Below are 288,358 nucleotides of genomic sequence, written 5' to 3'. Positions count from 1 at the left end.
CTCCATGCAGCATGGTAGAATGCATCCCCATTGAATGCAGTGGATTCCATGGAGCCTGATTGAATGCAGTTTATTCCATGCAGCGAGGCCCAATGCATCCCGATTGAATGCAGTGGATTTTATGCAGCATGATTGAATGCAGTGGATTCCATGCAGCATGGTTGAATGCAGTGGATTTTATGCAGCATGGCCCAAAGCATCCCGATGGAATGCAGTGGATTCCATGCAGCGTCATTGAATGCAGATGATTCATTTCATTTTGGGGCAATGGATCCCGATTTTATGCAGTGGAGTCCATGCAGCGTGGCCAAATGCATCCCGATTAAATGCAGTGGATTTTATGCAGCATGGCCCAAAGCATCCCGATGGAATGCAGTGGATTCCATGCAGCCTGATTGAATGAAGGGTAATCAATGCAGCATGGTAAAATGCATCCCGATTGAATGCAGTGGATTCCATGCAGCATGATTGAATGCAATGGATTTTATGCAGCATGGCCCAAAGCATCCCGATTGAATGCAGTGGATTCCATGCAGCGTCATTGAATGCAGAGGATTCCATGCATTGTGGCGCAATGGATCCGGATTGTATGCAGTGGAGTCCATGCAGCGATGCCCAGTGCATCCCGATTGAATGCAGTGGATTTTATGCAGCATGGCCCAAAGCATCCCGATTGAATGCAATGGATTCCATGAATTGTGATTGAATACAGTGTACTAAATGCAGCGTGGTAAAATTCATCCATGTTGAATGCAGTGGATTCCATGCAGCGTGATTGAATGCAGTGGATTCCATGCAGCGTGAAGAAATGGAACCCTATTGAATGCAGTGGATTTTATGCAGCATGATTGAATGCAGTGGATTCCATGCAGCATGATTGCATACAGTGGATTTTATGCAGCATGGCCCAAAGCATCCCGATGGAATGCAGTGGATTCCATGCAGCGTCATTGAATGCAGAGGATTCCATGCATTGTGGCGCAATGGATCCCGATTGTATGCAGTGGAGTCCATGCAGCGAGGCCCAATGCATCCCGATTGAATGCAGTGGATTTTATGCAGCATGGCCCAAAGCATCCCGATGGAATGCAGTGGATTCCATGCAGCGTCGTTGAATGAAGAGGATTCCATGCATTGTGGCGCAATGTATCCGGATTGTATGCAGTGGAGTCCATGCAGCAATGCCCAGTGCATCCCGATTGAATGCAGTGGATTTTATGCAGCATGGCCCAAAGCATCCCGATTGAATGCAATGGATTCCATGAATTGTGATTGAATACAGTGTACTAAATGCAGCGTGGTAAAATTCATCCATGTTGAATGCAGTGGAATTCATGAAGCGTGGTTGAATGCAGTGGATTCCATGCAGGGTGAAGAAATGGAACCCTATTGAATGCAGTGGATTTTATGCAACATGATTGAATGCAGTGGATTCCATGCAGCATGATTGCATGCAGTGGATTTTATGCAGCATGGCCCATAGCTTCACGATTCAATGCAGTGGATTCCATTCAGCGTCATTGAATGCAGAGTATTCCATGCATTGTGGCGCAATGGATCCCGATTATATGCAGTGGAGTCCATGCAGCGAGGCCCAATGCATCCCGATTGAATGCAGTGGATTTTATGCAGCATGGCCCAAGGCATCCCGATTGAATGCAGTGGATTCCATGCATTGTGATTGAATGTAGGGTAATCCATGCAACGTGGTATAATGCATCCTGATTGAATGCAGTCGATTCCATGCATCCTGATTTAATGTAGTGTATTCCATGCAGCGTGAAGTACTGGAACCCTATTGAATGCATTGGATTTTATAGAGCATGATTGAATGAAATGGATTCCATGCAGCATGGTTGAATGCAGTGGATTTTATGCAGCATGGCCCAAAGCATCCCGATTGAATGCAGTGGAGTCCATGCAGCGTCAATGAATGCAGAGGATTCCTTGCATTGTGGCGCAATGGATACCGTTTGAATGCAGTGGAGTCGATGCAGCGTGGCCCAATGCATCCCGATTGAATGCAGTGGATTTTATGCAGCATGGCCCAAAGCATCCCGATGGAATGCAGTGGATTCCATGCATTGTGATTGAATGAAGGGTAATCCATGCAGCGAGGCCCAATGCATCCCGATTGAATGCAGTGGATTTTATGCAGCATGGCCCAAAGCATCCCGATGGAATGCAGTGGATTCCATGCAGCGTCGTTGAATGAAGAGGATTCCATGCATTGTGGCGCAATGTATCCGGATTGTATGCAGTGGAGTCCATGCAGCAATGCCCAGTGCATCCCGATTGAATGCAGTGGATTTTATGCAGCATGGCCCAAAGCATCCCGATTGAATGCAATGGATTCCATGAATTGTGATTGAATACAGTGTACTAAATGCAGCGTGGTAAAATTCATCCATGTTGAATGCAGTGGAATTCATGAAGCGTGGTTGAATGCAGTGGATTCCATGCAGGGTGAAGAAATGGAACCCTATTGAATGCAGTGGATTTTATGCAACATGATTGAATGCAGTGGATTCCATGCAGCATGATTGCATGCAGTGGATTTTATGCAGCATGGCCCATAGCTTCACGATTCAATGCAGTGGATTCCATTCAGCGTCATTGAATGCAGAGTATTCCATGCATTGTGGCGCAATGGATCCCGATTATATGCAGTGGAGTCTATGCAGCGAGGCCCAATGCATCACCATTGAATGCAGTGGATTTTATGCAGCATGGCCCAAGGCATCCCGATTGAATGCAGTGGATTCCATGCATTGTGATTGAATGTAGGGTAATCCATGCAACGTGGTATAATGCATCCTGATTGAATGCAGTCGATTCCATGCATCCTGATTTAATGTAGTGTATTCCATGCAGCGTGAAGTACTGGAACCCTATTGAATGCATTGGATTTTATAGAGCATGATTGAATGAAATGGATTCCATGCAGCATGGTTGAATGCAGTGGATTTTATGCAGCATGGCCCAAAGCATCCCGATTGAATGCAGTGGAGTCCATGCAGCGTCAATGAATGCAGAGGATTCCTTGCATTGTGGCGCAATGGATACCGTTTGAATGCAGTGGAGTCGATGCAGCGTGGCCCAATGCATCCCGATTGAATGCAGTGGATTTTATGCAGCATGGCCCAAAGCATCCCGATGGAATGCAGTGGATTCCATGCATTGTGATTGAATGAAGGGTAATCCATGCAGCATGGTAAAATGCATCCCGATTGAATGCAGTGGATTCCATGCAGCATGATTGAATGCAATGGATTTTATGCAGCATGGCCCAAAGCATCCCGATTGAATGCAGTGGATTCCATGCAGCGTCATTGAATGCAGAAGATTCCATGCATTGTGGCGCAATGGATCCCGATTGTATGCAGTGGAGTCCATGCAGCGATGCCCAGTGCATCCCGATTGAATGCAGTGGATTTTATGCAGCATGGGCCAAAGCATCCCGATTGAATGCAATGGATTCCATGAATTGTGATTGAATACAGTGTACTAAATGCAGCGTGGTAAAATTCATCCATGTTGAATGCAGTGGATTCCATGCAGCGTGATTGAATGCAGTGGATTCCATGCAGCGTGAAGAAATGGAACCTTATTGAATGCAGTGGATTTTATGCAGCATGATTGAATGCAGTGGATTCCATGCAGCATGATTGAATGCAGTGGATTTTATGCAGCATGGCCCAAAGCATCCCGATGGAATGCAGTGGATTCCATGCATTGTGATTGAACGCAGTGAAAACCACGCAGCATGGTAAAATGCATCACGATTGAATGCAGTGGATTCCATGCAGCGTGATTGAATGCAGTGTATTCCATGCAGCGTGAAGAAATGGAACCCAATTGAATGCAAGGATTTTATGCAGCATTACTGAATGCAGTGGATTCAAAAAGCAAGATTGAATGCAGTGGATTTTATGCAGCATGGCCCAAAGCATCCCGATGGAATGCAGTGGATTCCATGCATTGTGATTGAATGCAGTGAACTGCATGCAACGTGGTAAAATGCATCCCGATTGAATGCAGTGGATTCCATGCAGCGTGATTAAGTGCAGTCGATTCCATACAGCTTAGTAAAATGAATCCCGATTAAATTCCATGGATTACATGCAGCATGATTAAATGCAGTGTAATCCATGCAGAGTGGTAAAATGCTTCCCGATTGAATGCAGTGGATTCCATGCAGCGTGGTTGAATGCAGTGGATTCCATGCAGGGTGCAGTAATGGAACCCTATTGAATGCAGTGGATTTTATGCAACATGATTGAATGCAGTGGATTCCATGCAGCATGATTGCATGCAGTGGATTTTATGCAGCATGGCCCATAGCTTCACGATTCAATGCAGTGGATTCCATTCAGCGTCATTGCATGCAGAGTATTCCATGCATTGTGGCGCAATGGATCCCGATTATATGCAGTGGAGTCCATGCAGCGAGGCCCAGTGCATCCCGATTGAATGCAGTGGATTGTATGCAGCATGGCCCAAAGATTCCTGATTGAATGCAGTTGATTCCATGCATTGTGATGGAATGCAGTGTAATCCATGCAACGAGGAAAAATGCATCCCGATGGAATGCAGTGGATTCCATGCAGCCTGATTGAATGCAGTGTATTCCATGCAGCATGAAGAAATGGAACCCTATGGAATGCAGCGGATTTTATGCTGCATGATTGAATGCAGTGGATTCCATGCAGCATGATTGAATGGAGTGGATTTTATGCAGCATGGCCCAAAGCATCCCGTTTGAATGCAGTGGATTCCATGCATTGTGATTGAATGCAGTGTACTCCATGCAGCCTTGTAAAATGAATCCCGATTGAATGCAGTGGATTCCATGCAGCGTGATTAAATGCAGTCGATTCCATACAGCTTAGTAAAATGAATCCCGATTAAATTCCATGGATTACATGCAGCGTGATTAAATGCAGTGGATTCCATGCAGAGTGGTAAAATGAATCCATATTGAATGCAGTGGATTCTATGCATTGCGATTGAATGCAGTGTAATCCAAGCAGTGTGGTAAAATGCATCCCGATTGAATGCAGTGGATTCCATGCAGCGTGATTGAATGCAGTGGATTCCAGGCAGCGTGAAGAAGAAATGGAACCCTATTGAATGCAGTGGATTTTATGCAGCATGATTGAATGCAGTGGATTCCATGCAGCATGATTGCATGCAGTGGATTTTATGCAGTATGGCCCAAAGCATCCCGATGGAATGCAGTGGATTCCATGCAGCGTCATTGAATGCAGACGATTCCATGCATTGTGGCGCAATGGATCCCGATTGTATGCAGTGGAGTCCATGCAGCGAGGCCCAATGCATCCCGATTGAATGCAGTGGATTTTATGCAGCATGGCCCAAAGCATCCCGATGGAATGCAGTGGATTCCATGCAGCGTCGTTGAATGAAGAGGATTCCATGCATTGTGGCGCAATGGATCCGGATTGTATGCAGTGGAGTCCATGCAGCAATGCCCAGTGCATCCCGATTGAATGCAGTGGATTTTATGCAGCATGGCCCAAAGCATCCCGATTGAATGCAATGGATTCCATGAATTGTGATTGAATACAGTGTACTAAATGCAGCGTGGTAAAATTCATCCATGTTGAATGCAGTGGATTCCATGCAGCGTGATTGAATGCAGTGGATTCCATGCAGCGTGAAGAAATGGAACCCTATTGAATGCAGTGGATTTTATGCAGCATGATTGAATGCAGCGGATTCCATGCAGCGTGATTAAATGCAGTCGATTCCATACAGCTTAGTAAAATGAATCCCGATTAAATTCCATGGAGTACATGCAGCGTGATTAAATGCAGTGGATTCCATGCAGAGTGGTAAAATGCATCCATATTGAATGCAGTGGATTCTATGCATTGCAATTGAATGCAGTGTAATCCAAGCAGTGTGGTAAAATGCATCCCGATTGAATGCAGTGGATTCCATGCAGCGTCGTTGAATGCAGAGTATTCCATGCATTTTGGCGCAATGGTTCCAGATTGTATGCAGTGGAGTTCATGCAGCGAGGCCCAATGCATCCCGATTGAATGCAGTAGATTTTATGCAGCATGGCCCAAAACATCCCGATGGAATGCAGTGGATTCCATGCAGCGTCGTTGAATGCAGAGGATTCCATGCATTGTGGCGCAATGGATCCAGATTTTATGCAGTGGAGTCCATGCAGCGAGGCCCAATGCCTCCCGATTGAATGCAGTGGAGTTTATGCAGCATGGCCCAAAGCATCCCGATGGAATGCAGTGGATTCCAAGCATTGTGATTGAATGTAGGGTAATCCATGCAACGTGGTATAATGCATCCTGATTGAATGCAGTCGATTCCATGCATCCTGATTTAATGTAGTGTATTCCATGCAGCGTGAAGTAATGGAACCCTATTGAATGCATTGGATTTTATAGAGCATGATTGAATGAAATGGATTCCATGCAGCATGGTTGAATGCAGTGGATTTTATGCAGCATGGCCCAAAGCATCCCGATTGAATGCAGTGGAGTCCATGCAGCGTCAATGAATGCAGAGGATTCCTTGCATTGTGGCGCAATGGATACCGATTGAATGCAGTGGAGTCGATGCAGCGTGGCCCAATGCATCCCGATTGAATGCAGTGGATTTTATGCAGCATGGCCCAAAGCATCCCGATGGAATGCAGTGGATTCCATGCATTGTCATTGAATGCAGTGTAATCCATGCAGCGAGGTAAAATGCATCCCGATTGAATGCAGTGGATTCCATTCAGTGTGATTGAATGCAGTGTATTACATGCAGCGTGAAGAAATGGAACCCTATTGAATGCAGTGGATTTTATGCAGCATGATTGAATGCAGTGGATTCCATGCAGCATGATTGAATGCAGTGGATTTTATGCAGCATGGCCCAAAGCATCCCGATGGAATGCAGTGGATTCCATGCATTGTGATTGAATGCAGTGAAAACCACGCAGCATGGTAAAATGCATCCCGATTGAATGCAGTGGATTCCATGCAGCGTGATTGAATGCAGTGTATTCCATGCAGCGTGAAGAAATGGAACCCAATTGAATGCAAGGATTTATGCAGCATTACTGAATGCAGTGGATTCAAAAAGCAAGATTGAATGCAGTGGATTTTATGCAGCATGGCCCAAAGCATCCCGATTGAATGCAGTGGATTCCATGCATTGTGATTGAATGCAGTGAACTGCATGCAACGTGGTAAAATGCATCCCGATTGAATGCAGTGGATTCCATGCAGCGTGATTAAGTGCAGTCGATTCCATACAGCTTAGTAAAATGAATCCCGATTAAAATTCCATGGATTACATGCAGCGTGATTAAATGCAGTGTAATCCATGCAGAGTGGTAAAATGCATCCCGATTGAATGCAGTGGATTCCATGCAGCGTGGTTGAATGCAGTGGATTCCATGCAGGGTGAAGAAATGGAACCCTATTGAATGCAGTGGATTTTATGCAACATGATTGAATGCAGTGGATTCCATGCAGCATGATTGCATGCAGTGGATTTTATGCAGCATGGCCCATAGCTTCACGATTCAATGCAGTGGATTCCATTCAGCGTCATTGAATGCAGAGTATTCCATGCATTGTGGCGCAATGGATCCCGATTATATGCAGTGGAGTCCATGCAGCGAGGCCCAGTGCATCCCGATTGAATGCAGTGGATTGTATGCAGCATGGCCCAAAGCTTCCCGATTGAATGCAGTGGATTCGATGCATTGTGATGGAATGCAGTGTAATCCATGCAACGAGGAAAAATGCATCCCGATTGAATGCAGTGGATTCCATGCAGCCTGATTGAATGCAGTGTATTCCATGCAGCATGAAGAAATGGAACCCTATGGAATGCAGCGGATTTTATGCTGCATGATTGAATGCAGTGGATTCCATGCAGCATGATTGAATGCAGTGGATTTTATGCAGCATGGCCCAAAGCATCCCGTTTGAATGCAGTGGATTCCATGCATTGTGATTGAATGCAGTGTACTCCATGCAGCCTTGTAAAATGAATCCCGATTGAATGCAGTGGATTCCATGCAGCGTGATTAAATGCAGTCGATTCCATACAGCTTAGTAAAATGAATCCCGATTAAATTCCATGGATTACATGCAGCGTGATTAAATGCAGTGGATTCCATGCAGAGTGGTAAAATGCATCCATATTGAATGCAGTGGATTCCATGCAGCGTGATTGAATGCAGTGGATTCCAGGCAGCGTGAAGAAGAAATGGAACCCTATTGAATGCAGTGGATTTTATGCAGCATGATTGAATGCAGTGGATTCCATGCAGCATGATTGCATGCAGTGGATTTTATGCAGTATGGCCCAAAGCATCCCGATGGAATGCAGTGGATTCCATGCAGCGTCAATGAATGCAGAGGATTCCATGCATTTTGGCGCAATGGATCCCGATTGTATGCAGTGGAGTCCATGCAGCGAGGCCCAATGCATCCCGATTGAATGCAGTGGATTTTATGCAGCATGGCCCAAAGCATCCCGATGGAATGCAGTGGATTCCATGCATTGTGATTGAATGCAGTGAACTCCATGCAGCATGGTAGAATGCATCCCGATGGAATGCAGTGGATTCCATGGAGCCTGATTGAATGCAGTTTATTCCATGCAGCGAGGCCCAATGCATCCCGATTGAATGCAGTGGATTTTATGCAGCATGATTGAATGCAGTGGATTCCATGCAGCATGGTTGAATGCAGTGGATTTTATGCAGCATGGCCCAAAGCATCCCGATGGAATGCAGTGGATTCCATGCAGCGTCATTGAATGCAGATGATTCCTTGCATTTTGGGGCAATGGATCCCGATTTTATGCAGTGGAGTCCATGCAGCGTGGCCAAATGCATCCCGATTAAATGCAGTGGATTTTATGCAGCATGGCCCAAAGCATCCCGATAGAATGCAGTGGATTCCATGCAGCCTGATTGAATGAAGGGTAATCAATGCAGCATGGTAAAATGCATCCCGATTGAATGCAGTGGATTCCATACAGCATGATTGAATGCAATGGATTTTATGCAGCATGGCCCAAAGCATCCCGATTGAATGCAGTGGATTCCATGTAGCGTCATTGAATGCAGAGGATTCCATGCATTGTGGCGCAATGGATCCGGATTGTATGCAGTGGAGTCTATGCAGCGAGGCAAAATGCATCTGATTGAATGCAGTGGATTTTATGCAGCATGGCCCAAAGCATCCCGATGGAATGCAGTGGATTCCATGCATTGTGATTGAATGCAGTGTAATCCATGCAGCGAGGTAAAATGCATCCCGATTGAATGCAGTGGATTCCATGCAGCGTGAATGAATGAAGTGTATAACATGCAGCGTGAAGAAATGGAACCCTATTGAATGCAGTGGATTTATTGCAGCATGATTGAATGCAGTGGATTCCATGCAGCATGATTGAATGCAGTGGATTTTATGCAGCATGGCCCAAAGCATCCCGATTGAATGCAGTGGATTCCATGCATTGTGATTGAACGCAGTGAAAACCACGCAGCATGGTAAAATGCATCCCGATTGAATGCAGTGGATTCCATGCAGCGTGATTGAATGCAGTGTATTCCATGCAGCGTGAAGAAATGGAACCCAATTGAATGCAAGGATTTTATGCAGCATTACTGAATGCAGTGGATTCAAAAAGCAAGATTGAATGCAGTGGATTTTATGCAGCATGGCCCAAAGCATCCCGATGGAATGCAGTGGATTCCATGCATTGTGATTGAATGCAGTGAACTGCATGCAACGTGGTAAAATGCATCCCGATTGAATGCAGTGGATTCCATGCAGCGTGATTAAGTGCAGTCGATTCGATACAGCTTAGTAAAATGAATCCCGATTAAATTCCATGGATTACATGCAGCATGATTAAATGCAGTGTAATCCATGCAGAGTGGTAAAATGCTTCCCGATTGAATGCAGTGGATTCCATGCAGCGTGGTTGAATGCAGTGGATTCCATGCAGGGTGAAGAAATGGAACCCTATTGAATGCAGTGGATTTTATGCAACATGATTGAATGCAGTGGATTCCATGCAGCATGATTGCATGCAGTGGATTTTATGCAGCATGGCCCATAGCTTCACGATTCAATGCAGTGGATTCCATTCAGCGTCATTGCATGCAGAGTATTCCATGCATTGTGGCGCAATGGATCCCGATTATATGCAGTGGAGTCCATGCAGCGAGGCCCAGTGCATCCCGATTGAATGCAGTGGATTGTATGCAGCATGGCCCAAAGCTTCCCGATTGAATGCAGTGGATTCGATGCATTGTGATGGAATGCAGTGTAATCCATGCAACGAGGAAAAATGCATCCCGATTGAATGCAGTGGATTCCATGCAGCCTGATTGAATGCAGTGTATTCCATGCAGCATGAAGAAATGGAACCCTATGGAATGCAGCGGATTTTATGCTGCATGATTGAATGCAGTGGATTCCATGCAGCATGATTGAATGCAGTGGATTTTATGCAGCATGGCCCAAAGCATCCCGTTTGAATGCAGTGGATTCCATGCATTGTGATTGAATGCAGTGTACTCCATGCAGCCTTGTAAAATGAATCCCGATTGAATGCAGTGGATTCCATGCAGCGTGATTAAATGCAGTCGATTCCATACAGCTTAGTAAAATGAATCCCGATTAAATTCCATGGATTACATGCAGCGTGATTAAATGCAGTGGATTCCATGCAGAGTGGTAAAATGAATCCATATTGAATGCAGTGGATTCTATGCATTGCGATTGAATGCAGTGTAATCCAAGCAGTGTGGTAAAATGCATCCCGATTGAATGCAGTGGATTCCATGCAGCGTGATTGAATGCAGTGGATTCCAGGCAGCGTGAAGAAGAAATGGAACCCTATTGAATGCAGTGGATTTTATGCAGCATGATTGAATGCAGTGGATTCCATGCAGCATGATTGCATGCAGTGGATTTTATGCAGTATGGCCCAAAGCATCCCGATGGAATGCAGTGGATTCCATGCAGCGTAATTGAATGCAGAAGATTCAATGCATTTTGGCGAAATGGATCCCGATTGTATGCAGTGGAGTCTATGCAGTGAGGCAAAATGCATCTGATTGGATGCACTGGATTTTATGCAGCATGGCCCAAAGCAGCCCGATGGAATGCAGTGGATTCCATGCATTGTGATTGAATGAAGTGTAATCCATGCAGTGTGGTAAAATGCATCCTGAGTGAATGCAGTGGATTCCATGCAGCATGATTGCATGCAGTGGATTTTATGCAGTATGGCCCAAAGCATCCCGATGGAATGCAGTGGATTCCATGCAGTGTAATTGAATGCAGAAGATTCAATGCATTTTGGCGAAATGGATCCCGATTGTATGCAGTGGAGTCTATGCAGTGAGGCAAAATGCATCTGATTGAATGCAGTGGATTTTATGCAGCATGGCCCAAAGCAGCCCGATGGAATGCAGTGGATTCCATGCATTGTGATTGAATGAAGTGTAATCCATGCAGTGTGGTAAAATGCATCCTGAGTGAATGCAGTGGATTCCATGCAGCGTGAAGAAATGGAACCCTATTGAATGCAGTGGATTTTATGCAGCATGATTGAATGCAGTGGATTCCATGCAGCATGATTGCATGCAGTGGATTTTATGCAGCATGGCCCACAGCATCCCGATGGAATGCAGTGGATTCCATGCAGCGTCATTGAATGCAGAGGATTCCATGCATTGTGGCGCAATGGATCCCGATTGTATGCAGTGGAGTCCATGCAGCGAGGCCCAATGCATCCCGATTGAATGCAGTGGATTTTATGCAGCATGGCCCAAAGCATCCCGATGGAATGCAGTGGATTCCATGCAGCGTCGTTGAATGAAGAGGATTCCATGCATTGTGGCGCAATGGATCCGGATTGTATGCAGTGGAGTCCATGCAGCAATGCCCAGTGCATCCCGATTGAATGCAGTGGATTTTATGCAGCATGGCCCAAAGCATCCCGATTGAATGCAATGGATTCCATGAATTGTGATTGAATACAGTGTACTAAATGCAGCGTGGTAAAATTCATCCATGTTGAATGCAGTGGATTCCATGCAGCGTGATTGAATGCAGTGGATTCCATGCAGCGTGAAGAAATGGAACCCTATTGAATGCAGTGGATTTTATGCAGCATGATTGAATGCAGTGGATTCCATGCAGCATGATTGCATGCAGTGGATTTTATGCAGCATGGCCCAAAGCATCCTGATGGAATGCAGTGGATTCCATGCAGCGTCATTGAATGCAGAGGATTCCATGCATTGTAGCACAATGGATTCCGATTGAATGCAGTGGATTCGATGCAGCGTCATTGAATGAAGAGAATTCCATGCATTGTGGCACAAAGGATCCCGATTGAATGCAGTGGAGTCCATGCAGCGAGGCCCAATGCATCCCGATTGAATGCAGTGGATTTTATGCAGCATGGCCCAAAGCATCCCGATTGAATGCAGTGGATTCCATGCATTGTGATTGAATGCGGTGTAATCTATGCAGCGTGGTAAAATGCATCCCGATAGAATGCAGTGGATTCCATGCAGCGTGATTGAATGTAGTGGATTCCATGCAGCGTGAAGTAATGGAACCCTATTGAACGCAGTGGATTTTATGCAGCACGATTGAATGCAGTGGATTCCATGAAGCATGATTGAATGCAATGGATTTATGCAGCATGGCCCAAAGCATCCCGATTGAATGCAGTGGATTCCATGCAGCGTCGTTGAATGCAGAGTATTCCATGCATTTTGGCGCAATGGTTCCAGATTGTATGCAGTGGAGTTCATGCAGCGAGGCCCAATGCATCCCGATTGAATGCAGTAGATTTTATGCAGCATGGCCCAAAACATCCCGATGGAATGCAGTGGATTCCATGCAGCGTCGTTGAATGCAGAGGATTCCATGCATTGTGGCGCAATGGATCCAGATTTTATGCAGTGGAGTCCATGCAGCGAGGCCCAATGTCTCCCGATTGAATGCAGTGGAGTTTATGCAGCATGGCCCAAAGCATCCCGATGGAATGCAGTGGATTCCATGCATTGTGATTGAATGCAGTGAAAACCACGCAGCATGGTAAAATGCATCCCGATTGAATGCAGTGGATTCCATGCAGCGTGATTGAATGCAGTGGATTCCATGCAGCGTGAAGAAATGCAACCCAATTGAATGCAAGGATTTTATGCAGCATTACTGAATGCAGTGGATTCAAAAAGCAAGATTGAATGCAGTGGATTTTATGCAGCATGGCCCAAAGCATCCCGATGGAATGCAGTGGATTCCATGCATTGTGATTGAATGCAGTGAACTGCATGCAATGTGGTAAAATGCATCCCGATTGAATGCAGTGGATTCCATGCAGCGTGATTAAGTGCAGTCGATTCCATACAGCTTAGTAAAATGAATCCCGATTAAAATTCCATGGATTACATGCAGCGTGATTAAATGCAGTGTAATCCATGCAGAGTGGTAAAATGCATCCCGATTGAATGCAGTGGATTCCATGCAGCGTGGTTGAATGCAGTGGATTCCATGCAGGGTGCAGTAATGGAACCCTATTGAATGCAGTGGATTTTATGCAGCATGATTGAATGCAGTGGTTTCAATGCAGCATGATTGCATGCAGTGGATTTTATGCAGCATGGCCCATAGCTTCACGATTCAATGCAGTGGATTCCATTCAGCGTCATTGCATGCAGAGTATTCCATGCATTGTGGCACAATGGATCCCGATTATATGCAGTGGAGTCCATGCAGCGAGGCCCAGTGCATCCCGATTGAATGCAGTGGATTGTATGCAGCATGGCCCAAAGCTTCCCGATTGAATGCAGTGGATTCCATGCATTGTGATGGAATGCAGTGTAATCCATGCAACGAGGAAAAATGCATCCCGATGGAATGCAGTGGATTCCATGCAGCCTGATTGAATGCAGTGTATTCCATGCAGCATGAAGAAATGGAACCCTATGGAATGCAGCGGATTTTATGCAGCCTGATTGAATGCAGTGTATTCCATGCAGCATGAAGAAATGGAACCCTATGGAATGCAGCGGATTTTATGCTGCATGATTGAATGCAGTGGATTCCATGCAGCATGATTGAATGCAGTGGATTTTATGCAGCATGGCCCAAAGCATCCCGTTTGAATGCAGTGGATTCCATGCATTGTGATTGAATGCAGTGTACTCCATGCAGCCTTGTAAAATGAATCCAGATTGAATGCAGCGGATTCCATGCAGCGTGATTAAATGCAGTCGATTCCATACAGCTTAGTAAAATGAATCCCGATTAAATTCCATGGAGTACATGCAGCGTGATTAAATGCAGTGGATTCCATGCAGAGTGGTAAAATGCATCCATATTGAATGCAGTGGATTCTATGCATTGCGATTGAATGCAGTGTAATCCAAGCAGTGTGGTAAAATGCATCCCGATTGAATGCAGTGGATTCCATGCACCGTGATTAAATGCAGTCGATTCCATGCATTTTGGCGCAATGGTTCCAGATTGTATGCAGTGGAGTTCATGCAGCGAGGCCCAATGCATCCCGATTGAATGCAGTAGATTTTATGCAGCATGGCCCAAAACATCCCGATGGAATGCAGTGGATTCCATGCAGCGTCGTTGAATGCAGAGGATTCCATGCATTGTGGCGCAATGGATCCAGATTTTATGCAGTGGAGTCCATGCAGCGAGGCCCAATGCCTCCCGATTGAATGCAGTGGAGTTTATGCAGCATGGCCCAAAGCATCCCGATGGAATGCAGTGGATTCCATGCATTGTGATTGAATGCAGTGTAATCCATGCAGCGAGGTAAAATGCATCCCGATAGAATGCAGTGGATTCCATGCAGCGTGATTGAATGCAGTGGATTCCAGGCAGCGTGAAGAAATGGAACCCAATTGAATGCAAGGATTTTATGCAGCATTACTGAATGCAGTGGATTCAAAAAGCAAGATTGAATGCAGTGGATTTTATGCAGCATGGCCCAAAGCATCCCGATGGAATGCAGTGGATTCCATGCATTGTGATTGAATGCAGTGAACTGCATGCAACGTGGTAAAATGCATCCCGATTGAATGCAGTGGATTCCATGCAGCGTGATTAAGTGCAGTCGATTCCATACAGCTTAGTAAAATGAATCCCGATTAAATTCCATGGATTACATGCAGCGTGATTAAATGCAGTGTAATCCATGCAGAGTGGTAAAATGCATCCCGATTGAATGCAGTGGATTCCATGCAGCGTGGTTGAATGCAGTGGATTCCATGCAGGGTGCAGTAATGGAACCCTATTGAATGCAGTGGATTTTATGCAGCATGATTGAATGCAGTGGTTTCAATGTAGCATGATTGCATGCAGTGGATTTTATGCAGCATGGCCCATAGCTTCACGATTCAATGCAGTGGATTCCATTCAGCGTCATTGAATGCAGAGTATTCCATGCATTGTGGTGCAATGGATCCCGATTATATGCAGTGGAGTCCATGCAGCGAGGCCCAGTGCATCCCGATTGAATGCAGTGGATTGTATGCAGCATGGCCCAAAGCTTCCTGATTGAATGCAGTGGATTCGATGCATTGTGATGGAATGCAGTGTAATCCATGCAACGAGGAAAAATGCATCCCGATGGAATGCAGTGGATTCCATGCAGCCTGATTGAATGCAGTGTATTCCATGCAGCATGAAGAAATGGAACCCTATGGAATGCAGCGGATTTTATGCAGCCTGATTGAATGCAGTGTATTCCATGCAGCATGAAGAAATGGAACCCTATGGAATGCAGCGGATTTTATCCTGCATGATTGAATGCAGTGGATTCCATGCAGCATGATTGAATGCAGTGGATTTTATGCAGCATGGCCCAAAGCATCCCGTTTGAATGCAGTGGATTCCATGCATTGTGATTGAATGCAGTGTACTCCATGCAGCCTTGTAAAATGAATCCCGATTGAATGCAGTGGATTCCATGCAGCGTGATTAAATGCAGTCGATTCCATACAGCTTAGTAAAATGAATCCCGATTAAATTCCATGGAGTACATGCAGCGTGATTAAATGCAGTGGATTCCATGCAGAGTGGTAAAATGCATCCATATTGAATGCAGTGGATTCTATGCATTGCGATTGAATGCAGTGTAATCCAAGCAGTGTGGTAAAATGCATCCCGATTGAATGCAGTGGATTCCATGCACCGTGATTACATGCAGTCGATTCCATGCATTTTGGCGCAATGGATCCCGATTGTATGCAGTGGAGTCCATGCAGCGAGGCCCAATGCATCCCGATTGAATGCAGTGGATTGTATGCAGCATGGCCCAAAGCATCCCGATGGAATGCAGTGGATTCCATGCATTGTGATGGAATGCAGTGAACTCCATGCAGCATGGTAGAATGCATCCCCATTGAATGCAGTGGATTCCATGGAGCCTGATTGAATGCAGTTTATTCCATGCAGCGAGGCCCAATGCATCCCGATTGAATGCAGTGGATTTTATGCAGCATGATTGAATGCAGTGGATTCCATGCAGCATGGTTGAATGCAGTGGATTTTATGCAGCATGGCCCAAAGCATCCCGATGGAATGCAGTGGATTTTATGCAGCATGATTGAATGCAGTGGATTTTATGCAGCATGGCCCAAAGCATCCCGATTGAATGCAGTGGAGTCCATGCAGCGTCGTTGCATGCGGAGGATTCCATGCATTTTGGTGCAATGGATCCCGATTGTATGCAGTGGAGTCCATGCAGCGAGGCCCAATGCATCCCGATTGAATGCAGTCGATTTTATGCAGCATGGCCCAAAGCATCCCGATGGAATGTAGTGGATTCCATGCATTGTGATTGAATGCAGTGAACTCCATGCAGCATTGTAGAATGCATCCCCATTGAATGCAGTGGAATTCATGCAGCGTGATTGAATGCAGTGTATTCCATGCAGCGAGGCCCAATGCATCCCGATGGAATGCAGTGGATTTTATGCAGCATGATTGAATGCAGTGGATTCCATGCAGCAAATTGAATGCAGTGTATTTTATGCAGTATGGCCCAAAGTATACCTATAGAACGCAGTGGATTCCATGCATTTTGAGTGTATGAAATGTAATCCATGCAGCCTTGTAAAATGCATCCCGATCGAATGCAGTGGATTCCATGCAGCATGATTGAATGCAGTGGATTTTATGCAGCATGGCCCAAAGCTTCCCGATGGAATGCAGTGGATTCCATGCAGCGTCGTTGAATGCAGAATATTCCATGCATTGTGGCGCAATGGATCCCGATTATATGCAGTGGAGTCTATGCAGCGAGGCCCAATGCATCCCGATTGAATGCAGTGGATTTTATGCAGCATGGCCCAAAGCATCCCGATTGAATGCAGTGGATTCCATGCATTGTGATTGAATGTAGGGTAATCCATGCAACGTGGTATAAGGCATCCTGATTGAATGCAGTCGATTCCATGCATCCTGATTTAATGCAGTGTATTCCATGCAGCGTGAAGTAATGGAACCCTATTGAATGCATTGGATTTTATAGAGCATGATTGAATGAAATGGATTCCATGCAGCATGGTTGAATGCAGTGGATTTTATGCAGCATGGCCCAAAGCATCCCGATTGAATGCAGTGGAGTCCATGCAGCGTCAATGAATGCAGAGTATTCCATGCATTTTGGCGCAATGGATCCCGATTGTATGCAGTGGAGTCCATGCAGCGAAGCCCAATGCATCCCGATTGAATGCAGTGGATTTTATGCAGCATGGCCCAAAGCATCCTGATGGAATGCAGTGGATTACATGCGTTGTGATTGAATGCAGTGAACTCCATGCAGCATTGTAGAATGCATCCCCATTGAATGCAGTGGATTCCATGGAGCCTGATTGAATGCAGTGTATTCCATGCAGCGTGAAGAAATGGAACCCTATTGAATGCAGTGGATTTTATTCAGCATGATTGAATGCAGTGGATTCCATGCAGCAAATTGAATGCAGTGTATTTTATGCAGTATGGCCAAAGCATACCTATAGAACGCAGTGGATTCCATGCATTTTGAGTGTATGAAATGTAATCCATGCAGCCTTGTAAAATGCATCCCGATTGAATGCAGTGGATTCCATGCAGCATGATTGAATGCAGTGGATTTTATGCAGCATGGCCCAAAGCTTCCCGATGGAATGCAGTGGATTCCATGCAGCGTCATTGAATGCAGAGTATTCCATGCATTGTGGCGCAATGGATCCCGATTATATGCAGTGGAGTCTATGCAGCGAGGCCCAATGCATCACCATTGAATGCAGTGGATTTTATGCAGCATGGCCCAAGGCATCCCGATTGAATGCAGTGGATTCCATGCATTGTGATTGAATGTAGGGTAATCCATGCAACGTGGTATAATGCATCCTGATTGAATGCAGTCGATTCCATGCATCCTGATTTAATGTAGTGTATTCCATGCAGCGTGAAGTAATGGAACCCTATTGAATGCATTGGATTTTATAGAGCATGATTGAATGAAATGGATTCCATGCAGCATGGTTGAATGCAGTGGATTTTATGCAGCATGGCCCAAAGCATCCCGATTGAATGCAGTGGAGTCCATGCAGCGTCAATGAATGCAGAGGATTCCTTGCATTGTGGCGCAATGGATACCGATTGAATGCAGTGGAGTCGATGCAGCGTGGCCCAATGCATCCCGATTGAATGCAGTGGATTTTATGCAGCATGGCCCAAAGCATCCCGATGGAATGCAGTGGATTCCAAGCATTGTGATTGAATGCAGTGTAATCCATGCAGCGAGGAAAAATGCATCCCGATTGAATGCAGTGGATTCCATTCAGTGTGATTGAATGCAGTGTATTACATGCAGCGTGAAGAAATGGAACCCTATTGAATGCAGTGGATTTTATGCAGCATGATTGAATGCAGTGGATTCCATGCAGCATGATTGAATGCAGTGGATTTTATGCAGCATGGCCCAAAGCATCCCGATGGAATGCAGTGGATTCCATGCATTGTGATTGAATGCAGTGAAAACCACGCAGCATGGTAAAATGCATCCCGATTGAATGCAGTGGATTCCATGCAGCGTGATTGAATGCAGTGTATTCCATGCAGCGTGAAGAAATGGAACCCAATTGAATGCAAGGATTTATGCAGCATTACTGAATGCAGTGGATTCAAAAAGCAAGATTGAATGCAGTGGATTTTATGCAGCATGGCCCAAAGCATCCTGATTGAATGCAGTGGATTCCATGCATTGTGATTGAATGCAGTGAACTGCATGCAACGTGGTAAAATGCATCCCGATTGAATGCAGTGGATTCCATGCAGCGTGATTAAGTGCAGTCGATTCCATACAGCTTAGTAAAATGAATCCCGATTAAAATTCCATGGATTACATGCAGCGTGATTAAATGCAGTGTAATCCATGCAGAGTGGTAAAATGCATCCCGATTGAATGCAGTGGATTCCATGCAGCGTGGTTGAATGCAGTGGATTCCATGCAGGGTGAAGAAATGGAACCCTATTGAATGCAGTGGATTTTATGCAACATGATTGAATGCAGTGGATTCAATGCAGCATGATTGCATGCAGTGGATTTTATGCAGCATGGCCCATAGCTTCACGATTCAATGCAGTGGATTCCATTCAGCGTCATTGAATGCAGAGTATTCCATGCATTGTGGCGCAATGGATCCCGATTATATGCAGTGGAGTCCATGCAGCGAGGCCCAGTGCATCCCGATTGAATGCAGTGGATTGTATGCAGCATGGCCCAAAGCTTCCCGATTGAATGCAGTGGATTCGATGCATTGTGATGGAATGCAGTGTAATCCATGCAACGAGGAAAAATGCATCCCGATTGAATGCAGTGGATTCCATGCAGCCTGATTGAATGCAGTGTATTCCATGCAGCATGAAGAAATGGAACCCTATGGAATGCAGCGGATTTTATGCTGCATGATTGAATGCAGTGGATTCCATGCAGCATGATTGAATGCAGTGGATTTTATGCAGCATGGCCCAAAGCATCCCGTTTGAATGCAGTGGATTCCATGCATTGTGATTGAATGCAGTGTACTCCATGCAGCCTTGTAAAATGAATCCCGATTGAATGCAGTGGATTCCATGCAGCGTGATTAAATGCAGTCGATTCCATACAGCTTAGTAAAATGAATCCCGATTAAATTCCATGGAGTACATGCAGCGTGATTAAATGCAGTGGATTCCATGCAGAGTGGTAAAATGCATCCATATTGAATGCAGTGGATTCCATGCAGCGTGATTGAATGCAGTGGATTCCAGGCAGCGTGAAGAAGAAATGGAACCCTATTGAATGCAGTGGATTTTATGCAGCATGATTGAATGCAGTGGATTCCATGCAGCATGATTGCATGCAGTGGATTTTATGCAGTATGGCCCAAAGCATCCCGATGGAATGCAGTGGATTCCATGCAGCGTCAATGAATGCAGAGGATTCCATGCATTTTGTCGCAATGGATCCCGATTGTATGCAGTTGAGTCCATGCAGCGAGGCCCAATGCATCCCGATTGAATGCAGTGGATTTTATGCAGCATGGCCCAAAGCATCCCGATGGAATGCAGTGGATTCCATGCATTGTGATTGAATGCAGTGAACTCCATGCAGCATGGTAGAATGCATCCCCATTGAATGCAGTGGATTCCATGGAGCCTGATTGAATGCAGTTTATTCCATGCAGCGAGGCCCAATGCATCCCGATTGAATGCAGTGGATTTTATGCAGCATGATTGAATGCAGTGGATTCCATGCAGCATGGTTGAATGCAGTGGATTTTATGCAGCATGGCCCAAAGCATCCCGATGGAATGCAGTGGATTCCATGCAGCGTCATTGAATGCAGATGATTCCTTGCATTTTGGGGCAATGGATCCCGATTTTATGCAGTGGAGTCCATGCAGCGTGGCCAAATGCATCCCGATTAAATGCAGTGGATTTTATGCAGCATGGCCCAAAGCATCCCGATAGAATGCAGTGGATTCCATGCAGCCTGATTGAATGAAGGGTAATCAATGCAGCATGGTAAAATGCATCCCGATTGAATGCAGTGGATTCCATGCAGCATGATTGAATGCAATGGATTTTATGCAGCATGGCCCAAAGCATCCCGATTGAATGCAGTGGATTCCATGCAGCGTCATTGAATGCAGAGGATTCCATGCATTGTGGCGCAATAGATCTGGATTGTATGCAGTGGAGTCCATGCAGCGATGCCCAGTGCATCCAGATTGAATGCAGTGGATTTTATGCAGCATGGCCCAAAGCATCCCGATTGAATGCAATGGATTCCATGAATTGTGATTGAATACAGTGTACTAAATGCAGCGTGGTAAAATTCATCCATGTTGAATGCAGTGGATTCCATGCAGCGTGATTGAATGCAGTGGATTCCATGCAGCGTGAAGAAATGGAACCCTATTGAATGCAGTGGATTTTATGCAGCATGATTGAATGCAGTGGATTCCATGCAGCATGATTGCATACAGTGGATTTTATGCAGCATGGCCCAAAGCATCCCGATGGAATGCAGTGGATTCCATGCAGCGTCATTGAATGCAGAGGATTCCATGCATTGTGGCGCAATGGATCCCGATTGTATGCAGTGGAGTCCATGCAGCGAGGCCCAATGCATCCCGATTGAATGCAGTGGATTTTATGCAGCATGGCCCAAAGCATCCCGATGGAATGCAGTGGATTCCATGCAGCGTCGTTGAATGAAGAGGATTCCATGCATTGTGGCGCAATGGATCCGGATTGTATGCAGTGGAGTCCATGCAGCAATGCCCAGTGCATCCCGATTGAATGCAGTGGATTTTATGCAGCATGGCCCAAAGCATCCCGATTGAATGCAATGGATTCCATGAATTGTGATTGAATACAGTGTACTAAATGCAGCGTGGTAAAATTCATCCATGTTGAATGCAGTGGAATTCATGCAGCGTGATTGAATGCAGTGGATTCCATGCAGCGTGAAGAAATGGAACCCTATTGAATGCAGTGGATTTTATGCAGCATGATTGAATGCAGTGGATTCCATGCAGCATGATTGCATGCAGTGGATTTTATGCAGCATGGCCCAAAGCATCCTGATGGAATGCAGTGGATTCCATGCAGCGTCATTGAATGCAGAGGATTCCATGCATTGTGGCACAATGGATTCCGATTGAATGCAGTGGATTCGATGCAGCGTCATTGAATGAAGAGAATTCCATGCATTGTGGCACAATGGATCCCGATTGAATGCAGTGGAGTCCATGCAGCGAGGCCCAATGCATCCCGATTGAATGCAGTGGATTTTATGCAGCATGGCCCAAAGCATCCCGATTGAATGCAGTGGATTCCATGCATTGTGATTGAATGCGGTGTAATCTATGCAGTGTGGTAAAATGCATCCCGATAGAATGCAGTGGATTCCATGCAGCGTGATTGAATGTAGTGGATTCGATGCAGCGTGAAGAAATGGAACCCTATTGAATGCCGTGGATTTTATGCAGCACGATTGAATGCAGTGGATTCCATGAAGCATGATTGAATGCAATGGATTTATGCAGCATGGCCCAAAGCATCCCGATTGAATGCAGTGGATTCCATGCAGCGTCGTTGAGTGCAGAGTATTCCATGCATTTTGGCGCAATGGTTCCAGATTGTATGCAGTGGAGTTCATGCAGCGAGGCCCAATGCATCCCGATTGAATGCAGTAGATTTTATGCAGCATGGCCCAAAACATCCCGATGGAATGCAGTGGATTCCATGCAGCGTCGTTGAATGCAGAGGATTCCATGCATTGTGGCGCAATGGATCCAGATTTTATGCAGTGGAGTCCATGCAGCGAGGCCCAATGCCTCCCGATTGAATGCAGTGGAGTTTATGCAGCATGGCCCAAAGCATCCCGATGGAATGCAGTGGATTCCATGCATTGTGATTGAATGCAGTGTAATCCATGCAGTGAGGTAAAATGCATCCTGATTTAATGCAGTGTATTCCATGCAGCGTGAAGTAATGGAACCCTATTGAATGCATTGGATTTTATAGAGCATGATTGAATGAAATGGATTCCATGCAGCATGGTTGAATGCAGTGGATTTTATGCAGCATGGCCCAAAGCATCCCGATTGAATGCAGTGGAGTCCATGCAGCGTCAATGAATGCAGAGTATTCCATGCATTTTGGCGCAATGGATCCCGATTGTATGCAGTGGAGTCCATGCAGCGAAGCCCAATGCATCCCGATTGAATGCAGTGGATTTTATGCAGCATGGCCCAAAGCATCCCGATGGAATGCAGTGGATTACATGCGTTGTGATTGAATGCAGTGAACTCCATGCAGCATTGTAGAATGCATCCCCATTGAATGCAGTGGATTCCATGGAGCCTGATTGAATGCAGTGTATTCCATGCAGCGTGAAGAAATGGAACCCTATTGAATGCAGTGGATTTTATTCAGCATGATTGAATGCAGTGGATTCCATGCAGCAAATTGAATGCAGTGTATTTTATGCAGTATGGCCCAAAGCATCCCTATAGAACGCAGTGGATTCCATGCATTTTGAGTGTATGAAATGTAATCCATGCAGCCTTGTAAAATGCATCCCGATTGAATGCAGTGGATTCCATGCAGCATGATTGAATGCAGTGGATTTTATGCAGCATGGCCCAAAGCTTCCCGATGGAATGCAGTGGATTCCATGCAGCGTCATTGAATGCAGAGTATTCCATGCATTGTGGCGCAATGGATCCCGATTATATGCAGTGGAGTCTATGCAGCGAGGCCCAATGCATCACCATTGAATGCAGTGGATTTTATGCAGCATGGCCCAAGGCATCCCGATTGAATGCAGTGGATTCCATGCATTGTGATTGAATGTAGGGTAATCCATGCAACGTGGTATAATGCATCCTGATTGAATGCAGTCGATTCCATGCATCCTGATTTAATGTAGTGTATTCCATGCAGCGTGAAGTAATGGAACCCTATTGAATGCATTGGATTTTATAGAGCATGATTGAATGAAATGGATTCCATGCAGCATGGTTGAATGCAGTGGATTTTATGCAGCATGGCCCAAAGCATCCCGATTGAATGCAGTGGAGTCCATGCAGCGTCAATGAATGCAGAGGATTCCTTGCATTGTGGCGCAATGGATACCGATTGAATGCAGTGGAGTCGATGCAGCGTGGCCCAATGCATCCCGATTGAATGCAGTGGATTTTATGCAGCATGGCCCAAAGCATCCCGATGGAATGCAGTGGATTCCAAGCATTGTGATTGAATGCAGTGTAATCCATGCAGCGAGGTAAAATGCATCCCGATTGAATGCAGTGGATTCCATTCAGTGTGATTGAATGCAGTGTATTACATGCAGCGTGAAGAAATGGAACCCTATTGAATGCAGTGGATTTTATGCAGCATGATTGAATGCAGTGGATTCAAAAAGTAAGATTGAATGCAGTGGATTTTATGCAGCATGGCCCAAAGCATCCCGATGGAATGCAGTGGATTCCATGCATTGTGATTGAATGCAGTGAAAACCACGCAGCATGGTAAAATGCATCCCGATTGAATGCAGTGGATTCCATGCAGCGTGAAGAAATGGAACCCAATTGAATGCAAGGATTTATGCAGCATTACTGAATGCAGTGGATTCAAAAAGCAAGATTGAATGCAGTGGATTTTATGCAGCATGGCCCAAAGCATCCCGATGGAATGCAGTGGATTCCATGCATTGTGATTGAATGCAGTGAACTGCATGCAACGTGGTAAAATGCATCCCGATTGAATGCAGTGGATTCCATGCAGTGTGATTAAGTGCAGTCGATTCCATACAGCTTAGTAAAATGAATCCCGATTAAAATTCCATGGATTACATGCAGCGTGATTAAATGCAGTGTAATCCATGCAGAGTGGTAAAATGCTTCCCGATTGAATGCAGTGGATTCCATGCAGCGTGGTTGAATGCAGTGGATTCCATGCAGGGTGAGGAAATGGAACCCTATTGAATGCAGTGGATTTTATGCAACATGATTGAATGCAGTGGATTCAATGCAGCATGATTGCATGCAGTGGATTTTATGCAGCATGGCCCATAGCTTCACGATTCAATGCAGTGGATTCCATTCAGCGTCATTGAATGCAGAGTATTCCATGCATTGTGGCGCAATGGATCCCGATTATATGCAGTGGAGTCCATGCAGCGAGGCCCAGTGCATCCCGATTGAATGCAGTGGATTGTATGCAGCATGGCCCAAAGCTTCCCGATTGAATGCAGTGGATTCGATGCATTGTGATGGAATGCAGTGTAATCCATGCAACGAGGAAAAATGCATCCCGATTGAATGCAGTGGATTCCATGCAGCCTGATTGAATGCAGTGTATTCCATGCAGCATGAAGAAATGGAACCCTATGGAATGCAGCGGATTTTATGCTGCATGATTGAATGCAGTGGATTCCATGCAGCATGATTGAATGCAGTGGATTTTATGCAGCATGGCCCAAAGCATCCCGTTTGAATGCAGTGGATTCCATGCATTGTGATTGAATGCAGTGTACTCCATGCAGCCTTGTAAAATGAATCCCCATTGAATGCAGTGGATTCCATGCAGCGTGATTAAATGCAGTCGATTCCATACAGCTTAGTAAAATGAATCCCGATTAAATTCCATGGATTCCATGCATTGTGATTGAATGCAGTGAAAACCACGCAGCATGGTAAAATGCATCCCGATTGAATGCAGTGGATTCCATGCAGCGTGATTGAATGCAGTGGATTCCAGGGAGCGTGAAGAAGAAATGGAACCCTATTGAATGCAGTGGATTTTATGCAGCATGATTGAATGCAGTGGATTCCATGCAGCATGATTGAATGCAGTGGATTTTATGCAGCATGGCCCAAAGCTTCCCGATGGAATGCAGTGGATTCCATGCAGCGTCGTTGAATGCAGAATATTCCATGCACTGTGGCGCAATGGATCCCGATTATATGCAGTGGAGTCTATGCAGCGAGGCCCAATGCATCCCGATTGAATGCAGTGGATTTTATGCAGCATGGCCCAAAGCATCCCGATTGAATGCAGTGGATTCCATGCATTGTGATTGAATGTAGGGTAATCCATGCAACGTGGTATAAGGCATCCTGATTGAATGCAGTCGATTCCATGCATCCTGATTTAATGCAGTGTATTCCATGCAGCGTGAAGTAATGGAACCCTATTGAATGCATTGGATTTTATAGAGCATGATTGAATGAAATGGATTCCATGCAGCATGGTTGAATGCAGTGGATTTTATGCAGCATGGCCCAAAGCATCCCGATTGAATGCAGTGGAGTCCATGCAGCGTCAATGAATGCAGAGTATTCCATGCATTTTGGCGCAATGGATCCCGATTGTATGCAGTGGAGTCCATGCAGCGAAGCCCAATGCATCCCGATTGAATGCAGTGGATTTTATGCAGCATGGCCCAAAGCATCCCAATGGAATGCAGTGGATTACATGCGTTGTGATTGAATGCAGTGAACTCCATGCAGCATTGTAGAATGCATCCCCATTGAATGCAGTGGATTCCATGGAGCCTGATTGAATGCAGTGTATTCCATGCAGCGTGAAGAAATGGAACCCTATTGAATGCAGTGGATTTTATTCAGCATGATTGAATGCAGTGGATTCCATGCAGCAAATTGAATGCAGTGTATTTTATGCAGTATGGCCAAAGCATACCTATAGAACGCAGTGGATTCCATGCATTTTGAGTGTATGAAATGTAATCCATGCAGCCTTGTAAAATGCATCCCGATTGAATGCAGTGGATTCCATGCAGCATGATTGAATGCAGTGGATTTTATGCAGCATGGCCCAAAGCTTCCCGATGGAATGCAGTGGATTCCATGCAGCGTCATTGAATGCAGAGTATTCCATGCATTGTGGCGCAATGGATCCCGATTATATGCAGTGGAGTCTATGCAGCGAGGCCCAATGCATCACCATTGAATGCAGTGGATTTTATGCAGCATGGCCCAAGGCATCCCGATTGAATGCAGTGGATTCCATGCATTGTGATTGAATGTAGGGTAATCCATGCAACGTGGTATAATGCATCCTGATTGAATGCAGTCGATTCCATGCATCCTGATTTAATGTAGTGTATTCCATGCAGCGTGAAGTAATGGAACCCTATTGAATGCATTGGATTTTATAGAGCATGATTGAATGAAATGGATTCCATGCAGCATGGTTGAATGCAGTGGATTTTATGCAGCATGGCCCAAAGCATCCCGATTGAATGCAGTGGAGTCCATGCAGCGTCAATGAATGCAGAGGATTCCTTGCATTGTGGCGCAATGGATACCGATTGAATGCAGTGGAGTCGATGCAGTGTGGCCCAATGCATCCCGATTGAATGCAGTGGATTTTATGCAGCATGGCCCAAAGCATCCCGATGGAATGCAGTGGATTCCAAGCATTGTGATTGAATGCAGTGTAATCCATGCAGCGAGGTAAAATGCATCCCGATTGAATGCAGTGGATTCCATTCAGAGTGATTGAATGCAGTGTATTACATGCAGCGTGAAGAAATGGAACCCTATTGAATGCAGTGGATTTTATGCAGCATGATTGAATGCAGTGGATTCCATGCAGCATGATTGAATGCAGTGGATTTTATGCAGCATGGCCCAAAGCATCCCGATGGAATGCAGTGGATTCCATGCATTGTGATTGAATGCAGTGAAAACCACGCAGCATGGTAAAATGCATCCCGATTGAATGCAGTGGATTCCATGCAGCGTGATTGAATGCAGTGTATTCCATGCAGCGTGAAGAAATGGAACCCAATTGAATGCAAGGATTTATGCAGCATTACTGAATGCAGTGGATTCAAAAAGCAAGATTGAATGCAGTGGATTTTATGCAGCATGGCCCAAAGCATCCCGATTGAATGCAGTGGATTCCATGCATTGTGATTGAATGCAGTGAACTGCATGCAACGTGGTAAAATGCATCCCGATTGAATGCAGTGGATTCCATGCAGCGTGATTAAGTGCAGTCGATTCCATACAGCTTAGTAAAATGAATCCCGATTAAAATTCCATGGATTACATGCAGCGTGATTAAATGCAGTGTAATCCATGCAGAGTGGTAAAATGCATCCCGATTGAATGCAGTGGATTCCATGCAGCGTGGTTGAATGCAGTGGATTCCATGCAGGGTGAAGAAATGGAACCCTATTGAATGCAGTGGATTTTATGCAACATGATTGAATGCAGTGGATTCCATGCAGCATGATTGCATGCAGTGGATTTTATGCAGCATGGCCCATAGCTTCACGATTCAATGCAGTGGATTCCATTCAGCGTCATTGAATGCAGAGTATTCCATGCATTGTGGCGCAATGGATCCCGATTATATGCAGTGGAGTCCATGCAGCGAGGCCCAGTGCATCCCGATTGAATGCAGTGGATTGTATGCAGCATGGCCCAAAGCTTCCTGATTGAATGCAGTGGATTCGATGCATTGTGATGGAATGCAGTGTAATCCATGCAACGAGGAAAAATGCATCCCGATGGAATGCAGTGGATTCCATGCAGCCTGATTGAATGCAGTGTATTCCATGCAGCATGAAGAAATGGAACCCTATGGAATGCAGCGGATTTTATGCTGCATGATTGAATGCAGTGGATTCCATGCAGCATGATTGAATGCAGTGGATTTTATGCAGCATGGCCCAAAGCATCCCGTTTGAATGCAGTGGATTCCATGCATTGTGATTGAATGCAGTGTACTCCATGCAGCCTTGTAAAATGAATCCCGATTGAATGCAGTGGATTCCATGCAGCGTGATTAAATGCAGTCGATTCCATACAGCTTAGTAAAATGAATCCCGATTAAATTCCATGGATTACATGCAGCGTGATTAAATGCAGTGGATTCCATGCAGAGTGGTAAAATGCATCCATATTGAATGCAGTGGATTCCATGCAGCGTGATTGAATGCAGTGGATTCCAGGCAGCGTGAAGAAGAAATGGAACCCTATTGAATGCAGTGGATTTTATGCAGCATGATTGAATGCAGTGGATTCCATGCATCATGATTGCATGCAGTGGATTTTATGCAGTATGGCCCAAAGCATCCCGATGGAATGCAGTGGATTCCATGCAGCGTCAATGAATGCAGAGGATTCCATGCATTTTGGCGCAATGGATCCCGATTGTATGCAGTGGAGTCCATGCAGCGAGGCCCAATGCATCCCGATTGAATGCAGTGGATTTTATGCAGCATGGCCCAAAGCATCCCGATGGAATGCAGTGGATTCCATGCATTGTGATTGAATGCAGTGAACTCCATGCAGCATGGTAGAATGCATCCCCATTGAATGCAGTGGATTCCATGGAGCCTGATTGAATGCAGTTTATTCCATGCAGCGAGGCCCAATGCATCCCGATTGAATGCAGTGGATTTTATGCAGCATGATTGAATGCAGTGGATTCCATGCAGCATGGTTGAATGCAGTGGATTTTATGCAGCATGGCCCAAAGCATCCCGATGGAATGCAGTGGATTCCATGCAGCGTCATTGAATGCAGATGATTCATTTCATTTTGGGGCAATGGATCCCGATTTTATGCAGTGGAGTCCATGCAGCGTTGCCAAATGCATCCCGATTAAATGCAGTGGATTTTATGCAGCATGGCCCAAAGCATCCCGATAGAATGCAGTGGATTCCATGCAGCCTGATTGAATGAAGGGTAATCAATGCAGCATGGTAAAATGCATCCCGATTGAATGCAGTGGATTCCATGCAGCATGGTTGAATGCAATGGATTTTATGCAGCATGGCCCAAAGCATCCCGATTGAATGCAGTGGATTCCATGCAGCGTCATTGAATGCAGAGGATTCCATGCATTGTGGCGCAATGGATCCGGATTGTATGCAGTGGAGTCCATGCAGCGATGCCCAGTGCATCCCGATTGAATGCAGTGGATTTTATGCAGCATGGCCCAAAGCATCCCGATTGAATGCAATGGATTCCATGAATTGTGATTGAATACAGTGTACTAAATGCAGCGTGGTAAAATTCATCCATGTTGAATGCAGTGGATTCCATGCAGCGTGATTGAATGCAGTGGATTCCATGCAGCGTGAAGAAATGGAACCCTATTGAATGCAGTGGATTTTATGCAGCATGATTGAATGCAGTGGATTCCATGCAGCATGATTGCATACAGTGGATTTTATGCAGCATGGCCCAAAGCATCCCGATGGAATGCAGTGGATTCCATGCAGCGTCATTGAATGCAGAGGATTCCATGCATTGTGGCGCAATGGATCCCGATTGTATGCAGTGGAGTCCATGCAGCGAGGCCCAATGCATCCCGATTGAATGCAGTGGATTTTATGCAGCATGGCCCAAAGCATCCCGATGGAATGCAGTGGATTCCATGCAGCGTCGTTGAATGAAGAGGATTCCATGCATTGTGGCGCAATGGATCCGGATTGTATGCAGTGGAGTCCATGCAGCAATGCCCAGTGCATCCCGATTGAATGCAGTGGATTTTATGCAGCATGGCCCAAAGCATCCCGATTGAATGCAATGGATTCCATGAATTGTGATTGAATACAGTGTACTAAATGCAGCGTGGTAAAATTCATCCATGTTGAATGCAGTGGAATTCATGCAGCGTGGTTGAATGCAGTGGATTCCATGCAGGGTGAAGAAATGGAACCCTATTGAATGCAGTGGATTTTATGCAACATGATTGAATGCAGTGGATTCCATGCAGCATGATTGCATGCAGTGGATTTTATGCAGCATGGCCCATAGCTTCACGATTCAATGCATTGGATTCCATTCAGCATCATTGAATGCAGAGTATTCCATGCATTGTGGCGCAATGGATCCCGATTATATGCAGTGGAGTCTATGCAGCGAGGCCCAATGCATCCCGATTGAATGCAGTGGATTTTATGCAGCATGGCCCAAAGCATCCCGATTGAATGCAATGGATTCCATGAATTGTGATTGAATACAGTGTACTAAATGCAGCGTGGTAAAATTCATCCATGTTGAATGCAGTGGATTCCATGCAGCGTGATTGAATGCAGTGGATTCCATGCAGCGTGAAGAAATGGAACCCTATTGAATGCAGTGGATTTTATGCAGCATGATTGAATGCAGTGGATTCCATGCAGCATGATTGCATACAGTGGATTTTATGCAGCATGGCCCAAAGCATCCCGATGGAATGCAGTGGATTCCATGCAGCGTCATTGAATGCAGAGGATTCCATGCATTGTGGCGCAATGGATCCCGATTGTATGCAGTGGAGTCCATGCAGCGAGGCCCAATGCATCCCGATTGAATGCAGTGGATTTTATGCAGCATGGCCCAAAGCATCCCGATGGAATGCAGTGGATTCCATGCAGCGTCGTTGAATGAAGAGGATTCCATGCATTGTGGCGCAATGGATCCGGATTGTATGCAGTGGAGTCCATGCAGCAATGCCCAGTGCATCCCGATTGAATGCAGTGGATTTTATGCAGCATGGCCCAAAGCATCCCGATTGAATGCAATGGATTCCATGAATTGTGATTGAATACAGTGTACTAAATGCAGCGTGGTAAAATTCATCCATGTTGAATGCAGTGGAATTCATGCAGCGTGATTGAATGCAGTGGATTCCATGCAGCGTGAAGAAATGGAACCCTATTGAATGCAGTGGATTTTATGCAGCATGATTGAATGCAGTGGATTCCATGCAGCATGATTGCATGCAGTGGATTTTATGCAGCATGGCCCAAAGCATCCTGATGGAATGCAGTGGATTCCATGCAGCGTCATTGAATGCAGAGGATTCCATGCATTGTGGCACAATGGATTCCGATTGAATGCAGTGGATTCGATGCAGCGTCATTGAATGAAGAGAATTCCATGCATTGTGGCACAATGGATCCCGATTGAATGCAGTGGAGTCCATGCAGCGAGGCCCAATGCATCCCGATTGAATGCAGTGGATTTTATGCAGCATGGCCCAAAGCATCCCGATTGAATGCAGTGGATTCCATGCATTGTGATTGAATGCGGTGTAATCTATGCAGTGTGGTAAAATGCATCCCGATAGAATGCAGTGGATTCCATGCAGCGTGATTGAATGTAGTGGATTCGATGCAGCGTGAAGAAATGGAACCCTATTGAATGCCGTGGATTTTATGCAGCACGATTGAATGCAGTGGATTCCATGAAGCATGATTGAATGCAATGGATTTATGCAGCATGGCCCAAAGCATCCCGATTGAATGCAGTGGATTCCATGCAGCGTCGTTGAGTGCAGAGTATTCCATGCATTTTGGCGCAATGGTTCCAGATTGTATGCAGTGGAGTTCATGCAGCGAGGCCCAATGCATCCCGATTGAATGCAGTAGATTTTATGCAGCATGGCCCAAAACATCCCGATGGAATGCAGTGGATTCCATGCAGCGTCGTTGAATGCAGAGGATTCCATGCATTGTGGCGCAATGGATCCAGATTTTATGCAGTGGAGTCCATGCAGCGAGGCCCAATGCCTCCCGATTGAATGCAGTGGAGTTTATGCAGCATGGCCCAAAGCATCCCGATGGAATGCAGTGGATTCCATGCATTGTGATTGAATGCAGTGTAATCCATGCAGTGAGGTAAAATGCATCCTGATTTAATGCAGTGTATTCCATGCAGCGTGAAGTAATGGAACCCTATTGAATGCATTGGATTTTATAGAGCATGATTGAATGAAATGGATTCCATGCAGCATGGTTGAATGCAGTGGATTTTATGCAGCATGGCCCAAAGCATCCCGATTGAATGCAGTGGAGTCCATGCAGCGTCAATGAATGCAGAGTATTCCATGCATTTTGGCGCAATGGATCCCGATTGTATGCAGTGGAGTCCATGCAGCGAAGCCCAATGCATCCCGATTGAATGCAGTGGATTTTATGCAGCATGGCCCAAAGCATCCCGATGGAATGCAGTGGATTACATGCGTTGTGATTGAATGCAGTGAACTCCATGCAGCATTGTAGAATGCATCCCCATTGAATGCAGTGGATTCCATGGAGCCTGATTGAATGCAGTGTATTCCATGCAGCGTGAAGAAATGGAACCCTATTGAATGCAGTGGATTTTATTCAGCATGATTGAATGCAGTGGATTCCATGCAGCAAATTGAATGCAGTGTATTTTATGCAGTATGGCCCAAAGCATCCCTATAGAACGCAGTGGATTCCATGCATTTTGAGTGTATGAAATGTAATCCATGCAGCCTTGTAAAATGCATCCCGATTGAATGCAGTGGATTCCATGCAGCATGATTGAATGCAGTGGATTTTATGCAGCATGGCCCAAAGCTTCCCGATGGAATGCAGTGGATTCCATGCAGCGTCATTGAATGCAGAGTATTCCATGCATTGTGGCGCAATGGATCCCGATTATATGCAGTGGAGTCTATGCAGCGAGGCCCAATGCATCACCATTGAATGCAGTGGATTTTATGCAGCATGGCCCAAGGCATCCCGATTGAATGCAGTGGATTCCATGCATTGTGATTGAATGTAGGGTAATCCATGCAACGTGGTATAATGCATCCTGATTGAATGCAGTCGATTCCATGCATCCTGATTTAATGTAGTGTATTCCATGCAGCGTGAAGTAATGGAACCCTATTGAATGCATTGGATTTTATAGAGCATGATTGAATGAAATGGATTCCATGCAGCATGGTTGAATGCAGTGGATTTTATGCAGCATGGCCCAAAGCATCCCGATTGAATGCAGTGGAGTCCATGCAGCGTCAATGAATGCAGAGGATTCCTTGCATTGTGGCGCAATGGATACCGATTGAATGCAGTGGAGTCGATGCAGCGTGGCCCAATGCATCCCGATTGAATGCAGTGGATTTTATGCAGCATGGCCCAAAGCATCCCGATGGAATGCAGTGGATTCCAAGCATTGTGATTGAATGCAGTGTAATCCATGCAGCGAGGTAAAATGCATCCCGATTGAATGCAGTGGATTCCATTCAGTGTGATTGAATGCAGTGTATTACATGCAGCGTGAAGAAATGGAACCCTATTGAATGCAGTGGATTTTATGCAGCATGATTGAATGCAGTGGATTCAAAAAGTAAGATTGAATGCAGTGGATTTTATGCAGCATGGCCCAAAGCATCCCGATGGAATGCAGTGGATTCCATGCATTGTGATTGAATGCAGTGAAAACCACGCAGCATGGTAAAATGCATCCCGATTGAATGCAGTGGATTCCATGCAGCGTGAAGAAATGGAACCCAATTGAATGCAAGGATTTATGCAGCATTACTGAATGCAGTGGATTCAAAAAGCAAGATTGAATGCAGTGGATTTTATGCAGCATGGCCCAAAGCATCCCGATGGAATGCAGTGGATTCCATGCATTGTGATTGAATGCAGTGAACTGCATGCAACGTGGTAAAATGCATCCCGATTGAATGCAGTGGATTCCATGCAGCGTGATTAAGTGCAGTCGATTCCATACAGCTTAGTAAAATGAATCCCGATTAAAATTCCATGGATTACATGCAGCGTGATTAAATGCAGTGTAATCCATGCAGAGTGGTAAAATGCTTCCCGATTGAATGCAGTGGATTCCATGCAGCGTGGTTGAATGCAGTGGATTCCATGCAGGGTGAGGAAATGGAACCCTATTGAATGCAGTGGATTTTATGCAACATGATTGAATGCAGTGGATTCAATGCAGCATGATTGCATGCAGTGGATTTTATGCAGCATGGCCCATAGCTTCACGATTCAATGCAGTGGATTCCATTCAGCGTCATTGAATGCAGAGTATTCCATGCATTGTGGCGCAATGGATCCCGATTATATGCAGTGGAGTCCATGCAGCGAGGCCCAGTGCATCCCGATTGAATGCAGTGGATTGTATGCAGCATGGCCCAAAGCTTCCCGATTGAATGCAGTGGATTCGATGCATTGTGATGGAATGCAGTGTAATCCATGCAACGAGGAAAAATGCATCCCGATTGAATGCAGTGGATTCCATGCAGCCTGATTGAATGCAGTGTATTCCATGCAGCATGAAGAAATGGAACCCTATGGAATGCAGCGGATTTTATGCTGCATGATTGAATGCAGTGGATTCCATGCAGCATGATTGAATGCAGTGGATTTTATGCAGCATGGCCCAAAGCATCCCGTTTGAATGCAGTGGATTCCATGCATTGTGATTGAATGCAGTGTACTCCATGCAGCCTTGTAAAATGAATCCCCATTGAATGCAGTGGATTCCATGCAGCGTGATTAAATGCAGTCGATTCCATACAGCTTAGTAAAATGAATCCCGATTAAATTCCATGGATTCCATGCATTGTGATTGAATGCAGTGAAAACCACGCAGCATGGTAAAATGCATCCCGATTGAATGCAGTGGATTCCATGCAGCGTGATTGAATGCAGTGGATTCCAGGCAGCGTGAAGAAGAAATGGAACCCTATTGAATGCAGTGGATTTTATGCAGCATGATTGAATGCAGTGGATTCCATGCAGCATGATTGCATGCAGTGGATTTTATGCAGTATGGCCCAAAGCATCCCGATGGAATGCAGTGGATTCCATGCAGCGTCAATGAATGCAGAGGATTCCATGCATTTTGGCGCAATGGATCCCGATTGTATGCAGTGGAGTCCATGCAGCGAGGCCCAATGCATCCCGATTGAATGCAGTGGATTTTATGCAGCATGGCCCAAAGCATTCCGATGGAATGCAGTGGATTCCATGCATTGTGATTGAATGCAGTGAACTCCATGCAGCATGGTAGAATGCATCCCCATTGAATGCAGTGGATTCCATGGAGCCTGATTGAATGCAGTTTATTCCATGCAGCGAGGCCCAATGCATCCCGATTGAATGCAGTGGATTTTATGCAGCATGATTGAATGCAGTGGATTCCATGCAGCATGGTTGAATGCAGTGGATTTTATGCAGCATGGCCCAAAGCATCCCGATGTAATGCAGTGGATTTTATGCAGCATGATTGAATGCAGTGTACTCCATGCAGCGAGGAAAAATGCATCCCGATTGAATGCAGTGGATTCCATGCAGCGTGATTGAATGCAGTGGATTCGATGCCACGTGAAGAAATGGAACCCTATTGAATGCAGTGGATTTTATACAGCATGATTGAATGCAGTGGATTCCATGCAGCATGATTGAATGCAGTGGATTTTATGCAGCATGGCCCAAAGCATCCCGATTGAATGCAGTGGAGTCCATGCAGCGTCGTTGCATGCGGAGGATTCCATGCATTTTGGTGCAATGGATCCCGATTGTATGCAGTGGAGTCCATGCAGCGAGGCCCAATGCATCCCGATTGAATGCAGTCGATTTTATGCAGCATGGCCCAAAGCATCCCGATGGAATGCAGTGGATTCCATGCATTGTGATTGAATGCAGTGAACTCCATGCAGCATTGTAGAATGCATCCCCATTGAATGCAGTGGAATTCATGCAGCGTGATTGAATGCAGTGTATTCCATGCAGCGAGGCCCAATGCATCCCGATGGAATGCAGTGGATTTTATGCAGCAAATTGAATGCAGTGTATTTTATGCAGTATGGCCCAAAGTATACCTATAGAACGCAGTGGATTCCATGCATTTTGAGTGTATGAAATGTAATCCATGCAGCCTTGTAAAATGCATCCCGATCGAATGCAGTGGATTCCATGCAGCATGATTGAATGCAGTGGATTTTATGCAGCATGGCCCAAAGCTTCCCGATGGAATGCAGTGGATTCCATGCAGCGTCGTTGAATGCAGAATATTCCATGCACTGTGGCGCAATGGATCCCGATTATATGCAGTGGAGTCTATGCAGCGAGGCCCAATGCATCCCGATTGAATGCAGTGGATTTTATGCAGCATGGCCCAAAGCATCCCGATTGAATGCAGTGGATTCCATGCATTGTGATTGAATGTAGGGTAATCCATGCAACGTGGTATAAGGCATCCTGATTGAATGCAGTCGATTCCATGCATCCTGATTTAATGCAGTGTATTCCATGCAGCGTGAAGTAATGGAACCCTATTGAATGCATTGGATTTTATAGAGCATGATTGAATGAAATGGATTCCATGCAGCATGGTTGAATGCAGTGGATTTTATGCAGCATGGCCCAAAGCATCCCGATTGAATGCAGTGGAGTCCATGCAGCGTCAATGAATGCAGAGTATTCCATGCATTTTGGCGCAATGGATCCCGATTGTATGCAGTGGAGTCCATGCAGCGAAGCCCAATGCATCCCGATTGAATGCAGTGGATTTTATGCAGCATGGCCCAAAGCATCCCAATGGAATGCAGTGGATTACATGCGTTGTGATTGAATGCAGTGAACTCCATGCAGCATTGTAGAATGCATCCCCATTGAATGCAGTGGATTCCATGGAGCCTGATTGAATGCAGTGTATTCCATGCAGCGTGAAGAAATGGAACCCTATTGAATGCAGTGGATTTTATTCAGCATGATTGAATGCAGTGGATTCCATGCAGCAAATTGAATGCAGTGTATTTTATGCAGTATGGCCAAAGCATACCTATAGAACGCAGTGGATTCCATGCATTTTGAGTGTATGAAATGTAATCCATGCAGCCTTGTAAAATGCATCCCGATTGAATGCAGTGGATTCCATGCAGCATGATTGAATGCAGTGGATTTTATGCAGCATGGCCCAAAGCTTCCCGATGGAATGCAGTGGATTCCATGCAGCGTCATTGAATGCAGAGTATTCCATGCATTGTGGCGCAATGGATCCCGATTATATGCAGTGGAGTCTATGCAGCGAGGCCCAATGCATCACCATTGAATGCAGTGGATTTTATGCAGCATGGCCCAAGGCATCCCGATTGAATGCAGTGGATTCCATGCATTGTGATTGAATGTAGGGTAATCCATGCAACGTGGTATAATGCATCCTGATTGAATGCAGTCGATTCCATGCATCCTGATTTAATGTAGTGTATTCCATGCAGCGTGAAGTAATGGAACCCTATTGAATGCATTGGATTTTATAGAGCATGATTGAATGAAATGGATTCCATGCAGCATGGTTGAATGCAGTGGATTTTATGCAGCATGGCCCAAAGCATCCCGATTGAATGCAGTGGAGTCCATGCAGCGTCAATGAATGCAGAGGATTCCTTGCATTGTGGCGCAATGGATACCGATTGAATGCAGTGGAGTCGATGCAGTGTGGCCCAATGCATCCCGATTGAATGCAGTGGATTTTATGCAGCATGGCCCAAAGCATCCCGATGGAATGCAGTGGATTCCAAGCATTGTGATTGAATGCAGTGTAATCCATGCAGCGAGGTAAAATGCATCCCGATTGAATGCAGTGGATTCCATTCAGAGTGATTGAATGCAGTGTATTACATGCAGCGTGAAGAAATGGAACCCTATTGAATGCAGTGGATTTTATGCAGCATGATTGAATGCAGTGGATTCCATGCAGCATGATTGAATGCAGTGGATTTTATGCAGCATGGCCCAAAGCATCCCGATGGAATGCAGTGGATTCCATGCATTGTGATTGAATGCAGTGAAAACCACGCAGCATGGTAAAATGCATCCCGATTGAATGCAGTGGATTCCATGCAGCGTGATTGAATGCAGTGTATTCCATGCAGCGTGAAGAAATGGAACCCAATTGAATGCAAGGATTTATGCAGCATTACTGAATGCAGTGGATTCAAAAAGCAAGATTGAATGCAGTGGATTTTATGCAGCATGGCCCAAAGCATCCCGATTGAATGCAGTGGATTCCATGCATTGTGATTGAATGCAGTGAACTGCATGCAACGTGGTAAAATGCATCCCGATTGAATGCAGTGGATTCCATGCAGCGTGATTAAGTGCAGTCGATTCCATACAGCTTAGTAAAATGAATCCCGATTAAAATTCCATGGATTACATGCAGCGTGATTAAATGCAGTGTAATCCATGCAGAGTGGTAAAATGCATCCCGATTGAATGCAGTGGATTCCATGCAGCGTGGTTGAATGCAGTGGATTCCATGCAGGGTGAAGAAATGGAACCCTATTGAATGCAGTGGATTTTATGCAACATGATTGAATGCAGTGGATTCCATGCAGCATGATTGCATGCAGTGGATTTTATGCAGCATGGCCCATAGCTTCACGATTCAATGCAGTGGATTCCATTCAGCGTCATTGAATGCAGAGTATTCCATGCATTGTGGCGCAATGGATCCCGATTATATGCAGTGGAGTCCATGCAGCGAGGCCCAGTGCATCCCGATTGAATGCAGTGGATTGTATGCAGCATGGCCCAAAGCTTCCTGATTGAATGCAGTGGATTCGATGCATTGTGATGGAATGCAGTGTAATCCATGCAACGAGGAAAAATGCATCCCGATGGAATGCAGTGGATTCCATGCAGCCTGATTGAATGCAGTGTATTCCATGCAGCATGAAGAAATGGAACCCTATGGAATGCAGCGGATTTTATGCTGCATGATTGAATGCAGTGGATTCCATGCAGCATGATTGAATGCAGTGGATTTTATGCAGCATGGCCCAAAGCATCCCGTTTGAATGCAGTGGATTCCATGCATTGTGATTGAATGCAGTGTACTCCATGCAGCCTTGTAAAATGAATCCCGATTGAATGCAGTGGATTCCATGCAGCGTGATTAAATGCAGTCGATTCCATACAGCTTAGTAAAATGAATCCCGATTAAATTCCATGGATTACATGCAGCGTGATTAAATGCAGTGGATTCCATGCAGAGTGGTAAAATGCATCCATATTGAATGCAGTGGATTCCATGCAGCGTGATTGAATGCAGTGGATTCCAGGCAGCGTGAAGAAGAAATGGAACCCTATTGAATGCAGTGGATTTTATGCAGCATGATTGAATGCAGTGGATTCCATGCAGCATGATTGCATGCAGTGGATTTTATGCAGTATGGCCCAAAGCATCCCGATGGAATGCAGTGGATTCCATGCAGCGTCAATGAATGCAGAGGATTCCATGCATTTTGGCGCAATGGATCCCGATTGTATGCAGTGGAGTCCATGCAGCGAGGCCCAATGCATCCCGATTGAATGCAGTGGATTTTATGCAGCATGGCCCAAAGCATCCCGATGGAATGCAGTGGATTCCATGCATTGTGATTGAATGCAGTGAACTCCATGCAGCATGGTAGAATGCATCCCCATTGAATGCAGTGGATTCCATGGAGCCTGATTGAATGCAGTTTATTCCATGCAGCGAGGCCCAATGCATCCCGATTGAATGCAGTGGATTTTATGCAGCATGATTGAATGCAGTGGATTCCATGCAGCATGGTTGAATGCAGTGGATTTTATGCAGCATGGCCCAAAGCATCCCGATTGAATGCAGTGGATTCCATGCAGCGTCATTGAATGCAGATGATTCATTTCATTTTGGGGCAATGGATCCCGATTTTATGCAGTGGAGTCCATGCAGCGTTGCCAAATGCATCCCGATTAAATGCAGTGGATTTTATGCAGCATGGCCCAAAGCATCCCGATAGAATGCAGTGGATTCCATGCAGCCTGATTGAATGAAGGGTAATCAATGCAGCATGGTAAAATGCATCCCGATTGAATGCAGTGGATTCCATGCAGCATGGTTGAATGCAATGGATTTTATGCAGCATGGCCCAAAGCATCCCGATTGAATGCAGTGGATTCCATGCAGCGTCATTGAATGCAGAGGATTCCATGCATTGTGGCGCAATGGATCCGGATTGTATGCAGTGGAGTCCATGCAGCGATGCCCAGTGCATCCCGATTGAATGCAGTGGATTTTATGCAGCATGGCCCAAAGCATCCCGATTGAATGCAATGGATTCCATGAATTGTGATTGAATACAGTGTACTAAATGCAGCGTGGTAAAATTCATCCATGTTGAATGCAGTGGATTCCATGCAGCGTGATTGAATGCAGTGGATTCCATGCAGCGTGAAGAAATGGAACCCTATTGAATGCAGTGGATTTTATGCAGCATGATTGAATGCAGTGGATTCCATGCAGCATGATTGCATACAGTGGATTTTATGCAGCATGGCCCAAAGCATCCCGATGGAATGCAGTGGATTCCATGCAGCGTCATTGAATGCAGAGGATTCCATGCATTGTGGCGCAATGGATCCCGATTGTATGCAGTGGAGTCCATGCAGCGAGGCCCAATGCATCCCGATTGAATGCAGTGGATTTTATGCAGCATGGCCCAAAGCATCCCGATGGAATGCAGTGGATTCCATGCAGCGTCGTTGAATGAAGAGGATTCCATGCATTGTGGCGCAATGGATCCGGATTGTATGCAGTGGAGTCCATGCAGCAATGCCCAGTGCATCCCGATTGAATGCAGTGGATTTTATGCAGCATGGCCCAAAGCATCCCGATTGAATGCAATGGATTCCATGAATTGTGATTGAATACAGTGTACTAAATGCAGCGTGGTAAAATTCATCCATGTTGAATGCAGTGGAATTCATGCAGCGTGGTTGAATGCAGTGGATTCCATGCAGGGTGAAGAAATGGAACCCTATTGAATGCAGTGGATTTTATGCAACATGATTGAATGCAGTGGATTCCATGCAGCATGATTGCATGCAGTGGATTTTATGCAGCATGGCCCATAGCTTCACGATTCAATGCATTGGATTCCATTCAGCATCATTGAATGCAGAGTATTCCATGCATTGTGGCGCAATGGATCCCGATTATATGCAGTGGAGTCTATGCAGCGAGGCCCAATGCATCACCATTGAATGCAGTGGATTTTATGCAGCATGGCCCAAGGCATCCCGATTGAATGCAGTGGATTCCATGCATTGTGATTGAATGTAGGGTAATCCATGCAACGTGGTATAATGCATCCTGATTGAATGCAGTCGATTCCATGCATCCTGATTTAATGTAGTGTATTCCATGCAGCGTGAAGTACTGGAACCCTATTGAATGCATTGGATTTTATAGAGCATGATTGAATGAAATGGATTCCATGCAGCATGGTTGAATGCAGTGGATTTTATGCAGCATGGCCCAAAGCATCCCGATTGAATGCAGTGGAGTCCATGCAGCGTCAATGAATGCAGAGGATTCCTTGCATTGTGGCGCAATGGATACCGATTGAATGCAGTGGAGTCGATGCAGCGTGGCCCAATGCATCCCGATTGAATGCAGTGGATTTTATGCAGCATGGCCCAAAGCATCCCGATGGAATGCAGTGGATTCCATGCATTGTGATTGAATGAAGGGTAATCCATGCAGCATGGTAAAATGCATCCCGATTGAATGCAGTGGATTCCATGCAGCATGATTGCATGCAGTGGATTTTATGCAGTATGGCCCAAAGCATCCCGATGGAATGCAGTGGATTCCATGCAGCGTCAATGAATGCAGAGGATTCCATGCATTTTGGCGCAATGGATCCCGATTGTATGCAGTGGAGTCCATGCAGCGAGGCCCAATGCATCCCGATTGAATGCAGTGGATTTTATGCAGCATGGCCCAAAGCATCCCGATGGAATGCAGTGGATTCCATGCATTGTGATTGAATGCAGTGAACTCCATGCAGCATGGTAGAATGCATCCCCATTGAATGCAGTGGATTCCATGGAGCCTGATTGAATGCAGTTTATTCCATGCAGCGAGGCCCAATGCATCCCGATTGAATGCAGTGGATTTTATGCAGCATGATTGAATGCAGTGGATTCCATGCAGCATGGTTGAATGCAGTGGATTTTATGCAGCATGGCCCAAAGCATCCCGATGGAATGCAGTGGATTCCATGCAGCGTCATTGAATGCAGATGATTCCTTGCATTTTGGGGCAATGGATCCCGATTTTATGCAGTGGAGTCCATGCAGCGTGGCCAAATGCATCCCGATTAAATGCAGTGGATTTTATGCAGCATGGCCCAAAGCATCCCGATAGAATGCAGTGGATTCCATGCAGCCTGATTGAATGAAGTGTAATCAATGCAGCATGGTAAAATGCATCCCGATTGAATGCAGTGGATTCCATGCAGCATGATTGAATGCAATGGATTTTATGCAGCATGGCCCAAAGCATCCCGATTGAATGCAGTGGATTCCATGCAGCGTCATTGAATGCAGAGGATTCCATGCATTGTGGCGCAATAGATCTGGATTGTATGCAGTGGAGTCCATGCAGCGATGCCCAGTGCATCCAGATTGAATGCAGTGGATTTTATGCAGCATGGCCCAAAGCATCCCGATTGAATGCAATGGATTCCATGAATTGTGATTGAATACAGTGTACTAAATGCAGCGTGGTAAAATTCATCCATGTTGAATGCAGTGGATTCCATGCAGCGTGATTGAATGCAGTGGATTCCATGCAGCGTGAAGAAATGGAACCCTATTGAATGCAGTGGATTTTATGCAGCATGATTGAATGCAGTGGATTCCATGCAGCATGATTGCATACAGTGGATTTTATGCAGCATGGCCCAAAGCATCCCGATGGAATGCAGTGGATTCCATGCAGCGTCATTGAATGCAGAGGATTCCATGCATTGTGGCGCAATGGATCCCGATTGTATGCAGTGGAGTCCATGCAGCGAGGCCCAATGCATCCCGATTGAATGCAGTGGATTTTATGCAGCATGGCCCAAAGCATCCCGATGGAATGCAGTGGATTCCATGCAGCGTCGTTGAATGAAGAGGATTCCATGCATTGTGGCGCAATGGATCCGGATTGTATGCAGTGGAGTCCATGCAGCAATGCCCAGTGCATCCCGATTGAATGCAGTGGATTTTATGCAGCATGGCCCAAAGCATCCCGATTGAATGCAATGGATTCCATGAATTGTGATTGAATACAGTGTACTAAATGCAGCGTGGTAAAATTCATCCATGTTGAATGCAGTGGAATTCATGCAGCGTGATTGAATGCAGTGGATTCCATGCAGCGTGAAGAAATGGAACCCTATTGAATGCAGTGGATTTTATGCAGCATGATTGAATGCAGTGGATTCCATGCAGCATGATTGCATGCAGTGGATTTTATGCAGCATGGCCCAAAGCATCCTGATGGAATGCAGTGGATTCCATGCAGCGTCATTGAATGCAGAGGATTCCATGCATTGTGGCACAATGGATTCCGATTGAATGCAGTGGATTCGATGCAGCGTCATTGAATGAAGAGAATTCCATGCATTGTGGCACAATGGATCCCGATTGAATGCAGTGGAGTCCATGCAGCGAGGCCCAATGCATCCCGATTGAATGCAGTGGATTTTATGCAGCATGGCCCAAAGCATCCCGATTGAATGCAGTGGATTCCATGCATTGTGATTGAATGCGGTGTAATCTATGCAGTGTGGTAAAATGCATCCCGATAGAATGCAGTGGATTCCATGCAGCGTGATTGAATGTAGTGGATTCGATGCAGCGTGAAGAAATGGAACCCTATTGAATGCCGTGGATTTTATGCAGCACGATTGAATGCAGTGGATTCCATGAAGCATGATTGAATGCAATGGATTTATGCAGCATGGCCCAAAGCATCCCGATTGAATGCAGTGGATTCCATGCAGCGTCGTTGAGTGCAGAGTATTCCATGCATTTTGGCGCAATGGTTCCAGATTGTATGCAGTGGAGTTCATGCAGCGAGGCCCAATGCATCCCGATTGAATGCAGTAGATTTTATGCAGCATGGCCCAAAACATCCCGATGGAATGCAGTGGATTCCATGCAGCGTCGTTGAATGCAGAGGATTCCATGCATTGTGGCGCAATGGATCCAGATTTTATGCAGTGGAGTCCATGCAGCGAGGCCCAATGCCTCCCGATTGAATGCAGTGGAGTTTATGCAGCATGGCCCAAAGCATCCCGATGGAATGCAGTGGATTCCATGCATTGTGATTGAATGCAGTGTAATCCATGCAGTGAGGTAAAATGCATCCTGATTTAATGCAGTGTATTCCATGCAGCGTGAAGTAATGGAACCCTATTGAATGCATTGGATTTTATAGAGCATGATTGAATGAAATGGATTCCATGCAGCATGGTTGAATGCAGTGGATTTTATGCAGCATGGCCCAAAGCATCCCGATTGAATGCAGTGGAGTCCATGCAGCGTCAATGAATGCAGAGTATTCCATGCATTTTGGCGCAATGGATCCCGATTGTATGCAGTGGAGTCCATGCAGCGAAGCCCAATGCATCCCGATTGAATGCAGTGGATTTTATGCAGCATGGCCCAAAGCATCCCGATGGAATGCAGTGGATTACATGCGTTGTGATTGAATGCAGTGAACTCCATGCAGCATTGTAGAATGCATCCCCATTGAATGCAGTGGATTCCATGGAGCCTGATTGAATGCAGTGTATTCCATGCAGCGTGAAGAAATGGAACCCTATTGAATGCAGTGGATTTTATTCAGCATGATTGAATGCAGTGGATTCCATGCAGCAAATTGAATGCAGTGTATTTTATGCAGTATGGCCCAAAGCATCCCTATAGAACGCAGTGGATTCCATGCATTTTGAGTGTATGAAATGTAATCCATGCAGCCTTGTAAAATGCATCCCGATTGAATGCAGTGGATTCCATGCAGCATGATTGAATGCAGTGGATTTTATGCAGCATGGCCCAAAGCTTCCCGATGGAATGCAGTGGATTCCATGCAGCGTCATTGAATGCAGAGTATTCCATGCATTGTGGCGCAATGGATCCCGATTATATGCAGTGGAGTCTATGCAGCGAGGCCCAATGCATCACCATTGAATGCAGTGGATTTTATGCAGCATGGCCCAAGGCATCCCGATTGAATGCAGTGGATTCCATGCATTGTGATTGAATGTAGGGTAATCCATGCAACGTGGTATAATGCATCCTGATTGAATGCAGTCGATTCCATGCATCCTGATTTAATGTAGTGTATTCCATGCAGCGTGAAGTAATGGAACCCTATTGAATGCATTGGATTTTATAGAGCATGATTGAATGAAATGGATTCCATGCAGCATGGTTGAATGCAGTGGATTTTATGCAGCATGGCCCAAAGCATCCCGATTGAATGCAGTGGAGTCCATGCAGCGTCAATGAATGCAGAGGATTCCTTGCATTGTGGCGCAATGGATACCGATTGAATGCAGTGGAGTCGATGCAGCGTGGCCCAATGCATCCCGATTGAATGCAGTGGATTTTATGCAGCATGGCCCAAAGCATCCCGATGGAATGCAGTGGATTCCAAGCATTGTGATTGAATGCAGTGTAATCCATGCAGCGAGGTAAAATGCATCCCGATTGAATGCAGTGGATTCCATTCAGTGTGATTGAATGCAGTGTATTACATGCAGCGTGAAGAAATGGAACCCTATTGAATGCAGTGGATTTTATGCAGCATGATTGAATGCAGTGGATTCAAAAAGTAAGATTGAATGCAGTGGATTTTATGCAGCATGGCCCAAAGCATCCCGATGGAATGCAGTGGATTCCATGCATTGTGATTGAATGCAGTGAAAACCACGCAGCATGGTAAAATGCATCCCGATTGAATGCAGTGGATTCCATGCAGCGTGAAGAAATGGAACCCAATTGAATGCAAGGATTTATGCAGCATTACTGAATGCAGTGGATTCAAAAAGCAAGATTGAATGCAGTGGATTTTATGCAGCATGGCCCAAAGCATCCCGATGGAATGCAGTGGATTCCATGCATTGTGATTGAATGCAGTGAACTGCATGCAACGTGGTAAAATGCATCCCGATTGAATGCAGTGGATTCCATGCAGTGTGATTAAGTGCAGTCGATTCCATACAGCTTAGTAAAATGAATCCCGATTAAAATTCCATGGATTACATGCAGCGTGATTAAATGCAGTGTAATCCATGCAGAGTGGTAAAATGCTTCCCGATTGAATGCAGTGGATTCCATGCAGCGTGGTTGAATGCAGTGGATTCCATGCAGGGTGAGGAAATGGAACCCTATTGAATGCAGTGGATTTTATGCAACATGATTGAATGCAGTGGATTCAATGCAGCATGATTGCATGCAGTGGATTTTATGCAGCATGGCCCATAGCTTCACGATTCAATGCAGTGGATTCCATTCAGCGTCATTGAATGCAGAGTATTCCATGCATTGTGGCGCAATGGATCCCGATTATATGCAGTGGAGTCCATGCAGCGAGGCCCAGTGCATCCCGATTGAATGCAGTGGATTGTATGCAGCATGGCCCAAAGCTTCCCGATTGAATGCAGTGGATTCGATGCATTGTGATGGAATGCAGTGTAATCCATGCAACGAGGAAAAATGCATCCCGATTGAATGCAGTGGATTCCATGCAGCCTGATTGAATGCAGTGTATTCCATGCAGCATGAAGAAATGGAACCCTATGGAATGCAGCGGATTTTATGCTGCATGATTGAATGCAGTGGATTCCATGCAGCATGATTGAATGCAGTGGATTTTATGCAGCATGGCCCAAAGCATCCCGTTTGAATGCAGTGGATTCCATGCATTGTGATTGAATGCAGTGTACTCCATGCAGCCTTGTAAAATGAATCCCCATTGAATGCAGTGGATTCCATGCAGCGTGATTAAATGCAGTCGATTCCATACAGCTTAGTAAAATGAATCCCGATTAAATTCCATGGATTCCATGCATTGTGATTGAATGCAGTGAAAACCACGCAGCATGGTAAAATGCATCCCGATTGAATGCAGTGGATTCCATGCAGCGTGATTGAATGCAGTGGATTCCAGGGAGCGTGAAGAAGAAATGGAACCCTATTGAATGCAGTGGATTTTATGCAGCATGATTGAATGCAGTGGATTCCATGCAGCATGATTGCATGCAGTGGATTTTATGCAGTATGGCCCAAAGCATCCCGATGGAATGCAGTGGATTCCATGCAGCGTCAATGAATGCAGAGGATTCCATGCATTTTGGCGCAATGGATCCCGATTGTATGCAGTGGAGTCCATGCAGCGAGGCCCAATGCATCCCGATTGAATGCAGTGGATTTTATGCAGCATGGCCCAAAGCATTCCGATGGAATGCAGTGGATTCCATGCATTGTGATTGAATGCAGTGAACTCCATGCAGCATGGTAGAATGCATCCCCATTGAATGCAGTGGATTCCATGGAGCCTGATTGAATGCAGTTTATTCCATGCAGCGAGGCCCAATGCATCCCGATTGAATGCAGTGGATTTTATGCAGCATGATTGAATGCAGTGGATTCCATGCAGCATGGTTGAATGCAGTGGATTTTATGCAGCATGGCCCAAAGCATCCCGATGTAATGCAGTGGATTTTATGCAGCATGATTGAATGCAGTGTACTCCATGCAGCGAGGAAAAATGCATCCCGATTGAATGCAGTGGATTCCATGCAGCGTGATTGAATGCAGTGGATTCGATGCCACGTGAAGAAATGGAACCCTATTGAATGCAGTGGATTTTATACAGCATGATTGAATGCAGTGGATTCCATGCAGCATGATTGAATGCAGTGGATTTTATGCAGCATGGCCCAAAGCATCCCGATTGAATGCAGTGGAGTCCATGCAGCGTCGTTGCATGCGGAGGATTCCATGCATTTTGGTGCAATGGATCCCGATTGTATGCAGTGGAGTCCATGCAGCGAGGCCCAATGCATCCCGATTGAATGCAGTCGATTTTATGCAGCATGGCCCAAAGCATCCCGATGGAATGCAGTGGATTCCATGCATTGTGATTGAATGCAGTGAACTCCATGCAGCATTGTAGAATGCATCCCCATTGAATGCAGTGGAATTCATGCAGCGTGATTGAATGCAGTGTATTCCATGCAGCGAGGCCCAATGCATCCCGATGGAATGCAGTGGATTTTATGCAGCAAATTGAATGCAGTGTATTTTATGCAGTATGGCCCAAAGTATACCTATAGAACGCAGTGGATTCCATGCATTTTGAGTGTATGAAATGTAATCCATGCAGCCTTGTAAAATGCATCCCGATCGAATGCAGTGGATTCCATGCAGCATGATTGAATGCAGTGGATTTTATGCAGCATGGCCCAAAGCTTACCGATGGAATGCAGTGGATTCCATGCAGCGTCGTTGAATGCAGAATATTCCATGCATTGTGGCGCAATGGATCCCGATTATATGCAGTGGAGTCTATGCAGCGAGGCCCAATGCATCCCGATTGAATGCAGTGGATTTTATGCAGCATGGCCCAAAGCATCCCGATTGAATGCAGTGGATTCCATGCATTGTGATTGAATGTAGGGTAATCCATGCAACGTGGTATAAGGCATCCTGATTGAATGCAGTCGATTCCATGCATCCTGATTTAATGCAGTGTATTCCATGCAGCGTGAAGTAATGGAACCCTATTGAATGCATTGGATTTTATAGAGCATGATTGAATGAAATGGATTCCATGCAGCATGGTTGAATGCAGTGGATTTTATGCAGCATGGCCCAAAGCATCCCGATTGAATGCAGTGGAGTCCATGCAGCGTCAATGAATGCAGAGTATTCCATGCATTTTGGCGCAATGGATCCCGATTGTATGCAGTGGAGTCCATGCAGCGAAGCCCAATGCATCCCGATTGAATGCAGTGGATTTTATGCAGCATGGCCCAAAGCATCCCAATGGAATGCAGTGGATTACATGCGTTGTGATTGAATGCAGTGAACTCCATGCAGCATTGTAGAATGCATCCCCATTGAATGCAGTGGATTCCATGGAGCCTGATTGAATGCAGTGTATTCCATGCAGCGTGAAGAAATGGAACCCTATTGAATGCAGTGGATTTTATTCAGCATGATTGAATGCAGTGGATTCCATGCAGCAAATTGAATGCAGTGTATTTTATGCAGTATGGCCAAAGCATACCTATAGAACGCAGTGGATTCCATGCATTTTGAGTGTATGAAATGTAATCCATGCAGCCTTGTAAAATGCATCCCGATTGAATGCAGTGGATTCCATGCAGCATGATTGAATGCAGTGGATTTTATGCAGCATGGCCCAAAGCTTCCCGATGGAATGCAGTGGATTCCATGCAGCGTCATTGAATGCAGAGTATTCCATGCATTGTGGCGCAATGGATCCCGATTATATGCAGTGGAGTCTATGCAGCGAGGCCCAATGCATCACCATTGAATGCAGTGGATTTTATGCAGCATGGCCCAAGGCATCCCGATTGAATGCAGTGGATTCCATGCATTGTGATTGAATGTAGGGTAATCCATGCAACGTGGTATAATGCATCCTGATTGAATGCAGTCGATTCCATGCATCCTGATTTAATGTAGTGTATTCCATGCAGCGTGAAGTAATGGAACCCTATTGAATGCATTGGATTTTATAGAGCATGATTGAATGAAATGGATTCCATGCAGCATGGTTGAATGCAGTGGATTTTATGCAGCATGGCCCAAAGCATCCCGATTGAATGCAGTGGAGTCCATGCAGCGTCAATGAATGCAGAGGATTCCTTGCATTGTGGCGCAATGGATACCGATTGAATGCAGTGGAGTCGATGCAGTGTGGCCCAATGCATCCCGATTGAATGCAGTGGATTTTATGCAGCATGGCCCAAAGCATCCCGATGGAATGCAGTGGATTCCAAGCATTGTGATTGAATGCAGTGTAATCCATGCAGCGAGGTAAAATGCATCCCGATTGAATGCAGTGGATTCCATTCAGAGTGATTGAATGCAGTGTATTACATGCAGCGTGAAGAAATGGAACCCTATTGAATGCAGTGGATTTTATGCAGCATGATTGAATGCAGTGGATTCCATGCAGCATGATTGAATGCAGTGGATTTTATGCAGCATGGCCCAAAGCATCCCGATGGAATGCAGTGGATTCCATGCATTGTGATTGAATGCAGTGAAAACCACGCAGCATGGTAAAATGCATCCCGATTGAATGCAGTGGATTCCATGCAGCGTGATTGAATGCAGTGTATTCCATGCAGCGTGAAGAAATGGAACCCAATTGAATGCAAGGATTTATGCAGCATTACTGAATGCAGTGGATTCAAAAAGCAAGATTGAATGCAGTGGATTTTATGCAGCATGGCCCAAAGCATCCCGATTGAATGCAGTGGATTCCATGCATTGTGATTGAATGCAGTGAACTGCATGCAACGTGGTAAAATGCATCCCGATTGAATGCAGTGGATTCCATGCAGCGTGATTAAGTGCAGTCGATTCCATACAGCTTAGTAAAATGAATCCCGATTAAAATTCCATGGATTACATGCAGCGTGATTAAATGCAGTGTAATCCATGCAGAGTGGTAAAATGCATCCCGATTGAATGCAGTGGATTCCATGCAGCGTGGTTGAATGCAGTGGATTCCATGCAGGGTGAAGAAATGGAACCCTATTGAATGCAGTGGATTTTATGCAACATGATTGAATGCAGTGGATTCCATGCAGCATGATTGCATGCAGTGGATTTTATGCAGCATGGCCCATAGCTTCACGATTCAATGCAGTGGATTCCATTCAGCGTCATTGAATGCAGAGTATTCCATGCATTGTGGCGCAATGGATCCCGATTATATGCAGTGGAGTCCATGCAGCGAGGCCCAGTGCATCCCGATTGAATGCAGTGGATTGTATGCAGCATGGCCCAAAGCTTCCTGATTGAATGCAGTGGATTCGATGCATTGTGATGGAATGCAGTGTAATCCATGCAACGAGGAAAAATGCATCCCGATGGAATGCAGTGGATTCCATGCAGCCTGATTGAATGCAGTGTATTCCATGCAGCATGAAGAAATGGAACCCTATGGAATGCAGCGGATTTTATGCTGCATGATTGAATGCAGTGGATTCCATGCAGCATGATTGAATGCAGTGGATTTTATGCAGCATGGCCCAAAGCATCCCGTTTGAATGCAGTGGATTCCATGCATTGTGATTGAATGCAGTGTACTCCATGCAGCCTTGTAAAATGAATCCCCATTGAATGCAGTGGATTCCATGCAGCGTGATTAAATGCAGTCGATTCCATACAGCTTAGTAAAATGAATCCCGATTAAATTCCATGGATTACATGCAGCGTGATTAAATGCAGTGGATTCCATGCAGAGTGGTAAAATGCATCCATATTGAATGCAGTGGATTCCATGCAGCGTGATTGAATGCAGTGGATTCCAGGCAGCGTGAAGAAGAAATGGAACCCTATTGAATGCAGTGGATTTTATGCAGCATGATTGAATGCAGTGGATTCCATGCAGCATGATTGCATGCAGTGGATTTTATGCAGTATGGCCCAAAGCATCCCGATGGAATGCAGTGGATTCCATGCAGCGTCAATGAATGCAGAGGATTCCATGCATTTTGGCGCAATGGATCCCGATTGTATGCAGTGGAGTCCATGCAGCGAGGCCCAATGCATCCCGATTGAATGCAGTGGATTTTATGCAGCATGGCCCAAAGCATCCCGATGGAATGCAGTGGATTCCATGCATTGTGATTGAATGCAGTGAACTCCATGCAGCATGGTAGAATGCATCCCCATTGAATGCAGTGGATTCCATGGAGCCTGATTGAATGTAGTTTATTCCATGCAGCGAGGCCCAATGCATCCCGATTGAATGCAGTGGATTTTATGCAGCATGATTGAATGCAGTGGATTCCATGCAGCATGGTTGAATGCAGTGGATTTTATGCAGCATGGCCCAAAGCATCCCGATGGAATGCAGTGGATTCCATGCAGCGTCATTGAATGCAGATGATTCATTTCATTTTGGGGCAATGGATCCCGATTTTATGCAGTGGAGTCCATGCAGCGTGGCCAAATGCATCCCGATTAAATGCAGTGGATTTTATGCAGCATGGCCCAAAGCATCCCGATAGAATGCAGTGGATTCCATGCAGCCTGATTGAATGAAGGGTAATCAATGCAGCATGGTAAAATGCATCCCGATTGAATGCAGTGGATTCCATGCAGCATGATTGAATGCAATGGATTTTATGCAGCATGGCCCAAAGCATCCCGATTGAATGCAGTGGATTCCATGCAGCGTCATTGAATGCAGAGGATTCCATGCATTGTGGCGCAATGGATCCGGATTGTATGCAGTGGAGTCCATGCAGCGATGCCCAGTGCATCCCGATTGAATGCAGTGGATTTTATGCAGCATGGCCCAAAGCATCCCGATTGAATGCAATGGATTCCATGAATTGTGATTGAATACAGTGTACTAAATGCAGCGTGGTAAAATTCATCCATGTTGAATGCAGTGGATTCCATGCAGCGTGATTGAATGCAGTGGATTCCATGCAGCGTGAAGAAATGGAACCCTATTGAATGCAGTGGATTTTATGCAGCATGATTGAATGCAGTGGATTCCATGCAGCATGATTGCATACAGTGGATTTTATGCAGCATGGCCCAAAGCATCCCGATGGAATGCAGTGGATTCCATGCAGCGTCATTGAATGCAGAGGATTCCATGCATTGTGGCGCAATGGATCCCGATTGTATGCAGTGGAGTCCATGCAGCGAGGCCCAATGCATCCCGATTGAATGCAGTGGATTTTATGCAGCATGGCCCAAAGCATCCCGATGGAATGCAGTGGATTCCATGCAGCGTCGTTGAATGAAGAGGATTCCATGCATTGTGGCGCAATGGATCCGGATTGTATGCAGTGGAGTCCATGCAGCAATGCCCAGTGCATCCCGATTGAATGCAGTGGATTTTATGCAGCATGGCCCAAAGCATCCCGATTGAATGCAATGGATTCCATGAATTGTGATTGAATACAGTGTACTAAATGCAGCGTGGTAAAATTCATCCATGTTGAATGCAGTGGAATTCATGCAGCGTGGTTGAATGCAGTGGATTCCATGCAGGGTGAAGAAATGGAACCCTATTGAATGCAGTGGATTTTATGCAACATGATTGAATGCAGTGGATTCCATGCAGCATGATTGCATGCAGTGGATTTTATGCAGCATGGCCCATAGCTTCACGATTCAATGCAGTGGATTCCATTCAGCATCATTGAATGCAGAGTATTCCATGCATTGTGGCGCAATGGATCCCGATTATATGCAGTGGAGTCTATGCAGCGAGGCCCAATGCATCACCATTGAATGCAGTGGATTTTATGCAGCATGGCCCAAGGCATCCCGATTGAATGCAGTGGATTCCATGCATTGTGATTGAATGTAGGGTAATCCATGCAACGTGGTATAATGCATCCTGATTGAATGCAGTCGATTCCATGCATCCTGATTTAATGTAGTGTATTCCATGCAGCGTGAAGTACTGGAACCCTATTGAATGCATTGGATTTTATAGAGCATGATTGAATGAAATGGATTCCATGCAGCATGGTTGAATGCAGTGGATTTTATGCAGCATGGCCCAAAGCATCCCGATGGAATGCAGTGGAGTCCATGCAGCGTCAATGAATGCAGAGGATTCCTTGCATTGTGGCGCAATGGATACCGATTGAATGCAGTGGAGTCGATGCAGCGTGGCCCAATGCATCCCGATTGAATGCAGTGGATTTTATGCAGCATGGCCCAAAGCATCCCGATGGAATGCAGTGGATTCCATGCATTGTGATTGAATGAAGGGTAATCCATGCAGCATGGTAAAATGCATCCCGATTGAATGCAGTGGATTCCATGCAGCATGATTGAATGCAATGGATTTTATGCAGCATGGCCCAAAGCATCCCGATTGAATGCAGTGGATTCCATGCAGCGTCATTGAATGCAGAAGATTCCATGCATTGTGGCGCAATGGATCCCGATTGTATGCAGTGGAGTCCATGCAGCGATGCCCAGTGCATCCCGATTGAATGCAGTGGATTTTATGCAGCATGGGCCAAAGCATCCCGATTGAATGCAATGGATTCCATGAATTGTGATTGAATACAGTGTACTAAATGCAGCGTGGTAAAATTCATCCATGTTGAATGCAGTGGATTCCATGCAGCGTGATTGAATGCAGTGGATTCCATGCAGCGTGAAGAAATGGAACCTTATTGAATGCAGTGGATTTTATGCAGCATGATTGAATGCAGTGGATTCCATGCAGCATGATTGCATGCAGTGGATTTTATGCAGCATGGCCCAAAGCATCCTGATGGAATGCAGTGGATTCCATGCAGCGTCATTGAATGCAGAGGATTCCATGCATTGTGGCGCAATGGATTCCGATTGAATGCAGTGGATTCCATGCAGCGTCATTGAATGCAGAGGATTCCATGAATTGTGGCGCAATGGATCCCGATTGAATGCAGTGGAGTCCATGCAGAGAGGCCCAATGCATCCCGATTAAATGCAGTGGATTTTATGCAGCATGGCCCAAAGCATCCCGATAGAATGCAGTGGATTCCATGCAGCCTGATTGAATGAAGGGTAATCAATGCAGCATGGTAAAATGCATCCCGATTGAATGCAGTGGATTCCATGCAGCATGATTGAATGCAATGGATTTTATGCAGCATGGCCCAAAGCATCCCGATGGAATGCAGTGGATTCCATGCAGCGTCATTGAATGCAGAGGATTCCATGCATTGTGGCGCAATGGATCCGGATTGTATGCAGTGGAGTCCATGCAGCGATGCCCAGTGCATCCCGATTGAATGCAGTGGATTTTATGCAGCATGGCCCAAAGCATCCCGATTGAATGCAATGGATTCCATGAATTGTGATTGAATACAGTGTACTAAATGCAGCGTGGTAAAATTCATCCATGTTGAATGCAGTGGATTCCATGCAGCGTGATTGAATGCAGTGGATTCCATGCAGCGTGAAGAAATGGAACCCTATTGAATGCAGTGGATTTTATGCAGCATGATTGAATGCAGTGGATTCCATGCAGCATGATTGCATACAGTGGATTTTATGCAGCATGGCCCAAAGCATCCCGATGGAATGCAGTGGATTCCATGCAGCGTCATTGAATGCAGAGGATTCCATGCATTGTGGCGCAATGGATCCCGATTGTATGCAGTGGAGTCCATGCAGCGAGGCCCAATGCATCCCGATTGAATGCAGTGGATTTTATGCAGCATGGCCCAAAGCATCCCGATGGAATGCAGTGGATTCCATGCAGCGTCGTTGAATGAAGAGGATTCCATGCATTGTGGCGCAATGGATCCGGATTGTATGCAGTGGAGTCCATGCAGCAATGCCCAGTGCATCCCGATTGAATGCAGTGGATTTTATGCAGCATGGCCCAAAGCATCCCGATTGAATGCAATGGATTCCATGAATTGTGATTGAATACAGTGTACTAAATGCAGCGTGGTAAAATTCATCCATGTTGAATGCAGTGGAATTCATGCAGCGTGGTTGAATGCAGTGGATTCCATGCAGGGTGAAGAAATGGAACCCTATTGAATGCAGTGGATTTTATGCAACATGATTGAATGCAGTGGATTCCATGCAGCATGATTGCATGCAGTGGATTTTATGCAGCATGGCCCATAGCTTCACGATTCAATGCAGTGGATTCCATTCAGCATCATTGAATGCAGAGTATTCCATGCATTGTGGCGCAATGGATCCCGATTATATGCAGTGGAGTCTATGCAGCGAGGCCCAATGCATCACCATTGAATGCAGTGGATTTTATGCAGCATGGCCCAAGGCATCCCGATTGAATGCAGTGGATTCCATGCAGCATGATTGAATGCAATGGATTTTATGCAGCATGGCCCAAAGCATCCCGATTGAATGCAGTGGATTCCATGCAGCGTCATTGAATGCAGAGGATTCCATGCATTGTGGCGCAATGGATCCGGATTGTATGCAGTGGAGTCCATGCAGCGATGCCCAGTGCATCCCGATTGAATGCAGTGGATTTTATGCAGCATGGCCCAAAGCATCCCGATTGAATGCAATGGATTCCATGAATTGTGATTGAATACAGTGTACTAAATGCAGCGTGGTAAAATTCATCCATGTTGAATGCAGTGGATTCCATGCAGCGTGATTGAATGCAGTGGATTCCATGCAGCGTGAAGAAATGGAACCCTATTGAATGCAGTGGATTTTATGCAGCATGATTGAATGCAGTGGATTCCATGCAGCATGATTGCATACAGTGGATTTTATGCAGCATGGCCCAAAGCATCCCGATGGAATGCAGTGGATTCCATGCAGCGTCATTGAATGCAGAGGATTCCATGCATTGTGGCGCAATGGATCCCGATTGTATGCAGTGGAGTCCATGCAGCGAGGCCCAATTCATCCCGATTGAATGCAGTGGATTTTATGCAGCATGGCCCAAAGCATCCCGATGGAATGCAGTGGATTCCATGCAGCGTCGTTGAATGAAGAGGATTCCATGCATTGTGGCGCAATGGATCCGGATTGTATGCAGTGGAGTCCATGCAGCAATGCCCAGTGCATCCCGATTGAATGCAGTGGATTTTATGCAGCATGGCCCAAAGCATCCCGATTGAATGCAATGGATTCCATGAATTGTGATTGAATACAGTGTACTAAATGCAGCGTGGTAAAATTCATCCATGTTGAATGCAGTGGAATTCATGCAGCGTGGTTGAATGCAGTGGATTCCATGCAGGGTGAAGAAATGGAACCCTATTGAATGCAGTGGATTTTATGCAACATGATTGAATGCAGTGGATTCCATGCAGCATGATTGCATGCAGTGGATTTTATGCAGCATGGCCCATAGCTTCACGATTCAATGCAGTGGATTCCATTCAGCATCATTGAATGCAGAGTATTCCATGCATTGTGGCGCAATGGATCCCGATTATATGCAGTGGAGTCTATGCAGCGAGGCCCAATGCATCACCATTGAATGCAGTGGATTTTATGCAGCATGGCCCAAGGCATCCCGATTGAATGCAGTGGATTCCATGCATTGTGATTGAATGTAGGGTAATCCATGCAACGTGGTATAATGCATCCTGATTGAATGCAGTCGATTCCATGCATCCTGATTTAATGTAGTGTATTCCATGCAGCGTGAAGTACTGGAACCCTATTGAATGCATTGGATTTTATAGAGCATGATTGAATGAAATGGATTCCATGCAGCATGGTTGAATGCAGTGGATTTTATGCAGCATGGCCCAAAGCATCCCGATTGAATGCAGTGGAGTCCATGCAGCGTCAATGAATGCAGAGGATTCCTTGCATTGTGGCGCAATGGATACCGATTGAATGCAGTGGAGTCGATGCAGCGTGGCCCAATGCATCCCGATTGAATGCAGTGGATTTTATGCAGCATGGCCCAAAGCATCCCGATGGAATGCAGTGGATTCCATGCATTGTGATTGAATGAAGGGTAATCCATGCAGCATGGTAAAATGCATCCCGATTGAATGCAGTGGATTCCATGCAGCATGATTGAATGCAATGGATTTTATGCAGCATGGCCCAAAGCATCCCGATTGAATGCAGTGGATTCCATGCAGCGTCATTGAATGCAGAAGATTCCATGCATTGTGGCGCAATGGATCCCGATTGTATGCAGTGGAGTCCATGCAGCGATGCCCAGTGCATCCCGATTGAATGCAGTGGATTTTATGCAGCATGGGCCAAAGCATCCCGATTGAATGCAATGGATTCCATGAATTGTGATTGAATACAGTGTACTAAATGCAGCGTGGTAAAATTCATCCATGTTGAATGCAGTGGATTCCATGCAGCGTGATTGAATGCAGTGGATTCCATGCAGCGTGAAGAAATGGAACCTTATTGAATGCAGTGGATTTTATGCAGCATGATTGAATGCAGTGGATTCCATGCAGCATGATTGCATGCAGTGGATTTTATGCAGCATGGCCCAAAGCATCCTGATGGAATGCAGTGGATTCCATGCAGCGTCATTGAATGCAGAGGATTCCATGCATTGTGGCGCAATGGATTCCGATTGAATGCAGTGGATTCCATGCAGCGTCATTGAATGCAGAGGATTCCATGAATTGTGGCGCAATGGATCCCGATTGAATGCAGTGGAGTCCATGCAGAGAGGCCCAATGCATCCCGATTGAATGCAGTGGATTTTATGCAGCATGTCCCAAAGCATCCCGATTGAATGCAGTGGATTCCATGCATTGTGATTGAATGCGGTGTAATCTATGCAGCGTGGTAAAATGCATCCATGTTGAATGCAGTGGATTCCATGCAGCGTGATTGAATGCAGTGGATTCCATGCAGCGTGAAGAAATGGAACCCTATTGAATGCAGTGGATTTTATGCAGCATGATTGAATGCAGTGGATTCCATGCAGCAGGATTGCATGCAGTGGATTTTATGCAGCATGGCCCAAAATATCCCGATTGAATGCAGTGGATTCCATGCAGCGTAATTGAATGCAGAAGATTCAATGCATTTTGGCGAAATGGATCCCGATTGTATGCAGTGGAGTCTATGCAGCGAGGCAAAATGCATCTGATTGAATGCAGTGGATTTTATGCAGCATGGCCCAAAGCATCCCGATGGAATGCAGTGGATTCCATGCATTGTGATTGAATGCAGTGTAATCCATGCAGCGAGGTAAAATGCATCCCGATAGAATGCAGTGGATTCCATGCAGCGTGATTGAATACAGTGTATTCCATGCAGCGTGAAGAAATGGAACCCTATTGAATGCAGTGGATTTATTGCAGCATGATTGAATGCAGTGGATTCCATGCAGCATGATTGAATGCAGTGGATTTTATGCAGCATGGCCCAAAGCATCCCGATTGAATGCAGTGGATTCCATGCATTGTGATTGAACGCAGTGAAAACCACGCAGCATGGTAAAATGCATCCCGATTGAATGCAGTGGATTCCATGCAGCGTGATTGAATGCAGTGTATTCCATGCAGCGTGAAGAAATGGAACCCAATTGAATGCAAGGATTTTATGCAGCATTACTGAATGCAGTGGATTCAAAAAGCAAGATTGAATGCAGTGGATTTTATGCAGCATGGCCCAAAGCATCCCGATGGAATGCAGTGGATTCCATGCATTGTGATTGAATGCAGTGAACTGCATGCAACGTGGTAAAATGCATCCCGATTGAATGCAGTGGATTCCATGCAGCGTGATTAAGTGCAGTCGATTCCATACAGCTTAGTAAAATGAATCCCGATTAAATTCCATGGATTACATGCAGCATGATTAAATGCAGTGTAATCCATGCAGAGTGGTAAAATGCTTCCCGATTGAATGCAGTGGATTCCATGCAGCGTGGTTGAATGCAGTGGATTCCATGCAGGGTGCAGTAATGGAACCCTATTGAATGCAGTGGATTTTATGCAACATGATTGAATGCATTGGATTCCATGCAGCATGATTGCATGCAGTGGATTTTATGCAGCATGGCCCATAGCTTCACGATTCAATGCAGTGGATTCCATTCAGCGTCATTGCATGCAGAGTATTCCATGCATTGTGGCGCAATGGATCCCGATTATATGCAGTGGAGTCCATGCAGCGAGGCCCAGTGCATCCCGATTGAATGCAGTGGATTGTATGCAGCATGGCCCAAAGCTTCCCGATTGAATGCAGTGGATTCGATGCATTGTGATGGAATGCAGTGTAATCCATGCAACGAGGAAAAATGCATCCCGATTGAATGCAGTGGATTCCATGCAGCCTGATTGAATGCAGTGTATTCCATGCAGCATGAAGAAATGGAACCCTATGGAATGCAGCGGATTTTATGCTGCATGATTGAATGCAGTGGATTCCATGCAGCATGATTGAATGCAGTGGATTTTATGCAGCATGGCCCAAAGCATCCCGTTTGAATGCAGTGGATTCCATGCATTGTGATTGAATGCAGTGTACTCCATGCAGCCTTGTAAAATGAATCCCCATTGAATGCAGTGGATTCCATGCAGCGTGATTAAATGCAGTCGATTCCATACAGCTTAGTAAAATGAATCCCGATTAAATTCCATGGATTACATGCAGCGTGATTAAATGCAGTGGATTCCATGCAGAGTGGTAAAATGAATCCATATTGAATGCAGTGGATTCTATGCATTGCGATTGAATGCAGTGTAATCCAAGCAGTGTGGTAAAATGCATCCCGATTGAATGCAGTGGATTCCATGCAGCGTGATTGAATGCAGTGGATTCCAGGCAGCGTGAAGAAGAAATGGAACCCTATTGAATGCAGTGGATTTTATGCAGCATGATTGAATGCAGTGGATTCCATGCAGCATGATTGCATGCAGTGGATTTTATGCAGTATGGCCCAAAGCATCCCGATGGAATGCAGTGGATTCCATGCAGCGTAATTGAATGCAGAAGATTCAATGCATTTTGGCGAAATGGATCCCGATTGTATGCAGTGGAGTCTATGCAGTGAGGCAAAATGCATCTGATTGAATGCAGTGGATTTTATGCAGCATGGCCCAAAGCAGCCCGATGGAATGCAGTGGATTCCATGCATTGTGATTGAATGAAGTGTAATCCATGCAGTGTGGTAAAATGCATCCTGAGTGAATGCAGTGGATTCCATGCAGCGTGAAGAAATGGAACCCTATTGAATGCAGTGGATTTTATGCAGCATGATTGAATGCAGTGGATTCCATGCAGCATGATTGAATGCAGTGGATTTTATGCAGCATGGCCCAAAGCATCCCGATGGAATGCAGTGGATTCCATGCAGCGTCATTGAATGCAGAGGATTCCATGCATTGTGGCGCAATGGATCCCGATTGTATGCAGTGGAGTCCATGCAGCGAGGCCCAATGCATCCCGATTGAATGCAGTGGATTTTATGCAGCATGGCCCAAAGCATCCCGATGGAATGCAGTGGATTCCATGCAGCGTCGTTGAATGAAGAGGATTCCATGCATTGTGGCGCAATGGATCCGGATTGTATGCAGTGGAATCCATGCAGCAATGCCCAGTGCATCCCGATTGAATGCAGTGGATTTTATGCAGCATGGCCCAAAGCATCCCGATTGAATGCAATGGATTCCATGAATTGTGATTGAATACAGTGTACTAAATGCAGCGTGGTAAAATTCATCCATGTTGAATGCAGTGGATTCCATGCAGCGTGATTGAATGCAGTGGATTCCATGCAGCGTGAAGAAATGGAACCCTATTGAATGCAGTGGATTTTATGCAGCATGATTGAATGCAGTGGATTCCATGCAGCATGATTGTATGCAGTGGATTTTATGCAGCATGGCCCAAAGCATCCTGATGGAATGCAGTGGATTCCATGCAGCGTCATTGAATGCAGAGGATTCCATGCATTGTGGCACAATGGATTCCAATTGAATGCAGTGGATTCGATGCAGCGTCATTGAATGAAGAGAATTCCATGCATTGTGGCACAAAGGATCCCGATTATATGCAGTGGAGTCCATGCAGCGAGGCCCAATGCATCCCGATTGAATGCAGTGGATTTTATGCAGCATGGCCCAAAGCATCCCGATTGAATGCAGTGGATTCCATGCATTGTGATTGAATGCGGTGTAATCTATGCAGTGTGGTAAAATGCATCCCGATAGAATGCAGTGGATTCCATGCAGCGTGATTGAATGTAGTGGATTCGATGCAGCGTGAAGAAATGGAACCCTATTGAATGCCGTGGATTTTATGCAGCACGATTGAATGCAGTGGATTCCATGAAGCATGATTGAATGCAATGGATTTATGCAGCATGGCCCAAAGCATCCCGATTGAATGCAGTGGATTCCATGCAGCGTCGTTGAATGCAGAGTATTCCATGCATTTTGGCGCAATGGTTCCAGATTGTATGCAGTGGAGTTCATGCAGCGAGGCCCAATGCATCCCTATTGAATGCAGTAGATTTTATGCAGCATGGCCCAAAGCATCCCGATGGAATGCAGTGGATTCCATGCAGCGTCGTTGAATGCAGAGGATTCCATGCATTGTGGCGCAATGGATCCAGATTTTATGCAGTGGAGTCCATGCAGCGAGGCCCAATGCCTCCCGATTGAATGCAGTGGAGTTTATGCAGCATGGCCCAAAGCATCCCGATGGAATGCAGTGGATTCCATGCATTGTGATTGAATGCAGTGTAATCCATGCAGTGAGGTAAAATGCATCCTGATTTAATGCAGTGTATTCCATGCAGCGTGAAGAAATGGAACCCTATGGAATGCAGTGGATTCCAAGCATTGTGATTGAATGCAGTGTAATCCATGCAGCGAGGTAAAATGCATCCCGATTGAATGCAGTGGATTCCATTCAGTGTGATTGAATGCAGTGTATTACATGCAGCGTGAAGAAATGGAACCCTATTGAATGCAGTGGATTTTATGCAGCATGATTGAATGCAGTGGATTCAAAAAGTAAGATTGAATGCAGTGGATTTTATGCAGCATGGCCCAAAGCATCCCGATGGAATGCAGTGGATTCCATGCATTGTGATTGAATGCAGTGAAAACCACGCAGCATGGTAAAATGCATCCCGATTGAATGCAGTGGATTCCATGCAGCGTGATTGAATGCAGTGTATTCCATGCAGCGTGAAGAAATGGAACCCAATTGAATGCAAGGATTTATGCAGCATTACTGAATGCAGTGGATTCAAAAAGCAAGATTGAATGCAGTGGATTTTATGCAGCATGGCCCAAAGCATCCCGATGGAATGCAGTGGATTCCATGCATTGTGATTGAATGCAGTGAACTGCATGCAACGTGGTAAAATGCATCCCGATTGAATGCAGTGGATTCCATGCAGTGTGATTAAGTGCAGTCGATTCCATACAGCTTAGTAAAATGAATCCCGATTAAAATTCCATGGATTACATGCAGCGTGATTAAATGCAGTGTAATCCATGCAGAGTGGTAAAATGCATCCCGATTGAATGCAGTGGATTCCATGCAGCGTGGTTGAATGCAGTGGATTCCATGCAGGGTGAGGAAATGGAACCCTATTGAATGCAGTGGATTTTATGCAACATGATTGAATGCAGTGGATTCAATGCAGCATGATTGCATGCAGTGGATTTTATGCAGCATGGCCCATAGCTTCACGATTCAATGCAGTGGATTCCATTCAGCGTCATTGAATGCAGAGTATTCCATGCATTGTGGCGCAATGGATCCCGATTATATGCAGTGGAGTCCATGCAGCGAGGCCCAGTGCATCCCGATTGAATGCAGTGGATTGTATGCAGCATGGCCCAAAGCTTCCCGATTGAATGCAGTGGATTCGATGCATTGTGATGGAATGCAGTGTAATCCATGCAACGAGGAAAAATGCATCCCGATTGAATGCAGTGGATTCCATGCAGCCTGATTGAATGCAGTGTATTCCATGCAGCATGAAGAAATGGAACCCTATGGAATGCAGCGGATTTTATGCTGCATGATTGAATGCAGTGGATTCCATGCAGCATGATTGAATGCAATGGAATTTATGCAGCATGGCCCAAAGCATCCCGTTTGAATGCAGTGGATTCCATGCATTGTGATTGAATGCAGTGTACTCCATGCAGCCTTGTAAAATGAATCCCCATTGAATGCAGTGGATTCCATGCAGCGTGATTAAATGCAGTCGATTCCATACAGCTTAGTAAAATGAATCCCGATTAAATTCCATGGATTCCATGCATTGTGATTGAATGCAGTGAAAACCACGCAGCATGGTAAAATGCATCCCGATTGAATGCAGTGGATTCCATGCAGCGTGATTGAATGCAGTGGATTCCAGGCAGCGTGAAGAAGAAATGGAACCCTATTGAATGCAGTGGATTTTATGCAGCATGATTGAATGCAGTGGATTCCATGCAGCATGATTGCATGCAGTGGATTTTATGCAGTATGGCCCAAAGCATCCCGATGGAATGCAGTGGATTCCATGCAGCGTCAATGAATGCAGAGGATTCCATGCATTTTGGCGCAATGGATCCCGATTGTATGCAGTGGAGTCCATGCAGCGAGGCCCAATGCATCCCGATTGAATGCAGTGGATTTTATGCAGCATGGCCCAAAGCATTCCGATGGAATGCAGTGGATTCCATGCATTGTGATTGAATGCAGTGAACTCCATGCAGCATGGTAGAATGCATCCCCATTGAATGCAGTGGATTCCATGGAGCCTGATTGAATGCAGTTTATTCCATGCAGCGAGGCCCAATGCATCCCGATTGAATGCAGTGGATTTTATGCAGCATGATTGAATGCAGTGGATTCCATGCAGCATGGTTGAATGCAGTGGATTTTATGCAGCATGGCCCAAAGCATCCCGATGTAATGCAGTGGATTTTATGCAGCATGATTGAATGCAGTGTACTCCATGCAGCGAGGAAAAATGCATCCCGATTGAATGCAGTGGATTCCATGCAGCGTGATTGAATGCAGTGGATTCGATGCCACGTGAAGAAATGGAACCCTATTGAATGCAGTGGATTTTATACAGCATGATTGAATGCAGTGGATTCCATGCAGCATGATTGAATGCAGTGGATTTTATGCAGCATGGCCCAAAGCATCCCGATTGAATGCAGTGGAGTCCATGCAGCGTCGTTGCATGCGGAGGATTCCATGCATTTTGGTGCAATGGATCCCGATTGTATGCAGTGGAGTCCATGCAGCGAGGCCCAATGCATCCCGATTGAATGCAGTCGATTTTATGCAGCATGGCCCAAAGCATCCCGATGGAATGCAGTGGATTCCATGCATTGTGATTGAATGCAGTGAACTCCATGCAGCATTGTAGAATGCATCCCCATTGAATGCAGTGGAATTCATGCAGCGTGATTGAATGCAGTGTATTCCATGCAGCGAGGCCCAATGCATCCCGATGGAATGCAGTGGATTTTATGCAGCAAATTGAATGCAGTGTATTTTATGCAGTATGGCCCAAAGTATACCTATAGAACGCAGTGGATTCCATGCATTTTGAGTGTATGAAATGTAATCCATGCAGCCTTGTAAAATGCATCCCGATCGAATGCAGTGGATTCCATGCAGCATGATTGAATGCAGTGGATTTTATGCAGCATGGCCCAAAGCTTCCCGATGGAATGCAGTGGATTCCATGCAGCGTCGTTGAATGCAGAATATTCCATGCATTGTGGCGCAATGGATCCCGATTATATGCAGTGGAGTCTATGCAGCGAGGCCCAATGCATCCCGATTGAATGCAGTGGATTTTATGCAGCATGGCCCAAAGCATCCCGATTGAATGCAGTGGATTCCATGCATTGTGATTGAATGTAGGGTAATCCATGCAACGTGGTATAAGGCATCCTGATTGAATGCAGTCGATTCCATGCATCCTGATTTAATGCAGTGTATTCCATGCAGCGTGAAGTAATGGAACCCTATTGAATGCATTGGATTTTATAGAGCATGATTGAATGAAATGGATTCCATGCAGCATGGTTGAATGCAGTGGATTTTATGCAGCATGGCCCAAAGCATCCCGATTGAATGCAGTGGAGTCCATGCAGCGTCAATGAATGCAGAGTATTCCATGCATTTTGGCGCAATGGATCCCGATTGTATGCAGTGGAGTCCATGCAGCGAAGCCCAATGCATCCCGATTGAATGCAGTGGATTTTATGCAGCATGGCCCAAAGCATCCCAATGGAATGCAGTGGATTACATGCGTTGTGATTGAATGCAGTGAACTCCATGCAGCATTGTAGAATGCATCCCCATTGAATGCAGTGGATTCCATGGAGCCTGATTGAATGCAGTGTATTCCATGCAGCGTGAAGAAATGGAACCCTATTGAATGCAGTGGATTTTATTCAGCATGATTGAATGCAGTGGATTCCATGCAGCAAATTGAATGCAGTGTATTTTATGCAGTATGGCCAAAGCATACCTATAGAACGCAGTGGATTCCATGCATTTTGAGTGTATGAAATGTAATCCATGCAGCCTTGTAAAATGCATCCCGATTGAATGCAGTGGATTCCATGCAGCATGATTGAATGCAGTGGATTTTATGCAGCATGGCCCAAAGCTTCCCGATGGAATGCAGTGGATTCCATGCAGCGTCATTGAATGCAGAGTATTCCATGCATTGTGGCGCAATGGATCCCGATTATATGCAGTGGAGTCTATGCAGCGAGGCCCAATGCATCACCATTGAATGCAGTGGATTTTATGCAGCATGGCCCAAGGCATCCCGATTGAATGCAGTGGATTCCATGCATTGTGATTGAATGTAGGGTAATCCATGCAACGTGGTATAATGCATCCTGATTGAATGCAGTCGATTCCATGCATCCTGATTTAATGTAGTGTATTCCATGCAGCGTGAAGTAATGGAACCCTATTGAATGCATTGGATTTTATAGAGCATGATTGAATGAAATGGATTCCATGCAGCATGGTTGAATGCAGTGGATTTTATGCAGCATGGCCCAAAGCATCCCGATTGAATGCAGTGGAGTCCATGCAGCGTCAATGAATGCAGAGGATTCCTTGCATTGTGGCGCAATGGATACCGATTGAATGCAGTGGAGTCGATGCAGCGTGGCCCAATGCATCCCGATTGAATGCAGTGGATTTTATGCAGCATGGCCCAAAGCATCCCGATGGAATGCAGTGGATTCCAAGCATTGTGATTGAATGCAGTGTAATCCATGCAGCGAGGTAAAATGCATCCCGATTGAATGCAGTGGATTCCATTCAGTGTGATTGAATGCAGTGTATTACATGCAGCGTGAAGAAATGGAACCCTATTGAATGCAGTGGATTTTATGCAGCATGATTGAATGCAGTGGATTCCATGCAGCATGATTGAATGCAGTAGATTTTATGCAGCATGGCCCAAAGCATCCCGATGGAATGCAGTGGATTCCATGCATTGTGATTGAATGCAGTGAAAACCACGCAGCATGGTAAAATGCATCCCGATTGAATGCAGTGGATTCCATGCAGCGTGATTGAATGCAGTGTATTCCATGCAGCGTGAAGAAATGGAACCCAATTGAATGCAAGGATTTATGCAGCATTACTGAATGCAGTGGATTCAAAAAGCAAGATTGAATGCAGTGGATTTTATGCAGCATGGCCCAAAGCATCCCGATTGAATGCAGTGGATTCCATGCATTGTGATTGAATGCAGTGAACTGCATGCAACGTGGTAAAATGCATCCCGATTGAATGCAGTGGATTCCATGCAGCGTGATTAAGTGCAGTCGATTCCATACAGCTTAGTAAAATGAATCCCGATTAAAATTCCATGGATTACATGCAGCGTGATTAAATGCAGTGTAATCCATGCAGAGTGGTAAAATGCATCCCGATTGAATGCAGTGGATTCCATGCAGCGTGGTTGAATGCAGTGGATTCCATGCAGGGTGAAGAAATGGAACCCTATTGAATGCAGTGGATTTTATGCAACATGATTGAATGCAGTGGATTCCATGCAGCATGATTGCATGCAGTGGATTTTATGCAGCATGGCCCATAGCTTCACGATTCAATGCAGTGGATTCCATTCAGCGTCATTGAATGCAGAGTATTCCATGCATTGTGGCGCAATGGATCCCGATTATATGCAGTGGAGTCCATGCAGCGAGGCCCAGTGCATCCCGATTGAATGCAGTGGATTGTATGCAGCATGGCCCAAAGCTTCCTGATTGAATGCAGTGGATTCGATGCATTGTGATGGAATGCAGTGTAATCCATGCAACGAGGAAAAATGCATCCCGATGGAATGCAGTGGATTCCATGCAGCCTGATTGAATGCAGTGTATTCCATGCAGCATGAAGAAATGGAACCCTATGGAATGCAGCGGATTTTATGCTGCATGATTGAATGCAGTGGATTCCATGCAGCATGATTGAATGCAGTGGATTTTATGCAGCATGGCCCAAAGCATCCCGTTTGAATGCAGTGGATTCCATGCATTGTGATTGAATGCAGTGTACTCCATGCAGCCTTGTAAAATGAATCCCCATTGAATGCAGTGGATTCCATGCAGCGTGATTAAATGCAGTCGATTCCATACAGCTTAGTAAAATGAATCCCGATTAAATTCCATGGATTACATGCAGCGTGATTAAATGCAGTGGATTCCATGCAGAGTGGTAAAATGCATCCATATTGAATGCAGTGGATTCCATGCAGCGTGATTGAATGCAGTGGATTCCAGGCAGCGTGAAGAAGAAATGGAACCCTATTGAATGCAGTGGATTTTATGCAGCATGATTGAATGCAGTGGATTCCATGCAGCATGATTGCATGCAGTGGATTTTATGCAGTATGGCCCAAAGCATCCCGATGGAATGCAGTGGATTCCATGCAGCGTCAATGAATGCAGAAGATTCCATGCATTTTGGCGCAATGGATCCCGATTGTATGCAGTGGAGTCCATGCAGCGAGGCCCAATGCATCCCGATTGAATGCAGTGGATTTTATGCAGCATGGCCCAAAGCATCCCGATGGAATGCAGTGGATTCCATGCATTGTGATTGAATGCAGTGAACTCCATGCAGCATGGTAGAATGCATCCCCATTGAATGCAGTGGATTCCATGGAGCCTGATTGAATGCAGTTTATTCCATGCAGCGAGGCCCAATGCATCCCGATTGAATGCAGTGGATTTTATGCAGCATGATTGAATGCAGTGGATTCCATGCAGCATGGTTGAATGCAGTGGATTTTATGCAGCATGGCCCAAAGCATCCCGATGGAATGCAGTGGATTCCATGCAGCGTCATTGAATGCAGATGATTCATTTCATTTTGGGGCAATGGATCCCGATTTTATGCAGTGGAGTCCATGCAGCGTGGCCAAATGCATCCCGATTAAATGCAGTGGATTTTATGCAGCATGGCCCAAAGCATCCCGATAGAATGCAGTGGATTCCATGCAGCCTGATTGAATGAAGGGTAATCAATGCAGCATGGTAAAATGCATCCCGATTGAATGCAGTGGATTCCATGCAGCATGATTGAATGCAATGGATTTTATGCAGCATGGCCCAAAGCATCCCGATTGAATGCAGTGGATTCCATGCAGCGTCATTGAATGCAGAGGATTCCATGCATTGTGGCGCAATGGATCCGGATTGTATGCAGTGGAGTCCATGCAGCGATGCCCAGTGCATCCCGATTGAATGCAGTGGATTTTATGCAGCATGGCCCAAAGCATCCCGATTGAATGCAATGGATTCCATGAATTGTGATTGAATACAGTGTACTAAATGCAGCGTGGTAAAATTCATCCATGTTGAATGCAGTGGATTCCATGCAGCGTGATTGAATGCAGTGGATTCCATGCAGCGTGAAGAAATGGAACCCTATTGAATGCAGTGGATTTTATGCAGCATGATTGAATGCAGTGGATTCCATGCAGCATGATTGCATACAGTGGATTTTATGCAGCATGGCCCAAAGCATCCCGATGGAATGCAGTGGATTCCATGCAGCGTCATTGAATGCAGAGGATTCCATGCATTGTGGCGCAATGGATCCCGATTGTATGCAGTGGAGTCCATGCAGCGAGGCCCAATGCATCCCGATTGAATGCAGTGGATTTTATGCAGCATGGCCCAAAGCATCCCGATGGAATGCAGTGGATTCCATGCAGCGTCGTTGAATGAAGAGGATTCCATGCATTGTGGCGCAATGGATCCGGATTGTATGCAGTGGAGTCCATGCAGCAATGCCCAGTGCATCCCGATTGAATGCAGTGGATTTTATGCAGCATGGCCCAAAGCATCCCGATTGAATGCAATGGATTCCATGAATTGTGATTGAATACAGTGTACTAAATGCAGCGTGGTAAAATTCATCCATGTTGAATGCAGTGGAATTCATGCAGCGTGGTTGAATGCAGTGGATTCCATGCAGGGTGAAGAAATGGAACCCTATTGAATGCAGTGGATTTTATGCAACATGATTGAATGCAGTGGATTCCATGCAGCATGATTGCATGCAGTGGATTTTATGCAGCATGGCCCATAGCTTCACGATTCAATGCAGTGGATTCCATTCAGCATCATTGAATGCAGAGTATTCCATGCATTGTGGCGCAATGGATCCCGATTTTATGCAGTGGAGTCTATGCAGCGAGGCCCAATGCATCACCATTGAATGCAGTGGATTTTATGCAGCATGGCCCAAGGCATCCCGATTGAATGCAGTGGATTCCATGCATTGTGATTGAATGTAGGGTAATCCATGCAACGTGGTATAATGCATCCTGATTGAATGCAGTCGATTCCATGCATCCTGATTTAATGTAGTGTATTCCATGCAGCGTGAAGTACTGGAACCCTATTGAATGCATTGGATTTTATAGAGCATGATTGAATGAAATGGATTCCATGCAGCATGGTTGAATGCAGTGGATTTTATGCAGCATGGCCCAAAGCATCCCGATTGAATGCAGTGGAGTCCATGCAGCGTCAATGAATGCAGAGGATTCCTTGCATTGTGGCGCAATGGATACCGATTGAATGAAGTGGAGTCGATGCAGCGTGGCCCAATGCATCCCGATTGAATGCAGTGGATTTTATGCAGCATGGCCCAAAGCATCCCGATGGAATGCAGTGGATTCCATGCATTGTGATTGAATGAAGGGTAATCCATGCAGCATGGTAAAATGCATCCCGATTGAATGCAGTGGATTCCATGCAGCATGATTGAATGCAATGGATTTTATGCAGCATGGCCCAAAGCATCCCGATGGAATGCAGTGGATTCCATGCAGCGTCATTGAATGCAGAAGATTCCATGCATTGTGGCGCAATGGATCCCGATTGTATGCAGTGGAGTCCATGCAGCGATGCCCAGTGCATCCCGATTGAATGCAGTGGATTTTATGCAGCATGGCCCAAAGCATCCCGATTGAATGCAATGGATTCCATGAATTGTGATTGAATACAGTGTACTAAATGCAGCGTGGTAAAATTCATCCATGTTGAATGCAGTGGATTCCATGCAGCGTGATTGAATGCAGTGGATTCCATGCAGCGTGAAGAAATGGAACCTTATTGAATGCAGTGGATTTTATGCAGCATGATTGAATGCAGTGGATTCCATGCAGCATGATTGCATGCAGTGGATTTTATGCAGCATGGCCCAAAGCATCCTGATGGAATGCAGTGGATTCCATGCAGCGTCATTGAATGCAGAGGATTCCATGCATTGTGGCGCAATGGATTCCGATTGAATGCAGTGGATTCCATGCAGCGTCATTGAATGCAGAGGATTCCATGAATTGTGGCGCAATGGATCCCGATTGAATGCAGTGGAGTCCATGCAGAGAGGCCCAATGCATCCCGATTGAATGCAGTGGATTTTATGCAGCATGTCCCAAAGCATCCCGATTGAATGCAGTGGATTCCATGCATTGTGATTGAATGCGGTGTAATCTATGCAGCGTGGTAAAATGCATCCATGTTGAATGCAGTGGATTCCATGCAGCGTGATTGAATGCAGTGGATTCCATGCAGCGTGAAGAAATGGAACCCTATTGAATGCAGTGGATTTTATGCAGCATGATTGAATGCAGTGGATTCCATGCAGCAGGATTGCATGCAGTGGATTTTATGCAGCATGGCCCAAAATATCCCGATTGAATGCAGTGGATTCCATGCAGCGTAATTGAATGCAGAAGATTCAATGCATTTTGGCGAAATGGATCCCGATTGTATGCAGTGGAGTCTATGCAGCGAGGCAAAATGCATCTGATTGAATGCAGTGGATTTTATGCAGCATGGCCCAAAGCATCCCGATGGAATGCAGTGGATTCCATGCATTGTGATTGAATGCAGTGTAATCCATGCAGCGAGGTAAAATGCATCCCGATTGAATGCAGTGGATTCCATGCAGCGTGAATGAATGAAGTGTATAACATGCAGCGTGAAGAAATGGAACCCTATTGAATGCAGTGGATTTATTGCAGCATGATTGAATGCAGTGGATTCCATGCAGCATGATTGAATGCAGTGGATTTTATGCAGCATGGCCCAAAGCATCCCGATTGAATGCAGTGGATTCCATGCATTGTGATTGAACGCAATGAAAACCACGCAGCATGGTAAAATGCATCCCGATTGAATGCAGTGGATTCCATGCAGCGTGATTGAATGCAGTGTATTCCATGCAGCGTGAAGAAATGGAACCCAATTGAATGCAAGGATTTTATGCAGCATTACTGAATGCAGTGGATTCAAAAAGCAAGATTGAATGCAGTGGATTTTATGCAGCATGGCCCAAAGCATCCCGATGGAATGCAGTGGATTCCATGCATTGTGATTGAATGCAGTGAACTGCATGCAACGTGGTAAAATGCATCCCGATTGAATGCAGTGGATTCCATGCAGCGTGATTAAGTGCAGTCGATTCCATACAGCTTAGTAAAATGAATCCCGATTAAATTCCATGGATTACATGCAGCATGATTAAATGCAGTGTAATCCATGCAGAGTGGTAAAATGCTTCCCGATTGAATGCAGTGGATTCCATGCAGCGTGGTTGAATGCAGTGGATTCCATGCAGGGTGCAGTAATGGAACCCTATTGAATGCAGTGGATTTTATGCAACATGATTGAATGCAGTGGATTCCATGCAGCATGATTGCATGCAGTGGATTTTATGCAGCATGGCCCATAGCTTCACGATTCAATGCAGTGGATTCCATTCAGCGTCATTGCATGCAGAGTATTCCATGCATTGTGGCGCAATGGATCCCGATTATATGCAGTGGAGTCCATGCAGCGAGGCCCAGTGCATCCCGATTGAATGCAGTGGATTGTATGCAGCATGGCCCAAAGCTTCCCGATTGAATGCAGTGGATTCCATGCATTGTGATGGAATGCAGTGTAATCCATGCAACGAGGAAAAATGCATCCCGATTGAATGCAGTGGATTCCATGCAGCCTGATTGAATGCAGTGTATTCCATGCAGCATGAAGAAATGGAACCCTATGGAATGCAGCGGATTTTATGCTGCATGATTGAATGCAGTGGATTCCATGCAGCATGATTGAATGCAGTGGATTTTATGCAGCATGGCCCAAAGCATCCCGTTTGAATGCAGTGGATTCCATGCATTGTGATTGAATGCAGTGTACTCCATGCAGCCTTGTAAAATGAATCCCCATTGAATGCAGTGGATTCCATGCAGCGTGATTAAATGCAGTCGATTCCATACAGCTTAGTAAAATGAATCCCGATTAAATTCCATGGATTACATGCAGCGTGATTAAATGCAGTGGATTCCATGCAGAGTGGTAAAATGAATCCATATTGAATGCAGTGGATTCTATGCATTGCGATTGAATGCAGTGTAATCCAAGCAGTGTGGTAAAATGCATCCCGATTGAATGCAGTGGATTCCATGCAGCGTGATTGAATGCAGTGGATTCCAGGCAGCGTGAAGAAGAAATGGAACCCTATTGAATGCAGTGGATTTTATGCAGCATGATTGAATGCAGTGGATTCCATGCAGCATGATTGCATGCAGTGGATTTTATGCAGTATGGCCCAAAGCATCCCGATGGAATGCAGTGGATTCCATGCAGCGTAATTGAATGCAGAAGATTCAATGCATTTTGGCGAAATGGATCCCGATTGTATGCAGTGGAGTCTATGCAGTGAGGCAAAATGCATCTGATTGAATGCAGTGGATTTTATGCAGCATGGCCCAAAGCAGCCCGATGGAATGCAGTGGATTCCATGCATTGTGATTGAATGAAGTGTAATCCATGCAGTGTGGTAAAATGCATCCTGAGTGAATGCAGTGGATTCCATGCAGCGTGAAGAAATGGAACCCTATTGAATGCAGTGGATTTTATGCAGCATGATTGAATGCAGTGGATTCCATGCAGCATGATTGAATGCAGTGGATTTTATGCAGCATGGCCCAAAGCATCCCGATGGAATGCAGTGGATTCCATGCAGCGTCATTGAATGCAGAGGATTCCATGCATTGTGGCGCAATGGATCCCGATTGTATGCAGTGGAGTCCATGCAGCGAGGCCCAATGCATCCCGATTGAATGCAGTGGATTTTATGCAGCATGGCCCAAAGCATCCCGATGGAATGCAGTGGATTCCATGCAGCGTCGTTGAATGAAGAGGATTCCATGCATTGTGGCGCAATGGATCCGGATTGTATGCAGTGGAATCCATGCAGCAATGCCCAGTGCATCCCGATTGAATGCAGTGGATTTTATGCAGCATGGCCCAAAGCATCCCGATTGAATGCAATGGATTCCATGAATTGTGATTGAATACAGTGTACTAAATGCAGCGTGGTAAAATTCATCCATGTTGAATGCAGTGGATTCCATGCAGCGTGATTGAATGCAGTGGATTCCATGCAGCGTGAAGAAATGGAACCCTATTGAATGCAGTGGATTTTATGCAGCATGATTGAATGCAGTGGATTCCATGCAGCATGATTGCATGCAGTGGATTTTATGCAGCATGGCCCAAAGCATCCTGATGGAATGCAGTGGATTCCATGCAGCGTCATTGAATGCAGAGGATTCCATGCATTGTGGCACAATGGATTCCGATTGAATGCAGTGGATTCGATGCAGCGTCATTGAATGAAGAGAATTCCATGCATTGTGGCACAAAGGATCCCGATTATATGCAGTGGAGTCCATGCAGCGAGGCCCAATGCATCCCGATTGAATGCAGTGGATTTTATGCAGCATGGCCCAAAGCATCCCGATTGAATGCAGTGGATTCCATGCATTGTGATTGAATGCGGTGTAATCTATGCAGTGTGGTAAAATGCATCCCGATAGAATGCAGTGGATTCCATGCAGCGTGATTGAATGTAGTGGATTCGATGCAGCGTGAAGAAATGGAACCCTATTGAATGCCGTGGATTTTATGCAGCACGATTGAATGCAGTGGATTCCATGAAGCATGATTGAATGCAATGGATTTATGCAGCATGGCCCAAAGCATCCCGATTGAATGCAGTGGATTCCATGCAGCGTCGTTGAATGCAGAGTATTCCATGCATTTTGGCGCAATGGTTCCAGATTGTATGCAGTGGAGTTCATGCAGCGAGGCCCAATGCATCCCGATTGAATGCAGTAGATTTTATGCAGCATGGCCCAATGCATCCCGATGGAATGCAGTGGATTCCATGCAGCGTCGTTGAATGCAGAGGATTCCATGCATTGTGGCGCAATGGATCCAGATTTTATGCAGTGGAGTCCATGCAGCGAGGCCCAATGCCTCCCGATTGAATGCAGTGGAGTTTATGCAGCATGGCCCAAAGCATCCCGATGGAATGCAGTGGTTTCCATGCATTGTGATTGAATGCAGTGTAATCCATGCAGTGAGGTAAAATGCATCCTGATTTAATGCAGTGTATTCCATGCAGCGTGAAGAAATGGAACCCTATGGAATGCAGTGGATTCCAAGCATTGTGATTGAATGCAGTGTAATCCATGCAGCGAGGTAAAATGCATCCCGATTGAATGCAGTGGATTCCATTCAGTGTGATTGAATGCAGTGTATTACATGCAGCGTGAAGAAATGGAACCCTATTGAATGCAGTGGATTTTATGCAGCATGATTGAATGCAGTGGATTCAAAAAGTAAGATTGAATGCAGTGGATTTTATGCAGCATGGCCCAAAGCATCCCGATGGAATGCAGTGGATTCCATGCATTGTGATTGAATGCAGTGAAAACCACGCAGCATGGTAAAATGCATCCCGATTGAATGCAGTGGATTCCATGCAGCGTGATTGAATGCAGTGTATTCCATGCAGCGTGAAGAAATGGAACCCAATTGAATGCAAGGATTTATGCAGCATTACTGAATGCAGTGGATTCAAAAAGCAAGATTGAATGCAGTGGATTTTATGCAGCATGGCCCAAAGCATCCCGATGGAATGCAGTGGATTCCATGCATTGTGATTGAATGCAGTGAACTGCATGCAACGTGGTAAAATGCATCCCGATTGAATGCAGTGGATTCCATGCAGTGTGATTAAGTGCAGTCGATTCCATACAGCTTAGTAAAATGAATCCCGATTAAAATTCCATGGATTACATGCAGCGTGATTAAATGCAGTGTAATCCATGCAGAGTGGTAAAATGCATCCCGATTGAATGCAGTGGATTCCATGCAGCGTGGTTGAATGCAGTGGATTCCATGCAGGGTGAGGAAATGGAACCCTATTGAATGCAGTGGATTTTATGCAACATGATTGAATGCAGTGGATTCAATGCAGCATGATTGCATGCAGTGGATTTTATGCAGCATGGCCCATAGCTTCACGATTCAATGCAGTGGATTCCATTCAGCGTCATTGAATGCAGAGTATTCCATGCATTGTGGCGCAATGGATCCCGATTATATGCAGTGGAGTCCATGCAGCGAGGCCCAGTGCATCCCGATTGAATGCAGTGGATTGTATGCAGCATGGCCCAAAGCTTCCCGATTGAATGCAGTGGATTCGATGCATTGTGATGGAATGCAGTGTAATCCATGCAACGAGGAAAAATGCATCCCGATTGAATGCAGTGGATTCCATGCAGCCTGATTGAATGCAGTGTATTCCATGCAGCATGAAGAAATGGAACCCTATGGAATGCAGCGGATTTTATGCTGCATGATTGAATGCAGTGGATTCCATGCAGCATGATTGAATGCAATGGAATTTATGCAGCATGGCCCAAAGCATCCCGTTTGAATGCAGTGGATTCCATGCATTGTGATTGAATGCAGTGTACTCCATGCAGCCTTGTAAAATGAATCCCCATTGAATGCAGTGGATTCCATGCAGCGTGATTAAATGCAGTCGATTCCATACAGCTTAGTAAAATGAATCCCGATTAAATTCCATGGATTCCATGCATTGTGATTGAATGCAGTGAAAACCACGCAGCATGGTAAAATGCATCCCGATTGAATGCAGTGGATTCCATGCAGCGTGATTGAATGCAGTGGATTCCAGGCAGCGTGAAGAAGAAATGGAACCCTATTGAATGCAGTGGATTTTATGCAGCATGATTGAATGCAGTGGATTCCATGCAGCATGATTGCATGCAGTGGATTTTATGCAGTATGGCCCAAAGCATCCCGATGGAATGCAGTGGATTCCATGCAGCGTCAATGAATGCAGAGGATTCCATGCATTTTGGCGCAATGGATCCCGATTGTATGCAGTGGAGTCCATGCAGCGAGGCCCAATGCATCCCGATTGAATGCAGTGGATTTTATGCAGCATGGCCCAAAGCATTCCGATGGAATGCAGTGGATTCCATGCATTGTGATTGAATGCAGTGAACTCCATGCAGCATGGTAGAATGCATCCCCATTGAATGCAGTGGATTCCATGGAGCCTGATTGAATGCAGTTTATTCCATGCAGCGAGGCCCAATGCATCCCGATTGAATGCAGTGGATTTTATGCAGCATGATTGAATGCAGTGGATTCCATGCAGCATGGTTGAATGCAGTGGATTTTATGCAGCATGGCCCAAAGCATCCCGATGTAATGCAGTGGATTTTATGCAGCATGATTGAATGCAGTGTACTCCATGCAGCGAGGAAAAATGCATCCCGATTGAATGCAGTGGATTCCATGCAGCGTGATTGAATGCAGTGGATTCGATGCCACGTGAAGAAATGGAACCCTATTGAATGCAGTGGATTTTATACAGCATGATTGAATGCAGTGGATTCCATGCAGCATGATTGAATGCAGTGGATTTTATGCAGCATGGCCCAAAGCATCCCGATTGAATGCAGTGGAGTCCATGCAGCGTCGTTGCATGCGGAGGATTCCATGCATTTTGGTGCAATGGATCCCGATTGTATGCAGTGGAGTCCATGCAGCGAGGCCCAATGCATCCCGATTGAATGCAGTCGATTTTATGCAGCATGGCCCAAAGCATCCCGATGGAATGCAGTGGATTCCATGCATTGTGATTGAATGCAGTGAACTCCATGCAGCATTGTAGAATGCATCCCCATTGAATGCAGTGGAATTCATGCAGCGTGATTGAATGCAGTGTATTCCATGCAGCGAGGCCCAATGCATCCCGATGGAATGCAGTGGATTTTATGCAGCAAATTGAATGCAGTGTATTTTATGCAGTATGGCCCAAAGTATACCTATAGAACGCAGTGGATTCCATGCATTTTGAGTGTATGAAATGTAATCCATGCAGCCTTGTAAAATGCATCCCGATCGAATGCAGTGGATTCCATGCAGCATGATTGAATGCAGTGGATTTTATGCAGCATGGCCCAAAGCTTCCCGATGGAATGCAGTGGATTCCATGCAGCGTCGTTGAATGCAGAATATTCCATGCATTGTGGCGCAATGGATCCCGATTATATGCAGTGGAGTCTATGCAGCGAGGCCCAATGCATCCCGATTGAATGCAGTGGATTTTATGCAGCATGGCCCAAAGCATCCCGATTGAATGCAGTGGATTCCATGCATTGTGATTGAATGTAGGGTAATCCATGCAACGTGGTATAAGGCATCCTGATTGAATGCAGTCGATTCCATGCATCCTGATTTAATGCAGTGTATTCCATGCAGCGTGAAGTAATGGAACCCTATTGAATGCATTGGATTTTATAGAGCATGATTGAATGAAATGGATTCCATGCAGCATGGTTGAATGCAGTGGATTTTATGCAGCATGGCCCAAAGCATCCCGATTGAATGCAGTGGAGTCCATGCAGCGTCAATGAATGCAGAGTATTCCATGCATTTTGGCGCAATGGATCCCGATTGTATGCAGTGGAGTCCATGCAGCGAAGCCCAATGCATCCCGATTGAATGCAGTGGATTTTATGCAGCATGGCCCAAAGCATCCCAATGGAATGCAGTGGATTACATGCGTTGTGATTGAATGCAGTGAACTCCATGCAGCATTGTAGAATGCATCCCCATTGAATGCAGTGGATTCCATGGAGCCTGATTGAATGCAGTGTATTCCATGCAGCGTGAAGAAATGGAACCCTATTGAATGCAGTGGATTTTATTCAGCATGATTGAATGCAGTGGATTCCATGCAGCAAATTGAATGCAGTGTATTTTATGCAGTATGGCCAAAGCATACCTATAGAACGCAGTGGATTCCATGCATTTTGAGTGTATGAAATGTAATCCATGCAGCCTTGTAAAATGCATCCCGATTGAATGCAGTGGATTCCATGCAGCATGATTGAATGCAGTGGATTTTATGCAGCATGGCCCAAAGCTTCCCGATGGAATGCAGTGGATTCCATGCAGCGTCATTGAATGCAGAGTATTCCATGCATTGTGGCGCAATGGATCCCGATTATATGCAGTGGAGTCTATGCAGCGAGGCCCAATGCATCCCGATTGAATGCAGTGGATTTTATGCAGCATGGCCCAAGGCATCCCGATTGAATGCAGTGGATTCCATGCATTGTGATTGAATGTAGGGTAATCCATGCAACGTGGTATAATGCATCCTGATTGAATGCAGTCGATTCCATGCATCCTGATTTAATGTAGTGTATTCCATGCAGCGTGAAGTAATGGAACCCTATTGAATGCATTGGATTTTATAGAGCATGATTGAATGAAATGGATTCCATGCAGCATGGTTGAATGCAGTGGATTTTATGCAGCATGGCCCAAAGCATCCCGATTGAATGCAGTGGAGTCCATGCAGCGTCAATGAATGCAGAGGATTCCTTGCATTGTGGCGCAATGGATACCGATTGAATGCAGTGGAGTCGATGCAGCGTGGCCCAATGCATCCCGATTGAATGCAGTGGATTTTATGCAGCATGGCCCAAAGCATCCCGATGGAATGCAGTGGATTCCAAGCATTGTGATTGAATGCAGTGTAATCCATGCAGCGAGGTAAAATGCATCCCGATTGAATGCAGTGGATTCCATTCAGTGTGATTGAATGCAGTGTATTACATGCAGCGTGAAGAAATGGAACCCTATTGAATGCAGTGGATTTTATGCAGCATGATTGAATGCAGTGGATTCCATGCAGCATGATTGAATGCAGTAGATTTTATGCAGCATGGCCCAAAGCATCCCGATGGAATGCAGTGGATTCCATGCATTGTGATTGAATGCAGTGAAAACCACGCAGCATGGTAAAATGCATCCCGATTGAATGCAGTGGATTCCATGCAGCGTGATTGAATGCAGTGTATTCCATGCAGCGTGAAGAAATGGAACCCAATTGAATGCAAGGATTTATGCAGCATTACTGAATGCAGTGGATTCAAAAAGCAAGATTGAATGCAGTGGATTTTATGCAGCATGGCCCAAAGCATCCCGATTGAATGCAGTGGATTCCATGCATTGTGATTGAATGCAGTGAACTGCATGCAACGTGGTAAAATGCATCCCGATTGAATGCAGTGGATTCCATGCAGCGTGATTAAGTGCAGTCGATTCCATACAGCTTAGTAAAATGAATCCCGATTAAAATTCCATGGATTACATGCAGCGTGATTAAATGCAGTGTAATCCATGCAGAGTGGTAAAATGCATCCCGATTGAATGCAGTGGATTCCATGCAGCGTGGTTGAATGCAGTGGATTCCATGCAGGGTGAAGAAATGGAACCCTATTGAATGCAGTGGATTTTATGCAACATGATTGAATGCAGTGGATTCCATGCAGCATGATTGCATGCAGTGGATTTTATGCAGCATGGCCCATAGCTTCACGATTCAATGCAGTGGATTCCATTCAGCGTCATTGAATGCAGAGTATTCCATGCATTGTGGCGCAATGGATCCCGATTATATGCAGTGGAGTCCATGCAGCGAGGCCCAGTGCATCCCGATTGAATGCAGTGGATTGTATGCAGCATGGCCCAAAGCTTCCTGATTGAATGCAGTGGATTCGATGCATTGTGATGGAATGCAGTGTAATCCATGCAACGAGGAAAAATGCATCCCGATGGAATGCAGTGGATTCCATGCAGCCTGATTGAATGCAGTGTATTCCATGCAGCATGAAGAAATGGAACCCTATGGAATGCAGCGGATTTTATGCTGCATGATTGAATGCAGTGGATTCCATGCAGCATGATTGAATGCAGTGGATTTTATGCAGCATGGCCCAAAGCATCCCGTTTGAATGCAGTGGATTCCATGCATTGTGATTGAATGCAGTGTACTCCATGCAGCCTTGTAAAATGAATCCCCATTGAATGCAGTGGATTCCATGCAGCGTGATTAAATGCAGTCGATTCCATACAGCTTAGTAAAATGAATCCCAATTAAATTCCATGGATTACATGCAGCGTGATTAAATGCAGTGGATTCCATGCAGAGTGGTAAAATGCATCCATATTGAATGCAGTGGATTCCATGCAGCGTGATTGAATGCAGTGGATTCCAGGCAGCGTGAAGAAGAAATGGAACCCTATTGAATGCAGTGGATTTTATGCAGCATGATTGAATGCAGTGGATTCCATGCAGCATGATTGCATGCAGTGGATTTTATGCAGTATGGCCCAAAGCATCCCGATGGAATGCAGTGGATTCCATGCAGCGTCAATGAATGCAGAGGATTCCATGCATTTTGGCGCAATGGATCCCGATTGTATGCAGTGGAGTCCATGCAGCGAGGCCCAATGCATCCCGATTGAATGCAGTGGATTTTATGCAGCATGGCCCAAAGCATCCCGATGGAATGCAGTGGATTCCATGCATTGTGATTGAATGCAGTGAACTCCATGCAGCATGGTAGAATGCATCCCCATTGAATGCAGTGGATTCCATGGAGCCTGATTGAATGCAGTTTATTCCATGCAGCGAGGCCCAATGCATCCCGATTGAATGCAGTGGATTTTATGCAGCATGATTGAATGCAGTGGATTCCATGCAGCATGGTTGAATGCAGTGGATTTTATGCAGCATGGCCCAAAGCATCCCGATGGAATGCAGTGGATTCCATGCAGCGTCATTGAATGCAGATGATTCATTTCATTTTGGGGCAATGGATCCCGATTTTATGCAGTGGAGTCCATGCAGCGTGGCCAAATGCATCCCGATTAAATGCAGTGGATTTTATGCAGCATGGCCCAAAGCATCCCGATAGAATGCAGTGGATTCCATGCAGCCTGATTGAATGAAGGGTAATCAATGCAGCATGGTAAAATGCATCCCGATTGAATGCAGTGGATTCCATGCAGCATGATTGAATGCAATGGATTTTATGCAGCATGGCCCAAAGCATCCCGATTGAATGCAGTGGATTCCATGCAGCGTCATTGAATGCAGAGGATTCCATGCATTGTGGCGCAATGGATCCGGATTGTATGCAGTGGAGTCCATGCAGCGATGCCCAGTGCATCCCGATTGAATGCAGTGGATTTTATGCAGCATGGCCCAAAGCATCCCGATTGAATGCAATGGATTCCATGAATTGTGATTGAATACAGTGTACTAAATGCAGCGTGGTAAAATTCATCCATGTTGAATGCAGTGGATTCCATGCAGCGTGATTGAATGCAGTGGATTCCATGCAGCGTGAAGAAATGGAACCCTATTGAATGCAGTGGATTTTATGCAGCATGATTGAATGCAGTGGATTCCATGCAGCATGATTGCATACAGTGGATTTTATGCAGCATGGCCCAAAGCATCCCGATGGAATGCAGTGGATTCCATGCAGCGTCATTGAATGCAGAGGATTCCATGCATTGTGGCGCAATGGATCCCGATTGTATGCAGTGGAGTCCATGCAGCGAGGCCCAATGCATCCCGATTGAATGCAGTGGATTTTATGCAGCATGGCCCAAAGCATCCCGATGGAATGCAGTGGATTCCATGCAGCGTCGTTGAATGAAGAGGATTCCATGCATTGTGGCGCAATGGATCCGGATTGTATGCAGTGGAGTCCATGCAGCAATGCCCAGTGCATCCCGATTGAATGCAGTGGATTTTATGCAGCATGGCCCAAAGCATCCCGATTGAATGCAATGGATTCCATGAATTGTGATTGAATACAGTGTACTAAATGCAGCGTGGTAAAATTCATCCATGTTGAATGCAGTGGAATTCATGCAGCGTGGTTGAATGCAGTGGATTCCATGCAGGGTGAAGAAATGGAACCCTATTGAATGCAGTGGATTTTATGCAACATGATTGAATGCAGTGGATTCCATGCAGCATGATTGCATGCAGTGGATTTTATGCAGCATGGCCCATAGCTTCACGATTCAATGCAGTGGATTCCATTCAGCATCATTGAATGCAGAGTATTCCATGCATTGTGGCGCAATGGATCCCGATTTTATGCAGTGGAGTCTATGCAGCGAGGCCCAATGCATCACCATTGAATGCAGTGGATTTTATGCAGCATGGCCCAAGGCATCCCGATTGAATGCAGTGGATTCCATGCATTGTGATTGAATGTAGGGTAATCCATGCAACGTGGTATAATGCATCCTGATTGAATGCAGTCGATTCCATGCATCCTGATTTAATGTAGTGTATTCCATGCAGCGTGAAGTACTGGAACCCTATTGAATGCATTGGATTTTATAGAGCATGATTGAATGAAATGGATTCCATGCAGCATGGTTGAATGCAGTGGATTTTATGCAGCATGGCCCAAAGCATCCCGATTGAATGCAGTGGAGTCCATGCAGCGTCAATGAATGCAGAGGATTCCTTGCATTGTGGCGCAATGGATACCGATTGAATGCAGTGGAGTCGATGCAGCGTGGCCCAATGCATCCCGATTGAATGCAGTGGATTTTATGCAGCATGGCCCAAAGCATCCCGATGGAATGCAGTGGATTCCATGCATTGTGATTGAATGAAGGGTAATCCATGCAGCATGGTAAAATGCATCCCGATTGAATGCAGTGAATTCCATGCAGCATGATTGAATGCAATGGATTTTATGCAGCATGGCCCAAAGCATCCCGATGGAATGCAGTGGATTCCATGCAGCGTCATTGAATGCAGAAGAGTCCATGCATTGTGGCGCAATGGATCCCGATTGTATGCAGTGGAGTCCATGCAGCGATGCCCAGTGCATCCCGATTGAATGCAGTGGATTTTATGCAGCATGGCCCAAAGCATCCCGATTGAATGCAATGGATTCCATGAATTGTGATTGAATACAGTGTACTAAATGCAGCGTGGTAAAATTCATCCATGTTGAATGCAGTGGATTCCATGCAGCGTGATTGAATGCAGTGGATTCCATGCAGCGTGAAGAAATGGAACCTTATTGAATGCAGTGGATTTTATGCAGCATGATTGAATGCAGTGGATTCCATGCAGCATGATTGCATGCAGTGGATTTTATGCAGCATGGCCCAAAGCATCCTGATGGAATGCAGTGGATTCCATGCAGCGTCATTGAATGCAGAGGATTCCATGCATTGTGGCGCAATGGATTCCGATTGAATGCAGTGGATTCCATGCAGCGTCATTGAATGCAGAGGATTCCATGAATTGTGGCGCAATGGATCCCGATTGAATGCAGTGGAGTCCATGCAGAGAGGCCCAATGCATCCCGATTGAATGCAGTGGATTTTATGCAGCATGTCCCAAAGCATCCCGATTGAATGCAGTGGATTCCATGCATTGTGATTGAATGCGGTGTAATCTATGCAGCGTGGTAAAATGCATCCATGTTGAATGCAGTGGATTCCATGCAGCGTGATTGAATGCAGTGGATTCCATGCAGCGTGAAGAAATGGAACCCTATTGAATGCAGTGGATTTTATGCAGCATGATTGAATGCAGTGGATTCCATGCAGCAGGATTGCATGCAGTGGATTTTATGCAGCATGGCCCAAAATATCCCGATTGAATGCAGTGGATTCCATGCAGCGTAATTGAATGCAGAAGATTCAATGCATTTTGGCGAAATGGATCCCGATTGTATGCAGTGGAGTCTATGCAGCGAGGCAAAATGCATCTGATTTAATGCAGTGGATTTTATGCAGCATGGCCCAAAGCATCCCGATGGAATGCAGTGGATTCCATGCATTGTGATTGAATGCAGTGTAATCCATGCAGCGAGGTAAAATGCATCCCGATTGAATGCAGTGGATTCCATGCAGCGTGAATGAATGAAGTGTATAACATGCAGCGTGAAGAAATGGAACCCTATTGAATGCAGTGGATTTATTGCAGCATGATTGAATGCAGTGGATTCCATGCAGCATGATTGAATGCAGTGGATTTTATGCAGCATGGCCCAAAGCATCCCGATTGAATGCAGTGGATTCCATGCATTGTGATTGAACGCAGTGAAAACCACGCAGCATGGTAAAATGCATCCCGATTGAATGCAGTGGATTCCATGCAGCGTGATTGAATGCAGTGTATTCCATGCAGCGTGAAGAAATGGAACCCAATTGAATGCAAGGATTTTATGCAGCATTACTGAATGCAGTGGATTCAAAAAGCAAGATTGAATGCAGTGGATTTTATGCAGCATGGCCCAAAGCATCCCGATGGAATGCAGTGGATTCCATGCATTGTGATTGAATGCAGTGAACTGCATGCAACGTGGTAAAATGCATCCCGATTGAATGCAGTGGATTCCATGCAGCGTGATTAAGTGCAGTCGATTCCATACAGCTTAGTAAAATGAATCCCGATTAAATTCCATGGATTACATGCAGCATGATTAAATGCAGTGTAATCCATGCAGAGTGGTAAAATGCTTCCCGATTGAATGCAGTGGATTCCATGCAGCGTGGTTGAATGCAGTGGATTCCATGCAGGGTGCAGTAATGGAACCCTATTGAATGCAGTGGATTTTATGCAACATGATTGAATGCAGTGGATTCCATGCAGCATGATTGCATGCAGTGGATTTTATGCAGCATGGCCCATAGCTTCACGATTCAATGCAGTGGATTCCATTCAGCGTCATTGCATGCAGAGTATTCCATGCATTGTGGCGCAATGGATCCCGATTATATGCAGTGGAGTCCATGCAGCGAGGCCCAGTGCATCCCGATTGAATGCAGTGGATTGTATGCAGCATGGCCCAAAGCTTCCCGATTGAATGCAGTGGATTCCATGCATTGTGATGGAATGCAGTGTAATCCATGCAACGAGGAAAAATGCATCCCGATTGAATGCAGTGGATTCCATGCAGCCTGATTGAATGCAGTGTATTCCATGCAGCATGAAGAAATGGAACCCTATGGAATGCAGCGGATTTTATGCTGCATGATTGAATGCAGTGGATTCCATGCAGCATGATTGAATGCAGTGGATTTTATGCAGCATGGCCCAAAGCATCCCGTTTGAATGCAGTGGATTCCATGCATTGTGATTGAATGCAGTGTACTCCATGCAGCCTTGTAAAATGAATCCCCATTGAATGCAGTGGATTCCATGCAGCGTGATTAAATGCAGTCGATTCCATACAGCTTAGTAAAATGAATCCCGATTAAATTCCATGGATTACATGCAGCGTGATTAAATGCAGTGGATTCCATGCAGAGTGGTAAAATGAATCCATATTGAATGCAGTGGATTCTATGCATTGCGATTGAATGCAGTGTAATCCAAGCAGTGTGGTAAAATGCATCCCGATTGAATGCAGTGGATTCCATGCAGCGTGATTGAATGCAGTGGATTCCAGGCAGCGTGAAGAAGAAATGGAACCCTATTGAATGCAGTGGATTTTATGCAGCATGATTGAATGCAGTGGATTCCATGCAGCATGATTGCATGCAGTGGATTTTATGCAGTATGGCCCAAAGCATCCCGATGGAATGCAGTGGATTCCATGCAGCGTAATTGAATGCAGAAGATTCAATGCATTTTGGCGAAATGGATCCCGATTGTATGCAGTGGAGTCTATGCAGTGAGGCAAAATGCATCTGATTGAATGCAGTGGATTTTATGCAGCATGGCCCAAAGCAGCCCGATGGAATGCAGTGGATTCCATGCATTGTGATTGAATGAAGTGTAATCCATGCAGTGTGGTAAAATGCATCCTGAGTGAATGCAGTGGATTCCATGCAGCGTGAAGAAATGGAACCCTATTGAATGCAGTGGATTTTATGCAGCATGATTGAATGCAGTGGATTCCATGCAGCATGATTGAATGCAGTGGATTTTATGCAGCATGGCCCAAAGCATCCCGATGGAATGCAGTGGATTCCATGCAGCGTCATTGAATGCAGAGGATTCCATGCATTGTGGCGCAATGGATCCCGATTGTATGCAGTGGAGTCCATGCAGCGAGGCCCAATGCATCCCGATTGAATGCAGTGGATTTTATGCAGCATGGCCCAAAGCATCCCGATGGAATGCAGTGGATTCCATGCAGCGTCGTTGAATGAAGAGGATTCCATGCATTGTGGCGCAATGGATCCGGATTGTATGCAGTGGAATCCATGCAGCAATGCCCAGTGCATCCCGATTGAATGCAGTGGATTTTATGCAGCATGGCCCAAAGCATCCCGATTGAATGCAATGGATTCCATGAATTGTGATTGAATACAGTGTACTAAATGCAGCGTGGTAAAATTCATCCATGTTGAATGCAGTGGATTCCATGCAGCGTGATTGAATGCAGTGGATTCCATGCAGCGTGAAGAAATGGAACCCTATTGAATGCAGTGGATTTTATGCAGCATGATTGAATGCAGTGGATTCCATGCAGCATGATTGCATGCAGTGGATTTTATGCAGCATGGCCCAAAGCATCCTGATGGAATGCAGTGGATTCCATGCAGCGTCATTGAATGCAGAGGATTCCATGCATTGTGGCACAATGGATTCCGATTGAATGCAGTGGATTCGATGCAGCGTCATTGAATGAAGAGAATTCCATGCATTGTGGCACAAAGGATCCCGATTATATGCAGTGGAGTCCATGCAGCGAGGCCCAATGCATCCCGATTGAATGCAGTGGATTTTATGCAGCATGGCCCAAAGCATCCCGATTGAATGCAGTGGATTCCATGCATTGTGATTGAATGCGGTGTAATCTATGCAGTGTGGTAAAATGCATCCCGATAGAATGCAGTGGATTCCATGCAGCGTGATTGAATGTAGTGGATTCGATGCAGCGTGAAGAAATGGAACCCTATTGAATGCCGTGGATTTTATGCAGCACGATTGAATGCAGTGGATTCCATGAAGCATGATTGAATGCAATGGATTTATGCAGCATGGCCCAAAGCATCCCGATTGAATGCAGTGGATTCCATGCAGCGTCGTTGAATGCAGAGTATTCCATGCATTTTGGCGCAATGGTTCCAGATTGTATGCAGTGGAGTTCATGCAGCGAGGCCCAATGCATCCCGATTGAATGCAGTAGATTTTATGCAGCATGGCCCAAAGCATCCCGATGGAATGCAGTGGATTCCATGCAGCGTCGTTGAATGCAGAGGATTCCATGCATTGTGGCGCAATGGATCCAGATTTTATGCAGTGGAGTCCATGCAGCGAGGCCCAATGCCTCCCGATTGAATGCAGTGGAGTTTATGCAGCATGGCCCAAAGCATCCCGATGGAATGCAGTGGTTTCCATGCATTGTGATTGAATGCAGTGTAATCCATGCAGCGAGGTAAAATGCATCCCGATAGAATGCAGTGGATTCCATGCAGCGTGATTGAATACAGTGTATTCCATGCAGCGTGAAGAAATGGAACCCAATTGAATGCAAGTATTTTATGCAGCATTACTGAATGCAGTGGATTCAAAAAGCAAGATTGAATGCAGTGGATTTTATGCAGCATGGCCCAAAGCATCCCGATGGAATGCAGTGGATTCCATGCATTGTGATTGAATGCAGTGAACTGCATGCAACGTGGTAAAATGCATCCCGATTGAATGCAGTGGATTCCATGCAGTGTGATTAAGTGCAGTCGATTCCATACAGCTTAGTAAAATGAATCCCGATTAAATTCCATGGATTACATGCAGCGTGATTAAATGCAGTGTAATCCATGCAGAGTGGTAAAATGCATCCCGATTGAATGCAGTGGATTCCATGCAGCGTGGTTGAATGCAGTGGATTCCATGCAGGGTGCAGTAATGGAACCCTATTGAATGCAGTGGATTTTATGCAGCATGATTGAATGCAGTGGTTTCAATGCAGCATGATTGCATGCAGTGGATTTTATGCAGCATGGCCCATAGCTTCACGATTCAATGCAGTGGATTCCATTCAGCGTCATTGAATGCAGAGTATTCCATGCATTGTGGCGCAATGGATCCCGATTATATGCAGTGGAGTCCATGCAGCGAGGCCCAGTGCATCCCGATTGAATGCAGTGGATTGTATGCAGCATGGCCCAAAGCTTCCCGATTGAATGCAGTGGATTCCATGCATTGTGATGGAATGCAGTGTAATCCATGCAACGAGGAAAAATGCATCCCGATGGAATGCAGTGGATTCCATGCAGCCTGATTGAATGCAGTGTATTCCATGCAGCATGAAGAAATGGAACCCTATGGAATGCAGCGGATTTTATGCAGCCTGATTGAATGCAGTGTATTCCATGCAGCATGAAGAAATGGAACCCTATGGAATGCAGCGGATTTTATGCTGCATGATTGAATGCAGTGGATTCCATGCAGCATGATTGAATGCAGTGGATTTTATGCAGCATGGCCCAAAGCATCCCGTTTGAATGCAGTGGATTCCATGCATTGTGATTGAATGCAGTGTACTCCATGCAGCCTTGTAAAATGAATCCCGATTGAATGCAGTGGATTCCATGCAGCGTGATTAAATGCAGTCGATTCCATACAGCTTAGTAAAATGAATCCCGATTAAATTCCATGGAGTACATGCAGCGTGATTAAATGCAGTGGATTCCATGCAGAGTGGTAAAATGCATCCATATTGAATGCAGTGGATTCTATGCATTGCGATTGAATGCAGTGTAATCCAAGCAGTGTGGTAAAATGCATCCCGATTGAATGCAGTGGATTCCATGCACCGTGATTAAATGCAGTCGATTCCATGCATTTTGGCGCAATGGTTCCAGATTGTATGCAGTGGAGTTCATGCAGCGAGGCCCAATGCATCCCGATTGAATGCAGTAGATTTTATGCAGCATGGCCCAAAACATCCCGATGGAATGCAGTGGATTCCATGCAGCGTCGTTGAATGCAGAGGATTCCATGCATTGTGGCGCAATGGATCCAGATTTTATGCAGTGGAGTCCATGCAGCGAGGCCCAATGCCTCCCGATTGAATGCAGTGGAGTTTATGCAGCATGGCCCAAAGCATCCCGATGGAATGCAGTGGATTCCATGCATTGTGATTGAATGCAGTGTAATCCATGCAGCGAGGTAAAATGCATCCCGATAGAATGCAGTGGATTCCATGCAGCATGATTGAATGCAGTGTATTCCATGCAGCGTGAAGAAATGGAACCCAATTGAATGCAAGGATTTTATGCAGCATTACTGAATGCAGTGGATTCAAAAAGCAAGATTGAATGCAGTGGATTTTATGCAGCATGGCCCAAAGCATCCCGATGGAATGCAGTGGATTCCATGCATTGTGATTGAATGCAGTGAACTGCATGCAACGTGGTAAAATGCATCCCGATTGAATGCAGTGGATTCCATGCAGCGTGATTAAGTGCAGTCGATTCCATACAGCTTAGTAAAATGAATCCCGATTAAATTCCATGGATTACATGCAGCGTGATTAAATGCAGTGTAATCCATGCAGAGTGGTAAAATGCATCCCGATTGAATGCAGTGGATTCCATGCAGCGTGGTTGAATGCAGTGGATTCCATGCAGGGTGCAGTAATGGAACCCTATTGAATGCAGTGGATTTTATGCAACATGATTGAATGCAGTGGATTCCATGCAGCATGATTGCATGCAGTGGATTTTATGCAGCATGGCCCATAGCTTCACGATTCAATGCAGTGGATTCCATTCAGCGTCATTGCATGCAGAGTATTCCATGCATTGTGGCGCAATGGATCCCGATTATATGCAGTGGAGTCCATGCAGCGAGGCCCAGTGCATCCCGATTGAATGCAGTGGATTGTATGCAGCATGGCCCAAAGCTTCCTGATTGAATGCAGTGGATTCCATGCATTGTGATGGAATGCAGTGTAATCCATGCAACGAGGAAAAATGCATCCCGATGGAATGCAGTGGATTCCATGCAGCCTGATTGAATGCAGTGTATTCCATGCAGCATGAAGAAATGGAACCCTATGGAATGCAGCGGATTTTATGCAGCCTGATTGAATGCAGTGTATTCCATGCAGCATGAAGAAATGGAACCCTATGGAATGCAGCGGATTTTATGCTGCATGATTGAATGCAGTGGATTCCATGCAGCATGATTGAATGCAGTGGATTTTATGCAGCATGGCCCAAAGCATCCCGTTTGAATGCAGTGGATTCCATGCATTGTGATTGAATGCAGTGTACTCCATGCAGCCTTGTAAAATGAATCCCGATTGAATGCAGTGGATTCCATGCAGCGTGATTAAATGCAGTCGATTCCATACAGCTTAGTAAAATGAATCCCGATTAAATTCCATGGAGTACATGCAGCGTGATTAAATGCAGTGGATTCCATGCAGAGTGGTAAAATGCATCCATATTGAATGCAGTGGATTCTATGCATTGCGATTGAATGCAGTGTAATCCAAGCAGTGTGGTAAAATGCATCCCGATTGAATGCAGTGGATTCCATGCACCGTGATTAAATGCAGTCGATTCCATGCATTTTGGCGCAATGGATCCCGATTGTATGCAGTGGAGTCCATGCAGCGAGGCCCAATGCATCCCGATTGAATGCAGTCGATTTTATGCAGCATGGCCCAAAGCATCCCGATGGAATGCAGTGGATTCCATGCATTGTGATTGAATGCAGTGAACTCCATGCAGCATGGTAGAATGCATCCCCATTGAATGCAGTGGATTCCATGGAGCCTGATTGAATGCAGTTTATTCCATGCAGCGAGGCCCAATGCATCCCGATTGAATGCAGTGGATTTTATGCAGCATGATTGAATGCAGTGGATTCCATGCAGCATGGTTGAATGCAGTGGATTTTATGCAGCATGGCCCAAAGCATCCCGATGGAATGCAGTGGATTTTATGCAGCATGATTGAATGCAGTGTACTCCATGCAGCGAGGAAAAATGCATCCCGATTGAATGCAGTGGATTCCATGCAGCGTGATTGAATGCAGTGGATTCGATGCCACGTGAAGAAATGGAACCCTATTGAATGCAGTGGATTTTATACAGCATGATTGAATGCAGTGGATTCCATGCAGCCTGATTGAATGCAGTGGATTTTATGCAGCATGGCCCAAAGCATCCCGATTGAATGCAGTGGAGTCCATGCAGCGTCGTTGCATGCGGAGGATTCCATGCATTTTGGTGCAATGGATCCCGATTGTATGCAGTGGAGTCCATGCAGCGAGGCCCAATGCATCCCGATTGAATGCAGTCGATTTTATGCAGCATGGCCCAAAGCATCCCGATGGAATGCAGTGGATTCCATGCATTGTGATTGAATGCAGTGAACTCCATGCAGCATTGTAGAATGCATCCCCATTGAATGCAGTGGAATTCATGCAGCGTGATTGAATGCAGTGTATTCCATGCAGCGAGGCCCAATGCATCCCGATGGAATGCAGTGGATTTTATGCAGCATGATTGAATGCAGTGGATTCCATGCAGCAAATTGAATGCAGTGTATTTTATGCAGTATGGCCCAAAGTATACCTATAGAACGCAGTGGATTCCATGCATTTTGAGTGTATGAAATGTAATCCATGCAGCCTTGTAAAATGCATCCCGATCGAATGCAGTGGATTTCATGCAGCATGATTGAATGCAGTGGATTTTATGCAGCATGGCCCAAAGCTTCCCGATGGAATGCAGTGGATTCCATGCAGCGTCGTTGAATGCAGAATATTCCATGCATTGTGGCGCAATGGATCCCGATTATATGCAGTGGAGTCCATGCAGCGAGGCCCAATGCATCCCGATTGAATGCAGTGGATTTTATGCAGCATGGCCCAAAGCATCCCGATTGAATGCAGTGGATTCCATGCATTGTGATTGAATGTAGGGTAATCCATGCAACGTGGTATAAGGCATCCTGATTGAATGCAGTCGATTCCATGCATCCTGATTAAATGCAGTGTATTCCATGCAGCGTGAAGTAATGGAACCCTATTGAATGCATTGGATTTTATAGAGCATGATTGAATGAAATGGATTCCATGCAGCATGGTTGAATGCAGTGGATTTTATGCAGCATGGCCCAAAGCATCCCGATTGAATGCAGTGGAGTCCATGCAGCGTCAATGAATGCAGAGTATTCCATGCATTTTGGCGCAATGGATCCCGATTGTATGCAGTGGAGTCCATGCAGCGAAGCCCAATGCATCCCGATTGAATGCAGTGGATTTTATGCAGCATGGCCCAAAGCATCCCAATGGAATGCAGTGGATTACATGCGTTGTGATTGAATGCAGTGAACTCCATGCAGCATTGTAGAATGCATCCCCATTGAATGCAGTGGATTCCATGGAGCCTGATTGAATGCAGTGTATTCCATGCAGCGTGAAGAAATGGAACCCTATTGAATGCAGTGGATTTTATTCAGCATGATTGAATGCAGTGGATTCCATGCAGCAAATTGAATGCAGTGTATTTTATGCAGTATGGCCAAAGCATACCTATAGAACGCAGTGGATTCCATGCATTTTGAGTGTATGAAATGTAATCCATGCAGCCTTGTAAAATGCATCCCGATTGAATGCAGTGGATTCCATGCAGCATGATTGAATGCAGTGGATTTTATGCAGCATGGCCCAAAGCTTCCCGATGGAATGCAGTGGATTCCATGCAGCGTCATTGAATGCAGAGTATTCCATGCATTGTGGCGCAATGGATCCCGATTATATGCAGTGGAGTCTATGCAGCGAGGCCCAATGCATCCCGATTGAATGCAGTGGATTTTATGCAGCATGGCCCAAGGCATCCCGATTGAATGCAGTGGATTCCATGCATTGTGATTGAATGTAGGGTAATCCATGCAACGTGGTATAATGCATCCTGATTGAATGCAGTCGATTCCATGCATCCTGATTTAATGTAGTGTATTCCATGCAGCGTGAAGTAATGGAACCCTATTGAATGCATTGGATTTTATAGAGCATGATTGAATGAAATGGATTCCATGCAGCATGGTTGAATGCAGTGGATTTTATGCAGCATGGCCCAAAGCATCCCGATTGAATGCAGTGGAGTCCATGCAGCGTCAATGAATGCAGAGGATTCCTTGCATTGTGGCGCAATGGATACCGATTGAATGCAGTGGAGTCGATGCAGCGTGGCCCAATGCATCCCGATTGAATGCAGTGGATTTTATGCAGCATGGCCCAAAGCATCCCGATGGAATGCAGTGGATTCCAAGCATTGTGATTGAATGCAGTGTAATCCATGCAGCGAGGTAAAATGCATCCCGATTGAATGCAGTGGATTCCATTCAGTGTGATTGAATGCAGTGTATTACATGCAGCATGAAGAAATGGAACCCTATTGAATGCAGTGGATTTTATGCAGCATGATTGAATGCAGTGGATTCCATGCAGCATGATTGAATGCAGTGGATTTTATGCAGCATGGCCCAAAGCATCCCGATGGAATGCAGTGGATTCCATGCATTGTGATTGAATGCAGTGAAAACCACGCAGCATGGTAAAATGCATCCCGATTGAATGCAGTGGATTCCATGCAGCGTGATTGAATGCAGTGTATTCCATGCAGCGTGAAGAAATGGAACCCAATTGAATGCAAGGATTTATGCAGCATTACTGAATGCAGTGGATTCAAAAAGCAAGATTGAATGCAGTGGATTTTATGCAGCATGGCCCAAAGCATCCCGATTGAATGCAGTGGATTCCATGCATTGTGATTGAATGCAGTGAACTGCATGCAACGTGGTAAAATGCATCCCGATTGAATGCAGTGGATTCCATGCAGCGTGATTGAATGCAGTGGATTCCATGCAGGGTGAAGTAATGGAACCCTATTGAATGCAGTGGATTTTATGCAACATGATTGAATGCAGTGGATTCCATGCAGCATGATTGCATGCAGTGGATTTTATGCAGCATGGCCCATAGCTTCAAGATTCAATGCAGTGGATTCCATTCAGCGTCATTGAATGCAGAGTATTCCATGCATTGTGGCGCAATGGATCCCGATTATATGCAGTGGAGTCCATGCAGCGAGGCCCAGTGCATCCCGATTGAATGCAGTGGATTGTATGCAGCATGGCCCAAAGCTTCCCGATTGAATGCAGTGGATTCGATGCATTGTGATGGAATGCAGTGTAATCCATGCAACGAGGAAAAATGCATCCCGATTGAATGCAGTGGATTCCATGCAGCCTGATTGAATGCAGTGTATTCCATGCAGCATGAAGAAATGGAACCCTATGGAATGCAGCGGATTTTATGCTGCATGATTGAATGCAGTGGATTCCATGCAGCATGATTGAATGCAGTGGATTTTATGCAGCATGGCCCAAAGCATCCCGTTTGAATGCAGTGGATTCCATGCATTGTGATTGAATGCAGTGTACTCCATGCAGCCTTGTAAAATGAATCCCGATTGAATGCAGTGGATTCCATGCAGCGTGATTAAATGCAGTCGATTCCATACAGCTTAGTAAAATGAATCCCGATTAAATTCCATGGATTACATGCAGCGTGATTAAATGCAGTGGATTCCATGCAGAGTGGTAAAATGCATCCATATTGAATGCAGTGGATTCCATGCAGCGTGATTGAATGCAGTGGATTCCAGGCAGCGTGAAGAAGAAATGGAACCCTATTGAATGCAGTGGATTTTATGCAGCATGATTGAATGCAGTGGATTCCATTCAGCATGGTTGAATGCAGTGGATTTTATGCAGCATGGCCCAAAGCATCCCGATGGAATGCAGTGGATTCCATGCAGCGTCATTGAATGCAGATGATTCCTTGCATTTTGGGGCAATGGATCCCGATTTTATGCAGTGGAGTCCATGCAGCGTGGCCAAATGCATCCCGATTAAATGCAGTGGATTTTATGCAGCATGGCCCAAAGCATCCCGATAGAATGCAGTGGATTCCATGCAGCCTGATTGAATGAAGGGTAATCAATGCAGCATGGTAAAATGCATCCCGATTGAATGCAGTGGATTCCATGCAGCATGATTGAATGCAATGGATTTTATGCAGCATGGCCCAAAGCATCCCGATTGAATGCAGTGGATTCCATGCAGCGTCATTGAATGCAGAGGATTCCATGCATTGTGGCGCAATAGATCTGGATTGTATGCAGTGGAGTCCATGCAGCGATGCCCAGTGCATCCCGATTGAATGCAGTGGATTTTATGCAGCATGGCCCAAAGCATCCCGATTGAATGCAATGGATTCCATGAATTGTGATTGAATACAGTGTACTAAATGCAGCGTGGTAAAATTCATCCATGTTGAATGCAGTGGATTCCATGCAGCGTGGTTGAATGCAGTGGATTCCATGCAGGGTGAAGAAATGGAACCCTATTGAATGCAGTGGATTTTATGCAACATGATTGAATGCAGTGGATTCCATGCAGCATGATTGCATACAGTGGATTTTATGCAGCATGGCCCAAAGCATCCCGATGGAATGCAGTGGATTCCATGCAGCGTCATTGAATGCAGAGGATTCCATGCATTGTGGCGCAATGGATCCCGATTGTATGCAGTGGAGTCCATGCAGCGAGGCCCAATGCATCCCGATTGAATGCAGTGGATTTTATGCAGCATGGCCCAAAGCATCCCGATGGAATGCAGTGGATTCCATGCAGCGTCGTTGAATGAAGAGGATTCCATGCATTGTGGCGCAATGGATCCGGATTGTATGCAGTGGAGTCCATGCAGCAATGCCCAGTGCATCCCGATTGAATGCAGTGGATTTTATGCAGCATGGCCCAAAGCATCCCGATTGAATGCAATGGATTCCATGAATTGTGATTGAATACAGTGTACTAAATGCAGCGTGGTAAAATTCATCCATGTTGAATGCAGTGGAATTCATGCAGCGTGATTGAATGCAGTGGATTCCATGCAGCGTGAAGAAATGGAACCCTATTGAATGCAGTGGATTTTATGCAGCATGATTGAATGCAGTGGATTCCATGCAGCATGATTGCATGCAGTGGATTTTATGCAGCATGGCCCAAAGCATCCTGATGGAATGCAGTGGATTCCATGCAGCGTCATTGAATGCAGAGGATTCCATGCATTGTGGCACAATGGATTCCGATTGAATGCAGTGGATTCGATGCAGCGTCATTGAATGAAGAGAATTCCATGCATTGTGGCACAATGGATCCCGATTGAATGCAGTGGAGTCCATGCAGCGAGGCCCAATGCATCCCGATTGAATGCAGTGGATTTTATGCAGCATGGCCCAAAGCATCCCGATTGAATGCAGTGGATTCCATGCATTGTGATTGAATGCGGTGTAATCTATGCAGTGTGGTAAAATGCATCCCGATAGAATGCAGTGGATTCCATGCAGCGTGATTGAATGTAGTGGATTCGATGCAGCGTGAAGAAATGGAACCCTATTGAATGCCGTGGATTTTATGCAGCATTACTGAATGCAGTGGATTCAAAAAGCAAGATTGAATGCAGTGGATTTTATGCAGCATGGCCCAAAGCATCCCGATGGAATGCAGTGGATTCCATGCATTGTGATTGAATGCAGTGAACTGCATGCAACGTGGTAAAATGCATCCCGATTGAATGCAGTGGATTCCATGCAGCGTGATTAAGTGCAGTCGATTCCATACAGCTTAGTAAAATGAATCCCGATTAAAATTCCATGGATTACATGCAGCGTGATTAAATGCAGTGTAATCCATGCAGAGTGGTAAAATGCATCCCGATTGAATGCAGTGGATTCCATGCAGCGTGGTTGAATGCAGTGGATTCCATGCAGGGTGCAGTAATGGAACCCTATTGAATGCAGTGGATTTTATGCAGCATGATTGAATGCAGTGGTTTCAATGCAGCATGATTGCATGCAGTGGATTTTATGCAGCATGGCCCATAGCTTCACGATTCAATGCAGTGGATTCCATTCAGCGTCATTGCATGCAGAGTATTCCATGCATTGTGGCACAATGGATCCCGATTATATGCAGTGGAGTCCATGCAGCGAGGCCCAGTGCATCCCGATTGAATGCAGTGGATTGTATGCAGCATGGCCCAAAGCTTCCCGATTGAATGCAGTGGATTCCATGCATTGTGATGGAATGCAGTGTAATCCATGCAACGAGGAAAAATGCATCCCGATGGAATGCAGTGGATTCCATGCAGCCTGATTGAAAGCAGTGTATTCCATGCAGCATGAAGAAATGGAACCCTATGGAATGCAGCGGATTTTATGCAGCCTGATTGAATGCAGTGTATTCCATGCAGCATGAAGAAATGGAACCCTATGGAATGCAGCGGATTTTATGCTGCATGATTGAATGCAGTGGATTCCATGCAGCATGATTGAATGCAGTGGATTTTATGCAGCATGGCCCAAAGCATCCCGTTTGAATGCAGTGGATTCCATGCATTGTGATTGAATGCAGTGTACTCCATGCAGCCTTGTAAAATGAATCCAGATTGAATGCAGCGGATTCCATGCAGCGTGATTAAATGCAGTCGATTCCATACAGCTTAGTAAAATGAATCCCGATTAAATTCCATGGAGTACATGCAGCGTGATTAAATGCAGTGGATTCCATGCAGAGTGGTAAAATGCATCCATATTGAATGCAGTGGATTCTATGCATTGCGATTGAATGCAGTGTAATCCAAGCAGTGTGGTAAAATGCATCCCGATTGAATGCAGTGGATTCCATGCACCGTGATTAAATGCAGTCGATTCCATGCATTTTGGCGCAATGGTTCCAGATTGTATGCAGTGGAGTTCATGCAGCGAGGCCCAATGCATCCCGATTGAATGCAGTAGATTTTATGCAGCATGGCCCAAAACATCCCGATGGAATGCAGTGGATTCCATGCAGCGTCGTTGAATGCAGAGGATTCCATGCATTGTGGCGCAATGGATCCAGATTTTATGCAGTGGAGTCCATGCAGCGAGGCCCAATGCCTCCCGATTGAATGCAGTGGAGTTTATGCAGCATGGCCCAAAGCATCCCGATGGAATGCAGTGGATTCCATGCATTGTGATTGAATGCAGTGTAATCCATGCAGCGAGGTAAAATGCATCCCGATAGAATGCAGTGGATTCCATGCAGCGTGATTGAATGCAGTGGATTCCAGGCAGCGTGAAGAAATGGAACCCAATTGAATGCAAGGATTTTATGCAGCATTACTGAATGCAGTGGATTCAAAAAGCAAGATTGAATGCAGTGGATTTTATGCAGCATGGCCCAAAGCATCCCGATGGAATGCAGTGGATTCCATGCATTGTGATTGAATGCAGTGAACTGCATGCAACGTGGTAAAATGCATCCCGATTGAATGCAGTGGATTCCATGCAGCGTGATTAAGTGCAGTCGATTCCATACAGCTTAGTAAAATGAATCCCGATTAAATTCCATGGATTACATGCAGCGTGATTAAATGCAGTGTAATCCATGCAGAGTGGTAAAATGCATCCCGATTGAATGCAGTGGATTCCATGCAGCGTGGTTGAATGCAGTGGATTCCATGCAGGGTGCAGTAATGGAACCCTATTGAATGCAGTGGATTTTATGCAGCATGATTGAATGCAGTGGTTTCAATGCAGCATGATTGCATGCAGTGGATTTTATGCAGCATGGCCCATAGCTTCACGATTCAATGCAGTGGATTCCATTCAGCGTCATTGAATGCAGAGTATTCCATGCATTGTGGTGCAATGGATCCCGATTATATGCAGTGGAGTCCATGCAGCGAGGCCCAGTGCATCCCAATTGAATGCAGTGGATTGTATGCAGCATGGCCCAAAGCTTCCTGATTGAATGCATTGGATTCCATGCATTGTGATGGAATGCAGTGTAATCCATGCAAAGAGGAAAAATGCATCCCGATGGAATGCAGTGGATTCCATGCAGCCTGATTGAATGCAGTGTATTCCATGCAGCATGAAGAAATGGAACCCTATGGAATGCAGCGGATTTTATGCAGCCTGATTGAATGCAGTGTATTCCATGCAGCATGAAGAAATGGAACCCTATGGAATGCAGCGGATTTTATCCTGCATGATTGAATGCAGTGGATTCCATGCAGCATGATTGAATGCAGTGGATTTTATGCAGCATGGCCCAAAGCATCCCGTTTGAATGCAGTGGATTCCATGCATTGTGATTGAATGCAGTGTACTCCATGCAGCCTTGTAAAATGAATCCCGATTGAATGCAGTGGATTCCATGCAGCGTGATTAAATGCAGTCGATTCCATACAGCTTAGTAAAATGAATCCCGATTAAATTCCATGGAGTACATGCAGCGTGATTAAATGCAGTGGATTCCATGCAGAGTGGTAAAATGCATCCATATTGAATGCAGTGGATTCTATGCATTGCGATTGAATGCAGTGTAATCCAAGCAGTGTGGTAAAATGCATCCCGATTGAATGCAGTGGATTCCATGCACCGTGATTACATGCAGTCGATTCCATGCATTTTGGCGCAATGGATCCCGATTGTATGCAGTGGAGTCCATGCAGCGAGGCCCAATGCATCCCGATTGAATGCAGTGGATTGTATGCAGCATGGCCCAAAGCATCCCGATGGAATGCAGTGGATTCCATGCATTGTGATGGAATGCAGTGAACTCCATGCAGCATGGTAGAATGCATCCCCATTGAATGCAGTGGATTCCATGGAGCCTGATTGAATGCAGTTTATTCCATGCAGCGAGGCCCAATGCATCCCGATTGAATGCAGTGGATTTTATGCAGCATGATTGAATGCAGTGGATTCCATGCAGCATGGTTGAATGCAGTGGATTTTATGCAGCATGGCCCAAAGCATCCCGATGGAATGCAGTGGATTTTATGCAGCATGATTGAATGCAGTGTACTCCATGCAGCGAGGAAAAATGCATCCCGATTGAATGCAGTGGATTCCATGCAGCGTGATTGAATGCAGTGGATTCGATGCCACGTGAAGAAATGGAACCCTATTGAATGCAGTGGATTTTATACAGCATGATTGAATGCAGTGGATTCCATGCAGCATGATTGAATGCAGTGGATTTTATGCAGCATGGCCCAAAGCATCCCGATTGAATGCAGTGGAGTCCATGCAGCGTCGTTGCATGCGGAGGATTCCATGCATTTTGGTGCAATGGATCCCGATTGTATGCAGTGGAGTCCATGCAGCGAGGCCCAATGCATCCCGATTGAATGCAGTCGATTTTATGCAGCATGGCCCAAAGCATCCCGATGGAATGTAGTGGATTCCATGCATTGTGATTGAATGCAGTGAACTCCATGCAGCATTGTAGAATGCATCCCCATTGAATGCAGTGGAATTCATGCAGCGTGATTGAATGCAGTGTATTCCATGCAGCGAGGCCCAATGCATCCCGATGGAATGCAGTGGATTTTATGCAGCATGATTGAATGCAGTGGATTCCATGCAGCAAATTGAATGCAGTGTATTTTATGCAGTATGGCCCAAAGTATACCTATAGAACGCAGTGGATTCCATGCATTTTGAGTGTATGAAATGTAATCCATGCAGCCTTGTAAAATGCATCCCGATCGAATGCAGTGGATTCCATGCAGCATGATTGAATGCAGTGGATTTTATGCAGCATGGCCCAAAGCTTCCCGATGGAATGCAGTGGATTCCATGCAGCGTCGTTGAATGCAGAATATTCCATGCATTGTGGCGCAATGGATCCCGATTATATGCAGTGGAGTCTATGCAGCGAGGCCCAATGCATCCCGATTGAATGCAGTGGATTTTATGCAGCATGGCCCAAAGCATCCCGATTGAATGCAGTGGATTCCATGCATTGTGATTGAATGTAGGGTAATCCATGCAACGTGGTATAAGGCATCCTGATTGAATGCAGTCGATTCCATGCATCCTGATTTAATGCAGTGTATTCCATGCAGCGTGAAGTAATGGAACCCTATTGAATGCATTGGATTTTATAGAGCATGATTGAATGAAATGGATTCCATGCAGCATGGTTGAATGCAGTGGATTTTATGCAGCATGGCCCAAAGCATCCCGATTGAATGCAGTGGAGTCCATGCAGCGTCAATGAATGCAGAGTATTCCATGCATTTTGGCGCAATGGATCCCGATTGTATGCAGTGGAGTCCATGCAGCGAAGCCCAATGCATCCCGATTGAATGCAGTGGATTTTATGCAGCATGGCCCAAAGCATCCTGATGGAATGCAGTGGATTACATGCGTTGTGATTGAATGCAGTGAACTCCATGCAGCATTGTAGAATGCATCCCCATTGAATGCAGTGGATTCCATGGAGCCTGATTGAATGCAGTGTATTCCATGCAGCGTGAAGAAATGGAACCCTATTGAATGCAGTGGATTTTATTCAGCATGATTGAATGCAGTGGATTCCATGCAGCAAATTGAATGCAGTGTATTTTATGCAGTATGGCCAAAGCATACCTATAGAACGCAGTGGATTCCATGCATTTTGAGTGTATGAAATGTAATCCATGCAGCCTTGTAAAATGCATCCCGATTGAATGCAGTGGATTCCATGCAGCATGATTGAATGCAGTGGATTTTATGCAGCATGGCCCAAAGCTTCCCGATGGAATGCAGTGGATTCCATGCAGCGTCATTGAATGCAGAGTATTCCATGCATTGTGGCGCAATGGATCCCGATTATATGCAGTGGAGTCTATGCAGCGAGGCCCAATGCATCACCATTGAATGCAGTGGATTTTATGCAGCATGGCCCAAGGCATCCCGATTGAATGCAGTGGATTCCATGCATTGTGATTGAATGTAGGGTAATCCATGCAACGTGGTATAATGCATCCTGATTGAATGCAGTCGATTCCATGCATCCTGATTTAATGTAGTGTATTCCATGCAGCGTGAAGTAATGGAACCCTATTGAATGCATTGGATTTTATAGAGCATGATTGAATGAAATGGATTCCATGCAGCATGGTTGAATGCAGTGGATTTTATGCAGCATGGCCCAAAGCATCCCGATTGAATGCAGTGGAGTCCATGCAGCGTCAATGAATGCAGAGGATTCCTTGCATTGTGGCGCAATGGATACCGATTGAATGCAGTGGAGTCGATGCAGCGTGGCCCAATGCATCCCGATTGAATGCAGTGGATTTTATGCAGCATGGCCCAAAGCATCCCGATGGAATACAGTGGATTCCAAGCATTGTGATTGAATGCAGTGTAATCCATGCAGCGAGGAAAAATGCATCCCGATTGAATGCAGTGGATTCCATTCAGTGTGATTAAATGCAGTCGATTCCATACAGCTTAGTAAAATGAATCCCGATTAAATTCCATGGAGTACATGCAGCGTGATTAAATGCAGTGGATTCCATGCAGAGTGGTAAAATGAATCCATATTGAATGCAGTGGATTCTATGCATTGCGATTGAATGCAGTGTAATCCAAGCAGTGTGGTAAAATGCATCCCGATTGAATGCAGTGGATTCCATGCACCGTGATTAAATGCAGTCGATTCCATGCATTTTGGCGCAATGGATCCCGATTGTATGCAGTGGAGTCCATGCAGCGAGGCCCAATGCATCCCGATTGAATGCAGTGGATTGTATGCAGCATGGCCCAAAGCATCCCGATGGAATGCAGTGGATTCCATGCATTGTGATGGAATGCAGTGAACTCCATGCAGCATGGTAGAATGCATCCCCATTGAATGCAGTGGATTCCATGGAGCCTGATTGAATGCAGTTTATTCCATGCAGCGAGGCCCAATGCATCCCGATTGAATGCAGTGGATTTTATGCAGCATGATTGAATGCAGTGGATTCCATGCAGCATGGTTGAATGCAGTGGATTTTATGCAGCATGGCCCAAAGCATCCCGATGGAATGCAGTGGATTTTATGCAGCATGATTGAATGCAGTGTACTCCATGCAGCGAGGAAAAATGCATCCCGATTGAATGCAGTGGATTCCATGCAGCGTGATTGAATGCAGTGGATTCGATGCCACGTGAAGAAATGGAACCCTATTGAATGCAGTGGATTTTATACAGCATGATTGAATGCAGTGGATTCCATGCAGCATGATTGAATGCAGTGGATTTTATGCAGCATGGCCCAAAGCATCCCGATTGAATGCAGTGGAGTCCATGCAGCGTCGTTGCATGCGGAGGATTCCATGCATTTTGGTGCAATGGATCCCGATTGTATGCAGTGGAGTCCATGCAGCGAGGCCCAATGCATCCCGATTGAATGCAGTCGATTTTATGCAGCATGGCCCAAAGCATCCCGATGGAATGTAGTGGATTCCATGCATTGTGATTGAATGCAGTGAACTCCATGCAGCATTGTAGAATGCATCCCCATTGAATGCAGTGGAATTCATGCAGCGTGATTGAATGCAGTGTATTCCATGCAGCGAGGCCCAATGCATCCCGATGGAATGCAGTGGATTTTATGCAGCATGATTGAATGCAGTGGATTCCATGCAGCAAATTGAATGCAGTGTATTTTATGCAGTATGGCCCAAAGTATACCTATAGAACGCAGTGGATTCCATGCATTTTGAGTGTATGAAATGTAATCCATGCAGCCTTGTAAAATGCATCCCGATCGAATGCAGTGGATTCCATGCAGCATGATTGAATGCAGTGGATTTTATGCAGCATGGCCCAAAGCTTCCCGATGGAATGCAGTGGATTCCATGCAGCGTCGTTGAATGCAGAATATTCCATGCATTGTGGCGCAATGGATCCCGATTATATGCAGTGGAGTCTATGCAGCGAGGCCCAATGCATCCCGATTGAATGCAGTGGATTTTATGCAGCATGGCCCAAAGCATCCCGATTGAATGCAGTGGATTCCATGCATTGTGATTGAATGTAGGGTAATCCATGCAACGTGGTATAAGGCATCCTGATTGAATGCAGTCGATTCCATGCATCCTGATTTAATGCAGTGTATTCCATGCAGCGTGAAGTAATGGAACCCTATTGAATGCATTGGATTTTATAGAGCATGATTGAATGAAATGGATTCCATGCAGCATGGTTGAATGCAGTGGATTTTATGCAGCATGGCCCAAAGCATCCCGATTGAATGCAGTGGAGTCCATGCAGCGTCAATGAATGCAGAGTATTCCATGCATTTTGGCGCAATGGATCCCGATTGTATGCAGTGGAGTCCATGCAGCGAAGCCCAATGCATCCCGATTGAATGCAGTGGATTTTATGCAGCATGGCCCAAAGCATCCTGATGGAATGCAGTGGATTACATGCGTTGTGATTGAATGCAGTGAACTCCATGCAGCATTGTAGAATGCATCCCCATTGAATGCAGTGGATTCCATGGAGCCTGATTGAATGCAGTGTATTCCATGCAGCGTGAAGAAATGGAACCCTATTGAATGCAGTGGATTTTATTCAGCATGATTGAATGCAGTGGATTCCATGCAGCAAATTGAATGCAGTGTATTTTATGCAGTATGGCCAAAGCATACCTATAGAACGCAGTGGATTCCATGCATTTTGAGTGTATGAAATGTAATCCATGCAGCCTTGTAAAATGCATCCCGATTGAATGCAGTGGATTCCATGCAGCATGATTGAATGCAGTGGATTTTATGCAGCATGGCCCAAAGCTTCCCGATGGAATGCAGTGGATTCCATGCAGCGTCATTGAATGCAGAGTATTCCATGCATTGTGGCGCAATGGATCCCGATTATATGCAGTGGAGTCTATGCAGCGAGGCCCAATGCATCACCATTGAATGCAGTGGATTTTATGCAGCATGGCCCAAGGCATCCCGATTGAATGCAGTGGATTCCATGCATTGTGATTGAATGTAGGGTAATCCATGCAACGTGGTATAATGCATCCTGATTGAATGCAGTCGATTCCATGCATCCTGATTTAATGTAGTGTATTCCATGCAGCGTGAAGTAATGGAACCCTATTGAATGCATTGGATTTTATAGAGCATGATTGAATGAAATGGATTCCATGCAGCATGGTTGAATGCAGTGGATTTTATGCAGCATGGCCCAAAGCATCCCGATTGAATGCAGTGGAGTCCATGCAGCGTCAATGAATGCAGAGGATTCCTTGCATTGTGGCGCAATGGATACCGATTGAATGCAGTGGAGTCGATGCAGCGTGGCCCAATGCATCCCGATTGAATGCAGTGGATTTTATGCAGCATGGCCCAAAGCATCCCGATGGAATACAGTGGATTCCAAGCATTGTGATTGAATGCAGTGTAATCCATGCAGCGAGGAAAAATGCATCCCGATTGAATGCAGTGGATTCCATTCAGTGTGATTGAATGCAGTGTATTACATGCAGCGTGAAGAAATGGAACCCTATTGAATGCAGTGGATTTTATGCAGCATGATTGAATGCAGTGGATTCCATGCAGCATGATTGAATGCAGTGGATTTTATGCAGCATGGCCCAAAGCATCCCGATGGAATGCAGTGGATTCCATGCATTGTGATTGAATGCAGTGAAAACCACGCAGCATGGTAAAATGCATCCCGATTGAATGCAGTGGATTCCATGCAGCGTGATTGAATGCAGTGGATTCCATGCAGCGTGAAGAAATGGAACCCAATTGAATGCAAGGATTTATGCAGCATTACTGAATGCAGTGGATTCAAAAAGCAAGATTGAATGCAGTGGATTTTATGCAGCATGGCCCAAAGCATCCCGATTGAATGCAGTGGATTCCATGCATTGTGATTGAATGCAGTGAACTGCATGCAACATGGTAAAATGCATCCCGATTGAATGCAGTGGATTCCATGCAGCGTGATTAAGTGCAGTCGATTCCATACAGCTTAGTAAAATGAATCCCGATTAAAATTCCATGGATTACATGCAGCGTGATAAAATGCAGTGTAATCCATGCAGAGTGGTAAAATGCATCCCGATTGAATGCAGTGGATTCCATGCAGCGTGGTTGAATGCAGTGGATTCCATGCAGGGTGAAGAAATGGAACCCTATTGAATGCAGTGGATTTTATGCAACATGATTGAATGCAGTGGATTCAATGCAGCATGATTGCATGCAGTGGATTTTATGCAGCATGGCCCATAGCTTCACGATTCAATGCAGTGGATTCCATTCAGCGTCATTGAATGCAGAGTATTCCATGCATTGTGGCGCAATGGATCCCGATTATATGCAGTGGAGTCCATGCAGCGAGGCCCAGTGCATCCCGATTGAATGCAGTGGATTGTATGCAGCATGGCCCAAAGCTTCCCGATTGAATGCAGTGGATTCGATGCATTGTGATGGAATGCAGTGTAATCCATGCAACGAGGAAAAATGCATCCCGATTGAATGCAGTGGATTCCATGCAGCCTGATTGAATGCAGTGTATTCCATGCAGCATGAAGAAATGGAACCCTATGGAATGCAGCGGATTTTATGCTGCATGATTGAATGCAGTGGATTCCATGCAGCATGATTGAATGCAGTGGATTTTATGCAGCATGGCCCAAAGCATCCCGTTTGAATGCAGTGGATTCCATGCATTGTGATTGAATGCAGTGTACTCCATGCAGCCTTGTAAAATGAATCCCGATTGAATGCAGTGGATTCCATGCAGCGTGATTAAATGCAGTCGATTCCATACAGCTTAGTAAAATGAATCCCGATTAAATTCCATGGAGTACATGCAGCGTGATTAAATGCAGTGGATTCCATGCAGAGTGGTAAAATGCATCCATATTGAATGCAGTGGATTCCATGCAGCGTGATTGAATGCAGTGGATTCCAGGCAGCGTGAAGAAGAAATGGAACCCTATTGAATGCAGTGGATTTTATGCAGCATGATTGAATGCAGTGGATTCCATGCAGCATGATTGCATGCAGTGGATTTTATGCAGTATGGCCCAAAGCATCCCGATGGAATGCAGTGGATTCCATGCAGCGTCAATGAATGCAGAGGATTCCATGCATTTTGGCGCAATGGATCCCGATTGTATGCAGTGGAGTCCATGCAGCGAGGCCCAATGCATCCCGATTGAATGCAGTGGATTTTATGCAGCATGGCCCAAAGCATCCCGATGGAATGCAGTGGATTCCATGCATTGTGATTGAATGCAGTGAACTCCATGCAGCATGGTAGAATGCATCCCCATTGAATGCAGTGGATTCCATGGAGCCTGATTGAATGCAGTTTATTCCATGCAGCGAGGCCCAATGCATCCCGATTGAATGCAGTGGATTTTATGCAGCATGATTGAATGCAGTGGATTCCATGCAGCATGGTTGAATGCAGTGGATTTTATGCAGCATGGCCCAAAGCATCCCGATGGAATGCAGTGGATTCCATGCAGCGTCATTGAATGCAGATGATTCCTTGCATTTTGGGGCAATGGATCCCGATTTTATGCAGTGGAGTCCATGCAGCGTGGCCAAATGCATCCCGATTAAATGCAGTGGATTTTAGGCAGCATGGCCCAAAGCATCCCGATAGAATGCAGTGGATTCCATGCAGCCTGATTGAATGAAGGGTAATCAATGCAGCATGGTAAAATGCATCCCGATTGAATGCAGTGGATTCCATGCAGCATGATTGAATGCAATGGATTTTATGCAGCATGGCCCAAAGCATCCCGATTGAATGCAGTGGATTCCATGCAGCGTCATTGAATGCAGAGGATTCCATGCATTGTGGCGCAATAGATCTGGATTGTATGCAGTGGAGTCCATGCAGCGATGCCCAGTGCATCCAGATTGAATGCAGTGGATTTTATGCAGCATGGCCCAAAGCATCCCGATTGAATGCAATGGATTCCATGAATTGTGATTGAATACAGTGTACTAAATGCAGCGTGGTAAAATTCATCCATGTTGAATGCAGTGGATTCCATGCAGCGTGATTGAATGCAGTGGATTCCATGCAGCGTGAAGAAATGGAACCCTATTGAATGCAGTGGATTTTATGCAGCATGATTGAATGCAGTGGATTCCATGCAGCATGATTGCATACAGTGGATTTTATGCAGCATGGCCCAAAGCATCCCGATGGAATGCAGTGGATTCCATGCAGCGTCATTGAATGCAGAGGATTCCATGCATTGTGGCGCAATGGATCCCGATTGTATGCAGTGGAGTCCATGCAGCGAGGCCCAATGCATCCCGATTGAATGCAGTGGATTTTATGCAGCATGGCCCAAAGCATCCCGATGGAATGCAGTGGATTCCATGCAGCGTCGTTGAATGAAGAGGATTCCATGCATTGTGGCGCAATGGATCCGGATTGTATGCAGTGGAGTCCATGCAGCAATGCCCAGTGCATCCCGATTGAATGCAGTGGATTTTATGCAGCATGGCCCAAAGCATCCCGATTGAATGCAATGGATTCCATGAATTGTGATTGAATACAGTGTACTAAATGCAGCGTGGTAAAATTCATCCATGTTGAATGCAGTGGAATTCATGCAGCGTGATTGAATGCAGTGGATTCCATGCAGCGTGAAGAAATGGAACCCTATTGAATGCAGTGGATTTTATGCAGCATGATTGAATGCAGTGGATTCCATGCAGCATGATTGCATGCAGTGGATTTTATGCAGCATGGCCCAAAGCATCCTGATGGAATGCAGTGGATTCCATGCAGCGTCATTGAATGCAGAGGATTCCATGCATTGTGGCACAATGGATTCCGATTGAATGCAGTGGATTCGATGCAGCGTCATTGAATGAAGAGAATTCCATGCATTGTGGCACAATGGATCCCGATTGAATGCAGTGGAGTCCATGCAGCGAGGCCCAATGCATCCCGATTGAATGCAGTGGATTTTATGCAGCATGGCCCAAAGCATCCCGATTGAATGCAGTGGATTCCATGCATTGTGATTGAATGCGGTGTAATCTATGCAGTGTGGTAAAATGCATCCCGATAGAATGCAGTGGATTCCATGCAGCGTGATTGAATGTAGTGGATTCGATGCAGCGTGAAGAAATGGAACCCTATTGAATGCCATGGATTTTATGCAGCACGATTGAATGCAGTGGATTCCATGAAGCATGATTGAATGCAATGGATTTATGCAGCATGGCCCAAAGCATCCCGATTGAATGCAGTGGATTCCATGCAGCGTCGTTGAGTGCAGAGTATTCCATGCATTTTGGCGCAATGGTTCCAGATTGTATGCAGTGGAGTTCATGCAGCGAGGCCCAATGCATCCCGATTGAATGCAGTAGATTTTATGCAGCATGGCCCAAAACATCCCGATGGAATGCAGTGGATTCCATGCAGCGTCGTTGAATGCAGAGGATTCCATGCATTGTGGCGCAATGGATCCAGATTTTATGCAGTGGAGTCCATGCAGCGAGGCCCAATGCCTCCCGATTGAATGCAGTGGAGTTTATGCAGCATGGCCCAAAGCATCCCGATGGAATGCAGTGGATTCCATGCATTGTGATTGAATGCAGTGTAATCCATGCAGTGAGGTAAAATGCATCCTGATTTAATGCAGTGTATTCCATGCAGCGTGAAGTAATGGAACCCTATTGAATGCATTGGATTTTATAGAGCATGATTGAATGAAATGGATTCCATGCAGCATGGTTGAATGCAGTGGATTTTATGCAGCATGGCCCAAAGCATCCCGATTGAATGCAGTGGAGTCCATGCAGCGTCAATGAATGCAGAGTATTCCATGCATTTTGGCGCAATGGATCCCGATTGTATGCAGTGGAGTCCATGCAGCGAAGCCCAATGCATCCCGATTGAATGCAGTGGATTTTATGCAGCATGGCCCAAAGCATCCCGATGGAATGCAGTGGATTACATGCGTTGTGATTGAATGCAGTGAACTCCATGCAGCATTGTAGAATGCATCCCCATTGAATGCAGTGGATTCCATGGAGCCTGATTGAATGCAGTGTATTCCATGCAGCGTGAAGAAATGGAACCCTATTGAATGCAGTGGATTTTATTCAGCATGATTGAATGCAGTGGATTCCATGCAGCAAATTGAATGCAGTGTATTTTATGCAGTATGGCCCAAAGCATCCCTATAGAACGCAGTGGATTCCATGCATTTTGAGTGTATGAAATGTAATCCATGCAGCCTTGTAAAATGCATCCCGATTGAATGCAGTGGATTCCATGCAGCATGATTGAATGCAGTGGATTTTATGCAGCATGGCCCAAAGCTTCCCGATGGAATGCAGTGGATTCCATGCAGCGTCATTGAATGCAGAGTATTCCATGCATTGTGGCGCAATGGATCCCGATTATATGCAGTGGAGTCTATGCAGCGAGGCCCAATGCATCACCATTGAATGCAGTGGATTTTATGCAGCATGGCCCAAGGCATCCCGATTGAATGCAGTGGATTCCATGCATTGTGATTGAATGTAGGGTAATCCATGCAACGTGGTATAATGCATCCTGATTGAATGCAGTCGATTCCATGCATCCTGATTTAATGTAGTGTATTCCATGCAGCGTGAAGTAATGGAACCCTATTGAATGCATTGGATTTTATAGAGCATGATTGAATGAAATGGATTCCATGCAGCATGGTTGAATGCAGTGGATTTTATGCAGCATGGCCCAAAGCATCCCGATTGAATGCAGTGGAGTCCATGCAGCGTCAATGAATGCAGAGGATTCCTTGCATTGTGGCGCAATGGATACCGATTGAATGCAGTGGAGTCGATGCAGCGTGGCCCAATGCATCCCGATTGAATGCAGTGGATTTTATGCAGCATGGCCCAAAGCATCCCGATGGAATGCAGTGGATTCCAAGCATTGTGATTGAATGCAGTGTAATCCATGCAGCGAGGTAAAATGCATCCCGATTGAATGCAGTGGATTCCATTCAGTGTGATTGAATGCAGTGTATTACATGCAGCGTGAAGAAATGGAACCCTATTGAATGCAGTGGATTTTATGCAGCATGATTGAATGCAGTGGATTCCATGCAGCATGATTGAATGCAGTGGATTTTATGCAGCATGGCCCAAAGCATCCCGATGGAATGCAGTGGATTCCATGCATTGTGATTGAATGCAGTGAAAACCACGCAGCATGGTAAAATGCATCCCGATTGAATGCAGTGGATTCCATGCAGCGTGATTGAATGCAGTGTATTCCATGCAGCGTGAAGAAATGGAACCCAATTGAATGCAAGGATTTATGCAGCATTACTGAATGCAGTGGATTCAAAAAGCAAGATTGAATGCAGTGGATTTTATGCAGCATGGCCCAAAGCATCCCGATGGAATGCAGTGGATTCCATGCATTGTGATTGAATGCAGTGAACTGCATGCAACGTGGTAAAATGCATCCCGATTGAATGCAGTGGATTCCATGCAGTGTGATTAAGTGCAGTCGATTCCATACAGCTTAGTAAAATGAATCCCGATTAAAATTCCATGGATTACATGCAGCGTGATTAAATGCAGTGTAATCCATGCAGAGTGGTAAAATGCATCCCGATTGAATGCAGTGGATTCCATGCAGCGTGGTTGAATGCAGTGGATTCCATGCAGGGTGAGGAAATGGAACCCTATTGAATGCAGTGGATTTTATGCAACATGATTGAATGCAGTGGATTCAATGCAGCATGATTGCATGCAGTGGATTTTATGCAGCATGGCCCATAGCTTCACGATTCAATGCAGTGGATTCCATTCAGCGTCATTGAATGCAGAGTATTCCATGCATTGTGGCGCAATGGATCCCGATTATATGCAGTGGAGTCCATGCAGCGAGGCCCAGTGCATCCCGATTGAATGCAGTGGATTGTATGCAGCATGGCCCAAAGCTTCCCGATTGAATGCAGTGGATTCGATGCATTGTGATGGAATGCAGTGTAATCCATGCAACGAGGAAAAATGCATCCCGATTGAATGCAGTGGATTCCATGCAGCCTGATTGATTGCAGTGTATTCCATGCAGCATGAAGAAATGGAACCCTATGGAATGCAGCGGATTTTATGCTGCATGATTGAATGCAGTGGATTCCATGCAGCATGATTGAATGCAGTGGATTTTATGCAGCATGGCCCAAAGCATCCCGTTTGAATGCAGTGGATTCCATGCATTGTGATTGAATGCAGTGTACTCCATGCAGCCTTGTAAAATGAATCCCCATTGAATGCAGTGGATTCCATGCAGCGTGATTAAATGCAGTCGATTCCATACAGCTTAGTAAAATGAATCCCGATTAAATTCCATGGATTCCATGCATTGTGATTGAATGCAGTGAAAACCACGCAGCATGGTAAAATGCATCCCGATTGAATGCAGTGGATTCCATGCAGCGTGATTGAATGCAGTGGATTCCAGGCAGCGTGAAGAAGAAATGGAACCCTATTGAATGCAGTGGATTTTATGCAGCATGATTGAATGCAGTGGATTCCATGCAGCATGATTGCATGCAGTGGATTTTATGCAGTATGGCCCAAAGCATCCCGATGGAATGCAGTGGATTCCATGCAGCGTCAATGAATGCAGAGGATTCCATGCATTTTGGCGCAATGGATCCCGATTGTATGCAGTGGAGTCCATGCAGCGAGGCCCAATGCATCCCGATTGAATGCAGTGGATTTTATGCAGCATGGCCCAAAGCATTCCGATGGAATGCAGTGGATTCCATGCATTGTGATTGAATGCAGTGAACTCCATGCAGCATGGTAGAATGCATCCCCATTGAATGCAGTGGATTCCATGGAGCCTGATTGAATGCAGTTTATTCCATGCAGCGAGGCCCAATGCATCCCGATTGAATGCAGTGGATTTTATGCAGCATGATTGAATGCAGTGGATTCCATGCAGCATGGTTGAATGCAGTGGATTTTATGCAGCATGGCCCAAAGCATCCCGATGTAATGCAGTGGATTTTATGCAGCATGATTGAATGCAGTGTACTCCATGCAGCGAGGAAAAATGCATCCCGATTGAATGCAGTGGATTCCATGCAGCGTGATTGAATGCAGTGGATTCGATGCCACGTGAAGAAATGGAACCCTATTGAATGCAGTGGATTTTATACAGCATGATTGAATGCAGTGGATTCCATGCAGCATGATTGAATGCAGTGGATTTTATGCAGCATGGCCCAAAGCATCCCGATTGAATGCAGTGGAGTCCATGCAGCGTCGTTGCATGCGGAGGATTCCATGCATTTTGGTGCAATGGATCCCGATTGTATGCAGTGGAGTCCATGCAGCGAGGCCCAATGCATCCCGATTGAATGCAGTCGATTTTATGCAGCATGGCCCAAAGCATCCCGATGGAATGCCGTGGATTCCATGCATTGTGATTGAATGCAGTGAACTCCATGCAGCATTGTAGAATGCATCCCCATTGAATGCAGTGGAATTCATGCAGCGTGATTGAATGCAGTGTATTCCATGCAGCGAGGCCCAATGCATCCCGATGGAATGCAGTGGATTTTATGCAGCAAATTGAATGCAGTGTATTTTATGCAGTATGGCCCAAAGTATACCTATAGAACGCAGTGGATTCCATGCATTTTGAGTGTATGAAATGTAATCCATGCAGCCTTGTAAAATGCATCCCGATCGAATGCAGTGGATTCCATGCAGCATGATTGAATGCAGTGGATTTTATGCAGCATGGCCCAAAGCTTCCCGATGGAATGCAGTGGATTCCATGCAGCGTCGTTGAATGCAGAATATTCCATGCATTGTGGCGCAATGGATCCCGATTATATGCAGTGGAGTCTATGCAGCGAGGCCCAATGCATCCCGATTGAATGCAGTGGATTTTATGCAGCATGGCCCAAAGCATCCCGATTGAATGCAGTGGATTCCATGCATTGTGATTGAATGTAGGGTAATCCATGCAACGTGGTATAAGGCATCCTGATTGAATGCAGTCGATTCCATGCATCCTGATTTAATGCAGTGTATTCCATGCAGCGTGAAGTAATGGAACCCTATTGAATGCATTGGATTTTATAGAGCATGATTGAATGAAATGGATTCCATGCAGCATGGTTGAATGCAGTGGATTTTATGCAGCATGGCCCAAAGCATCCCGATTGAATGCAGTGGAGTCCATGCAGCGTCAATGAATGCAGAGTATTCCATGCATTTTGGCGCAATGGATCCCGATTGTATGCAGTGGAGTCCATGCAGCGAAGCCCAATGCATCCCGATTGAATGCAGTGGATTTTATGCAGCATGGCCCAAAGCATCCCGATGGAATGCAGTGGATTACATGCGTTGTGATTGAATGCAGTGAACTCCATGCAGCATTGTAGAATGCATCCCCATTGAATGCAGTGGATTCCATGGAGCCTGATTGAATGCAGTGTATTCCATGCAGCGTGAAGAAATGGAACCCTATTGAATGCAGTGGATTTTATTCAGCATGATTGAATGCAGTGGATTCCATGCAGCAAATTGAATGCAGTGTATTTTATGCAGTATGGCCAAAGCATACCTATAGAACGCAGTGGATTCCATGCATTTTGAGTGTATGAAATGTAATCCATGCAGCCTTGTAAAATGCATCCCGATTGAATGCAGTGGATTCCATGCAGCATGATTGAATGCAGTGGATTTTATGCAGCATGGCCCAAAGCTTCCCGATGGAATGCAGTGGATTCCATGCAGCGTCATTGAATGCAGAGTATTCCATGCATTGTGGCGCAATGGATCCCGATTATATGCAGTGGAGTCTATGCAGCGAGGCCCAATGCATCACCATTGAATGCAGTGGATTTTATGCAGCATGGCCCAAGGCATCCCGATTGAATGCAGTGGATTCCATGCATTGTGATTGAATGTAGGGTAATCCATGCAACGTGGTATAATGCATCCTGATTGAATGCAGTCGATTCCATGCATCCTGATTTAATGTAGTGTATTCCATGCAGCGTGAAGTAATGGAACCCTATTGAATGCATTGGATTTTATAGAGCATGATTGAATGAAATGGATTCCATGCAGCATGGTTGAATGCAGTGGATTTTATGCAGCATGGCCCAAAGCATCCCGATTGAATGCAGTGGAGTCCATGCAGCGTCAATGAATGCAGAGGATTCCTTGCATTGTGGCGCAATGGATACCGATTGAATGCAGTGGAGTCGATGCAGCGTGGCCCAATGCATCCCGATTGAATGCAGTGGATTTTATGCAGCATGGCCCAAAGCATCCCGATGGAATGCAGTGGATTCCAAGCATTGTGATTGAATGCAGTGTAATCCATGCAGCGAGGTAAAATGCATCCCGATTGAATGCAGTGGATTCCATTCAGTGTGATTGAATGCAGTGTATTACATGCAGCGTGAAGAAATGGAACCCTATTGAATGCAGTGGATTTTATGCAGCATGATTGAATGCAGTGGATTCCATGCAGCATGATTGAATGCAGTGGATTTTATGCAGCATGGCCCAAAGCATCCCGATGGAATGCAGTGGATTCCATGCATTGTGATTGAATGCAGTGAAAACCACGCAGCATGGTAAAATGCATCCCGATTGAATGCAGTGGATTCCATGCAGCGTGATTGAATGCAGTGTATTCCATGCAGCGTGAAGAAATGGAACCCAATTGAATGCAAGGATTTATGCAGCATTACTGAATGCAGTGGATTCAAAAAGCAAGATTGAATGCAGTGGATTTTATGCAGCATGGCCCAAAGCATCCCGATTGAATGCAGTGGATTCCATGCATTGTGATTGAATGCAGTGAACTGCATGCAACGTGGTAAAATGCATCCCGATTGAATGCAGTGGATTCCATGCAGCGTGATTAAGTGCAGTCGATTCCATACAGCTTAGTAAAATGAATCCCGATTAAAATTCCATGGATTACATGCAGCGTGATTAAATGCAGTGTAATCCATGCAGAGTGGTAAAATGCATCCCGATTGAATGCAGTGGATTCCATGCAGCGTGGTTGAATGCAGTGGATTCCATGCAGGGTGAAGAAATGGAACCCTATTGAATGCAGTGGATTATATGCAACATGATTGAATGCAGTGGATTCAATGCAGCATGATTGCATGCAGTGGATTTTATGCAGCATGGCCCATAGCTTCACGATTCAATGCAGTGGATTCCATTCAGCGTCATTGCATGCAGAGTATTCCATGCATTGTGGCGCAATGGATCCCGATTATATGCAGTGGAGTCCATGCAGCGAGGCCCAGTGCATCCCGATTGAATGCAGTGGATTGTATGCAGCATGGCCCAAAGCTTCCCGATTGAATGCAGTGGATTCGATGCATTGTGATGGAATGCAGTGTAATCCATGCAACGAGGAAAAATGCATCCCGATTGAATGCAGTGGATTCCATGCAGCCTGATTGAATGCAGTGTATTCCATGCAGCATGAAGAAATGGAACCCTATGGAATGCAGCGGATTTTATGCTGCATGATTGAATGCAGTGGATTCCATGCAGCATGATTGAATGCAGTGGATTTTATGCAGCATGGCCCAAAGCATCCCGTTTGAATGCAGTGGATTCCATGCATTGTGATTGAATGCAGTGTACTCCATGCAGCCTTGTAAAATGAATCCCCATTGAATGCAGTGGATTCCATGCAGCGTGATTAAATGCAGTCAATTCCATACAGCTTAGTAAAATGAATCCCGATTAAATTCCATGGATTACATGCAGCGTGATTAAATGCAGTGGATTCCATGCAGAGTGGTAAAATGCATCCATATTGAATGCAGTGGATTCCATGCAGCGTGATTGAATGCAGTGGATTCCAGGCAGCGTGAAGAAGAAATGGAACCCTATTGAATGCAGTGGATTTTATGCAGCATGATTGAATGCAGTGGATTCCATGCAGCATGATTGCATGCAGTGGATTTTATGCAGTATGGCCCAAAGCATCCCGATGGAATGCAGTGGATTCCATGCAGCGTCAATGAATGCAGAGGATTCCATGCATTTTGGCGCAATGGATCCCGATTGTATGCAGTGGAGTCCATGCAGCGAGGCCCAATGCATCCCGATTGAATGCAGTGGATTTTATGCAGCATGGCCCAAAGCATCCCGATGGAATGCAGTGGATTCCATGCATTGTGATTGAATGCAGTGAACTCCATGCAGCATGGTAGAATGCATCCCCAATGAATGCAGTGGATTCCATGGAGCCTGATTGAATGCAGTTTATTCCATGCAGCGAGGCCCAATGCATCCCGATTGAATGCAGTGGATTTTATGCAGCATGATTGAATGCAGTGGATTCCATGCAGCATGGTTGAATGCAGTGGATTTTATGCAGCATGGCCCAAAGCATCCCGATGGAATGCAGTGGATTCCATGCAGCGTCATTGAATGCAGATGATTCCTTGCATTTTGGGGCAATGGATCCCGATTTTATGCAGTGGAGTCCATGCAGCGTGGCCAAATGCATCCCGATTAAATGCAGTGGATTTTATGCAGCATGGCCCAAAGCATCCCGATAGAATGCAGTGGATTCCATGCAGCCTGATTGAATGAAGGGTAATCAATGCAGCATGTTAAAATGCATCCCGATTGAATGCAGTGGATTCCATGCAGCATGATTGAATGCAATGGATTTTATGCAGCATGGCCCAAAGCATCCCGATTGAATGCAGTGGATTCCATGCAGCGTCATTGAATGCAGAGGATTCCATGCATTGTGGCGCAATGGATCCCGATTGTATGCAGTGGAGTCCATGCAGCGATGCCCAGTGCATCCCGATTGAATGCAGTGGATTTTATGCAGCATGGCCCAAAGCATCCCGATTGAATGCAATGGATTCCATGAATTGTGATTGAATACAGTGTACTAAATGCAGCGTGGTAAAATTCATCCATGTTGAATGCAGTGGATTCCATTCAGTGTGATTGAATGCAGTGTATTCCATGCAGCGTGAAGAAATGGAACCCTATTGAATGCAGTGGATTTTATGCAGCATGATTGAATGCAGTGGATTCCATGCAGCATGATTGAATGCAGTGGATTTTATGCAGCATGGCCCAAAGCATCCCGATGGAATGCAGTGGATTCCATGCAGCGTCATTGAATGCAGAGGATTCCATGCATTGTGGCGCAATGGATCCCGATTGTATGCAGTGGAGTCCATGCAGCGAGGCCCAATGCATCCCGATTGAATGCAGTGGATTTTATGCAGCATGGCCCAAAGCATCCCGATGGAATGCAGTGGATTCCATGCAGCGTCGTTGAATGAAGAGGATTCCATGCATTGTGGCGCAATGGATCCGGATTGTATGCAGTGGAGTCCATGCAGCAATGCCCAGTGCATCCCGATTGAATGCAGTGGATTTTATGCAGCATGGCCCAAAGCATCCCGATTGAATGCAATGGATTCCATGAATTGTGATTGAATACAGTGTACTAAATGCAGCGTGGTAAAATTCATCCATGTTGAATGCAGTGGAATTCATGCAGCGTGATTGAATGCAGTGGATTCCATGCAGCGTGAAGAAATGGAACCCTATTGAATGCAGTGGATTTTATGCAGCATGATTGAATGCAGTGGATTCCATGCAGCATGATTGCATGCAGTGGATTTTATGCAGCATGGCCCAAAGCATCCTGATGGAATGCAGTGGATTCCATGCAGCGTCATTGAATGCAGAGGATTCCATGCATTGTGGCACAATGGATTCCGATTGAATGCAGTGGATTCGATGCAGCGTCATTGAATGAAGAGAATTCCATGCATTGTGGCACAATGGATCCCGATTGAATGCAGTGGAGTCCATGCAGCGAGGCCCAATGCATCCCGATTGAATGCAGTGGATTTTATGCAGCATGGCCCAAAGCATCCCGATTGAATGCAGTGGATTCCATGCATTGTGATTGAATGCGGTGTAATCTATGCAGTGTGGTAAAATGCATCCCGATAGAATGCAGTGGATTCCATGCAGCGTGATTGAATGTAGTGGATTCGATGCAGCGTGAAGAAATGGAACCCTATTGAATGCCGTGGATTTTATGCAGCACGATTGAATGCAGTGGATTCCATGAAGCATGATTGAATGCAATGGATTTATGCAGCATGGCCCAAAACATCCCGATTGAATGCAGTGGATTCCATGCAGCGTCGTTGAGTGCAGAGTATTCCATGCATTTTGGCGCAATGGTTCCAGATTGTATGCAGTGGAGTTCATGCAGCGAGGCCCAATGCATCCCGATTGAATGCAGTGGATTTTATGCAGCATGGCCCAAAGCATCCCGATTGAATGCAATGGATTCCATGAATTGTGATTGAATACAGTGTACTAAATGCAGCGTGGTAAAATTCATCCATGTTGAATGCAGTGGATTTCATGCAGCGTGATTGAATGCAGTGGATTCCATGCAGCGTGAAGAAATGGAACCCTATTGAATGCAGTGGATTTTATGCAGCATGATTGAATGCAGTGGATTCCATGCAGCATGATTGCATACAGTGGATTTTATGCAGCATGGCCCAAAGCATCCCGATGGAATGCAGTGGATTCCATGCAGCGTCATTGAATGCAGAGGATTCCATGCATTGTGGCGCAATGGATCCCGATTGTATGCAGTGGAGTCCATGCAGCGAGGCCCAATGCATCCCGATTGAATGCAGTGGATTTTATGCAGCATGGCCCAAAGCATCCCGATGGAATGCAGTGGATTCCATGCAGCGTCGTTGAATGAAGAGGATTCCATGCATTGTGGCGCAATGGATCCGGATTGTATGCAGTGGAGTCCATGCAGCAATGCCCAGTGCATCCCGATTGAATGCAGTGGATTTTATGCAGCATGGCCCAAAGCATCCCGATTGAATGCAATGGATTCCATGAATTGTGATTGAATACAGTGTACTAAATGCAGCGTGGTAAAATTCATCCATGTTGAATGCAGTGGAATTCATGCAGCGTGGTTGAATGCAGTGGATTCCATGCAGGGTGAAGAAATGGAACCCTATTGAATGCAGTGGATTTTATGCAACATGATTGAATGCAGTGGATTCCATGCAGCATGATTGCATGCAGTGGATTTTATGCAGCATGGCCCATAGCTTCACGATTCAATGCAGTGGATTCCATTCAGCATCATTGAATGCAGAGTATTCCATGCATTGTGGCGCAATGGATCCCGATTATATGCAGTGGAGTCTATGCAGCGAGGCCCAATGCATCACCATTGAATGCAGTGGATTTTATGCAGCACGGCCCAAGGCATCCCGATTGAATGCAGTGGATTCCATGCATTGTGATTGAATGTAGGGTAATCCATGCAACGTGGTATAATGCATCCTGATTGAATGCAGTCGATTCCATGCATCCTGATTTAATGTAGTGTATTCCATGCAGCGTGAAGTACTGGAACCCTATTGAATGCATTGGATTTTATAGAGCATGATTGAATGAAATGGATTCCATGCAGCATGGTTGAATGCAGTGGATTTTATGCAGCATGGCCCAAAGCATCCCGATTGAATGCAGTGGAGTCCATGCAGCGTCAATGAATGCAGAGGATTCCTTGCATTGTGGCGCAATGGATACCGATTGAATGCAGTGGAGTCGATGCAGCGTGGCCCAATGCATCCCGATTGAATGCAGTGGATTTTATGCAGCATGGCCCAAAGCATCCCGATGGAATGCAGTGGATTCCATGCATTGTGATTGAATGAAGGGTAATCCATGCAGCATGGTAAAATGCATCCCGATTGAATGCAGTGGATTCCATGCAGCATGATTGAATGCAATGGATTTTATGCAGCATGGCCCAAAGCATCCCGATTGAATGCAGTGGATTCCATGCAGCGTCATTGAATGCAGAAGATTCCATGCATTGTGGCGCAATGGATCCCGATTGTATGCAGTGGAGTCCATGCAGCGATGCCCAGTGCATCCCGATTGAATGCAGTGGATTTTATGCAGCATGGGCCAAAGCATCCCGATTGAATGCAATGGATTCCATGAATTGTGATTGAATACAGTGTACTAAATGCAGCGTGGTAAAATTCATCCATGTTGAATGCAGTGGATTCCATGCAGCGTGATTGAATGCAGTGGATTCCATGCAGCGTGAAGAAATGGAACCTTATTGAATGCAGTGGATTTTATGCAGCATGATTGAATGCAGTGGATTCCATGCAGCATGATTGCATGCAGTGGATTTTATGCAGCATGGCCCAAAGCATCCTGATGGAATGCAGTGGATTCCATGCAGCGTCATTGAATGCAGAGGATTCCATGCATTGTGGCGCAATGGATTCCGATTGAATGCAGTGGATTCCATGCAGCGTCATTGAATGCAGAGGATTCCATGAATTGTGGCGCAATGGATCCCGATTGAATGCAGTGGAGTCCATGCAGAGAGGCCCAATGCATCCCGATTGAATGCAGTGGATTTTATGCAGCATGTCCCAAAGCATCCCGATTGAATGCAGTGGATTCCATGCATTGTGATTGAATGCGGTGTAATCTATGCAGCGTGGTAAAATGCATCCATGTTGAATGCAGTGGATTCCATGCAGCGTGATTGAATGCAGTGGATTCCATGCAGCGTGAAGAAATGGAACCCTATTGAATGCAGTGGATTTTATGCAGCATGATTGAATGCAGTGGATTCCATGCAGCAGGATTGCATGCAGTGGATTTTATGCAGCATGGCCCAAAATATCCCGATTGAATGCAGTGGATTCCATGCAGCGTAATTGAATGCAGAAGATTCAATGCATTTTGGCGAAATGGATCCCGATTGTATGCATTGGAGTCTATGCAGCGAGGCAAAATGCATCTGATTGAATGCAGTGGATTTTATGCAGCATGGCCCAAAGCATCCCGATGGAATGCAGTGGATTCCATGCATTGTGATTGAATGCAGTGTAATCCATGCAGCGAGGTAAAATGCATCCCGATAGAATGCAGTGGATTCCATGCAGCGTGATTGAATACAGTGTATTCCATGCAGCGTGAAGAAATGGAACCCTATTGAATGCAGTGGATTTATTGCAGCATGATTGAATGCAGTGGATTCCATGCAGCATGATTGAATGCAGTGGATTTTATGCAGCATGGCCCAAAGCATCCCGATTGAATGCAGTGGATTCCATGCATTGTGATTGAACGCAGTGAAAACCACGCAGCATGGTAAAATGCATCCCGATTGAATGCAGTGGATTCCATGCAGCGTGATTGAATGCAGTGTATTCCATGCAGCGTGAAGAAATGGAACCCAATTGAATGCAAGGATTTTATGCAGCATTACTGAATGCAGTGGATTCAAAAAGCAAGATTGAATGCAGTGGATTTTATGCAGCATGGCCCAAAGCATCCCGATGGAATGCAGTGGATTCCATGCATTGTGATTGAATGCAGTGAACTGCATGCAACGTGGTAAAATGCATCCCGATTGAATGCAGTGGATTCCATGCAGCGTGATTAAGTGCAGTCGATTCCATACAGCTTAGTAAAATGAATCCCGATTAAATTCCATGGATTACATGCAGCATGATTAAATGCAGTGTAATCCATGCAGAGTGGTAAAATGCTTCCCGATTGAATGCAGTGGATTCCATGCAGCGTGGTTGAATGCAGTGGATTCCATGCAGGGTGCAGTAATGGAACCCTATTGAATGCAGTGGATTTTATGCAACATGATTGAATGCAGTGGATTCCATGCAGCATGATTGCATGCAGTGGATTTTATGCAGCATGGCCCATAGCTTCACGATTCAATGCAGTGGATTCCATTCAGCGTCATTGCATGCAGAGTATTCCATGCATTGTGGCGCAATGGATCCCGATTATATGCAGTGGAGTCCATGCAGCGAGGCCCAGTGCATCCCGATTGAATGCAGTGGATTGCATGCATTGTGATGGAATGCAGTGTAATCCATGCAACGAGGAAAAATGCATCCCGATTGAATGCAGTGGATTCCATGCAGCCTGATTGAATGCAGTGTATTCCATGCAGCATGAAGAAATGGAACCCTATGGAATGCAGCGGATTTTATGCTGCATGATTGAATGCAGTGGATTCCATGCAGCATGATTGAATGCAGTGGATTTTATGCAGCATGGCCCAAAGCATCCCGTTTGAATGCAGTGGATTCCATGCATTGTGATTGAATGCAGTGTACTCCATGCAGCCTTGTAAAATGAATCCCCATTGAATGCAGTGGATTCCATGCAGCGTGATTAAATGCAGTCGATTCCATACAGCTTAGTAAAATGAATCCCGATTAAATTCCATGGATTACATGCAGCGTGATTAAATGCAGTGGATTCCATGCAGAGTGGTAAAATGAATCCATATTGAATGCAGTGGATTCTATGCATTGCGATTGAATGCAGTGTAATCCAAGCAGTGTGGTAAAATGCATCCCGATTGAATGCAGTGGATTCCATGCAGCGTGATTGAATGCAGTGGATTCCAGGCAGCGTGAAGAAGAAATGGAACCCTATTGAATGCAGTGGATTTTATGCAGCATGATTGAATGCAGTGGATTCCATGCAGCATGATTGCATGCAGTGGATTTTATGCAGTATGGCCCAAAGCATCCCGATGGAATGCAGTGGATTCCATGCAGCGTAATTGAATGCAGAAGATTCAATGCATTTTGGCGAAATGGATCCCGATTGTATGCAGTGGAGTCTATGCAGTGAGGCAAAATGCATCTGATTGAATGCAGTGGATTTTATGCAGCATGGCCCAAAGCAGCCCGATGGAATGCAGTGGATTCCATGCATTGTGATTGAATGAAGTGTAATCCATGCAGTGTGGTAAAATGCATCCTGAGTGAATGCAGTGGATTCCATGCAGCGTGAAGAAATGGAACCCTATTGAATGCAGTGGATTTTATGCAGCATGATTGAATGCAGTGGATTCCATGCAGCATGATTGAATGCAGTGGATTTTATGCAGCATGGCCCAAAGCATCCCGATGGAATGCAGTGGATTCCATGCAGCGTCATTGAATGCAGAGGATTCCATGCATTGTGGTGCAATGGATCGCGTTTGTATGCAGTGGAGTCCATGCAACGAGGCCCAATGCATCCCGATTGAATGCAGTGGATTTTATGCAGCATGGCCCAAAGCATCCCGATGGAATGCAGTGGATTCCATGCAGCGTCGTTGAATGAAGAGGATTCCATGCATTGTGGCGCAATGGATCCGGATTGTATGCAGTGGAATCCATGCAGCAATGCCCAGTGCATCCCGATTGAATGCAGTGGATTTTATGCAGCATGGCCCAAAGCATCCCGATTGAATGCAATGGATTCCATGAATTGTGATTGAATACAGTGTACTAAATGCAGCGTGGTAAAATTCATCCATGTTGAATGCAGTGGATTCCATGCAGCGTGATTGAATGCAGTGGATTCCATGCAGCGTGAAGAAATGGAACCCTATTGAATGCAGTGGATTTTATGCAGCATGATTGAATGCAGTGGATTCCATGCAGCATGATTGCATGCAGTGGATTTTATGCAGCATGGCCCAAAGCATCCTGATGGAATGCAGTGGATTCCATGCAGCGTCATTGAATGCAGAGGATTCCATGCATTGTGGCACAATGGATTCCGATTGAATGCAGTGGATCCGATGCAGCGTCATTGAATGAAGAGAATTCCATGCATTGTGGCACAAAGGATCCCGATTATATGCAGTGGAGTCCATGCAGCGAGGCCCAATGCATCCCGATTGAATGCAGTGGATTTTATGCAGCATGGCCCAAAGCATCCCGATTGAATGCAGTGGATTCCATGCATTGTGATTGAATGCGGTGTAATCTATGCAGTGTGGTAAAATGCATCCCGATAGAATGCAGTGGATTCCATGCAGCGTGATTGAATGTAGTGGATTCGATGCAGCGTGAAGAAATGGAACCCTATTGAATGCCGTGGATTTTATGCAGCACGATTGAATGCAGTGGATTCCATGAAGCATGATTGAATGCAATGGATTTATGCAGCATGGCCCAAAGCATCCCGATTGAATGCAGTGGATTCCATGCAGCGTCGTTGAATGCAGAGTATTCCATGCATTTTGGCGCAATGGTTCCAGATTGTATGCAGTGGAGTTCATGCAGCGAGGCCCAATGCATCCCGATTGAATGCAGTAGATTTTATGCAGCATGGCCCAAAGCATCCCGATGGAATGCAGTGGATTCCATGCAGCGTCGTTGAATGCAGAGGATTCCATGCATTGTGGCGCAATGGATCCAGATTTTATGCAGTGGAGTCCATGCAGCGAGGCCCAATGCCTCCCGATTGAATGCAGTGGAGTTTATGCAGCATGGCCCAAAGCATCCCGATGGAATGCAGTGGATTCCATGCATTGTGATTGAATGCAGTGTAATCCATGCAGCGAGGTAAAATGCATCCCGATAGAATGCAGTGGATTCCATGCAGCGTGATTGAATACAGTGTATTCCATGCAGCGTGAAGAAATGGAACCCAATTGAATGCAAGTATTTTATGCAGCATTACTGAATGCAGTGGATTCAAAAAGCAAGATTGAATGCAGTGGATTTTATGCAGCATGGCCCAAAGCATCCCGATGGAATGCAGTGGATTCCATGCATTGTGATTGAATGCAGTGAACTGCATGCAACGTGGTAAAATGCATCCCGATTGAATGCAGTGGATTCCATGCAGTGTGATTAAGTGCAGTCGATTCCATACAGCTTAGTAAAATGAATCCCGATTAAATTCCATGGATTACATGCAGCGTGATTAAATGCAGTGTAATCCATGCAGAGTGGTAAAATGCATCCCGATTGAATGCAGTGGATTCCATGCAGCGTGGTTGAATGCAGTGGATTCCATGCAGGGTGCAGTAATGGAACCCTATTGAATGCAGTGGATTTTATGCAGCATGATTGAATGCAGTGGTTTCAATGCAGCATGATTGCATGCAGTGGATTTTATGCAGCATGGCCCATAGCTTCACGATTCAATGCAGTGGATTCCATTCAGCGTCATTGAATGCAGAGTATTCCATGCATTGTGGCGCAATGGATCCCGATTATATGCAGTGGAGTCCATGCAGCGAGGCCCAGTGCATCCCGATTGAATGCAGTGGATTGTATGCAGCATGGCCCAAAGCTTCCCGATTGAATGCAGTGGATTCCATGCATTGTGATGGAATGCAGTGTAATCCATGCAACGAGGAAAAATGCATCCCGATGGAATGCAGTGGATTCCATGCAGCCTGATTGAATGCAGTGTATTCCATGCAGCATGAAGAAATGGAACCCTATGGAATGCAGCGGATTTTATGCAGCCTGATTGAATGCAGTGTATTCCATGCAGCATGAAGAAATGGAACCCTATGGAATGCAGCGGATTTTATGCTGCATGATTGAATGCAGTGGATTCCATGCAGCATGATTGAATGCAGTGGATTTTATGCAGCATGGCCCAAAGCATCCCGTTTGAATGCAGTGGATTCCATGCATTGTGATTGAATGCAGTGTACTCCATGCAGCCTTGTAAAATGAATCCCGATTGAATGCAGTGGATTCCATGCAGCGTGATTAAATGCAGTCGATTCCATACAGCTTAGTAAAATGAATCCCGATTAAATTCCATGGAGTACATGCAGCGTGATTAAATGCAGTGGATTCCATGCAGAGTGGTAAAATGCATCCATATTGAATGCAGTGGATTCTATGCATTGCGATTGAATGCAGTGTAATCCAAGCAGTGTGGTAAAATGCATCCCGATTGAATGCAGTGGATTCCATGCACCGTGATTAAATGCAGTCGATTCCATGCATTTTGGCGCAATGGTTCCAGATTGTATGCAGTGGAGTTCATGCAGCGAGGCCCAATGCATCCCGATTGAATGCAGTAGATTTTATGCAGCATGGCCCAAAACATCCCGATGGAATGCAGTGGATTCCATGCAGCGTCGTTGAATGCAGAGGATTCCATGCATTGTGGCGCAATGGATCCAGATTTTATGCAGTGGAGTCCATGCAGCGAGGTCCAATGCCTCCCGATTGAATGCAGTGGAGTTTATGCAGCATGGCCCAAAGCATCCCGATGGAATGCAGTGGATTCCATGCATTGTGATTGAATGCAGTGTAATCCATGCAGCGAGGTAAAATGCATCCCGATAGAATGCAGTGGATTCCATGCAGCATGATTGAATGCAGTGTATTCCATGCAGCGTGAAGAAATGGAACCCAATTGAATGCAAGGATTTTATGCAGCATTACTGAATGCAGTGGATTCAAAAAGCAAGATTGAATGCAGTGGATTTTATGCAGCATGGCCCAAAGCATCCCGATGGAATGCAGTGGATTCCATGCATTGTGATTGAATGCAGTGAACTGCATGCAACGTGGTAAAATGCATCCCGATTGAATGCAGTGGATTCCATGCAGCGTGATTAAGTGCAGTCGATTCCATACAGCTTAGTAAAATGAATCCCGATTAAATTCCATGGATTACATGCAGCGTGATTAAATGCAGTGTAATCCATGCAGAGTGGTAAAATGCATCCCGATTGAATGCAGTGGATTCCATGCAGCGTGGTTGAATGCAGTGGATTCCATGCAGGGTGCAGTAATGGAACCCTATTGAATGCAGTGGATTTTATGCAACATGATTGAATGCAGTGGATTCCATGCAGCATGATTGCATGCAGTGGATTTTATGCAGCATGGCCCATAGCTTCACGATTCAATGCAGTGGATTCCATTCAGCGTCATTGCATGCAGAGTATTCCATGCATTGTGGCGCAATGGATCCCGATTATATGCAGTGGAGTCCATGCAGCGAGGCCCAGTGCATCCCGATTGAATGCAGTGGATTGTATGCAGCATGGCCCAAAGCTTCCTGATTGAATGCAGTGGATTCCATGCATTGTGATGGAATGCAGTGTAATCCATGCAACGAGGAAAAATGCATCCCGATGGAATGCAGTGGATTCCATGCAGCCTGATTGAATGCAGTGTATTCCATGCAGCATGAAGAAATGGAACCCTATGGAATGCAGCGGATTTTATGCAGCCTGATTGAATGCAGTGTATTCCATGCAGCATGAAGAAATGGAACCCTATGGAATGCAGCGGATTTTATGCTGCATGATTGAATGCAGTGGATTCCATGCAGCATGATTGAATGCAGTGGATTTTATGCAGCATGGCCCAAAGCATCCCGTTTGAATGCAGTGGATTCCATGCATTGTGATTGAATGCAGTGTACTCCATGCAGCCTTGTAAAATGAATCCCGATTGAATGCAGTGGATTCCATGCAGCGTGATTAAATGCAGTCGATTCCATACAGCTTAGTAAAATGAATCCCGATTAAATTCCATGGAGTACATGCAGCGTGATTAAATGCAGTGGATTCCATGCAGAGTGGTAAAATGCATCCATATTGAATGCAGTGGATTCTATGCATTGCGATTGAATGCAGTGTAATCCAAGCAGTGTGGTAAAATGCATCCCGATTGAATGCAGTGGATTCCATGCACCGTGATTAAATGCAGTCGATTCCATGCATTTTGGCGCAATGGATCCCGATTGTATGCAGTGGAGTCCATGCAGCGAGGCCCAATGCATCCCGATTGAATGCAGTGGATTGTATGCAGCATGGCCCAAAGCATCCCGATGGAATGCAGTGGATTCCATGCATTGTGATTGAATGCAGTGAACTCCATGCAGCATGGTAGAATGCATCCCCATTGAATGCAGTGGATTCCATGGAGCCTGATTGAATGCAGTTTATTCCATGCAGCGAGGCCCAATGCATCCCGATTGAATGCAGTGGATTTTATGCAGCATGATTGAATGCAGTGGATTCCATGCAGCAAATTGAATGCAGTGGATTTTATGCAGCATGGCCCAAAGCATCCCGATGGAATGCAGTGGATTTTATGCAGCATGATTGAATGCAGTGTACTCCATGCAGCGAGGAAAAATGCATCCCGATTGAATGCAGTGGATTCCATGCAGCGTGATTGAATGCAGTGGATTCGATGCCACGTGAAGAAATGGAACCCTATTGAATGCAGTGGATTTTATACAGCATGATTGAATGCAGTGGATTCCATGCAGCCTGATTGAATGCAGTGGATTTTATGCAGCATGGCCCAAAGCATCCCGATTGAATGCAGTGGAGTCCATGCAGCGTCGTTGCATGCGGAGGATTCCATGCATTTTGGTGCAATGGATCCCGATTGTATGCAGTGGAGTCCATGCAGCGAGGCCCAATGCATCCCGATTGAATGCAGTCGATTTTATGCAGCATGGCCCAAAGCATCCCGATGGAATGCAGTGGATTCCATGCATTGTGATTGAATGCAGTGAACTCCATGCAGCATTGTAGAATGCATCCCCATTGAATGCAGTGGAATTCATGCAGCGTGATTGAATGCAGTGTATTCCATGCAGCGAGGCCCAATGCATCCCGATGGAATGCAGTGGATTTTATGCAGCATGATTGAATGCAGTGGATTCCATGCAGCAAATTGAATGCAGTGTATTTTATGCAGTATGGCCCAAAGTATACCTATAGAACGCAGTGGATTCCATGCATTTTGAGTGTATGAAATGTAATCCATGCAGCCTTGTAAAATGCATCCCGATCGAATGCAGTGGATTTCATGCAGCATGATTGAATGCAGTGGATTTTATGCAGCATGGCCCAAAGCTTCCCGATGGAATGCAGTGGATTCCATGCAGCGTCGTTGAATGCAGAATATTCCATGCATTGTGGCGCAATGGATCCCGATTATATGCAGTGGAGTCCATGCAGCGAGGCCCAATGCATCCCGATTGAATGCAGTGGATTTTATGCAGCATGGCCCAAAGCATCCCGATTGAATGCAGTGGATTCCATGCATTGTGATTGAATGTAGGGTAATCCATGCAACGTGGTATAAGGCATCCTGATTGAATGCAGTCGATTCCATGCATCCTGATTAAATGCAGTGTATTCCATGCAGCGTGAAGTAATGGAACCCTATTGAATGCATTGGATTTTATAGAGCATGATTGAATGAAATGGATTCCATGCAGCATGGTTGAATGCAGTGGATTTTATGCAGCATGGCCCAAAGCATCCCGATTGAATGCAGTGGAGTCCATGCAGCGTCAATGAATGCAGAGTATTCCATGCATTTTGGCGCAATGGATCCCGATTGTATGCAGTGGAGTCCATGCAGCGAAGCCCAATGCATCCCGATTGAATGCAGTGGATTTTATGCAGCATGGCCCAAAGCATCCCAATGGAATGCAGTGGATTACATGCGTTGTGATTGAATGCAGTGAACTCCATGCAGCATTGTAGAATGCATCCCCATTGAATGCAGTGGATTCCATGGAGCCTGATTGAATGCAGTGTATTCCATGCAGCGTGAAGAAATGGAACCCTATTGAATGCAGTGGATTTTATTCAGCATGATTGAATGCAGTGGATTCCATGCAGCAAATTGAATGCAGTGTATTTTATGCAGTATGGCCAAAGCATACCTATAGAACGCAGTGGATTCCATGCATTTTGAGTGTATGAAATGTAATCCATGCAGCCTTGTAAAATGCATCCCGATTGAATGCAGTGGATTCCATGCAGCATGATTGAATGCAGTGGATTTTATGCAGCATGGCCCAAAGCTTCCCGATGGAATGCAGTGGATTCCATGCAGCGTCATTGAATGCAGAGTATTCCATGCATTGTGGCGCAATGGATCCCGATTATATGCAGTGGAGTCTATGCAGCGAGGCCCAATGCATCCCGATTGAATGCAGTGGATTTTATGCAGCATGGCCCAAGGCATCCCGATTGAATGCAGTGGATTCCATGCATTGTGATTGAATGTAGGGTAATCCATGCAACGTGGTATAATGCATCCTGATTGAATGCAGTCGATTCCATGCATCCTGATTTAATGTAGTGTATTCCATGCAGCGTGAAGTAATGGAACCCTATTGAATGCATTGGATTTTATAGAGCATGATTGAATGAAATGGATTCCATGCAGCATGGTTGAATGCAGTGGATTTTATGCAGCATGGCCCAAAGCATCCCGATTGAATGCAGTGGAGTCCATGCAGCGTCAATGAATGCAGAGGATTCCTTGCATTGTGGCGCAATGGATACCGATTGAATGCAGTGGAGTCGATGCAGCGTGGCCCAATGCATCCCGATTGAATGCAGTGGATTTTATGCAGCATGGCCCAAAGCATCCCGATGGAATGCAGTGGATTCCAAGCATTGTGATTGAATGCAGTGTAATCCATGCAGCGAGGTAAAATGCATCCCGATTGAATGCAGTGGATTCCATTCAGTGTGATTGAATGCAGTGTATTACATGCAGCATGAAGAAATGGAACCCTATTGAATGCAGTGGATTTTATGCAGCATGATTGAATGCAGTGGATTCCATGCAGCATGATTGAATGCAGTGGATTTTATGCAGCATGGCCCAAAGCATCCCGATGGAATGCAGTGGATTCCATGCATTGTGATTGAATGCAGTGAAAACCACGCAGCATGGTAAAATGCATCCCGATTGAATGCAGTGGATTCCATGCAGCGTGATTGAATGCAGTGTATTCCATGCAGCGTGAAGAAATGGAACCCAATTGAATGCAAGGATTTATGCAGCATTACTGAATGCAGTGGATTCAAAAAGCAAGATTGAATGCAGTGGATTTTATGCAGCATGGCCCAAAGCATCCCGATTGAATGCAGTGGATTCCATGCATTGTGATTGAATGCAGTGAACTGCATGCAACGTGGTAAAATGCATCCCGATTGAATGCAGTGGATTCCATGCAGCGTGATTGAATGCAGTGGATTCCATGCAGGGTGAAGAAATGGAACCCTATTGAATGCAGTGGATTTTATGCAACATGATTGAATGCAGTGGATTCCATGCAGCATGATTGCATGCAGTGGATTTTATGCAGCATGGCCCATAGCTTCACGATTCAATGCAGTGGATTCCATTCAGCGTCATTGAATGCAGAGTATTCCATGCATTGTGGCGCAATGGATCCCGATTATATGCAGTGGAGTCCATGCAGCGAGGCCCAGTGCATCCCGATTGAATGCAGTGGATTGTATGCAGCATGGCCCAAAGCTTCCCGATTGAATGCAGTGGATTCGATGCATTGTGATGGAATGCAGTGTAATCCATGCAACGAGGAAAAATGCATCCCGATTGAATGCAGTGGATTCCATGCAGCCTGATTGAATGCAGTGTATTCCATGCAGCATGAAGAAATGGAACCCTATGGAATGCAGCGGATTTTATGCTGCATGATTGAATGCAGTGGATTCCATGCAGCATGATTGAATGCAGTGGATTTTATGCAGCATGGCCCAAAGCATCCCGTTTGAATGCAGTGGATTCCATGCATTGTGATTGAATGCAGTGTACTCCATGCAGCCTTGTAAAATGAATCCCGATTGAATGCAGTGGATTCCATGCAGCGTGATTAAATGCAGTCGATTCCATACAGCTTAGTAAAATGAATCCCGATTAAATTCCATGGATTACATGCAGCGTGATTAAATGCAGTGGATTCCATGCAGAGTGGTAAAATGCATCCATATTGAATGCAGTGGATTCCATGCAGTGTGATTGAATGCAGTGGATTCCAGGCAGCGTGAAGAAGAAATGGAACCCTATTGAATGCAGTGGATTTTATGCAGCATGATTGAATGCAGTGGATTCCATGCAGCATGATTGAATGCAGTGGATTTTATGCAGTATGGCCCAAAGCATCCCGATGGAATGCAGTGGATTCCATGCAGCGTCAATGAATGCAGAGGATTCCATGCATTTTGGCGCAATGGATCCCGATTGTATGCAGTGGAGTCCATGCAGCGAGGCCCAATGCATCCCGATTGAATGCAGTCGATTTTATGCAGCATGGCCCAAAGCATCCTGATGGAATGCAGTGGATTCCATGCATTGTGATTGAATGCAGTGAACTCCATGCAGCATGGTAGAATGCATCCCCATTGAATGCAGTGGATTCCATGGAGCCTGATTGAATGCAGTTTATTCCATGCAGCGAGGCCCAATGCATCCCGATTGAATGCAGTGGATTTTATGCAGCATGATTGAATGCAGTGGATTCCATGCAGCATGGTTGAATGCAGTGGATTTTATGCAGCATGGCCCAAAGCATCCCGATGGAATGCAGTGGATTCCATGCAGCGTCATTGAATGCAGATGATTCCTTGCATTTTGGGGCAATGGATCCCGATTTTATGCAGTGGAGTCCATGCAGCGTGGCCAAATGCATCCCGATTAAATGCAGTGGATTTTATGCAGCATGGCCCAAAGCATCCCGATAGAATGCAGTGGATTCCATGCAGCCTGATTGAATGAAGGGTAATCAATGCAGCATGGTAAAATGCATCCCGATTGAATGCAGTGGATTCCATGCAGCATGATTGAATGCAATGGATTTTATGCAGCATGGCCCAAAGCATCCCGATTGAATGCAGTGGATTCCATGCAGCGTCATTGAATGCAGAGGATTCCATGCATTGTGGCGCAATAGATCTGGATTGTATGCAGTGGAGTCCATGCAGCGATGCCCAGTGCATCCCGATTGAATGCAGTGGATTTTATGCAGCATGGCCCAAAGCATCCCGATTGAATGCAATGGATTCCATGAATTGTGATTGAATACAGTGTACTAAATGCAGCGTGGTAAAATTCATCCATGTTGAATGCAGTGGATTCCATGCAGCGTGATTGAATGCAGTGGATTCCATGCAGCGTGAAGAAATGGAACCCTATTGAATGCAGTGGATTTTATGCAGCATGATTGAATGCAGTGGATTCCATGCAGCATGATTGCATACAGTGGATTTTATGCAGCATGGCCCAAAGCATCCCGATGGAATGCAGTGGATTCCATGCAGCGTCATTGAATGCAGAGGATTCCATGCATTGTGGCGCAATGGATCCCGATTGTATGCAGTGGAGTCCATGCAGCGAGGCCCAATGCATCCCGATTGAATGCAGTGGATTTTATGCAGCATGGCCCAAAGCATCCCGATGGAATGCAGTGGATTCCATGCAGCGTCGTTGAATGAAGAGGATTCCATGCATTGTGGCGCAATGGATCCGGATTGTATGCAGTGGAGTCCATGCAGCAATGCCCAGTGCATCCCGATTGAATGCAGTGGATTTTATGCAGCATGGCCCAAAGCATCCCGATTGAATGCAATGGATTCCATGAATTGTGATTGAATACAGTGTACTAAATGCAGCGTGGTAAAATTCATCCATGTTGAATGCAGTGGAATTCATGCAGCGTGATTGAATGCAGTGGATTCCATGCAGCGTGAAGAAATGGAACCCTATTGAATGCAGTGGATTTTATGCAGCATGATTGAATGCAGTGGATTCCATGCAGCATGATTGCATGCAGTGGATTTTATGCAGCATGGCCCAAAGCATCCTGATGGAATGCAGTGGATTCCATGCAGCGTCATTGAATGCAGAGGATTCCATGCATTGTGGCACAATGGATTCCGATTGAATGCAGTGGATTCGATGCAGCGTCATTGAATGAAGAGAATTCCATGCATTGTGGCACAATGGATCCCGATTGAATGCAGTGGAGTCCATGCAGCGAGGCCCAATGCATCCCGATTGAATGCAGTGGATTTTATGCAGCATGGCCCAAAGCATCCCGATTGAATGCAGTGGATTCCATGCATTGTGATTGAATGCGGTGTAATCTATGCAGTGTGGTAAAATGCATCCCGATAGAATGCAGTGGATTCCATGCAGCGTGATTGAATGTAGTGGATTCGATGCAGCGTGAAGAAATGGAACCCTATTGAATGCCGTGGATTTTATGCAGCACGATTGAATGCAGTGGATTCCATGAAGCATGATTGAATGCAATGGATTTATGCAGCATGGCCCAAAGCATCCCGATTGAATGCAGTGGATTCCATGCAGCGTCGTTGAATGCAGAGTATTCCATGCATTTTGGCGCAATGGTTCCAGATTGTATGCAGTGGAGTTCATGCAGCGAGGCCCAATGCATCCCGATTGAATGCAGTAGATTTTATGCAGCATGGCCCAAAACATCCCGATGGAATGCAGTGGATTCCATGCAGCGTCGTTGAATGCAGAGGATTCCATGCATTGTGGCGCAATGGATCCAGATTTTATGCAGTGGAGTCCATGCAGCGAGGCCCAATGCCTCCCGATTGAATGCAGTGGAGTTTATGCAGCATGGCCCAAAGCATCCCGATGGAATGCAGTGGATTCCATGCATTGTGATTGAATGCAGTGTAATCCATGCAGTGAGGTAAAATGCATCCTGATTTAATGCAGTGTATTCCATGCAGCGTGAAGTAATGGAACCCTATTGAATGCATTGGATTTTATAGAGCATGATTGAATGAAATGGATTCCATGCAGCATGGTTGAATGCAGTGGATTTTATGCAGCATGGCCCAAAGCATCCCGATTGAATGCAGTGGAGTCCATGCAGCGTCAATGAATGCAGAGTATTCCATGCATTTTGGCGCAATGGATCCCGATTGTATGCAGTGGAGTCCATGCAGCGAAGCCCAATGCATCCCGATTGAATGCAGTGGATTTTATGCAGCATGGCCCAAAGCATCCCGATGGAATGCAGTGGATTACATGCGTTGTGATTGAATGCAGTGAACTCCATGCAGCATTGTAGAATGCATCCCCATTGAATGCAGTGGATTCCATGGAGCCTGATTGAATGCAGTGTATTCCATGCAGCGTGAAGAAATGGAACCCTATTGAATGCAGTGGATTTTATTCAGCATGATTGAATGCAGTGGATTCCATGCAGCAAATTGAATGCAGTGTATTTTATGCAGTATGGCCCAAAGCATCCCTATAGAACGCAGTGGATTCCATGCATTTTGAGTGTATGAAATGTAATCCATGCAGCCTTGTAAAATGCATCCCGATTGAATGCAGTGGATTCCATGCAGCATGATTGAATGCAGTGGATTTTATGCAGCATGGCCCAAAGCTTCCCGATGGAATGCAGTGGATTCCATGCAGCGTCATTGAATGCAGAGTATTCCATGCATTGTGGCGCAATGGATCCCGATTATATGCAGTGGAGTCTATGCAGCGAGGCCCAATGCATCCCGATTGAATGCAGTGGATTTTATGCAGCATGGCCCAAAGCATCCCGATTGAATGCAGTGGATTCCATGCATTGTGATTGAATGTAGGGTAATCCATGCAACGTGGTATAATGCATCCTGATTGAATGCAGTCGATTCCATGCATCCTGATTTAATGTAGTGTATTCCATGCAGCGTGAAGTAATGGAACCCTATTGAATGCATTGGATTTTATAGAGCATGATTGAATGAAATGGATTCCATGCAGCATGGTTGAATGCAGTGGATTTTATGCAGCATGGCCCAAAGCATCCCGATTGAATGCAGTGGAGTCCATGCAGCGTCAATGAATGCAGAGGATTCCTTGCATTGTGGCGCAATGGATACCGATTGAATGCAGTGGAGTCGATGCAGCGTGGCCCAATGCATCCCGATTGAATGCAGTGGATTTTATGCAGCATGGCCCAAAGCATCCCGATGGAATGCAGTGGATTCCAAGCATTGTGATTGAATGCAGTGTAATCCATGCAGCGAGGTAAAATGCATCCCGATTGAATGCAGTGGATTCCATTCAGTGTGATTGAATGCAGTGTATTACATGCAGCGTGAAGAAATGGAACCCTATTGAATGCAGTGGATTTTATGCAGCATGATTGAATGCAGTGGATTCCATGCAGCATGATTGAATGCAGTGGATTTTATGCAGCATGGCCCAAAGCATCCCGATGGAATGCAGTGGATTCCATGCATTGTGATTGAATGCAGTGAAAACCACGCAGCATGGTAAAATGCATCCCGATTGAATGCAGTGGATTCCATGCAGCGTGATTGAATGCAGTGTATTCCATGCAGCGTGAAGAAATGGAACCCAATTGAATGCAAGGATTTATGCAGCATTACTGAATGCAGTGGATTCAAAAAGCAAGATTGAATGCAGTGGATTTTATGCAGCATGGCCCAAAGCATCCCGATTGAATGCAGTGGATTCCATGCATTGTGATTGAATGCAGTGAACTGCATGCAACGTGGTAAAATGCATCCCGATTGAATGCAGTGGATTCCATGCAGCGTGATTAAGTGCAGTCGATTCCATACAGCTTAGTAAAATGAATCCCGATTAAAATTCCATGGATTACATGCAGCGTGATTAAATGCAGTGTAATCCATGCAGAGTGGTAAAATGCATCCCGATTGAATGCAGTGGATTCCATGCAGCGTGGTTGAATGCAGTGGATTCCATGCAGGGTGAAGAAATGGAACCCTATTGAATGCAGTGGATTATATGCAACATGATTGAATGCAGTGGATTCAATGCAGCATGATTGCATGCAGTGGATTTTATGCAGCATGGCCCATAGCTTCACGATTCAATGCAGTGGATTCCATTCAGCGTCATTGCATGCAGAGTATTCCATGCATTGTGGCGCAATGGATCCCGATTATATGCAGTGGAGTCCATGCAGCGAGGCCCAGTGCATCCCGATTGAATGCAGTGGATTGTATGCAGCATGGCCCAAAGCTTCCCGATTGAATGCAGTGGATTCGATGCATTGTGATGGAATGCAGTGTAATCCATGCAACGAGGAAAAATGCATCCCGATTGAATGCAGTGGATTCCATGCAGCCTGATTGAATGCAGTGTATTCCATGCAGCATGAAGAAATGGAACCCTATGGAATGCAGCGGATTTTATGCTGCATGATTGAATGCAGTGGATTCCATGCAGCATGATTGAATGCAGTGGATTTTATGCAGCATGGCCCAAAGCATCCCGTTTGAATGCAGTGGATTCCATGCATTGTGATTGAATGCAGTGTACTCCATGCAGCCTTGTAAAATGAATCCCCATTGAATGCAGTGGATTCCATGCAGCGTGATTAAATGCAGTCAATTCCATACAGCTTAGTAAAATGAATCCCGATTAAATTCCATGGATTACATGCAGCGTGATTAAATGCAGTGGATTCCATGCAGAGTGGTAAAATGCATCCATATTGAATGCAGTGGATTCCATGCAGCGTGATTGAATGCAGTGGATTCCAGGCAGCGTGAAGAAGAAATGGAACCCTATTGAATGCAGTGGATTTTATGCAGCATGATTGAATGCAGTGGATTCCATGCAGCATGATTGCATGCAGTGGATTTTATGCAGTATGGCCCAAAGCATCCCGATGGAATGCAGTGGATTCCATGCAGCGTCAATGAATGCAGAGGATTCCATGCATTTTGGCGCAATGGATCCCGATTGTATGCAGTGGAGTCCATGCAGCGAGGCCCAATGCATCCCGATTGAATGCAGTGGATTCCATGCATTGTGATTGAATGCAGTGAACTCCATGCAGCATGGTAGAATGCATCCCCAATGAATGCAGTGGATTCCATGGAGCCTGATTGAATGCAGTTTATTCCATGCAGCGAGGCCCAATGCATCCCGATTGAATGCAGTGGATTTTATGCAGCATGATTGAATGCAGTGGATTCCATGCAGCATGGTTGAATGCAGTGGATTTTATGCAGCATGGCCCAAAGCATCCCGATGGAATGCAGTGGATTCCATGCAGCGTCATTGAATGCAGATGATTCCTTGCATTTTGGGGCAATGGATCCCGATTTTATGCAGTGGAGTCCATGCAGCGTGGCCAAATGCATCCCGATTAAATGCAGTGGATTTTATGCAGCATGGCCCAAAGCATCCCGATAGAATGCAGTGGATTCCATGCAGCCTGATTGAATGAAGGGTAATCAATGCAGCATGTTAAAATGCATCCCGATTGAATGCAGTGGATTCCATGCAGCATGATTGAATGCAATGGATTTTATGCAGCATGGCCCAAAGCATCCCGATTGAATGCAGTGGATTCCATGCAGCGTCATTGAATGCAGAGGATTCCATGCATTGTGGCGCAATGGATCCCGATTGTATGCAGTGGAGTCCATGCAGCGATGCCCAGTGCATCCCGATTGAATGCAGTGGATTTTATGCAGCATGGCCCAAAGCATCCCGATTGAATGCAATGGATTCCATGAATTGTGATTGAATACAGTGTACTAAATGCAGCGTGGTAAAATTCATCCATGTTGAATGCAGTGGATTCCATGCAGCGTGATTGAATGCAGTGGATTCCATGCAGCGTGAAGAAATGGAACCCTATTGAATGCAGTGGATTTTATGCAGCATGATTGAATGCAGTGGATTCCATGCAGCATGATTGCATACAGTGGATTTTATGCAGCATGGCCCAAAGCATCCCGATGGAATGCAGTGGATTCCATGCAGCGTCATTGAATGCAGAGGATTCCATGCATTGTGGCGCAATGGATCCCGATTGTATGCAGTGGAGTCCATGCAGCGAGGCCCAATGCATCCCGATTGAATGAAGTGGATTTTATGCAGCATGGCCCAAAGCATCCCGATGGAATGCAGTGGATTCCATGCAGCGTCGTTGAATGAAGAGGATTCCATGCATTGTGGCGCAATGGATCCGGATTGTATGCAGTGGAGTCCATGCAGCAATGCCCAGTGCATCCCGATTGAATGCAGTGGATTTTATGCAGCATGGCCCAAAGCATCCCGATTGAATGCAATGGATTCCATGAATTGTGATTGAATACAGTGTACTAAATGCAGCGTGGTAAAATTCATCCATGTTGAATGCAGTGGAATTCATGCAGCGTGATTGAATGCAGTGGATTCCATGCAGCGTGAAGAAATGGAACCCTATTGAATGCAGTGGATTTTATGCAGCATGATTGAATGCAGTGGATTCCATGCAGCATGATTGCATGCAGTGGATTTTATGCAGCATGGCCCAAAGCATCCTGATGGAATGCAGTGGATTCCATGCAGCGTCATTGAATGCAGAGGATTCCATGCATTGTGGCACAATGGATTCCGATTGAATGCAGTGGATTCGATGCAGCGTCATTGAATGAAGAGAATTCCATGCATTGTGGCACAATGGATCCCGATTGAATGCAGTGGAGTCCATGCAGCGAGGCCCAATGCATCCCGATTGAATGCAGTGGATTTTATGCAGCATGGCCCAAAGCATCCCGATTGAATGCAGTGGATTCCATGCATTGTGATTGAATGCGGTGTAATCTATGCAGTGTGGTAAAATGCATCCCGATAGAATGCAGTGGATTCCATGCAGCGTGATTGAATGTAGTGGATTCGATGCAGCGTGAAGAAATGGAACCCTATTGAATGCCGTGGATTTTATGCAGCACGATTGAATGCAGTGGATTCCATGAAGCATGATTGAATGCAATGGATTTATGCAGCATGGCCCAAAGCATCCCGATTGAATGCAGTGGATTCCATGCAGCGTCGTTGAGTGCAGAGTATTCCATGCATTTTGGCGCAATGGTTCCAGATTGTATGCAGTGGAGTTCATGCAGCGAGGCCCAATGCATCCCGATTGAATGCAGTAGATTTTATGCAGCATGGCCCAAAACATCCCGATGGAATGCAGTGGATTCCATGCAGCGTCGTTGAATGCAGAGGATTCCATGCATTGTGGCGCAATGGATCCAGATTTTATGCAGTGGAGTCCATGCAGCGAGGCCCAATGCCTCCCGATTGAATGCAGTCGATTTTATGCAGCATGGCCCAAAGCATCCCGATGGAATGCAGTGGATTCCATGCATTGTGATTGAATGCAGTGTAATCCATGCAGTGAGGTAAAATGCATCCTGATTTAATGCAGTGTATTCCATGCAGCGTGAAGTAATGGAACCCTATTGAATGCATTGGATTTTATAGAGCATGATTGAATGAAATGGATTCCATGCAGCATGGTTGAATGCAGTGGAGTTTATGCAGCATGGCCCAAAGCATCCCGATTGAATGCAGTGGAGTCCATGCAGCGTCAATGAATGCAGAGTATTCCATGCATTTTGGCGCAATGGATCCCGATTGTATGCAGTGGAGTCCATGCAGCGAAGCCCAATGCATCCCGATTGAATGCAGTGGATTTTATGCAGCATGGCCCAAAGCATCCCGATGGAATGCAGTGGATTACATGCGTTGTGATTGAATGCAGTGAACTCCATGCAGCATTGTAGAATGCATCCCCATTGAATGCAGTGGATTCCATGGAGCCTGATTGAATGCAGTGTATTCCATGCAGCGTGAAGAAATGGAACCCTATTGAATGCAGTGGATTTTATTCAGCATGATTGAATGCAGTGGATTCCATGCAGCAAATTGAATGCAGTGTATTTTATGCAGTATGGCCCAAAGCATCCCTATAGAACGCAGTGGATTCCATGCATTTTGAGTGTATGAAATGTAATCCATGCAGCCTTGTAAAATGCATCCCGATTGAATGCAGTGGATTCCATGCAGCATGATTGAATGCAGTGGATTTTATGCAGCATGGCCCAAAGCTTCCCGATGGAATGCAGTGGATTCCATGCAGCGTCATTGAATGCAGAGTATTCCATGCATTGTGGCGCAATGGATCCCGATTATATGCAGTGGAGTCTATGCAGCGAGGCCCAATGCATCACCATTGAATGCAGTGGATTTTATGCAGCATGGCCCAAGGCATCCCGATTGAATGCAGTGGATTCCATGCATTGTGATTGAATGTAGGGTAATCCATGCAACGTGGTATAATGCATCCTGATTGAATGCAGTCGATTCCATGCATCCTGATTTAATGTAGTGTATTCCATGCAGCGTGAAGTAATGGAACCCTATTGAATGCATTGGATTTTATAGAGCATGATTGAATGAAATGGATTCCATGCAGCATGGTTGAATGCAGTGGATTTTATGCAGCATGGCCCAAAGCATCCCGATTGAATGCAGTGGAGTCCATGCAGCGTCAATGAATGCAGAGGATTCCTTGCATTGTGGCGCAATGGATACCGATTGAATGCAGTGGAGTCGATGCAGCGTGGCCCAATGCATCCCGATTGAATGCAGTGGATTTTATGCAGCATGGCCCAAAGCATCCCGATGGAATGCAGTGGATTCCAAGCATTGTGATTGAATGCAGTGTAATCCATGCAGCGAGGTAAAATGCATCCCGATTGAATGCAGTGGATTCCATTCAGTGTGATTGAATGCAGTGTATTACATGCAGCGTGAAGAAATGGAACCCTATTGAATGCAGTGGATTTTATGCAGCATGATTGAATGCAGTGGATTCCATGCAGCATGATTGAATGCAGTGGATTTTATGCAGCATGGCCCAAAGCATCCCGATGGAATGCAGTGGATTCCATGCATTGTGATTGAATGCAGTGAAAACCACGCAGCATGGTAAAATGCATCCCGATTGAATGCAGTGGATTCCATGCAGCGTGATTGAATGCAGTGTATTCCATGCAGCGTGAAGAAATGGAACCCAATTGAATGCAAGGATTTATGCAGCATTACTGAATGCAGTGGATTCAAAAAGCAAGATTGAATGCAGTGGATTTTATGCAGCATGGCCCAAAGCATCCCGATTGAATGCAGTGGATTCCATGCATTGTGATTGAATGCAGTGAACTGCATGCAACGTGGTAAAATGCATCCCGATTGAATGCAGTGGATTCCATGCAGCGTGATTAAGTGCAGTCGATTCCATACAGCTTAGTAAAATGAATCCCGATTAAAATTCCATGGATTACATGCAGCGTGATTAAATGCAGTGTAATCCATGCAGAGTGGTAAAATGCATCCCGATTGAATGCAGTGGATTCCATGCAGCGTGGTTGAATGCAGTGGATTCCATGCAGGGTGAAGAAATGGAACCCTATTGAATGCAGTGGATTTTATGCAACATGATTGAATGCAGTGGATTCCATGCAGCATGATTGCATGCAGTGGATTTTATGCAGCATGGCCCATAGCTTCACGATTCAATGCAGTGGATTCCATTCAGCGTCATTGCATGCAGAGTATTCCATGCATTGTGGCGCAATGGATCCCGATTATATGCAGTGGAGTCCATGCAGCGAGGCCCAGTGCATCCCGATTGAATGCAGTGGATTGTATGCAGCATGGCCCAAAGCTTCCCGATTGAATGCAGTGGATTCGATGCATTGTGATGGAATGCAGTGTAATCCATGCAACGAGGAAAAATGCATCCCGATTGAATGCAGTGGATTCCATGCAGCCTGATTGAATGCAGTGTATTCCATGCAGCATGAAGAAATGGAACCCTATGGAATGCAGCGGATTTTATGCTGCATGATTGAATGCAGTGGATTCCATGCAGCATGATTGAATGCAGTGGATTTTATGCAGCATGGCCCAAAGCATCCCGTTTGAATGCAGTGGATTCCATGCATTGTGATTGAATGCAGTGTACTCCATGCAGCCTTGTAAAATGAATCCCCATTGAATGCAGTGGATTCCATGCAGCGTGATTAAATGCAGTCAATTCCATACAGCTTAGTAAAATGAATCCCGATTAAATTCCATGGATTACATGCAGCGTGATTAAATGCAGTGGATTCCATGCAGAGTGGTAAAATGCATCCATATTGAATGCAGTGGATTCCATGCAGCGTGATTGAATGCAGTGGATTCCAGGCAGCGTGAAGAAGAAATGGAACCCTATTGAATGCAGTGGATTTTATGCAGCATGATTGAATGCAGTGGATTCCATGCAGCATGATTGCATGCAGTGGATTTTATGCAGTATGGCCCAAAGCATCCCGATGGAATGCAGTGGATTCCATGCAGCGTCAATGAATGCAGAGGATTCCATGCATTTTGGCGCAATGGATCCCGATTGTATGCAGTGGAGTCCATGCAGCGAGGCCCAATGCATCCCGATTGAATGCAGTGGATTTTATGCAGCATGGCCCAAAGCATCCCGATGGAATGCAGTGGATTCCATGCATTGTGATTGAATGCAGTGAACTCCATGCAGCATGGTAGAATGCATCCCCATTGAATGCAGTGGATTCCATGGAGCCTGATTGAATGCAGTTTATTCCATGCAGCGAGGCCCAATGCATCCCGATTGAATGCAGTGGATTTTATGCAGCATGATTGAATGCAGTGGATTCCATGCAGCATGGTTGAATGCAGTGGATTTTATGCAGCATGGCCCAAAGCATCCCGATGGAATGCAGTGGATTCCATGCAGCGTCATTGAATGCAGATGATTCCTTGCATTTTGGGGCAATGGATCCCGATTTTATGCAGTGGAGTCCATGCAGCGTGGCCAAATGCATCCCGATTAAATGCAGTGGATTTTATGCAGCATGGCCCAAAGCATCCCGATAGAATGCAGTGGATTCCATGCAGCCTGATTGAATGAAGGGTAATCAATGCAGCATGTTAAAATGCATCCCGATTGAATGCAGTGGATTCCATGCAGCATGATTGAATGCAATGGATTTTATGCAGCATGGCCCAAAGCATCCCGATTGAATGCAGTGGATTCCATGCAGCGTCATTGAATGCAGAGGATTCCATGCATTTTGGCGCAATGGATCCCGATTGTATGCAGTGGAGTCCATGCAGCGATGCCCAGTGCATCCCGATTGAATGCAGTGGATTTTATGCAGCATGGCCCAAAGCATCCCGATTGAATGCAATGGATTCCATGAATTGTGATTGAATACAGTGTACTAAATGCAGCGTGGTAAAATTCATCCATGTTGAATGCAGTGGATTCCATGCAGCGTGATTGAATGCAGTGGATTCCATGCAGCGTGAAGAAATGGAACCCTATTGAATGCAGTGGATTTTATGCAGCATGATTGAATGCAGTGGATTCCATGCAGCATGATTGCATACAGTGGATTTTATGCAGCATGGCCCAAAGCATCCCGATGGAATGCAGTGGATTCCATGCAGCGTCATTGAATGCAGAGGATTCCATGCATTGTGGCGCAATGGATCCCGATTGTATGCAGTGGAGTCCATGCAGCGAGGCCCAATGCATCCCGATTGAATGCAGTGGATTTTATGCAGCATGGCCCAAAGCATCCCGATGGAATGCAGTGGATTCCATGCAGCGTCGTTGAATGAAGAGGATTCCATGCATTGTGGCGCAATGGATCCGGATTGTATGCAGTGGAGTCCATGCAGCAATGCCCAGTGCATCCCGATTGAATGCAGTGGATTTTATGCAGCATGGCCCAAAGCATCCCGATTGAATGCAATGGATTCCATGAATTGTGATTGAATACAGTGTACTAAATGCAGCGTGGTAAAATTCATCCATGTTGAATGCAGTGGATTCCATGCAGCGTGATTGAATGCAGTGGATTCCATGCAGCGTGAAGAAATGGAACCCTATTGAATGCAGTGGATTTTATGCAGCATGATTGAATGCAGTGGATTCCATGCAGCATGATTGCATGCAGTGGATTTTATGCAGCATGGCCCAAAGCATCCTGATGGAATGCAGTGGATTCCATGCAGCGTCATTGAATGCAGAGGATTCCATGCATTGTGGCACAATGGATTCCGATTGAATGCAGTGGATTCGATGCAGCGTCATTGAATGAAGAGAATTCCATGCATTGTGGCACAATGGATCCCGATTGAATGCAGTGGAGTCCATGCAGCGAGGCCCAATGCATCCCGATTGAATGCAGTGGATTTTATGCAGCATGGCCCAAAGCATCCCGATTGAATGCAGTGGATTCCATGCATTGTGATTGAATGCGGTGTAATCTATGCAGTGTGGTAAAATGCATCCCGATAGAATGCAGTGGATTCCATGCAGCGTGATTGAATGTAGTGGATTCGATGCAGCGTGAAGAAATGGAACCCTATTGAATGCCGTGGATTTTATGCAGCACGATTGAATGCAGTGGATTCCATGAAGCATGATTGAATGCAATGGATTTATGCAGCATGGCCCAAAGCATCCCGATTGAATGCAGTGGATTCCATGCAGCGTCGTTGAGTGCAGAGTATTCCATGCATTTTGGCGCAATGGTTCCAGATTGTATGCAGTGGAGTTCATGCAGCGAGGCCCAATGCATCCCGATTGAATGCAGTAGATTTTATGCAGCATGGCCCAAAACATCCCGATGGAATGCAGTGGATTCCATGCAGCGTCGTTGAATGCAGAGGATTCCATGCATTGTGGCGCAATGGATCCAGATTTTATGCAGTGGAGTCCATGCAGCGAGGCCCAATGCCTCCCGATTGAATGCAGTGGAGTTTATGCAGCATGGCCCAAAGCATCCCGATGGAATGCAGTGGATTCCATGCATTGTGATTGAATGCAGTTTAATCCATGCAGTGAGGTAAAATGCATCCTGATTTAATGCAGTGTATTCCATGCAGCGTGAAGTAATGGAACCCTATTGAATGCATTGGATTTTATAGAGCATGATTGAATGAAATGGATTCCATGCAGCATGGTTGAATGCAGTGGAGTTTATGCAGCATGGCCCAAAGCATCCCGATTGAATGCAGTGGAGTCCATGCAGCGTCAATGAATGCAGAGTATTCCATGCATTTTGGCGCAATGGATCCCGATTGTATGCAGTGGAGTCCATGCAGCGAAGCCCAATGCATCCCGATTGAATGCAGTGGATTTTATGCAGCATGGCCCAAAGCATCCCGATGGAATGCAGTGGATTACATGCGTTGTGATTGAATGCAGTGAACTCCATGCAGCATTGTAGAATGCATCCCCATTGAATGCAGTGGATTCCATGGAGCCTGATTGAATGCAGTGTATTCCATGCAGCGTGAAGAAATGGAACCCTATTGAATGCAGTGGATTTTATTCAGCATGATTGAATGCAGTGGATTCCATGCAGCAAATTGAATGCAGTGTATTTTATGCAGTAGGGCCCAAAGCATCCCTATAGAACGCAGTGGATTCCATGCATTTTGAGTGTATGAAATGTAATCCATGCAGCCTTGTAAAATGCATCCCGATTGAATGCAGTGGATTCCATGCAGCATGATTGAATGCAGTGGATTTTATGCAGCATGGCCCAAAGCATCCCGATGGAATGCAGTGGATTCCATGCATTGTGATTGAATGCAGTGTAATCCATGCAGCGAGGTAAAATGCATCCCGATAGAATGCAGTGGATTCCATGCAGCGTGATTGAATACAGTGTATTCCATGCAGCGTGAAGAAATGGAACCCAATTGAATGCAAGTATTTTATGCAGCATTACTGAATGCAGTGGATTCAAAAAGCAAGATTGAATGCAGTGGATTTTATGCAGCATGGCCCAAAGCATCCCGATGGAATGCAGTGGATTCCATGCATTGTGATTGAATGCAGTGAACTGCATGCAACGTGGTAAAATGCATCCCGATTGAATGCAGTGGATTCCATGCAGTGTGATTAAGTGCAGTCGATTCCATACAGCTTAGTAAAATGAATCCCGATTAAATTCCATGGATTACATGCAGCGTGATTAAATGCAGTGTAATCCATGCAGAGTGGTAAAATGCATCCCGATTGAATGCAGTGGATTCCATGCAGCGTGGTTGAATGCAGTGGATTCCATGCAGGGTGCAGTAATGGAACCCTATTGAATGCAGTGGATTTTATGCAGCATGATTGAATGCAGTGGTTTCAATGCAGCATGATTGCATGCAGTGGATTTTATGCAGCATGGCCCATAGCTTCACGATTCAATGCAGTGGATTCCATTCAGCGTCATTGAATGCAGAGTATTCCATGCATTGTGGCGCAATGGATCCCGATTATATGCAGTGGAGTCCATGCAGCGAGGCCCAGTGCATCCCGATTGAATGCAGTGGATTGTATGCAGCATGGCCCAAAGCTTCCCGATTGAATGCAGTGGATTCCATGCATTGTGATGGAATGCAGTGTAATCCATGCAACGAGGAAAAATGCATCCCGATGGAATGCAGTGGATTCCATGCAGCATGATTGAATGCAGTGTATTCCATGCAGCATGAAGAAATGGAACCCTATGGAATGCAGCGGATTTTATGCAGCCTGATTGAATGCAGTGTATTCCATGCAGCATGAAGAAATGGAACCCTATGGAATGCAGCGGATGTTATGCTGCATGATTGAATGCAGTGGATTCCATGCAGCATGATTGAATGCAGTGGATTTTATGCAGCATGGCCCAAAGCATCCCGTTTGAATGCAGTGGATTCCATGCATTGTGATTGAATGCAGTGTACTCCATGCAGCCTTGTAAAATGAATCCCGATTGAATGCAGTGGATTCCATGCAGCGTGATTAAATGCAGTCGATTCCATACAGCTTAGTAAAATGAATCCCGATTAAATTCCATGGAGTACATGCAGCGTGATTAAATGCAGTGGATTCCATGCAGAGTGGTAAAATGCATCCATATTGAATGCAGTGGATTCTATGCATTGCGATTGAATGCAGTGTAATCCAAGCAGTGTGGTAAAATGCATCCCGATTGAATGCAGTGGATTCCATGCACCGTGATTAAATGCAGTCGATTCCATGCATTTTGGCGCAATGGTTCCAGATTGTATGCAGTGGAGTTCATGCAGCGAGGCCCAATGCATCCCGATTGAATGCAGTAGATTTTATGCAGCATGGCCCAAAACATCCCGATGGAATGCAGAGGATTCCATGCAGCGTCGTTGAATGCAGAGGATTCCATGCATTGTGGCGCAATGGATCCAGATTTTATGCAGTGGAGTCCATGCAGCGAGGCCCAATGCCTCCCGATTGAATGCAGTGGAGTTTATGCAGCATGGCCCAAAGCATCCCGATGGAATGCAGTGGATTCCATGCATTGTGATTGAATGCAGTGTAATCCATGCAGCATGGTAAAATGCATCCCGATTGAATGCAGTGGATTCCATGCAGCGTGATTGAATGCAGTGTATTCCATGCAGCGTGAAGAAATGGAAGCCAATTGAATGCAAGGATTTATGCAGCATTACGGAATGCAGTGGATTCAAAAAGCAAGATTGAATGCAGTGGATGTTATGCAGCATGGCCCAAAGCATCCCGATGGAATGCAGTGGATTCCATGCATTGTGATTGAATGCAGTGAACTGCATGCAACGTGGTAAAATGCATCCCGATTGAATGCAGTGGATTCCATGCAGCGTGATTAAGTGCAGTCGATTCCATACAGCTTAGTAAAATGAATCCCGATTAAATTCCATGGATTACATGCAGCGTGATTAAATGCAGTGTAATCCATGCAGAGTGGTAAAATGCATCCCGATTGAATGCAGTGGATTCCATGCAGCGTGGTTGAATGCAGTGGATTCCATGCAGGGTGCAGTAATGGAACCCTATTGAATGCAGTGGATTTTATGCAACATGATTGAATGCAGTGGATTCCATGCAGCATGATTGCATGCAGTGGATTTTATGCAGCATGGCCCATAGCTTCACGATTCAATGCAGTGGATTCCATTCAGCGTCATTGCATGCAGAGTATTCCATGCATTGTGGCGCAATGGATCCCGATTATATGCAGTGGAGTCCATGCAGCGAGGCCCAGTGCATCCCGATTGAATGCAGTGGATTGTATGCAGCATGGCCCAAAGCTTCCTGATTGAATGCAGTGGATTCCATGCATTGTGATGGAATGCAGTGTAATCCATGCAACGAGGAAAAATGCATCCCGATGGAATGCAGTGGATTCCATGCAGCCTGATTGAATGCAGTGTATTCCATGCAGCATGAAGAAATAGAACCCTATGGAATGCAGCGGATTTTATGCAGCCTGATTGAATGCAGTGTATTCCATGCAGCATGAAGAAATGGAACCCTATGGAATGCAGCGGATTTTATGCTGCATGATTGAATGCAGTGGATTCCATGCAGCATGATTGAATGCAGTGGATTTTATGCAGCATGGCCCAAAGCATCCCGTTTGAATGCAGTGGATTCCATGCATTGTGATTGAATGCAGTGTACTCCATGCAGCCTTGTAAAATGAATCCCGATTGAATGCAGTGGATTCCATGCAGCGTGATTAAATGCAGTCGATTCCATACAGCTTAGTAAAATGAATCCCGATTAAATTCCATGGAGTACATGCAGCGTGATTAAATGCAGTGGATTCCATGCAGAGTGGTAAAATGCATCCATATTGAATGCAGAGGATTCTATGCATTGCGATTGAATGCAGTGTAATCCAAGCAGTGTGGTAAAATGCATCCATATTGAATGCAGTGGATTCTATGCATTGCGATTGAATGCAGTGTAATCCAAGCAGTGTGGTAAAATGCATCCCGATTGAATGCAGTGGATTCCATGCACCGTGATTAAATGCAGTCGATTCCATGCATTTTGGCGCAATGGATCCCGATTGTATGCAGTGGAGTCCATGCAGCGAGGCCCAATGCATCCCGATTGAATGCAGTGGATTGTATGCAGCATGGCCCAAAGCATCCCGATGGAATGCAGTGGATTCCATGCATTGTGATTGAATGCAGTGAACTCCATGCAGCATGGTAGAATGCATCCCCATTGAATGCAGTGGATTCCATGGAGCCTGATTGAATGCAGTTTATTCCATGCAGCGAGGCCCAATGCATCCCGATTGAATGCAGTGGATTTTATGCAGCATGATTGAATGCAGTGGATTCCATGCAGCATGGTTGAATGCAGTGGATTTTATGCAGCATGGCCCAAAGCATCCCGATGGAATGCAGTGGATTTTATGCAGCATGATTGAATGCAGTGTACTCCATGCAGCGAGGAAAAATGCATCCCGATTGAATGCAGTGGATTCCATGCAGCGTGATTGAATGCAGTGGATTCGATGCCACGTGAAGAAATGGAACCCTATTGAATGCAGTGGATTTTATACAGCATGATTGAATGCAGTGGATTCCATGCAGCCTGATTGAATGCAGTGGATTTTATGCAGCATGGCCCAAAGCATCCCGATTGAATGCAGTGGAGTCCATGCAGCGACGTTGCATGCGGAGGATTCCATGCATTTTGGTGCAATGGATCCCGATTGTATGCAGTGGAGTCCATGCAGCGAGGCCCAATGCATCCCGATTGAATGCAGTCGATTTTATGCAGCATGGCCCAAAGCATCCCGATGGAATGCAGTGGATTCCATGCATTGTGATTGAATGCAGTGAACTCCATGCAGCATTGTAGAATGCATCCCCATTGAATGCAGTGGAATTCATGCAGCGTGATTGAATGCAGTGTATTCCATGCAGCGAGGCCCAATGCATCCCGATGGAATGCAGTGGATTTTATTCAGCATGATTGAATGCAGTGGATTCCATGCAGCAAATTGAATGCAGTGTATTTTATGCAGTATGGCCCAAAGTATACCTATAGAACGCAGTGGATTCCATGCATTTTGAGTGTATGAAATGTAATCCATGCAGCCTTGTAAAATGCATCCCGATCGAATGCAGTGGATTTCATGCAGCATGATTGAATGCAGTGGATTTTATGCAGCATGGCCCAAAGCTTCCCGATGGAATGCAGTGGATTCCATGCAGCGTCGTTGAATGCAGAATATTCCATGCATTGTGGCGCAATGGATCCCGATTATATGCAGTGGAGTCCATGCAGCGAGGCCCAATGCATCCCGATTGAATGCAGTGGATTTTATGCAGCATGGCCCAAAGCATCCCGATTGAATGCAGTGGATTCCATGCATTGTGATTGAATGTAGGGTAATCCATGCAACGTGGTATAAGGCATCCTGATTGAATGCAGTCGATTCCATGCATCCTGATTAAATGCAGTGTATTCCATGCAGCGTGAAGTAATGGAACCCTATTGAATGCATTGGATTTTATAGAGCATGATTGAATGAAATGGATTCCATGCAGCATGGTTGAATGCAGTGGATTTTATGCAGCATGGCCCAAAGCATCCCGATTGAATGCAGTGGAGTCCATGCAGCGTCAATGAATGCAGAGTATTCCATGCATTTTGGCGCAATGGATCCCGATTGTATGCAGTGGAGTCCATGCAGCGAAGCCCAATGCATCCCGATTGAATGCAGTGGATTTTATGCAGCATGGCCCAAAGCATCCCAATGGAATGCAGTGGATTACATGCGTTGTGATTGAATGCAGTGAACTCCATGCAGCATTGTAGAATGCATCCCCATTGAATGCAGTGGATTCCATGGAGCCTGATTGAATGCAGTGTATTCCATGCAGCGTGAAGAAATGGAACCCTATTGAATGCAGTGGATTTTATTCAGCATGATTGAATGCAGTGGATTCCATGCAGCAAATTGAATGCAGTGTATTTTATGCAGTATGGCCAAAGCATACCTATAGAACGCAGTGGATTCCATGCATTTTGAGTGTATGAAATGTAATCCATGCAGCCTTGTAAAATGCATCCCGATTGAATGCAGTGGATTCCATGCAGCATGATTGAATGCAGTGGATTTTATGCAGCATGGCCCAAAGCTTCCCGATGGAATGCAGTGGATTCCATGCAGCGTCATTGAATGCAGAGTATTCCATGCATTGTGGCGCAATGGATCCCGATTATATGCAGTGGAGTCTATGCAGCGAGGCCCAATGCATCCCGATTGAATGCAGTGGATTTTATGCAGCATGGCCCAAGGCATCCCGATTGAATGCAGTGGATTCCATGCATTGTGATTGAATGTAGGGTAATCCATGCAACGTGGTATAATGCATCCTGATTGAATGCAGTCGATTCCATGCATCCTGATTTAATGTAGTGTATTCCATGCAGCGTGAAGTAATGGAACCCTATTGAATGCATTGGATTTTATAGAGCATGATTGAATGAAATGGATTCCATGCAGCATGGTTGAATGCAGTGGATTTTATGCAGCATGGCCCAAAGCATCCCGATTGAATGCAGTGGAGTCCATGCAGCGTCAATGAATGCAGAGGATTCCTTGCATTGTGGCGCAATGGATACCGATTGAATGCAGTGGAGTCGATGCAGCGTGGCCCAATGCATCCCGATTGAATGCAGTGGATTTTATGCAGCATGGCCCAAAGCATCCCGATGGAATGCAGTGGATTCCAAGCATTGTGATTGAATGCAGTGTAATCCATGCAGCGAGGTAAAATGCATCCCGATTGAATGCAGTGGATTCCATTCAGTGTGATTGAATGCAGTGTATTACATGCAGCATGAAGAAATGGAACCCTATTGAATGCAGTGGATTTTATGCAGCATGATTGAATGCAGTGGATTCCATGCAGCATGATTGAATGCAGTGGATTTTATGCAGCATGGCCCAAAGCATCCCGATGGAATGCAGTGGATTCCATGCATTGTGATTGAATGCAGTGAAAACCACGCAGCATGGTAAAATGCATCCCGATTGAATGCAGTGGATTCCATGCAGCGTGATTGAATGCAGTGTATTCCATGCAGCGTGAAGAAATGGAAGCCAATTGAATGCAAGGATTTATGCAGCATTACTGAATGCAGTGGATTCAAAAAGCAAGATTGAATGCAGTGGATTTTATGCAGCATGGCCCAAAGCATCCCGATTGAATGCAGTGGATTCCATGCATTGTGATTGAATGCAGTGAACTGCATGCAAAGTGGTAAAATGCATCCCGATTGAATGCAGTGGATTCCATGCAGCGTGATTGAATGCAGTGGATTCCATGCAGGGTGAAGAAATGGAACCCTATTGAATGCAGTGGATTTTATGCAACATGATTGAATGCAGTGGATTCCATGCAGCATGATTGCATGCAGTGGATTTTATGCAGCATGGCCCATAGCTTCACGATTCAATGCAGTGGATTCCATTCAGCGTCATTGCATGCAGAGGATTCCATGCATTGTGGCGCAATGGATCCCGATTATATGCAGTGGAGTCCATGCAGCGAGGCCCAGTGCATCCCGATTGAATGCAGTGGATTGTATGCAGCATGGCCCAAAGCTTCCCGATTGAATGCAGTGGATTCGATGCATTGTGATGGAATGCAGTGTAATCCATGCAACGAGGAAAAATGCATCCCGATTGAATGCAGTGGATTCCATGCAGCCTGATTGAATGCAGTGTATTCCATGCAGCATGAAGAAATGGAACCCTATGGAATGCAGCGGATTTTATGCTGCATGATTGAATGCAGTGGATTCCATGCAGCATGATTGAATGCAGTGGATTTTATGCAGCATGGCCCAAAGCATCCCGTTTGAATGCAGTGGATTCCATGCATTGTGATTGAATGCAGTGTACTCCATGCAGCCTTGTAAAATGAATCCCCATTGAATGCAGTGGATTCCATGCAGCGTGATTAAATGCAGTCGATTCCATACAGCTTAGTAAAATGAATCCCGATTAAATTCCATGGATTACATGCAGCGTGATTAAATGCAGTGGATTCCATGCAGAGTGGTAAAATGCATCCATATTGAATGCAGTGGATTCCATGCAGCGTGATTGAATGCAGTGGATTCCAGGCAGCGTGAAGAAGAAATGGAACCCTATTGAATGCAGTGGATTTTATGCAGCATGATTGAATGCAGTGGATTCCATGCAGCATGATTGAATGCAGTGGATTTTATGCAGTATGGCCCAAAGCATCCCGATGGAATGCAGTGGATTCCATGCAGCGTCAATGAATGCAGAGGATTCCATGCATTTTGGCGCAATGGATCCCGATTGTATGCAGTGGAGTCCATGCAGCGAGGCCCAATGCATCCCGATTGAATGCAGTCGATTTTATGCAGCATGGCCCAAAGCATCCTGATGGAATGCAGTGGATTCCATGCATTGTGATTGAATGCAGTGAACTCCATGCAGCATGGTAGAATGCATCCCCATTGAATGCAGTGGATTCCATGGAGCCTGATTGAATGCAGTTTATTCCATGCAGCGAGGCCCAATGCATCCCGATTGAATGCAGTGGATTTTATGCAGCATGATTGAATGCAGTGGATTCCATGCAGCATGGTTGAATGCAGTGGATTTTATGCAGCATGGCCCAAAGCATCCCGATGGAATGCAGTGGATTCCATGCAGCGTCATTGAATGCAGATGATTCCTTGCATTTTGGGGCAATGGATCCCGATTTTATGCAGTGGAGTCCATGCAGCGTGGCCAAATGCATCCCGATTAAATGCAGTGGATTTTATGCAGCATGGCCCAAAGCATCCCGATAGAATGCAGTGGATTCCATGCAGCCTGATTGAATGAAGGGTAATCAATGCAGCATGGTAAAATGCATCCCGATTGAATGCAGTGGATTCCATGCAGCATGATTGAATGCAATGGATTTTATGCAGCATGGCCCAAAGCATCCCGATTGAATGCAGTGGATTCCATGCAGCGTCATTGAATGCAGAGGATTCCATGCATTGTGGCGCAATAGATCTGGATTGTATGCAGTGGAGTCCATGCAGCGATGCCCAGTGCATCCCGATTGAATGCAGTGGATTTTATGCAGCATGGCCCAAAGCATCCCGATTGAATGCAATGGATTCCATGAATTGTGATTGAATACAGTGTACTAAATGCAGCGTGGTAAAATTCATCCATGTTGAATGCAGTGGATTCCATGCAGCGTGATTGAATGCAGTGGATTCCATGCAGCGTGAAGAAATGGAACCCTATTGAATGCAGTGGATTTTATGCAGCATGATTGAATGCAGTGGATTCCATGCAGCATGATTGCATACAGTGGATTTTATGCAGCATGGCCCAATGCATCCCGATGGAATGCAGTGGATTCCATGCAGCGTCAATGAATGCAGAGGATTCCATGCATTGTGGCGCAATGGATCCCGATTGTATGCAGTGGAGTCCATGCAGCGAGGCCCAATGCATCCCGATTGAATGCAGTGGATTTTATGCAGCATGGCCCAAAGCATCCCCATGGAATGCAGTGGATTCCATGCAGCGTCGTTGAATGAAGAGGATTCCATGCATTGTGGCGCAATGGATCCGGATTGTATGCAGTGGAGTCCATGCAGCAATGCCCAGTGCATCCCGATTGAATGCAGTGGATTTTATGCAGCATGGCCCAAAGCATCCCGATTGAATGCAATGGATTCCATGAATTGTGATTGAATACAGTGTACTAAATGCAGCGTGGTAAAATTCATCCATGTTGAATGCAGTGGAATTCATGCAGCGTGATTGAATGCAGTGGATTCCATGCAGCGTGAAGAAATGGAACCCTATTGAATGCAGTGGATTTTATGCAGCATGATTGAATGCAGTGGATTCCATGCAGCATGATTGCATGCAGTGGATTTTATGCAGCATGGCCCAAAGCATCCTGATGGAATGCAGTGGATTCCATGCAGCGTCATTGAATGCAGAGGATTCCATGCATTGTGGCACAATGGATTCCGATTGAATGCAGTGGATTCGATGCAGCGTCATTGAATGAAGAGAATTCCATGCATTGTGGCACAATGGATCCCGATTGAATGCAGTGGAGTCCATGCAGCGAGGCCCAATGCATCCCGATTGAATGCAGTGGATTTTATGCAGCATGGCCCAAAGCATCCCGATTGAATGCAGTGGATTCCATGCATTGTGATTGAATGCGGTGTAATCTATGCAGTGTGGTAAAATGCATCCCGATAGAATGCAGTGGATTCCATGCAGCGTGATTGAATGTAGTGGATTCGATGCAGCGTGAAGAAATGGAACCCTATTGAATGCCGTGGATTTTATGCAGCACGATTGAATGCAGTGGATTCCATGAAGCATGATTGAATGCAATGGATTTATGCAGCATGGCCCAAAGCATCCCGATTGAATGCAGTGGATTCCATGCAGCGTCGTTGAATGCAGAGTATTCCATGCATTTTGGCGCAATGGTTCCAGATTGTATGCAGTGGAGTTCATGCAGCGAGGCCCAATGCATCCCGATTGAATGCAGTAGATTTTATGCAGCATGGCCCAAAACATCCCGATGGAATGCAGTGGATTCCATGCAGCGTCGTTGAATGCAGAGGATTCCATGCATTGTGGCGCAATGGATCCAGATTTTATGCAGTGGAGTCCATGCAGCGAGGCCCAATGCCTCCCGATTGAATGCAGTGGAGTTTATGCAGCATGGCCCAAAGCATCCCGATGGAATGCAGTGGATTCCATGCATTGTGATTGAATGCAGTGTAATCCATGCAGTGAGGTAAAATGCATCCTGATTTAATGCAGTGTATTCCATGCAGCGTGAAGTAATGGAACCCTATTGAATGCATTGGATTTTATAGAGCATGATTGAATGAAATGGATTCCATGCAGCATGGTTGAATGCAGTGGAGTTTATGCAGCATGGCCCAAAGCATCCCGATTGAATGCAGTGGAGTCCATGCAGCATCAATGAATGCAGAGTATTCCATGCATTTTGGCGCAATGGATCCCGATTGTATGCAGTGGAGTCCATGCAGCGAAGCCCAATGCATCCCGATTGAATGCAGTGGATTTTATGCAGCATGGCCCAAAGCATCCCGATGGAATGCAGTGGATTACATGCGTTGTGATTGAATGCAGTGAACTCCATGCAGCATTGTAGAATGCATCCCCATTGAATGCAGTGGATTCCATGGAGCCTGATTGAATGCAGTGTATTCCATGCAGCGTGAAGAAATGGAACCCTATTGAATGCAGTGGATTTTATTCAGCATGATTGAATGCAGTGGATTCCATGCAGCAAATTGAATGCAGTGTATTTTATGCAGTATGGCCCAAAGCATCCCTATAGAACGCAGTGGATTCCATGCATTTTGAGTGTTTGAAATGTAATCCATGCAGCCTTGTAAAATGCATCCCGATTGAATGCAGTGGATTCCATGCAGCATGATTGAATGCAGTGGATTTTATGCAGCATGGCCCAAAGCTTCCCGATGGAATGCAGTGGATTCCATGCAGCGTCATTGAATGCAGAGTATTCCATGCATTGTGGCGCAATGGATCCCGATTATATGCAGTGGAGTCTATGCAGCGAGGCCCAATGCATCACCATTGAATGCAGTGGATTTTATGCAGCATGGCCCAAGGCATCCCGATTGAATGCAGTGGATTCCATGCATTGTGATTGAATGTAGGGTAATCCATGCAACGTGGTATAATGCATCCTGATTGAATGCAGTCGATTCCATGCATCCTGATTTAATGTAGTGTATTCCATGCAGCGTGAAGTAATGGAACCCTATTGAATGCATTGGATTTTATAGAGCATGATTGAATGAAATGGATTCCATGCAGCATGGTTGAATGCAGTGGATTTTATGCAGCATGGCCCAAAGCATCCCGATTGAATGCAGTGGAGTCCATGCAGCGTCAATGAATGCAGAGGATTCCTTGCATTGTGGCGCAATGGATACCGATTGAATGCAGTGGAGTCGATGCAGCGTGGCCCAATGCATCCCGATTGAATGCAGTGGATTTTATGCAGCATGGCCCAAAGCATCCCGATGGAATGCAGTGGATTCCAAGCATTGTGATTGAATGCAGTGTAATCCATGCAGCGAGGTAAAATGCATCCCGATTGAATGCAGTGGATTCCATTCAGTGTGATTGAATGCAGTGTATTACATGCAGCGTGAAGAAATGGAACCCTATTGAATGCAGTGGATTTTATGCAGCATGATTGAATGCAGTGGATTCCATGCAGCATGATTGAATGCAGTGGATTTTATGCAGCATGGCCCAAAGCATCCCGATGGAATGCAGTGGATTCCATGCATTGTGATTGAATGCAGTGAAAACCACGCAGCATGGTAAAATGCATCCCGATTGAATGCAGTGGATTCCATGCAGCGTGATTGAATGCAGTGTATTCCATGCAGCGTGAAGAAATGGAACCCAATTGAATGCAAGGATTTATGCAGCATTACTGAATGCAGTGGATTCAAAAAGCAAGATTGAATGCAGTGGATTTTATGCAGCATGGCCCAAAGCATCCCGATTGAATGCAGTGGATTCCATGCATTGTGATTGAATGCAGTGAACTGCATGCAACGTGGTAAAATGCATCCCGATTGAATGCAGTGGATTCCATGCAGCGTGATTAAGTGCAGTCGATTCCATACAGCTTAGTAAAATGAATCCCGATTAAAATTCCATGGATTACATGCAGCGTGATTAAATGCAGTGTAATCCATGCAGAGTGGTAAAATGCATCCCGATTGAATGCAGTGGATTCCATGCAGCGTGGTTGAATGCAGTGGATTCCATGCAGGGTGAAGAAATGGAACCCTATTGAATGCAGTGGATTATATGCAACATGATTGAATGCAGTGGATTCAATGCAGCATGATTGCATGCAGTGGATTTTATGCAGCATGGCCCATAGCTTCACGATTCAATGCAGTGGATTCCATTCAGCGTCATTGCATGCAGAGGATTCCATGCATTTTGGCGCAATGGATCCCGATTGTATGCAGTGGAGTCCATGCAGCGAGGCCCAATGCATCCCGATGGAATGCAGTGGATTTTATGCAGCATGATTGAATGCAGTGGATTCCATGCAGCAAATTGAATGCAGTGTATTTTATGCAGTATGGCCCAAAGTATACCTATAGAACGCAGTGGATTCCATGCATTTTGAGTGTATGAAATGTAATCCATGCAGCCTTGTAAAATGCATCCCGATCGAATGCAGTGGATTTCATGCAGCATGATTGAATGCAGTGGATTTTATGCAGCATGGCCCAAAGCTTCCCGATGGAATGCAGTGGATTCCATGCAGCGTCGTTGAATGCAGAATATTCCATGCATTGTGGCGCAATGGATCCCGATTATATGCAGTGGAGTCCATGCAGCGAGGCCCAATGCATCCCGATTGAATGCAGTGGATTTTATGCAGCATGGCCCAAAGCATCCCGATTGAATGCAGTGGATTCCATGCATTGTGATTGAATGTAGGGTAATCCATGCAACGTGGTATAAGGCATCCTGATTGAATGCAGTCGATTCCATGCATCCTGATTAAATGCAGTGTATTCCATGCAGCGTGAAGTAATGGAACCCTATTGAATGCATTGGATTTTATAGAGCATGATTGAATGAAATGGATTCCATGCAGCATGGTTGAATGCAGTGGATTTTATGCAGCATGGCCCAAAGCATCCCGATTGAATGCAGTGGAGTCCATGCAGCGTCAATGAATGCAGAGTATTCCATGCATTTTGGCGCAATGGATCCCGATTGTATGCAGTGGAGTCCATGCAGCGAAGCCCAATGCATCCCGATTGAATGCAGTGGATTTTATGCAGCATGGCCCAAAGCATCCCAATGGAATGCAGTGGATTACATGCGTTGTGATTGAATGCAGTGAACTCCATGCAGCATTGTAGAATGCATCCCCATTGAATGCAGTGGATTCCATGGAGCCTGATTGAATGCAGTGTATTCCATGCAGCGTGAAGAAATGGAACCCTATTGAATGCAGTGGATTTTATTCAGCATGATTGAATGCAGTGGATTCCATGCAGCAAATTGAATGCAGTGTATTTTATGCAGTATGGCCAAAGCATACCTATAGAACGCAGTGGATTCCATGCATTTTGAGTGTATGAAATGTAATCCATGCAGCCTTGTAAAATGCATCCCGATTGAATGCAGTGGATTCCATGCAGCATGATTGAATGCAGTGGATTTTATGCAGCATGGCCCAAAGCTTCCCGATGGAATGCAGTGGATTCCATGCAGCGTCATTGAATGCAGAGTATTCCATGCATTGTGGCGCAATGGATCCCGATTATATGCAGTGGAGTCTATGCAGCGAGGCCCAATGCATCACCATTGAATGCAGTGGATTTTATGCAGCATGGCCCAAGGCATCCCGATTGAATGCAGTGGATTCCATGCATTGTGATTGAATGTAGGGTAATCCATGCAACGTGGTATAATGCATCCTGATTGAATGCAGTCGATTCCATGCATCCTGATTTAATGTAGTGTATTCCATGCAGCGTGAAGTAATGGAACCCTATTGAATGCATTGGATTTTATAGAGCATGATTGAATGAAATGGATTCCATGCAGCATGGTTGAATGCAGTGGATTTTATGCAGCATGGCCCAAAGCATCCCGATTGAATGCAGTGGAGTCCATGCAGCGTCAATGAATGCAGAGGATTCCTTGCATTGTGGCGCAATGGATACCGATTGAATGCAGTGGAGTCGATGCAGCGTGGCCCAATGCATCCCGATTGAATGCAGTGGATTTTATGCAGCATGGCCCAAAGCATCCCGATGGAATGCAGTGGATTCCAAGCATTGTGATTGAATGCAGTGTAATCCATGCAGCGAGGTAAAATGCATCCCGATTGAATGCAGTGGATTCCATTCAGTGTGATTGAATGCAGTGTATTACATGCAGCATGAAGAAATGGAACCCTATTGAATGCAGTGGATTTTATGCAGCATGATTGAATGCAGTGGATTCCATGCAGCATGATTGAATGCAGTGGATTTTATGCAGCATGGCCCAAAGCATCCCGATGGAATGCAGTGGATTCCATGCATTGTGATTGAATGCAGTGAAAACCACGCAGCATGGTAAAATGCATCCCGATTGAATGCAGTGGATTCCATGCAGCGTGATTGAATGCAGTGTATTCCATGCAGCGTGAAGAAATGGAACCCAATTGAATGCAAGGATTTATGCAGCATTACTGAATGCAGTGGATTCAAAAAGCAAGATTGAATGCAGTGGATTTTATGCAGCATGGCCCAAAGCATCCCGATTGAATGCAGTGGATTCCATGCATTGTGATTGAATGCAGTGAACTGCATGCAAAGTGGTAAAATGCATCCCGATTGAATGCAGTGGATTCCATGCAGCGTGATTGAATGCAGTGGATTCCATGCAGGGTGAAGAAATGGAACCCTATTGAATGCAGTGGATTTTATGCAACATGATTGAATGCAGTGGATTCCATGCAGCATGATTGCATGCAGTGGATTTTATGCAGCATGGCCCATAGCTTCACGATTCAATGCAGTGGATTCCATTCAGCGTCATTGCATGCAGAGGATTCCATGCATTGTGGCGCAATGGATCCCGATTATATGCAGTGGAGTCCATGCAGCGAGGCCCAGTGCATCCCGATTGAATGCAGTGGATTGTATGCAGCATGGCCCAAAGCTTCCCGATTGAATGCAGTGGATTCGATGCATTGTGATGGAATGCAGTGTAATCCATGCAACGAGGAAAAATGCATCCCGATTGAATGCAGTGGATTCCATGCAGCCTGATTGAATGCAGTGTATTCCATGCAGCATGAAGAAATGGAACCCTATGGAATGCAGCGGATTTTATGCTGCATGATTGAATGCAGTGGATTCCATGCAGCATGATTGAATGCAGTGGATTTTATGCAGCATGGCCCAAAGCATCCCGTTTGAATGCAGTGGATTCCATGCATTGTGATTGAATGCAGTGTACTCCATGCAGCCTTGTAAAATGAATCCCCATTGAATGCAGTGGATTCCATGCAGCGTGATTAAATGCAGTCGATTCCATACAGCTTAGTAAAATGAATCCCGATTAAATTCCATGGATTACATGCAGCGTGATTAAATGCAGTGGATTCCATGCAGAGTGGTAAAATGCATCCATATTGAATGCAGTGGATTCCATGCAGCGTGATTGAATGCAGTGGATTCCAGGCAGCGTGAAGAAGAAATGGAACCCTATTGAATGCAGTGGATTTTATGCAGCATGATTGAATGCAGTGGATTCCATGCAGCATGATTGAATGCAGTGGATTTTATGCAGTATGGCCCAAAGCATCCCGATGGAATGCAGTGGATTCCATGCAGCGTCAATGAATGCAGAGGATTCCATGCATTTTGGCGCAATGGATCCCGATTGTATGCAGTGGAGTCCATGCAGCGAGGCCCAATGCATCCCGATTGAATGCAGTCGATTTTATGCAGCATGGCCCAAAGCATCCTGATGGAATGCAGTGGATTCCATGCATTGTGATTGAATGCAGTGAACTCCATGCAGCATGGTAGAATGCATCCCCATTGAATGCAGTGGATTCCATGGAGCCTGATTGAATGCAGTTTATTCCATGCAGCGAGGCCCAATGCATCCCGATTGAATGCAGTGGATTTTATGCAGCATGATTGAATGCAGTGGATTCCATGCAGCATGGTTGAATGCAGTGGATTTTATGCAGCATGGCCCAAAGCATCCCGATGGAATGCAGTGGATTCCATGCAGCGTCATTGAATGCAGATGATTCCTTGCATTTTGGGGCAATGGATCCCGATTTTATGCAGTGGAGTCCATGCAGCGTGGCCAAATGCATCCCGATTAAATGCAGTGGATTTTATGCAGCATGGCCCAAAGCATCCCGATAGAATGCAGTGGATTCCATGCAGCCTGATTGAATGAAGGGTAATCAATGCAGCATGGTAAAATGCATCCCGATTGAATGCAGTGGATTCCATGCAGCATGATTGAATGCAATGGATTTTATGCAGCATGGCCCAAAGCATCCCGATTGAATGCAGTGGATTCCATGCAGCGTCATTGAATGCAGAGGATTCCATGCATTGTGGCGCAATAGATCTGGATTGTATGCAGTGGAGTCCATGCAGCGATGCCCAGTGCATCCCGATTGAATGCAGTGGATTTTATGCAGCATGGCCCAAAGCATCCCGATTGAATGCAATGGATTCCATGAATTGTGATTGAATACAGTGTACTAAATGCAGCGTGGTAAAATTCATCCATGTTGAATGCAGTGGATTCCATGCAGCGTGATTGAATGCAGTGGATTCCATGCAGCGTGAAGAAATGGAACCCTATTGAATGCAGTGGATTTTATGCAGCATGATTGAATGCAGTGGATTCCATGCAGCATGATTGCATACAGTGGATTTTATGCAGCATGGCCCAATGCATCCCGATGGAATGCAGTGGATTCCATGCAGCGTCACTGAATGCAGAGGATTCCATGCATTGTGGCGCAATGGATCCCGATTGTATGCAGTGGAGTCCATGCAGCGAGGCCCAATGCATCCCGATTGAATGCAGTGGATTTTATGCAGCATGGCCCAAAGCATCCCCATGGAATGCAGTGGATTCCATGCAGCGTCGTTGAATGAAGAGGATTCCATGCATTGTGGCGCAATGGATCCGGATTGTATGCAGTGGAGTCCATGCAGCAATGCCCAGTGCATCCCGATTGAATGCAGTGGATTTTATGCAGCATGGCCCAAAGCATCCCGATTGAATGCAATGGATTCCATGAATTGTGATTGAATACAGTGTACTAAATGCAGCGTGGTAAAATTCATCCATGTTGAATGCAGTGGAATTCATGCAGCGTGATTGAATGCAGTGGATTCCATGCAGCGTGAAGAAATGGAACCCTATTGAATGCAGTGGATTTTATGCAGCATGATTGAATGCAGTGGATTCCATGCAGCATGATTGCATGCAGTGGATTTTATGCAGCATGGCCCAAAGCATCCTGATGGAATGCAGTGGATTCCATGCAGCGTCATTGAATGCAGAGGATTCCATGCATTGTGGCACAATGGATTCCGATTGAATGCAGTGGATTCGATGCAGCGTCATTGAATGAAGAGAATTCCATGCATTGTGGCACAATGGATCCCGATTGAATGCAGTGGAGTCCATGCAGCGAGGCCCAATGCATCCCGATTGAATGCAGTGGATTTTATGCAGCATGGCCCAAAGCATCCCGATTGAATGCAGTGGATTCCATGCATTGTGATTGAATGCGGTGTAATCTATGCAGTGTGGTAAAATGCATCCCGATAGAATGCAGTGGATTCCATGCAGCGTGATTGAATGTAGTGGATTCGATGCAGCGTGAAGAAATGGAACCCTATTGAATGCCGTGGATTTTATGCAGCACGATTGAATGCAGTGGATTCCATGAAGCATGATTGAATGCAATGGATTTATGCAGCATGGCCCAAAGCATCCCGATTGAATGCAGTGGATTCCATGCAGCGTCGTTGAATGCAGAGTATTCCATGCATTTTGGCGCAATGGTTCCAGATTGTATGCAGTGGAGTTCATGCAGCGAGGCCCAATGCATCCCGATTGAATGCAGTAGATTTTATGCAGCATGGCCCAAAACATCCCGATGGAATGCAGTGGATTCCATGCAGCGTCGTTGAATGCAGAGGATTCCATGCATTGTGGCGCAATGGATCCAGATTTTATGCAGTGGAGTCCATGCAGCGAGGCCCAATGCCTCCCGATTGAATGCAGTGGAGTTTATGCAGCATGGCCCAAAGCATCCCGATGGAATGCAGTGGATTCCATGCATTGTGATTGAATGCAGTGTAATCCATGCAGTGAGGTAAAATGCATCCTGATTTAATGCAGTGTATTCCATGCAGCGTGAAGTAATGGAACCCTATTGAATGCATTGGATTTTATAGAGCATGATTGAATGAAATGGATTCCATGCAGCATGGTTGAATGCAGTGGATTTTATGCAGCATGGCCCAAAGCATCCCGATTGAATGCAGTGGAGTCCATGCAGCGTCAATGAATGCAGAGTATTCCATGCATTTTGGCGCAATGGATCCCGATTGTATGCAGTGGAGTCCATGCAGCGAAGCCCAATGCATCCCGATTGAATGCAGTGGATTTTATGCAGCATGGCCCAAAGCATCCCGATGGAATGCAGTGGATTACATGCGTTGTGATTGAATGCAGTGAACTCCATGCAGCATTGTAGAATGCATCCCCATTGAATGCAGTGGATTCCATGGAGCCTGATTGAATGCAGTGTATTCCATGCAGCGTGAAGAAATGGAACCCTATTGAATGCAGTGGATTTTATTCAGCATGATTGAATGCAGTGGATTCCATGCAGCAAATTGAATGCAGTGTATTTTATGCAGTATGGCCCAAAGCATCCCTATAGAACGCAGTGGATTCCATGCATTTTGAGTGTATGAAATGTAATCCATGCAGCCTTGTAAAATGCATCCCGATTGAATGCAGTGGATTCCATGCAGCATGATTGAATGCAGTGGATTTTATGCAGCATGGCCCAAAGCTTCCCGATGGAATGCAGTGGATTCCATGCAGCGTCATTGAATGCAGAGTATTCCATGCATTGTGGCGCAATGGATCCCGATTATATGCAGTGGAGTCTATGCAGCGAGGCCCAATGCATCACCATTGAATGCAGTGGATTTTATGCAGCATGGCCCAAGGCATCCCGATTGAATGCAGTGGATTCCATGCATTGTGATTGAATGTAGGGTAATCCATGCAACGTGGTATAATGCATCCTGATTGAATGCAGTCGATTCCATGCATCCTGATATAATGTAGTGTATTCCATGCAGCGTGAAGTAATGGAACCCTATTGAATGCATTGGATTTTATAGAGCATGATTGAATGAAATGGATTCCATGCAGCATGGTTGAATGCAGTGGATTTTATGCAGCATGGCCCAAAGCATCCCGATTGAATGCAGTGGAGTCCATGCAGCGTCAATGAATGCAGAGGATTCCTTGCATTGTGGCGCAATGGATACCGATTGAATGCAGTGGAGTCGATGCAGCGTGGCCCAATGCATCCCGATTGAATGCAGTGGATTTTATGCAGCATGGCCCAAAGCATCCCGATGGAATGCAGTGGATTCCAAGCATTGTGATTGAATGCAGTGTAATCCATGCAGCGAGGTAAAATGCATCCCGATTGAATGAAGTGGATTCCATTCAGTGTGATTGAATGCAGTGTATTACATGCAGCGTGAAGAAATGGAACCCTATTGAATGCAGTGGATTTTATGCAGCATGATTGAATGCAGTGGATTCCATGCAGCATGATTGAATGCAGTGGATTTTATGCAGCATGGCCCAAAGCATCCCGATGGAATGCAGTGGATTCCATGCATTGTGATTGAATGCAGTGAAAACCACGCAGCATGGTAAAATGCATCCCGATTGAATGCAGTGGATTCCATGCAGCGTGATTGAATGCAGTGTATTCCATGCAGCGTGAAGAAATGGAACCCAATTGAATGCAAGGATTTATGCAGCATTACTGAATGCAGTGGATTCAAAAAGCAAGATTGAATGCAGTGGATTTTATGCAGCATGGCCCAAAGCATCCCGATTGAATGCAGTGGATTCCATGCATTGTGATTGAATGCAGTGAACTGCATGCAACGTGGTAAAATGCATCCCGATTGAATGCAGTGGATTCCATGCAGCGTGATTAAGTGCAGTCGATTCCATACAGCTTAGTAAAATGAATCCCGATTAAAATTCCATGGATTACATGCAGCGTGATTAAATGCAGTGTAATCCATGCAGAGTGGTAAAATGCATCCCGATTGAATGCAGTGGATTCCATGCAGCGTGGTTGAATGCAGTGGATTCCATGCAGGGTGAAGAAATGGAACCCTATTGAATGCAGTGGATTATATGCAACATGATTGAATGCAGTGGATTCAATGCAGCATGATTGCATGCAGTGGATTTTATGCAGCATGGCCCATAGCTTCACGATTCAATGCAGTGGATTCCATTCAGCGTCATTGCATGCAGAGGATTCCATGCATTTTGGCGCAATGGATCCCGATTGTATGCAGTGGAGTCCATGCAGCGAGGCCCAATGCATCCCGATTGAATGCAGTGGATTTTATGCAGCATGGCCCAAAGCTTCCCGATTGAATGCAGTGGATTCGATGCATTGTGATGGAATGCAGTGTAATCCATGCAACGAGGAAAAATGCATCCCGATTGAATGCAGTGGATTCCATGCAGCCTGATTGAATGCAGTGTATTCCATGCAGCATGAAGAAATGGAACCCTATGGAATGCAGCGGATTTTATGCTGCATGATTGAATGCAGTGGATTCCATGCAGCATGATTGAATGCAGTGGATTTTATGCAGCATGGCCCAAAGCATCCCGTTTGAATGCAGTGGATTCCATGCATTGTGATTGAATGCAGTGTACTCCATGCAGCCTTGTAAAATGAATCCCCATTGAATGCAGTGGATTCCATGCAGCGTGATTAAATGCAGTCAATTCCATACAGCTTAGTAAAATGAATCCCGATTAAATTCCATGGATTACATGCAGCGTGATTAAATGCAGTGGATTCCATGCAGAGTGGTAAAATGCATCCATATTGAATGCAGTGGATTCCATGCAGCGTGATTGAATGCAGTGGATTCCAGGCAGCGTGAAGAAGAAATGGAACCCTATTGAATGCAGTGGATTTTATGCAGCATGATTGAATGCAGTGGATTCCATGCAGCATGATTGCATGCAGTGGATTTTATGCAGTATGGCCCAAAGCATCCCGATGGAATGCAGTGGATTCCATGCAGCGTCAATGAATGCAGAGGATTCCATGCATTTTGGCGCAATGGATCCCGATTGTATGCAGTGGAGTCCATGCAGCGAGGCCCAATGCATCCCGATTGAATGCAGTGGATTTTACGCAGCATGGCCCAAACCATCCCGATGGAATGCAGTGGATTCCATGCATTGTGATTGAATGCAGTGAACTCCATGCAGCATGGTAGAATGCATCCCCATTGAATGCAGTGGATTCCATGGAGCCTGATTGAATGCAGTTTATTCTATGCAGCGAGGCCCAATGCATCCCGATTGAATGCAGTGGATTTTATGCAGCATGATTGAATGCAGTGGATTCCATGCAGCATGGTTGAATGCAGTGGATTTTATGCAGCATGGCCCAAAGCATCCCGATGGAATGCAGTGGATTCCATGCAGCGTCATTGAATGCAGATGATTCCTTGCATTTTGGGGCAATGGATCCCGATTTTATGCAGTGGAGTCCATGCAGCGTGGCCAAATGCATCCCGATTAAATGCAGTGGATTTTATGCAGCATGGCCCAAAGCATCCCGATAGAATGCAGTGGATTCCATGCAGCCTGATTGAATGAAGGGTAATCAATGCAGCATGTTAAAATGCATCCCGATTGAATGCAGTGGATTCCATGCAGCATGATTGAATGCAATGGATTTTATGCAGCATGGCCCAAAGCATCCCGATTGAATGCAGTGGATTCCATGCAGCGTCATTGAATGCAGAGGATTCCATGCATTGTGGCGCAATGGATCCCGATTGTATGCAGTGGAGTCCATGCAGCGATGCCCAGTGCATCCCGATTGAATGCAGTGGATTTTATGCAGCATGGCCCAAAGCATCCCGATTGAATGCAATGGATTCCATGAATTGTGATTGAATACAGTGTACTAAATGCAGCGTGGTAAAATTCATCCATGTTGAATGCAGTGGATTCCATGCAGCGTGATTGAATGCAGTGGATTCCATGCAGCGTGAAGAAATGGAACCCTATTGAATGCAGTGGATTTTATGCAGCATGATTGAATGCAGTGGATTCCATGCAGCATGATTGCATACAGTGGATTTTATGCAGCATGGCCCAAAGCATCCCGATGGAATGCAGTGGATTCCATGCAGCGTCATTGAATGCAGAGGATTCCATGCATTGTGGCGCAATGGATCCCGATTGTATGCAGTGGAGTCCATGCAGCGAGGCCCAATGCATCCCGATTGAATGCAGTGGATTTTATGCAGCATGGCCCAAAGCATCCCGATGGAATGCAGTGGATTCCATGCAGCGTCGTTGAATGAAGAGGATTCCATGCATTGTGGCGCAATGGATCCGGATTGTATGCAGTGGAGTCCATGCAGCAATGCCCAGTGCATCCCGATTGAATGCAGTGGATTTTATGCAGCATGGCCCAAAGCATCCCGATTGAATGCAATGGATTCCATGAATTGTGATTGAATACAGTGTACTAAATGCAGCGTGGTAAAATTCATCCATGTTGAATGCAGTGGAATTCATGCAGCGTGATTGAATGCAGTGGATTCCATGCAGCGTGAAGAAATGGAACCCTATTGAATGCAGTGGATTTTATGCAGCATGATTGAATGCAGTGGATTCCATGCAGCATGATTGCATGCAGTGGATTTTATGCAGCATGGCCCAAAGCATCCTGATGGAATGCAGTGGATTCCATGCAGCGTCATTGAATGCAGAGGATTCCATGCATTGTGGCACAATGGATTCCGATTGAATGCAGTGGATTCGATGCAGCGTCATTGAATGAAGAGAATTCCATGCATTGTGGCACAATGGATCCCGATTGAATGCAGTGGAGTCCATGCAGCGAGGCCCAATGCATCTGATTGAATGCAGTGGATTTTATGCAGCATGGCCCAAAGCATCCCGATTGAATGCAGTGGATTCCATGCATTGTGATTGAATGCGGTGTAATCTATGCAGTGTGGTAAAATGCATCCCGATAGAATGCAGTGGATTCCATGCAGCGTGATTGAATGTAGTGGATTCGATGCAGCGTGAAGAAATGGAACCCTATTGAATGCCGTGGATTTTATGCAGCACGATTGAATGCAGTGGATTCCATGAAGCATGATTGAATGCAATGGATTTATGCAGCATGGCCCAAAGCATCCCGATTGAATGCAGTGGATTCCATGCAGCGTCGTTGAGTGCAGAGTATTCCATGCATTTTGGCGCAATGGTTCCAGATTGTATGCAGTGGAGTTCATGCAGCGAGGCCCAATGCATCCCGATTGAATGCAGTAGATTTTATGCAGCATGGCCCAAAACATCCCGATGGAATGCAGTGGATTCCATGCAGCGTCGTTGAATGCAGAGGATTCCATGCATTGTGGCGCAATGGATCCAGATTTTATGCAGTGGAGTCCATGCAGCGAGGCCCAATGCCTCCCGATTGAATGCAGTGGAGTTTATGCAGCATGGCCCAAAGCATCCCGATGGAATGCAGTGGATTCCATGCATTGTGATTGAATGCAGTGTAATCCATGCAGTGAGGTAAAATGCATCCTGATTTAATGCAGTGTATTCCATGCAGCGTGAAGTAATGGAACCCTATTGAATGCATTGGATTTTATAGAGCATGATTGAATGAAATGGATTCCATGCAGCATGGTTGAATGCAGTGGATTTTATGCAGCATGGCCCAAAGCATCCCGATTGAATGCAGTGGAGTCCATGCAGCGTCAATGAATGCAGAGTATTCCATGCATTTTGGCGCAATGGATCCCGATTGTATGCAGTGGAGTCCATGCAGCGAAGCCCAATGCATCCCGATTGAATGCAGTGGATTTTATGCAGCATGGCCCAAAGCATCCCGATGGAATGCAGTGGATTACATGCGTTGTGATTGAATGCAGTGAACTCCATGCAGCATTGTAGAATGCATCCCCATTGAATGCAGTGGATTCCATGGAGCCTGATTGAATGCAGTGTATTCCATGCAGCGTGAAGAAATGGAACCCTATTGAATGCAGTGGATTTTATTCAGCATGATTGAATGCAGTGGATTCCATGCAGCAAATTGAATGCAGTGTATTTTATGCAGTATGGCCCAAAGCATCCCTATAGAACGCAGTGGATTCCATGCATTTTGAGTGTATGAAATGTAATCCATGCAGCCTTGTAAAATGCATCCCGATTGAATGCAGTGGATTCCATGCAGCATGATTGAATGCAGTGGATTTTATGCAGCATGGCCCAAAGCTTCCCGATGGAATGCAGTGGATTCCATGCAGCGTCATTGAATGCAGAGTATTCCATGCATTGTGGCGCAATGGATCCCGATTATATGCAGTGGAGTCTATGCAGCGAGGCCCAATGCATCACCATTGAATGCAGTGGATTTTATGCAGCATGGCCCAAGGCATCCCGATTGAATGCAGTGGATTCCATGCATTGTGATTGAATGTAGGGTAATCCATGCAACGTGGTATAATGCATCCTGATTGAATGCAGTCGATTCCATGCATCCTGATTTAATGTAGTGTATTCCATGCAGCGTGAAGTAATGGAACCCTATTGAATGCATTGGATTTTATAGAGCATGATTGAATGAAATGGATTCCATGCAGCATGGTTGAATGCAGTGGATTTTATGCAGCATGGCCCAAAGCATCCCGATTGAATGCAGTGGAGTCCATGCAGCGTCAATGAATGCAGAGGATTCCTTGCATTGTGGCGCAATGGATACCGATTGAATGCAGTGGAGTCGATGCAGCGTGGCCCAATGCATCCCGATTGAATGCAGTGGATTTTATGCAGCATGGCCCAAAGCATCCCGATGGAATGCAGTGGATTCCAAGCATTGTGATTGAATGCAGTGTAATCCATGCAGCGAGGTAAAATGCATCCCGATTGAATGCAGTGGATTCCATTCAGTGTGATTGAATGCAGTGTATTACATGCAGCGTGAAGAAATGGAACCCTATTGAATGCAGTGGATTTTATGCAGCATGATTGAATGCAGTGGATTCCATGCAGCATGATTGAATGCAGTGGATTTTATGCAGCATGGCCCAAAGCATCCCGATGGAATGCAGTGGATTCCATGCATTGTGATTGAATGCAGTGAAAACCACGCAGCATGGTAAAATGCATCCCGATTGAATGCAGTGGATTCCATGCAGCGTGATTGAATGCAGTGTATTCCATGCAGCGTGAAGAAATGGAACCCAATTGAATGCAAGGATTTATGCAGCATTACTGAATGCAGTGGATTCAAAAAGCAAGATTGAATGCAGTGGATTTTATGCAGCATGGCCCAAAGCATCCCGATTGAATGCAGTGGATTCCATGCATTGTGATTGAATGCAGTGAACTGCATGCAACGTGGTAAAATGCATCCCGATTGAATGCAGTGGATTCCATGCAGCGTGATTAAGTGCAGTCGATTCCATACAGCTTAGTAAAATGAATCCCGATTAAAATTCCATGGATTACATGCAGCGTGATTAAATGCAGTGTAATCCATGCAGAGTGGTAAAATGCATCCCGATTGAATGCAGTGGATTCCATGCAGCGTGGTTGAATGCAGTGGATTCCATGCAGGGTGAAGAAATGGAACCCTATTGAATGCAGTGGATTTTATGCAACATGATTGAATGCAGTGGATTCCATGCAGCATGATTGCATGCAGTGGATTTTATGCAGCATGGCCCATAGCTTCACGATTCAATGCAGTGGATTCCATTCAGCGTCATTGCATGCAGAGTATTCCATGCATTGTGGCGCAATGGATCCCGATTATATGCAGTGGAGTCCATGCAGCGAGGCCCAGTGCATCCCGATTGAATGCAGTGGATTGTATGCAGCATGGCCCAAAGCTTCCCGATTGAATGCAGTGGATTCGATGCATTGTGATGGAATGCAGTGTAATCCATGCAACGAGGAAAAATGCATCCCGATTGAATGCAGTGGATTCCATGCAGCCTGATTGAATGCAGTGTATTCCATGCAGCATGAAGAAATGGAACCCTATGGAATGCAGCGGATTTTATGCTGCATGATTGAATGCAGTGGATTCCATGCAGCATGATTGAATGCAGTGGATTTTATGCAGCATGGCCCAAAGCATCCCGTTTGAATGCAGTGGATTCCATGCATTGTGATTGAATGCAGTGTACTCCATGCAGCCTTGTAAAATGAATCCCCATTGAATGCAGTGGATTCCATGCAGCGTGATTAAATGCAGTCAATTCCATACAGCTTAGTAAAATGAATCCCGATTAAATTCCATGGATTACATGCAGCGTGATTAAATGCAGTGGATTCCATGCAGAGTGGTAAAATGCATCCATATTGAATGCAGTGGATTCCATGCAGCGTGATTGAATGCAGTGGATTCCAGGCAGCGTGAAGAAGAAATGGAACCCTATTGAATGCAGTGGATTTTATGCAGCATGATTGAATGCAGTGGATTCCATGCAGCATGATTGCATGCAGTGGATTTTATGCAGTATGGCCCAAAGCATCCCGATGGAATGCAGTGGATTCCATGCAGCGTCAATGAATGCAGAGGATTCCATGCATTTTGGCGCAATGGATCCCGATTGTATGCAGTGGAGTCCATGCAGCGAGGCCCAATGCATCCCGATTGAATGCAGTGGATTTTATGCAGCATGGCCCAAAGCATCCCGATGGAATGCAGTGGATTCCATGCATTGTGATTGAATGCAGTGAACTCCATGCAGCATGGTAGAATGCATCCCCATTGAATGCAGTGGATTCCATGGAGCCTGATTGAATGCAGTTTATTCCATGCAGCGAGGCCCAATGCATCCCGATTGAATGCAGTGGATTTTATGCAGCATGATTGAATGCAGTGGATTCCATGCAGCATGGTTGAATGCAGTGGATTTTATGCAGCATGGCCCAAAGCATCCCGATGGAATGCAGTGGATTCCATGCAGCGTCATTGAATGCAGATGATTCCTTGCATTTTGGGGCAATGGATCCCGATTTTATGCAGTGGAGTCCATGCAGCGTGGCCAAATGCATCCCGATTAAATGCAGTGGATTTTATGCAGCATGGCCCAAAGCATCCCGATAGAATGCAGTGGATTCCATGCAGCCTGATTGAATGAAGGGTAATCAATGCAGCATGTTAAAATGCATCCCGATTGAATGCAGTGGATTCCATGCAGCATGATTGAATGCAATGGATTTTATGCAGCATGGCCCAAAGCATCCCGATTGAATGCAGTGGATTCCATGCAGCGTCATTGAATGCAGAGGATTCCATGCATTGTGGCGCAATGGATCCCGATTGTATGCAGTGGAGTCCATGCAGCGATGCCCAGTGCATCCCGATTGAATGCAGTGGATTTTATGCAGCATGGCCCAAAGCATCCCGATTGAATGCAATGGATTCCATGAATTGTGATTGAATACAGTGTACTAAATGCAGCGTGGTAAAATTCATCCATGTTGAATGCAGTGGATTCCATGCAGCGTGATTGAATGCAGTGGATTCCATGCAGCGTGAAGAAATGGAACCCTATTGAATGCAGTGGATTTTATGCAGCATGATTGAATGCAGTGGATTCCATGCAGCATGATTGCATACAGTGGATTTTATGCAGCATGGCCCAAAGCATCCCGATGGAATGCAGTGGATTCCATGCAGCGTCATTGAATGCAGAGGATTCCATGCATTGTGGCGCAATGGATCCCGATTGTATGCAGTGGAGTCCATGCAGCGAGGCCCAATGCATCCCGATTGAATGCAGTGGATTTTATGCAGCATGGCCCAAAGCATCCCGATGGAATGCAGTGGATTCCATGCAGCGTCGTTGAATGAAGAGGATTCCATGCATTGTGGCGCAATGGATCCGGATTGTATGCAGTGGAGTCCATGCAGCAATGCCCAGTGCATCCCGATTGAATGCAGTGGATTTTATGCAGCATGGCCCAAAGCATCCCGATTGAATGCAATGGATTCCATGAATTGTGATTGAATACAGTGTACTAAATGCAGCGTGGTAAAATTCATCCATGTTGAATGCAGTGGAATTCATGCAGCGTGATTGAATGCAGTGGATTCCATGCAGCGTGAAGAAATGGAACCCTATTGAATGCAGTGGATTTTATGCAGCATGATTGAATGCAGTGGATTCCATGCAGCATGATTGCATGCAGTGGATTTTATGCAGCATGGCCCAAAGCATCCTGATGGAATGCAGTGGATTCCATGCAGCGTCATTGAATGCAGAGGATTCCATGCATTGTGGCACAATGGATTCCGATTGAATGCAGTGGATTCGATGCAGCGTCATTGAATGAAGAGAATTCCATGCATTGTGGCACAATGGATCCCGATTGAATGCAGTGGAGTCCATGCAGCGAGGCCCAATGCATCCCGATTGAATGCAGTGGATTTTATGCAGCATGGCCCAAAGCATCCCGATTGAATGCAGTGGATTCCATGCATTGTGATTGAATGCGGTGTAATCTATGCAGTGTGGTAAAATGCATCCCGATAGAATGCAGTGGATTCCATGCAGCGTGATTGAATGTAGTGGATTCGATGCAGCGTGAAGAAATGGAACCCTATTGAATGCCGTGGATTTTATGCAGCACGATTGAATGCAGTGGATTCCATGAAGCATGATTGAATGCAATGGATTTATGCAGCATGGCCCAAAGCATCCCGATTGAATGCAGTGGATTCCATGCAGCGTCGTTGAGTGCAGAGTATTCCATGCATTTTGGCGCAATGGTTCCAGATTGTATGCAGTGGAGTTCATGCAGCGAGGCCCAATGCATCCCGATTGAATGCAGTAGATTTTATGCAGCATGGCCCAAAACATCCCGATGGAATGCAGTGGATTCCATGCAGCGTCGTTGAATGCAGAGGATTCCATGCATTGTGGCGCAATGGATCCAGATTTTATGCAGTGGAGTCCATGCAGCGAGGCCCAATGCCTCCCGATTGAATGCAGTGGAGTTTATGCAGCATGGCCCAAAGCATCCCGATGGAATGCAGTGGATTCCATGCATTGTGATTGAATGCAGTGTAATCCATGCAGTGAGGTAAAATGCATCCTGATTTAATGCAGTGTATTCCATGCAGCGTGAAGTAATGGAACCCTATTGAATGCATTGGATTTTATAGAGCATGATTGAATGAAATGGATTACATGCAGCATGGTTGAATGCAGTGGAGTTTATGCAGCATGGCCCAAAGCATCCCGATTGAATGCAGTGGAGTCCATGCAGCGTCAATGAATGCAGAGTATTCCATGCATTTTGGCGCAATGGATCCCGATTGTATGCAGTCGAGTCCATGCAGCGAAGCCCAATGCATCCCGATTGAATGCAGTGGATTTTATGCAGCATGGCCCAAAGCATCCCGATGGAATGCAGTGGATTACATGCGTTGTGATTGAATGCAGTGAACTCCATGCAGCATTGTAGAATGCATCCCCATTGAATGCAGTGGATTCCATGGAGCCTGATTGAATGCAGTGTATTCCATGCAGCGTGAAGAAATGGAACCCTATTGAATGCAGTGGATTTTATTCAGCATGATTGAATGCAGTGGATTCCATGCAGCAAATTGAATGCAGTGTATTTTATGCAGTATGGCCCAAAGCATCCCTATAGAACGCAGTGGATTCCATGCATTTTGAGTGTATGAAATGTAATCCATGCAGCCTTGTAAAATGCATCCCGATTGAATGCAGTGGATTCCATGCAGCATGATTGAATGCAGTGGATTTTATGCAGCATGGCCCAAAGCTTCCCGATGGAATGCAGTGGATTCCATGCAGCGTCATTGAATGCAGAGTATTCCATGCATTGTGGCGCAATGGATCCCGATTATATGCAGTGGAGTCTATGCAGCGAGGCCCAATGCATCACCATTGAATGCAGTGGATTTTATGCAGCATGGCCCAAGGCATCCCGATTGAATGCAGTGGATTCCATGCATTGTGATTGAATGTAGGGTAATCCATGCAACGTGGTATAATGCATCCTGATTGAATGCAGTCGATTCCATGCATCCTGATTTAATGTAGTGTATTCCATGCAGCGTGAAGTAATGGAACCCTATTGAATGCATTGGATTTTATAGAGCATGATTGAATGAAATGGATTCCATGCAGCATGGTTGAATGCAGTGGATTTTATGCAGCATGGCCCAAAGCATCCCGATTGAATGCAGTGGAGTCCATGCAGCGTCAATGAATGCAGAGGATTCCTTGCATTGTGGCGCAATGGATACCGATTGAATGCAGTGGAGTCGATGCAGCGTGGCCCAATGCATCCCGATTGAATGCAGTGGATTTTATGCAGCATGGCCCAAAGCATCCCGATGGAATGCAGTGGATTCCATGCATTGTGATTGAATGAAGGGTAATCCATGCAGCATGGTAAAATGCATCCCGATTGAATGCAGTGGATTCCATGCAGCATGATTGAATGCAATGGATTTTATGCAGCATGGCCCAAAGTATCCCGATTGAATGCAGTGGATTCCATGCAGCGTCATTGAATGCAGAGGATTCCATGCATTGTGGCCCAATGGATCCCGATTGTATGCAGTGGAGTCCATGCAGCGATGCCCAGTGCATCCCGATTGAATGCAGTGGATTTTATGCAGCATGGGCCAAAGCATCCCGATTGAATGCAATGGATTCCATGAATTGTGATTGAATACAGTGTACTAAATGCAGCGTGGTAAAATTCATCCATGTTGAATGCAGTGGATTCCATGCAGCGTGATTGAATGCAGTGGATTCCATGCAGCGTGAAGAAATGGAACCCTATTGAATGCAGTGGATTTTATGCAGCATGATTGAATGCAGTGGATTCCATGCAGCATGATTGCATGCAGTGGATTTTATGCAGCATGGCCCAAAGCATCCTGATGGAATGCAGTGGATTCCATGCAGCGTCATTGAATGCAGAGGATTCCATGCATTGTGGCGCAATGGATTCCGATTGAATGCAGTGGATTCCATGCAGCGTCATTGAATGCAGAGGATTCCATGAATTGTGGCGCAATGGATCCCGATTGAATGCAGTGGAGTCCATGCAGAGAGGCCCAATGCATCCCGATTGAATGCAGTGGATTTTATGCAGCATGGCCCAAAGCATCCCGATTGAATGCAGTGGATTCCATGCATTGTGATTGAATGCGGTGTAATCTATGCAGCGTGGTAAAATGCATCCATGTTGAATGCAGTGGATTCCATGCAGCGTGATTGAATGCAGTGGATTCCATGCAGCGTGAAGAAATGGAACCCTATTGAATGCAGTGGATTTTATGCAGCATGATTGAATGCAGTGGATTCCATGCAGCAGGATTGCATGCAGTGGATTTTATGCAGCATGGCCCAAAATATCCCGATTGAATGCAGTGGATTCCATGCAGCGTCATTGAATGCAGAAGATTCAATGCATTTTGGCGAAATGGATCCCGATTGTATGCAGTGGAGTCCATGCAGCGAGGCCCAATGCATCTGATTGAATGCAGTGGATTTTATGCAGCATGGCCCAAAGCATCCCGATGGAATGCAGTGGATTCCATGCATTGTGATTGAATGCAGTGTAATCCATGCAGCGAGGTAAAATGCATCCCGATTGAATGCAGTGGATTCCATGCAGCGTGAATGAATGAAGTGTATAACATGCAGCGTGAAGAAATGGAACCCTATTGAATGCAGTGGATTTATTGCAGCATGATTGAATGCAGTGGATTCCATGCAGCATGATTGAATGCAGTGGATTTTATGCAGCATGGCCCAAAGCATCCCGATTGAATGCAGTGGATTCCATGCATTGTGATTGAACGCAGTAAAAACCACGCAGCATGGTAAAATGCATCCCGATTGAATGCAGTGGATTCCATGCAGCGTGATTGAATGCAGTGTATTCCATGCAGCGTGAAGAAATGGAACCCAATTGAATGCAAGGATTTTATGCAGCATTACTGAATGCAGTGGATTCAAAAAGCAAGATTGAATGCAGTGGATTTTATGCAGCATGGCCCAAAGCATCCCGATGGAATGCAGTGGATTCCATGCATTGTGATTGAATGCAGTGAACTGCATGCAACGTGGTAAAATGCATCCCGATTGAATGCAGTGGATTCCATGCAGCGTGATTAAGTGCAGTCGATTCCATACAGCTTAGTAAAATGAATCCCGATTAAATTCCATGGATTACATGCAGCATGATTAAATGCAGTGTAATCCATGCAGAGTGGTAAAATGCTTCCCGATTGAATGCAGTGGATTCCATGCAGCGTGGTTGAATGCAGTGGATTCCATGCAGGGTGCAGTAATGGAACCCTATTGAATGCAGTGGATTTTATGCAACATGATTGAATGCAGTGGATTCCATGCAGCATGATTGCATGCAGTGGATTTTATGCAGCATGGCCCATAGCTTCACGATTCAATGCAGTGGATTCCATTCAGCGTCATTGCATGCAGAGTATTCCATGCATTGTGGCGCAATGGATCCCGATTATATGCAGTGGAGTCCATGCAGCGAGGCCCAGTGCATCCTGATTGAATGCAGTGGATTGTATGCAGCATGGCCCAAAGCTTCCCGATTGAATGCAGTGGATTCCATGCATGGTGATGGAATGCAGTGTAATCCATGCAACGAGGAAAAATGCATCCCGATTGAATGCAGTGGATTCCATGCAGCCTGATTGAATGCAGTGTATTCCATGCAGCATGAAGAAATGGAACCCTATGGAATGCAGCGGATTTTATGCTGCATGATTGAATGCAGTGGATTCCATGCAGCATGATTGCATGCAGTGGATTTTATGCAGCATGGCCCAAAGCATCCCGTTTGAATGCAGTGGATTCCATGCATTGTGATTGAATGCAGTGTACTCCATGCAGCATTGTAAAATGAATCCCCATTGAATGCAGTGGATTCCATGCAGCGTGATTAAATGCAGTCGATTCCATACAGCTTAGTAAAATGAATCCCGATTAAATTCCATGGATTACATGCAGCGTGATTAAATGCAGTGGATTCCATGCAGAGTGGTAAAATGAATCCATATTGAATGCAGTGGATTCTATGCATTGCGATTGAATGCAGTGTAATCCAAGCAGTGTGGTAAAATGCATCCCGATTGAATGCAGTGGATTCCATGCAGCGTGATTGAATGCAGTGGATTCCAGGCAGCGTGAAGAAGAAATGGAACCCTATTGAATGCAGTGGATTTTATGCAGCATGATTGAATGCAGTGGATTCCATGCAGCATGATTGCATGCAGTGGATTTTATGCAGTATGGCCCAAAGCATCCCGATGGAATGCAGTGGATTCCATGCAGCGTAATTGAATGCAGAAGATTCAATGCATTTTGGCGAAATGGATCCCGATTGTATGCAGTGGAGTCTATGCAGTGAGGCAAAATGCATCTGATTGAATGCAGTGGATTTTATGCAGCATGGCCCAAAGCAGCCCGATGGAATGCAGTGGATTCCATGCATTGTGATTGAATGAAGTGTAATCCATGCAGTGTGGTAAAATGCATCCTGAGTGAATGCAGTGGATTCCATGCAGCGTGAAGAAATGGAACCCTATTGAATGCAGTGGATTTTATGCAGCATGATTGAATGCAGTGGATTCCATGCAGCATGATTGAATGCAGTGGATTTTATGCAGCATGGCCCAAAGCATCCCGATGGAATGCAGTGGATTCCATGCAGCGTCATTGAATGCAGAGGATTCCATGCATTGTGGCGCAATGGATCCCGATTGTATGCAGTGGAGTCCATGCAGCGAGGCCCAATGCATCCCGATTGAATGCAGTGGATTTTATGCAGCATGGCCCAAAGCATCCCGATGGAATGCAGTGGATTCCATGCAGCGTCGTTGAATGAAGAGGATTCCATGCATTGTGGCGCAATGGATCCGGATTGTATGCAGTGGAGTCCATGCAGCAATGCCCAGTGCATCCCGATTGAATGCAGTGGATTTTATGCAGCATGGCCCAAAGCATCCCGATTGAATGCAATGGATTCCATGAATTGTGATTGAATACAGTGTACTAAATGCAGCGTGGTAAAATTCATCCATGTTGAATGCAGTGGATTCCATGCAGCGTGATTGAATGCAGTGGATTCCATGCAGCGTGAAGAAATGGAACCCTATTGAATGCAGTGGATTTTATGCAGCATGATTGAATGCAGTGGATTCCATGCAGCATGATTGCATGCAGTGGATTTTATGCAGCATGGCCCAAAGCATCCTGATGGAATGCAGTGGATTCCATGCAGCGTCATTGAATGCAGAGGATTCCATGCATTGTAGCACAATGGATTCCGATTGAATGCAGTGGATTCGATGCAGCGTCATTGAATGAAGAGAATTCCATGCATTGTGGCACAAAGGATCCCGATTATATGCAGTGGAGTCCATGCAGCGAGGCCCAATGCATCCCGATTGAATGCAGTGGATTTTATGCAGCATGGCCCAAAGCATCCCGATTGAATGCAGTGGATTCCATGCATTGTGATTGAATGCGGTGTAATCTATGCAGCGTGGTAAAATGCATCCCGATAGAATGCAGTGGATTCCATGCAGCGTGATTGAATGTAGTGGATTCGATGCAGCGTGAAGAAATGGAACCCTATTGAATGCCGTGGATTTTATGCAGCACGATTGAATGCAGTGGATTCCATGAAGCATGATTGAATGCAATGGATTTATGCAGCATGGCCCAAAGCATCCCGATTGAATGCAGTGGATTCCATGCAGCGTCGTTGAATGCAGAGTATTCCATGCATTTTGGCGCAATGGTTCCAGATTGTATGCAGTGGAGTTCATGCAGCGAGGCCCAATGCATCCCGATTGAATGCAGTAGATTTTATGCAGCATGGCCCAAAACATCCCGATGGAATGCAGTGGATTCCATGCAGCGTCGTTGAATGCAGAGGATTCCATGCATTGTGGCGCAATGGATCCAGATTTTATGCAGTGGAGTCCATGCAGCGAGGCCCAATGCCTCCCGATTGAATGCAGTGGAGTTTATGCAGCATGGCCCAAAGCATCCCGATGGAATGCAGTGGATTCCATGCATTGTGATTGAATGCAGTGTAATCCATGCAGCGAGGTAAAATGCATCCCGATAGAATGCAGTGGATTCCATGCAGCGTGATTGAATGCAGTGTATTCCATGCAGCGTGAAGAAATGGAACCCAATTGAATGCAAGGATTTTATGCAGCATTACTGAATGCAGTGGATTCAAAAAGCAAGATTGAATGCAGTGGATTTTATGCAGCATGGCCCAAAGCATCCCGATGGAATGCAGTGGATTCCATGCATTGTGATTGAATGCAGTGAACTGCATGCAACGTGGTAAAATGCATCCCGATTGAATGCAGTGGATTCCATGCAGTGTGATTAAGTGCAGTCGATTCCATACAGCTTAGTAAAATGAATCCCGATTAAATTCCATGGATTACATGCAGCGTGATTAAATGCAGTGTAATCCATGCAGAGTGGTAAAATGCATCCCGATTGAATGCAGTGGATTCCATGCAGCGTGGTTGAATGCAGTGGATTCCATGCAGGGTGCAGTAATGGAACCCTATTGAATGCAGTGGATTTTATGCAGCATGATTGAATCCAGTGGTTTCAATGCAGCATGATTGCATGCAGTGGATTTTATGCAGCATGGCCCATAGCTTCACGATTCAATGCAGTGGATTCCATTCAGCGTCATTGAATGCAGAGTATTCCATGCATTGTGGCGCAATGGATCCCGATTATATGCAGTGGAGTCCATGCAGCGAGGCCCAGTGCATCCCGATTGAATGCAGTGGATTGTATGCAGCATGGCCCAAAGCTTCCCGATTGAATGCAGTGGATTCCATGCATTGTGATGGAATGCAGTGTAATCCATGCAACGAGGAAAAATGCATCCCGATGGAATGCAGTGGATTCCATGCAGCCTGATTGAATGCAGTGTATTCCATGCAGCATGAAGAAATGGAACCCTATGGAATGCAGCGGATTTTATGCAGCCTGATTGAATGCAGTGTATTCCATGCAGCATGAAGAAATGGAACCCTATGGAATGCAGCGGATTTTATGCTGCATGATTGAATGCAGTGGATTCCATGCAGCATGATTGAATGCAGTGGATTTTATGCAGCATGGCCCAAAGCATCCCGTTTGAATGCAGTGGATTCCATGCATTGTGATTGAATGCAGTGTACTCCATGCAGCCTTGTAAAATGAATCCAGATTGAATGCAGCGGATTCCATGCAGCGTGATTAAATGCAGTCGATTCCATACAGCTTAGTAAAATGAATCCCGATTAAATTCCATGGAGTACATGCAGCGTGATTAAATGCAGTGGATTCCATGCAGAGTGGTAAAATGCATCCATATTGAATGCAGTGGATTCTATGCATTGCGATTGAATGCAGTGTAATCCAAGCAGTGTGGTAAAATGCATCCCGATTGAATGCAGTGGATTCCATGCACCGTGATTAAATGCAGTCGATTCCATGCATTTTGGCGCAATGGTTCCAGATTGTATGCAGTGGAGTTCATGCAGCGAGGCCCAATGCATCCCGATTGAATGCAGTAGATTTTATGCAGCATTGCCCAAAACATCCCGATGGAATGCAGTGGATTCCATGCAGCGTCGTTGAATGCAGAGGATTCCATGCATTGTGGCGCAATGGATCCAGATTTTATGCAGTGGAGTCCATGCAGCGAGGCCCAATGCCTCCCGATTGAATGCAGTGGAGTTTATGCAGCATGGCCCAAAGCATCCCGATGGAATGCAGTGGATTCCATGCATTGTGATTGAATGCAGTGTAATCCATGCAGCGAGGTAAAATGCATCCCGATAGAATGCAGTGGATTCCATGCAGCGTGATTGAATGCAGTGGATTCCAGGCAGCGTGAAGAAATGGAACCCAATTGAATGCAAGGATTTTATGCAGCATTACTGAATGCAGTGGATTCAAAAAGCAAGATTGAATGCAGTGGATTTTATGCAGCATGGCCCAAAGCATCCCGATTGAATGCAGTGGATTCCATGCATTGTGATTGAATGCAGTGAACTGCATGCAACGTGGTAAAATGCATCCCGATTGAATGCAGTGGATTCCATGCAGCGTGATTAAGTGCAGTCGATTCCATACAGCTTAGTAAAATGAATCCCGATTAAATTCCATGGATTACATGCAGCATGATTAAATGCAGTGTAATCCATGCAGAGTGGTAAAATGCTTCCCGATTGAATGCAGTGGATTCCATGCAGCGTGGTTGAATGCAGTGGATTCCATGCAGGGTGCAGTAATGGAACCCTATTGAATGCAGTGGATTTTATGCAGCATGATTGAATGCAGTGGATTCCATGCAGCATGATTGCATGCAGTGGATTTTATGCAGCATGGCCCATAGCTTCACGATTCAATGCAGTGGATTCCATTCAGCGTCATTGCATGCAGAGTATTCCATGCATTGTGGCGCAATGGATCCCGATTATATGCAGTGGAGTCCATGCAGCGAGGCCCAGTGCATCCCGATTGAATGCAGTGGATTGTATGCAGCATGGCCCAAAGATTCCTGATTGAATGCAGTGGATTCCATGCATTGTGATGGAATGCAGTGTAATCCATGCAACGAGGAAAAATGCATCCCGATGGAATGCAGTGGATTCCATGCAGCCTGATTGAATGCAGTGTATTCCATGCAGCATGAAGAAATGGAACCCTATGGAATGCAGCGGATTTTATGCAGCCTGATTGAATGCAGTGTATTCCATGCAGCATGAAGAAATGGAACCCTATGGAATGCAGCGGATTTTATGCTGCATGATTGAATGCAGTGGATTCCATGCAGCATGATTGAATGCAGTGGATTTTATGCAGCATGGCCCAAAGCATCCCGTTTGAATGCAGTGGATTCCATGCATTGTGATTGAATGCAGTGTACTCCATGCAGCCTTGTAAAATGAATCCCGATTGAATGCAGTGGATTCCATGCAGCGTGATTAAATGCAGTCGATTCCATACAGCTTAGTAAAATGAATCCCGATTAAATTCCATGGAGTACATGCAGCGTGATTAAATGCAGTGGATTCCATGCAGAGTGGTAAAATGCATCCATATTGAATGCAGTGGATTCTATGCATTGCGATTGAATGCAGTGTAATCCAAGCAGTGTGGTAAAATGCATCCCGATTGAATGCAGTGGATTCCATGCACCGTGATTAAATGCAGTCGATTCCATGCATTTTGGCGCAAAGGATCCCGATTGTATGCAGTGGAGTCCATGCAGCGAGGCCCAATGCATCCCGATTGAATGCAGTGGATTGTATGCAGCATGGCCCAAAGCATCCCGATGGAATGCAGTGGATTCCATGCATTGTGATTGAATGCAGTGAACTCCATGCAGCATGGTAGAATGCATCCCCATTGAATGCAGTGGATTCCATGGAGCCTGATTGAATGCAGTTTATTCCATGCAGCGAGGCCCAATGCATCCCGATTGAATGCAGTGGATTTTATGCAGCATGATTGAATGCAGTGGATTCCATGCAGCATGGTTGAATGCAGTGGATTTTATGCAGCATGGCCCAAAGCATCCCGATGGAATGCAGTGGATTTTATGCAGCATGATTGAATGCAGTGTACTCCATGCAGTGAGGAAAAATGCATCCCGATTGAATGCAGTGGATTCCATGCAGCGTGATTGAATGCAGTGGATTCGATGCCACGTGAAGAAATGGAACCCTATTGAATGCAGTGGATTTTATACAGCATGATTGAATGCAGTGGATTCCATGCAGCATGATTGAATGCAGTGGATTTTATGCAGCATGGCCCAAAGCATCCCGATTGAATGCAGTGGAGTCCATGCAGGGTCGTTGCATGCGGAGGATTCCATGCATTTTGGTGCAATGGATCCCGATTGTATGCAGTGGAGTCCATGCAGCGAGGCCCAATGCATCCCGATTGAATGCAGTCGATTTTATGCAGCATGGCCCAAAGCATCCCGATGGAATGCAGTGGATTCCATGCATTGTGATTGAATGCAGTGAACTCCATGCAGCATTGTAGAATGCATCCCCATTGAATGCAGTGGAATTCATGCAGCGTGATTGAATGCAGTGTATTCCATGCAGCGAGGCCCAATGCATCCCGATGGAATGCAGTGGATTTTATGCAGCATGATTGAATGCAGTGGATTCCATGCAGCAAATTGAATGCAGTGTATTTTATGCAGTATGGCCCAAAGTATACCTATAGAACGCAGTGGATTCCATGCATTTTGAGTGTATGAAATGTAATCCATGCAGCCTTGTAAAATGCATCCCGATCGAATGCAGTGGATTCCATGCAGCATGATTGAATGCAGTGGATTTTATGCAGCATGGCCCAAAGCTTCCCGATGGAATGCAGTGGATTCCATGCATTGTGGCGCAATGGATCCCGATTATATGCAGTGGAGTCTATGCAGCGAGGCCCAATGCATCCCGATTGAATGCAGTGGATTTTATGCAGCATGGCCCAAAGCATCCCGATTGAATGCAGTGGATTCCATGCATTGTGATTGAATGTAGGGTAATCCATGCAACGTGGTATAAGGCATCCTGATTGAATGCAGTCGATTCCATGCATCCTGATTTAATGCAGTGTATTCCATGCAGCGTGAAGTAATGGAACCCTATTGAATGCATTGGATTTTATAGAGCATGATTGAATGAAATGGATTCCATGCAGCATGGTTGAATGCAGTGGATTTTATGCAGCATGGCCCAAAGCATCCCGATTGAATGCAGTGGAGTCCATGCAGCGTCAATGAATGCAGAGTATTCCATGCATTTTGGCGCAATGGATCCCGATTGTATGCAGTGGAGTCCATGCAGCGAAGCCCAATGCATCCCGATTGAATGCAGTGGATTTTATGCAGCATGGCCCAAAGCATCCCAATGGAATGCAGTGGATTACATGCGTTGTGATTGAATGCAGTGAACTCCATGCAGCATTGTAGAATGCATCCCCATTGAATGCAGTGGATTCCATGGAGCCTGATTGAATGCAGTGTATTCCATGCAGCGTGAAGAAATGGAACCCTATTGAATGCAGTGGATTTTATTCAGCATGATTGAATGCAGTGGATTCCATGCAGCAAATTGAATGCAGTGTATTTTATGCAGTATGGCCAAAGCATACCTATAGAACGCAGTGGATTCCATGCATTTTGAGTGTATGAAATGTAATCCATGCAGCCTTGTAAAATGCATCCCGATTGAATGCAGTGGATTCCATGCAGCATGATTGAATGCAGTGGATTTTATGCAGCATGGCCCAAAGCTTCCCGATGGAATGCAGTGGATTCCATGCAGCGTCATTGAATGCAGAGTATTCCATGCATTGTGGCGCAATGGATCCCGATTATATGCAGTGGAGTCTATGCAGCGAGGCCCAATGCATCACCATTGAATGCAGTGGATTTTATGCAGCATGGCCCAAGGCATCCCGATTGAATGCAGTGGATTCCATGCATTGTGATTGAATGTAGGGTAATCCATGCAACGTGGTATAATGCATCCTGATTGAATGCAGTCGATTCCATGCATCCTGATTTAATGTAGTGTATTCCATGCAGCGTGAAGTAATGGAACCCTATTGAATGCATTGGATTTTATAGAGCATGATTGAATGAAATGGATTCCATGCAGCATGGTTGAATGCAGTGGATTTTATGCAGCATGGCCCAAAGCATCCCGATTGAATGCAGTGGAGTCCATGCAGCGTCAATGAATGCAGAGGATTCCTTGCATTGTGGCGCAATGGATACCGATTGAATGCAGTGGAGTCGATGCAGCGTGGCCCAATGCATCCCGATTGAATGCAGTGGATTTTATGCAGCATGGCCCAAAGCATCCCGATGGAATGCAGTGGATTCCAAGCATTGTGATTGAATGCAGTGTAATCCATGCAGCGAGGTAAAATGCATCCCGATTGAATGCAGTGGATTCCATTCAGTGTGATTGAATGCAGTGTATTACATGCAGCGTGAAGAAATGGAACCCTATTGAATGCAGTGGATTTTATGCAGCATGATTGAATGCAGTGGATTCCATGCAGCATGATTGAATGCAGTGGATTTTATGCAGCATGGCCCAAAGCATCCCGATGGAATGCAGTGGATTCCATGCATTGTGATTGAATGCAGTGAAAACCACGCAGCATGGTAAAATGCATCCCGATTGAATGCAGTGGATTCCATGCAGCGTGATTGAATGCAGTGTATTCCATGCAGCGTGAAGAAATGGAACCCAATTGAATGCAAGGATTTATGCAGCATTACTGAATGTAGTGGATTCAAAAAGCAAGATTGAATGCAGTGGATTTTATGCAGCATGGCCCAAAGCATCCCGATTGAATGCAGTGGATTCCATGCATTGTGATTGAATGCAGTGAACTGCATGCAACGTGGTAAAATGCATCCCGATTGAATGCAGTGGATTCCATGCAGCGTGATTAAGTGCAGTCGATTCCATACAGCTTAGTAAAATGAATCCCGATTAAAATTCCATGGATTACATGCAGCGTGATTAAATGCAGTGTAATCCATGCAGAGTGGTAAAATGCATCCCGATTGAATGCAGTGGATTCCATGCAGCGTGGTTGAATGCAGTGGATTCCATGCAGGGTGAAGAAATGGAACCCTATTGAATGCAGTGGATTTTATGCAACATGATTGAATGCAGTGGATTCAATGCAGCATGATTGCATGCAGTGGATTTTATGCAGCATGGCCCATAGCTTCACGATTCAATGCAGTGGATTCCATTCAGCGTCATTGAATGCAGAGTATTCCATGCATTGTGGCGCAATGGATCCCGATTATATGCAGTGGAGTCCATGCAGCGAGGCCCAGTGCATCCCGATTGAATGCAGTGGATTGTATGCAGCATGGCCCAAAGCTTCCCGATTGAATGCAGTGGATTCGATGCATTGTGATGGAATGCAGTGTAATCCATGCAACGAGGAAAAATGCATCCCGATTGAATGCAGTGGATTTCATGCAGCCTGATTGAATGCAGTGTATTCCATGCAGCATGAAGAAATGGAACCCTATGGAATGCAGCGGATTTTATGCTGCATGATTGAATGCAGTGGATTCCATGCAGCATGATTGAATGCAGTGGATTTTATGCAGCATGGCCCAAAGCATCCCGTTTGAATGCAGTGGATTCCATGCATTGTGATTGAATGCAGTGTACTCCATGCAGCCTTGTAAAATGAATCCCCATTGAATGCAGTGGATTCCATGCAGCGTGATTAAATGCAGTCGATTCCATACAGCTTAGTAAAATGAATCCCGATTAAATTCCATGGATTACATGCAGCGTGATTAAATGCAGTGGATTCCATGCAGAGTGGTAAAATGCATCCATATTGAATGCAGTGGATTCCATGCAGCGTGATTGAATGCAGTGGATTCCAGGCAGCGTGAAGAAGAAATGGAACCCTATTGAATGCAGTGGATTTTATGCAGCATGATTGAATGCAGTGGATTCCATGCAGCATGATTGCATGCAGTGAATTTTATGCAGTATGGCCCAAAGCATCCCGATGGAATGCAGTGGATTCCATGCAGCGTCAATGAATGCAGAGGATTCCATGCATTTTGGCGCAATGGATCCCGATTGTATGCAGTGGAGTCCATGCAGCGAGGCCCAATGCATCCCGATTGAATGCAGTGGATTTTATGCAGCATGGCCCAAAGCATCCCGATGGAATGCAGTGGATTCCATGCATTGTGATTGAATGCAGTGAACTCCATGCAGCATGGTAGAATGCATCCCCATTGAATGCAGTGGATTCCATGGAGCCTGATTGAATGCAGTTTATTCCATGCAGCGAGGCCCAATGCATCCCGATTGAATGCAGTGGATTTTATGCAGCATGATTGAATGCAGTGGATTCCATGCAGCATGGTTGAATGCAGTGGATTTTATGCAGCATGGCCCAAAGCATCCCGATGGAATGCAGTGGATTCCATGCAGCGTCATTGAATGCAGATGATTCCTTGCATTTTGGGGCAATGGATCCCGATTTTATGCAGTGGAGTCCATGCAGCGTGGCCAAATGCATCCCGATTAAATGCAGTGGATTTTATGCAGCATGGCCCAAAGCATCCCGATAGAATGCAGTGGATTCCATGCAGCCTGATTGAATGAAGGGTAATCAATGCAGCATGGTAAAATGCATCCCGATTGAATGCAGTGGATTCCATGCAGCATGATTGAATGCAATGGATTTTATGCAGCATGGCCCAAAGCATCCCGATTGAATGCAGTGGATTCCATGCAGCGTCATTGAATGCAGAGGATTCCATGCATTGTGGCGCAATAGATCTGGATTGTATGCAGTGGAGTCCATGCAGCGATGCCCAGTGCATCCCGATTGAATGCAGTGGATTTTATGCAGCATGGCCCAAAGCATCCCGATTGAATGCAATGGATTCCATGAATTGTGATTGAATACAGTGTACTAAATGCAGCGTGGTAAAATTCATCCATGTTGAATGCAGTGGATTCCATGCAGCATGATTGAATGCAGTGGATTCCATGCAGCGTGAAGAAATGGAACCCTATTGAATGCAGTGGATTTTATGCAGCATGATTGAATGCAGTGGATTCCATGCAGCATGATTGCATACAGTGGATTTTATGCAGCATGGCCCAAAGCATCCCCATGGAATGCAGTGGATTCCATGCAGCGTCATTGAATGCAGAGGATTCCATGCATTGTGGCGCAATGGATCCCGATTGTATGCAGTGGAGTCTATGCAGCGAGGCCCAATGCATCCCGATTGAATGCAGTGGATTTTATGCAGCATGGCCCAAAGCATCCCGATTGAATGCAGTGGATTCCATGCATTGTGATTGAATGTAGGGTAATCCATGCAACGTGGTATAAGGCATCCTGATTGAATGCAGTCGATTCCATGCATCCTGATTTAATGCAGTGTATTCCATGCAGCGTGAAGTAATGGAACCCTATTGAATGCATTGGATTTTATAGAGCATGATTGAATGAAATGGATTCCATGCAGCATGGTTGAATGCAGTGGATTTTATGCAGCATGGCCCAAAGCATCCCGATTGAATGCAGTGGAGTCCATGCAGCGTCAATGAATGCAGAGTATTCCATGCATTTTGGCGCAATGGATCCCGATTGTATGCAGTGGAGTCCATGCAGCGAAGCCCAATGCATCCCGATTGAATGCAGTGGATTTTATGCAGCATGGCCCAAAGCATCCCAATGGAATGCAGTGGATTACATGCGTTGTGATTGAATGCAGTGAACTCCATGCAGCATTGTAGAATGCATCCCCATTGAATGCAGTGGATTCCATGGAGCCTGATTGAATGCAGTGTATTCCATGCAGCGTGAAGAAATGGAACCCTATTGAATGCAGTGGATTTTATTCAGCATGATTGAATGCAGTGGATTCCATGCAGCAAATTGAATGCAGTGTATTTTATGCAGTATGGCCAAAGCATACCTATAGAACGCAGTGGATTCCATGCATTTTGAGTGTATGAAATGTAATCCATGCAGCCTTGTAAAATGCATCCCGATTGAATGCAGTGGATTCCATGCAGCATGATTGAATGCAGTGGATTTTATGCAGCATGGCCCAAAGCTTCCCGATGGAATGCAGTGGATTCCATGCAGCGTCATTGAATGCAGAGTATTCCATGCATTGTGGCGCAATGGATCCCGATTATATGCAGTGGAGTCTATGCAGCGAGGCCCAATGCATCACCATTGAATGCAGTGGATTTTATGCAGCATGGCCCAAGGCATCCCGATTGAATGCAGTGGATTCCATGCATTGTGATTGAATGTAGGGTAATCCATGCAACGTGGTATAATGCATCCTGATTGAATGCAGTCGATTCCATGCATCCTGATTTAATGTAGTGTATTCCATGCAGCGTGAAGTAATGGAACCCTATTGAATGCATTGGATTTTATAGAGCATGATTGAATGAAATGGATTCCATGCAGCATGGTTGAATGCAGTGGATTTTATGCAGCATGGCCCAAAGCATCCCGATTGAATGCAGTGGAGTCCATGCAGCGTCAATGAATGCAGAGGATTCCTTGCATTGTGGCGCAATGGATACCGATTGAATGCAGTGGAGTCGATGCAGCGTGGCCCAATGCATCCCGATTGAATGCAGTGGATTTTATGCAGCATGGCCCAAAGCATCCCGATGGAATGCAGTGGATTCCAAGCATTGTGATTGAATGCAGTGTAATCCATGCAGCGAGGTAAAATGCATCCCGATTGAATGCAGTGGATTCCATTCAGTGTGATTGAATGCAGTGTATTACATGCAGCGTGAAGAAATGGAACCCTATTGAATGCAGTGGATTTTATGCAGCATGATTGAATGCAGTGGATTCCATGCAGCATGATTGAATGCAGTGGATTTTATGCAGCATGGCCCAAAGCATCCCGATGGAATGCAGTGGATTCCATGCATTGTGATTGAATGCAGTGAAAACCACGCAGCATGGTAAAATGCATCCCGATTGAATGCAGTGGATTCCATGCAGCGTGATTGAATGCAGTGTATTCCATGCAGCGTGAAGAAATGGAACCCAATTGAATGCAAGGATTTATGCAGCATTACTGAATGTAGTGGATTCAAAAAGCAAGATTGAATGCAGTGGATTTTATGCAGCATGGCCCAAAGCATCCCGATTGAATGCAGTGGATTCCATGCATTGTGATTGAATGCAGTGAACTGCATGCAACGTGGTAAAATGCATCCCGATTGAATGCAGTGGATTCCATGCAGCGTGATTAAGTGCAGTCGATTCCATACAGCTTAGTAAAATGAATCCCGATTAAAATTCCATGGATTACATGCAGCGTGATTAAATGCAGTGTAATCCATGCAGAGTGGTAAAATGCATCCCGATTGAATGCAGTGGATTCCATGCAGCGTGGTTGAATGCAGTGGATTCCATGCAGGGTGAAGAAATGGAACCCTATTGAATGCAGTGGATTTTATGCAACATGATTGAATGCAGTGGATTCAATGCAGCATGATTGCATGCAGTGGATTTTATGCAGCATGGCCCATAGCTTCACGATTCAATGCAGTGGATTCCATTCAGCGTCATTGAATGCAGAGTATTCCATGCATTGTGGCGCAATGGATCCCGATTATATGCAGTGGAGTCCATGCAGCGAGGCCCAGTGCATCCCGATTGAATGCAGTGGATTGTATGCAGCATGGCCCAAAGCTTCCCGATTGAATGCAGTGGATTCGATGCATTGTGATGGAATGCAGTGTAATCCATGCAACGAGGAAAAATGCATCCCGATTGAATGCAGTGGATTTCATGCAGCCTGATTGAATGCAGTGTATTCCATGCAGCATGAAGAAATGGAACCCTATGGAATGCAGCGGATTTTATGCTGCATGATTGAATGCAGTGGATTCCATGCAGCATGATTGAATGCAGTGGATTTTATGCAGCATGGCCCAAAGCATCCCGTTTGAATGCAGTGGATTCCATGCATTGTGATTGAATGCAGTGTACTCCATGCAGCCTTGTAAAATGAATCCCCATTGAATGCAGTGGATTCCATGCAGCGTGATTAAATGCAGTCGATTCCATACAGCTTAGTAAAATGAATCCCGATTAAATTCCATGGATTACATGCAGCGTGATTAAATGCAGTGGATTCCATGCAGAGTGGTAAAATGCATCCATATTGAATGCAGTGGATTCCATGCAGCGTGATTGAATGCAGTGGATTCCAGGCAGCGTGAAGAAGAAATGGAACCCTATTGAATGCAGTGGATTTTATGCAGCATGATTGAATGCAGTGGATTCCATGCAGCATGATTGCATGCAGTGAATTTTATGCAGTATGGCCCAAAGCATCCCGATGGAATGCAGTGGATTCCATGCAGCGTCAATGAATGCAGAGGATTCCATGCATTTTGGCGCAATGGATCCCGATTGTATGCAGTGGAGTCCATGCAGCGAGGCCCAATGCATCCCGATTGAATGCAGTGGATTTTATGCAGCATGGCCCAAAGCATCCCGATGGAATGCAGTGGATTCCATGCATTGTGATTGAATGCAGTGAACTCCATGCAGCATGGTAGAATGCATCCCCATTGAATGCAGTGGATTCCATGGAGCCTGATTGAATGCAGTTTATTCCATGCAGCGAGGCCCAATGCATCCCGATTGAATGCAGTGGATTTTATGCAGCATGATTGAATGCAGTGGATTCCATGCAGCATGGTTGAATGCAGTGGATTTTATGCAGCATGGCCCAAAGCATCCCGATGGAATGCAGTGGATTCCATGCAGCGTCATTGAATGCAGATGATTCCTTGCATTTTGGGGCAATGGATCCCGATTTTATGCAGTGGAGTCCATGCAGCGTGGCCAAATGCATCCCGATTAAATGCAGTGGATTTTATGCAGCATGGCCCAAAGCATCCCGATAGAATGCAGTGGATTCCATGCAGCCTGATTGAATGAAGGGTAATCAATGCAGCATGGTAAAATGCATCCCGATTGAATGCAGTGGATTCCATGCAGCATGATTGAATGCAATGGATTTTATGCAGCATGGCCCAAAGCATCCCGATTGAATGCAGTGGATTCCATGCAGCGTCATTGAATGCAGTGGATTCCATGCATTGTGATTGAATGCAGTGAACTGCATGCAACGTGGTAAAATGCATCCCGATTGAATGCAGTGGATTCCATGCAGCGTGATTAAGTGCAGTCGATTCCATACAGCTTAGTAAAATGAATCCCGATTAAATTCCATGGATTACATGCAGCGTGATTAAATGCAGTGTAATCCATGCAGAGTGGTAAAATGCATCCCGATTGAATGCAGTGGATTCCATGCAGCGTGGTTGAATGCAGTGGATTCCATGCATTGTGATTGAATGCAGTGAACTGCATGCAACGTGGTAAAATGCATCCCGATTGAATGCAGTGGATTCCATGCAGCGTGATTAAGTGCAGTCGATTCCATACAGCTTAGTAAAATGAATCCCGATTAAAATTCCATGGATTACATGCAGCGTGATTAAATGCAGTGTAATCCATGCAGAGTGGTAAAATGCATCCCGATTGAATGCAGTGGATTCCATGCAGCGTGGTTGAATGCAGTGGATTCCATGCAGGGTGAAGAAATGGAACCCTATTGAATGCAGTGGATTTTATGCAACATGATTGAATGCAGTGGATTCAATGCAGCATGATTGCATGCAGTGGATTTTATGCAGCATGGCCCATAGCTTCACGATTCAATGCAGTGGATTCCATTCAGCGTCATTGAATGCAGAGTATTCCATGCATTGTGGCGCAATGGATCCCGATTATATGCAGTGGAGTCCATGCAGCGAGGCCCAGTGCATCCCGATTGAATGCAGTGGATTGTATGCAGCATGGCCCAAAGCTTCCCGATTGAATGCAGTGGATTCGATGCATTGTGATGGAATGCAGTGTAATCCATGCAACGAGGAAAAATGCATCCCGATTGAATGCAGTGGATTTCATGCAGCCTGATTGAATGCAGTGTATTCCATGCAGCATGAAGAAATGGAACCCTATGGAATGCAGCGGATTTTATGCTGCATGATTGAATGCAGTGGATTCCATGCAGCATGATTGAATGCAGTGGATTTTATGCAGCATGGCCCAAAGCATCCCGTTTGAATGCAGTGGATTCCATGCATTGTGATTGAATGCAGTGTACTCCATGCAGCCTTGTAAAATGAATCCCCATTGAATGCAGTGGATTCCATGCAGCGTGATTAAATGCAGTCGATTCCATACAGCTTAGTAAAATGAATCCCGATTAAATTCCATGGATTACATGCAGCGTGATTAAATGCAGTGGATTCCATGCAGAGTGGTAAAATGCATCCATATTGAATGCAGTGGATTCCATGCAGCGTGATTGAATGCAGTGGATTCCAGGCAGCGTGAAGAAGAAATGGAACCCTATTGAATGCAGTGGATTTTATGCAGCATGATTGAATGCAGTGGATTCCATGCAGCATGATTGCATGCAGTGAATTTTATGCAGTATGGCCCAAAGCATCCCGATGGAATGCAGTGGATTCCATGCAGCGTCAATGAATGCAGAGGATTCCATGCATTTTGGCGCAATGGATCCCGATTGTATGCAGTGGAGTCCATGCAGCGAGGCCCAATGCATCCCGATTGAATGCAGTGGATTTTATGCAGCATGGCCCAAAGCATCCCGATGGAATGCAGTGGATTCCATGCATTGTGATTGAATGCAGTGAACTCCATGCAGCATGGTAGAATGCATCCCCATTGAATGCAGTGGATTCCATGGAGCCTGATTGAATGCAGTTTATTCCATGCAGCGAGGCCCAATGCATCCCGATTGAATGCAGTGGATTTTATGCAGCATGATTGAATGCAGTGGATTCCATGCAGCATGGTTGAATGCAGTGGATTTTATGCAGCATGGCCCAAAGCATCCCGATGGAATGCAGTGGATTCCATGCAGCGTCATTGAATGCAGATGATTCCTTGCATTTTGGGGCAATGGATCCCGATTTTATGCAGTGGAGTCCATGCAGCGTGGCCAAATGCATCCCGATTAAATGCAGTGGATTTTATGCAGCATGGCCCAAAGCATCCCGATAGAATGCAGTGGATTCCATGCAGCCTGATTGAATGAAGGGTAATCAATGCAGCATGGTAAAATGCATCCCGATTGAATGCAGTGGATTCCATGCAGCATGATTGAATGCAATGGATTTTATGCAGCATGGCCCAAAGCATCCCGATTGAATGCAGTGGATTCCATGCAGCGTCATTGAATGCAGTGGATTCCATGCATTGTGATTGAATGCAGTGAACTGCATGCAACGTGGTAAAATGCATCCCGATTGAATGCAGTGGATTCCATGCAGCGTGATTAAGTGCAGTCGATTCCATACAGCTTAGTAAAATGAATCCCGATTAAAATTCCATGGATTACATGCAGCGTGATTAAATGCAGTGTAATCCATGCAGAGTGGTAAAATGCATCCCGATTGAATGCAGTGGATTCCATGCAGCGTGGTTGAATGCAGTGGATTCCATGCAGGGTGAAGAAATGGAACCCTATTGAATGCAGTGGATTTTATGCAACATGATTGAATGCAGTGGATTCAATGCAGCATGATTGCATGCAGTGGATTTTATGCAGCATGGCCCATAGCTTCACGATTCAATGCAGTGGATTCCATTCAGCGTCATTGAATGCAGAGTATTCCATGCATTGTGGCGCAATGGATCCCGATTATATGCAGTGGAGTCCATGCAGCGAGGCCCAGTGCATCCCGATTGAATGCAGTGGATTGTATGCAGCATGGCCCAAAGCTTCCCGATTGAATGCAGTGGATTCGATGCATTGTGATGGAATGCAGTGTAATCCATGCAACGAGGAAAAATGCATCCCGATTGAATGCAGTGGATTCCATGCAGCCTGATTGAATGCAGTGTATTCCATGCAGCATGAAGAAATGGAACCCTATGGAATGCAGCGGATTTTATGCTGCATGATTGAATGCAGTGGATTCCATGCAGCATGATTGAATGCAGTGGATTTTATGCAGCATGGCCCAAAGCATCCCGTTTGAATGCAGTGGATTCCATGCATTGTGATTGAATGCAGTGTACTCCATGCAGCCTTGTAAAATGAATCCCCATTGAATGCAGTGGATTCCATGCAGCGTGATTAAATGCAGTCGATTCCATACAGCTTAGTAAAATGAATCCCGATTAAATTCCATGGATTACATGCAGCGTGATTAAATGCAGTGGATTCCATGCAGAGTGGTAAAATGCATCCATATTGAATGCAGTGGATTCCATGCAGCGTGATTGAATGCAGTGGATTCCAGGCAGCGTGAAGAAGAAATGGAACCCTATTGAATGCAGTGGATTTTATGCAGCATGATTGAATGCAGTGGATTCCATGCAGCATGATTGCATGCAGTGAATTTTATGCAGTATGGCCCAAAGCATCCCGATGGAATGCAGTGGATTCCATGCAGCGTCAATGAATGCAGAGGATTCCATGCATTTTGGCGCAATGGATCCCGATTGTATGCAGTGGAGTCCATGCAGCGAGGCCCAATGCATCCCGATTGAATGCAGTGGATTTTATGCAGCATGGCCCAAAGCATCCCGATGGAATGCAGTGGATTCCATGCATTGTGATTGAATGCAGTGAACTCCATGCAGCATGGTAGAATGCATCCCCATTGAATGCAGTGGATTCCATGGAGCCTGATTGAATGCAGTTTATTCCATGCAGCGAGGCCCAATGCATCCCGATTGAATGCAGTGGATTTTATGCAGCATGATTGAATGCAGTGGATTCCATGCAGCATGGTTGAATGCAGTGGATTTTATGCAGCATGGCCCAAAGCATCCCGATGGAATGCAGTGGATTCCATGCAGCGTCATTGAATGCAGATGATTCCTTGCATTTTGGGGCAATGGATCCCGATTTTATGCAGTGGAGTCCATGCAGCGTGGCCAAATGCATCCCGATTAAATGCAGTGGATTTTATGCAGCATGGCCCAAAGCATCCCGATAGAATGCAGTGGATTCCATGCAGCCTGATTGAATGAAGGGTAATCAATGCAGCATGGTAAAATGCATCCCGATTGAATGCAGTGGATTCCATGCAGCATGATTGAATGCAATGGATTTTATGCAGCATGGCCCAAAGCATCCCGATTGAATGCAGTGGATTCCATGCAGCGTCATTGAATGCAGAGGATTCCATGCATTGTGGCGCAATAGATCTGTATTGTATGCAGTGGAGTCCATGCAGCGATGCCCAGTGCATCCCGATTGAATGCAGTGGATTTTATGCAGCATGGCCCAAAGCATCCCGATTGAATGCAATGGATTCCATGAATTGTGATTGAATACAGTGTACTAAATGCAGCGTGGTAAAATTCATCCATGTTGAATGCAGTGGATTCCATGCAGCGTGATTGAATGCAGTGGATTCCATGCAGCGTGAAGAAATGGAACCCTATTGAATGCAGTGGATTTTATGCAGCATGATTGAATGCAGTGGATTCCATGCAGCATGATTGCATACAGTGGATTTTATGCAGCATGGCCCAAAGCATCCCCATGGAATGCAGTGGATTCCATGCAGCGTCATTGAATGCAGAGGATTCCATGCATTGTGGCGCAATGGATCCCGATTGTATGCAGTGGAGTCCATGCAGCGAGGCCCAATGCATCCCGATTGAATGCAGTGGATTTTATGCAGCATGGCCCAAAGCATCCCGATGGAATGCAGTGGATTCCATGCAGCGTCGTTGAATGAAGAGGATTCCATGCATTGTGGCGCAATGGATCCGGATTGTATGCAGTGGAGTCCATGCAGCAATGCCCAGTGCATCCCGATTGAATGCAGTGGATTTTATGCAGCATGGCCCAAAGCATCCCGATTGAATGCAATGGATTCCATGAATTGTGATTGAATACAGTGTACTAAATGCAGCGTGGTAAAATTCATCCATGTTGAATGCAGTGGAATTCATGCAGCGTGATTGAATGCAGTGGATTCCATGCAGCGTGAAGAAATGGAACCCTATTGAATGCAGTGGATTTTATGCAGCATGATTGAATGCAGTGGATTCCATGCAGCATGATTGCATGCAGTGGATTTTATGCAGCATGGCCCAAAGCATCCTGATGGAATGCAGTGGATTCCATGCAGCGTCATTGAATGCAGAGGATTCCATGCATTGTGGCACAATGGATTCCGATTGAATGCAGTGGATTCGATGCAGCGTCATTGAATGAAGAGAATTCCATGCATTGTGGCACAATGGATCCCGATTGAATGCAGTGGAGTCCATGCAGCGAGGCCCAATGCATCCCGATTGAATGCAGTGGATTTTATGCAGCATGGCCCAAAGCATCCCGATTGAATGCAGTGGATTCCATGCATTGTGATTGAATGCGGTGTAATCTATGCAGTGTGGTAAAATGCATCCCGATAGAATGCAGTGGATTCCATGCAGCGTGATTGAATGTAGTGGATTCGATGCAGCGTGAAGAAATGGAACCCTATTGAATGCCGTGGATTTTATGCAGCACGATTGAATGCAGTGGATTCCATGAAGCATGATTGAATGCAATGGATTTATGCAGCATGGCCCAAAGCATCCCGATTGAATGCAGTGGATTCCATGCAGCGTCGTTGAGTGCAGAGTATTCCATGCATTTTGGCGCAATGGTTCCAGATTGTATGCAGTGGAGTTCATGCAGCGAGGCCCAATGCATCCCGATTGAATGCAGTAGATTTTATGCAGCATGGCCCAAAACATCCCGATGGAATGCAGTGGATTCCATGCAGCGTCGTTGAATGCAGAGGATTCCATGCATTGTGGCGCAATGGATCCAGATTTTATGCAGTGGAGTCCATGCAGCGAGGCCCAATGACTCCCGATTGAATGCAGTGGAGTTTATGCAGCATGGCCCAAAGCATCCCGATGGAATGCAGTGGATTCCATGCATTGTGATTGAATGCAGTGTAATCCATGCAGTGAGGTAAAATGCATCCTGATTTAATGCAGTGTATTCCATGCAGCGTGAAGTAATGGAACCCTATTGAATGCATTGGATTTTATAGAGCATGATTGAATGAAATGGATTCCATGCAGCATGGTTGAATGCAGTGGATTTTATGCAGCATGGCCCAAAGCATCCCGATTGAATGCAGTGGAGTCCATGCAGCGTCAATGAATGCAGAGTATTCCATGCATTTTGGCGCAATGGATCCCGATTGTATGCAGTGGAGTCCATGCAGCGAAGCCCAATGCATCCCGATTGAATGCAGTGGATTTTATGCAGCATGGCCCAAAGCATCCCGATGGAATGCAGTGGATTACATGCGTTGTGATTGAATGCAGTGAACTCCATGCAGCATTGTAGAATGCATCCCCATTGAATGCAGTGGATTCCATGGAGCCTGATTGAATGCAGTGTATTCCATGCAGCGTGAAGAAATGGAACCCTATTGAATGCAGTGGATTTTATTCAGCATGATTGAATGCAGTGGATTCCATGCAGCAAATTGAATGCAGTGTATTTTATGCAGTATGGCCAAAGCATACCTATAGAACGCAGTGGATTCCATGCATTTTGAGTGTATGAAATGTAATCCATGCAGCCTTGTAAAATGCATCCCGATTGAATGCAGTGGATTCCATGCAGCATGATTGAATGCAGTGGATTTTATGCAGCATGGCCCAAAGCTTCCCGATGGAATGCAGTGGATTCCATGCAGCGTCATTGAATGCAGAGTATTCCATGCATTGTGGCGCAATGGATCCCGATTATATGCAGTGGAGTCTATGCAGCGAGGCCCAATGCATCACCATTGAATGCAGTGGATTTTATGCAGCATGGCCCAAGGCATCCCGATTGAATGCAGTGGATTCCATGCATTGTGATTGAATGTAGGGTAATCCATGCAACGTGGTATAATGCATCCTGATTGAATGCAGTCGATTCCATGCATCCTGATTTAATGTAGTGTATTCCATGCAGCGTGAAGTAATGGAACCCTATTGAATGCATTGGATTTTATAGAGCATGATTGAATGAAATGGATTCCATGCAGCATGGTTGAATGCAGTGGATTTTATGCAGCATGGCCCAAAGCATCCCGATTGAATGCAGTGGAGTCCATGCAGCGTCAATGAATGCAGAGGATTCCTTGCATTGTGGCGCAATGGATACCGATTGAATGCAGTGGAGTCGATGCAGCGTGGCCCAATGCATCCCGATTGAATGCAGTGGATTTTATGCAGCATGGCCCAAAGCATCCCGATGGAATGCAGTGGATTCCAAGCATTGTGATTGAATGCAGTGTAATCCATGCAGCGAGGTAAAATGCATCCCGATTGAATGCAGTGGATTCCATTCAGTGTGATTGAATGCAGTGTATTACATGCAGCGTGAAGAAATGGAACCCTATTGAATGCAGTGGATTTTATGCAGCATGATTGAATGCAGTGGATTCCATGCAGCATGATTGAATGCAGTGGATTTTATGCAGCATGGCCCAAAGCATCCCGATGGAATGCAGTGGATTCCATGCATTGTGATTGAATGCAGTGAAAACCACGCAGCATGGTAAAATGCATCCCGATTGAATGCAGTGGATTCCATGCAGCGTGATTGAATGCAGTGTATTCCATGCAGCGTGAAGAAATGGAACCCAATTGAATGCAAGGATTTATGCAGCATTACTGAATGCAGTGGATTCAAAAAGCAAGATTGAATGCAGTGGATTTTATGCAGCATGGCCCAAAGCATCCCGATTGAATGCAGTGGATTCCATGCATTGTGATTGAATGCAGTGAACTGCATGCAACGTGGTAAAATGCATCCCGATTGAATGCAGTGGATTCCATGCAGCGTGATTAAGTGCAGTCGATTCCATACAGCTTAGTAAAATGAATCCCGATTAAAATTCCATGGATTACATGCAGCGTGATTAAATGCAGTGTAATCCATGCAGAGTGGTAAAATGCATCCCGATTGAATGCAGTGGATTCCATGCAGCGTGGTTGAATGCAGTGGATTCCATGCAGGGTGAAGAAATGGAACCCTATTGAATGCAGTGGATTTTATGCAACATGATTGAATGCAGTGGATTCAATGCAGCATGATTGCATGCAGTGGATTTTATGCAGCATGGCCCATAGCTTCACGATTCAATGCAGTGGATTCCATTCAGCGTCATTGAATGCAGAGTATTCCATGCATTGTGGCGCAATGGATCCCGATTATATGCAGTGGAGTCCATGCAGCGAGGCCCAGTGCATCCCGATTGAATGCAGTGGATTGTATGCAGCATGGCCCAAAGCTTCCCGATTGAATGCAGTGGATTCGATGCATTGTGATGGAATGCAGTGTAATCCATGCAACGAGGAAAAATGCATCCCGATTGAATGCAGTGGATTCCATGCAGCCTGATTGAATGCAGTGTATTCCATGCAGCATGAAGAAATGGAACCCTATGGAATGCAGCGGATTTTATGCTGCATGATTGAATGCAGTGGATTCCATGCAGCATGATTGAATGCAGTGGATTTTATGCAGCATGGCCCAAAGCATCCCGTTTGAATGCAGTGGATTCCATGCATTGTGATTGAATGCAGTGTACTCCATGCAGCCTTGTAAAATGAATCCCGATTGAATGCAGTGGATTCCATGCAGCGTGATTAAATGCAGTCGATTCCATACAGCTTAGTAAAATGAATCCCGATTAAATTCCATGGATTACATGCAGCGTGATTAAATGCAGTGGATTCCATGCAGAGTGGTAAAATGCATCCATATTGAATGCAGTGGATTCCATGCAGCGTGATTGAATGCAGTGGATTCCAGGCAGCGTGAAGAAGAAATGGAACCCTATTGAATGCAGTGGATTTTATGCAGCATGATTGAATGCAGTGGATTCCATGCAGCATGATTGCATGCAGTGGATTTTATGCAGTATGGCCCTAAGCATCCCGATGGAATGCAGTGGATTCCATGCAGCGTCAATGAATACAGAGGATTCCATGCATTTTGGCGCAATGGATCCCGATTGAATGCAGTGGATTCCATGCAGCGTGATTGAATGCAGTGTATTCCATGCAGCGTGAAGAAATGGAACCCAATTGAATGCAAGGATTTATGCAGCATTACTGAATGCAGTGGATTCAAAAAGCAAGATTGAATGCAGTGGATTTTATGCAGCATGGCCCAAAGCATCCCGATGGAATGCAGTGGATTCCATGCATTGTGATTGAATGCAGTGAACTGCATGCAACGTGGTAAAATGCATCCCGATTGAATGCAGTGGATTCCATGCAGCGTGATTAAGTGCAGTCGATTCCATACAGCTTAGTAAAATGAATCCCGATTAAAATTCCATGGATTACATGCAGCGTGATTAAATGCAGTGTAATCCATGCAGAGTGGTAAAATGCATCCCGATTGAATGCAGTGGATTCCATGCAGCGTGGTTGAATGCAGTGGATTCCATGCAGGGTGAAGAAATGGAACCCTATTGAATGCAGTGGATTTTATGCAACATGATTGAATGCAGTGGATTCAATGCAGCATGATTGCATGCAGTGGATTTTATGCAGCATGGCCCATAGCTTCACGATTCAATGCAGTGGATTCCATTCAGCGTCATTGAATGCAGAGTATTCCATGCATTGTGGCGCAATGGATCCCGATTATATGCAGTGGAGTCCATGCAGCGAGGCCCAGTGCATCCCGATTGAATGCAGTGGATTGTATGCAGCATGGCCCAAAGCTTCCCGATTGAATGCAGTGGATTCGATGCATTGTGATGGAATGCAGTGTAATCCATGCAACGAGGAAAAATGCATCCCGATTGAATGCAGTGGATTCCATGCAGCCTGATTGAATGCAGTGTATTCCATGCAGCATGAAGAAATGGAACCCTATGGAATGCAGCGGATTTTATGCAGCATGGCCCAAAGCATCCCGTTTGAATGCAGTGGATTCCATGCATTGTGATTGAATGCAGTGTACTCCATGCAGCCTTGTAAAATGAATCCCCATTGAATGCAGTGGATTCCATGCAGCGTGATTAAATGCAGTCGATTCCATACAGCTTAGTAAAATGAATCCTGATTAAATTCCATGGATTACATGCAGCGTGATTAAATGCAGTGGATTCCATGCAGAGTGGTAAAATGCATCCATATTGAATGCAGTGGATTCCATGCAGCGTGATTGAATGCAGTGGATTCCAGGCAGCGTGAAGAAGAAATGGAACCCTATTGAATGCAGTGGATTTTATGCAGCATGATTGAATGCAGTGGATTCCATGCAGCATGATTGCATGCAGTGGATTTTATGCAGTATGGCCCAAAGCATCCCGATGGAATGCAGTGGATTCCATGCAGCGTCAATGAATGCAGAGGATTCCATGCATTTTGGCGCAATGGATCCCGATTGTATGCAGTGGAGTCCATGCAGCGAGGCCCAATGCATCCCGATTGAATGCAGTGGATTTTATGCAGCATGGCCCAAAGCATCCCGATGGAATGCAGTGGATTCCATGCATTGTGATTGAATGCAGTGAACTCCATGCAGCATGGTAGAATGCATCCCCAATGAATGCAGTGGATTCCATGGAGCCTGATTGAATGCAGTTTATTCCATGCAGCGAGGCCCAATGCATCCCGATTGAATGCAGTGGATTTTATGCAGCATGATTGAATGCAGTGGATTCCATGCAGCATGGTTGAATGCAGTGGATTTTATGCAGCATGGCCCAAAGCATCCCGATGGAATGCAGTGGATTCCATGCAGCGTCATTGAATGCAGATGATTCCTTGCATTTTGGGGCAATGGATCCCGATTTTATGCAGTGGAGTCCATGCAGCGTGGCCAAATGCATCCCGATTAAATGCAGTGGATTTTATGCAGCATGGCCCAAAGCATCCCGATAGAATGCAGTGGATTCCATGCAGCCTGATTGAATGAAGGGTAATCAATGCAGCATGGTAAAATGCATCCCGATTGAATGCAGTGGATTCCATGCAGCATGATTGAATGCAATGGATTTTATGCAGCATGGCCCAAAGCATCCCGATTGAATGCAGTGGATTCCATGCAGCGTCATTGAATGCAGAGGATTCCATGCATTGTGGCGCAATGGATCCCGATTGTATGCAGTGGAGTCCATGCAGCGATGCCCAGTGCATCCCGATTGAATGCAGTGGATTTTATGCAGCATGGCCCAAAGCATCCCGATTGAATGCAATGGATTCCATGAATTGTGATTGAATACAGTGTACTAAATGCAGCGTGGTAAAATTCATCCATGTTGAATGCAGTGGATTCCATGCAGCGTGATTGAATGCAGTGGATTCCATGCAGCGTGAAGAAATGGAACCCTATTGAATGCAGTGGATTTTATGCAGCATGATTGAATGCAGTGGATTCCATGCAGCATGATTGCATACAGTGGATTTTATGCAGCATGGCCCAAAGCATCCCGATGGAATGCAGTGGATTCCATGCAGCGTCATTGAATGCAGAGGATTCCATGCATTGTGGCGCAATGGATCCCGATTGTATGCAGTGGAGTCCATGCAGCAAGGCCCAATGCATCCCGATTGAATGCAGTGGATTTTATGCAGCATGGCCCAAAACATCCCGATGGAATGCAGTGGATTCCATGCAGCGTCGTTGAATGAAGAGGATTCCATGCATTGTGGCGCAATGGATCCGGATTGTATGCAGTGGAGTCCATGCAGCAATGCCCAGTGCATCCCGATTGAATGCAGTGGATTTTATGCAGCATGGCCCAAAGCATCCCGATTGAATGCAATGGATTCCATGAATTGTGATTGAATACAGTGTACTAAATGCAGCGTGGTAAAATTCATCCATGTTGAATGCAGTGGAATTCATGCAGCGTGATTGAATGCAGTGGATTCCATGCAGCGTGAAGAAATGGAACCCTATTGAATGCAGTGGATTTTATGCAGCATGATTGAATGCAGTGGATTCCATGCAGCATGATTGCATGCAGTGGATTTTATGCAGCATGGCCCAAAACATCCTGATGGAATGCAGTGGATTCCATGCAGCGTCATTGAATGCAGAGGTTTCCATGCATTGTGGCACAATGGATTCCGATTGAATGCAGTGGATTCGATGCAGCGTCATTGAATGAAGAGAATTCCATGCATTGTGGCACAATGGATCCCGATTGAATGCAGTGGAGTCCATGCAGCGAGGCCCAATGCATCCCGATTGAATGCAGTAGATTTTATGCAGCATGGCCCAAAACATCCCGATGGAATGCAGTGGATTCCATGCAGCGTCGTTGAATGAAGAGGATTCCATGCATTGTGGCGCAATGGATCCGGATTGTATGCAGTGGAGTCCATGCAGCAATGCCCAGTGCATCCCGATTGAATGCAGTGGATTCCATGCATTGTGATTGAATGCAGTGTACTCCATGCAGCCTTGTAAAATGAATCCCGATTGAATGCAGTGGATTCCATGCAGCGTGATTAAATGCAGTCGATTCCATACAGCTTAGTAAAATGAATCCCGATTAAATTCCATGGAGTACATGCAGCGTGATTAAATGCAGTGGATTCCATGCAGAGTGGTAAAATGCATCCATATTGAATGCAGTGGATTCTATGCATTGCGATTGAATGCAGTGTAATCCAAGCAGTGTGGTAAAATGCATCCCGATTGAATGCAGTGGATTCCATGCACCGTGATTAAATGCAGTCGATTCCATGCATTTTGGCGCAATGGTTCCAGATTGTATGCAGTGGAGTTCATGCAGCGAGGCCCAATGCATCCCGATTGAATGCAGTAGATTTTATGCAGCATGGCCCAAAACATCCCGATGGAATGCAGTGGAGTCCATGCAGCGTCGTTGAATGCAGAGGATTCCATGCATTGTGGCGCAATGGATCCAGATTTTATGCAGTGGAGTCCATGCAGCGAGGCCCAATGCCTCCCGATTGAATGCAGTGGAGTTTATGCAGCATGGCCCAAAGCATCCCGATGGAATGCAGTGGATTCCATGCATTGTGATTGAATGCAGTGTAATCCATGCAGCGATGTAAAATGCATCCCGATAGAATGCAGTGGATTCCATGCAGCGTGATTGAATGCAGTGGATTCCAGGCAGCGTGAAGAAATGGAACCCAATTGAATGCAAGGATTTTATGCAGCATTACTGAATGCAGTGGATTCAAAAAGCAAGATTGAATGCAGTGGATTTTATGCAGCATGGCCCAAAGCATCCCGATAGAATGCAGTGGATTCCATGCATTGTGATTGAATGCAGTGAACTGCATGCAACGTGGTAAAATGCATCCCGATTGAATGCAGTGGATTCCATGCAGCGTGATTAAGTGCAGTCGATTCCATACAGCTTAGTAAAATGAATCCCGATTAAATTCCATGGATTACATGCAGCATGATTAAATGCAGTGTAATCCATGCAGAGTGGTAAAATGCTTCCCGATTGAATGCAGTGGATTCCATGCAGCGTGGTTGAATGCAGTGGATTCCATGCAGGGTGCAGTAATGGAACCCTATTGAATGCAGTGGATTTTATGCAACATGATTGAATGCAGTGGATTCCATGCAGCATGATTGCATGCAGTGGATTTTATGCAGCATGGCCCATAGCTTCACGATTCAATGCAGTGGATTCCATTCAGCGTCATTGCATGCAGAGTATTCCATGCATTGTGGCGCAATGGATCCCGATTATATGCAGTGGAGTCCATGCAGCGAGGCCCAGTGCATCCCGATTGAATGCAGTGGATTGTATGAAGCATGGCCCAAAGATTCCCGATTGAATGCAGTGGATTCCATGCATTGTGATGGAATGAAGTGTAATCCATGCAACGAGGAAAAATGCATCCCGATGGAATGCAGTGGATTCCATGCAGCCTGATTGAATGCAGTGTATTCCATGCAGCATGAAGAAATGGAACCCTATGGAATGCAGCGGATTTTATGCAGCCTGATTGAATGCAGTGTATTCCATGCAGCATGAAGAAATGGAACCCTATGGAATGCAGCGGATTTTATGCTGCATGATTGAATGCAGTGGATTCCATGCAGCATGATTGAATGCAGTGGATTTTATGCAGCATGGCCCAAAGCATCCCGTTTGAATGCAGTGGATTCCATGCATTGTGATTGAATGCAGTGTACTCCATGCAGCCTTGTAAAATGAATCCCGATTGAATGCAGTGGATTCCATGCAGCGTGATTAAATGCAGTCGATTCCATACAGCTTAGTAAAATGAATCCCGATTAAATTCCATGGAGTACATGCAGCGTGATTAAATGCAGTGGATTCCATGCAGAGTGGTAAAATGCATCCATATTGAATGCAGTGGATTCTATGCATTGCGATTGAATGCAGTGTAATCCAAGCAGTGTGGTAAAATGCATCCCGATTGAATGCAGTGGATTCCATGCACCGTGATTAAATGCAGTCGATTCCATGCATTTTGGCGCAATGGATCCCGATTGTATGCAGTGGAGTCCATGCAGCGAGGCCCAATGCATCCCGATTGAATGCAGTGGATTGTATGCAGCATGGCCCAAAGCATCCCGATGGAATGCAGTGGATTCCATGCATTGTGATTGAATGCAGTGAACTCCATGCAGCATGGTAGAATGCATCCCCATTGAATGCAGTGGATTCCATGGAGCCTGATTGAATGCAGTTTATTCCATGCAGCGAGGCCCAATGCATCCCGATTGAATGCAGTGGATTTTATGCAGCATGATTGAATGCAGTGGATTCCATGCAGCATGGTTGAATGCAGTGGATTTTATGCAGCATGGCCCAAAGCATCCCGATGGAATGCAGTGGATTCCATGCAGCGTCATTGAATGCAGATGATTCCTTGCATTTTGGGGCAATGGATCCCGATTTTATGCAGTGGAGTCCATGCAGCGTGGCCAAATGCATCCCGATTAAATGCAGTGGATTTTATGCAGCATGGCCCAAAGCATCCCGATAGAATGCAGTGGATTCCATGCAGCCTGATTGAATGAAGGGTAATCAATGCAGCATGGTAAAATGCATCCCGATTGAATGCAGTGGATTCCATGCAGCATGATTGAATGCAATGGATTTTATGCAGCATGGCCCAAAGCATCCCGATTGAATGCAGTGGATTCCATGCAGCGTCATTGAATGCAGAGGATTCCATGCATTGTGGCGCAATGGATCCCGATTGTATGCAGTGGAGTCCATGCAGCGATGCCCAGTGCATCCCGATTGAATGCAGTGGATTTTATGCAGCATGGCCCAAAGCATCCCGATTGAATGCAATGGATTCCATGAATTGTGATTGAATACAGTGTACTAAATGCAGCGTGGTAAAATTCATCCATGTTGAATGCAGTGGATTCCATGCAGCGTGATTGAATGCAGTGGATTCCATGCAGCGTGAAGAAATGGAACCCTATTGAATGCAGTGGATTTTATGCAGCATGATTGAATGCAGTGGATTCCATGCAGCATGATTGCATACAGTGGATTTTATGCAGCATGGCCCAAAGCATCCCGATGGAATGCAGTGGATTCCATGCAGCGTCATTGAATGCAGAGGATTCCATGCATTGTGGCGCAATGGATCCCGATTGTATGCAGTGGAGTCCATGCAGCAAGGCCCAATGCATCCCGATTGAATGCAGTGGATTTTATGCAGCATGGCCCAAAACATCCCGATGGAATGCAGTGGATTCCATGCAGCGTCGTTGAATGAAGAGGATTCCATGCATTGTGGCGCAATGGATCCGGATTGTATGCAGTGGAGTCCATGCAGCAATGCCCAGTGCATCCCGATTGAATGCAGTGGATTTTATGCAGCATGGCCCAAAGCATCCCGATTGAATGCAATGGATTCCATGAATTGTGATTGAATACAGTGTACTAAATGCAGCGTGGTAAAATTCATCCATGTTGAATGCAGTGGAATTCATGCAGCGTGATTGAATGCAGTGGATTCCATGCAGCGTGAAGAAATGGAACCCTATTGAATGCAGTGGATTTTATGCAGCATGATTGAATGCAGTGGATTCCATGCAGCATGATTGCATGCAGTGGATTTTATGCAGCATGGCCCAAAACATCCTGATGGAATGCAGTGGATTCCATGCAGCGTCATTGAATGCAGAGGTTTCCATGCATTGTGGCACAATGGATTCCGATTGAATGCAGTGGATTCGATGCAGCGTCATTGAATGAAGAGAATTCCATGCATTGTGGCACAATGGATCCCGATTGAATGCAGTGGAGTCCATGCAGCGAGGCCCAATGCATCCCGATTGAATGCAGTAGATTTTATGCAGCATGGCCCAAAACATCCCGATGGAATGCAGTGGATTCCATGCAGCGTCGTTGAATGAAGAGGATTCCATGCATTGTGGCGCAATGGATCCGGATTGTATGCAGTGGAGTCCATGCAGCAATGCCCAGTGCATCCCGATTGAATGCAGTGGATTCCATGCATTGTGATTGAATGCAGTGTACTCCATGCAGCCTTGTAAAATGAATCCCGATTGAATGCAGTGGATTCCATGCAGCGTGATTAAATGCAGTCGATTCCATACAGCTTAGTAAAATGAATCCCGATTAAATTCCATGGAGTACATGCAGCGTGATTAAATGCAGTGGATTCCATGCAGAGTGGTAAAATGCATCCATATTGAATGCAGTGGATTCTATGCATTGCGATTGAATGCAGTGTAATCCAAGCAGTGTGGTAAAATGCATCCCGATTGAATGCAGTGGATTCCATGCACCGTGATTAAATGCAGTCGATTCCATGCATTTTGGCGCAATGGTTCCAGATTGTATGCAGTGGAGTTCATGCAGCGAGGCCCAATGCATCCCGATTGAATGCAGTAGATTTTATGCAGCATGGCCCAAAACATCCCGATGGAATGCAGTGGAGTCCATGCAGCGTCGTTGAATGCAGAGGATTCCATGCATTGTGGCGCAATGGATCCAGATTTTATGCAGTGGAGTCCATGCAGCGAGGCCCAATGCCTCCCGATTGAATGCAGTGGAGTTTATGCAGCATGGCCCAAAGCATCCCGATGGAATGCAGTGGATTCCATGCATTGTGATTGAATGCAGTGTAATCCATGCAGCGAGGTAAAATGCATCCCGATAGAATGCAGTGGATTCCATGCAGCGTGATTGAATGCAGTGGATTCCAGGCAGCGTGAAGAAATGGAACCCAATTGAATGCAAGGATTTTATGCAGCATTACTGAATGCAGTGGATTCAAAAAGCAAGATTGAATGCAGTGGATTTTATGCAGCATGGCCCAAAGCATCCCGATAGAATGCAGTGGATTCCATGCATTGTGATTGAATGCAGTGAACTGCATGCAACGTGGTAAAATGCATCCCGATTGAATGCAGTGGATTCCATGCAGCGTGATTAAGTGCAGTCGATTCCATACAGCTTAGTAAAATGAATCCCGATTAAATTCCATGGATTACATGCAGCATGATTAAATGCAGTGTAATCCATGCAGAGTGGTAAAATGCTTCCCGATTGAATGCAGTGGATTCCATGCAGCGTGGTTGAATGCAGTGGATTCCATGCAGGGTGCAGTAATGGAACCCTATTGAATGCAGTGGATTTTATGCAACATGATTGAATGCAGTGGATTCCATGCAGCATGATTGCATGCAGTGGATTTTATGCAGCATGGCCCATAGCTTCACGATTCAATGCAGTGGATTCCATTCAGCGTCATTGCATGCAGAGTATTCCATGCATTGTGGCGCAATGGATCCCGATTATATGCAGTGGAGTCCATGCAGCGAGGCCCAGTGCATCCCGATTGAATGCAGTGGATTGTATGAAGCATGGCCCAAAGATTCCCGATTGAATGCAGTGGATTCCATGCATTGTGATGGAATGAAGTGTAATCCATGCAACGAGGAAAAATGCATCCCGATGGAATGCAGTGGATTCCATGCAGCCTGATTGAATGCAGTGTATTCCATGCAGCATGAAGAAATGGAACCCTATGGAATGCAGCGGATTTTATGCAGCCTGATTGAATGCAGTGTATTCCATGCAGCATGAAGAAATGGAACCCTATGGAATGCAGCGGATTTTATGCTGCATGATTGAATGCAGTGGATTCCATGCAGCATGATTGAATGCAGTGGATTTTATGCAGCATGGCCCAAAGCATCCCGTTTGAATGCAGTGGATTCCATGCATTGTGATTGAATGCAGTGTACTCCATGCAGCCTTGTAAAATGAATCCCGATTGAATGCAGTGGATTCCATGCAGCGTGATTAAATGCAGTCGATTCCATACAGCTTAGTAAAATGAATCCCGATTAAATTCCATGGAGTACATGCAGCGTGATTAAATGCAGTGGATTCCATGCAGAGTGGTAAAATGCATCCATATTGAATGCAGTGGATTCTATGCATTGCGATTGAATGCAGTGTAATCCAAGCAGTGTGGTAAAATGCATCCCGATTGAATGCAGTGGATTCCATGCACCGTGATTAAATGCAGTCGATTCCATGCATTTTGGCGCAATGGATCCCGATTGTATGCAGTGGAGTCCATGCAGCGAGGCCCAATGCATCCCGATTGAATGCAGTGGATTGTATGCAGCATGGCCCAAAGCATCCCGATGGAATGCAGTGGATTCCATGCATTGTGATTGAATGCAGTGAACTCCATGCAGCATGGTAGAATGCATCCCCATTGAATGCAGTGGATTCCATGGAGCCTGATTGAATGCAGTTTATTCCATGCAGCGAGGCCCAATGCATCCCGATTGAATGCAGTGGATTTTATGCAGCATGATTGAATGCAGTGGATTCCATGCAGCATGGTTGAATGCAGTGGATTTTATGCAGCATGGCCCAAAGCATCCCGATGGAATGCAGTGGATTTTATGCAGCATGATTGAATGCAGTGTACTCCATGCAGCGAGGAAAAATGCATCCCGATTGAATGCAGTGGATTCCATGCAGCGTGATTGAATGCAGTGGATTCGATGCCACGTGAAGAAATGGAACCCTATTGAATGCAGTGGATTTTATACAGCATGATTGAATGCAGTGGATTCCATGCAGCATGATTGAATGCAGTGGATTTTATGCAGCATGGCCCAAAGCATCCCGATTGAATGCAGTGGAGTCCATGCAGGGTCGTTGCATGCGGAGGATTCCATGCATTTTGGTGCAATGGATCCCGATTGTATGCAGTGGAGTCCATGCAGCGAGGCCCAATGCATCCCGATTGAATGCAGTCGATTTTATGCAGCATGGCCCAAAGCATCCCGATGGAATGCAGTGGATTCCATGCATTGTGATTGAATGCAGTGAACTCCATGCAGCATTGTAGAATGCATCCCCATTGAATGCAGTGGAATTCATGCAGCGTGATTGAATGCAGTGTATTCCATGCAGCGAGGCCCAATGCATCCCGATGGAATGCAGTGGATTTTATGCAGCATGATTGAATGCAGTGGATTCCATGCAGCAAATTGAATGCAGTGTATTTTATGCAGTATGGCCCAAAGTATACCTATAGAACGCAGTGGATTCCATGCATTTTGAGTGTATGAAATGTAATCCATGCAGCCTTGTAAAATGCATCCCGATCGAATGCAGTGGATTCCATGCAGCATGATTGAATGCAGTGGATTTTATGCAGCATGGCCCAAAGCTTCCCGATGGAATGCAGTGGATTCCATGCATTGTGGCGCAATGGATCCCGATTATATGCAGTGGAGTCTATGCAGCGAGGCCCAATGCATCCCGATTGAATGCAGTGGATTTTATGCAGCATGGCACAAAGCATCCCGATTGAATGCAGTGGATTCCATGCATTGTGATTGAATGTAGGGTAATCCATGCAACGTGGTATAAGGCATCCTGATTGAATGCAGTCGATTCCATGCATCCTGATTTAATGCAGTGTATTCCATGCAGCGTGAAGTAATGGAACCCTATTGAATGCATTGGATTTTATAGAGCATGATTGAATGAAATGGATTCCATGCAGCATGGTTGAATGCAGTGGATTTTATGCAGCATGGCCCAAAGCATCCCGATTGAATGCAGTGGAGTCCATGCAGCGTCAATGAATGCAGAGTATTCCATGCATTTTGGCGCAATGGATCCCGATTGTATGCAGTGGAGTCCATGCAGCGAAGCCCAATGCATCCCGATTGAATGCAGTGGATTTTATGCAGCATGGCCCAAAGCATCCCAATGGAATGCAGTGGATTACATGCGTTGTGATTGAATGCAGTGAACTCCATGCAGCATTGTAGAATGCATCCCCATTGAATGCAGTGGATTCCATGGAGCCTGATTGAATGCAGTGTATTCCATGCAGCGTGAAGAAATGGAACCCTATTGAATGCAGTGGATTTTATTCAGCATGATTGAATGCAGTGGATTCCATGCAGCAAATTGAATGCAGTGTATTTTATGCAGTATGGCCAAAGCATACCTATAGAACGCAGTGGATTCCATGCATTTTGAGTGTATGAAATGTAATCCATGCAGCCTTGTAAAATGCATCCCGATTGAATGCAGTGGATTCCATGCAGCATGATTGAATGCAGTGGATTTTATGCAGCATGGCCCAAAGCTTCCCGATGGAATGCAGTGGATTCCATGCAGCGTCATTGAATGCAGAGTATTCCATGCATTGTGGCGCAATGGATCCCGATTATATGCAGTGGAGTCTATGCAGCGAGGCCCAATGCATCACCATTGAATGCAGTGGATTTTATGCAGCATGGCCCAAGGCATCCCGATTGAATGCAGTGGATTCCATGCATTGTGATTGAATGTAGGGTAATCCATGCAACGTGGTATAATGCATCCTGATTGAATGCAGTCGATTCCATGCATCCTGATTTAATGTAGTGTATTCCATGCAGCGTGAAGTAATGGAACCCTATTGAATGCATTGGATTTTATAGAGCATGATTGAATGAAATGGATTCCATGCAGCATGGTTGAATGCAGTGGATTTTATGCAGCATGGCCCAAAGCATCCCGATTGAATGCAGTGGAGTCCATGCAGCGTCAATGAATGCAGAGGATTCCTTGCATTGTGGCGCAATGGATACCGATTGAATGCAGTGGAGTCGATGCAGCGTGGCCCAATGCATCCCGATTGAATGCAGTGGATTTTATGCAGCATGGCCCAAAGCATCCCGATGGAATGCAGTGGATTCCAAGCATTGTGATTGAATGCAGTGTAATCCATGCAGCGAGGTAAAATGCATCCCGATTGAATGCAGTGGATTCCATTCAGTGTGATTGAATGCAGTGTATTACATGCAGCGTGAAGAAATGGAACCCTATTGAATGCAGTGGATTTTATGCAGCATGATTGAATGCAGTGGATTCCATGCAGCATGATTGAATGCAGTGGATTTTATGCAGCATGGCCCAAAGCATCCCGATGGAATGCAGTGGATTCCATGCATTGTGATTGAATGCAGTGAAAACCACGCAGCATGGTAAAATGCATCCCGATTGAATGCAGTGGATTCCATGCAGCGTGATTGAATGCAGTGTATTCCATGCAGCGTGAAGAAATGGAACCCAATTGAATGCAAGGATTTATGCAGCATTACTGAATGCAGTGGATTCAAAAAGCAAGATTGAATGCAGTGGATTTTATGCAGCATGGCCCAAAGCATCCCGATTGAATGCAGTGGATTCCATGCATTGTGATTGAATGCAGTGAACTGCATGCAACGTGGTAAAATGCATCCCGATTGAATGCAGTGGATTCCATGCAGCGTGATTAAGTGCAGTCGATTCCATACAGCTTAGTAAAATGAATCCCGATTAAAATTCCATGGATTACATGCAGCGTGATTAAATGCAGTGTAATCCATGCAGAGTGGTAAAATGCATCCCGATTGAATGCAGTGGATTCCATGCAGCGTGGTTGAATGCAGTGGATTCCATGCAGGGTGAAGAAATGGAACCCTATTGAATGCAGTGGATTTTATGCAACATGATTGAATGCAGTGGATTCCATGCAGCATGATTGCATGCAGTGGATTTTATGCAGCATGGCCCATAGCTTCACGATTCAATGCAGTGGATTCCATTCAGCGTCATTGAATGCAGAGTATTCCATGCATTGTGGCGCAATGGATCCCGATTATATGCAGTGGAGTCCATGCAGCGAGGCCCAGTGCATCCCGATTGAATGCAGTGGATTGTATGCAGCATGGCCCAAAGCTTCCCGATTGAATGCAGTGGATTCGATGCATTGTGATGGAATGCAGTGTAATCCATGCAACGAGGAAAAATGCATCCCGATTGAATGCAGTGGATTCCATGCAGCCTGATTGAATGCAGTGTATTCCATGCAGCATGAAGAAATGGAACCCTATGGAATGCAGCGGATTTTATGCTGCATGATTGAATGCAGTGGATTCCATGCAGCATGATTGAATGCAGTGGATTTTATGCAGCATGGCCCAAAGCATCCCGTTTGAATGCAGTGGATTCCATGCATTGTGATTGAATGCAGTGTACTCCATGCAGCCTTGTAAAATGAATCCCCATTGAATGCAGTGGATTCCATGCAGCGTGATTAAATGCAGTCGATTCCATACAGCTTAGTAAAATGAATCCCGATTAAATTCCATGGATTACATGCAGCGTGATTAAATGCAGTGGATTCCATGCAGAGTGGTAAAATGCATCCATATTGAATGCAGTGGATTCCATGCAGCGTGATTGAATGCAGTGGATTCCAGGCAGCGTGAAGAAGAAATGGAACCCTATTGAATGCAGTGGATTTTATGCAGCATGATTGAATGCAGTGGATTCCATGCAGCATGATTGCATGCAGTGGATTTTATGCAGCATGGCCCAAAGCATCCTGATGGAATGCAGTGGATTCCATGCAGCGTCATTGAATGCAGAGGATTCCATGCATTGTGGCACAATGGATTCCGATTGAATGCAGTGGATTCGATGCAGCGTCATTGAATGAAGAGAATTCCATGCATTGTGGCACAATGGATCCCGATTGAATGCAGTGGAGTCCATGCAGCGAGGCCCAATGCATCCCGATTGAATGCAGTGGATTTTATGCAGCATGGCCCAAAGCATCCCGATTGAATGCAGTGGATTCCATGCATTGTGATTGAATGCGGTGTAATCTATGCAGTGTGGTAAAATGCATCCCGATAGAATGCAGTGGATTCCATGCAGCGTGATTGAATGTAGTGGATTCGATGCAGCGTGAAGAAATGGAACCCTATTGAATGCCGTGGATTTTATGCAGCACGATTGAATGCAGTGGATTCCATGAAGCATGATTGAATGCAATGGATTTATGCAGCATGGCCCAAAGCATCCCGATTGAATGCAGTGGATTCCATGCAGCGTCGTTGAGTGCAGAGTATTCCATGCATTTTGGCGCAATGGTTCCAGATTGTATGCAGTGGAGTTCATGCAGCGAGGCCCAATGCATCCCGATTGAATGCAGTAGATTTTATGCAGCATGGCCCAAAACATCCCGATGGAATGCAGTGGATTCCATGCAGCGTCGTTGAATGCAGAGGATTCCATGCATTGTGGCGCAATGGATCCAGATTTTATGCAGTGGAGTCCATGCAGCGAGGCCCAATGACTCCCGATTGAATGCAGTGGAGTTTATGCAGCATGGCCCAAAGCATCCCGATGGAATGCAGTGGATTCCATGCATTGTGATTGAATGCAGTGTAATCCATGCAGTGAGGTAAAATGCATCCTGATTTAATGCAGTGTATTCCATGCAGCGTGAAGTAATGGAACCCTATTGAATGCATTGGATTTTATAGAGCATGATTGAATGAAATGGATTCCATGCAGCATGGTTGAATGCAGTGGATTTTATGCAGCATGGCCCAAAGCATCCCGATGGAATGCAGTGGAGTCCATGCAGCGTCAATGAATGCAGAGTATTCCATGCATTTTGGCGCAATGGATCCCGATTGTATGCAGTGGAGTCCATGCAGCGAAGCCCAATGCATCCCGATTGAATGCAGTGGATTTTATGCAGCATGGCCCAAAGCATCCCGATGGAATGCAGTGGATTACATGCGTTGTGATTGAATGCAGTGAACTCCATGCAGCATTGTAGAATGCATCCCCATTGAATGCAGTGGATTCCATGGAGCCTGATTGAATGCAGTGTATTCCATGCAGCGTGAAGAAATGGAACCCTATTGAATGCAGTGGATTTTATTCAGCATGATTGAATGCAGTGGATTCCATGCAGCAAATTGAATGCAGTGTATTTTATGCAGTATGGCCAAAGCATACCTATAGAACGCAGTGGATTCCATGCATTTTGAGTGTATGAAATGTAATCCATGCAGCCTTGTAAAATGCATCCCGATTGAATGCAGTGGATTCCATGCAGCATGATTGAATGCAGTGGATTTTATGCAGCATGGCCCAAAGCTTCCCGATGGAATGCAGTGGATTCCATGCAGCGTCATTGAATGCAGAGTATTCCATGCATTGTGGCGCAATGGATCCCGATTATATGCAGTGGAGTCTATGCAGCGAGGCCCAATGCATCACCATTGAATGCAGTGGATTTTATGCAGCATGGCCCAAGGCATCCCGATTGAATGCAGTGGATTCCATGCATTGTGATTGAATGTAGGGTAATCCATGCAACGTGGTATAATGCATCCTGATTGAATGCAGTCGATTCCATGCATCCTGATTTAATGTAGTGTATTCCATGCAGCGTGAAGTAATGGAACCCTATTGAATGCATTGGATTTTATAGAGCATGATTGAATGAAATGGATTCCATGCAGCATGGTTGAATGCAGTGGATTTTATGCAGCATGGCCCAAAGCATCCCGATTGAATGCAGTGGAGTCCATGCAGCGTCAATGAATGCAGAGGATTCCTTGCATTGTGGCGCAATGGATACCGATTGAATGCAGTGGAGTCGATGCAGCGTGGCCCAATGCATCCCGATTGAATGCAGTGGATTTTATGCAGCATGGCCCAAAGCATCCCGATGGAATGCAGTGGATTCCAAGCATTGTGATTGAATGCAGTGTAATCCATGCAGCGAGGTAAAATGCATCCCGATTGAATGCAGTGGATTCCATTCAGTGTGATTGAATGCAGTGTATTACATGCAGCGTGAAGAAATGGAACCCTATTGAATGCAGTGGATTTTATGCAGCATGATTGAATGCAGTGGATTCCATGCAGCATGATTGAATGCAGTGGATTTTATGCAGCATGGCCCAAAGCATCCCGATGGAATGCAGTGGATTCCATGCATTGTGATTGAATGCAGTGAAAACCACGCAGCATGGTAAAATGCATCCCGATTGAATGCAGTGGATTCCATGCAGCGTGATTGAATGCAGTGTATTCCATGCAGCGTGAAGAAATGGAACCCAATTGAATGCAAGGATTTATGCAGCATTACTGAATGCAGTGGATTCAAAAAGCAAGATTGAATGCAGTGGATTTTATGCAGCATGGCCCAAAGCATCCCGATGGAATGCAGTGGATTCCATGCATTGTGATTGAATGCAGTGAACTGCATGCAACGTGGTAAAATGCATCCCGATTGAATGCAGTGGATTCCATGCAGCGTGATTAAGTGCAGTCGATTCCATACAGCTTAGTAAAATGAATCCCGATTAAAATTCCATGGATTACATGCAGCGTGATTAAATGCAGTGTAATCCATGCAGAGTGGTAAAATGCATCCCGATTGAATGCAGTGGATTCCATGCAGCGTGGTTGAATGCAGTGGATTCCATGCAGGGTGAAGAAATGGAACCCTATTGAATGCAGTGGATTTTATGCAACATGATTGAATGCAGTGGATTCAATGCAGCATGATTGCATGCAGTGGATTTTATGCAGCATGGCCCATAGCTTCACGATTCAATGCAGTGGATTCCATTCAGCGTCATTGAATGCAGAGTATTCCATGCATTGTGGCGCAATGGATCCCGATTATATGCAGTGGAGTCCATGCAGCGAGGCCCAGTGCATCCCGATTGAATGCAGTGGATTGTATGCAGCATGGCCCAAAGCTTCCCGATTGAATGCAGTGGATTCGATGCATTGTGATGGAATGCAGTGTAATCCATGCAACGAGGAAAAATGCATCCCGATTGAATGCAGTGGATTCCATGCAGCCTGATTGAATGCAGTGTATTCCATGCAGCATGAAGAAATGGAACCCTATGGAATGCAGCGGATTTTATGCAGCATGGCCCAAAGCATCCCGTTTGAATGCAGTGGATTCCATGCATTGTGATTGAATGCAGTGTACTCCATGCAGCCTTGTAAAATGAATCCCCATTGAATGCAGTGGATTCCATGCAGCGTGATTAAATGCAGTCGATTCCATACAGCTTAGTAAAATGAATCCTGATTAAATTCCATGGATTACATGCAGCGTGATTAAATGCAGTGTAATCCATGCAGAGTGGTAAAATGCATCCATATTGAATGCAGTGGATTCCATGCAGCGTGATTGAATGCAGTGGATTCCAGGCAGCGTGAAGAAGAAATGGAACCCTATTGAATGCAGTGGATTTTATGCAGCATGATTGAATGCAGTGGATTCCATGCAGCATGATTGCATGCAGTGGATTTTATGCAGTATGGCCCAAAGCATCCCGATGGAATGCAGTGGATTCCATGCAGCGTCAATGAATGCAGAGGATTCCATGCATTTTGGCGCAATGGATCCCGATTGTATGCAGTGGAGTCCATGCAGCGAGGCCCAATGCATCCCGATTGAATGCAGTGGATTGTATGCAGCATGGCCCAAAGCATCCCGATGGAATGCAGTGGATTCCATGCATTGTGATTGAATGCAGTGAACTCCATGCAGCATGGTAGAATGCATCCCCATTGAATGCAGTGGATTCCATGGAGCCTGATTGAATGCAGTTTATTCCATGCAGCGAGGCCCAATGCATCCCGATTGAATGCAGTGGATTTTATGCAGCATGATTGAATGCAGTGGATTCCATGCAGCATGGTTGAATGCAGTGGATTTTATGCAGCATGGCCCAAAGCATCCCGATGGAATGCAGTGGATTCCATGCAGCGTCATTGAATGCAGATGATTCCTTGCATTTTGGGGCAATGGATCCCGATTTTATGCAGTGGAGTCCATGCAGCGTGGCCAAATGCATCCCGATTAAATGCAGTGGATTTTATGCAGCATGGCCCAAAGCATCCCGATAGAATGCAGTGGATTCCATGCAGCCTGATTGAATGAAGGGTAATCAATGCAGCATGGTAAAATGCATCCCGATTGAATGCAGTGGATTCCATGCAGCATGATTGAATGCAATGGATTTTATGCAGCATGGCCCAAAGCATCCCGATTGAATGCAGTGGATTCCATGCAGCGTCATTGAATGCAGAGGATTCCATGCATTGTGGCGCAATGGATCCCGATTGTATGCAGTGGAGTCCATGCAGCGATGCCCAGTGCATCCCGATTGAATGCAGTGGATTTTATGCAGCATGGCCCAAAGCATCCCGATTGAATGCAATGGATTCCATGAATTGTGATTGAATACAGTGTACTAAATGCAGCGTGGTAAAATTCATCCATGTTGAATGCAGTGGATTCCATGCAGCGTGATTGAATGCAGTGGATTCCATGCAGCGTGAAGAAATGGAACCCTATTGAATGCAGTGGATTTTATGCAGCATGATTGAATGCAGTGGATTCCATGCAGCATGATTGCATACAGTGGATTTTATGCAGCATGGCCCAAAGCATCCCGATGGAATGCAGTGGATTCCATGCAGCGTCATTGAATGCAGAGGATTCCATGCATTGTGGCGCAATGGATCCCGATTGTATGCAGTGGAGTCCATGCAGCAAGGCCCAATGCATCCCGATTGAATGCAGTGGATTTTATGCAGCATGGCCCAAAACATCCCGATGGAATGCAGTGGATTCCATGCAGCGTCGTTGAATGAAGAGGATTCCATGCATTGTGGCGCAATGGATCCGGATTGTATGCAGTGGAGTCCATGCAGCAATGCCCAGTGCATCCCGATTGAATGCAGTGGATTTTATGCAGCATGGCCCAAAGCATCCCGATTGAATGCAATGGATTCCATGAATTGTGATTGAATACAGTGTACTAAATGCAGCGTGGTAAAATTCATCCATGTTGAATGCAGTGGAATTCATGCAGCGTGATTGAATGCAGTGGATTCCATGCAGCGTGAAGAAATGGAACCCTATTGAATGCAGTGGATTTTATGCAGCATGATTGAATGCAGTGGATTCCATGCAGCATGATTGCATGCAGTGGATTTTATGCAGCATGGCCCAAAACATCCTGATGGAATGCAGTGGATTCCATGCAGCGTCATTGAATGCAGAGGTTTCCATGCATTGTGGCACAATGGATTCCGATTGAATGCAGTGGATTCGATGCAGCGTCATTGAATGAAGAGAATTCCATGCATTGTGGCACAATGGATCCCGATTGAATGCAGTGGAGTCCATGCAGCGAGGCCCAATGCATCCCGATTGAATGCAGTAGATTTTATGCAGCATGGCCCAAAACATCCCGATGGAATGCAGTGGATTCCATGCAGCGTCGTTGAATGAAGAGGATTCCATGCATTGTGGCGCAATGGATCCGGATTGTATGCAGTGGAGTCCATGCAGCAATGCCCAGTGCATCCCGATTGAATGCAGTGGATTCCATGCATTGTGATTGAATGCAGTGTACTCCATGCAGCCTTGTAAAATGAATCCCGATTGAATGCAGTGGATTCCATGCAGCGTGATTAAATGCAGTCGATTCCATACAGCTTAGTAAAATGAATCCCGATTAAATTCCATGGAGTACATGCAGCGTGATTAAATGCAGTGGATTCCATGCAGAGTGGTAAAATGCATCCATATTGAATGCAGTGGATTCTATGCATTGCGATTGAATGCAGTGTAATCCAAGCAGTGTGGTAAAATGCATCCCGATTGAATGCAGTGGATTCCATGCACCGTGATTAAATGCAGTCGATTCCATGCATTTTGGCGCAATGGTTCCAGATTGTATGCAGTGGAGTTCATGCAGCGAGGCCCAATGCATCCCGATTGAATGCAGTAGATTTTATGCAGCATGGCCCAAAACATCCCGATGGAATGCAGTGGAGTCCATGCAGCGTCGTTGAATGCAGAGGATTCCATGCATTGTGGCGCAATGGATCCAGATTTTATGCAGTGGAGTCCATGCAGCGAGGCCCAATGCCTCCCGATTGAATGCAGTGGAGTTTATGCAGCATGGCCCAAAGCATCCCGATGGAATGCAGTGGATTCCATGCATTGTGATTGAATGCAGTGTAATCCATGCAGCGAGGTAAAATGCATCCCGATAGAATGCAGTGGATTCCATGCAGCGTGATTGAATGCAGTGGATTCCAGGCAGCGTGAAGAAATGGAACCCAATTGAATGCAAGGATTTTATGCAGCATTACTGAATGCAGTGGATTCAAAAAGCAAGATTGAATGCAGTGGATTTTATGCAGCATGGCCCAAAGCATCCCGATAGAATGCAGTGGATTCCATGCATTGTGATTGAATGCAGTGAACTGCATGCAACGTGGTAAAATGCATCCCGATTGAATGCAGTGGATTCCATGCAGCGTGATTAAGTGCAGTCGATTCCATACAGCTTAGTAAAATGAATCCCGATTAAATTCCATGGATTACATGCAGCATGATTAAATGCAGTGTAATCCATGCAGAGTGGTAAAATGCTTCCCGATTGAATGCAGTGGATTCCATGCAGCGTGGTTGAATGCAGTGGATTCCATGCAGGGTGCAGTAATGGAACCCTATTGAATGCAGTGGATTTTATGCAACATGATTGAATGCAGTGGATTCCATGCAGCATGATTGCATGCAGTGGATTTTATGCAGCATGGCCCATAGCTTCACGATTCAATGCAGTGGATTCCATTCAGCGTCATTGCATGCAGAGTATTCCATGCATTGTGGCGCAATGGATCCCGATTATATGCAGTGGAGTCCATGCAGCGAGGCCCAGTGCATCCCGATTGAATGCAGTGGATTGTATGAAGCATGGCCCAAAGATTCCCGATTGAATGCAGTGGATTCCATGCATTGTGATGGAATGAAGTGTAATCCATGCAACGAGGAAAAATGCATCCCGATGGAATGCAGTGGATTCCATGCAGCCTGATTGAATGCAGTGTATTCCATGCAGCATGAAGAAATGGAACCCTATGGAATGCAGCGGATTTTATGCAGCCTGATTGAATGCAGTGTATTCCATGCAGCATGAAGAAATGGAACCCTATGGAATGCAGCGGATTTTATGCTGCATGATTGAATGCAGTGGATTCCATGCAGCATGATTGAATGCAGTGGATTTTATGCAGCATGGCCCAAAGCATCCCGTTTGAATGCAGTGGATTCCATGCATTGTGATTGAATGCAGTGTACTCCATGCAGCCTTGTAAAATGAATCCCGATTGAATGCAGTGGATTCCATGCAGCGTGATTAAATGCAGTCGATTCCATACAGCTTAGTAAAATGAATCCCGATTAAATTCCATGGAGTACATGCAGCGTGATTAAATGCAGTGGATTCCATGCAGAGTGGTAAAACGCATCCATATTGAATGCAGTGGATTCTATGCATTGCGATTGAATGCAGTGTAATCCAAGCAGTGTGGTAAAATGCATCCCGATTGAATGCAGTGGATTCCATGCACCGTGATTAAATGCAGTCGATTCCATGCATTTTGGCGCAATGGATCCCGATTGTATGCAGTGGAGTCCATGCAGCGAGGCCCAATGCATCCCGATTGAATGCAGTGGATTGTATGCAGCATGGCCCAAAGCATCCCGATGGAATGCAGTGGATTCCATGCATTGTGATTGAATGCAGTGAACTCCATGCAGCATGGTAGAATGCATCCCCATTGAATGCAGTGGATTCCATGGAGCCTGATTGAATGCAGTTTATTCCATGCAGCGAGGCCCAATGCATCCCGATTGAATGCAGTGGATTTTATGCAGCATGATTGAATGCAGTGGATTCCATGCAGCATGGTTGAATGCAGTGGATTTTATGCAGCATGGCCCAAAGCATCCCGATGGAATGCAGTGGATTCCATGCAGCGTCATTGAATGCAGATGATTCCTTGCATTTTGGGGCAATGGATCCCGATTTTATGCAGTGGAGTCCATGCAGCGTGGCCAAATGCATCCCGATTAAATGCAGTGGATTTTATGCAGCATGGCCCAAAGCATCCCGATAGAATGCAGTGGATTCCATGCAGCCTGATTGAATGAAGGGTAATCAATGCAGCATGGTAAAATGCATCCCGATTGAATGCAGTGGATTCCATGCAGCATGATTGAATGCAATGGATTTTATGCAGCATGGCCCAAAGCATCCCGATTGAATGCAGTGGATTCCATGCAGCGTCATTGAATGCAGAGGATTCCATGCATTGTGGCGCAATGGATCCCGATTGTATGCAGTGGAGTCCATGCAGCGATGCCCAGTGCATCCCGATTGAATGCAGTGGATTTTATGCAGCATGGCCCAAAGCATCCCGATTGAATGCAATGGATTCCATGAATTGTGATTGAATACAGTGTACTAAATGCAGCGTGGTAAAATTCATCCATGTTGAATGCAGTGGATTCCATGCAGCGTGATTGAATGCAGTGGATTCCATGCAGCGTGAAGAAATGGAACCCTATTGAATGCAGTGGATTTTATGCAGCATGATTGAATGCAGTGGATTCCATGCAGCATGATTGCATACAGTGGATTTTATGCAGCATGGCCCAAAGCATCCCCATGGAATGCAGTGGATTCCATGCAGCGTCATTGAATGCAGAGGATTCCATGCATTGTGGCGCAATGGATCCCGATTGTATGCAGTGGAGTCCATGCAGCAAGGCCCAATGCATCCCGATTGAATGCAGTGGATTTTATGCAGCATGGCCCAAAACATCCCGATGGAATGCAGTGGATTCCATGCAGCGTCGTTGAATGAAGAGGATTCCATGCATTGTGGCGCAATGGATCCGGATTGTATGCAGTGGAGTCCATGCAGCAATGCCCAGTGCATCCCGATTGAATGCAGTGGATTTTATGCAGCATGGCCCAAAGCATCCCGATTGAATGCAATGGATTCCATGAATTGTGATTGAATACAGTGTACTAAATGCAGCGTGGTAAAATTCATCCATGTTGAATGCAGTGGAATTCATGCAGCGTGATTGAATGCAGTGGATTCCATGCAGCGTGAAGAAATGGAACCCTATTGAATGCAGTGGATTTTATGCAGCATGATTGAATGCAGTGGATTCCATGCAGCATGATTGCATGCAGTGGATTTTATGCAGCATGGCCCAAAACATCCTGATGGAATGCAGTGGATTCCATGCAGCGTCATTGAATGCAGAGGTTTCCATGCATTGTGGCACAATGGATTCCGATTGAATGCAGTGGATTCGATGCAGCGTCATTGAATGAAGAGAATTCCATGCATTGTGGCACAATGGATCCCGATTGAATGCAGTGGAGTCCATGCAGCGAGGCCCAATGCATCCCGATTGAATGCAGTAGATTTTATGCAGCATGGCCCAAAACATCCCGATGGAATGCAGTGGATTCCATGCAGCGTCGTTGAATGAAGAGGATTCCATGCATTGTGGCGCAATGGATCCGGATTGTATGCAGTGGAGTCCATGCAGCAATGCCCAGTGCATCCCGATTGAATGCAGTGGATTCCATGCATTGTGATTGAATGCAGTGTACTCCATGCAGCCTTGTAAAATGAATCCCGATTGAATGCAGTGGATTCCATGCAGCGTGATTAAATGCAGTCGATTCCATACAGCTTAGTAAAATGAATCCCGATTAAATTCCATGGAGTACATGCAGCGTGATTAAATGCAGTGGATTCCATGCAGAGTGGTAAAATGCATCCATATTGAATGCAGTGGATTCTATGCATTGCGATTGAATGCAGTGTAATCCAAGCAGTGTGGTAAAATGCATCCCGATTGAATGCAGTGGATTCCATGCACCGTGATTAAATGCAGTCGATTCCATGCATTTTGGCGCAATGGTTCCAGATTGTATGCAGTGGAGTTCATGCAGCGAGGCCCAATGCATCCCGATTGAATGCAGTAGATTTTATGCAGCATGGCCCAAAACATCCCGATGGAATGCAGTGGAGTCCATGCAGCGTCGTTGAATGCAGAGGATTCCATGCATTGTGGCGCAATGGATCCAGATTTTATGCAGTGGAGTCCATGCAGCGAGGCCCAATGCCTCCCGATTGAATGCAGTGGAGTTTATGCAGCATGGCCCAAAGCATCCCGATGGAATGCAGTGGATTCCATGCATTGTGATTGAATGCAGTGTAATCCATGCAGCGAGGTAAAATGCATCCCGATAGAATGCAGTGGATTCCATGCAGCGTGATTGAATGCAGTGGATTCCAGGCAGCGTGAAGAAATGGAACCCAATTGAATGCAAGGATTTTATGCAGCATTACTGAATGCAGTGGATTCAAAAAGCAAGATTGAATGCAGTGGATTTTATGCAGCATGGCCCAAAGCATCCCGATAGAATGCAGTGGATTCCATGCATTGTGATTGAATGCAGTGAACTGCATGCAACGTGGTAAAATGCATCCCGATTGAATGCAGTGGATTCCATGCAGCGTGATTAAGTGCAGTCGATTCCATACAGCTTAGTAAAATGAATCCCGATTAAATTCCATGGATTACATGCAGCATGATTAAATGCAGTGTAATCCATGCAGAGTGGTAAAATGCTTCCCGATTGAATGCAGTGGATTCCATGCAGCGTGGTTGAATGCAGTGGATTCCATGCAGGGTGCAGTAATGGAACCCTATTGAATGCAGTGGATTTTATGCAACATGATTGAATGCAGTGGATTCCATGCAGCATGATTGCATGCAGTGGATTTTATGCAGCATGGCCCATAGCTTCACGATTCAATGCAGTGGATTCCATTCAGCGTCATTGCATGCAGAGTATTCCATGCATTGTGGCGCAATGGATCCCGATTATATGCAGTGGAGTCCATGCAGCGAGGCCCAGTGCATCCCGATTGAATGCAGTGGATTGTATGAAGCATGGCCCAAAGATTCCCGATTGAATGCAGTGGATTCCATGCATTGTGATGGAATGAAGTGTAATCCATGCAACGAGGAAAAATGCATCCCGATGGAATGCAGTGGATTCCATGCAGCCTGATTGAATGCAGTGTATTCCATGCAGCATGAAGAAATGGAACCCTATGGAATGCAGCGGATTTTATGCAGCCTGATTGAATGCAGTGTATTCCATGCAGCATGAAGAAATGGAACCCTATGGAATGCAGCGGATTTTATGCTGCATGATTGAATGCAGTGGATTCCATGCAGCATGATTGAATGCAGTGGATTTTATGCAGCATGGCCCAAAGCATCCCGTTTGAATGCAGTGGATTCCATGCATTGTGATTGAATGCAGTGTACTCCATGCAGCCTTGTAAAATGAATCCCGATTGAATGCAGTGGATTCCATGCAGCGTGATTAAATGCAGTCGATTCCATACAGCTTAGTAAAATGAATCCCGATTAAATTCCATGGAGTACATGCAGCGTGATTAAATGCAGTGGATTCCATGCAGAGTGGTAAAATGCATCCATATTGAATGCAGTGGATTCTATGCATTGCGATTGAATGCAGTGTAATCCAAGCAGTGTGGTAAAATGCATCCCGATTGAATGCAGTGGATTCCATGCACCGTGATTAAATGCAGTCGATTCCATGCATTTTGGCGCAATGGATCCCGATTGTATGCAGTGGAGTCCATGCAGCGAGGCCCAATGCATCCCGATTGAATGCAGTGGATTGTATGCAGCATGGCCCAAAGCATCCCGATGGAATGCAGTGGATTCCATGCATTGTGATTGAATGCAGTGAACTCCATGCAGCATGGTAGAATGCATCCCCATTGAATGCAGTGGATTCCATGGAGCCTGATTGAATGCAGTTTATTCCATGCAGCGAGGCCCAATGCATCCCGATTGAATGCAGTGGATTTTATGCAGCATGATTGAATGCAGTGGATTCCATGCAGCATGGTTGAATGCAGTGGATTTTATGCAGCATGGCCCAAAGCATCCCGATGGAATGCAGTGGATTTTATGCAGCATGATTGAATGCAGTGTACTCCATGCAGCGAGGAAAAATGCATCCCGATTGAATGCAGTGGATTCCATGCAGCGTGATTGAATGCAGTGGATTCGATGCCACGTGAAGAAATGGAACCCTATTGAATGCAGTGGATTTTATACAGCATGATTGAATGCAGTGGATTCCATGCAGCATGATTGAATGCAGTGGATTTTATGCAGCATGGCCCAAAGCATCCCGATTGAATGCAGTGGAGTCCATGCAGGGTCGTTGCATGCGGAGGATTCCATGCATTTTGGTGCAATGGATCCCGATTGTATGCAGTGGAGTCCATGCAGCGAGGCCCAATGCATCCCGATTGAATGCAGTCGATTTTATGCAGCATGGCCCAAAGCATCCCGATGGAATGCAGTGGATTCCATGCATTGTGATTGAATGCAGTGAACTCCATGCAGCATTGTAGAATGCATCCCCATTGAATGCAGTGGAATTCATGCAGCGTGATTGAATGCAGTGTATTCCATGCAGCGAGGCCCAATGCATCCCGATGGAATGCAGTGGATTTTATGCAGCATGATTGAATGCAGTGGATTCCATGCAGCAAATTGAATGCAGTGTATTTTATGCAGTATGGCCCAAAGTATACCTATAGAACGCAGTGGATTCCATGCATTTTGAGTGTATGAAATGTAATCCATGCAGCCTTGTAAAATGCATCCCGATCGAATGCAGTGGATTCCATGCAGCATGATTGAATGCAGTGGATTTTATGCAGCATGGCCCAAAGCTTCCCGATGGAATGCAGTGGATTCCATGCATTGTGGCGCAATGGATCCCGATTATATGCAGTGGAGTCTATGCAGCGAGGCCCAATGCATCCCGATTGAATGCAGTGGATTTTATGCAGCATGGCACAAAGCATCCCGATTGAATGCAGTGGATTCCATGCATTGTGATTGAATGTAGGGTAATCCATGCAACGTGGTATAAGGCATCCTGATTGAATGCAGTCGATTCCATGCATCCTGATTTAATGCAGTGTATTCCATGCAGCGTGAAGTAATGGAACCCTATTGAATGCATTGGATTTTATAGAGCATGATTGAATGAAATGGATTCCATGCAGCATGGTTGAATGCAGTGGATTTTATGCAGCATGGCCCAAAGCATCCCGATTGAATGCAGTGGAGTCCATGCAGCGTCAATGAATGCAGAGTATTCCATGCATTTTGGCGCAATGGATCCCGATTGTATGCAGTGGAGTCCATGCAGCGAAGCCCAATGCATCCCGATTGAATGCAGTGGATTTTATGCAACATGGCCCAAAGCATCCCAATGGAATGCAGTGGATTACATGCGTTGTGATTGAATGCAGTGAACTCCATGCAGCATTGTAGAATGCATCCCCATTGAATGCAGTGGATTCCATGGAGCCTGATTGAATGCAGTGTATTCCATGCAGCGTGAAGAAATGGAACCCTATTGAATGCAGTGGATTTTATTCAGCATGATTGAATGCAGTGGATTCCATGCAGCAAATTGAATGCAGTGTATTTTATGCAGTATGGCCAAAGCATACCTATAGAACGCAGTGGATTCCATGCATTTTGAGTGTATGAAATGTAATCCATGCAGCCTTGTAAAATGCATCCCGATTGAATGCAGTGGATTCCATGCAGCATGATTGAATGCAGTGGATTTTATGCAGCATGGCCCAAAGCTTCCCGATGGAATGCAGTGGATTCCATGCAGCGTCATTGAATGCAGAGTATTCCATGCATTGTGGCGCAATGGATCCCGATTATATGCAGTGGAGTCTATGCAGCGAGGCCCAATGCATCACCATTGAATGCAGTGGATTTTATGCAGCATGGCCCAAGGCATCCCGATTGAATGCAGTGGATTCCATGCATTGTGATTGAATGTAGGGTAATCCATGCAACGTGGTATAATGCATCCTGATTGAATGCAGTCGATTCCATGCATCCTGATTTAATGTAGTGTATTCCATGCAGCGTGAAGTAATGGAACCCTATTGAATGCATTGGATTTTATAGAGCATGATTGAATGAAATGGATTCCATGCAGCATGGTTGAATGCAGTGGATTTTATGCAGCATGGCCCAAAGCATCCCGATTGAATGCAGTGGAGTCCATGCAGTGTCAATGAATGCAGAGGATTCCTTGCATTGTGGCGCAATGGATACCGATTGAATGCAGTGGATTTGATGCAGCGTGGCCCAATGCATCCCGATTGAATGCAGTGGATTTTATGCAGCATGGCCCAAAGCATCCCGATGGAATGCAGTGGATTCCAAGCATTGTGATTGAATGCAGTGTAATCCATGCAGCGAGGTAAAATGCATCCCGATTGAATGCAGTGGATTCCATTCAGTGTGATTGAATGCAGTGTATTACATGCAGTGTGAAGAAATGGAACCCTATTGAATGCAGTGGATTTTATGCAGCATGATTGAATGCAGTGGATTCCATGCAGCATGATTGAATGCAGTGGATTTTATGCAGCATGGCCCAAAGCATCCCGATGGAATGCAGTGGATTCCATGCATTGTGATTGAATGCAGTGAAAACCACGCAGCATGGTAAAATGCATCCCGATTGAATGCAGTGGATTCCATGCAGCGTGATTGAATGCAGTGTATTCCATGCAGCGTGAAGAAATGGAACCCAATTGAATGCAAGGATTTATGCAGCATTACTGAATGCAGTGGATTCAAAAAGCAAGATTGAATGCAGTGGATTTTATGCAGCATGGCCCAAAGCATCCCGATTGAATGCAGTGGATTCCATGCATTGTGATTGAATGCAGTGAACTGCATGCAACGTGGTAAAATGCATCCCGATTGAATGCAGTGGATTCCATGCAGCGTGATTAAGTGCAGTCGATTCCATACAGCTTAGTAAAATGAATCCCGATTAAAATTCCATGGATTACATGCAGCGTGATTAAATGCAGTGTAATCCATGCAGAGTGGTAAAATGCATCCCGATTGAATGCAGTGGATTCCATGCAGCGTGGTTGAATGCAGTGGATTCCATGCAGGGTGAAGAAATGGAACCCTATTGAATGCAGTGGATTTTATGCAACATGATTGAATGCAGTGGATTCCATGCAGCATGATTGCATGCAGTGGATTTTATGCAGCATGGCCCATAGCTTCACGATTCAATGCAGTGGATTCCATTCAGCGTCATTGAATGCAGAGTATTCCATGCATTGTGGCGCAATGGATCCCGATTATATGCAGTGGAGTCCATGCAGCGAGGCCCAGTGCATCCCGATTGAATGCAGTGGATTGTATGCAGCATGGCCCAAAGCTTCCCGATTGAATGCAGTGGATTCCATGCATTGTGATGGAATGCAGTGTAATCCATGCAACGAGGAAAAATGCATCCCGATTGAATGCAGTGGATTCCATGCAGCCTGATTGAATGCAGTGTATTCCATGCAGCATGAAGAAATGGAACCCTATGGAATGCAGCGGATTTTATGCTGCATGATTGAATGCAGAGGATTCCATGCAGCATGATTGAATGCAGTGGATTTTATGCAGCATGGCCCAAAGCATCCCGTTTGAATGCAGTGGATTCCATGCATTGTGATTGAATGCAGTGTACTCCATGCAGCCTTGTAAAATGAATCCCCATTGAATGCAGTGGATTCCATGCAGCGTGATTAAATGCAGTCGATTCCATACAGCTTAGTAAAATGAATCCCGATTAAATTCCATGGATTACATGCAGCGTGATTAAATGCAGTGGATTCCATGCAGAGTGGTAAAATGCATCCATATTGAATGCAGTGGATTCCATGCAGCGTGATTGAATGCAGTGGATTCCAGGCAGCGTGAAGAAGAAATGGAACCCTATTGAATGCAGTGGATTTTATGCAGCATGATTGAATGCAGTGGATTCCATGCAGCATGATTGCATGCAGTGGATTTTATGCAGTATGGCCCAAAGCATCCCGATGGAATGCAGTGGATTCCATGCAGCGTCAATGAATGCAGAGGATTCCATGCATTTTGGCGCAATGGATCCCGATTGTATGCAGTGGAGTCCATGCAGCGAGGCCCAATGCATCCCGATTGAATGCAGTGGATTTTATGCAGCATGGCCCAAAGCATCCCGATGGAATGCAGTGGATTCCATGCATTGTGATTGAATGCAGTGAACTCCATGCAGCATGGTAGAATGCATCCCCATTGAATGCAGTGGATTCCATGGAGCCTGATTGAATGCAGTTTATTCCATGCAGCGAGGCCCAATGCATCCCGATTGAATGCAGTGGATTTTATGCAGCATGATTGAATGCAGTGGATTCCATGCAGCATGGTTGTATGCAGTGGATTTTATGCAGCATGGCCCAAAGCATCCCGATGGAATGCAGTGGATTCCATGCAGCGTCATTGAATGCAGATGATTCCTTGCATTTTGGGGCAATGGATCCCGATTTTATGCAGTGGAGTCCATGCAGCGTGGCCAAATGCATCCCGATTAAATGCAGTGGATTTTATGCAGCATGGCCCAAAGTATCCCGATAGAATGCAGTGGATTCCATGCAGCCTGATTGAATGAAGGGTAATCAATGCAGCATGGTAAAATGCATCCCGATTGAATGCAGTGGATTCCATGCAGCATGATTGAATGCAATGGATTTTATGCAGCATGGCCCAAAGCATCCCGATTGAATGCAGTGGATTCCATGCAGCGTAATTGAATGCATAAGATTCAATGCATTTTGGCGAAATGGATCCCGATTGTATGCAGTGGAGTCTATGCAGCGAGGCAAAATGCATCTGATTGAATGCAGTGGATTTTATGCAGCATGGCCCAAAGCATCCCGATGGAATGCAGTGGATTCCATGCATTGTGATTGAATGCAGTGTAATCCATGCAGCGAGGTAAAATGCATCCCGATTGAATGCAGTGGATTCCATGCAGCGTGAATGAATGAAGTGTATAACATGCAGCGTGAAGAAATGGAACCCTATTGAATGCAGTGGATTTATTGCAGCATGATTGAATGCAGTGGATTCCATGCAGCATGATTGAATGCAGTGGATTTTATGCAGCATGGCCCAAAGCATCCCGATTGAATGCAGTGGATTCCATGCATTGTGATTGAACGCAGTGAAAACCACGCAGCATGGTAAAATGCATCCCGATTGAATGCAGTGGATTCCATGCAGCGTGATTGAATGCAGTGTATTCCATGCAGCGTGAAGAAATGGAACCCAATTGAATGCAAGGATTTTATGCAGCATTACTGAATGCAGTGGATTCAAAAAGCAAGATTGAATGCAGTGGATTTTATGCAGCATGGCCCAAAGCATCCCGATGGAATGCAGTGGATTCCATGCATTGTGATTGAATGCAGTGAACTGCATGCAACGTGGTAAAATGCATCCCGATTGAATGCAGTGGATTCCATGCAGCGTGATTAAGTGCAGTCGATTCCATACAGCTTAGTAAAATGAATCCCGATTAAATTCCATGGATTACATGCAGCATGATTAAATGCAGTGTAATCCATGCAGAGTGGTAAAATGCTTCCCGATTGAATGCAGTGGATTCCATGCAGCGTGGTTGAATGCAGTGGATTCCATGCAGGGTGAAGAAATGGAACCCTATTGAATGCAGTGGATTTTATGCAACATGATTGAATGCAGTGGATTCCATGCAGCATGATTGCATGCAGTGGATTTTATGCAGCATGGCCCATAGCTTCACGATTCAATGCAGTGGATTCCATTCAGCGTCATTGCATGCAGAGTATTCCATGCATTGTGGTGCAATGGATCCCGATTATATGCAGTGGAGTCCATGCAGCGAGGCCCAGTGCATCCCGATTGAATGCAGTGGATTGTATGCAGCATGGCCCAAAGCTTCCCGATTGAATGCAGTGGATTCCATGCATTGTGATGGAATGTAGTGTAATCCATGCAACGAGGAAAAATGCATCCCGATTGAATGCAGTGGATTCCATGCAGCCTGATTGAATGCAGTGTATTCCATGCAGCATGAAGAAATGGAACCCTATGGAATGCAGCGGATTTTATGCTGCATGATTGAATGCAGTGGATTCCATGCAGCATGATTGAATGCAGTGGATTTTATGCAGCATGGCCCAAAGCATCCCGTTTGAATGCAGTGGATTCCATGCATTGTGATTGAATGCAGTGTACTCCATGCAGCCTTGTAAAATGAATCCCGATTGAATGCAGTGGATTCCATGCAGCGTGATTAAATGCAGTCGATTCCATACAGCTTAGTAAAATGAATCCCGATTAAATTCCATGGATTACATGCAGCGTGATTAAATGCAGTGGATTCCATGCAGAGTGGTAAAATGAAACCATATTGAATGCAGTGGATTCTATGCATTGCGATTGAATGCAGTGTAATCCAAGCAGTGTGGTAAAATGCATCCCGATTGAATGCAGTGGATTCCATGCAGCGTGATTGAATGCAGTGGATTCCAGGCAGCGTGAAGAAGAAATGGAACCCTATTGAATGCAGTGGATTTTATGCAGCATGATTGAATGCAGTGGATTCCATGCAGCATGATTGCATGCAGTGGATTTTATGCAGTATGGCCCAAAGCATCCCGATGGAATGCAGTGGATTCCATGCAGCGTAATTGAATGCAGAAGATTCAATGCATTTTGGCGAAATGGATCCCGATTGTATGCAGTGGAGTCTATGCAGTGAGGCAAAATGCATCTGATTGAATGCAGTGGATTTTATGCAGCATGGCCCAAAGCAGCCCGATGGAATGCAGTGGATTCCATGCATTGTGATTGAATGAAGTGTAATCCATGCAGTGTGGTAAAATGCATCCTGAGTGAATGCAGTGGATTCCATGCAGCGTGAAGAAATGGAACCCTATTGAATGCAGTGGATTTTATGCAGCATGATTGAATGCAGTGGATTCCATGCAGCATGATTGAATGCAGTGGATTTTATGCAGCATGGCACAAAGCATCCCGATGGAATGCAGTGGATTCCATGCAGCGTCATTGAATGCAGAGGATTCCATGCATTGTGGCGCAATGGATCCCGATTGTATGCAGTGGAGTCCATGCAGCGAGGCCCAATGCATCCCGATTGAATGCAGTGGATTTTATGCAGCATGGCCCAAAGCATCCCGATGGAATGCAGTGGATTCCATGCAGCGTCGTTGAATGAAGAGGATTCCATGCATTGTGGCGCAATGGATCCGGATTGTATGCAGTGGAGTCCATGCAGCAATGCCCAGTGCATCCCGATTGAATGCAGTGGATTTTATGCAGCATGGCCCAAAGCATCCCGATTGAATGCAATGGATTCCATGAATTGTGATTGAATACAGTGTACTAAATGCAGCGTGGTAAAATTCATCCATGTTGAATGCAGTGGATTCCATGCAGCGTGATTGAATGCAGTGGATTCCATGCAGCGTGAAGAAATGGAACCCTATTGAATGCAGTGGATTTTATGCAGCATGATTGAATGCAGCGGATTCCATGCAGCGTGATTAAATGCAGTCGATTCCATACAGCTTAGTAAAATGAATCCCGATTAAATTCCATGGAGTACATGCAGCGTGATTAAATGCAGTGGATTCCATGCAGAGTGGTAAAATGCATCCATATTGAATGCAGTGGATTCTATGCATTGCGATTGAATGCAGTGTAATCCAAGCAGTGTGGTAAAATGCATCCCGATTGAATGCAGTGGATTCCATGCACCGTGATTAAATGCAGTCGATTCCATGCATTTTGGCGCAATGGTTCCAGATTGTATGCAGTGGAGTTCATGCAGCGAGGCCCAATGCATCCCGATTGAATGCAGTAGATTTTATGCAGCATGGCCCAAAACATCCCGATGGAATGCAGTGGATTCCATGCAGCGTCGTTGAATGCAGAGGATTCCATGCATTGTGGCGCAATGGATCCAGATTTTATGCAGTGGAGTCCATGCAGCGAGGCCCAATGCCTCCCGATTGAATGCAGTGGAGTTTATGCAGCATGGCCCAAAGCATCCCGATGGAATGCAGTGGATTCCAAGCATTGTGATTGAATGTAGGGTAATCCATGCAACGTGGTATAATGCATCCTGATTGAATGCAGTCGATTCCATGCATCCTGATTTAATGTAGTGTATTCCATGCAGCGTGAAGTAATGGAACCCTATTGAATGCATTGGATTTTATAGAGCATGATTGAATGAAATGGATTCCATGCAGCATGGTTGAATGCAGTGGATTTTATGCAGCATGGCCCAAAGCATCCCGATTGAATGCAGTGGAGTCCATGCAGCGTCAATGAATGCAGAGGATTCCTTGCATTGTGGCGCAATGGATACCGATTGAATGCAGTGGAGTCGATGCAGCGTGGCCCAATGCATCCCGATTGAATGCAGTGGATTTTATGCAGCATGGCCCAAAGCATCCCGATGGAATGCAGTGGATTCCAAGCATTGTGATTGAATGCAGTGTAATCCATGCAGCGAGGTAAAATGCATCCCGATTGAATGCAGTGGATTCCATTCAGTGTGATTGAATGCAGTGTATTACATGCAGCGTGAAGAAATGGAACCCTATTGAATGCAGTGGATTTTATGCAGCATGATTGAATGCAGTGGATTCCATGCAGCATGATTGAATGCAGTGGATTTTATGCAGCATGGCCCAAAGCATCCCGATGGAATGCAGTGGATTCCATGCATTGTGATTGAATGCAGTGAAAACCACGCAGCATGGTAAAATGCATCCCGATTGAATGCAGTGGATTCCATGCAGCGTGATTGAATGCAGTGTATTCCATGCAGCGTGGAGAAATGGAACCCAATTGAATGCAAGGATTTATGCAGCATTACTGAATGCAGTGGATTCAAAAAGCAAGATTGAATGCAGTGGATTTTATGCAGCATGGCCCAAAGCATCCCGATTGAATGCAGTGGATTCCATGCATTGTGATTGAATGCAGTGAACTGCATGCAACGTGGTAAAATGCATCCCGATTGAATGCAGTGGATTCCATGCAGCGTGATTAAGTGCAGTCGATTCCATACAGCTTAGTAAAATGAATCCCGATTAAAATTCCATGGATTACATGCAGCGTGATTAAATGCAGTGTAATCCATGCAGAGTGGTAAAATGCATCCCGATTGAATGCAGTGGATTCCATGCAGCGTGGTTGAATGCAGTGGATTCCATGCAGGGTGAAGAAATGGAACCCTATTGAATGCAGTGGATTTTATGCAACATGATTGAATGCAGTGGATTCCATGCAGCATGATTGCATGCAGTGGATTTTATGCAGCATGGCCCATAGCTTCACGATTCAATGCAGTGGATTCCATTCAGCGTCATTGAATGCAGAGTATTCCATGCATTGTGGCGCAATGGATCCCGATTATATGCAGTGGAGTCCATGCAGCGAGGCCCAGTGCATCCCGATTGAATGCAGTGGATTGTATGCAGCATGGCCCAAAGCTTCCCGATTGAATGCAGTGGATTCCATGCATTGTGATGGAATGCAGTGTAATCCATGCAACGAGGAAAAATGCATCCCGATTGAATGCAGTGGATTCCATGCAGCCTGATTGAATGCAGTGTATTCCATGCAGCATGAAGAAATGGAACCCTATGGAATGCAGCGGATTTTATGCTGCATGATTGAATGCAGTGGATTCCATGCAGCATGATTGAATGCAGTGGATTTTATGCAGCATGGCCCAAAGCATCCCGTTTGAATGCAGTGGATTCCATGCATTGTGATTGAATGCAGTGTACTCCATGCAGCCTTGTAAAATGAATCCCGATTGAATGCAGTGGATTCCATGCAGCGTGATTAAATGCAGTCGATTCCATACAGCTTAGTAAAATGAATCCCGATTAAATTCCATGGATTACATGCAGCGTGATTAAATGCAGTGGATTCCATGCAGAGTGGTAAAATGCATCCATATTGAATGCAGTGGATTCCATGCAGCGTGATTGAATGCAGTGGATTCCAGGCAGCGTGAAGAAGAAATGGAACCCTATTGAATGCAGTGGATTTTATGCAGCATGATTGAATGCAGTGGATTCCATGCAGCATGATTGCATGCAGTGGATTTTATGCAGTATGGCCCAAAGCATCCCGATGGAATGCAGTGGATTCCATGCAGCGTCAATGAATGCAGAGGATTCCATGCATTTTGGCGCAATGGATCCCGATTGTATGCAGTGGAGTCCATGCAGCGAGGCCCAATGCATCCCGATTGAATGCAGTGGATTTTATGCAGCATGGCCCAAAGCATCCCGATGGAATGCAGTGGATTCCATGCATTGTGATTGAATGCAGTGAACTCCATGCAGCATGGTCGAATGCATCCCCATTGAATGCAGTGGATTCCATGGAGCCTGATTGAATGCAGTTTATTCCATGCAGCGAGGCCCAATGCATCCCGATTGAATGCAGTGGATTTTATGCAGCATGATTGAATGCAGTGGATTCCATGCAGCATGGTTGAATGCAGTGGATTTTATGCAGCATGGCCCAAAGAATCCCGATGGAATGCAGTGGATTCCATGCAGCGTCATTGAATGCAGATGATTCCTTGCATTTTGGGGCAATGGATCCCGATTTTATGCAGTGGAGTCCATGCAGCGTGGCCAAATGCATCCCGATTAAATGCAGTGGATTTTATGCAGCATGGCCCAAAGCATCCCGATAGAATGCAGTGGATTCCATGCAGCCTGATTGAATGAAGGGTAATCAATGCAGCATGTTAAAATGCATCCCGATTGAATGCAGTGGATTCCATGCAGCATGATTGAATGCAATGGATTTTATGCAGCATGGCCCAAAGCATCCCGATTGAATGCAGTGGATTCCATGCAGCGTCATTGAATGCAGAGGATTCCATGCATTGTGGCGCAATGGATCCGGATTGTATGCAGTGGAGTCCATGCAGCGATGCCCAGTGCATCCCGATTGAATGCAGTGGATTTTATGCAGCATGGCCCAAAGCATCCCGATGGAATGCAATGGATTCCATGAATTGTGATTGAATACAGTGTACTAAATGCAGCGTGGTAAAATTCATCCATGTTGAATGCAGTGGATTCCATGCAGCGTGATTGAATGCAGTGGATTCCATGCAGCGTGAAGAAATGGAACCCTATTGAATGCAGTGGATTTTATGCAGCATGATTGAATGCAGTGGATTCCATGCAGCATGATTGAATGCAGTGGATTTTATGCAGCATGGCCCAAAGCATCCCGATGGAATGCAGTGGATTCCATGCAGCGTCATTGAATGCAGAGGATTCCATGCATTGTGGCGCAATGGATCCCGATTGTATGCAGTGGAGTCCATGCAGCGAGGCCCAATGCATCCCGATTGAATGCAGTGGATTTTATGCAGCATGGCCCAAAGCATCCCGATGGAATGCAGTGGATTCCATGCAGCGTCGTTGAATGAAGAGGATTCCATGCATTGTGGCGCAATGGATCCGGATTGTATGCAGTGGAGTCCATGCAGCAATGCCCAGTGCATCCCGATTGAATGCAGTGGATTTTATGCAGCATGGCCCAAAGCATCCCGATTGAATGCAATGGATTCCATGAATTGTGATTGAATACAGTGTACTAAATGCAGCGTGGTAAAATTCATCCATGTTGAATGCAGTGGATTCCATGCAGCGTGATTGAATGCAGTGGATTCCATGCAGCGTGAAGAAATGGAACCCTATTGAATGCAGTGGATTTTATGCAGCATGATTGAATGCAGTGGATTCCATGCAGCATGATTGCATGCAGTGGATTTTATGCAGCATGGCCCAAAGCATCCTGATGGAATGCAGTGGATTCCATGCAGCGTCATTGAATGCAGAGGATTCCATGCATTGTAGCACAATGGATTCCGATTGAATGCAGTGGATTCGATGCAGCGTCATTGAATGAAGAGAATTCCATGCATTGTGGCACAAAGGATCCCGATTGAATGCAGTGGAGTCCATGCAGCGAGGCCCAATGCATCCCGATTGAATGCAGTGGATTTTATGCAGCATGGCCCAAAGCATCCCGATTGAATGCAGTGGATTCCATGCATTGTGATTGAATGCGGTGTAATCTATGCAGCGTGGTAAAATGCATCCCGATAGAATGCAGTGGATTCCATGCAGCGTGATTGAATGTAGTGGATTCCATGCAGCGTGAAGAAATGGAACCCTATTGAATGCAGTGGATTTTATGCAGCACGATTGAATGCAGTGGATTCCATGAAGCATGATTGAATGCAATGGATTTATGCAGCATGGCCCAAAGCATCCCGATTGAATGCAGTGGATTCCATGCAGCGTCGTTGAATGCAGAGTATTCCATGCATTTTGGCGCAATGGTTCCAGATTGTATGCAGTGGAGTTCATGCAGCGAGGCCCAATGCATCCCGATTGAATGCAGTAGATTTTATGCAGCATGGCCCAAAACATCCCGATGGAATGCAGTGGATTCCATGCAGCGTCGTTGAATGCAGAGGATTCCATGCATTGTGGCGCAATGGATCCAGATTTTATGCAGTGGAGTCCATGCAGCGAGGCCCAATGCCTCCCGATTGAATGCAGTGGAGTTTATGCAGCATGGCCCAAAGCATCCCGATGGAATGCAGTGGATTCCATGCATTGTGATTGAATGCAGTGTAATCCATGCAGCGAGGTAAAATGCATCCCGATAGAATGCAGTGGATTCCATGCAGCGTGATTGAATGCAGTGGATTCCAGGCAGCGTGAAGAAATGGAACCCAATTGAATGCAAGGATTTTATGCAGCATTTTGAATGCAGTGGATTCAAAAAGCAAGATTGAATGCAGTGGATTTTATGCAGCATGGCCCAAAGCATCCCGATGGAATGCAGTGGATTCCATGCATTGTGATTGAATGCAGTGAACTGCATGCAACGTGGTAAAATGCATCCCGATTGAATGCAGTGGATTCCATGCAGTGTGATTAAGTGCAGTCGATTCCATACAGCTTAGTAAAATGAATCCCGATTAAATTCCATGGATTACATGCAGCGTGATTAAATGCAGTGTAATCCATGCAGAGTGATAAAATGCATCCCGATTGAATGCAGTGGATTCCATGCAGCGTGGTTGAATGCAGTGGATTCCATGCAGGGTGCAGTAATGGAACCCTATTGAATGCAGTGGATTTTATGCAGCATGATTGAATGCAGTGGTTTCAATGCAGCATGATTGCATGCAGCGGATTTTATGCTGCATGATTGAATGCAGTGGATTCCATGCAGCATGATTGAATGCAGTGGATTTTATGCAGCATGGCCCAAAGCATCCCGTTTGAATGCAGTGGATTCCATGCATTGTGATTGAATGCAGTGTACTCCATGCAGCCTTGTAAAATGAATCCCAATTGAATGCAGTGGATTCCATGCAGCGTGATTAAATGCAGTCGATTCCATACAGCTTAGTAAAATGAATCCCGATTAAATTCCATGGATTACATGCAGCGTGATTAAATGCAGTGGATTCCATGCAGAGTGGTAAAATGCATCCATATTGAATGCAGTGGATTCCATGCAGCGTGATTGAATGCAGTGGATTCCAGGCAGCGTGAAGAAGAAATGGAACCCTATTGAATGCAGTGGATTTTATGCAGCATGATTGAATGCAGTGGATTCCATGCAGCATGATTGCATGCAGTGGATTTTATGCAGTATGGCCCAAAGCATCCCGATGGAATGCAGTGGATTCCATGCAGCGTCAATGAATGCAGAGGATTCCATGCATTTTGGCGCAATGGATCCCGATTGTATGCAGTGGAGTCCATGCAGCGAGGCCCAATGCATCCCGATTGAATGCAGTGGATTTTATGCAGCATGGCCCAAAGCATCCCGATGGAATGCAGTGGATTCCATGCATTGTGATTGAATGCAGTGAACTCCATGCAGCATGGTAGAATGCATCCCCATTGAATGCAGTGGATTCCATGGAGCCTGATTGAATGCAGTTTATTCCATGCAGCGAGGCCCAATGCATCCCGATTGAATGCAGTGGATTTTATGCAGCATGATTGAATGCAGTGGATTCCATGCAGCATGGTTGTATGCAGTGGATTTTATGCAGCATGGCCCAAAGCATCCCGATGGAATGCAGTGGATTCCATGCAGCGTCATTGAATGCAGATGATTCCTTGCATTTTGGGGCAATGGATCCCGATTTTATGCAGTGGAGTCCATGCAGCGTGGCCAAATGCATCCCGATTAAATGCAGTGGATTTTATGCAGCATGGCCCAAAGTATCCCGATAGAATGCAGTGGATTCCATGCAGCCTGATTGAATGAAGGGTAATCAATGCAGCATGGTAAAATGCATCCCGATTGAATGCAGTGGATTCCATGCAGCATGATTGAATGCAATGGATTTTATGCAGCATGGCCCAAAGCATCCCGATTGAATGCAGTGGATTCCATGCAGCGTAATTGAATGCATAAGATTCAATGCATTTTGGCGAAATGGATCCCGATTGTATGCAGTGGAGTCTATGCAGCGAGGCAAAATGCATCTGATTGAATGCAGTGGATTTTATGCAGCATGGCCCAAAGCATCCCGATGGAATGCAGTGGATTCCATGCATTGTGATTGAATGCAGTGTAATCCATGCAGCGAGGTAAAATGCATCCCGATTGAATGCAGTGGATTCCATGCAGCGTGAATGAATGAAGTGTATAACATGCAGCGTGAAGAAATGGAACCCTATTGAATGCAGTGGATATATTGCAGCATGATTGAATGCAGTGGATTCCATGCAGCATGATTGAATGCAGTGGATTTTATGCAGCATGGCCCAAAGCATCCCGATTGAATGCAGTGGATTCCATGCATTGTGATTGAACGCAGTGAAAACCACGCAGCATGGTAAAATGCATCCCGATTGAATGCAGTGGATTCCATGCAGCGTGAAGAAATGGAACCCAATTGAATGCAAGGATTTTATGCAGCATTACTGAATGCAGTGGATTCAAAAAGCAAGATTGAATGCAGTGGATTTTATGCAGCATGGCCCAAAGCATCCCGATGGAATGCAGTGGATTCCATGCATTGTGATTGAATGCAGTGAACTGCATGCAACGTGGTAAAATGCATCCCGATTGAATGCAGTGGATTCCATGCAGCGTGATTAAGTGCAGTCGATTCCATACAGCTTAGTAAAATGAATCCCGATTAAATTCCATGGATTACATGCAGCATGATTAAATGCAGTGTAATCCATGCAGAGTGGTAAAATGCTTCCCGATTGAATGCAGTGGATTCCATGCAGCGTGGTTGAATGCAGTGGATTCCATGCAGGGTGAAGAAATGGAACCCTATTGAATGCAGTGGATTTTATGCAACATGATTGAATGCAGTGGATTCCATGCAGCATGATTGCATGCAGTGGATTTTATGCAGCATGGCCCATAGCTTCACGATTCAATGCAGTGGATTCCATTCAGCGTCATTGCATGCAGAGTATTCCATGCATTGTGGCGCAATGGATCCCGATTATATGCAGTGGAGTCCATGCAGCGAGGCCCAGTGCATCCCGATTGAATGCAGTGGATTGTATGCAGCATGGCCCAAAGCTTCCCGATTGAATGCAGTGGATTCCATGCATTGTGATGGAATGTAGTGTAATCCATGCAACGAGGAAAAATGCATCCCGATTGAATGCAGTGGATTCCATGCAGCCTGATTGAATGCAGTGTATTCCATGCAGCATGAAGAAATGGAACCCTATGGAATGCAGCGGATTTTATGCTGCATGATTGAATGCAGTGGATTCCATGCAGCATGATTGAATGCAGTGGATTTTATGCAGCATGGCCCAAAGCATCCCGTTTGAATGCAGTGGATTCCATGCATTGTGATTGAATGCAGTGTACTCCATGCAGCCTTGTAAAATGAATCCCGATTGAATGCAGTGGATTCCATGCAGCGTGATTAAATGCAGTCGATTCCATACAGCTTAGTAAAATGAATCCCGATTAAATTCCATGGATTACATGCAGCGTGATTAAATGCAGTGGATTCCATGCAGAGTGGTAAAATGAATCCATATTGAATGCAGTGGATTCTATGCATTGCGATTGAATGCAGTGTAATCCAAGCAGTGTGGTAAAATGCATCCCGATTGAATGCAGTGGATTCCATGCAGCGTGATTGAATGCAGTGGATTCCAGGCAGCGTGAAGAAGAAGTGGAACCCTATTGAATGCAGTGGATTTTATGCAGCATGATTGAATGCAGTGGATTCCATGCAGCATGATTGCATGCAGTGGATTTTATGCAGTATGGCCCAAAGCATCCCGATGGAATGCAGTGGATTCCATGCAGCGTAATTGAATGCAGAAGATTCAATGCATTTTGGCGAAATGGATCCCGATTGTATGCAGTGGAGTCTATGCAGTGAGGCAAAATGCATCTGATTGAATGCAGTGGATTTTATGCAGCATGGCCCAAAGCAGCCCGATGGAATGCAGTGGATTCCATGCATTGTGATTGAATGAAGTGTAATCCATGCAGTGTGGTAAAATGCATCCTGAGTGAATGCAGTGGATTCCATGCAGCGTGAAGAAATGGAACCCTATTGAATGCAGTGGATTTTATGCAGCATGATTGAATGCAGTGGATTCCATGCAGCATGATTGAATGCAGTGGATTTTATGCAGCATGGCCCAAAGCATCCCGATGGAATGCAGTGGATTCCATGCAGCGTCATTGAATGCAGAGGATTCCATGCATTGTGGCGCAATGGATCCCGATTGTATGCAGTGGAGTCCATGCAGCGAGGCCCAATGCATCCCGATTGAATGCAGTGGATTTTATGCAGCATGGCCCAAAGCATCCCGATGGAATGCAGTGGATTCCATGCAGCGTCGTTGAATGAAGAGGATTCCATGCATTGTGGCGCAATGGATCCGGATTGTATGCAGTGGAGTCCATGCAGCAATGCCCAGTGCATCCCGATTGAATGCAGTGGATTTTATGCAGCATGGCCCAAAGCATCCCGATTGAATGCAATGGATTCCATGAATTGTGATTGAATACAGTGTACTAAATGCAGCGTGGTAAAATTCATCCATGTTGAATGCAGTGGATTCCATGCAGCGTGATTGAATGCAGTGGATTCCATGCAGCGTGAAGAAATGGAACCCTATTGAATGCAGTGGATTTTATGCAGCATGATTGAATGCAGCGGATTCCATGCAGCGTGATTAAATGCAGTCGATTCCATACAGCTTAGTAAAATGAATCCCGATTAAATTCCATGGAGTACATGCAGCGTGATTAAATGCAGTGGATTCCATGCAGAGTGGTAAAATGCATCCATATTGAATGCAGTGGATTCTATGCATTGCGATTGAATGCAGTGTAATCCAAGCAGTGTGGTAAAATGCATCCCGATTGAATGCAGTGGATTCCATGCACCGTGATTAAATGCAGTCGATTCCATGCATTTTGGCGCAATGGTTCCAGATTGTATGCAGTGGAGTTCATGCAGCGAGGCCCAATGCATCCCGATTGAATGCAGTAGATTTTATGCAGCATGGCCCAAAACATCCCGATGGAATGCAGTGGATTCCATGCAGCGTCGTTGAATGCAGAGGATTCCATGCATTGTGGCGCAATGGATCCAGATTTTATGCAGTGGAGTCCATGCAGCGAGGCCCAATGCCTCCCGATTGAATGCAGTGGAGTTTATGCAGCATGGCCCAAAGCATCCCGATGGAATGCAGTGGATTCCAAGCATTGTGATTGAATGTAGGGTAATCCATGCAACGTGGTATAATGCATCCTGATTGAATGCAGTCGATTCCATGCATCCTGATTTAATGTAGTGTATTCCATGCAGCGTGAAGTAATGGAACCCTATTGAATGCATTGGATTTTATAGAGCATGATTGAATGAAATGGATTCCATGCAGCATGGTTGAATGCAGTGGATTTTATGCAGCATGGCCCAAAGCATCCCGATTGAATGCAGTGGAGTCCATGCAGCGTCAATGAATGCAGAGGATTCCTTGCATTGTGGCGCAATGGATACCGATTGAATGCAGTGGAGTCGATGCAGCGTGGCCCAATGCATCCCGATTGAATGCAGTGGATTTTATGCAGCATGGCCCAAAGCATCCCGATGGAATGCAGTGGATTCCAAGCATTGTGATTGAATGCAGTGTAATCCATGCAGCGAGGTAAAATGCATCCCGATTGAATGCAGTGGATTCCATTCAGTGTGATTGAATGCAGTGTATTACATGCAGCGTGAAGAAATGGAACCCTATTGAATGCAGTGGATTTTATGCAGCATGATTGAATGCAGTGGATTCCATGCAGCATGATTGAATGCAGTGGATTTTATGCAGCATGGCCCAAAGCATCCCGATGGAATGCAGTGGATTCCATGCATTGTGATTGAATGCAGTGAAAACCACGCAGCATGGTAAAATGCATCCCGATTGAATGCAGTGGATTCCATGCAGCGTGATTGAATGCAGTGTATTCCATGCAGCGTGGAGAAATGGAACCCAATTGAATGCAAGGATTTATGCAGCATTACTGAATGCAGTGGATTCAAAAAGCAAGATTGAATGCAGTGGATTTTATGCAGCATGGCCCAAAGCATCCCGATTGAATGCAGTGGATTCCATGCATTGTGATTGAATGCAGTGAACTGCATGCAACGTGGTAAAATGCATCCCGATTGAATGCAGTGGATTCCATGCAGCGTGATTAAGTGCAGTCGATTCCATACAGCTTAGTAAAATGAATCCCGATTAAAATTCCATGGATTACATGCAGCGTGATTAAATGCAGTGTAATCCATGCAGAGTGGTAAAATGCATCCCGATTGAATGCAGTGGATTCCATGCAGCTTGGTTGAATGCAGTGGATTCCATGCAGGGTGAAGAAATGGAACCCTATTGAATGCAGTGGATTTTATGCAACATGATTGAATGCAGTGGATTCCATGCAGCATGATTGCATGCAGTGGATTTTATGCAGCATGGCCCATAGCTTCACGATTCAATGCAGTGGATTCCATTCAGCGTCATTGAATGCAGAGTATTCCATGCATTGTGGCGCAATGGATCCCGATTATATGCAGTGGAGTCCATGCAGCGAGGCCCAGTGCATCCCGATTGAATGCAGTGGATTGTATGCAGCATGGCCCAAAGCTTCCCGATTGAATGCAGTGGATTCGATGCATTGTGATGGAATGCAGTGTAATCCATGCAACGAGGAAAAATGCATCCCGATTGAATGCAGTGGATTCCATGCAGCCTGATTGAATGCAGTGTATTCCATGCAGCATGAAGAAATGGAACCCTATGGAATGCAGCGGATTTTATGCTGCATGATTGAATGCAGTGGATTCCATGCAGCATGATTGAATGCAGTGGATTTTATGCAGCATGGCCCAAAGCATCCCGTTTGAATGCAGTGGATTCCATGCATTGTGATTGAATGCAGTGTACTCCATGCAGCCTTGTAAAATGAATCCCGATTGAATGCAGTGGATTCCATGCAGCGTGATTAAATGCAGTCGATTCCATACAGCTTAGTAAAATGAATCCCGATTAAATTCCATGGATTACATGCAGCGTGATTAAATGCAGTGGATTCCATGCAGAGTGGTAAAATGCATCCATATTGAATGCAGTGGATTCCATGCAGCGTGATTGAATGCAGTGGATTCCAGGCAGCGTGAAGAAGAAATGGAACCCTATTGAATGCAGTGGATTTTATGCAGCATGATTGAATGCAGTGGATTCCATGCAGCATGATTGCATGCAGTGGATTTTATGCAGTATGGCCCAAAGCATCCCGATGGAATGCAGTGGATTCCATGCAGCGTCAATGAATGCAGAGGATTCCATGCATTTTGGCGCAATGGATCCCGATTGTATGCAGTGGAGTCCATGCAGCGAGGCCCAATGCATCCCGATTGAATGCAGTGGATTTTATGCAGCATGGCCCAAAGCATCCCGATGGAATGCAGTGGATTCCATGCATTGTGATTGAATGCAGTGAACTCCATGCAGCATGGTAGAATGCATCCCCATTGAATGCAGTGGATTCCATGGAGCCTGATTGAATGCAGTTTATTCCATGCAGCGAGGCCCAATGCATCCCGATTGAATGCAGTGGATTTTATGCAGCATGATTGAATGCAGTGGATTCCATGCAGCATGGTTGAATGCAGTGGATTTTATGCAGCATGGCCCAAAGAATCCCGATGGAATGCAGTGGATTCCATGCAGCGTCATTGAATGCAGATGATTCCTTGCATTTTGGGGCAATGGATCCCGATTTTATGCAGTGGAGTCCATGCAGCGTGGCCAAATGCATCCCGATTAAATGCAGTGGATTTTATGCAGCATGGCCCAAAGCATCCCGATAGAATGCAGTGGATTCCATGCAGCCTGATTGAATGAAGGGTAATCAATGCAGCATGGTAAAATGCATCCCGATTGAATGCAGTGGATTCCATGCAGCATGATTGAATGCAATGGATTTTATGCAGCATGGCCCAAAGCATCCCGATTGAATGCAGTGGATTCCATGCAGCGTCATTGAATGCAGAGGATTCCATGCATTGTGGCGCAATAGATCTGGATTGTATGCAGTGGAGTCCATGCAGCGATGCCCAGTGCATCCAGATTGAATGCAGTGGATTTTATGCAGCATGGCCCAAAGCATCCCGATTGAATGCAATGGATTCCATGAATTGTGATTGAATACAGTGTACTAAATGCAGCGTGGTAAAATTCATCCATGTTGAATGCAGTGGATTCCATGCAGCGTGATTGAATGCAGTGGATTCCATGCAGCGTGAAGAAATGGAACCCTATTGAATGCAGTGGATTTTATGCAGCATGATTGAATGCAGTGGATTCCATGCAGCATGATTGCATACAGTGGATTTTATGCAGCATGGCCCAAAGCATCCCGATGGAATGCAGTGGATTCCATGCAGCGTCATTGAATGCAGAGGATTCCATGCATTGTGGCGCAATGGATCCCGATTGTATGCAGTGGAGTCCATGCAGCGAGGCCCAATGCATCCCGATTGAATGCAGTGGATTTTATGCAGCATGGCCCAAAGCATCCCGATGGAATGCAGTGGATTCCATGCAGCGTCGTTGAATGAAGAGGATTCCATGCATTGTGGCGCAATGGATCCGGATTGTATGCAGTGGAGTCCATGCAGCAATGCCCAGTGCATCCCGATTGAATGCAGTGGATTTTATGCAGCATGGCCCAAAGCATCCCGATTGAATGCAATGGATTCCATGAATTGTGATTGAATACAGTGTACTAAATGCAGCGTGGTAAAATTCATCCATGTTGAATGCAGTGGAATTCATGCAGCGTGATTGAATGCAGTGGATTCCATGCAGCGTGAAGAAATGGAACCCTATTGAATGCAGTGGATTTTATGCAGCATGATTGAATGCAGTGGATTCCATGCAGCATGATTGCATGCAGTGGATTTTATGCAGCATGGCCCAAAGCATCCTGATGGAATGCAGTGGATTCCATGCAGCGTCATTGAATGCAGAGGATTCCATGCATTGTGGCACAATGGATTCCGATTGAATGCAGTGGATTCGATGCAGCGTCATTGAATGAAGAGAATTCCATGCATTGTGGCACAAAGGATCCCGATTGAATGCAGTGGAGTCCATGCAGCGAGGCCCAATGCATCCCGATTGAATGCAGTGGATTTTATGCAGCATGGCCCAAAGCATCCCGATTGAATGCAGTGGATTCCATGCATTGTGATTGAATGCGGTGTAATCTATGCAGTGTGGTAAAATGCATCCCGATAGAATGCAGTGGATTCCATGCAGCGTGATTGAATGTAGTGGATTCGATGCAGCGTGAAGAAATGGAACCCTATTGAATGCCGTGGATTTTATGCAGCACGATTGAATGCAGTGGATTCCATGAAGCATGATTGAATGCAATGGATTTATGCAGCATGGCCCAAAGCATCCCGATTGAATGCAGTGGATTCCATGCAGCGTCGTTGAATGCAGAGTATTCCATGCATTTTGGCGCAATGCTTCCAGATTGTATGCAGTGGAGTTCATGCAGCGAGGCCCAATGCATCCCGATTGAATGCAGTAGATTTTATGCAGCATGGCCCAAAACATCCCGATGGAATGCAGTGGATTCCATGCAGCGTCGTTGAATGCAGAGGATTCCATGCATTGTGGCGCAATGGATCCAGATTTTATGCAGTGGAGTCCATGCAGCGAGGCCCAATGCCTCCCGATTGAATGCAGTGGAGTTTATGCAGCATGGCCCAAAGCATCCCGATGGAATGCAGTGGATTCCATGCATTGTGATTGAATGCAGTGAAAACCACGCAGCATGGTAAAATGCATCCCGATTGAATGCAGTGGATTCCATGCAGCGTGATTGAATGCAGTGTATTCCATGCAGCGTGAAGAAATGGAACCCAATTGAATGCAAGGATTTTATGCAGCATTACTGAATGCAGTGGATTCAAAAAGCAAGATTGAATGCAGTGGATTTTATGCAGCATGGCCCAAAGCATCCCGATTGAATGCAGTGGATTCCATGCATTGTGATTGAATGCAGTGAACTGCATGCAACGTGGTAAAATGCATCCCGATTGAATGCAGTGGATTCCATGCAGCGTGATTAAGTGCAGTCGATTCCATACAGCTTAGTAAAATGAATCCCGATTAAATTCCATGGATTTCATGCAGCGTGATTAAATGCAGTGTAATCCATGCAGAGTGGTAAAATGCATCCCGATTGAATGCAGTGGATTCCATGCAGCGTGGTTGAATGCAGTGTATTCCATGCAGCGTGAAGATATGGAACCCTATTGAATGCAGTGGATTTTATTCAGCATGATTGAATGCAGTGGATTCCATGCAGCAAATTGAATGCAGTGTATTTTATGCAGTATGGCCCAAAGCATACCTATAGAACGCAGTGGATTCCATGCATTTTGAGTGTATGAAATGTAATCCATGCAGCCTTGTAAAATGCATCCCGATTGAATGCAGTGGATTCCATGCAGCATGATTGAATGCAGTGGATTTTATGCAGCATGGCCCAAAGCTTCCCGATGGAATGCAGTGGATTCCATGCAGCGTCATTGAATGCAGAGTATTCCATGCATTGTGGCGCAATGGATCCCGATTATATGCAGTGGAGTCTATGCAGCGAGGCCCAATGCATCCCGATTGAATGCAGTGGATTTTATGCAGCATGGCCCAAGGCATCCCGATTGAATGCAGTGGATTCCATGCATTGTGATTGAATGTAGGGTAATCCATGCAACGTGGTATAATGCATCCTGATTGAATGCAGTCGATTCCATGCATCCTGATTTAATGTAGTGTATTCCATGCAGCGTGAAGTAATGGAACCCTATTGAATGCATTGGATTTTATAGAGCATGATTGAATGAAATGGATTCCATGCAGCATGGTTGAATGCAGTGGATTTTATGCAGCATGGCCCAAAGCATCCCGATTGAATGCAGTGGAGTCCATGCAGCGTCAATGAATGCAGAGGATTCCTTGCATTGTGGCGCAATGGATACCGATTGAATGCAGTGGAGTCGATGCAGCGTGGCCCAATGCATCCCGATTGAATGCAGTGGATTTTATGCAGCATGGCCCAAAGCATCCCGATGGAATGCAGTGGATTCCAAGCATTGTGATTGAATGCAGTGTAATCCATGCAGCGAGGTAAAATGCATCCCGATTGAATGCAGTGGATTCCATTCAGTGTGATTGAATGCAGTGTATTACATGCAGTGTGAAGAAATGGAACCCTATTGAATGCAGTGGATTTTATGCAGCATGATTGAATGCAGTGGATTCCATGCAGCATGATTGAATGCAGTGGAGTTTATGCAGCATGGCCCAAAGCATCCCGATGGAATGCAGTGGATTCCATGCATTGTGATTGAATGCAGTGAAAACCACGCAGCATGGTAAAATGCATCCCGATTGAATGCAGTGGATTCCATGCAGCGTGATTGAATGCAGTGTATTCCATGCAGCGTGAAGAAATGGAACCCAATTGAATGCAAGGATTTATGCAGCATTACTGAATGCAGTGGATTCAAAAAGCAAGATTGAATGCAGTGGATTTTATGCAGCATGGCCCAAAGCATCCCGATTGAATGCAGTGGATTCCATGCATTGTGATTGAATGCAGTGAACTGCATGCAACGTGGTAAAATGCATCCCGATTGAATGCAGTGGATTCCATGCAGCGTGATTAAGTGCAGTCGATTCCATACAGCTTAGTAAAATGAATCCCGATTAAAATTCCATGGATTACATGCAGCGTGATTAAATGCAGTGTAATCCATGCAGAGTGGTAAAATGCATCCCGATTGAATGCAGTGGATTCCATGCAGCGTGGTTGAATGCAGTGGATTCCATGCAGGGTGAAGAAATGGAACCCTATTGAATGCAGTGGATTTTATGCAACATGATTGAATGCAGTGGATTCCATGCAGCATGATTGCATGCAGTGGATTTTATGCAGCATGGCCCATAGCTTCACGATTCAATGCAGTGGATTCCATTCAGCGTCATTGAATGCAGAGTATTCCATGCATTGTGGCGCAATGGATCCCGATTATATGCAGTGGAGTCCATGCAGCGAGGCCCAGTGCATCCCGATTGAATGCAGTGGATTGTATGCAGCATGGCCCAAAGCTTCCCGATTGAATGCAGTGGATTCGATGCATTGTGATGGAATGCAGTGTAATCCATGCAACGAGGAAAAATGCATCCCGATTGAATGCAGTGGATTCCATGCAGCCTGATTGAATGCAGTGTATTCCATGCAGCATGAAGAAATGGAACCCTATGGAATGCAGCGGATTTTATGCTGCATGATTGAATGCAGTGGATTCCATGCAGCATGATTGAATGCAGTGGATTTTATGCAGCATGGCCCAAAGCATCCCGTTTGAATGCAGTGGATTCCATGCATTGTGATTGAATGCAGTGTACTCCATGCAGCCTTGTAAAATGAATCCCAATTGAATGCAGTGGATTCCATGCAGCGTGATTAAATGCAGTCGATTCCATACAGCTTAGTAAAATGAATCCCGATTAAATTCCATGGATTACATGCAGCGTGATTAAATGCAGTGGATTCCATGCAGAGTGGTAAAATGCATCCATATTGAATGCAGTGGATTCCATGCAGCGTGATTGAATGCAGTGGATTCCAGGCAGCGTGAAGAAGAAATGGAACCCTATTGAATGCAGTGGATTTTATGCAGCATGATTGAATGCAGTGGATTCCATGCAGCATGATTGAATGCAGTGGATTTTATGCAGTATGGCCCAAAGCATCCCGATGGAATGCAGTGGATTCCATGCAGCGTCAATGAATGCAGAGGATTCCATGCATTTTGGCGCAATGGATCCCGATTGTATGCAGTGGAGTCCATGCAGCGAGGCCCAATGCATCCCGATTGAATGCAGTGGATTTTATGCAGCATGGCCCAAAGCATCCCGATGGAATGCAGTGGATTCCATGCATTGTGATTGAATGCAGTGAACTCCATGCAGCATGGTAGAATGCATCCCCATTGAATGCAGTGGATTCCATGGAGCCTGATTGAATGCAGTTTATTCCATGCAGCGAGGCCCAATGCATCCCGATTGAATGCAGTGGATTTTATGCAGCATGATTGAATGCAGTGGATTTTATGCAGCATGGCCCAAAGCATCCCGATGGAATGCAGTGGATTCCATGCATTGTCATTGAGTGCAGTGTAATCCATGCAGCGAGGTAAAATGCATCCCGATTGAATGCAGTGGATTCCATGCAGCGTGAATGAATGAAGTGTATAACATGCAGCGTGAAGAAATGGAACCCTATTGAATGCAGTGGATTTATTGCAGCATGATTGAATGCAGTGGATTCCATGCAGCATGATTGAATGCAGTGGATTTTATGCAGCATGGCCCAAAGCATCCCGATTGAATGCAGTGGATTCCATGCATTGTGATTGAACGCAGTGAAAACCACGCAGCATGGTAAAATGCATCCCGATTGAATGCAGTGGATTCCATGCAGCGTGATTGAATGCAGTGTATTCCATGCAGCGTGAAGAAATGGAACCCAATTGAATGCAAGGATTTTATGCAGCATTACTGAATGCAGTGGATTCAAAAAGCAAGATTGAATGCAGTGGATTTTATGCAGCATGGCCCAAAGCATCCCGATGGAATGCAGTGGATTCCATGCATTGTGATTGAATGCAGTGAACTGCATGCAACGTGGTAAAATGCATCCCGATTGAATGCAGTGGATTCCATGCAGCGTGATTAAGTGCAGTCGATTCCATACAGCTTAGTAAAATGAATCCCGATTAAATTCCATGGATTACATGCAGCGTGATTAAATGCAGTGTAATCCATGCAGAGTGGTAAAATGCTTCCCGATTGAATGCAGTGGATTCCATGCAGCGTGGTTGAATGCAGTGGATTCCATGCAGGGTGAAGAAATGGAACCCTATTGAATGCAGTGGATTTTATGCAACATGATTGAATGCAGTGGATTCCATGCAGCATGATTGCATGCAGTGGATTTTATGCAGCATGGCCCATAGCTTCACGATTCAATGCAGTGGATTCCATTCAGCGTCATTGCATGCAGAGTATTCCATGCATTGTGGCGCAATGGATCCCGATTATATGCAGTGGAGTCCATGCAGCGAGGCCCAGTGCATCCCGATTGAATGCAGTGGATTGTATGCAGCATGGCCCAAAGCTTCCCGATTGAATGCAGTGGATTCCATGCATTGTGATGGAATGTAGTGTAATCCATGCAACGAGGAAAAATGCATCCCGATTGAATGCAGTGGATTCCATGCAGCCTGATTGAATGCAGTGTATTCCATGCAGCATGAAGAAATGGAACCCTATGGAATGCAGCGGATTTTATGCTGCATGATTGAATGCAGTGGATTCCATGCAGCATGATTGAATGCAGTGGATTTTATGCAGCATGGCCCAAAGCATCCCGTTTGAATGCAGTGGATTCCATGCATTGTGATTGAATGCAGTGTACTCCATGCAGCCTTGTAAAATGAATCCCGATTGAATGCAGTGGATTCCATGCAGCGTGATTAAATGCAGTCGATTCCATACAGCTTAGTAAAATGAATCCCGATTAAATTCCATGGATTACATGCAGCGTGATTAAATGCAGTGGATTCCATGCAGAGTGGTAAAATGCATCCATATTGAATGCAGTGGATTCCATGCAGCGTGATTGAATGCAGTGGATTCCAGGCAGCGTGAAGAAGAAATGGAACCCTATTGAATGCAGTGGATTTTATGCAGCATGATTGAATGCAGTGGATTCCATGCAGCATGATTGAATGCAGTGGATTTTATGCAGCATGGCCCAAAGCATCCCGATGGAATGCAGTGGATTCCATGCAGCGTCAATGAATGCAGAGGATTCCATGCATTTTGGCGCAATGGATCCCGATTGTATGCAGTGGAGTCCATGCAGCGAGGCCCAATGCATCCCGATTGAATGCAGTGGATTTTATGCAGCATGGCCCAAAGCATCCCGATGGAATGCAGTGGATTCCATGCATTGTGATTGAATGCAGTGAACTCCATGCAGCATGGTAGAATGCATCCCCATTGAATGCAGTGGATTCCATGGAGCCTGATTGAATGCAGTTTATTCCATGCAGCGTGAAGAAATGGAACCCTATTGAATGCAGTGGATTTTATTCAGCATGATTGAATGCAGTGGATTCCATGCAGCAAATTGAATGCAGTGTATTTTATGCAGTATGGCCCAAAGCATACCTATAGAACGCAGTGGATTCCATGCATTTTGAGTGTATGAAATGTAATCCATGCAGCCTTGTAAAATGCATCCCGATTGAATGCAGTGGATTCCATGCAGCATGATTGAATGCAGTGGATTTTATGCAGCATGGCCCAAAGCTTCCCGATGGAATGCAGTGGATTCCATGCAGCGTCATTGAATGCAGAGTATTCCATGCATTGTGGCGCAATGGATCCCGATTATATGCAGTGGAGTCTATGCAGCGAGGCCCAATGCATCCTGATTGAATGCAGTGGATTTTATGCAGCATGGCCCAAGGCATCCCGATTGAATGCAGTGGATTCCATGCATTGTGATTGAATGTAGGGTAATCCATGCAACGTGGTATAATGCATCCTGATTGAATGCAGTCGATTCCATGCATCCTGATTTAATGTAGTGTATTCCATGCAGCGTGAAGTAATGGAACCCTATTGAATGCATTGGATTTTATAGAGCATGATTGAATGAAATGGATTCCATGCAGCATGGTTGAATGCAGTGGATTTTATGCAGCATGGCCCAAAGCATCCCGATTGAATGCAGTGGAGTCCATGCAGCGTCAATGAATGCAGAGGATTCCTTGCATTGTGGCGCAATGGATACCGATTGAATGCAGTGGAGTCGATGCAGCGTGGCCCAATGCATCCCGATTGAATGCAGTGGATTTTATGCAGCATGGCCCAAAGCATCCCGATGGAATGCAGTGGATTCCAAGCATTGTGATTGAATGCAGTGTAATCCATGCAGCGAGGTAAAATGCATCCCGATTGAATGCAGTGGATTCCATTCAGTGTGATTGAATGCAGTGTATTACATGCAGTGTGAAGAAATGGAACCCTATTGAATGCAGTGGATTTTATGCAGCATGATTGAATGCAGTGGATTCCATGCAGCATGATTGAATGCAGTGGAGTTTATGCAGCATGGCCCAAAGCATCCCGATGGAATGCAGTGGATTCCATGCATTGTGATTGAATGCAGTGAAAACCACGCAGCATGGTAAAATGCATCCCGATTGAATGCAGTGGATTCCATGCAGCGTGATTGAATGCAGTGTATTCCATGCAGCGTGAAGAAATGGAACCCAATTGAATGCAAGGATTTATGCAGCATTACTGAATGCAGTGGATTCAAAAAGCAAGATTGAATGCAGTGGATTTTATGCAGCATGGCCCAAAGCATCCCGATTGAATGCAGTGGATTCCATGCATTGTGATTGAATGCAGTGAACTGCATGCAACGTGGTAAAATGCATCCCGATTGAATGCAGTGGATTCCATGCAGCGTGATTAAGTGCAGTCGATTCCATACAGCTTAGTAAAATGAATCCCGATTAAAATTCCATGGATTACATGCAGCGTGATTAAATGCAGTGTAATCCATGCAGAGTGGTAAAATGCATCCCGATTGAATGCAGTGGATTCCATGCAGCGTGGTTGAATGCAGTGGATTCCATGCAGGGTGAAGAAATGGAACCCTATTGAATGCAGTGGATTTTATGCAACATGATTGAATGCAGTGGATTCCATGCAGCATGATTGCATGCAGTGGATTTTATGCAGCATGGCCCATAGCTTCACGATTCAATGCAGTGGATTCCATTCAGCGTCATTGAATGCAGAGTATTCCATGCATTGTGGCGCAATGGATCCCGATTATATGCAGTGGAGTCCATGCAGCGAGGCCCAGTGCATCCCGATTGAATGCAGTGGATTGTATGCAGCATGGCCCAAAGCTTCCCGATTGAATGCAGTGGATTCGATGCATTGTGATGGAATGCAGTGTAATCCATGCAACGAGGAAAAATGCATCCCGATTGAATGCAGTGGATTCCATGCAGCCTGATTGAATGCAGTGTATTCCATGCAGCATGAAGAAATGGAACCCTATGGAATGCAGCGGATTTTATGCTGCATGATTGAATGCAGTGGATTCCATGCAGCATGATTGAATGCAGTGGATTTTATGCAGCATGGCCCAAAGCATCCCGTTTGAATGCAGTGGATTCCATCCATTGTGATTGAATGCAGTGTACTCCATGCAGCCTTGTAAAATGAATCCCAATTGAATGCAGTGGATTCCATGCAGCGTGATTAAATGCAGTCGATTCCATACAGCTTAGTAAAATGAATCCCGATTAAATTCCATGGATTACATGCAGCGTGATTAAATGCAGTGGATTCCATGCAGAGTGGTAAAATGCATCCATATTGAATGCAGTGGATTCCATGCAGCGTGATTGAATGCAGTGGATTCCAGGCAGCGTGAAGAAGAAATGGAACCCTATTGAATGCAGTGGATTTTATGCAGCATGATTGAATGCAGTGGATTCCATGCAGCATGATTGAATGCAGTGGATTTTATGCAGCATGGCCCAAAGCATCCCGATGGAATGCAGTGGATTCCATGCAGCGTCAATGAATGCAGAGGATTCCATGCATTTTGGCGCAATGGATCCCGATTGTATGCAGTGGAGTCCATGCAGCGAGGCCCAATGCATCCCGATTGAATGCAGTGGATTTTATGCAGCATGGCCCAAAGCATCCCGATGGAATGCAGTGGATTCCATGCATTGTGATTGAATGCAGTGAACTCCATGCAGCATGGTAGAATGCATCCCCATTGAATGCAGTGGATTCCATGGAGCCTGATTGAATGCAGTTTATTCCATGCAGCGAGGCCCAATGCATCCCGATTGAATGCAGTGGATTTTATGCAGCATGATTGAATGCAGTGGATTTTATGCAGCATGGCCCAAAGCATCCCGATGGAATGCAGTGGATTCCATGCATTGTGATTGAACGCAGTGAAAACCACGCAGCATGGTAAAATGCATCCCGATTGAATGCAGTGGATTCCATGCAGCGTGATTGAATGCAGTGTATTCCATGCAGCGTGAAGAAATGGAACCCAATTGAATGCAAGGATTTTATGCAGCATTACTGAATGCAGTGGATTCAAAAAGCAAGATTGAATGCAGTGGATTTTATGCAGCATGGCCCAAAGCATCCCGATGGAATGCAGTGGATTCCATGCATTGTGATTGAATGCAGTGAACTGCATGCAACGTGGTAAAATGCATCCCGATTGAATGCAGTGGATTCCATGCAGCGTGATTAAGTGCAGTCGATTCCATACAGCTTAGTAAAATGAATCCCGATTAAATTCCATGGATTACATGCAGCATGATTAAATGCAGTGTAATCCATGCAGAGTGGTAAAATGCTTCCCGATTGAATGCAGTGGATTCCATGCAGCGTGGTTGAATGCAGTGGATTCCATGCAGGGTGAAGAAATGGAACCCTATTGAATGCAGTGGATTTTATGCAACATGATTGAATGCAGTGGATTCCATGCAGCATGATTGCATGCAGTGGATTTTATGCAGCATGGCCCATAGCTTCACGATTCAATGCAGTGGATTCCATTCAGCGTCATTGCATGCAGAGTATTCCATGCATTGTGGCGCAATGGATCCCGATTATATGCAGTGGAGTCCATGCAGCGAGGCCCAGTGCATCCCGATTGAATGCAGTGGATTGTATGCAGCATGGCCCAAAGCTTCCCGATTGAATGCAGTGGATTCCATGCATTGTGATGGAATGTAGTGTAATCCATGCAACGAGGAAAAATGCATCCCGATTGAATGCAGTGGATTCCATGCAGCCTGATTGAATGCAGTGTATTCCATGCAGCATGAAGAAATGGAACCCTATGGAATGCAGCGGATTTTATGCTGCATGATTGAATGCAGTGGATTCCATGCAGCATGATTGAATGCAGTGGATTTTATGCAGCATGGCCCAAAGCATCCCGTTTGAATGCAGTGGATTCCATGCATTGTGATTGAATGCAGTGTACTCCATGCAGCCTTGTAAAATGAATCCCGATTGAATGCAGTGGATTCCATGCAGCGTGATTAAATGCAGTCGATTCCATACAGCTTAGTAAAATGAATCCCGATTAAATTCCATGGATTACATGCAGCGTGATTAAATGCAGTGGATTCCATGCAGAGTGGTAAAATGAATCCATATTGAATGCAGTGGATTCTATGCATTGCGATTGAATGCAGTGTAATCCAAGCAGTGTGGTAAAATGCATCCCGATTGAATGCAGTGGATTCCATGCAGCGTGATTGAATGCAGTGGATTCCAGGCAGCGTGAAGAAGAAATGGAACCCTATTGAATGCAGTGGATTTTATGCAGCATGATTGAATGCAGTGGATTCCATGCAGCATGATTGCATGCAGTGGATTTTATGCAGTATGGCCCAAAGCATCCCGATGGAATGCAGTGGATTCCATGCAGCGTAATTGAATGCAGAAGATTCAATGCATTTTGGCGAAATGGATCCCGATTGTATGCAGTGGAGTCTATGCAGTGAGGCAAAATGCATCTGATTGAATGCAGTGGATTTTATGCAGCATGGCCCAAAGCAGCCCGATGGAATGCAGTGGATTCCATGCATTGTGATTGAATGAAGTGTAATCCATGCAGTGTGGTAAAATGCATCCTGAGTGAATGCAGTGGATTCCATGCAGCGTGAAGAAATGGAACCCTATTGAATGCAGTGGATTTTATGCAGCATGATTGAATGCAGTGGATTCCATGCAGCATGATTGAATGCAGTGGATTTTATGCAGCATGGCCCAAAGCATCCCGATGGAATGCAGTGGATTCCATGCAGCGTCATTGAATGCAGAGGATTCCATGCATTGTGGCGCAATGGATCCCGATTGTATGCAGTGGAGTCCATGCAGCGAGGCCCAATGCATCCCGATTGAATGCAGTGGATTTTATGCAGCATGGCCCAAAGCATCCCGATGGAATGCAGTGGATTCCATGCAGCGTCGTTGAATGAAGAGGATTCCATGCATTGTGGCGCAATGGATCCGGATTGTATGCAGTGGAGTCCATGCAGCAATGCCCAGTGCATCCCGATTGAATGCAGTGGATTTTATGCAGCATGGCCCAAAGCATCCCGATTGAATGCAATGGATTCCATGAATTGTGATTGAATACAGTGTACTAAATGCAGCGTGGTAAAATTCATCCATGTTGAATGCAGTGGATTCCATGCAGCGTGATTGAATGCAGTGGATTCCATGCAGCGTGAAGAAATGGAACCCTATTGAATGCAGTGGATTTTATGCAGCATGATTGAATGCAGCGGATTCCATGCAGCGTGATTAAATGCAGTCGATTCCATACAGCTTAGTAAAATGAATCCCGATTAAATTCCATGGAGTACATGCAGCGTGATTAAATGCAGTGGATTCCATGCAGAGTGGTAAAATGCATCCATATTGAATGCAGTGGATTCTATGCATTGCGATTGAATGCAGTGTAATCCAAGCAGTGTGGTAAAATGCATCCCGATTGAATGCAGTGGATTCCATGCACCGTGATTAAATGCAGTCGATTCCATGCATTTTGGCGCAATGGTTCCAGATTGTATGCAGTGGAGTTCATGCAGCGAGGCCCAATGCATCCCGATTGAATGCAGTAGATTTTATGCAGCATGGCCCAAAACATCCCGATGGAATGCAGTGGATTCCATGCAGCGTCGTTGAATGCAGAGGATTCCATGCATTGTGGCGCAATGGATCCAGATTTTATGCAGTGGAGTCCATGCAGCGAGGCCCAATGCCTCCCGATTGAATGCAGTGGAGTTTATGCAGCATGGCCCAAAGCATCCCGATGGAATGCAGTGGATTCCAAGCATTGTGATTGAATGTAGGGTAATCCATGCAACGTGGTATAATGCATCCTGATTGAATGCAGTCGATTCCATGCATCCTGATTTAATGTAGTGTATTCCATGCAGCGTGAAGTAATGGAACCCTATTGAATGCATTGGATTTTATAGAGCATGATTGAATGAAATGGATTCCATGCAGCATGGTTGAATGCAGTGGATTTTATGCAGCATGGCCCAAAGCATCCCGATTGAATGCAGTGGAGTCCATGCAGCGTCAATGAATGCAGAGGATTCCTTGCATTGTGGCGCAATGGATACCGATTGAATGCAGTGGAGTCGATGCAGCGTGGCCCAATGCATCCCGATTGAATGCAGTGGATTTTATGCAGCATGGCCCAAAGCATCCCGATGGAATGCAGTGGATTCCAAGCATTGTGATTGAATGCAGTGTAATCCATGCAGCGAGGTAAAATGCATCCCGATTGAATGCAGTGGATTCCATTCAGTGTGATTGAATGCAGTGTATTACATGCAGCGTGAAGAAATGGAACCCTATTGAATGCAGTGGATTTTATGCAGCATGATTGAATGCAGTGGATTCCATGCAGCATGATTGAATGCAGTGGATTTTATGCAGCATGGCCCAAAGCATCCCGATGGAATGCAGTGGATTCCATGCATTGTGATTGAATGCAGTGAAAACCACGCAGCATGGTAAAATGCATCCCGATTGAATGCAGTGGATTCCATGCAGCGTGATTGAATGCAGTGTATTCCATGCAGCGTGGAGAAATGGAACCCAATTGAATGCAAGGATTTATGCAGCATTACTGAATGCAGTGGATTCAAAAAGCAAGATTGAATGCAGTGGATTTTATGCAGCATGGCCCAAAGCATCCCGATTGAATGCAGTGGATTCCATGCATTGTGATTGAATGCAGTGAACTGCATGCAACGTGGTAAAATGCATCCCGATTGAATGCAGTGGATTCCATGCAGCGTGATTAAGTGCAGTCGATTCCATACAGCTTAGTAAAATGAATCCCGATTAAAATTCCATGGATTACATGCAGCGTGATTAAATGCAGTGTAATCCATGCAGAGTGGTAAAATGCATCCCGATTGAATGCAGTGGATTCCATGCAGCGTGGTTGAATGCAGTGGATTCCATGCAGGGTGAAGAAATGGAACCCTATTGAATGCAGTGGATTTTATGCAACATGATTGAATGCAGTGGATTCCATGCAGCATGATTGCATGCAGTGGATTTTATGCAGCATGGCCCATAGCTTCACGATTCAATGCAGTGGATTCCATTCAGCGTCATTGAATGCAGAGTATTCCATGCATTGTGGCGCAATGGATCCCGATTATATGCAGTGGAGTCCATGCAGCGAGGCCCAGTGCATCCCGATTGAATGCAGTGGATTGTATGCAGCATGGCCCAAAGCTTCCCGATTGAATGCAGTGGATTCGATGCATTGTGATGGAATGCAGTGTAATCCATGCAACGAGGAAAAATGCATCCCGATTGAATGCAGTGGATTCCATGCAGCCTGATTGAATGCAGTGTATTCCATGCAGCATGAAGAAATGGAACCCTATGGAATGCAGCGGATTTTATGCTGCATGATTGAATGCAGTGGATTCCATGCAGCATGATTGAATGCAGTGGATTTTATGCAGCATGGCCCAAAGCATCCCGTTTGAATGCAGTGGATTCCATGCATTGTGATTGAATGCAGTGTACTCCATGCAGCCTTGTAAAATGAATCCCGATTGAATGCAGTGGATTCCATGCAGCGTGATTAAATGCAGTCGATTCCATACAGCTTAGTAAAATGAATCCCGATTAAATTCCATGGATTACATGCAGCGTGATTAAATGCAGTGGATTCCATGCAGAGTGGTAAAATGCATCCATATTGAATGCAGTGGATTCCATGCAGCGTGATTGAATGCAGTGGATTCCAGGCAGCGTGAAGAAGAAATGGAACCCTATTGAATGCAGTGGATTTTATGCAGCATGATTGAATGCAGTGGATTCCATGCAGCATGATTGCATGCAGTGGATTTTATGCAGTATGGCCCAAAGCATCCCGATGGAATGCAGTGGATTCCATGCAGCGTCAATGAATGCAGAGGATTCCATGCATTTTGGCGCAATGGATCCCGATTGTATGCAGTGGAGTCCATGCAGCGAGGCCCAATGCATCCCGATTGAATGCAGTGGATTTTATGCAGCATGGCCCAAAGCATCCCGATGGAATGCAGTGGATTCCATGCATTGTGATTGAATGCAGTGAACTCCATGCAGCATGGTAGAATGCATCCCCATTGAATGCAGTGGATTCCATGGAGCCTGATTGAATGCAGTTTATTCCATGCAGCGAGGCCCAATGCATCCCGATTGAATGCAGTGGATTTTATGCAGCATGATTGAATGCAGTGGATTCCATGCAGCATGGTTGAATGCAGTGGATTTTATGCAGCATGGCCCAAAGAATCCCGATGGAATGCAGTGGATTCCATGCAGCGTCATTGAATGCAGATGATTCCTTGCATTTTGGGGCAATGGATCCCGATTTTATGCAGTGGAGTCCATGCAGCGTGGCCAAATGCATCCCGATTAAATGCAGTGGATTTTATGCAGCATGGCCCAAAGCATCCCGATAGAATGCAGTGGATTCCATGCAGCCTGATTGAATGAAGGGTAATCAATGCAGCATGGTAAAATGCATCCCGATTGAATGCAGTGGATTCCATGCAGCATGATTGAATGCAATGGATTTTATGCAGCATGGCCCAAAGCATCCCGATTGAATGCAGTGGATTCCATGCAGCGTCATTGAATGCAGAGGATTCCATGCATTGTGGCGCAATGGATCCGGATTGTATGCAGTGGAGTCCATGCAGCGATGCCCAGTGCATCCAGATTGAATGCAGTGGATTTTATGCAGCATGGCCCAAAGCATCCCGATTGAATGCAATGGATTCCATGAATTGTGATTGAATACAGTGTACTAAATGCAGCGTGGTAAAATTCATCCATGTTGAATGCAGTGGATTCCATGCAGCGTGATTGAATGCAGTGGATTCCAGGCAGCGTGAAGAAGAAATGGAACCCTATTGAATGCAGTGGATTTTATGCAGCATGATTGAATGCAGTGGATTCCATGCAGCATGATTGAATGCAGTGGATTTTATGCAGCATGGCCCAAAGCATCCCGATGGAATGCAGTGGATTCCATGCAGCGTCATTGAATGCAGAGGATTCCATGCATTGTGGCGCAATGGATCCCGATTGTATGCAGTGGAGTCCATGCAGCGAGGCCCAATGCATCCCGATTGAATGCAGTGGATTTTATGCAGCATGGCCCAAAGCATCCCGATGGAATGCAGTGGATTCCATGCAGCGTCGTTGAATGAAGAGGATTCCATGCATTGTGGCGCAATGGATCCGGATTGTATGCAGTGGAGTCCATGCAGCAATGCCCAGTGCATCCCGATTGAATGCAGTGGATTTTATGCAGCATGGCCCAAAGCATCCCGATTGAATGCAATGGATTCCATGAATTGTGATTGAATACAGTGTACTAAATGCAGCGTGGTAAAATTCATCCATGTTGAATGCAGTGGATTCCATGCAGCGTGATTGAATGCAGTGGATTCCATGCAGCGTGAAGAAATGGAACCCTATTGAATGCAGTGGATTTTATGCAGCATGATTGAATGCAGTGGATTCCATGCAGCATGATTGCATGCAGTGGATTTTATGCAGCATGGCCCAAAGCATCCTGATGGAATGCAGTGGATTCCATGCAGCGTCATTGAATGCAGAGGATTCCATGCATTGTAGCACAATGGATTCCGATTGAATGCAGTGGATTCGATGCAGCGTCATTGAATGAAGAGAATTCCATGCATTGTGGCACAAAGGATCCCGATTGAATGCAGTGGAGTCCATGCAGCGAGGCCCAATGCATCCCGATTGAATGCAGTGGATTTTATGCAGCATGGCCCAAAGCATCCCGATTGAATGCAGTGGATTCCATGCATTGTGATTGAATGCGGTGGAATCTATGCAGCGTGGTAAAATGCATCCCGATAGAATGCAGTGGATTCCATGCAGCGTGATTGAATGTAGTGGATTCCATGCAGCGTGAAGAAATGGAACCCTATTGAATGCAGTGGATTTTATGCAGCACGATTGAATGCAGTGGATTCCATGAAGCATGATTGAATGCAATGGATTTATGCAGCATGGCCCAAAGCATCCCGATTGAATGCAGTGGATTCCATGCAGCGTCGTTGAATGCAGAGTATTCCATGCATTTTGGCGCAATGGTTCCAGATTGTATGCAGTGGAGTTCATGCAGCGAGGCCCAATGCATCCCGATTGAATGCAGTAGATTTTATGCAGCATGGCCCAAAACATCCCGATGGAATGCAGTGGATTCCATGCAGCGTCGTTGAATGCAGAGGATTCCATGCATTGTGGCGCAATGGATCCAGATTTTATGCAGTGGAGTCCATGCAGCGAGGCCCAATGCCTCCCGATTGAATGCAGTGGAGTTTATGCAGCATGGCCCAAAGCATCCCGATGGAATGCAGTGGATTCCATGCATTGTGATTGAATGCAGTGTAATCCATGCAGCGAGGTAAAATGCATCCCGATAGAATGCAGTGGATTCCATGCAGCGTGATTGAATGCAGTGGATTCCAGGCAGCGTGAAGAAATGGAACCCAATTGAATGCAAGGATTTTATGCAGCATTACTGAATGCAGTGGATTCAAAAAGCAAGATTGAATGCAGTGGATTTTATGCAGCATGGCCCAAAGCATCCCGATGGAATGCAGTGGATTCCATGCATTGTGATTGAATGCAGTGAACTGCATGCAACGTGGTAAAATGCATCCCGATTGAATGCAGTGGATTCCATGCAGCGTGATTAAGTGCAGTCGATTCCATACAGCTTAGTAAAATGAATCCCGATTAAATTCCATGGATTACATGCAGCGTGATTAAATGCAGTGTAATCCATGCAGAGTGGTAAAATGCATCCCGATTGAATGCAGTGGATTCCATGCAGCGTGGTTGAATGCAGTGGATTCCATGCAGGGTGCAGTAATGGAACCCTATTGAATGCAGTGGATTTTATGCAGCATGATTGAATGCAGTGGTTTCAATGCAGCATGATTGCATGCAGTGGATTTTATGCAGCATGGCCCATAGCTTCACGATTCAATGCAGTGGATTCCACTCAGCGTCATTGAATGCAGAGTATTCCATGCATTGTGGCGCAATGGATCCCGATTATATGCAGTGGAGTCCATGCAGCGAGGCCCAGTGCATCCCGATTGAATGCAGTGGATTGTATGCAGCATGGCCCAAAGCTTCCTGATTGAATGCAGTGGATTCCATGCATTGTGATGGAATGCAGTGTAATCCATGCAACGAGGAAAAATGCATCCCGATGGAATGCAGTGGATTCCATGCAGCCTGATTGAATGCAGTGTATTCCATGCAGCATGAAGAAATGGAACCCTATGGAATGCAGCGGATTTTATGCAGCCTGATTGAATGCAGTGTATTCCATGCAGCATGAAGAAATGGAACCCTATGGAATGCAGCGGATTTTATGCTGCATGATTGAATGCAGTGGATTCCATGCAGCATGATTGAATGCAGTGGATTTTATGCAGCATGGCCCAAAGCATCCCGTTTGAATGCAGTGGATTCCATGCATTGTGATTGAATGCAGTGTACTCCATGCAGCCTTGTAAAATGAATCCCGATTGAATGCAGTGGATTCCATGCAGCGTGATTAAATGCAGTCGATTCCATACAGCTTAGTAAAATGAATCCCGATTAAATTCCATGGAGTACATGCAGCGTGATTAAATGCAGTGGATTCCATGCAGAGTGGTAAAATGCATCCATATTGAATGCAGTGGATTCTATGCATTGCGATTGAATGCAGTGTAATCCAAGCAGTGTGGTAAAATGCATCCCGATTGAATGCAGTGGATTCCATGCACCGTGATTAAATGCAGTCGATTCCATGCATTTTGGCGCAATGGATCCCGATTGTATGCAGTGGAGTCCATGCAGCGAGGCCCAATGCATCCCGATTGAATGCAGTGGATTGTATGCAGCATGGCCCAAAGCATCCCGATGGAATGCAGTGGATTCCATGCATTGTGATGGAATGCAGTGAACTCCATGCAGCATGGTAGAATGCATCCCCATTGAATGCAGTGGATTCCATGGAGCCTGATTGAATGCAGTTTATTCCATGCAGCGAGGCCCAATGCATCCCGATTGAATGCAGTGGATTTTATGCAGCATGATTGAATGCAGTGGATTCCATGCAGCATGGTTGAATGCAGTGGATTTTATGCAGCATGGCCCAAAGCATCCCGATGGAATGCAGTGGATTTTATGCAGCATGATTGAATGCAGTGTACTCCATGCAGCGAGGAAAAATGCATCCCGATTGAATGCAGTGGATTCCATGCAGCGTGATTGAATGCAGTGGATTCGATGCCACGTGAAGAAATGGAACCCTATTGAATGCAGTGGATTTTATACAGCATGATTGAATGCAGTGGATTCCATGCAGCATGATTGAATGCAGTGGATTTTATGCAGCATGGCCCAAAGCATCCCGATTGAATGCAGTGGAGTCCATGCAGCGTCGTTGCATGCGGAGGATTCCATGCATTTTGGTGCAATGGATCCCGATTGTATGCAGTGGAGTCCATGCAGCGAGGCCCAATGCATCCCGATTGAATGCAGTCGATTTTATGCAGCATGGTCCAAAGCATCCCGATGGAATGTAGTGGATTCCATGCATTGTGATTGAATGCAGTGAACTCCATGCAGCATTGTAGAATGCATCCCCATTGAATGCAGTGGAATTCATGCAGCGTGATTGAATGCAGTGTATTCCATGCAGCGAGGCCCAATGCATCCCGATGGAATGCAGTGGATTTTATGCAGCATGATTGAATGCAGTGGATTCCATGCAGCAAATTGAATGCAGTGTATTTTATGCAGTATGGCCCAAAGTATACCTATAGAACGCAGTGGATTCCATGCATTTTGAGTGTATGAAATGTAATCCATGCAGCCTTGTAAAATGCATCCCGATCGAATGCAGTGGATTCCATGCAGCATGATTGAATGCAGTGGATTTTATGCAGCATGGCCCAAAGCTTCCCGATGGAATGCAGTGGATTCCATGCAGCGTCGTTGAATGCAGAATATTCCATGCATTGTGGCGCAATGGATCCCGATTATATGCAGTGGAGTCTATGCAGCGAGGCCCAATGCATCCCGATTGAATGCAGTGGATTTTATGCAGCATGGCCCAAAGCATCCCGATTGAATGCAGTGGATTCCATGCATTGTGATTGAATGTAGGGTAATCCATGCAACGTGGTATAAGGCATCCTGATTGAATGCAGTCGATTCCATGCATCCTGATTTAATGCAGTGTATTCCATGCAGCGTGAAGTAATGGAACCCTATTGAATGCATTGGATTTTATAGAGCATGATTGAATGAAATGGATTCTATGCAGCATGGTTGAATGCAGTGGATTTTATGCAGCATGGCCCAAAGCATCCCGATTGAATGCAGTGGAGTCCATGCAGCGTCAATGAATGCAGAGTATTCCATGCATTTTGGCGCAATGGATCCCGATTGTATTCAGTGGAGTCCATGCAGCGAAGCCCAATGCATCCCGATTGAATGCAGTGGATTTTATGCAGCATGGCCCAAAGCATCCCGATGGAATGCAGTGGATTACATGCGTTGTGATTGAATGCAGTGAACTCCATGCAGCATTGTAGAATGCATCCCCATTGAATGCAGTGGATTCCATGGAGCCTGATTGAATGCAGTGTATTCCATGCAGCGTGAAGAAATGGAACCCTATTGAATGCAGTGGATTTTATTCAGCATGATTGAATGCAGTGGATTCCATGCAGCAAATTGAATGCAGTGTATTTTATGCAGTATGGCCAAAGCATACCTATAGAACGCAGTGGATTCCATGCATTTTGAGTGTATGAAATGTAATCCATGCAGCCTTGTAAAATGCATCCCGATTGAATGCAGTGGATTCCATGCAGCATGATTGAATGCAGTGGATTTTATGCAGCATGGCCCAAAGCTTCCCGATGGAATGCAGTGGATTCCATGCAGCGTCATTGAATGCAGAGTATTCCATGCATTGTGGCGCAATGGATCCCGATTATATGCAGTGGAGTCTATGCAGCGAGGCCCAATGCATCACCATTGAATGCAGTGGATTTTATGCAGCATGGCCCAAGGCATCCCGATTGAATGCAGTGGATTCCATGCATTGTGATTGAATGTAGGGTAATCCATGCAACGTGGTATAATGCATCCTGATTGAATGCAGTCGATTCCATGCATCCTGATTTAATGTAGTGTATTCCATGCAGCGTGAAGTAATGGAACCCTATTGAATGCATTGGATTTTATAGAGCATGATTGAATGAAATGGATTCCATGCAGCATGGTTGAATGCAGTGGATTTTATGCAGCATGGCCCAAAGCATCCCGATTGAATGCAGTGGAGTCCATGCAGCGTCAATGAATGCAGAGGATTCCTTGCATTGTGGCGCAATGGATACCGAGTGAATGCAGTGGAGTCGATGCAGCGTGGCCCAATGCATCCCGATTGAATGCAGTGGATTTTATGCAGCATGGCCCAAAGCATCCCGATGGAATGCAGTGGATTCCAAGCATTGTGATTGAATGCAGTGTAATCCATGCAGCGAGGTAAAATGCATCCCGATTGAATGCAGTGGATTCCATTCAGTGTGATTGAATGCAGTGTATTACATGCAGCGTGAAGAAATGGAACCCTATTGAATGCAGTGGATTTTATGCAGCATGATTGAATGCAGTGGATTCCATGCAGCATGATTGAATGCAGTGGATTTTATGCAGCATGGCCCAAAGCATCCCGATGGAATGCAGTGGATTCCATGCATTGTGATTGAATGCAGTGAAAACCACGCAGCATGGTAAAATGCATCCCGATTGAATGCAGTGGATTCCATGCAGCGTGATTGAATGCAGTGTATTCCATGCAGCGTGAAGAAATGGAACCCAATTGAATGCAAGGATTTATGCAGCATTACTGAATGCAGTGGATTCAAAAAGCAAGATTGAATGCAGTGGATTTTATGCAGCATGGCCCAAAGCATCCCGATTGAATGCAGTGGATTCCATGCATTGTGATTGAATGCAGTGAACTGCATGCAACGTGGTAAAATGCATCCCGATTGAATGCAGTGGATTCCATGCAGCGTGATTAAGTGCAGTCGATTCCATACAGCTTAGTAAAATGAATCCCGATTAAAATTCCATGGATTACATGCAGCGTGATTAAATGCAGTGTAATCCATGCAGAGTGGTAAAATGCATCCCGATTGAATGCAGTGGATTCCATGCAGCGTGGTTGAATGCAGTGGATTCCATGCAGGGTGAAGAAATGGAACCCTATTGAATGCAGTGGATTTTATGCAACATGATTGAATGCAGTGGATTCAATGCAGCATGATTGCATGCAGTGGATTTTATGCAGCATGGCCCATAGCTTCACGATTCAATGCAGTGGATTCCATTCAGCGTCATTGAATGCAGAGTATTCCATGCATTGTGGCGCAATGGATCCCGATTATATGCAGTGGAGTCCATGCAGCGAGGCCCAGTGCATCCCGATTGAATGCAGTGGATTGTATGCAGCATGGCCCAAAGCTTCCCGATTGAATGCAGTGGATTCGATGCATTGTGATGGAATGCAGTGTAATCCATGCAACGAGGAAAAATGCATCCCGATTGAATGCAGTGGATTCCATGCAGCCTGATTGAATGCAGTGTATTCCATGCAGCATGAAGAAATGGAACCCTATGGAATGCAGCGGATTTTATGCTGCATGATTGAATGCAGTGGATTCCATGCAGCATGATTGAATGCAGTGGATTTTATGCAGCATGGCCCAAAGCATCCCGTTTGAATGCAGTGGATTCCATGCATTGTGATTGAATGCAGTGTACTCCATGCAGCCTTGTAAAATGAATCCCCATTGAATGCAGTGGATTCCATGCAGCGTGATTAAATGCAGTCGATTCCATACAGCTTAGTAAAATGAATCCCGATTAAATTCCATGGATTACATGCAGCGTGATTAAATGCAGTGGATTCCATGCAGAGTGGTAAAATGCATCCATATTGAATGCAGTGGATTCCATGCAGCGTGATTGAATGCAGTGGATTCCAGGCAGCGTGAAGAAGAAATGGAACCCTATTGAATGCAGTGGATTTTATGCAGCATGATTGAATGCAGTGGATTCCATGCAGCATGATTGCATGCAGTGGATTTTATGCAGTATGGCCCAAAGCATCCCGATGGAATGCAGTGGATTCCATGCAGCGTCAATGAATGCAGAGGATTCCATGCATTTTGGCGCAATGGATCCCGATTGTATGCAGTGGAGTCCATGCAGCGAGGCCCAATGCATCCCGATTGAATGCAGTGGATTTTATGCAGCATGGCCCAAAGCATCCCGATGGAATGCAGTGGATTCCATGCATTGTGATTGAATGCAGTGAACTCCATGCAGCATGGTAGAATGCATCCCCATTGAATGCAGTGGATTCCATGGAGCCTGATTGAATGCAGTTTATTCCATGCAGCGGGGCCCAATGCATCCCGATTGAATGCAGTGGATTTTATGCAGCATGATTGAATGCAGTGGATTCCATGCAGCATGGTTGAATGCAGTGGATTTTATGCAGCATGGCCCAAAGCATCCCGATGGAATGCAGTGGATTCCATGCAGCGTCATTGAATGCAGATGATTCCTTGCATTTTGGGGCAATGGATCCCGATTTTATGCAGTGGAGTCCATGCAGCGTGGCCAAATGCATCCCGATTAAATGCAGTGGATTTTATGCAGCATGGCCCAAAGCATCCCGATAGAATGCAGTGGATTCCATGCAGCCTGATTGAATGAAGGGTAATCAATGCAGCATGGTAAAATGCATCCCGATTGAATGCAGTGGATTCCATGCAGCATGATTGAATGCAATGGATTTTATGCAGCATGGCCCAAAGCATCCCGATTGAATGCAGTGGATTCCATGCAGCGTCATTGAATGCAGAGGATTCCATGCATTGTGGCGCAATAGATCTGGATTGTATGCAGTGGAGTCCATGCAGCGATGCCCAGTGCATCCAGATTGAATGCAGTGGATTTTATGCAGCATGGCCCAAAGCATCCCGATTGAATGCAATGGATTCCATGAATTGTGATTTAATACAGTGTACTAAATGCAGCGTGGTAAAATTCATCCATGTTGAATGCAGTGGATTCCATGCAGCGTGATTGAATGCAGTGGATTCCATGCAGCGTGAAGAAATGGAACCCAATTGAATGCAAGGATTTATGCAGCATTACTGAATGCAGTGGATTCAAAAAGCAAGATTGAATGCAGTGGATTTTATGCAGCATGGCCCAAAGCATCCCGATTGAATGCAGTGGATTCCATGCATTGTGATTGAATGCAGTGAACTGCATGCAACGTGGTAAAATGCATCCCGATTGAATGCAGTGGATTCCATGCAGCGTGATTAAGTGCAGTCGATTCCATACAGCTTAGTAAAATGAATCCCGATTAAAATTCCATGGATTACATGCAGCGTGATTAAATGCAGTGTAATCCATGCAGAGTGGTAAAATGCATCCCGATTGAATGCAGTGGATTCCATGCAGCGTGGTTGAATGCAGTGGATTCCATGCAGGGTGAAGAAATGGAACCCTATTGAATGCAGTGGATTTTATGCAACATGATTGAATGCAGTGGATTCCATGCAGCATGATTGCATGCAGTGGATTTTATGCAGCATGGCCCATAGCTTCACGATTCAATGCAGTGGATTCCATTCAGCGTCATTGAATGCAGAGTATTCCATGCATTGTGGCGCAATGGATCCCGATTATATGCAGTGGAGTCCATGCAGCGAGGCCCAGTGCATCCCGATTGAATGCAGTGGATTGTATGCAGCATGGCCCAAAGCTTCCCGATTGAATGCAGTGGATTCGATGCATTGTGATGGAATGCAGTGTAATCCATGCAACGAGGAAAAATGCATCCCGATTGAATGCAGTGGATTCCATGCAGCCTGATTGAATGCAGTGTATTCCATGCAGCATGAAGAAATGGAACCCTATGGAATGCAGCGGATTTTATGCTGCATGATTGAATGCAGTGGATTCCATGCAGCATGATTGAATGCAGTGGATTTTATGCAGCATGGCCCAAAGCATCCCGTTTGAATGCAGTGGATTCCATCCATTGTGATTGAATGCAGTGTACTCCATGCAGCCTTGTAAAATGAATCCCAATTGAATGCAGTGGATTCCATGCAGCGTGATTAAATGCAGTCGATTCCATACAGCTTAGTAAAATGAATCCCGATTAAATTCCATGGATTACATGCAGCGTGATTAAATGCAGTGGATTCCATGCAGAGTGGTAAAATGCATCCATATTGAATGCAGTGGATTCCATGCAGCGTGATTGAATGCAGTGGATTCCAGGCAGCGTGAAGAAGAAATGGAACCCTATTGAATGCAGTGGATTTTATGCAGCATGATTGAATGCAGTGGATTCCATGCAGCATGATTGAATGCAGTGGATTTTATGCAGCATGGCCCAAAGCATCCCGATGGAATGCAGTGGATTCCATGCAGCCTCAATGAATGCAGAGGATTCCATGCATTTTGGCGCAATGGATCCCGATTGTATGCAGTGGAGTCCATGCAGCGAGGCCCAATGCATCCCGATTGAATGCAGTGGATTTTATGCAGCATGGCCCAAAGCATCCCGATGGAATGCAGTGGATTCCATGCATTGTGATTGAATGCAGTGAACTCCATGCAGCATGGTAGAATGCATCCCCATTGAATGCAGTGGATTCCATGGAGCCTGATTGAATGCAGTTTATTCCATGCAGCGAGGCCCAATGCATCCCGATTGAATGCAGTGGATTTTATGCAGCATGATTGAATGCAGTGGATTTTATGCAGCATGGCCCAAAGCATCCCGATGGAATGCAGTGGATTCCATGCATTGTCATTGAGTGCAGTGTAATCCATGCAGCGAGGTAAAATGCATCCCGATTGAATGCAGTGGATTCCATGCAGCGTGAATGAATGAAGTGTATAACATGCAGCGTGAAGAAATGGAACCCTATTGAATGCAGTGGATTTATTGCAGCATGATTGAATGCAGTGGATTCCATGCAGCATGATTGAATGCAGTGGATTTTATGCAGCATGGCCCAAAGCATCCCGATTGAATGCAGTGGATTCCATGCATTGTGATTGAACGCAGTGAAAACCACGCAGCATGGTAAAATGCATCCCGATTGAATGCAGTGGATTCCATGCAGCGTGATTGAATGCAGTGTATTCCATGCAGCGTGAAGAAATGGAACCCAATTGAATGCAAGGATTTTATGCAGCATTACTGAATGCAGTGGATTCAAAAAGCAAGATTGAATGCAGTGGATTTTATGCAGCATGGCCCAAAGCATCCCGATGGAATGCAGTGGATTCCATGCATTGTGATTGAATGCAGTGTACTCCATGCAGCCTTGTAAAATGAATCCCGATTGAATGCAGTGGATTCCATGCAGCGTGATTAAGTGCAGTCGATTCCATACAGCTTAGTAGAATGAATCCCGATTAAATTCCATGGATTACATGCAGCATGATTAAATGCAGTGTAATCCATGCAGAGTGGTAAAATGCTTCCCGATTGAATGCAGTGGATTCCATGCAGCGTGGTTGAATGCAGTGGATTCCATGCAGGGTGAAGAAATGGAACCCTATTGAATGCAGTGGATTTTATGCAACATGATTGAATGCAGTGGATTCCATGCAGCATGATTGCATGCAGTGGATTTTATGCAGCATGGCCCATAGCTTCACGATTCAATGCAGTGGATTCCATTCAGCGTCATTGCATGCAGAGTATTCCATGCATTGTGGCGCAATGGATCCCGATTATATGCAGTGGAGTCCATGCAGCGAGGCCCAGTGCATCCCGATTGAATGCAGTGGATTGTATGCAGCATGGCCCAAAGCTTCCCGATTGAATGCAGTGGATTCCATGCATTGTGATGGAATGTAGTGTAATCCATGCAACGAGGAAAAATGCATCCCGATTGAATGCAGTGGATTCCATGCAGCCTGATTGAATGCAGTGTATTCCATGCAGCATGAAGAAATGGAACCCTATGGAATGCAGCGGATTTTATGCTGCATGATTGAATGCAGTGGATTCCATGCAGCATGATTGAATGCAGTGGATTTTATGCAGCATGGCCCAAAGCATCCCGTTTGAATGCAGTGGATTCCATGCATTGTGATTGAATGCAGTGTACTCCATGCAGCCTTGTAAAATGAATCCCGATTGAATGCAGTGGATTCCATGCAGCGTGATTAAATGCAGTCGATTCCATACAGCTTAGTAAAATGAATCCCGATTAAATTCCATGGATTACATGCAGCGTGATTAAATGCAGTGGATTCCATGCAGAGTGGTAAAATGCATCCATATTGAATGCAGTGGATTCCATGCAGCGTGATTGAATGCAGTGGATTCCAGGCAGCGTGAAGAAGAAATGGAACCCTATTGAATGCAGTGGATTTTATGCAGCATGATTGAATGCAGTGGATTCCATGCAGCATGATTGAATGCAGTGGATTTTATGCAGCATGGCCCAAAGCATCCCGATGGAATGCAGTGGATTCCATGCAGCGTCAATGAATGCAGAGGATTCCATGCATTTTGGCGCAATGGATCCCGATTGTATGCAGTGGAGTCCATGCAGCGAGGCCCAATGCATCCCGATTGAATGCAGTGGATTTTATGCAGCATGGCCCAAAGCATCCCGATGGAATGCAGTGGATTCCATGCATTGTGATTGAATGCAGTGAACTCCATGCAGCATGGTAGAATGCATCCCCATTGAATGCAGTGGATTCCATGGAGCCTGATTGAATGCAGTTTATTCCATGCAGCGTGAAGAAATGGAACCCTATTGAATGCAGTGGATTTTATTCAGCATGATTGAATGCAGTGGATTCCATGCAGCAAATTGAATGCAGTGTATTTTATGCAGTATGGCCCAAAGCATACCTATAGAACGCAGTGGATTCCATGCATTTTGAGTGTATGAAATGTAATCCATGCAGCCTTGTAAAATGCATCCCGATTGAATGCAGTGGATTCCATGCAGCATGATTGAATGCAGTGGATTTTATGCAGCATGGCCCAAAGCTTCCCGATGGAATGCAGTGGATTCCATGCAGCGTCATTGAATGCAGAGTATTCCATGCATTGTGGCGCAATGGATCCCGATTATATGCAGTGGAGTCTATGCAGCGAGGCCCAATGCATCCTGATTGAATGCAGTGGATTTTATGCAGCATGGCCCAAGGCATCCCGATTGAATGCAGTGGATTCCATGCATTGTGATTGAATGTAGGGTAATCCATGCAACGTGGTATAATGCATCCTGATTGAATGCAGTCGATTCCATGCATCCTGATTTAATGTAGTGTATTCCATGCAGCGTGAAGTAATGGAACCCTATTGAATGCATTGGATTTTATAGAGCATGATTGAATGAAATGGATTCCATGCAGCATGGTTGAATGCAGTGGATTTTATGCAGCATGGCCCAAAGCATCCCGATTGAATGCAGTGGAGTCCATGCAGCGTCAATGAATGCAGAGGATTCCTTGCATTGTGGCGCAATGGATACCGATTGAATGCAGTGGAGTCGATTCAGCGTGGCCCAATGCATCCCGATTGAATGCAGTGGATTTTATGCAGCATGGCCCAAAGCATCCCGATGGAATGCAGTGGATTCCAAGCATTGTGATTGAATGCAGTGTAATCCATGCAGCGAGGTAAAATGCATCCCGATTGAATGCAGTGGATTCCATTCAGTGTGATTGAATGCAGTGTATTACATGCAGTGTGAAGAAATGGAACCCTATTGAATGCAGTGGATTTTATGCAGCATGATTGAATGCAGTGGATTCCATGCAGCATGATTGAATGCAGTGGAGTTTATGCAGCATGGCCCAAAGCATCCCGATGGAATGCAGTGGATTCCATGCATTGTGATTGAATGCAGTGAAAACCACGCAGCATGGTAAAATGCATCCCGATTGAATGCAGTGGATTCCATGCAGCGTGATTGAATGCAGTGTATTCCATGCAGCGTGAAGAAATGGAACCCAATTGAATGCAAGGATTTATGCAGCATTACTGAATGCAGTGGATTCAAAAAGCAAGATTGAATGCAGTGGATTTTATGCAGCATGGCCCAAAGCATCCCGATTGAATGCAGTGGATTCCATGCATTGTGATTGAATGCAGTGAACTGCATGCAACGTGGTAAAATGCATCCCGATTGAATGCAGTGGATTCCATGCAGCGTGATTAAGTGCAGTCGATTCCATAGAGCTTAGTAAAATGAATCCCGATTAAAATTCCATGGATTACATGCAGCGTGATTAAATGCAGTGTAATCCATGCAGAGTGGTAAAATGCATCCCGATTGAATGCAGTGGATTCCATGCAGCGTGGTTGAATGCAGTGGATTCCATGCAGGGTGAAGAAATGGAACCCTATTGAATGCAGTGGATTTTATGCAACATGATTGAATGCAGTGGATTCCATGCAGCATGATTGCATGCAGTGGATTTTATGCAGCATGGCCCATAGCTTCACGATTCAATGCAGTGGATTCCATTCAGCGTCATTGAATGCAGAGTATTCCATGCATTGTGGCGCAATGGATCCCGATTATATGCAGTGGAGTCCATGCAGCGAGGCCCAGTGCATCCCGATTGAATGCAGTGGATTGTATGCAGCATGGCCCAAAGCTTCCCGATTGAATGCAGTGGATTCGATGCATTGTGATGGAATGCAGTGTAATCCATGCAACGAGGAAAAATGCATCCCGATTGAATGCAGTGGATTCCATGCAGCCTGATTGAATGCAGTGTATTCCATGCAGCATGAAGAAATGGAACCCTATGGAATGCAGCGGATTTTATGCTGCATGATTGAATGCAGTGGATTCCATGCAGCATGATTGAATGCAGTGGATTTTATGCAGCATGGCCCAAAGCATCCCGTTTGAATGCAGTGGATTCCATCCATTGTGATTGAATGCAGTGTACTCCATGCAGCCTTGTAAAATGAATCCCAATTGAATGCAGTGGATTCCATGCAGCGTGATTAAATGCAGTCGATTCCATACAGCTTAGTAAAATGAATCCCGATTAAATTCCATGGATTACATGCAGCGTGATTAAATGCAGTGGATTCCATGCAGAGTGGTAAAATGCATCCATATTGAATGCAGTGGATTCCATGCAGCGTGATTGAATGCAGTGGATTCCAGGCAGCGTGAAGAAGAAATGGAACCCTATTGAATGCAGTGGATTTTATGCAGCATGATTGAATGCAGTGGATTCCATGCAGCATGATTGAATGCAGTGGATTTTATGCAGCATGGCCCAAAGCATCCCGATGGAATGCAGTGGATTCCATGCAGCGTCAATGAATGCAGAGGATTCCATGCATTTTGGCGCAATGGATCCCGATTGTATGCAGTGGAGTCCATGCAGCGAAGCCCAATGCATCCCGATTGAATGCAGTGGATTTTATGCAGCATGGCCCAAAGCATCCCAATGGAATGCAGTGGATTACATGCGTTGTGATTGAATGCAGTGAACTCCATGCAGCATTGTAGAATGCATCCCCATTGAATGCAGTGGATTCCATGGAGCCTGATTGAATGCAGTGTATTCCATGCAGCGTGAAGAAATGGAACCCTATTGAATGCAGTGGATTTTATTCAGCATGATTGAATGCAGTGGATTCCATGCAGCAAATTGAATGCAGTGTATTTTATGCAGTATGGCCCAAAGCATACCTATAGAACGCAGTGGATTCCATGCATTTTGAGTGTATGAAATGTAATCCATGCAGCCTTGTAAAATGCATCCCGATCGAATGCAGTGGATTCCATGCAGCATGATTGAATGCAGTGGATTTTATGCAGCATGGCCCAAAGCTTCCCGATGGAATGCAGTGGATTCCATGCAGCGTCATTGAATGCAGAGTATTCCATGCATTGTGGCGCAATGGATCCCGATTATATGCAGTGGAGTCTATGCAGCGAGGCCCAATGCATCCCGATTGAATGCAGTGGATTTTATGCAGCATGGCCCAAGGCATCCCGATTGAATGCAGTGGATTCCATGCATTGTGATTGAATGTAGGGTAATCCATGCAACGTGGTATAATGCATCCTGATTGAATGCAGTCGATTCCATGCATCCTGATTTAATGTAGTGTATTCCATGCAGCGTGAAGTAATGGAACCCTATTGAATGCATTGGATTTTATAGAGCATGATTGAATGAAATGGATTCCATGCAGCATGGTTGAATGCAGTGGATTTTATGCAGCATGGCCCAAAGCATCCCTATTGAATGCAGTGGAGTCCATGCAGCGTCAATGAATGCAGAGGATTCCTTGCATTGTGGCGCAATGGATACCGATTGAATGCAGTGGAGTCGATGCAGCGTGGCCCAATGCATCCCGATTGAATGCAGTGGATTTTATGCAGCATGGCCCAAAGCATCCCGATGGAATGCAGTGGATTCCAAGCATTGTGATTGAATGCAGTGTAATCCATGCAGCGAGGTAAAATGCATCCCGATTGAATGCAGTGGATTCCATTCAGTGTGATTGAATGCAGTGTATTACATGCAGTGTGAAGAAATGGAACCCTATTGAATGCAGTGGATTTTATGCAGCATGATTGAATGCAGTGGATTCCATGCAGCATGATTGAATGCAGTGGAGTTTATGCAGCATGGCCCAAAGCATCCCGATGGAATGCAGTGGATTCCATGCATTGTGATTGAATGCAGTGAAAACCACGCAGCATGGTAAAATGCATCCCGATTGAATGCAGTGGATTCCATGCAGCGTGATTGAATGCAGTGTATTCCATGCAGCGTGAAGAAATGGAACCCAATTGAATGCAAGGATTTTATGCAGCATTACTGAATGCAGTGGATTCAAAAAGCAAGATTGAATGCAGTGGATTTTATGCAGCATGGCCCAAAGCATCCCGTTTGAATGCAGTGGATTCCATGCATTGTGATTGAATGCAGTGTACTCCATGCAGCCTTGTAAAATGAATCCCAATTGAATGCAGTGGATTCCATGCAGCGTGATTAAATGCAGTCGATTCCATACAGCTTAGTAAAATGAATCCCGATTAAATTCCATGGATTACATGCAGCGTGATTAAATGCAGTGGATTCCATGCAGAGTGGTAAAATGCATCCATATTGAATGCAGTGGATTCCATGCAGCGTGATTGAATGCAGTGGATTCCAGGCAGCGTGAAGAAGAAATGGAACCCTATTGAATGCAGTGGATTTTATGCAGCATGATTGAATGCAGTGGATTCCATGCAGCATGATTGCATGCAGTGGATTTTATGCAGTATGGCCCAAAGCATCCCGATGGAATGCAGTGGATTCCATGCAGCGTCAATGAATGCAGAGGATTCCATGCATTTTGGCGCAATGGATCCCGATTGTATGCAGTGGAGTCCATGCAGCGAGGCCCAATGCATCCCGATTGAATGCAGTGGATTTTATGCAGCATGGCCCAAAGCATCCCGATGGAATGCAGTGGATTCCATGCATTGTGATTGAATGCAGTGAACTCCATGCAGCATGGTAGAATGCATCCCCATTGAATGCAGTGGATTCCATGGAGCCTGATTGAATGCAGTTTATTCCATGCAGCGAGGCCCAATGCATCCCGATTGAATGCAGTGGATTTTATGCAGCATGATTGAATGCAGTGGATTTTATGCAGCATGGCCCAAAGCATCCCGATGGAATGCAGTGGATTCCATGCATTGTGATTGAATGCAGTGTAATCCATGCAGCGAGGTAAAATGCATCCCGATTGAATGCAGTGGATTCCATGCAGCGTGAATGAATGAAGTGTATAACATGCAGCGTGAAGAAATGGAACCCTATTGAATGCAGTGGATTTATTGCAGCATGATTGAATGCAGTGGATTCCATGCAGCATGATTGAATGCAGTGGATTTTATGCAGCATGGCCCAAAGCATCCCGATTGAATGCAGTGGATTCCATGCATTGTGATTGAACGCAGTGAAAACCACGCAGCATGGTAAAATGCATCCCGATTGAATGCAGTGGATTCCATGCAGCGTGATTGAATGCAGTGTATTCCATGCAGCGTGAAGAAATGGAACCCAATTGAATGCAAGGATTTTATGCAGCATTACTGAATGCAGTGGATTCAAAAAGCAAGATTGAATGCAGTGGATTTTATGCAGCATGGCCCAAAGCATCCCGATGGAATGCAGTGGATTCCATGCATTGTGATTGAATGCAGTGAACTGCATGCAACGTGGTAAAATGCATCCCGATTGAATGCAGTGGATTCCATGCAGCGTGATTAAGTGCAGTCGATTCCATACAGCTTAGTAAAATGAATCCCGATTAAATTCCATGGATTACATGCAGCATGATTAAATGCAGTGTAATACATGCAGAGTGGTAAAATGCTTCCCGATTGAATGCAGTGGATTCCATGCAGCGTGGTTGAATGCAGTGGATTCCATGCAGGGTGAAGAAATGGAACCCTATTGAATGCAGTGGATTTTATGCAACATGATTGAATGCAGTGGATTCCATGCAGCATGATTGCATGCAGTGGATTTTATGCAGCATGGCCCATAGCTTCACGATTCAATGCAGTGGATTCCATTCAGCGTCATTGCATGCAGAGTATTCCATGCATTGTGGCGCAATGGATCCCGATTATATGCAGTGGAGTCCATGCAGCGAGGCCCAGTGCATCCCGATTGAATGCAGTGGATTGTATGCAGCATGGCCCAAAGCTTCCCGATTGAATGCAGTGGATTCCATGCATTGTGATGGAATGTAGTGTAATCCATGCAACGAGGAAAAATGCATCCCGATTGAATGCAGTGGATTCCATGCAGCCTGATTGAATGCAGTGTATTCCATGCAGCATGAAGAAATGGAACCCTATGGAATGCAGCGGATTTTATGCTGCATGATTGAATGCAGTGGATTCCATGCAGCATGATTGAATGCAGTGGATTTTATGCAGCATGGCCCAAAGCATCCCGTTTGAATGCAGTGGATTCCATGCATTGTGATTGAATGCAGTGTACTCCATGCAGCCTTGTAAAATGAATCCCGATTGAATGCAGTGGATTCCATGCAGCGTGATTAAATGCAGTCGATTCCATACAGCTTAGTAAAATGAATCCCGATTAAATTCCATGGATTACATGCAGCGTGATTAAATGCAGTGGATTCCATGCAGAGTGGTAAAATGAATCCATATTGAATGCAGTGGATTCTATGCATTGCGATTGAATGCAGTGTAATCCAAGCAGTGTGGTAAAATGCATCCCGATTGAATGCAGTGGATTCCATGCAGCGTGATTGAATGCAGTGGATTCCAGGCAGCGTGAAGAAGAAATGGAACCCTATTGAATGCAGTGGATTTTATGCAGCATGATTGAATGCAGTGGATTCCATGCAGCATGATTGCATGCAGTGGATTTTATGCAGTATGGCCCAAAGCATCCCGATGGAATGCAGTGGATTCCATGCAGCGTAATTGAATGCAGAAGATTCAATGCATTTTGGCGAAATGGATCCCGATTGTATGCAGTGGAGTCTATGCAGTGAGGCAAAATGCATCTGATTGAATGCAGTGGATTTTATGCAGCATGGCCCAAAGCAGCCCGATGGAATGCAGTGGATTCCATGCATTGTGATTGAATGAAGTGTAATCCATGCAGTGTGGTAAAATGCATCCTGAGTGAATGCAGTGGATTCCATGCAGCGTGAAGAAATGGAACCCTATTGAATGCAGTGGATTTTATGCAGCATGATTGAATGCAGTGGATTCCATGCAGCATGATTGAATGCAGTGGATTTTATGCAGCATGGCCCAAAGCATCCCGATGGAATGCAGTGGATTCCATGCAGCGTCATTGAATGCAGAGGATTCCATGCATTGTGGCGCAATGGATCCCGATTGTATGCAGTGGAGTCCATGCAGCCAGGCCCAATGCATCCCGATTGAATGCAGTGGATTTTATGCAGCATGGCCCAAAGCATCCCG

This window comes from Sus scrofa, chromosome 16 (genome assembly GCF_054392235.1).
Source record: "Sus scrofa isolate SSC_HxYL_T2T_F1_AM1 chromosome 16, Sscrofa_HxYL_maternal_Yorkshire_Landrace_v2.0, whole genome shotgun sequence".
NCBI classification, from domain to species: Eukaryota; Metazoa; Chordata; class Mammalia; order Artiodactyla; family Suidae; genus Sus; species Sus scrofa.
The sequence above is the reverse complement of the archived record's forward strand: the minus strand, read 5'-3'. Positions refer to the sequence as shown.